The following is a 288,358-nucleotide window of genomic DNA, read 5'->3' on the forward strand; positions in this document are numbered from 1 at the left end:
CACATTGCTGACTTGGCCAAAGCTGACTGACTGCAGCTACAATTACCCAACAGCTTGGACCCAGACATATGAAAATCCCTGCCATGTAGAACACCTGCTTAGCGCCTGCGTGACTTGGAAGCTAGGAAGGTTTAAATAGCTCTGTGAGCGAGGGTCTTAAGAAAATAACACTTGCAGACTGCCTTCACGTTAAACACTAATTTTCCTGTAGGACTAGCCATGGGGCTATTTGGCACAGACCACATGGAGACAGAATCACAGGAAAAAAGGAGTCTGGATGGGATCTTTGGGAGGCCACCAAAGCAGAGCCAGCTTCACAGCCAGATCAGGTTGTGTCAGGCCTCATCCAGGGAGGCTAGAAAAATCTTATAAATTTTATTCCTGAATTAAATCGTCTCTGATTGGCTTTTGTTTGTGTTTGTGCTACATTTATCATATGCATTTTCCCTGGATTTTGGATGCCTAAAATATAAATGAAGCAAGGCAAAATATACAAGTCTCCTCAGGGTGTTTCAAGACTCTACAAAATAAATTTTCTTCTCCTTATTCTTACCAATTATTATTCATGTAGTTAAGACCTGAAAAATGTCTCAAAGAAAAGTGAAGATGAAATCTCGATATTTTAGTATATAGTCAAAAAGTATAATTTAACTTTTGTTCCCTACTATAATTGTTGTGGCCAACATTTGACACAAACTCTGCAATGGGCATGGGAAAGACAGGACACTGTCAAATTTTGGAGATTTGCTGTTCGGCGAGTGGCTTTTAAAAGGCCAAAGTTCGTTGACACTTTATTTAACATACTCTTGAAATGGTTTTTCAGGATAAAAATGCCACTCAGCTTCCCTAAAGAACAGCCCATCACAAATCACCACTGCTGTTTTTTGAAGATAAATCAGGAACACCCCGCGCTGCCTCCATTCCCCCGTGGGGATCCCCGCGCGGGTCCCGGCCGCGCCGGGGTGCGGAAGCGGCGGCGGCGCCTTTAAGGGAGGCTCCGCCCCCTTGCGCGCGCTGCCGCCCCTCGCCGCGCGCCGGGCCAACGGGAGCGCGCGCCTGGGGAAGGCGGGAGAATGCGAACCCCTGGCAGCGCCGCCGGCCGCGCCTTATAAGGGCAGGGCCTCGCGCATGCGCGCTCCGAGCAGGGGCGGGGGCGCCGAGCAGGGGTTTCGCTCCGGCGGCGGCACCGCGGGAAGGGGCGCGCGACCCGCGGGACCCCGCGCAGGGGCGTCCGCACCTGCCCGGCCCGGACCGGCGAGCGCGCACCGTCCCCCGGGCGCGACCGCCCGAGGGCAGCGGGGCGGCGGCAGGAGGAGGAGGAGGAGGAGAAGACGGAGAAGGGAGCGGGGCCGCCGCAAGGACCCCGCGCCCGGTGCGGGCGGCGCGGCGGCGGCGGATGTGCTGCTGGCGCGGGGGGATGATGCTGGCGGGGCCACAGCTGGTGGCGGGGCCGGCGGCGCCGGGCGGGGAGCGGGCCCGGCTGCTCTCGCTCTACGTGCAGGACTACCTGGAGTGCGTGGAATCGCTGCCGCTGGACATCCAGCGCAACGCCTCGCTGCTGCGGGAGATGGACACGCAGTGCCAAGGTGGGCGCCGCCGCGGGGCACCGGGCGGCGGGGAAGGAGGGGAAGGGGGCCGGCCTCCAACCCGCCGCACATGCGCCCGGCGCGGAGGAGCCGGGGCCGGGGTGAATCCCCGCTGGGGCCCCGGGGAGCTGAGCCTGCAGGGGCGCGGGGCTCCCGGGTCCGGTCGGTCCCGGGGAAGGCCGCGCTGCCCGGCGCTAGGCCCCGGCTCCGCCGTGCGGGGCCGCTCCCGCCCCGCTCCGCCCCGCCGGGCAGCCGCGCTCCCGAAGCGGCGGCGGTGCCACTGGAGGTGGGGTGCGGAAATCGGCCTCCTGCAGCTCCTCCCGCCGTGCGGAGCCGGGGGGCGGTGTCCCGGCGGAGCCCAGCGCCCGTCCCACGGCACACCGCACGGTGGGGGCGGGGATACGGGGAGCGCCAGCTGCGTTCCCGTGGGTCGTGAGGGAGGCTGCGGAGCGGGAAGTTGCCCTAAACCTCATCCGAAGGAATGCCCCAAACCTTCCTTCGGAAGGCAAGTTCAGTGCCGATTAAAGACCTTACGCCCCGCGGAGTTGGCGGGGCACGTCGGTGCCCGGCAGCTGCCAGCCGGCCCCTGCCATGAGGAAGGAATTTATCCCGTGGATCGGCGCTGGAGCCGCATCTCCTTCGCCGTGGGCAGGAGGGACCATGGGGACCGTCAAGGCCTCTTAGATGTTGAAGGGCCACCTCAGGAGGCAGCTGTTGTGAAGGGATTCTTTCAATTATCTTTCTAATTACCCGAGAAGACACATAAGAACAGGCTTTTGTAAGTTGCCTGGGATTTTAAAGTTTAAATAGCATAGACTTGCCTGCAGCATTTTAAATTCCTAGCAAAGGCTGGCTCTTTACCTCCTGATCCATGGTGACTAGCCAGCACTCCTCAGCCTTTAACAGATTAATGTTTTCTTTAGACTGTATCTCCTCTTTGTACTTATCCAGCCACTAATAAAATACTGGACCATATAAGAAGTTTGTTGCTAGTTTTAACCAAAGCCTTCAACTTAAAAAAGCAACAACGACAAGAAAATCTTCAAGACCCTAAAAATGAGATAAAAATATTGTAGACCCAAGTCTGAAAATGTAAAAGCAATGCCATATTATTTCAGCTAATTTAAAAGGTAGTGATGGTCTGTGGAGTAGGGAAAAAGTCACTCTTGTGCTTAGAAAACAAATCGTTTTAGCTTTTATTAGCTCCACCAAGCTTACTCAGATTATCTGTAATGAACACTTGGCCCTGGTTTGGGTTGGAGTTTTTTGTTTGTGTTTTTTTTTGTTTTGGTTTTTTGGGGTTTTTTTTTGTTTTGTTTTGTTTTTTAATGGAGGTTTCAGAGCTGCTTATGAGGTTGTATGAATGCCTTGTCTAATCTTTGGAGATTCACAAGGAGTTTGGTAAACTTCCACATTTGTCAATCCAAAACTTCATTGCTCTCTTTACTGAATGTTGATCCATGTAAAGTTCAGCATATCGTCACAGGCTGCATCCAGGAAATAACCTATGTAGGATGAATGTTGTTCTCTGTCACAGTATGAATGAGCAAACAGCTCCTGGTTGTGAATGGTTCTGGGTAGGGCATTCCCAATATAGGAAATCTATGTAACTGTACCTACACTCCTGCCTCCAAAAAAAGAAGTCTGGGTGGGCGATAGTGTGGCTGTACTATATTGTACTCTTGTTGTGCCTTTCTTGTTCAGCAGCATACAAAGTACCCTACTCCATGCTTTTCAGGAGCTGAGAGTAAGATTTTTAAACATTTTATTTCTCTTGCCAGGGGAACAGGCAACTGATGCAGCTGAGGGTACAGGGAAACAAAGCCTTTGGTTTAAATGGTAGCTGGAATGCTGATATTGAAAAAATACAGGTTGAGTTATTGGATAGGCAGAGTAGTGATTTTTATCTTACCTTAGTGAAACTCTGGAACAGAACAAAATGCAGTTGCCTCCTGTTGTCTTACAGGTTTCAGAATTTATAGTAAAAAGCAGCTGTTCATGCTTAAGCTACTGTTCAAGATATCAGCAGGAAAAAAATCACTAGGAATGATGTTGAGATAACAAACTTGACTCATTTCACAACAGTGCAGAGAAGTTATTTTAAATTGAAAGCAAATTATTTAAATGCAGGTCTTTAGGAAGAGGTAGATTGTACTACAGACTTTTGCTGTAGAAGTAAATAGTTTAGTACCATTTATAAATTCCCTTACCTGTTCAAATAAAATCCTAAGTTCTGACTGAACCAATACTATGCCTAACACTATACATCAAGTTTCACTGTCAGTTTTTCTAATTATTTCCTTCCCTGTTTGGAGTTTCTCTGTTCTTTGTGTAGATCTATTGTAACGTTTGGCTTGGAAAATACTATTTCAAAATCCAGTAATATAGTACAGCGAAGTACAGACTTAGACTGATTTATAAGACATTTGTTATATAAAACCCGTATTCAAGTTCATTAAACTTGCTTCTTAGAACTAAATTTAACGAAAGATTCACAGCAACTCATGCAGTTATTTTGCGTGACTTGGAAGAGGGAAAGCTTAGAAATCAAACTGTGAGCCACTCACTTACTAGTTGCTTAAAAATATCCTATGATGCACTAAAGAGAAGGTCACCTATTCTGAAAAGTTCAGCTCTGATTTAAAATGCAGCTTGCTGAAATTTGTTTTAGTAATAGGGAAAGTATTTTGAGGGGTGTGAGTTGATTTTCAATCTGATTGTAAATTTGCTATTATGTAACTTCCGTTGTCATATTCCTTTTATAACTGTCTACTTGAAAATGTAATGCCAAACCTTGTCGGTGAATAAAAGGGAAAGGCAGAGGACCTGGATGAACTAATTCTGAAGTGTTATATACCATGATACATGACAATTCTATGAATTTCAGGATTCTTTGTGTGATAAAATAAGCTGTTGCTTTGGTTTGTTGGCCAGGTTTTGGAATTACTGTAGTAAAGACTCTTGAGAGAAATTCCTCCTGTTTCAGATGGCAGGAGGATCTGGATTATCCATGCCTCAACAACTATAATGTCTCCTGTTTTGTGTTATCCTTTCTTTTTCCTATGGCTAAAATAAGCTTGCTCTTTCTTAGAACCTGAGAATTTTTTCTTGAAACCTTAAACACTGATTTGATGACCACATGCGCTTGAATGATATATTCAGTCTAACCCACTAGGGTATACTCTGATTAAGATTTGTACTATTTCTCATCAGTTAGAAATATATTTCTGTTTTCTACAGTATGTTTAATCTTGTGTAATTATTCCTATGTTTATCATTATTTTATAGAAGCGTTAAAAGAAATAGATGATGTCTATGAAAAATACAAGTCAGAAAACGATCCTGTTCAGAAGAAACGCTTGCAGCAGCATCTTCAGCGTGCATTAATCAACAGTCAAGAACTTGGAGATGAAAAAATTCAAATAGTTACTCAGATGCTAGAACTGGTAGAGAATCGAGCCCGTCAAATGGAAACACACTCTCAGTGTTTCCAAGACATGTCTGAGAATGAAAAGCCTCTAGAAAAGGCCAAGATGGAGTCCTGCCAGCCAGAGAGATCCTCCCGTCGACCTCGGCGCCAGCGAACCAGTGAGAGCCGTGACCTGTGCCACATAGCAAATGGTATTGATGACTGTGATGATCAGCCACCTAAAGAGAAAAGATCAAAATCTTCCAAGAAGAAAAAACGCTCCAAAGCCAAACAGGAGAGAGAGGTTTCACCTGTAGAGTTTGCAATTGATCCCAATGAACCAACGTACTGCTTATGCAACCAAGTGTCTTACGGCGAAATGATAGGATGTGACAATGAACAGTGCCCTATTGAGTGGTTCCACTTTTCCTGTGTTGGACTCACGTACAAACCAAAGGGGAAATGGTATTGCCCCAAGTGCAGAGGAGACAATGAGAAAACAATGGACAAATGTACTGACAAATCAAAAAAGGATAGGAGATCGAGGTAGTGAAAACAATTTATGTTTTAAAGAGTTGCTCCTTTTATATTAAAATGTTTCATTTCCAGAGAACATTGTTTTAGGAAATGCATAAGACTATGCAATAATTTTTAATCTATAATATTAATGGAGTATTAAAAGCTGTTATACCTTCTGTGATCTTTAACTTTCTGCACTGAATAACCAAATAATTGAAACAGGGTGGCTTCAGACCTTTCACAGAAGACATTACAAGCAGATGGCGCTTGGTTTCAATTTAACCCCATTAGTATTTTAAAGAACCTTGTGAAGCCTGAAATAATGGTGGTGGGAAAGATACTGAAGAACTTTTCATGTTATGGTAAAAGGATTGAAAGGCCTCACATCTCTGCTAGTATCTTAACAACTGAATTTTTCTTTATCCCAGGTTTTACATTTTCAGTTTTTGTGTTAACATCATGCATATGGAGTTAGGGATTTTGAATTCAGCTGTAACTGTAAAAGTCTTCCGAGCTATAAGCAGACCTCTCCAGTGACTTTCATATGACCATTATGTTATTGCAAGGAAGAAAATACCACTAACTTAATCCTTTCCTTTTTGCCAACATTAAACTCTTGTCTTTGTGACTATACTTGGGAGTCAGTTTTTGGGTATGATATAATTATGGTTTCTACTCAATTTTTAGTAATAGGTTTTGTCAAGCATCCTGATATGGTCTTTATGGTCATTTAACATGGTCTCTCTGTAAGCCTTGAAGTGGTAGAAGGATCCCTTGAGAGGAGGGGATTTTAACATTTCAGGGAACAGAACTGGAAATGTGATGGAATCTTAATTATAATCAATCTGCCACATGAGAGCTGACATGAATGGTATTCCCTGGGGTGTAAACTTTGCCCTTCCTTAAGTAGTATTTGTGTATGCATGTGGACAAGCTTGTATTTAGGCATAGCACTAAAGTTCTTGGACTTGGGCAACTACCTAAAAAGCCTGAAGGCAAAAGCTTTCAATAAAAAGTTGATAGATATTAAAAAACAAAACATAAGCATGGATGGTGCAGAGCCAATAGCCAATCTCAGCAGGTTTCTGACAGACAATGTAAGAGCATTGTCCTGAAGTATGCTGGTAGTATTTAAACACTACTTGGGTGGTAGTTAAAAGTGAACTTCCTCACCCCCATGTCTTAAAGGAGGTGAAGAAAAGATGAAAACATATTGCTGCTCCTTTGCAATGGGAGATGCTGATGGAGAAGTGAGTGGGGTACCAAAGCTCAGTCCTAGGGTTCCTGCTCAGCAGTGCTCTTGAGACTGGAATTGGGGTGGGCATGGCAAGGCAGGCAGCAGCTCTGCAGGGCTGGCTGTGGGTGGGCTGCAAGTGCTCCGAAGTCCGTGTAGGTCTCTGTTCCTTGCTGCTAAGGTTTCCCTTGGGAGTACAGAGGGAAAAGTGACACCAGCTCTGGCCAAGCCGATTAGAAAGCAGTTGTGCTGAGTTGAGAGCAGCCCAGAAGGCAGGCAGATGAGCAAAAGCAAGCTGGGATGGATGAATGCCATCAGAAGTCCTTCCTGCATCTCCACGAGAGGGCCATGCCAGCTGGGGCCTAAGGGTGAATGCACCGTGCCCTGCACGAAGCCTCGGTGCTGTCAGGCTAGATGGCACAAATCAATGCACAGCATGCTCAGTATTCTAAGGTAAGTAACATACCAAGCCTTTTTCCTCAGGTATGATCTGATACCTTAGTAGGATTGAGCATTTGCAAGTAGTTAACATGTACCAGGGGAGTATAAAGGCAGAGGTTTGAATTTTTGCTCTGAAATTGCAGGTTTATGCAGTGGACTAGTGCTCCAGTAGGGAGATCTGTATCACAGTAAGTAAACAGCTCCTGCAGGAAACTCCTCTAAGAGCTCTGACCATCAGTAGGTTAACATAGAGGGTCAATCTTACCCCTACCTTGCTTTCCAGGCCTACTGGCTGATCTCAGGTTGCAAAAATAGTCTTGAAGGGCTGGATCATGGCTATTGTTCATGGAGAATGATCAGACCAGCTGTTGGAGATAAGTGGCAGTAAGTTTGTTTTTTTCTGAACGTTTGACTCCTTTTTGTATTTGATATGGCTTAAGGATTCTTGAGAAGATTGATTGGAAGCTTTGGGCTGAGGATTATACGAACATCTAATGTTTACCTAAAATGGATGTGTTCCCTTAGCATGAAAAAATAAACATTGCTTAAGTAAGCACTGAAGTTGCAGAACAAAGCACAAGTGAAATTGTACCTATTAATGTTACTGATTTATCTTGAAAATTATTGCATGAATTTGTACTGGATAAATCAAGGATACTTATTTCCAATGCAGAGAGGAAATCTGGGAGCCTTATATAATTGTTCATCTGAAATAATTGCTGAAGTAGGAAGTGTATGTTGGGGTGTTACAGAAAGGAAATTTTAGATTTTGAAAGTGGTCCAGATAAATATCTTTACTGCAGGGATGCTTTTTTTTATGCTAATGACCCTTCTAGTAGTGAATAGGAATTCTCAAGGCTTCCAGTGAAGATAGTGCTGGAGAAATGGCACTTGCTTAATACATGAAGTTGCTCAAATGTAGCAATAGTTTAGTTTATATTGCAAATTAGCAGCATGCCTGAAATATGCTGGGTGCTTCTGCAATTATTTATTTTGTAGCTAATCTGTTGTTAAGACACATGAGAAAAGATCAGATGTATTTAGCCTTTCACTACTTTTTTTTTAACCAAACCTAAATTCTGTGGGTTTCTATCTATTCCCATGGAAGATCAATGGTAATTGCTGAAGATGCACATAAAATGCTAGTATGAAATCAGGAAGGTAAGTAGAGAATTCTCGTGTTGCTTCTTAATGTTGAGTTACTTTTCTTAAAGGGATGAACCTTGCTAGTGAAGTCAAAATGAAAAGTAAATACTGTTAAACCAGTTCATCTTCAAGATACGTGTTGAGTCTCATGAATTAAATCTATCTTTTTGCAAAAAAAAAAAAAAAAAAAAAAAATTAATCTGGGCAGTGCATACTTTGGAAGTTGATATAAGTATATATGACTACACAGTTAGCTGCTTTCTCTTTTGAAAATTAATGCTGCATCCTAATTCAGCCTAGTTACATCTTGCTTTCTTGTAGCTTTTGAAAAATGGTGCACTTCCAAGTTCTTTCTTTTTGCCTTTTGGTTTTGAAGTAAAGCAAGTTCATCAGCAGCAAAAGGTCCCCACAGGCTATTTAAAAGAAACTATATTGGAGCAAGAATGTTTCTTGATCACTGTCCTGTGGACTGGTTTAATTAATTTTGACGAAATAAGCTTTAAAGCAAAATATAAATACACATAAGAGAAAGCAAAACAAGCAATTTAATACTTGCTATCTATATTGTAAGGCCATCTTGATATCTGCAGCACAATGATAATACTTTATTTAAACTAGTTTTAACTGTATTTCCTTGCCAAGCTTTAACTAATCTACGCATCCAGAAGTGGTACTGGATACTCATAGGTGTGGAAACTGGTTCAGAATAGAGGTAAGCGAAATGCCCCTTTCTTCCCTGAATTTATGTAATGACTTTGATATCCTTTTAGAGCTGAGGATGAAGAAGATGGCATTTCAAAGTTTGAAGACTCTTTGAAGACTCTTCATTTAAAAGTCTCTAACTTTAGCTCTAAGGAAACTACTATGGTTTGTCTGAATTCATACTTAACATGTTCTGTTTGGCCACACCAGCAAGTTATGGGCTTGGAGTATTTTCTCCCTCTTATCTGCATATATATTTCTTTTATTAAGAGGTCTTATCTCCACAAGCTCTGCAAGTTTTTGATATTGACACCTCAGGCTGAAAAATATACCACAGGTCTTTGCATTTGATCCTCTGAAGTTGATGAGCAGGGATTTCACTCAAACCCACAATTGTTTCTCTGTCCAGTACTAGTTAGGTAAGACATTTTGTGTCAGTGTTAGAAAAAGATGTTAATGTGCAAGTGTTCAAGTCCCACACTTACTATAGAAGGCAAAAGATGTATTTTTTTTCTTGTTATCTTGCCTCTTTCATAATACATGCCGTGAAAGAGTTGAAAGGAGTTTGAAATTCTCTCCTGAATTTTCTGATTGCTCTGCAGTCTTTGGAACAGCTTGAGGATTATGCAGTGCCACTACAGCTGGGCAGTAAACAGTTGTATTCAGTGAAAATCCTGGGAAATTTCTCATTAAGCAAAGCTGTCATTTGCTTTTGAATACAAGTCTCAAGGTCAATCCTTTCTAATTTTTTTGGTGGGTAAGAGTTCTAAAAGCTCATTTTAACAAATTCTGCATTTTTTTCCACCTAGATCTGCATTCTTTTCATTTACTTGGTATAGGGCGAGTTCAGTTTTAAGTGCATGTTTTAACTGCAAATATTAAACAGAACTGCATTTCTGTTCTGCTGCAGCTATGCTCCAGCAGAGCATTTCTGGCCAATTTTGTACTTCTCAGAGACCCACTTCATGCATTGTATACTTTTGGGTTTTTTTCTTAAATACACATCAAGGGAGTTATAAGTAGCACAGACATAGATTCAAACTTTAATTTCTGTTTCAAAGGCGTGTTTTCCAGTATAGAGATTAGTGTGTGCATAGAAAAATAAAATCCTCCCTAAAGCTTTGCTTTCATGTACTTACAGAATGCCTCCACTGAAAATAGAAGAACTGGTTGAATGAATTTCACCACAGTGATTAGCTGTGCACATTAAGATTAGAAGAAAATTGCAGTTTATAGTTGAAGGAATAGAGGGGAAGAAACTTGGGTATTATTTTGGGTTAAATGTAGTGTGGTTTAAAAATCTGGACAGGAAACTTTCATCTCCTGATGAAGAGAAGAAAGTAGAATGAATTCTAGAACCTTTGATACTAAGATACAACAGAAAAATTAGGATTAAATCCTGCCCCAATTTGAATAAAATTCTATTGAGCAGGGTTCTACCCAGCATACTGATTTCCAGCTTTCTTTGACTAAAGCCTAAAAAAAGATTAAAGCTCCATGGCAACTACTATCTTAACTCCTGACAGCCATAGTATAAATTACATCTTGGAAAAACCTAATACTGAAAAGTTTTATTTAGGTCACCAGTCAGGCTAGGAAATGGAAAGCTTGTAGAAACCACCCCAAACTTTTTGTTCCTCTATGGTATCAGTGAGGCAGAGATTTTTGTGGGTGGTAAACTGGACGTATATGCAGTATGAATTAAAATCTGACATGTTTTAGGTGTGTAAACTTGTTTCATGCTTCTGGGGGAAAGACTGCAATTTATTTGTGACTGTAACCTTCCAGTAAGGAATAGAGCAAGGTTCAACTGGGAGACTACAGCCGACTGGGACAGCATGATGTTGTCACAATAGTTGCATTTGCTGGTAGTGGAGGAATAGTACTGAGTTGGGATTTTTTTGGGGCTTTTATTTTTTAATTTTTTTTTTTTTTTTTTTTTTAAATTTTTTTTTTTTTCTTGCTTGCTTGCTCTTGGGTTTTTGTTTGGCTTTTTGTTTTGTTTTCAGTTTGGGTTTTTTTGGTTGGTTTGGGGGTTTTGTGTGTGTTTTTTGGTTGTTTTTTTCTTGTTTGTTTTTAATGGAGAGGGGAGGGAAATGGATGGAGGTTGTGAATTCATTTGCCCACAGGTGTTTGGGATGTGCTGCAGAGGCAGAGTCTCAGACTTGTGTGGAGATACTGCTTTCTTGTTGTTCAAGGCTGACAATGCTTAGGTTATCAGCAATGGGAATGAATATAAAGAGACGCTAGAACCTGTGGTAAACAGCAAGAATGCAAGCCCCCAAATTTCTATTTGCATGAAGATTGTCTGGTATTGGTATTTACTTCATTCAATTTTCTTGTTCTTTGACTATTTTTGACCCTTTCCTCTCTGGACTATGTGGTTTTTAGGCCTTGAAGAATGCCTTTAATTATCTGAAGAGTTCTTTATTGGATCCATCAAAATAGCCTGGTGGCTGACACGGGGAGGGATTGGTAACCAGGATCATCAATCCTGCCCTGCAGTGCAGGGACAAAGCAGGGCAGAGGGGATGGTTTGCATACTCCCTAGCCTGTCAACTGCTGCTGGGCAGACAGAATTATTCCAAGGCTCTTTTAGACCTCATCAGATGGCAAAGTTCAAGTCCTCAATATTCTATTTAAAAGGAAAAAAACACCCATGATTTCTCAAATAAAACCAAGATAATATCAAAATTAGATATGCACTAGATATCCACTACTTCCCTACTGCATTCCTACATTATTGCCTATGCAGAAATTTTGAATTGAAAATGTTTAATGCCATCTATTACTAGAGAAAGATGAGAAAGAAGCAGTGCCAGTATAATGTTTTACATGCCTGCAAGTAGGATTGCTTTTGCCTTTTCCTCCAGCAGCTGGAGTTTGATGATCCCAGTATAATGTACTTCTTCATAAACTGGAGAAATTGTTTGCTTATGTTCAAATGGATCCCAAGCTTTTATCCTGTGACAGATAATAAGAACATACTCAAATACAGATAAATAGGTAGTAAAGTCTATTTAAAAAACACCTAAATATGTTTTTTTTTTCCCCAAGGGTGTAATATTGAGATAACAAACAATTGTCAGTTGAACACACTGTGTTGTATAAGTTAACCAGTAGAGCTGGGATACAGGAGATAATGTCACAACCACGTTGCTTTTGAGAGAGTTTTAAAGTATGGTAAATGATTCTGTATGTTTGAGTACCAGATCATCAGAATTTCTGCATCAGTGAAGAAGAATTTGTATTCATTTCATAAAACTTGCAAATGTTGAATAATAGATTAATTGATATGAAAACAGACAATTGAGATTTTTCTAAATAAAAATACATAGTTTGGCTATGATTTTCAGTTCAGTAATCTACAATCTAATGATTTTATGCACTGGCATGGCAAATTCATCTACAGTATGATTACATTTTATGTAGCAATAGAAGGTAAGAATAATTTTGAATCTTTCCCCTCTTACACACTTAAAGTATTTGTAGTAAACTGTAAAGGTACTTCTGGATCATTTTATGTAAAGAACACGCAATAGATTTAGTGATTATCACACCAGAGCTATTGTAGACTCAACTTCCCCCTTCCCAAGGCACTGCCAGACCAGGTAAGTTCTGAGAATGTTACCACTCTTTATGCTGTGTAACTTTTGGCCATGCTCACTGTGGGGAGGGTCTTTAATGCTTTATCTGATGAAGCTTTACAGCCACAAGACTTTTTTCCTGTAAATATGTTCTGCACTTTTGAAACCTGCTTAAGAATAAAATATGTTTTCTTGAAAGCTGGTATTTTAAGTATGTAAACTTTTCTTTAGAAAAATCCCAAATGTTTTATCACACCCTTGTGACTTTTGCCACAGAGACAAAATTGGTTTGTGGGAAGCAGGTCAGACACTAGTCTCATATTTAATATTTTTTGCTCACAACCCTGTCTTGTATTTAATGACTTTTCATCTGTACTTGCTGGCATGAGGTGCAATAGCAGGGAAGAAAGCATCCATAGATTTCAAAGGCTTGACTTTGTGAAGTGTACCAGAGTAGCTGAACTGCAGCTTCAGTTACTTCAGTTGAATTCACAGAATTAAATTAACTGAAAATAAATTTAAAAATTACTCATAATAATTCAAATCTTGCAGATTCATCAGAAGAGGAATGGCCTGACAGTACCCAGAAACATTCCTGCGTTAATTCTGTTACTGGACGAAGGATTAAAATAAAAAATCTCCTGCTATTTTTAGAGTACAGCTGCAAGACAGAAGTTTATTCAAAAAACTCAGTAGGAAAAAGTTGTTATTGAATTAAGGTCATATTAGCATGCTTGCCATTTGGTAAGGCTCCTTCTTGAGTTTTATGGCCAAAGTAAATCTGCATATAAAGATACATAAAATGTTTTCCAAATATAGTTGTAATTTTCCTTTTTACAAAATTAGGCACAGATTTTAAATTGAATTACTGATGAATATAAAAATTGCATTCTTCCATTAAATTTTTTATTGCTGAAACTAAGTTCCTTAGGCTGACTGTGCTTTTGAACACCTTTTACTTTCCCACTTATGTCAACTGATATCACTTGCTAAGAGCTTGTGCCTTTTCACTCTTTCCCTTTCTCCAAAGGTGGTGTGTAGACGTGCTTTTCATCAGATGCTTTATCTCCTATTCAATAGCTTGTAACAGATAAGATTGAGGTGAAATTTTAAATTGTGGCCTTCGCAAAATATGGAATCTGCACCTAGCAGCTTCTGTCTCTGTTCAAAGGCTGGCTCTATTCAAAAAACCTTAAAAGCCATGAATGCATAATGATGTTGAAACTGGGTTTTTTTGCCTTGAATAGCAAAAACAAGGAGAGACACTGGCTGCAAGCTCCTGAACTAAAGCCAGGTATGCAAATGCTGAGTAATGAGAGGGCAGTAAGTTCATTCCTGTAAGAAATTGCTTGTGTTTTCAGCAAAACAGCCAAGTTTCTACTGAAGGCTTGGTTGCATCCTAACTAAGGTATTCTAATTGAAGTCATCTAACTTAAGGCTCTCAAACATGGCTGACAGAATCCATTAGGTGTCATGGATCACTCCATGGGAAGTATCTAAAATAGAAACTGTGGTATTGCTATTTCTGCCATGCTTCTGAACGATGTAGGCAGATATTTAATGAAATATTATGAGTTGCAGTTGAAGGTGGTGCTGATACAAACAACTCCATTAAAATAGACTATATAAATAGTTTTGTCATAGTTTTATTTGTGTATCATTTCAAGCAGTCCTCTGTTTAAACCCTAAATAAAACCCATCAGAGATCACCATGTGAGCTATTAGGCTCATGATTGGTCTTCTAATAGCTCTAAATAATTGGCATGTGTTAATTCTCTCAGCTGCCTCTCTTTACTGCTGTTCATGCATTAAAAATACTAGATTTCTTCTAAGTCTTATTGTGATATGAATATAGCCACTGGAATCATGTTACCTTCTACTGTTACCTTCTACTGGAATCTCACTGGATAGCTGGGGATGGCTGAAATTTATCACTAAATTTCACTAGATCTCTTTATTTTGTTTTATGTTTGTACTTTCTTCAGTCCAGGGTTTCCCTGTATTGTTTGTGTCACAGTGATTAGATTTTTCATCCAGAGTGGAATGATCATCATGTACTTCAGCTGGGAAAAGAGAAGATCATTCACAAATAGTCATACCTAAAACCAGAGTGCCATGCATTGCTTACTAAAGATGACACAAAACAAAGCCTAATTTCAAATAAATCATGGAACTCCTTACCAATGAGAGCCCAACAGTCCTACTAATTTCCAGTTTAGAAGATGAGAACATAGAAGTAGAATATAATATATTTGTGTCATTTCTTAAAGTAGCAAACCTGGCAAGATGACTGCCCATGGTTTTAGTACAGTGAAAGGATGCAAATGAGTGGGCGAAAATGACAGGGGAATTGTTCTGTTTAAAACATAAGTCGAAGTAATTTTTACAAACATTATAAATCCTTGACATCATCAGAAGCACAAAATCTATTAACTTATTCTTTGCATTTCATGAAGTTACCTTACCAGCATTAGCCAGCTTCTTCATTTTTCCTTTTTGACCAAGTGTCATGGTAGAAGAATTTGATGGTTCCAGAGTGGACCATTCACATAAAGAGGAACATATTCAGGAGTTTACCTATTTTCCACCAAGACTCCAAACCCAGTTCTCCTGGTGTCATATGTAATTGTCAAGCAGTAAATTTCTGTCTCATTTTCCAGTAATTTTTAAACTTAAAATTTAGAAAAAATAGTAATTTAAAATGTCTGTCAGATAAACATATCTAATATTACATTTTATACTAGTCTTAAGGAACAGCACTTTAATGATTATTTAATATAGTATAATAATCAGTGATAAAAACCCCTAGGATGTAAAGAGATTAAGATCAACATGTTGCTAATTTTTTGCAACAGCAAAAAAAAATCTGCAATAACCCACCAGATCTTGTGAGATTAATAAATAGGAATTCTGTGTTCAGATGTTGAGTAATTATATGCTAATTAGTTTTGGAAACTATACTTAAAGGTGAAGGGAGTTCAAACAAACAAGATAGAGAAGAGATCTAGAAGATGACTTCTACTGATACAACAGACCTGAGAAACGAGAGGACTGAAGTCAGGAATCCTCAGTAATGTAAAAGTTTGCTTTCAAGAGGAAAAGGACAATCTGTCTAAGTGAAAAGGACAATAATTAATGTCCCTTGGATGGAGCACTGGAAGTTTAAATAAGACACTAGGGAGAAAACAAAACAAAAAAAAAAACGAGCTGTCCAACCATAGTGACAGTGAAGCACTGGAATATATTGCTTTGGAAAGTAAAGATCTCCGGTGACAAAGATGCTACAAGGCAGGCTAGATAATTATGGTGACATCAGTTTAATTTAACTGATCCAGCTCTTGAGCAAGGGAAATGGATTGGATCAGGAGTTCTTGAGCTGTGGGAAGACAGTGACATATCCTTGGAGGCCCAGGTAAAGCTCCAGAAGAATTTAATTTGGTATTTCTCTTTCTTCCAGCCTTTTCTCTCAGAAGTTCTCTCTGAAAGTCATTTGAAGAATGTTGTACTTGCTCTCAGTCAGCAGGACAGGAAGGGAGCAGGGCCATCATATTCTCCCTACCTAGGGACACATTTTGAGCATTGCCAGTGGCCAGCTGGGGGGACACTTGTTCCGTGTTCATTGCATTCCCTCAGCAAAAGTGAACTGAACTGTGGTGAAGGTTGTGCTACCCCGGCAGCAGAAAGTCCATGGAGGCTGACCCTTCCTTCCCTTTCTAGTGAAATTCAGATCCACTACTGAGGAGCATTTAGAGGCATGGGATGTGAGGAATGGTGTCATTTCTCTGGGGCATCAAAACTTGGGTGACAGAGAGGAAGTTTCTATTGATACCTGGCAATTCAGGCAGTGGCTGCAGAACACAACTACCCAGGGACAAGATTCTAGCTACTGAACAAAAGTAACACCTACTTGTTGGACTGAAAATAGGAATGCTTGTATACATAAAGGGCCTATCCCATTACAGTAGAAAGATAGGCCCAATAATAATAAATTTCAGTACCATTGAAATAAATTACCTCCTAAAAATGATTTTCAGCTCTGCATTCTACTTGCTCCACCTAATTAGTAAATTAATAACAAAGTAATTATATTCTCTGCAGTCATAGAAAATCTGATGTTCAGGTATCTTAAACAGCAATCCTGGATATTTTGCTCTGATTTTAACCTATTCAAGAAAGACGGAATAACATTTTCTTTGGAAAGTGTTAATTTTTGGTGGAGGGAACTGGCTAAACGAAAGTATGAATTTTTAGCAGCTTATGCAGATAAGATAGTATGTAATCCTTACTGTGCTAATTTCACAATATTTTGTGAGCTGAGAGAAACTGTATAAACTTGATTCATTAGATTATTGTTTTACACCTTTTTCATTTTCATTAAGCAGGAAAGATGTAAATTTGCCTAATACTACAAATGTAAGGCTTCTGGAAAACCTGCTTCCTTCTCATCTTTTGTGTATTGTAAGCATGTGGTGGCAAACTGCACCTAAAGCAAGTACTATGCACAGCAGTGGGAGATTAAGTCAAAACATGCTGTCTGTAACTCCAGACTTCAAGAGGTGAATGGAAGTAGTGCAGAAAATTGTCCATATGTTTACCTCCCATTAATCCAGGACTGCCTTAGTGAAGAAAACTTACAGATGACAGATAGAAAAAAAGATTGGAAACTACCAATTTAGACTGATGTTTAAAGAGATAGTAATGCTACTGAAATAACATTTAAGTGAGGTCAGTCAAAACTGCTCCTTCTCACTTCTCGGACAGCTTGAGTCACTAATTCCTGCAGTTGAAGGAATACAGTAACTGCACATCAGTTTGGTCTTCATCTCTTTGATCTCCCTGCTTCAAGACATGGACAGTCTGGCTTTAAGAAAGATTACAATGTCCTCATTTAGTTATTCCAGTAATTCATACTTCAGTGTAAATCCATGGCCTGGACAACTGATGTTTCAATTTCAGCTCTGCAGTGTTAACAGAAGTTAAAATTGTCACTTGTCTCTCTTCTGCTCATTGTCCTTTTGGGTGGAGCCTGCTGGTACAGCTCTCTGGTGGCCTTTGACTGAAGATGGCCTGCCAGAATAGGTTGCTCAGGAGTTTTTTTTTGTATTGCAGCTCAGCCAATTCTTTGCAAACCCAGCCTCTAAATTCCCAATGACAAAAAGGTCCCTGGCAAAATATCAGGATTCTTTGATATCACATGAACCATGTTCTGGGAACAGCACCAAAAGATCTTATCCAAACATTTCTCACAGACCTCACAAACATTAGGGAAAACCAACTCAGTCCAACAGGCACAGGGAAGAATGAGTTGCATCTTTCTGCTCCAGTGAGGTCTTTATTACTATTAGAGAGTTTTATCTCCAGAAAGCAACTTCCTTTGTCTCCCTCTATTTCTGGAAAACAGGGCCTTAGCTCCCATTTCAGATCCCATAGTAGCTTTGAAACTAAGAAGTAAAGCTGACCTTAACCAGACTTAGAGTTTCTAGTCAGTTTCACAATACACCATAAAGAATTGCTTATTTTCACATTTTAACTGTTTAGAGACTTCCATGAGTATCTGATGGATTTTTAACCCTTTATGCTAATAACTATTATGCCTCAAGAAAATCAAATTAAGATGGTTGACTGAACAAACATTCTAATTAAAAGTATTTAGCAGTTAGTTGTATGGAGAGAGAACATATGGTTTGTTCTATATATAAAACTTTGTGGATGCTGCAGTCAGTGCCATTCTCAGAGCCACCTATTCTCAGAGAGGCCAAGCAAGTAGCCCTCCCTCAAGAATCCTGTACTCTTTACTTTGGCAAGGAACCATGTAATGACCTGATTGTTTCTTCACATACTTTTTCAAAAGGTCATAAGTTAATGGAGTCTAGTAAAAGCATATTTAAAAAATGCTTTGCCTGCTTTGTTCAATTAATTAATTATCTAAAGATAGTATTGTTTAGTTAGGTTTTATAGAAATGTAAAAATAATCCATAAGCAATCACATCCCCTAAATGTAATTTCTGAGTAAATTTGTGTTTAGTACCTGAAAAATGAGTGTTAGAGAATCTGGAAGGGAGGCAAATTCCTTGTTTATAAAGACAAAGACTTTTGTATCCCTCATCAGCACAATTTCAAAGCTTTCTACCTTTTCCATTCTAACAGCATGGCATTCTAATTTCCCTGTGTTTAAGACTATAACCACTTCAGCAATGAGATTCCTGCACACATCTCCGAGATAAAAAGTCCCCAAAACATTAATAACTTATGACTAGTAATTATTCTGCCTACAGAGTTGTCACCATGGTGTTTTAAAGTTTGAAGTGTCTTGGTTTATGAATCTTCTAAGCAATTCTGTGACAGTGATTTCAAATTTCCCAGCACAGATGTATATGTATCCAATTGCAACACAGGACCAAAATCCTGACCTCACTGGAACCAGTGGGAATCAGTTGTTCAGTTTTGGAGTTCTGAGCTTTCCTAATTATGAAAAAGAAAAATCCTTTTTTTTGGGCTATAATTTGGCTGAGACAGGGCCTAAAAAAGTCACCACATCAAAGTGTTGCAAGGACACAAATTGCAGAAAATAGTACCTTTTGAGTGTCCTTTTTGGCAAAACCAACCTTTAAAAGTTTCAGTCATGTTTTCGAAGGCAACATCATGCTTTTCATGTTGTCTTGTCAGCTACTTGTCCTCATCTGAAAGGAAGGCAATGTTTAAACATCAAATACATATGTATTTTGAACTTGTCTGGAACTATTTGGTACAGTCACAATTTCTCAAATTCCATTTGTGTTTTTTGCCTGGTTATTGATCTCTGAAGCCAAGTTCCACTTGAAGGTAGTCTCTCCTTCACAAAAAGCTAAACAAAGAAGTTCAAGAAAACACCTACATACTTGAGGTTAAACTGGGAAAAAAAAAAGCATTTGTAGCACAGGAATAGAATATTCTGCATTTAACATGTGTCTGTGGTTGTTTTACTGGGACTACCTTGGGAATTTGCTTAACAGTCTACCTGAATTTTTTCTTACCACAACAGCTACACTCAGAGGGAATGTTTCCAGGTATCTTTTTCTGAGCCAAGCTGCACAGAACATTATAAAAAAGCATGCCATTGTTTTATGATTTTAATGCCATCAAATACATATATTAATCTCTTACTGTTTATAAGAAGATCTAAAATATATATTCAATTTGATATCACTATTCAGTTTACTTGTAAACTGTTGAGATAGAAACAGAAGCTTGAAGTCAGCAATGAAAATCATACTTTGGTTTCCAGAATGTGGAGACTTTCAGGATTAGAATACATTTCATTGATACAGAACATTCATAACATTTGAAACTTAATTTGAATTATCTTAAAATTCCACCAAAAATCCGCATTAAATTTGGTTCATATCTCTTGTGTTCTCTTGTGTTCATATCTCTTGTGAATACACTTATTCAAAACTTAAGCCATCTCCTTTGTCACATGATTTATTCCAGAGCATTCAGATCACTTGGTATTAATTTCATTAACCAAATGGCACATTGGTTTTCATTGCAACTTTGTTGCAGATGTTCATGTGAAACAGTAGGAAATGAAATAATGTACCATGGTAAAATAGAAGAGATTATTGAAATAGAAAAGAAATAGAATATGGAACAACAATAGCAAAAGTTTGAAATTTCCATTTGCATGATCCTTCAGAAATTCATCAAACCCAAAGAAACAATTCTCTATTAAGAAATAGTAACAGAAATCAAACCACTCACCTCCAGGGTGAACTAAAAGTAATTGGGCCATATGCCTGTGGTCTTCACATTCCAGAGTATTATCTCAGTACTGTCTGCAACATGGATTAATGCCATGAGATGATAGCCCAGATGAGAAATGAAGCAGGTGCAAATAAAGTCATTGCAGCAACCCTGACGAGTGTGATAGTAAGCAAAGGTGATAACACTGAAAGGTTCTACTTGCTGCTCTGTAAGGAACAGCAGAGCTGTTCATAGCAGGAGGGAGGCACTTTATAACAGCAATTGTTTTAAACTCTCTAAGAGTACTTGAAAAGAAAATATGCTCTATCAAGAATATTTTAGGATCAAACTTACGTCAGTGTAAAGTGAAGGCAGCCCTGCTGACCCTTCTCAAAGTAATACAGGATTTACTCTTGGAGCAACTGCTGGGCATGATAGGATTCAGGTACTAGAATCTGGCAGGTTTAATGGAAGTGTAAAAGAGCTGAAGCCTCCTGCCTTTAGACAAAACACAGCTGGATGAAAAAATTGGGTAGGAATTTTAGGAAGAATTAGACACCTAAATTTGTTGAAAGGCTTCCAGTGTGATTTTCAAAAACTCCAGAAGAATTTAGAAAAGATGCCCTTGAAGACCTCGTGTTCTTGGGCACAACATCCTTTTCTGAAGAAGCAAGAATAAAGTTTCTAAACATTTATTAACTAAAGATCACAGGGAAGTAGTCATTAGTTACAGCTTCTTGAACAGCAGCCACAGAATCCCAACATATCCATTTAACAACCACATCTCCTCTGCTAGCACTGAATACCCTGGCTTCTTTTCTATTTCTGTAGAAAAGTAGAGTTAATTAAAACAGAAAAACATCATATCTGTAGCCTTAATGTATCATAATACTAAATAAAACTTGAAGAATTAAGTCTATATACAAGGAAGACTGAACTGTTTCCAGATGTGTATGCTCAATCCAGTGCAAGAGGTATGTGACAATGTCAGGTCTATACTGCCATAATCAACTAGATGAGCAAGGTACAGAATAATTCCCACATGCTCTGATGCAGCCAGATTTGGACTTTTCATACCAACTATGACATGACTGGGAAAGGGAGGACTGCTCTGGAAGTGACAGTTCAGGAATAAAAACTATCACATTGATAAATATTCTAATTAACTGCACATTTTAATGCTATAAAAGATTGTCATGTATGGTAGTTGGGATTTTTAATGTGGTTTGATTTTGCTATTTTCAAAGTATTTTGCCCCATCTCTTGTCTCTGCCTGCACTGAATCTAGATGCAGTATTGATTTTGATTTGCTGTCCTCTTGGTGCCATCACCATCTCCAAATCTCGTTTTATGTACTTCAAATGTTCCAATGATAGAAAGCAGGACTGAATAAGGACACCAGCAGGCACTATGGATGATTCCATTTACAATCTCTTGTATGTATGGTCTATTGCTTCCTTCCTTTTTCGTCCATTTTCTTTCTAACACTTTGTCTTAACTCCTAACAATTAACTCCTGGATTTACCTTTGTAAATTATTTGTTTTTGATATAGAGTGTTGCCAGTGACATTTGAAAAATCAATATAATGTGAGTGGCAGACACTTGACCTCATCATTCAAGTCCTGTCAAACATACTGCAGAAGTAATTATGACCATCCTTTCCCAGCCTTATATGCTAAAGAAGTAGTCACCCTTAGGAAACCCATAATTTTTTACATGACTACAATATTTACACAGCAAAGATTTATAATGAACCCTCAGCCGACACTGGGAATGTGATACCAACTAGGAGAACACTGCTGCATTGCATTAGCACAAATCTAGCTCTTAGAAAATTCAATTTGATAATCTCAACAAACATAAGGCTGCATGCCAGATTGGTGTATCAAACCAGAAAAGAATGCCCTTCAAATTATGTTTGGGCAGTTTGTTAGTGGAAGATGGAAAGCTGCTGAAGAGATGAGAGAACACAAACCTACAAAATTTATCCTTGGAATCCCTTATAAATTTGAATTTGGTTTCTATAATGACAATATATCAGTTACACAGCAATGGAATAAATATAAAGAAATTATTAACAGACCTGACTTTTCAAAAATATAATGATGGAAAGCTGATATTCTGTTGAGTTATGAAGAAGAACTTTTTAATCCTGAGTTCTCAATGGTGAAAAATACTTTCTACCAGTCTATAAACACATAGAATATAATATTTCACTGAATTTCCTTATGTAAGTATGGATCAATTCCTGTGTATAGTAGTATCTGCTGAAGAAATGAGTATTTCATGCAGCAACTGGCATAAGTCCATCAGATAAAACTCTTGAAATAATAATAAAAAAAAAAAAAAGATACAGAGCTAAGTATATTTCATGAGTTCATAGCTGGCATGTATTCCTTTCCCTTTCCTGACCTCAGAATGAAGTATGAGGCAATAAAATTCTAAGGGGAAAGGAAGTCAAATAAGAAAACAGAGAATGTGAAAGTATAACCCATGCACTAAGCAAAAGAGAAAAAGAACTCCAAACAAGAGAGAGAATTGAAACGGCGATTGAAATGACAGCAGGAAGTGCAGAGAGAGAAGTAAAAAGCTGTCAGAAATAATTAGGAGGAGCATAAAAAGTAATAAGAAAACCCCTAAAAAACAAAGTGAAGGGTAATTTTATAGCTAGTTAACTTCTGAAAGAAATTATAATATAACATATCTTGTCTTCCAAAGGAGTGGAATTTTCTCCTGTTCTACTTTCTTTAATTAAGAAAATCCTTAAGTGGACATACAAAGTGTGTGAAATTTATCCAACAGCTACTGCTGAAAGACACAATTGTAAACTGCATAATTTAACATTGTTTTGGTTTTAAAATTAATGAGTTTCCTGCTAATATTTTTTAAATTTTTACCTTTCTGTTTTTGTTTTCTACATTTGACAGATTCACTCCCATTGAAATGTTGGAAAATACCTATTATAAGTCCTGACAACTTATCCTATTATCAACTAAATTCATAAGCAAAATAAATACAGTAATAAGCTCTCCTCTCTGAAATGCTGAAAAAAAGGGATAATGAGCCCTTTATAAATTAGACATTTTAATAAAAAGGTATTAAAACCTCATGCTCCAATATATAAGGCAACCTCTAACTGAGGAAGCCATTAAGCCAAGCCCATAATCCAGCTGTTTGATATAAACTGTCTTGTACCTTCCTTTGAAGGACAGGACAAAATACTGTCAAGGAATAGAAACCTGAGCTGAAACTGAGGTTACTTCATGAGACTGTTACCATTTTTCCAAGACAAGATTTTGAAACTGTACAAGAAAAAGCCATAGGAAGCCTAAGAGGCCATTAAGCCATAATTGGTGGTGTAGAAAGCAAATTTAACTACTACCTAGGCAAGTTTCTGTCTTCTGTCAGTTACAATTCTAATGACCAATAGATTAACCATTTTGCAGAAGTAAAAGAATGCCATTGCACTGAAAATTACAAATTACTTGAGCAAGTAGCAGAGGCAGGAGGGACCAGCTTTGTGTATAATTGCTCAGCTATAATTAGCTGTGTGAGCTTTCCTGCCTTTTGTAGTATAAAGTAGTCAAATCCACCTCTTTCTAAAGACTGTTTTTGTTTGTGTGGTCAGCTACAACTCAGAAATGGTATAAGAAGCTGTTCTTAACCACCTTTCAGCTGTTAATCTCTTTGTCTCAACATCTACTTATTTATCTGTGGATGACTTTTTCCAAGTGCAGAAGGAAATGTGTAGAAATAAGCTCATTTGTCCACAAGGACCAGCACTCCTCCCATTCTCTAAGTCAAAGGAAGACATTTTTTTTTCATGAAATACATATTGATTTTATGATTTAACAAACCAAAGCTAGAACAATACATCCCCTTTCACCTTGACCAATTGTTTACAAAAAATAAACAACCCCAGGGAGCTCCTGCTTCATTGCCCATGTCAGTACTAGCATAGTGTCAAGAATTTTGAGACATTTCCTTTATAAAGACTCAGAGAACCTATTCACACTAGCTTCTACGTGGCCTAATTTTCTTAGGGATGACTACTTTATTCTCAGTTATTCCTATTTTGTACAATTCTGGTGTCTTTGTTCATGTCACAAGAACAGCACACATAAAAATCAAAGAATGATGACATGTACATCACAAGTATTTGCTTTGCCTGCTTTGACACTGAAGTGAGGGCTCCCAAAACAGGTAATAACTTAGCATAGGGAGGCAAACCTATTTCCTACCTGGTCACTATCTGCTCCCAAGCTGACTTGAGGACAAATACCCAAATCCAGGGCTCTGTGAAGTGTAAGAGATTACTTTCACCTGGCAACCTCCTGGGTATTGAAAGTTGCTCCAGAGGATGGCAGATTGGATTTCAGGAAAAATTTCTTCACTAAAAGGGTTGCCAAGAATTGGAACAGGATGCCCAGGGAAGAGGGTGAATCACCATCCCTAGAGTTATTTAAGACACATATCTGTGGCACTTAGGGATATGGCTTAGTGATGGACTTGGGTTAATGGTAGGACTCTGTGACCTTACAGGTCTTTACCAACCTAAATGATTGTATGATTCTATGAAAATCAGACTGCTCTTGGCTTCAGCTCCCTCTGGTGGGTAATGCACGCTCCAGAGACCAGCAATTACTGCAAAAGGTAACCACCAAAAAATGAAAGAACCTGCAGGTTGCTACATTTTTCTTAAAATACACGTAAATACACTGGATGAACAATGATTACAACAGAGATCAGACTTAAAGCTGCAATTCCACACATTTATTCACACTTGAAGTAGAAGATACAAAGTTCCTGTCAGAACAGAACTCCCTCTGAATTCAGAGAAGAGATGGGTGTTCCAGTCCACGCTGAAACTGATTTTCAGCATCTAACACTGATTAAAATGAAGAACAAGTTAAACACGATTTTTATGAGAACATTCACTTGGATTTCGGTTCTCAACTGATACTGTGAGCTGTCCTGGTTTCAGCTGGGATGGAGCTAATTTGTTTCTTGGTGCAGTACTGTGTTTTGGATTCAGTATGAGAATGATGTTGAAACACCCTGATGTTTGGTTATTGTCAAGCAGTGCTTACCCCAAGTCAAGGAATTTTCAGTGTCCCAGGCTCTGCCAGTGAGGAAGTGCACAAGAAGCTGTGAGGAGCATGGCCAGGGCAGCTGAACTGAACTGGCCAAAGGGATATTCCACACCATGGAATGTCATGCTCAGGACATAAACTGGGGAAAATTGGTCAAGGGCCACTGATGGCTGGTCAGGGACAGGCTGGGCATTGGTCAGCAGGTGGTGAGCAACTGAACTGTGCACCTCTTGTCCTTCCTGGGGTTTATTACTCTCTCTCCTTTTCATTACAGTTATTTTTATTATTACTATTAGTAGTAGTATATTTCATTCTTTTTTGATTCATCAGCTGTTCTTATCTCCATCTATGAGTTTGGGGGCTTTTTTGTGATTCTTTTCCCCACCATGGGGAATGGGCTGAGTGATTGAGCATCCGTGTGATACTTAGTTGCTGGCTGGGATTGAAGTACAGCAAAGGCATAAAGTTTGATGCCCTTTCTAAAAAGTATTTTGTTGGCAGGAATCAGAAAATATTCATTATTTGGCAAATCTCACACCCCAGAGATTCTTCATCAGTGAAAAAAAACCAAACCTATGCTCTTAAATCTGTAATATCTTACAAAACATGTATGCCCACATATTTATCTTCTGAAATAACTGAAACTTAAAACATATTTTATAATTTACATACTTGGCACAAATCTAATCCATCCACAAGAAAAATGTGCAGACTATATTACAGTATCCCAAATACATCGGTTATGATAATGGAAACTTGTGATAATTCTTATGTTAAAATAAAATCAGTAATCTCTCCTCTACAAAATAGTAATTAAATTTTGATTCATAAAAATGCATGGAAACATTACACACATCAGCAATCTGATAGAAGAGGCTTAGAGTGACACTTTTCTGCTCTCACAAGTGGCACCAATAAATCAAACTTTAGTTCTTGCTTCCCTGTGTTGGTTTTTCTTTCAGAAGCTTGCTTGTTGGTCTGAATCACGTACTAACAGTTGCTTTCGAAAAAACCTCCAAGTGTCTCCATCAGAAAACTGCAAATGAGTAGGAGAAACATTTGGGATAAGAATGGTCATGTAAATTCACGTTTTTCAATGGACCACGACCATACTGTTCACACTAAAGATGAACTTAAGCAACTGTATAGCCTATTCATTAAATTGCTTATGGAATTACATTACACTTAAAGACAACTCAGTGGATCAGAGGCTGGACATGACCTGGCAGTGTGTGCTGGCAGCTCAGAAAGCCAAATGTGTCCTGGGCTGCATCCAAAGCAGCATGGGCAGCAGGGCAAGGAAAGGGATTCTGCCCCTCTGCTCTGCTCTCATGGGACCCCACCTGGAATGCTGCACCCAGCACTGAGGTCCCCAGCAAAAGAAAGACATGGACCTGTTGGAGCAAATCTAGGGGAAGGCCACAAAAATGCTCAGAGGGCTAGAGCACATCTCCTATGAAGAAAGACTAAGGGTTGGGGCTGTTCAGCCTAGAGAAGTGAAAATTCTGTGGAGACCAGATTTTGGCCTGTCCCTACATAGAGGGGGCTTCTAATAAAGATGGGGACAAATATTTTAGCAGGGCCCATTGTCCTAGGACAAAACAATGGTTTTAAACTTAAGAACATGGATTCAGACTGAATATAAGGAAAAATATTTTTATGATGGAGGTGGTGAAACACAGGAACGGATTGCCCAGAGAGGTGGTGGATGTCCAGTCCCTGGAAACATTCAAGGTAAGATTGGATGGGGCTTTGTTGAAGGTATCATTATAGGGGAGTTGGACTAGATGACCCTTAAAATTTTATGATTCCTTGATAACTAAGCTGCAGGCATCAGTTTTACATCACAACTTTCATTCTGAAAGAAACTGTAGAACTTAAAAAAGACATTTCTTTCTTATGAATATTTTTCCCTTTTAAAAACGGAAACCATCCAACTTTCAGGTACAAATAAGAACCTGGTATCAGAAGCTCTTCACAAGATATGTAATTTTAATTGGAATTCTAAGCAATGGATAAAATACCCTAGAAACCTCTTCCAGGATTATTTTAATTAGCTCCTCTCCCCTTATGCTGCTTCATATGTTTGCACTATATTAAGTAACATAAGGTTTCTGTAAGGTGAGGGGCTTACAAGCAAGTCACATGCAGCACAGACAGACGTGTTTGTAGACATGTAGGACTGAATCTTCCATGTGGTCTCTGCTGACTAATTAATCTTGAAATTTCTGAATCCTCCTACTTGTGTATCATGGACTGGGGGCAGAGCAAATTTGTACGAACCGGTTTACAGTACTCATAGTTCTGTGCTAAGAAAGAAGAACTAAGTGACTTCATTAGCTCTCATGTATAACTGCTTTGAACAGCATCTGAAAACATCTGATTTTCCTCTGTTCTTAATGTAAAGCCCAGAAAATATCTGTTTGTAGAAGCTCATGAAATCTGTGGCTTTGCTGTTAAATTATTGTGTTATTAAGACTACTCTGCAGTAGTAATTTTATTCTCTGCAGTTAAATAGCATTTCACAGCATGTGTTTTATTTTGTTTGGCCAAACTCCAGGCTTTCTGGTCCTCTAGTAGTGCCTAAAGAGTTGCCTGCAGACTGTAGAAAGAGTTACATATGCTTAAGTGGATTAAAAAGCACATTGAACAGGAAAAGGCATTGAGGGTTATTGAGAAGTAATGTCTATTTTACATATTTATTACAGTGCTAACACTCTCACTAAAGCATTGCTTGTCCTACCACAAGATTCTGAGGAGTGCCAAAACCGATGATGTCTTCTAACTTATTACCAAAACTAATCTGTCCCCCTCTTTTAGGAAATAATGCATTGGTGATCATTCTGGCTGATGCCCTTCTCCTAATTTTGGATTTCTAGTCTCACCTGCCTTCAGAAGCTCAGTGGATGTTTCCTCTCTAAGAGCAAGTGGAGCATTTTCTTGAAATATGTTCTGCAGTTTCTGGAAAGTGCTCAGCCATTTGCTCTTAGCTTGCTGCCTGTGTGCAGATCTCTGCTGAAAATATCCCTGAAAAATGTGGTACAAACATGACTAGAAGACAAGCTGTGAGAACATACTGGAAAGTTAAGAAGCTGCTCTAATCATAAAACATGATTAAAGAACACCATTACTTCAGATAGGTGCAGCTCTAGCCTACCAAACTGCTGCACAGTTTGGCAGATGGACAGATAAGGGTTTGAGACTTATTACCTCTGTTTTAACAAGTATATATCTCAGCTGGGAAAGTTACACCATCTCTAAGATGAGGATCAAATCTCATATGCCTATTTGCTGGCAGTGTAACCAGCATCATCAATAAAGGCTCAGGAAATATTTTCCTTCAGATAATATCTTCCAGTGCTGTACTTCATGCTATAATGAGAAACGCACTGCTGTTCATTTAAATAATGATTCATTTGCATGATAAAATGTTGAAGGAAACTCTTCAGACTCAGTATTTTTTTCATGTAAACACTTAGCAATTAGATTTCCATTGATTAAAGAAGTGAATTGCCTTCAGATTAATGAAGAATAAATTAATCTCCTTAACAGATTGGAAAGAAATGCATATTTATTCCTTTACCAAACAACTTCTGATCAGAAGGAATTCAGCACTCACCTGACAGGCTGCAGTTTGTAAGTACTTGAAACAAAATGGACATGAGGAGAGCAGATTTCAGGTTACTCAGGGAACTAGTAAGTGAACTTTCCTGGGAAAACGTTTTTGCAGGTGCTGGGGTCCATCAATGCTGGTCACTTTTTAAACATCACCTCCTAAGAGCACAGGAGCTACAACTCCCAAATGTTGGAAGTCAGACAAGGCAGAAGGCTAGTTTGGCTGAAAAGGGACCTTCTTTCAGAGATAAGATGAAAAAGGGAAGGTGTATACCCAGTGAAAGCAAGGTCAGGGGACATGGGGAGAATGCAGTGATGCTTCTTTCTACTGTAGGGAGAAAATTTGTGCAGCCAAAGCTCAGTTGGAGATGAGGTTGGCCAGAACTGTGGGGGACAATAAAAGGTTTTTGTCAAATATGTTAATGGAAATAGGCAGTGAAAAATAGCACTGGCCTGTTACAGGTTGAGGATGGTCACCTCACAAACAGGGACAGGGACCAGGCAGAGGTGTTTAACACATTCTTTGACTCTGTCTTCAACACAGATGAATGGACCAAGGGAGTTTCAGTGCCATGAGATGGAAGACCAGGACTCATCTCGAGAATGTTCAACTCCCAGTTGACCCTGAAATTGTGCAGCAGCTTCTGCTTCATCTGAATTCCTAAAAATCTATGGAGCCTGATGGGATTCATCTGAGAATCCTCAAGGAGCTTGCTAATGTCATCACAAAACCTCTCCTGATTTTTGAGTAGTTTTGGGAATTCAGAGAGATCCCAGTAGACTGGAAGCTGGGTGACATTGTCCTGACTTTTAAGAAAGGCAAGAGGGAGGACCCTGGAAGCTACAGGCCTGTCAGTCTCACTTCAGTGCCCAGTAAAATCAAGGAAAAGACTGTTCTGGGAGATACTGAAAAACACCTGGAGGACAATGCAGCCATCAGTCCCAGCTAGCACAGCTTCATGAGAGGAAGTCCTGCTTGTCCAATCTGATTTCCTTCTATTTCAGCTTCCTTCCATTATGTTCTATTGAGGGATGAAGATGACACATTAAACAGATCCTGCTCATCTGAAATGTTTGAGCCCAATTCTCTGTTAGAATGAACTCCATTTATACTTTTGATGATTTGCCAGTTCCTAAAAAGTGTTGAGTAACACCTTCCTGATTACCATCTGCCTGCACTGCTTTTTTGGTCAGAACTATCTCTTTTGATATCCCATGAGATGCAACACAACAGTGTCTGCTTTTGCATTATTTCAGTTAGGTTAATTCATCCAATTATACCTGTAAGTAATTATAAGATTTTCTTTCATAATATTCCTGAGACGATGGGATTATCAGGCTTTTGCCCCATGAAATCTGAAAACAATGAAAAAAACCCACATACTCAAGGACACAAATTCAAACCTCATCTACATACAGCACAAACCTACCAGGTTTCTTATGGTGTACCTCAGTCAAGACTTTGAATTGCTGTCCCTTCCTCTTTTGCATTCTGGATTTACAATGCCCTTTCTTTACAAACCAAAACCATAATGAACTTAATATACCCTAAACTATAAATTCAATAGAATGCAAAATTTAAAAACAAATATCTGGAATACCTTACAAGAAATATTTTATATCTCATCTCTGATACGTCCTCAAAATTTCCAGATGTAGTAAAACACGATGGTGATCATTTCTGACACCACCTGGAAATCCCCACCTCAGGTCCATCAGCTAGAGTTACAACCTTTCTTTACAGTAGTTGCACAATTGAGGATAGCATTCTTCCATTAATGCAATTCTTTCTGCCTCTAACACAAATAAGCATAGTGAGATCAGGTTGTTACAATTTAAAAAAAAATGCATTTTTGATTATTTTGCTGTGATTGATGGCAGAAGTTTTGAACGAGTCAGAGGATAAGTATTTCTCAAATAACACAGATATTCTTAATCTTTGTACATTGATAGTTGAAGTGATTTGATGAAATGATGTACCTCACCAAGACTGTGTTTATATACACAAGCATGGCAAATCACATTTTAACCATTCTGCTTACAAGACACACATTCAACTGGAGATTTAAATACTGATGAGCTGGATTTAAATTTTCAAAATGTGCATCTAAATCCAAATTTTGTGCACTCCCAGCAGATAAAACTCTGAGCTTGCAACACTCAAAACACTAAACTACTCAGAATCTTGAGGAAAAGATGAAGAGAGGCTTTAGAGTTGTCTCCACTTCTTCACATAACAGCAATTGCATTTGCTTGATATACAAAAATCCCACAGCTTTAAATCAAAATTTCTAAATTTGTTCCTGCATGTAACTTTTTTCTGGTGACATTCTTTCCACCCCTCAAGAGTTTACTATTAATACTTAAAAAAAAAAAAAAAAGTTTTATCATCTTTTAAAATACCTTAAGAGATATTTTAACATACAAAAAAACAACATATGTTTATAAATTGTAATTTTCAGAAGACTAACCAACCATGTTCTTAAGGCTCCAGACTCAAGCTGTTCCTTCCTCCTTCTTTCACTCTTCTACTGTCATCTTTTCTCCTTAAACAGATATCCAAAGAAGTTGAGTATATGCTTTTCATACTAAGCATGTCTTCTCAGAGAATATCTTTCCCATTTCCTGATCCTGTAAGACAGTGACCTGTCCTGCTTCCTCTGTGTTCATCAGTACAGAATCTAACAGAGTTGAGACTATATCCATGAAACAAAGATTATTGTGATGATCACAAAGAGATTCTCCTCAATTTTTACCAGTCAGAGATTGCAGCAGAGGTCTCAAACACATACCTTTAAAACAGAAGAAATTAAAAGAGGAGTGCCTTGTACACTATATTATATGCAACATGACACAATTACCTTAACTCATTCCAGGCATGAGGCATAAATACCAGCCAGTAGTTTATATTTTCTTCCTTCCCCACCCAGTACACCTTTCTGTAAAAAAGCCATGAAGGAAACACTGAGTACTCTTTTTTGCCCATGCTAGGAAGAAAACAAAGGAGGGATATTACCTGTAGGAATGCACCATGAAAAGTGTTAGAGAACCATCATCATGCCGTGAAATCAGGAAACACAAGGTAACTGCTCTGGCTCATCTGACTGAACAATTAGTTACTTTACACATATACATAATAGCTAATAATCTAATGTATCACTTGTACCTTGAGCATTTTAAACATCACAGTAAGCAAGTTAAAAATATATAAATAACAGAAATAGTGGATCCATCTTAAGATAGGGTGCTAGAATTATCTTGCAGGACTTCACCATTTTAACTCTTTCAGACTGATTGTAAACTAAGTCCAGACAGCCTTTGATGACTGCATATATTGAATTTCTTTCATTCAGAGCAGTAATATTGTATCTCCTCTCCTTCCCTCAAATGAAAAGGGTTAGAACTAGAGCTCATTAATATATTAGAATCTGCACTGACTTCTATAACAAAAATTTATTGAAAACAATGGTTTAATCACATGGAGTATAGTTTAGTCAAGCTAAAATTATCCATAAGGATTTGTAAGTCACAAATCCACCACATGAAGATAGACTCAGAAACAGGCTAAGCCACTCAGATCCAGTCAGTTCTATTAAAGCAAATTAATTTGCCTCAATACCTGGCCATCCAGGTATCAAAGGTTCACTTTGTTCCAGGGACAGTTCTGTTACTTTATTTGCTTTCACTAAGTGAAAACATTTTTCCCTTTTCAGCCTTAGGAGAATATAAAACTCCGTTTCTGTATTGCTTTCCCACAAACAGGAACACTAGGAAGAAAAGCACTAACCACCATCTGCTTGGCCTCCACTAGGGAAAAAAACCAACCCACAAACAAACCCAAAAAACCACACAGTCACAGAAAGAAAATCTTCCTAGGAACTCTTTTTCATATAAACATCACATAGGCAGCTTTAATTTTGGCACATCCTTACTTCTGAGTAGGATTATTTCCTTTCCTTTAGCACTATTTTAATTTTGGAAATAAATTTCTATATGACACCCTGTACTTTTATCATCTAAAGACATATGGGATGAGAAGTGGAAAGGAAAATCATAATTATGCAATATGCCAGTTAACTAAAACCTGGTAATACTCTAGTGCTGATCTTCACAGAGAAATATAAAACTGATAATGCTGGGCAAATTTTGTTAACCGTCTACACAAGCTCTGTACTTTTTACCAATGGGCTGCTACCTTTTCCCTGAGCTATTATAAAATCTGTGTCTTCAAGGTCAATTGAAGCATCATTTTCACTATAGGTAGAGATCAAATGATTGTCTACAATGGAACAGCAGCTCTTCACATAACAATGCTGTCTTCACATTGTTTTACCTCCAGGAAATCATAAAATGGATTACTGACAGAGATACTTGATTTAAAGCAAGATTCTGCTCTGAAGAGCAAATTCATGCAAGGCTTTTATCATCTTTCAATGATATTGTAGCAGATGATTTTTGAGAAAAAGATTTCTTTCTTCCTTCTATATCGTTTCTTGAATGATATCTTCCAAACTCAGACTAGGTTAATTTTGCTTTTCTGATCATTAGCAATAACACAGATACTGCAGAAGAAACAATGCCCTCAGAGACACCCACACAACCTCACTCCTCTCTCTGTAGTTACAGCCTGGCTTTCCCTCTCATTGCTATGACCTTATCCCATCTCACAACACAAACAACTTGTAGTAGCAACCACAATAGGAGTCTTCAAATTTCTGCCCTAATTTTAACATGAATACTTTAAACACAACATCTGTAGGAACCACAGGCATGAATGCTCAGACACAGTAGAGAGGGACAGCTATATCACATTTTCAGTCTGACACAGGACACCAGTGCCTGGATGTAGATTTTCATATGTCTTGTGTAATTTAGCCACTGGTGTCACTCCTCACTTTGCTCTGAATGAAGGAGAGAGAGAACAAACAGTTAATGATTTTCCAGTGCCTAGGCAATATGTTTTGTCTTATTTCTGAGAGTACACTAGCTTTCAGAGGCTACTTTCATGGGCTCAGAAAGAGAATAATGAGAAACATGACAGTCAGGCAAACAAATTCTTCTCACAAACACAAAACAGACCCATTCTGAGATGATGTCAAATCCATGTTGGTGAAAAAAACCAGAGCATCAGAAAGAAAATCTACCACCCTCTTGTCCTTTACCATAGCCCAAACTCATGCCAGACTTAAGCTTTTGTTTTGTTGTATTGCCCTGCAGCAATGAAAATTTATCCCCTATGCTCTTCTAGTTTTGCATACAAGGATGTTTTCCCCCACCCACTTCCTTGTCCAATACACTCAGAATTCTCACACTTCTGGTATTTTTTCTGTTGAATGAACATCTCTTCCCCACTTCATTCTGCTGTTAACTGCAAGAGCTTAGGGTGCCATATTGTTGAAGGAAACAGTTTCCAAAGGGAAATTATTTCTGGTTCAGACCAGTTTAAGAATTTTTACAGCACAAATTTTACAGTATAACCCAAACCATAGGTCGTCTATGGACAAATGCTGGCTTTTTTCCTACTGGTCTTTTACTCACCAAAATGTAATTGTTCATCAGTTGGGCACCTTTTATCTATTCACCCCACATAAAACCAGTCAGAGCAGGCCTACAGAAATTATCAGCCTCAATTTCAGTCTATCTGTGTCAAGCTGAGCAAAGGGGTGAGCAGGATATGGTAGGCACACACTGTTGACTAATCACAGCTGTCTGTTCAACATACTTAGAGGCGGTATGCATTACTCCCTGGAATTTGAAATATTAGAGTACAATGGGGCATCTTTGTTCTTGGTACTGAGAGCATTCTGGACATTTGCTACCTTTAATTTACTGTTACTAGTATTGACACTTGTCTTCTCAGGTCAAACAAAGCTCTACTGCAAAACTCATTAATTTAAACAGGTGATGTGGCCCTACAATCAAGAGACTGAGCAATCACCGATTTTCCACTGCCAGTAGGTCTTTACTTAAAAAAAAAAACAAACCCAAAAAAAAAACCCAAAAAAAAACCAAAAACAAAAAACAAAAAACAAACAAAAAAAAAAACCCCTAAACAAAAACAAAAAAAACCCCAGGAAATCAGCAGTGGATTTTTCAACAGTGTTTACAATTCCTTCAGGAGTCATGATCTCTTATTTACAATTGTGCTTTGTTTGATAAGAATCAATACATTTTTCCTTCCCCTCATTTATTACTGCTCAGGCCTCTGTAATATCAAGTACAAAGATTCTTTCAATGATCCTGTTTCAGCCATCACAGCGTATCAGAAAATGGTTCAAACAACACAAATTACCTTTCACAATTTACAAAGAAGCAAAAAACTGGTATAAAAATTTCCAATGCAAAATATTTCCTGCAAAAGTAGACTTCAAAGTAAATACATTTACCAACAGAACCAGAGGTGACTCTCAGATAACTTCATGAGATCATGTGATTTACAGGCAGACTAGGACATGAAAAATCATGCATTTCACAAGGCTAGCAAATTATACACAGTAACACTATAAAAAGCAAGAGATCTGGTTCTCATTTGTACTTCCCCCACCCTCCCTAACTAATCCATTCAGATAAATTGTCATAGCAACTTGATTTATGCACCAAGGATACCAACAAAGACATGTCAATTCCCTTTGGAGAGCTCGTGAATAGAGTCCTGCCTGTTTCTGGCAGAGACTAAAGCTAAATGCCCTTCCTTGCTACAGGTTCACATGGACTGCCAGAGCCACTTCTCCTGGCACTGGCACTCTGTGCCAGGTGCTCCTGCTCCTGGCTGCAGCCATGAGCCTCCAGTTTATGTCAAAGGCAAGGCTGCATCATTCAGAAAAAGTCCCTTTTGTACTTTACAATGTTTTACTATACGAGAATAGAGTTCAAAAAGAAACCAGACTTTCTGAAATGATGGATGCTGCACGGAGTAGAGCACACTCTTCCAAAGCAACACTGGACATTGCTCTGCATGCATTGTACTGAATGCAATGGTTATTTCCTATGGTCCTGGCAAAGTCATTGACCCTCCTATCAACAACAAACACAGCCAGCCTGAAGATCATGTCAACATATACCACAAGATGGAAGGTAGAAGTCTTCCAAAATTTTTAAGAATGCTTTCTTTGTGACAGAGTCCTTTCAATTCCAAATTTGCAAAGTGAAAAGTGCAGTAGGCAATGCAGAATTTCAAACAATAAACACATACCACAGCAGATAAATAGACATTTATTAAAATTCATCTCAAAACAAAAATAATAAAGGACATTAAGGCATCTTGTATTCAATAACAGTTCATACAGTGAGGATGACTTTCTTATACAAGAGAGCACATTAGGAAACAAAAAGTAAAGAGCTCTCGTGAAGAAGTTCTCCCAATACATTTCATGGATTGCTGACTTCCACTATCCCAACACTTAGTCAGGAAATCCCTCAAAAAAAAGAATGCCTATTTCTCCAATGAAGCAGCTACAGAATCCCAACACCCATTAAGACATGGGGCAAAAGTGCTTTCTTGCACCCCTCAGACATCCCACTGTCTGTAAAGATGCACACTGGAGAAAGACCAACAGATGGGATATCGTGGAGAATAAAGAAGCTGCACTCCTGCTATAACCATTTGTTTTTGAGCAGACTAGGATAATTGGCCTTGCTTTCACTAGTGTTTACTATTTCAGCCAGTAACTAGTGAAAACAAGACCACAAGCTCTAGCCTGTCTTGCAACAATTTGTATGTTCTCCTTCTAGTCCATACTAGATAAACAAATGACAAAGGTCTTATTTCTATGGAATAATTTATTTTGACTAATTAAGCTGTCAAGTGACCAACCACTGTTATAGTGCTTTTTTCTTCAATTGGAATAAGAACATCAGGAAATGTTTACAGTATCATTGGGTTCACTATAACAGGATTTTACTACAGACTAAATATAAATTAATAAACACTTTAGCACTATTCACTTCACCACACTGGCTCTCTATATCCTTTGTCACATTCTAACCTTCATTTAAGGCAAGTTTGTTGGTTGATTTTTCTGAAGATGACCACACGGTCTCTAGATAAACTTTTGTGACTAGATTTACAAGTTAGGAAATCGAGCTTTATAAAATGCTTACTTCAACAAATATGAAAGTTATTAATAGAGAGATGGTGACCCAGAATTGCACTGTATTAAAAGGTGGAGTTTCCTTGTACCAAAGTCCTTTATTCATCATCTTTAGAACCAGTTTTGCTTAACTATAAAAGAGACACAAAAAGAAAGTATTCAAAGTTTAGAATGCTATTCCATTTATTAGGAAACAAGAACATTATCTCGATCTCACACTGAACACGTGTATACTTAATTAACAATTACAGACTGGTTGTGCTACTGTACCAAGAGACTGAAAAGCATCAAAAAATAATTCTTAAGCTTAAACACTAAATGAGCTTATTTCCTGACCAAGTTGAATTAAAAAAAAAAAAACAAAAAAACAACCAACAACAAAACCCAGAAAAACCTCAGGGCATTGTTTCTATTTAATTTGAAGGCTCTATCACCAGCTCTCCAAAAAAAAAAAAAAAAAAAAAAAAAAAGATGAAGTAACGGAAGGGAACTTTTATCTTCAGACAATATAAAAATAGATATTAATATAAACTTAGTATTTCTCACCTTCTAAAGCTAGGCTTATAATTATTAAAAGTTGCAGGACTGTCATGAAAACTAAGACATTCACTATTTATAACCACTTTTAACTCAGAAGGACTCTGCCCAAAACAACCTTCAACATTCAGTTGCTCTTATTTAACAACTGGAATTGGTGTTAGGTCTTACAATGAAAATTAGTTCAATTGTGTAAAATAAAATAGTTTGGTTTCAAAATTGTCAAGCAGTAATTTTCAGTGAATCAGCAAAAACAAGAGGGTGGAAGAAATCAATACTGAAGGAGCAAGTTGAAAAGAATTATTCACTGGAGGAGTTGCAGCAGAGAATGAGACTTGTAGGAGACAGCAAAGTGCTCCTACTTGGGATAGCTCCCTTTTATTTCTTACTCATCCACTGCCCTCCAGAACCTGGCAGCACTACCAACTTTGTTTTAAATCTTCATGTCATAAAAGGACATGAATATTTGCCTTTGATTAGCAAAGCCCTCTCATTATAAATTTAAAGTTTAATTGCTCAGTAAATAAAAAGAAACTAATGAAGTTCAAACAGTGAAGTCCTTTAGACTAATATTCAGAAAAACTAGCATTTTAAAGCTTTTGAGAAACTTGTAAATTAGAACCCATAATAAGCTGCAGTTCTTACTCTTTCATAAAAGTCTTTCTAACAGTAAAAAAAGAGAACTTGAAAATACTTACATGCTGGACACATATAGAAATTAATCAGACATCATAGTCAAATCCAAACATAGTTAGGAAGAAAAGCAAGAAAAAAAATTATCAGATCAGTTTTCTTCATATATTAGTACAAATAATTTTTAATTTACACACACAGCATATTCACAATACTGTATATAATACATTACCTTAATTACATCAACCCAGTTCCATCCTCGTGGAAGCTCCCCTTTGTTATCTGCAGAAAAAGGTTTTAATTTCAACACACAAGCTAAGGAGAATATTTATCTTTCTTCAAAATCAACCCACAAAATCCTAAATATCCAAACCCCTCAACTTCTGCACTCCAAAGCCATGAGGACAGAAACAGATTTTAATGCCTTAAACATAGTGTGTTTAGAACTAGAAGTGTGCTCTTCAACCAAACTCCAAGTGAAAGGAAGAGATGCAATGGCCTTAAGCTGTGCCAGGAGAGGTTCAGATTAGATTTCAAAAAAGCATTTTTCACTAAGAGTAGTTAGATACTGGAAGTGTTCCAAGGGTGTCTGGATGTGGCACTTGGGGACAGTTTTAGGAGTGATTATAGTGGTGGTGGTTTGATAGTTGGATAGATGAACTTGATTTCTTCCAACCTGGGTGATTTTTTGATTATGTGATTCAAAGTAATTCAATGCAAATAAAAACACCTCAGTCCACCTGAAATTTAGTTTAGAAGGTAGCTCCAATATGAGCTGGGCTGACCAGGAATGATGAATTCAAAGAACTAAATTTTATGCAGCTTTTCCTTTATACAGCTAGCATTAAGTTTGCCAATTATACATTAGGTTAGGTAGATTATATGCAGAAATCGCTATCACAGGGTACAACTTACTGCTACAATAGGATATATTATCCAGATCATTACTGAAAACTGAAGGTGAACACCAAAGCGTCATCAGCAAAACTAACTGAGGTAATCAACATTTTCAATCAAAATCCTTCTATTTCATTGAAAGCTTTAAATAACTCCAGAAGCAATTCTATTTCTGGAATGCAAACTTAATTAGATGTTTTATTTTGGGTTCCAGAAGAAATACTTTTGTTTAGAAATTACGTTTTTAATTATGCGAATTATTTATGAGGACCTGTCAACAAACTGCATTTTTTGCTGAAAGTGAATTTTTAGAGGTCCCAAATCCTCTCCTTCCATAAGTGTTTTTTGAAAATTTCATTTTTGTCACCAACTTAAACAAAACAAAACAAAGCAAAACAAAACAATTATGTCATTAAATCATGACTCTAGAAAAAGTTGCTGTGACCAGAACTAACATCTCAGGTAAGAATGATTGATCTAAAACAAATAAAATGGAAACTACAGACTTAAAGTAGTTAATCTTATTAACAAATTACTAGTTCCTCTTTCTCTAGCAAGGTGTCCTTGATAGTATGAAAATCCAAATTTTATAGCAAAGCACAGATTACTATAGCGAACAAACCTGTTTTATCGGCTAGTTTTCGTTTCTGAGTTTTGGATAACTGCTCCTTTTTCTCTTTTTTTTTACTTGGTGGCACATCAGGAGTTCCAATTGAAATACTATTGCTTACTGAAGTCTGAAAAGGATAAAAGTGGTTGTAAACATTTTGCATATTAGTTCCATCAATATCTCTGTGTGATGTGATTACTGAACCTGACATACTGAAATACCTTGACTGTCAGAAAGCAGCAATGCTGTCAGCAGCCTGCAGCTTTTAATCAACATATAATCAGGGCTGTACTTTTAAAAAACACGTATTAGGGACTGGAATTATTCTCTTCTAGTTGCAAAGGGCACCTTTTTCACCTTTAAAATTTAATCATGGAGTGTGATTTAGTATGCATGGATTCAGACTTCCCAAACATAGAAATCATTCTTTTCTCCTCAAAGCAGATCTGCTGCATCATCATGGCAAACAACAAAACCCCAGACTGACCCAGCCTGACTACTTTAAGACCCAGGAGGTGCACTTATGCAATCCCAGGAAGGCTGCAGTAAACTGCCACCCCTCCAATCCTCAACAGACACATCTCTGTTTCGACTTCCTTTAGTTTTACTTCTGCTCCAAGTCTCCATTTTAATGTTATCCTGTGGGATATAACAGCAGGCTGCAAACCTTTTGGTGTAACAGCGAAATAACTATCAAATAGAACAATTATGAACACAGAGCATTGTGGCACCATGCTTTGTATGTCACTTTCAGCCACTAACATGTATAACTAATGAACTGATTTACAACTTAGAGAGAACTCTAAAGTATTCAGGTTATAATAATCAATCTTTTTTTCAGTTTTAAAAGCATGAAATCAAAATCAGAATTCATATACTTACCACAGTGTTAACAGGTTGATTTTCCATGAACACCTCCTTATTGTCTTTGGCATATTCAAAAAGTGTGTATGTCATTGCAGTTCCAAGATTTGCTTCAACTTCTACCATTAACTTGTCCAATATACTTTGCTTAATAGCTGAAGATCTACAAGAAATCATTAAGCTCAACTGTAAACTAGACAGATGACAAAAAGCTCTTCAAACAAAGAGTCCCCACCACAAGGCCAGGGAGTGAAGCTGTCACAAACACTTACATTGTGTTGTTGAAGAAAGCGTCCATCGATATGACTGGTGCTGTTTGTGGATATGTTTCTGGCCAGGAGACTTCTATTAGAAAGGCTTTGGGATCTCCACTTTCACCTATCTGAAGAGAAAATAATCCAATTCTAGAAATCAACAGTTTCCAGTCACTTTCTGAGGATTACAAAGCCAATACAGAAGTCTATTACTTCCTTCAGACCATCAAAATTCCTTGAGACAACTATTTTGATAGTTATCAGCTAGAAAATAAAGCTGGTATCTAGAAATAAATTTTGGACATCAATATCAACATTCACCCTGCAATTTTCATTCCAGAAGAAGCAGCAGAAACTGTCAAATCTCTTTTTATGGTTGGGGGTTTTTAATTCCTTTGTTTTAAGGAATGCTTTGTAGCATTTTCAAGCCAAATATTATACTGTTGCATACAAGAACAGAAAATATGATCCTTCCCCCTACACACACATCTAAGCACAAAGCAATATGAAAATAAGACACAAGACAGGATTAAAATAGGATGATAATAAATTAGTAACTTAAGACAGAAAAAAAAAGGGTAAGAATGTCAATATTTATATCTCATATCTATAGATATTTTATTTTCCTGTACAAAAGAATGAGTAGCAAAGATTTAAGATGTCAGTAGAATTAGTTTGGATTAAAAAAAATAATAAATAATAAATTACAGCACACTACAGAAATACAATCAGAAACAACTGTTTCACACAAGGATTTGGAAAACTAGCACAGTAAGGTTTCTAAAACCACCAAAAATTCTCCCTTATTTGCTTCATTATAAAAATCAGCCTTCATCTAATTATGTGTGAATAAAGTGTGTCCACAAGAGAAGTCCTAATCAAGGTAGGGCTTTAGTAATTCAAAATTTAAAAAAAAAAAAGAAAAAAAGTAAAAACAAAAATTGCTGCTTTCTTATTTACAGTATCTGTTTCGGCAGACTGGACTAACTGACACTTGAAACCACTTGTTTAGTAGTGAAATAAATAAGACTTTAAATCAAGAATCTGCAATATTTTTCAAGGCAGCATTTACAGTTCATTTCCCACTGCTACCAAGAGCAGAATTGGCTGCAAGGTTCACAGGGTTCTCTCAGGAAAGCACTATATGTATGCAGAGCAAATCCTGCAAAGCCATATGAATTTTATCTTCTCATGCACTTACTTGCATTATAACTTCTCACAATACAGACTTTTCTTCATGGGAAAGATGTATTATTGCCTTTGTATGACATTAAGTTTTATTGTACTTGAGTTATCCTAACTTTTGATAATTATTTTTTGTCTAATAAAAATCAGCAACGACCAAAGCTAGTGAAATGTAAAATGAAACACTTTAGGTTTGTAGGTATGTCATATTTCCCATTTCAAAGAAATTAAATTTATTAAGAAGGATACAATCAATGAAAAAAGGCTGCTCTCATGTGGCTGGGATTCCAAGTGCTATTAATTAATTGAGCTGTATCTCATTTCAATTAGTGACATCATTCTTAAGTTATTTGAGAAGTCACAGAAAGATGATTTTAGATGGTTTCTGCCCGAAACAGGCATATGGCATTTTCAGAAGCCTCCCTTCTGTCCCATGGGTGCCTAAGATTTCATCAGTAAAGTTTTCTGGCCATCAAAAGATTTTCCTCAGTCTGTGCCCAGAAGAACTTCACAGTTTCTAAATTTGAGAAAGCTGGTGAGAATTTAATGCCAGAATCTTACTTGTGAGTCCTTGAGCTCAGCACCCCCTGTATGTCTCCTCTGACCAGACTGTGTCAGTGCACATGCCCAAAGCATTTTGTGGATTTTCTCTTTAGCAAGTAAGACATGATCAAGATGTCTCTTTGGACAAGAGACTGGAACCTTGTAACTGAACAGTTAACAAAGGTTCCAAATTTTACATGGAAACATCTCTAAAAATCTCTCAATTTCTGACCTGTTAGAGTAAATATTACACAGCAGGCTGGCTCCTTCAGAGGGCTTGACAGTTCTGGCTATGCAGGGCTCAGATGTGCAAGTGGGATGCCTGGCTCAGGGATAACTGGCTTGTGGTGCCAAGCAACAGGACAAGAGGCAAAGGGCAGAAACGACGGCCAGGAAGTTCCACCAGAGTATAAGGAAGGACTTCTTTACTGTGCAGTGACCGAGCACTGGAAAAGACTGTCCTGAAAGGCTGTGAATCTCCCTCACTGCAGATTTTCAGGAACCGAGTGGACAGGATCCTGTGCCACGTGCTCTAAGATGATCCTGTTTGAGCAGTGAGATCGGATCAGATGACTCACTGAGGCCCCTTCCAACCTCACTCGTTCTGTGATTCTGTAATAAATCCATGCTGGATGCATGTCATACACACGACACCCTGTGCTATGAAGCATCGTTGAACCAAACATCCCGAAAAAACTCCCTGTGGATCTATCCTTTACTGCACATCAGACACCTCTTTGGCTCAGAACCCCCTAGTACGGCAACTACGAGGCAGCAAAGTAACTCCAAGGTGCAGCTTGGCCTTACCCTGTACTGGAAGGACACCGGGCTGAGCTCCCTGAAGCACACGTCTCCCTCGTAGATGGAGCGCAGCGCTTCCAGCTCCATCTGCAGCCGGGGCCAGAGCAGAGGTTACGGACCGCAGCCCGGGCACCGCGCTCCCGCCCGGCCCCGCCGCCGCCCAGCTCCCAGCTCCCCCTCCCGCCCCGCGGCGCCGCTTCCCTGCCGCCCCCTCTCCCCTCACGGCTCTATCCCGCGCTCCCAGCCCCGGTTCCGCTCTCCCTGAGGCAGCAGGGCGCGGAACTCACCTCCTGGTCCTCGTTGGCCGCCATGGCCGGAGCTGCCCGCTCCCACCCCGCTCGCTCCGGCCCGGCCCGGCCCCGCTGCCGCCGGGGCTGGGGCTGGGCGGGCCTGCCTGGCGCGGCCCCGCCGGACTCGCACGGACGCGCCTTCCCCGAGGGCAGCGCGGGGCACCCGCGGCACCGCCCCCTGCGCTGCCATTGGCCGGCGGAGCGTCCCCCGCGCTTCCTCCTTCTGCTCACTGGCTGCCTCCCAGTGACGTCACCGCGCGGGCGCTTCTGACTGGTCCGAGGGGTGCAGCGAAGGCGCTGATTGGTCGCTCCCGCTGCCCTTCTGACGCTGCCCGACGCTCGCTTCCTGAGGCGGCGGCCCGCCCGCGCCGCCTCCCGTGACCCGCGGCCGCTCCCAGCTGGCGCTTCCCGGCGCTTCCCGGCTCCATCCCGCCGCGGTCAGCGGCGCTGCAGGGAACACGGGCCCGGGACAGCGGGGCGCTCTTGTGGCCGGCCTGGGCCGCCCTCCCGCCGCCGTCCCGCCGCCTCGCAGGCCGCCGTCCCGGGCGCAGGATGACCCCTCCGACTCACTGGGACTTCCCGGTGGAGCTGTGCTGCCGGCCCATGGCGTTCGTCACGCTCACCGGCCTGGACGTGGTGTACAACGCCGTGCACCGCGCCGTGTGGGACGCCTTCTGCGCCAACCGCAGAGCCGACCGCGTCCCCATCTCCTTCAAAGTGCTGCCCGGCGACCACGAGTACCCCAAGTGCCGGACGAAGGTAGTGTCCCCGTCCTGTGCGGTCCCAGCGCGCTGCCCCGGCTGCGGAGCCGCCGGCGGCCCCGGGAGCGGTGCGGGTCGGGGGCTCCCTGCGGGACGGGCTGTGCTCCCTCTGCCCGGGCTGGCACCGCGCTCTGCCGCTCCTCGCTTCCCCCGATGCTGGAGGGGAAGGGTGGGAGCTTCGGGTCAGGGAAATTGTGAGGGCGAAGGGGAAGCCGAGGGCGTTGATAGAGCGCCGTGGGTGCCTAGGAAACGTAGGGGTGCCTTAGCTTATGAGCCAGAAGCAGAGAAAGCCCGCATGGTTTACTTTTTGAAGTATTTGCTACTCTTCTACATAGCATTAAGGTACCTTGCAAAATCTGAGCTTTAATGAAACCCAACATTTAACTTTGGAGAAACTAGATACTTAATATGCATTCTTTACAAACCCCAGCCTAGCCTATAAAGCTATTTTTACAGAACTTTTCACTATAACTGGGTGAAACACAGCAGAAGGAATATCTCAGCTTTGCAATGGCAAGTTAAGAAGCGATGTCAACTATTAGAAAACTTCATAATTCCATGATGCTGGTGAAGAGAAGGAGTCTAAACTGATATGTCCTTGCACTGTTTGGAGACCACTGTTTTCAATTGAGCCTAGTATTTCATTGCAGTGTATGAGGCATGCTCCTGAGCTTGACGCTCTTCTCCAGTATTCCTCCATTAATCTGTTGTTTCTTGCTGCTAATATCTCAGACATCAGGCCCTGGTGCCTGAGCTATTGAGGGATATGCCTTAATAGGAAGTAAAGGCTTGAGGGGAACAATGTTAAAGGAAAGATGATAAACTTATTAAGTGACAAGAATATAGAGGTTATGCCCTTTCTCCTGCTAGAAATGTCTGTAAATGGTTTTTGTGGCTTGTTTCAATATCCTCAATATTTTCAGAGGACGTCCTATGAATGGTATATTCCAAAAGGAATCCTGAAGACTGGTTGGATGAACAAACACCTGAATTTGGTTCCAGCACTTGTGGTGGTATTCTATGAACTAGACTGGGATGAGCCACAGTGGAAGGAGAAACAGTTGGAGTGTGCTACTCGAGTTGAAATTGTCAGGTAGATCTTTTTTCACTTGGATCATAATGTACTGCAAACTAATATAAGTGTGAATTGCAGAATCTCTTTGCCTTCTAGAACATATGATTTTTTTTCTTAAATATAAATTAAGGGGAACTTGGACTTTGCTTTATAATATACAACTCACAGTAAAGAACTTTTTTAAATGGTTTATTTGTAGAAGTTACTTACGTAAAACAGTAAAAGCCTATGAAATTTTACTTGGTAAACTCAGCACAATTGTTCTGTCCCAATAGAGGGAAGACAGCATTCTCTGAGTGATAGAGCATATTGTGCTGTTTGGCTTTTTCACCTTTGTAGCATTCTTCCAGTGCTTCCATCTAGACAGAAATCTTATTTTGTTCTGGTTATTCAGAAATAAGAAGTGAAACCTTGACACTGTGCTATGTTGTCTTTATTTTAGGCAAAGTTTGCAGGGAAGAAATACCAAAGTTGCTGTGGTTTTGATTCAGAAAAAAACACCATTGCCTCCAGGTACTTGAAAACTCTATGCAGAGTTATGGAGTTCTCATTTTTCAGAAGGCCCGGTGGGCTGAGCTGACTTTGGTTTGTCACATTATCTGTGCTTCTTCATCTGCTGTCATCTACGTTCATTAAATGCCCTGTGACTGCAGGAAGGTGTAAAGATAAACAGAGCACTCAGGACAGTTGACCGTATACGCTTGATACGTTTTTCCCTGACTTCTCCCTCTTAAGTCCAAGTGCAAATTTTGATACACAGTATCAGGGATGGTTTATATGGTAATACATCTGACCTGCCTTCTTGTAAGCAAGTTGCATTTTTAACATTGCCTGAGATCAGGAAAACCAGTCAAAGCACTGGGAACTTAGAGAAAGGATATTTGGTACCTACAGAGGTGTGTTGTCTTAACTTGATTTTAATCAATCAAATTTTGGAGCCACGTGGAACTGTGAAATGTGATACAGTTTACATTTCTGTAGAGCTACAGCTTGCTTTCTAGTGTCTGGCAAACCATTTTTTGTTTTTGCTCTACCTGCTGTATGTGTTTGTCTTTCCTTGGTGCTCTTGTCTTTCTTAAGACACAGGATATTTAATTCTGTGAGAGATGAAAAACTTACATCATACTTGTAATTTATTGCCAAAAACTGCTAGAAAGTTTCTGCAATGTGTTCTGCTGGATGGAGCAAATAGTACTCTAAAGAAGGAAGAAAGAATGTGCTCTTGGTTTTATCATTATTGTGTTTTTCAATACTGTTTAGACCTTTTGGTCTACTTAAGGTTCATAACCTGACCTTTAAGCTTTTAGAACTAGTTTGACATTGCAGCATCATATACCACTTACTTGTGCTTTCCTTGACTTTACTAGGGGAAGATGTTATTGCATCAGAGAGGGCTGCAGCTCTATGTAATGCTTGTGACCTTTCTGGAAAATCACTCTTTGTACTTCCACACACTGATCATCTTGTTGGCTATATCATAAGGTAAGTGACTGTAAACTCCCTGTCTTGCTCTGTTTGCTGACCATGGGTTGGCTTACATACACCTGGCCTGCTGGCAGCAGATGGTGTACACTTGTCTCAAAAGGGAAGAAGGGTCTGTACACAAGAGCTAGCAGAGCTTACTGAAGAGGCCTTAAACTAGACTTAAAGTGGGAAAGAGATAAAACCAGTTTCACTAAAAATAAGCCTGGGGTGAGCTTGCCAGTGTTGGACTATTGGTGTGCTGGCCAGGGCCTTCATTCTGCTGGCTCAGTGGAGGTAGTGGATGGAAATCCGTGCAGTGCTGTGTCCAGCTCTGGGCACCTCGGGCACCCAGGAAGATGCTGAGCTGCTAGAGTGTATCCAGAGAAGGGGAGCAGAGTCCGTGAAGGGTTTGGAGCAAAAGCCTTATGAGGAGCAGCTGAGGGAGCTGGGGGTCTTTAGTCTGGAGAAAGAGAAGCTTGGGGAAGACCTTATTGCTCTCTACAACTCCCTGAGAGGAGGCTGTAGTGGAGTGCGGGTTGGTCTCTTCCCCAGGGCTTCCCCTCAGGCCATAGGATGAGAAGAAATGGCTTAAGTTGCATCAGGAGAGATTTAGATTGGATATTAGGGAAAATTTCTTCACCAAAGGGGTTATCAAGCATTGGAACAGACTGCCTGGGGAAGAGGTTGGGTCATCATTTAAAGCTTATTTAAAAGACATGTAGATGCTGTGCTTAGGGACAGTAGGATGGGCTTAGTGGTGGGTTTGGTAACAGGTTGACAGTTGAGTTTGATGATCCGAAAGGTCTTTTCTGATCTAAACAACCCCATTATTCTAATGGAGAATTTGAGAGGTCATAGGTTAACGTGAATACTCTGTGGTACATTCATTGTAGACCAGCAGTGAATGTTTTACCTGTTTGCTGGAATTCTTCAGGTTATTCTGATGAATTCCATGCAATTTCATTTCTCTGTGAGGTTGAGTAATGACAGTCAGAGATGCTGATTTTAAAGGAATGTTATCAGGTATCTCAAGATGTTCCCTGGGTAGAGGTAAAGTGGGTTTTTCTACTTCTGCAGTGGTCTTGGCCCTGCTGATTCTAAATGATTTTCCATAGAAATGTTTTTAGGTTTAACTCTTAGCAGGCTTTTGGTTTTTTCCCCCCTTCCACTTCCTGGCCATGTAGTCCTCCCTATGTATGCTATGTGGCATCTGAGTTGTAAATATTATGTCTTTGCCATTTTACACATTTCTTGTGCCTTCTGTTTTGGTATTTACATGTACTACAACTTCAAATAAATTAGGAAGGCCTTTCAAAAGTGGATTGAGGAATGGTAGACACTTATGTGTAGATCTAAAAGAAGGGTTAAGGCAAATAATGTTTTGCTATAATTAGTTTTAATTTTTCCATATATTCTCAGAGAGAGGAGGGGTCACAGTTGGAGGCTAATTTTTCACCCTCATATTTATATATAAACAGTATAATTATCAACATAAATGAACGCTGTTATTGTATCCATGCTGCTCACAAACTGCCACTGCAATTGATCAAAATAAAATAACCATTACTTCTAGCTTTTCATATTTTTTGATGCTAAATTGAGATTATAAGAACAGAACTGATGCTTCAGCCTTTATTTCCTGCATGTGTCAGTGCTGTTGCATGTGTTCTTCTCCTGGATTCTGGTCTTGTTCTAGTTGGTTTTATTCCTTACAGCTTGATCATACATCATATGCTTCTTAGATCCTCCTCAGTCTCATATTGCATTTAGTGTTCTTGTCGTCTTTGTCCTCTCCCCCTGTGAGTTGTCTTGGGCTATTTCTCTTGCAGACAAGTTCCACTGTGACCTCTGCAGCCGAAGTAGCTGTTGATGTTTGGACAGAATGATGAAGCCTACTCTGTACCCTCAGAATTTTATTTATTGCTGTTTTTTCCTTCCCACTCCTTCCCTCACAGTCCAGGAAATAAGATGCTATTCAGATGTACTGTGTGAGTCTCAGCAGGGTTTTCTTGTTTTAACTGAGAGACATCTCTCAACTTTCTATTACCTTCCAAAATCAGAAGAGCTTATCCTGAGACTATCTTAAATTAAATATTTGAGTTTGTTGTATTAGAAGTTAGTACATAAAGCTCTCAAACTTGTGTTTTATTTATTACTACCCCTTTTGTGAAAAGTTTTTGTCTGCAGACTCTTACCCTGTGTGGTAACTTAAAGAGGAGTTTAGTAATACCACAAGGTCCTTTGCCAACACTAACATAAACACAATTAAAAGTAACTTATTTTGAAGAACTTTATAATTTCTTTGTATGTGGGAGAAACTTTGTGACACTTATGAGCAACTTTGTTGCAGGTTGGAAAATGCTTTCTATGAGCATGCACAGACTTACTATTATACAGAAATAAGAAGAGTTAAATCTCATAAGGAGTTCTTGAACAAAACCACTCATCAGGTAACGTTACCCTATTTTTAAAATACTGTGCTTTTTGTATTGTATGTTAAAACATGAAAATAAGGGTTTGTTGCTTAAATGTTTTTATTCCCCCCTTCCAATTTGAGATGTTCTATCGGTATAGGAAGTAAATATGGTTCTATTTTCTGCAATTTAAACTTTTATTTTGATTGGTTTTGGTCTTACATTTGTCTTTCTCACATTTTTCTTAGAAGAGCTGCAGGGCAAAATTAAGTTCTCAGATTAAAAAATTAAAAACTTCTCATTTATTTACATAATTTAGTCGATTTGAGTGTAGTATCTTAAGTTGTGGGATGTGCTTCCCTTAGATATTTTGTACTCAGAGTTGCACTTGATTTCGGTTTTTAACTTTTGCTTTTCAAATCCACTCAGACATATCATGTTTTGTTACAATTGCCAGCTTCTTTCTCTTGGAACTGGAATCCAAGTGGTGAGCTCCAAACTACAATTAGCTCTGTTGGCATAGAGATTTTGGGGTGTTACAAAGCCTCTCCCTTGTGCCAGGGTAACAGGCTTTGAATAGATTGAATCTATTGGAAGATCACTGCTGTGTCATGGTGGCAGACAGAACTATTAGGAAACAGTTGCACTGTCAGTTTTTCCAGTCAAGTGCTGTATTATGTATCTCTTTGTAGGTAGCGGTATGTTTGGATGTTTGTGAATGATGTGCACTGCTTGTGTTTTGCAGCTTTTGTTTGTTAGACACCAGTTCAAAATAGCCTTCTTCAGTGAGCTGAAACAGGATACACAGAATGCTCTCAAGTAAGACTCATGTTAGCTTCCTCCACCCCAAATTACTGCTAAGCCATAAACTGTGACAAATATTTTCCTGAATGTATAATTATTTAAATGTTTATTTAAATTATTTATGTAAGGGGCATGTTCTTCACTGGGAAGAATGCTCTGATTGGAAGGCTGTTTTTCACTGTTGGCAGTCCTGTTCTGGAACTTTTTTATCGTCTGTGATTTAACTCTAAATATTCCTGCTTAGGAATTACAGAACTGCCTATAATCTTGTGCATGAATTGAGGGCTCATGAAACAAACATGCTGGAAATCAAGACCATGGCGGGATTTATAAATTACAAGGTAACAACTATACTTCTAGTCTTTGACAATAACTTAGAAGAAAAAAGTTGATGCAGTTGATTAATGGGGAAAGATTATAAAGTTCAGTTTTATATTGCTTTTACAGAGACGGATTAGAAACAGTTATCATTAGAACACCAGCTATGCTCAGACTAGCAGAGACCTCTGAATTCCACATGAAAGAAAGATCCTTAGCTGAGATTTGGGATTATCTTGAAGGATTTGAGTTCATTTGAGATGCAGTCTTCTGAAAGATTAGACTCTAACTCTTACTCTGTGCAGGGAAGATGAACACCAGGGCTGCTTGTTCCATTAATGTTTTTGTCTTCTTGCAAAGCTTAGGCCTATATAGTTCAGTTACTGCTTGTTAGGGGAAAGAAAGTAACTCTCTAAGAATCAGTCAATTCTTTTGTGGTATTTTGAGGGCTTTTAAGTAAAGCAAAACTATCCCACCACTTACCAGAATTTTGGAGTTGTATTCCATCAAATTCCATTTGCGGACTACAGGCTTCAAAATAATGATCTTTCTAGAGGCTCTGAAGTTCTCTGTTATATTTGGCAATGAGTTAGGCACTCTTCCATTGATGTCTTGGGCAAGAACAGGATGATAAATAGTACTAGATGAAATAGAGAACCATACGGTTTCAGGTGTAATACATTATGGTTTACATCTACTTTTCTTCCTTTGTTTTTTATGAATTTTTGTCCTTCAGAAATATGTAAAATTAGCTGGGGGAGTGGTGGGGTTGAGTGCTAATCCTTAGCAGCCTTACAGTAGTTTTTCATTTTATTTTTATCTTTTCCTAGATCTGTCGCCTATGTTTTCAGCATAATACTCCACTGGATGCTATTGCACAGTTCAGGAAGCATATTGACCTATGCAAGAAGAAAATAGGAAGTGCAGAACTGGCTTTTGAGCATGCTGCCTGGATGTCTAAACAGTATGTTTTTGCTTACTAGTGTTTTAGATAAACTGAACTTCAAAAGGTTTATTTGTCTAAACAAGATACAAAGTCTTAGTTCCCTAACTAAGAGGTACACAAGAACATAACATAAACTGTTGTTCTGTTCTGCATTGATCATTGACTACTTTTCTCTTTGAATGAACAGAGTATGAACAAATGCAGCCATAGAATTTAGATGCAGAAGTACAGAGAATTGTCATGTTTTGAGTAACCAGAACTTTCATTTGTAGGATACCTTTCAGTTCATATTGCTTTTCTGTACATAATCTTCATTATAAATGTTTTTTTTTAACAGGTTTCAGGCTTTTGGTGACTTGTTTGATGAAGCAATTAAACTGGGATTGACAGCAATTCAAACTCAGAATCCAGGTTTCTATTACCAGCAGGCAGCCTACTATGCACAGGAACGGAAACAGCTAGCAAGTATGCTTTGTAACCATGATGTAAGTTGGGAGAGGAAAATGCTCTGTAATGAACCAGATAGTGAATTTGCTCATGTAGTCTTAAGTGGAAGTGGAATAATCTGTAGTATATGTAAATGAAATCCAGGGAAAGGATATGTGTCTTTGTGATGCCTGTTAACATAACGTGTGTTCCTTATGTATGGAAAAGGTTGTCCCAGAACAAATGCATTAGTATTTATTTATTTACAAATAATTCTGACATGTTTTAATTTTTTTTTTAAAAAAATATACTTTTACATCTATGGATATTTGAAAACTCACTTTGTTTTTCCAGTATATTTATATGTGCACTTTATCTGGTAACTTACAGGAAGCAGAGTAACAAGAGCATTAGTACTAGGATATGGAGGGGGGGGTATTTTTTAGTATTTTTCTAACACTTGCCTGGCAGAAAATGAAACAGGAACCCTTTTAATTACTATATTTGAATTTACAGTCCTCAGTGACATATCCCAATCCGGATCCCCTGGAAACACAAACTGGAGTGCTTGATTTCTATGGGCAAAGACCATGGCGGCAAGGAATATTAAGTATGTTTCTCTATGCTACAGAAATATAATCTTGAATCCTTGTTTGAGATCAGATTAGAAAAGGGCTAACTTCTCCTAACATGCATACTTTAAGTATTAAAAGATATAAGGACTAGATGGTTTTATTGTAATTTGCTGATTTTGGATAAATTCTTGAAAACAAGGGGAAAGATAATTGTGTTCTAGAATTTCCCTTCTAGGGAGATATATCTGTCTGTGAGGTAAAAGAATGTGTGAGTATGTTTGAGTTGAAGCTGATATAGCATATTGTTCACAGTATAATTTACTCCCTTTGGGTCTGGACAGAATTCCAGTTTCATGGATTTTTTTTTTTTCTTTGCCTTATGCAGGCTTTGATCTTTCTGATCCTGAAAAGGAGAAGATGGGGATTTTATCCCTACAGTTAAAAGAGAAAAATGTTCTTCACTCGGTAAGTTTTATTCTTAAAAAAAAAAAAATCTATTTTCTTAATGTGACACTAATGTTTGCATATATAATGATATCAGTAATGGTTTTATCTGCTAGGAGCTAATAATCACTTTGTTGAGTAATGCTGTCGCACAGTTCAAGAAATACAAATGTCCAAGAATGAAAAGTCATTTGAGTGAGTATAGATAATCAGATGCATTTCTTAAATTTAATTTTGCAAAGGCTTTCAGTAGTGATCTGGATTTTTTTTCTTCCAGTGGTTCAAATGGGTGAAGAATATTACTATGCTAAAGATTATGCCAAAGCTTTGAAGTGAGTATCATTCATTATTGCTTTTTTTTCATGCTATCTTCTCACTAAGACCCCATGTCCTATTGCTGTGGAATAATGTTGGAAGCTTGTGTGAGATGCTCCTTGTATCTGGCTGTGATTGATGCACAAGCTATTGAGTCTATGAACTCCACTTACATTAAGATGAGTCAGTTATTAGAGCACAAAAACTTCCTGCTCTGAGCTGTTGTGGGAATTTGCCATATTGGGCAAATATTATCTACTTCTAGCTCACTGATTGAGTGCTGTCTCTCTTGTTTTAAGTAGGAGAGATGTATTTACTTGTTAGTAGCTGACTGGACTTTACATGGAAGATAAGATAGGCTAGGATAAGCAGATCAGTTTGTGCCAAGCCTGATTGCTCTATGAACAAGCATTTTTTGTTTATGTTAAGTAGATTTCTCTGAAGTAGGCAGAAATGCTTGTCTTAAATAGTTAACAAGAGTTTAAAACAAAACAGTGCAAACAGTGGTCAGTATTAGGAACGTATTAAGGTGTGTTGTTTTGCCTGATTGATGCATATGTTGTGGACCTTTAAAACCCTTGGATAGAGATAAGAAGGGAATAGGAAGTAGGAGAGAAAAGAAACATCTTGGCTTAAGGAATATTAAACTTCTTTAGTTTGGAAGGGGACTTTATTGTGGGGGTTTGGTTTGTTTTTCTAAATAGTTACTGCATATTCAATAGAAAGGCATGTTTTTAATGCAATATTGGACTAAGGCACTTCTGTGCAATTGTTGTTTTGCTAGTTCTTTATGTGAAGACAGATGAGTTTTCTTGTGAAAATTTTTCCAGCTCAAAATAGAAAATTCAGGAATAAATGCTTCTTTATCATAGTTTCATGCTGTTTTTGATAAATCATCACCTTGTATAAACAGGAGACTTTAATCTAGCATTTGTATTAGTGGAGATGAAATTTGTATTAATGATACCAAATATTGGTGAGTGTAACTTGTTTCCTCTGAACTTTGCTGTGTTGCAGGCTCTTGGATTATGTTATGTGTGAATATCGCAGCGAAGGATGGTGGACCCTCCTCACTTCCATATTGACAACAGCACTCAAATGTTCATATCTGATGGCCCAGCTGAAAAATTACATAACATACTCTTTAGAGCTACTGGGCAGAGGTATTCTTTTATGAATATTTCGAAATTTGACAAATCATTGTCAGACACAGTGCTTACAGTACTTCAGATTATTTGATTACAAAATAACTGTGTAGTTGTGCTGGATTTTTACTACCTTATATGCTACACTGGGAGTTGAGTTGTCTTTCTCTTCTATTATAAAATTCATTGCATTCAAATAGGCTGTGTCAGGATGTCTGAGAGACAGAGCTTTATTTGAGACTGTTCAAATAATGTAACAGGAACTTCCTGAGCTTTGGGATAGGAAAGAACTACAATATAGCTAAAAGAGAAACATTTTTCTTAGTAATGAAGCTAACATGTTTTTTCTGGACTTTAACATCCCAAATATGCTTCTCCCAGAGTCTTTTTAGAACTCTGCTGATAAAATATGTATGCAGGATGTTCTAGGGAAGTAATGTGGCATACAGTGGCTCCATAGTAACAATGCAAGCACTCTGGTCTGTGTAATGCCTGCTCCTTGACATCACAGAAATAATCCTTTTGGGCCCTAAATTGCTGATACCACTATTAGTGCAGGTGTGGTAAAAATGAGTTTGCATCATCTTAGAGCTAGTCAGGCTACTCTGCTTTTATTGAAGAAGAGAATGGTGCAAAACTACTTTTCTTCAAGAAAAGAATGCTTATTTTAAGTAGTCCTTGTTTCTTCTTGTCACCTTCTGTAGTTTTTCTAGTATTGTCTGAGCTGGCCTCTTTGCATGTTCCAGACTTGTCTATGCTTTCTTCTGTTTTTAAACATAAACATAAAGGAGGTACAAGTGTTATTCTTCTGAGGCTTTGCTCTAATAAATTACAAAATGCTTGTCTAATAATAATATATATTTTACTTTGTTCCAGTGAAAGCAAGAGGAAACGTTTTAAATGGGAATATTGTTACTGGTTGAAGGATGTTAGAATTTTGTTTCCCTCTGGAATGTGTTATTTGAAAGATGCGGTCTGAGGGAGAGATTTACTATTAAGTTGAAAAAGAGTAGAGACTTTTGCTTCTGTCTTGTAATGTTTTTATTCTCTTTATTAGCATCTACTCTTAAAGAAGATCAGAAATCTCGAATAGAAAAAAATCTCATAAAAGTTCTGATGGTAGGTGTCAGAACTCCAATTACCCTTTTAAATAATCATGAGTGGTCAGTGTCTAGTAACCTTCTTTTATTGCTCTTTGTAATCCTTTGCCTGTATACAGAATGAAAGTCCTGATCCTGAGCCTGATTGTGACACTGCTGCTGTGAAAGCATCACAGAAATTGTGGGCTGACCGTGTTTCCTTGGCAGGCAGTAATATTTTTACAATAGAAGTCCAGGATTTTATACCGTTTGGTAAGTAAAAAAGCAAATTTACACCACATCATAAATTTGGATGTAGTTATACCTTGAAAATAGCTAATTAGGATGAAACTATGAAGGGTGTATTAAAACTAAAAAGAGTATTTCAGCCTTGCTCTGTTCTTTGTCTAAATCAACAAGATAAGAAATAATGAGAGAAGTCAGTGATCTCTTATGCCTGATATGAATTACTAAAGAATTCCCTGCTTTGTGAAAGGACTTCTGGCATTCTGGTGTGCTTTGAAGTAGGACTCTGAGGAAAGAGGGCAGAATGTATGCTAAGTAATACTTGCCATTGAAAAGGGGGCATGAGTGGCATCCAAGTGTACAGGACTATCTATTTTCTGCTGGACATCTGTATGTCCTCTCCTGTGCAAAGGTTTTGGCCAAGTGCTGAAAAGTGGATTTCTGTGACAGTATTAGTAGCCAAATTTGTCCACTTGCAAAACAGAGTTCAAAGAGTATACACAGGACCATTCTTGCCACGATCATTTCAGGACTGTGCTTCTGGAATTTAATGTTATAGTTTATGTTTAACGCCTATTTCTTGTTTCTTTTTTCTTTTATTTTTTAATTCCAGTGCAGTGTAAAGCAAAATTTCTTGCTCCTAGTTTTCATGTTGATGTTCCTGTGCAGTTTGATGTATACTTGAGAGCTGATTGTCCTCATCCTATCAGGTTTTCTAAGCTCTGCATCAGTTTCAGTAATCAGGTACCTGTGTTCTATCTCTGACGTAGTGATAGAAACTGATAATAAGAATAGAATAGCATTTTATTGGTTTTAAACATTAAAAAAAAATCAAGTTTTTTCCAAAAATGGTTTATACTTAAGCTGAAATTTTTTTTTGTTTTTTTTTGTTTTTAATGCATTAGCTGTTGCTTTTGACAAGTATATTGATACTGAAATAAGACTCTGAAATGCAGTTTGATTTGTTCATCTGTCATATCTGGGGTTTTTTTATGAAGCTTGCTAAAGTTTCAGCAGAATCATTTTGATGTCTTATTTCTTCTGATTCATGAAGTTATATTAATATAGTGGATATCTTGTGTTAGAGAATTGGAGTGTAATTACTTGCTTGTCTTACTTTGATATTATGTAAAGTGGGAAAAACCCATACAGTTTGATCCAGTAACACAGAGCCTTAATATTTGCTATATTGCCATTACTCTCTAAAGATGCCATCCATCTGAATGTATCAACTTTCTTCCTCACTCCTCCATTGTAGGATTACAACCAATACTGTGTTGTAGAAGAAGCCTATCAGAAAAGTGATATTCTAGAACAGTCATCACAAGGAACAATGTGCTTAGTGCCTGGCAAAACAAGAAAATTCTCTTTTAAATTTGTTGCAAAAACTGAAGATGTAGGGAAGAAGATTGAGGTTTGTCCATTTGTTTTGTACCCTTCTTACTGTTGCATACAATGAACTCAAACTACCATGTGCCCCTAATCTGGCACCAGTGAAAAAGTCACTTGCAGTTCTGAATGCCTGAATATCAGATACTCAATGAAACTGAGTATCAAAAGTGAGTGAAACTATTGACAATGACAAAAAACAAAGAAAACCACAAAAATTGAACAATAGTTAAAAAAACTTTTTAATTTTTTTTTTTTTTAATATATGCAATACTTAAAAAGTGAGTGGTGGTATAATACTTTGGGAGGGTAGGAAGTTGCAGCCTATTACACTGCTTGCACCTGATCAGGGATACTTTTTCCACTGTCATTCATTAAATGAAGTGTTGGGATGATGAGGTCCTCAGTCTCCAAGCTGTCAGAAGCTTTTTGATGGTACATGTGTTTATTATGTTTGTGTATGTTGGAAAACTATATTCCTACAATAGGTGGTAGGAAGACTCACCAACAGGTGTTTTAAATTTGTGTCTATCAGATCACTTCTGTGGATTTGATCCTGGGCAGTGAATCTGGCCGCTGTGTGATTCTGAACTGGCGAGGAGGAGGGGGAGATGCTTCCTCATCTCAAGAAGCATTGCAGGCAGCACGGTCCTTCAAGAGAAGACCTAAACTTCCAGACAATGAAGTGCACTGGGACACTTTGACTATTCAGGCAAGCACAATGTGAGTAACTGGAGTTCCAAACTGCTCTTTTTTTTATTGAGTTGTTCACATCGCGTTGTTTTTCAGGAGCCTCACATCTCTTAGTTTAATAGGCCAACAGTTGTGGGAACTTTCTTAAACTACAGAGTGCTTTAGCCTCCTTTAAACTAGGCTTAAAAGCAAATTATTTAAGAAAGATACAATAACTGAGTCTTTTCTCTTAAAGGATTATTTCTAGAGTGCCAAACATCTCTGTTCAGCTCCGTCATGAACCTCCTGCCCTGACTAATGAAATGTATTGTTTGATTGTGACAGTCCAGTCACATGAGGAGACAGTGGCCAAAGATGTCAAGCTTACAGCAGGTTTAAAGCCAGGTATTTGGGGTTATTTTCTTTTAATTCAACAGTCTCATAATTGACTCCTTTTTGTGGATGCAGTGCAGAGAAATATAGTAAACTGTTTTCTTGCAGTAATTAAAAGCCAAACCAAAGTGAAAGTTGGGAATTGTGGAATACCAGTGGTAAGAACAACAGCTAAAAGACTCATTCAGTTATGATTATTTTAACCACTGCTTGTCTGTGGTGCTTACATAGCTATTTTCAGAATATAAATCTTTACAAATTGGAAAGAAAATGTGAAAGCTTTTATATTCCTTTCCAACTTCTTATTCAGTATGCTTGTAACTAAATTTTTTCTTTTCCCCCAGCAGAGATCTTTTTCTTGCTGAGCTGAAAGCACTAGACAGTGCTAGATAAATGTTTTCTAAGTATAGACTTTGTGGGTTTTCTCTGGCACCCACCCTGCTTTTTTTGTTTTCCCTGCCCTGGACAACATGGTTTGGTTTTTAAACCACTTGAAATTTGGGGAACAATGGAGCACTGAAGCAGTATTTCTTAGAAAGCAAAAGGAAAAATGCAAATACTGTATGTGTAAGTCCTAGCTATCTGTATGTAGATACTGCTGACAGTTTTCAGAGTGTGAAGCACAATGTTATACTCAGTATGCCTCTTTGTAGCAATTATCCCGGAAAGCAAAAATATTTTTAAGTCATTAGCATATAGGATGCCATATGCTCTGTGTATTCTGAAATAGAACCTTGTTTTCTATAGAGTTGTATGGTTCATTAAAGTCAGTGGAGTATTCTTGAAACTTGTTTAATTGGATGTTTGGGCTTGGCTGCTGAAGCAGTGTTCAATACATGGTCTTTGTTTTTCTTAATTTTTTTTCCTTGCTTGATCTAATCTCTTTAACATGGAATATGCAAGGTCAGTGTGGGTTTGCTGATTGCATTAAAAGAACAATTGAAATCTGACATTTCATTTATAGAGAAGGTGATGTATTTTCCACACTTGTAGCTTTTTGGCAGGATGTGGCTTGTTTTGCTTTGAAAATTATTCCATGTAGTTGCAGTAATGCCATTATTCTAGTTAAGCTCTGACTGAAGAATGGTGTCATTTAACATCTATACATTTCTTTTTATGTATTTTCAACACTGACTTGAAAGAAGAGTTTCAAAAATATGTGAAATCATTAAACCATATTCTTGAAAACAAAAGAATCACAGAACAGTGAAACTTCCTTTCTACTTCATTACAGAGTGTCAAGAAAAAACTTGGATCACATAATCCTGTTGTGTTAAATAGATGGTAGGGAACATCTAGATATGATTTCTGATTTTTGAGATTTTTTTTTTTTTTCCTGACCCAAAGAGGTGAAAACAAGAAACTTGCAAGGGTGCAAATGCTTCAATTTGGAGAATTTTGAGATGTTGTCAAATCTGTCTTCTGCTGGTACTTTTGAAAGATTCTCCTGAGAAAATGAACTGTGTTAATTCCTCATGCATTGCTTTTTGAGATTTTTATATTTACTTTTAGTTTTTGTTTTCATGCTTTAGTGATGTAAGCCTGTGTGGATACTAACACTGTTTTTAATTATAGGGCAAGATGCCAACCTGACTCAGAAAACTCAGGTGACTCTTCATGGAACAGATGCATGTGATGACTCTTTTCCTGCACTGCTTCCTGATATCCCTGTAGGAGACTTGCAACCAGGAGAAAAGGTCAAGGCTTTAAACCTTACTTCTATAATCTTACTCCCACTCAAGAAAATAGGGACCAACTAATAAAAGGCTCTCTGTAGACAGACTTCAGTTTACTTTCTGATATCTGAACCAATAAATTAAATACTTATGGTATATTTTGCCTACTGGCTATATGTAGTTTAGTATTCCTTTAATGAGATCACCTTTTGGACTAAATTGGAGAATGAGTTCTGGGTTTGATGGTACAGCTGGGAGATACGAATTTCAACTGCTAATGAAATGCAATGCTTAATGGACAGTAGATAATAGTCAGCAAGTGTGATTCAAGATGGTAGAGGATCAAATATGCACTAAACTGAAGTTGTGACTAGCAAGTTAGAAGTTGGTTGTGTCACATATTACCCAGTTATGGTTCTTTTTTTGCATTGTTAAGTAACAGACAAGCATCTGGAACAAACAAATCGAGTGAAGCAATTGGAGTTGTGCTGCTCTGGTTAGAATCATTCACTGCATGATTCAGATTGTGCATTGTAGGAGATAAATTATGGTCAAAATAATTCTACTGCTGCCCTGTTGGACCAAGTCAGATGATCAACTTTTGGACAGCTCTTGGCCTAATTAATGTAGCTTACATATAGCTCATAGATTCTCCTTTATTTTGCAGCTGGAAAAACCAATATACATCCGTTGTGCAACAGTTGGTGCAAGAATGTTTCTGTTTTACATTTCTTACTTAATCAACACTGTTGTTGAGGGGAAAGAAATCCTCTGCAGATGTCACCGGGTAGGTTTAAAGATGCACCATTTGCATTTTATACAGATAAATTTGTGAAATGCAAGAAATATTCTAAAAGCTGTAATTTCGAGTATCTTAGAATCCTTTTCAAGGGATTGAATAAATGCTAAATCAGCAGTGTGATAGCCCTTTTTAGCATGAGCAATTCCATAATTATTAGCAGAAGAAAAATTTTCTATATTTATTCGTAAATATCTTTAAAAATACATTCTTCTCTGGGGAGGATTTAAAATAATGATTAAAAGTAACTTTAATAATCATTTGCATCAATAGCCAGGCCTTAAGCTGACCACAACTTTTTTCCTCTCTTCTTCCCATCCCTTTTGTTGCCTCTGAAGGATGAAACTGTAACCATAGACACCGTATTTCCTTTTGATGTTGCTGTCAAATTTGTCTCTACAAAGGTATGTCTTTGAAAAGTTGTTCATGTTTTGGAATCACAGCACTTTGGAGTCACACCCTGTGTAGTTAGAAATAGTCAGTGCTTGTGTGTGTCTTGACAGCTGGAGCACTTGGACAGAGTATTTGCAGATATACCGTTTTTACTGATGACGGACATCCTGAGTGCCTCTCCTTGGCCTCTCACTATTGTAACAAGCCAGTTACAGCTGTCAGCTTCCATGACCCCAGTAGATCAACTGGAATCTTATGTGGAGAATGGTAAGTTTTCTTAGAGGATGTTCTCTATCAGGAGGACTCTTTTTGCATAAATTGGGAGTAATAAAGGGGGACACTTCAAATAGGTTTTGCTTATTGAACTGTAGGTAGAAGAAAGCTGCTTAGTACTTTAGTTGCTTGCCAGAATACAGCTTGGACAGCAGCATGCTTTAAAATGTAGTTCTGCTTCACTAGGTCAACTAAATAGACTTGGATGATGGATGGTGAATGAAAGTCTAAATATAATAGACATGACAGAAAGCCCCTGAAGTGCAACTTCTTGGATATCCATATTGAAGGATACTCAATATTTCCAGTGTTTCTGAGCCATGTATACTTTCTGGAATGTAAATACTTTACCACGTGATAGAGGTAGTATCCAAAGGCCAGTGATCCATGTCCATGATTGCAGTCACAAAACTGAAAAATGTGGAGCTAGAAAGGGTAGGCTATAAAGAACAACCAGTAGTAGCAATTTTTTTTTTTTTTTTAATATTACCACAGTTTAGTAACTTATTACTTACATTTTTAAAAGTTATCTTGAACACCTCAGCCATTAAAACTGCAGTGTGTTAGCGTTAGAGATATATAAGTGGAGTACTTAAAAGCAGAGCTGACCCAAAGTCTTCCAACAAAACATTGTCTTTGCATTTGTGGCATCAGAGATGTGAATTATGTGTTCTGTCAAAACTTTGGATCCAATGAGGTATTCTGGGTGGTTGCCTGACTATGGGGCAGCTGTCCACTCATGCAATCAAGAACTTGCAAGGCTCTACTCGCTCTGTTGATTCAAGGGTTGCTTGGCAAAAAGCAATAATTTTCCAAGTAATTTCATCTTCAAAGTATGATATTTCATCTTCAGCTCTTGCATCTTGTGCTTCATGGCTTCTGGTTGAAGCTCCTAAAGAGTTAAGTGCCAGGACTTATGAACCCTGAAGATATCAACTGTTCAGTTGTTTATCGTTTGGTTGAAGGGGTTTATTAAAATATTAATGATGAATTTTGAACAACTGAAACCTCTTTTCATAGTATTTTTTTAAAATCACTCTCTACATGGAAAGGCTCTTTATTTTTAAAGTTTTTTTGAGTGGGGAAAAAAGAAAAGAAGAAAAATAACTCAGTTTCATTGAAAAGCCAGTAGATTTTTCTTGTATTCCTTCTCTTCCCCAGTTCTCACCCATTTGAGAGGGAGAGGGGATGTGTCCATGTTCATTTTAATTTTCAAGCATCAGAGGCATCTTATGCTGATGTCTTGGAATCTGCTGTAGAAGTGTGAAATTTGAATTGGTGTTGTTTTGCTCTTTGTGTGTGTTTTATGAACTCTAAATTTGCAGTGACTCATTCTATGTGTACATTAAAGATAATATAATGCTGTTCAGAAAGTAAAGTGACATGTATTTGCATATGCTACCTTTTTATGGATTGAAATACTTCCCAATCTATTGGATTTATACTGGATTTATATATATGTATATATAGGATTTGTATTTTGTAAGTATACTTTGCAAAGCACTTCAGAGGTCTTTCTGGCTGAATGCTTGTGTTTGTGTCATATTGCATTTCTAGACGTGGTGGCTTAGGCTGTTATTATGCTTTGATTTTAAACAAAATCTTGCTGATAGTTGTTTTACAGACAGGTGAGAGTGCCAGTGAGTGCTTTTGCCTTCGATGTCCTCCAGTTACTAATGCTAGTGGAGTGGCAACTGGATGTTATATAATCTCCTGGAGGAGGTAAGCATCTCTTGGCCTTGATAAGGAGAGGAAGTAAACTGATTTGTTTTTAGGAATGATAGTGAGTTGTTTGGTTTGGGGTTTTTTTGGGAGTGGGGAGGAGTGCAAAAAACAAAAGTTTTGTATTTTCCTGTAACACTGTCTAGACTTTTGGTCTACTTAGTTTGTATACTTGATACTTTATGTAGTGTAGTATTCAACATGGTCTGCATTTGATTTTTTCCTGCAGAAGTTCGCCTGTGGAAAGTGTACCTGTTGTTAACACAGTCATCACTCTTCCACATGTGATTGTAGAGAGCATCCCCCTCCATGTTAATGCAGGTAATATTAATTTGGTAACATGCATGTCCCAATTAGAATTTTCAAGACTGCCAAAATTTTTTACAGCACTCAGAGCTTCAATTTACTGTAGCAAAATACAGAAAAGTGGTGCTGAATATTATGGAGCTAGAGAAAGAACTGCCTAAAGGCTTGCTCTTCTTTCCCCATTAGAAGGGAAGAGGAGGTAGGTAGTTACACAAATGTGTTCTAAAAGCTGTCAGCAGAGTTGACATAATACTTGACCTGTGTTATATGGCAGCACATAGACTGGAGTTACCTCTTCTGATGCAGCCTTCCAAGTAGGTTTCTCTTAGATGCCTATGGCAACAGTTGTTCCATCCATCCATGTCCTGGGTGCATCCCAGGAAGAAACAGACTGGAGATCTGGAGATGCTTGTTGGCAGGTGAAATGTTTCTCTTCTAGCTCTTCACCTGCACAAGAACAGAGGGGGATTGAAATGCCCACCAAACCCACATAATTTTAATGCTTTCCTCAGCTTGGTTTCATTTGTACTGAGATTCTTCCATTATCCTGGTATCCTGTTACACTTCTAAGAAGCTTCCTGACAGTATCTGATTAGATTTTGGTAAGCTGAAAATAGTCAGCAGCAATGGAAGTGACTTCCTAGTTAGGATTCTTGAGCAGTGTTAGCAGCTGGGAGGTTTGAAACTAGTTGTTGAAACATGGTACTGAAAAACTGTAATGTTCTGTTGTTTAATCTGTTTCTAAAAAAACTTGTCAGAAGTGCTTTAGATGCCTAGTTGTTTTATCTTTTTTTGTTAACTTTTCACTACTTTTTGCAATAGACTTTTTTTTTTTTTTTTTAGTGGAATTTGAGGATGTGTTTTGTATCTGAAATTACTTGCTTTCTTTCCAAAGATCTGCCATCATTTGGTCGAGTCCGAGAATCCTTACCTGTCAGGTATCACCTGCAAAATAAGACCAATTTAGTCCAGGATGTGGAGGTGTCCGTGGAACCCAGTGATGCCTTCATGTTCTCTGGCCTTAAACAGGTACAGAATGATCACATCCACTGATCCTGCTGGTTTATCTGGTAGTGAAGAAATACATTGATTAGAGTTACTGATGTACAGAGAGGACAAACTCATTTCTTTTAAGATGTTTAAAGTAAGTATGGTAAATCCTGTCTGGAAGAATATATGAATGCAGACTCCATTTAAAAAGGGCTTTAAAAAGGGCCTGTCTAGGAGCTGTTTGTTATGTTGTTTATGGGTAACATGGTGTTCTAGTATAGAAGCAATAGTTTAACTAGAATTATAAATTAGTTATATTCTTTCCAGCTTCAGAAAGTAACCAGTGCATAAATAGCATAAATAATAGCTTTTGGACACAGAACATACCTATGGTTGTGTTTTTCTTTTCTTCCCTTTTTAAGATCCGACTAAGAATCCTTCCTGGCACGCAGCAGGAGATGTTATATAACTTCTATCCTCTGATGGCTGGGTATCAGCAGTTACCTTCTCTTCACGTTAACCTGATGCGATTCCCAAATTTCACCAATCAGTTGCTCAGACGTTTCATACCGACACACATTTTTGTAAAGGTAAGGCTGTGAGGAGTGTTTTGTGTTTTAAAGGCTCCCCTTGGTTCTGCTCAGATTTTGGGGACAACTACCCCAGTTGTGTCCAAAGCTGAGAGTCTATAAGCAGACTGAAATGTCCAACTTGTAGAAGGGTTACTTGATTTGAAAAATCTTGTGTTGTGCATTGGTGATGTCAGCCAAAATCTTTAGGAAATCTGTTTTAGTGCAGTATGTATTTGGTTACCACTATATGAACGAACTGAATGTGCTTGTCATGTCCCTATTGTTCTGTTCCATGTCTCACTCTGTAAAATAAGTTTTAAAATAGCCTCTATTTTGAGCATAGTAGAGGGAGCTAAATAATCAAATGCTTTTAATACCATAATTCATAATACTTCTGAAAAAAGTGTGAGCAACCCATATGACTGGATTCAGAGACTGTAGCATCCTACACCTCCTTGAATAACTTCTAAAAACACATTCTGTCAGTGAATCAGTCTAGATTTTTTTCATAAGTGGTATAACTCTGAAGACAGTTCAAGCATGCCACAAAAAATCTGATCTTTTGACTTCTTAAGAATCATTTAAATCCATTTGCCCAAAACAGTGCTTTCTCATTCCACTACTGCTGTCTCCAGAATATTTTGTTCACTTTTTATTCAGACTCTTAACAAACAAGGAGCCCAAAGACTTGTTTATATGATTTGAGATGGACTTGTTCAGACATCTGTAATCATGTTTCTAGGAAACGGGCCTGGCATTATTTCAATTTTGTTTTAACCAAAATAGATAGGCAGAACTTACTTTTTGAATATGCTGGCAGTCACTGGCTCTTCAAGATTGGTTGTCAGGGTCTCCTGCTAAGTAAATAGAAGAGGCATTTTTTCTCAAAAGCATGGTGTTCATAAAACTCCTGGGGACTCAAGCTTCAGAGTTCTTTGCTTTTGCTTTGGAGTTGTCAGAACCTCAGAAAACCTTATTGTAAGGATGGCTTTTCTTCTTTAAAACTTCCTCCTTGCTCTCTTCTATCTCTAGTGATGCTGCTGAAAATTCCTTCAAGAAACTGTCAGTCTAATTCCTGATTTGCACACTGATAATTACCAGCTTTCTGTACTGCAGTAATGCTCAGAGCTCAGCCAGGCCTTGTGCTAAGCTATGTTTGGAGAGGGCATTTAACAGGGCAGTTGAGGAGCTGAGGTCTCTACCAAGTTCTCATGGGGGTAAACTGAAATTTCAGTTGGATGTCCTCTGTGTTTGTGCCACTGTTGGAAAGCTTTAGAAGTAGGATAAGCTTAATGCTACCCTTGGGTACCAGAGCTATGTTGACAGCACAGTGTATTGCAGAGCTGGTTTCCTAGTAGTCTGTCTTTTCTGTCTGGGTGTGGGTTTTTTGGCTGGGTTTGGGTTTTTTGAGGGGCGTTTGTTTGGTGGCTTGTTTTGTTTCTTTTTTTTTTTTTTTTTTGTTCTCTTTTAAAAAAATTCTCTTCTTTATTTTCTTAAAGCCTCAGGGTCGTCAAGCAGATGACAACTCGATTGCAGCTGCATGACTGAGACCTGTACCTCTGCACTTAAGGAAATGGGATGTTGCACAGAATATGTAAAGCTCACTTTGGAAACATGGCTTTGATCAACCCATAAGAATTAAATTTTATTTTGAAATTACAGCTCTTAGCAGAACTAATGTTTAAAAAAAAACCTAGTGTTTCATAGACTTTCTTTAAGGAATAAACACGTGGGGAAATCATGGTGCTTTATTTAACGGGAGCATTCTTTTGAAGTTAATTTTGAATGTCAAACTTTTAAGTGTTATTGAGGCCTATTAAATGTCTTGAGTATTTAAGTGAAGAAATGCTAATTCATTTGACCAAACCTGAAAGATGTTTTCACAGTTAACAGTTTAAGTGCAAAGTTTGTATTTACTATTAGAGATTTACAACATTGAAAATTATCATTTTTTTACAGAAGTTTGTCCTGTGCCACTTGTGTTGAAGACAGCAGATTGTACAGTAGCACTGTAAATTACAAATGGTTACATTGTACTGTTGCAATTGAGCAGCTTACTAGTCGTTTAAAATCATAACTCTCAAAAGGCACTATTTCTTCTGGGTAAGCCATACATCTGATTTTAAATTCAGCAGCTAGTCTAAAGAACAGAGATTCAGTCATACCAGTTGGACTATCCAACCTGGAGCTGATGTGGTTTGGGGTTACTTTTACACACACAGTTTCCAGATTAAATTCATGTCTTGATAGTCTCCTGCTGTGTGAATTTAGAAAAAAAGACAAAAGATATCCTAGAGTTGTACAGCTCTGGATGAACTGGTTTGTAAAGTACAGTCAAATATGTATATATAAAAACTTGCATTGTGAAAATTTGCATTGTTTAACTTTCTAAATGATTACATTTTGATTGCTTGGGAAATACCTTATTTATTGTCAAAGTGAAATTCTAATAAACTGCTTGTGACAGAGTACTTCTGAAACTGTCCCTTACTGCATTGCTTTCACAGTTTTTTTGTAACTGATCTCACTTGTGGACTGATGCATCCACCTATGACACTGAAGTCCAAAATAACAGCTGTGATACTTGAAGAAAAGTATGAGTGAAGTCCTGAAAAAATGTGCAAGGATATACTGTTTTATCATGGATTGCAGAGGTAGTTGTATTATGAGGGTTTTTCCAATGTATAGATGGGGATAAGATGATGACTGACAAACTGTGCTGGGAAGAACAATTTAATCTTCCTTGTTCTTTGCTGAAATGTACTGAAATATGTGGCAGTCATGGAATAGGTATCTTATCTTTCTCTCTCTCTCTCTCTTTTTTTTTTTTTTTTTTTTTTTAGGAGTGGAAAATGTATTTCTTTTCCAGATATTTTTTTCTTATAAGTAGCCACTCAGGTTGCAGCAATGCTGGCACCTCTGTTGTTGCTTCTTAAAAGACGTGTTGATGCAGGTAGTGTAAGTGTTTGGTGGAGAATTGGGTGCCTTCCCCCACAAAACAGTTCAACAGTGGTTTTTATCCCTTTGAAAAAGGGGTGGCATAAAATACATTCATGGTTACAATAATGTTGAAGTCTTAAGGGAATTGTGTAAATGCATTCCTACTTAAAATCGTGAGTAGTAAGAATAATATAGAAATGCAGGCATATCCCACACCATGGAAAAAACTTCCTACTTTGCCATAGTTGCAATTCTTTCATTCACAAAGGGAATCTTTTCTTGTTTCATGTGATCTTACTATAGCTGTAAACACCACAAAGCAAATGTTTTTGTGTTAATTGTCTCTAAAATGCTAGGCACACCTTTTATGCTATGTAAATGACTGATGTGAATAAAAACATGCAGCAAGCAGGAGCCACCTTGTTAAAAATGCTCGAGAAGTGATTAATGATGACTATCTTTCTGACTCATAAGATTCTAATGCTGAGGGGAATGTTTGTGATTCATAACCCAAATCCCTTTGGAAGTCTTAAGGAGATATATTCACATATATTTCAGTGTAAGTGCAATTTTTTTTATTATTTACTGTATTTTGATGAGCACCATTCACACTTCAATACATACTACATAAATGTAGTATATTTTAATTGGAACTAATTAAGTATCAAAGAAAAGAGAAGCTACTTATAGGCTATTTTAAAAATAGCTTTCAGGGAAAAAAGATTGAGATGAACATGTTCAAACTGCTACTGAGCTGGAGACCTAGCCTGTTTCTTCCCCTTTTATGCTGCTTGGTGCATAAGAGAGGGAGAACTTGACCCATTTCAGTGCTTGGAAGGGGAAGAACATTTCCCATCATCTCTGATCTGGCCTACAGCAGTCTGGAGTGGAGAAAGTTCCTTTCCTCTGTTCCTTTTCCATTGCTTCCAACCACTAAAGTCTAGTTATAGGAAGTTAAGGAAAAGTGAAGGTTTAAAAGAAAGATTTTAATCTTGGATTCATCTTTAGGGTCTTGCATGAAGTATTCTCAGATTGTTGTTGATTTATAGAGCAGTTTGAGGTTCAGCTTCCTTTTCGCATGTCCTAATGTGCAAGTTATTTCTATTCATGCTTTCTCTGTCTTCACCTGAGAGATTGGAAGCTCCTTGGGGGTAAGGATACTTCTGCTAGGACCTTCCTTCAGGTTTGAGGTTACTGTGTCTAAAGTAGGAAGAAGAAAAAAAATGTCAAAAGCACCTCCTTCCTTTAACCTCCTCTGCTGCTTCATTTTCTAAAAACTATGAGCTCCTGCTCCTTCATGTCCTTTCAGGGAAGAAGTTAGGCTAAAGGAGAGCAACCTGGGTATCTTACATCAAAGTACCTTATCAGTCCTCCTACAGGGATAGTTTTGACAAGACACTTCTAGGGCTAAGAGAAGCAATCTGCTGTATTCCAAGGTTTAGGCATGCTACTTGGTTAACTGAAGTGGAGGATAGGGAACTGTGCAAGGAATTGTGACTGTGTTTAGCTTTCTCAGATTCAGCATGCCCATGCAGAGTGCTTTGCATCTCTCAGCTTTCAGCATATCAGATGTGCCCTGATATACACTTGTCTTAATGGGCTACTGAGGCAGCTCCTGCTCACCAAGTAGCTTTGTCCCATTACCCTGCCACACTGTGTTGTAAATAGTTCATGATTATAACACTTCTTACCTCACCAGGAACATGGTTATTGAGTAGCTGCAAAGTGAGTTGTGTTGTCAATAAAAAAAAAAGTGTATATTGCAATTAATCAGTGTGCTTAAAGAAAGTTCAGAAAATAAGTATATAATGTGTAAAATAATTTCAGAGTAGTTTAGAGCTCTCTGCAGGGATGGTTCTGGGTACTGTAGTCTGATAGAACTAGATAAGGGGAAGAGTAGGTTCACCTGATTAGAGGTTTCTGCTGGAGTAAACCATAGAGATGAAGAAACCTAGTAGAAGTGTTAAATGCCACCTAGAACCTGTTTAATCCTGCTAAATTTAAGGGCTAGTATGTAGCTGGGCTACATCTGCTTGTAAAAATCCACAGAGCTGACTTCAGATAACACAGATACAGACTCATCCCAACTTATTGCAAGGTGGTCAAAACTTATCCCAGCTCTTCTCTACTTTTGGATGTCAGCAATCTTCTCTACTGGCAAGAATGTCATCCATGCGGAATGTGACTCACTGCCTTTCCCCTTGCTGCCAGAGAGGGCTCAACAGCAGTGAGCTCACTGCTTTTCAAGAAAATTATTTGAAGGTTCCCTTTGCATTCAGGCAGAGGCCTTCCTGCTTCCTTGCTTACCCATGCAAATAGGTGCTGGCTTCCAGGGGCCTTCTGTTTGATATCTGTATATTATTGTATTTCTTGACACATTTTTCTCAAAATTCTGCAAATTTCCTCTGGAATGAAAGCTGATTTCTGCATTTAGTCAGGGAACTAACTGGTCTCTGCCTTTCCAGGCCCCAGACCACTATGGCTGGAATGTCCTTGGCACCTTGGATGCTAGACATGCCTCAGCTTTCTGCTTGTTCAGGGCAAAAGTATTCCTGTGAAAACCCTTACTTTGTTCTACAGCAGATGGTGTTGGAACCTCCTGTGAGATTGTGCCCATGTATTTCCATGATGAAAGCCTTCCATGAGATAGTTCCCTCAGCCTGGGGCTAGGAGTGAATACTGCTTGGAGTTGTGCCATGTGGGACATGCAAGTGCACCCTTTTGCTGTAGAAATACCTAGGCATGGTGCAGGACTCAGGGAAGTTTCCAGTCTTCATACAGCTCTGAGGCTTGTCTTTATTTACCCCACAGAGGGTGGTGGATGCTGTGGCTGTGCAGTGCAGCAGGATGAAGGATGGGGACAGCAGCCTTTGTGAAGCTCAGTTTTAATTTGGGGTAGGTAAGGAATAAATGTTGCAAATAATAATAGGAATGAATAAGCTTTTAGCAAACTAGAATTCTATGTCACTCACTATTTCTCTGCCAAAGAGATGGCAAGTGTTGGAGAAGTGAACCCAGGCATTTATGTATTTGAATAAAAGTTTAAAATACCCCAAAGATTTATTCAAGACAATATTAATTCCCTCACCTGAACAAAATGTAAATGTTTTATTCAAATTATTTTCAGAGTTATTCTAGTTATGTCAAATTTTCCATGGCAGATCTCTGTATAATTTGCTGAGGAACACGTTACTGTGCAAAGGCAAACAAGTTTGTATGGTCATTCTTGTAGGATGTGTTGTACCAGTGCAAAACTATGTTAACTATGTGCATGTTGGTTGCCATGATCTCAGTTTGCCAGTGGGATGGGAAGATCTGAGAGTCAGAAATTTATCCCTGGAAAGTAAATTAAACTTGTAGGTGATACTTGTATGCCTGCTTTCAGAAGTTGTTAGGAAGTATCTGATTCCATTGGGATGTTCAAAGTTGACCTTAAGGCTGAAGTTTCATTTAATCTTCCTAGAAGTCTAACTGTTTCTCCTCCAACTGTATTTTTACTTTAGAACATGCACATACTTTCCCTATGTAAATTATTTTGCATACAAAAGTTTAACTTTTCTGTCTTTTCTGTACTCTAGCAATTACTGTAGTGTTTTTAATACATTAAAGTAGGTATGGGTAAATCTTAAACTTGTAATATTTTTTTACATGTTTTTTTTTTGCTATCCAGTATTTAAACTACTCATTTCCCAAACTGTTTTAATAAGTAATTAGCTGAAATGTTGAATCCACTTGGTTCTCTCAGCTTTTTTATATGCATACATGTATATGTACTTATACCTATGTATGCCAGTGAAATAAATAAATTCCAGTAAAACAATGAATACCCAAATGAGGATAAAACCCCTTATATTTCAGTTCCCTGTCCCACACAAAAGACATTCTAATAGCCTAAAGCTTGGGATGAACTTAGCCTGATTTTTTTTCAGCATTTGATTTCATGATGCCGTAATAGAAATCTTCTTGGCACCTGTTTTCATGAGCAGTAGAGGTGAGGGTGGCTGTCTTGCACCCTGAGCCAGGGGTATTCCAAGTGCCTGCTCCAGCCCTAATGTGTAAAAATCCACAGAGCTGACTTCACGTAACACAGATACAGACTCATCCCGAGTCTGTACAGCAGCCAGTACTTAATGCCTCCAGTCACCATACAGATATAGATATATACATCCTCTGTTTTGTACCTGACATCAAGGAATGCCACCTCAGCATCTCCTGCAAGCTTGATACTGGAACATATGTGCTCAGTAATGGACTGCTTTCTCAAAATAGTCTACGAGTGACTGTGCAAACACTTGTAATAATAAATATCAAAACGTGCATGATAATTACAGAGGCGAGAAAAATAGAAATTTACTCAAAAATATCAGAGTGCTCCCTGTTTGGTTTTCTATTGTCCAAGTTTAGGACAAAACTGGGGAAAAGCCTCCAGAGGAGCCCCCCAGACTAAACCCCCCTCACAATTCCTCCCCCCCACTGGGCTCGGAGAGAATTTTACTCGGGGGAAAAGTGGAAAAAACTTGTTTATTAACAAACACAAGAAAAAAACACTTCCCAGCAACAGGAAAGTACAATCCCAGATGACAAAAGAACTGTTTTCACCGAAGTGAGAGACGGTCGCTGCTGGGAAGGGCGAGAAGCTTCTTGGGCAGGCTCCGGAGGCAGTCTCTGATGTCCAGGTCCCGTCCGGAGCCGGTACAGATCTTGGAGCTGAAGGAGAGAAGGGGAGGGGAAGGCAGCAGCAGCCAGGACAGAGCCGGGGCAGCAGCAGCAGCAGCGGGGCAGAAGCAATAGGGCAAAAACAGCAGGGCTGGGGTAGCAGCAAGCAGCAGCAAGCAGCAGCAGCAGCAGCAGCAGCAGCAGCAGGGCAAGCCAAGCAAACACAGCCCGGGGCACCACCCCCCCAGGGGGGAGAAAGGGCACCGGCGGCAGCTCCATGCAGACAGCGAGGTGTGGGAGCGGGAGAGGAGCAGACAAAACACCAACCCAGGACATTCCACCCCTTATCCCACATCGTGAACGTTACACACGATTGGGATATACACCCACTCACTACAACGTAAAAGCTTTCATCCGACTTCCGCAAACCTTCATCACTTACACATTTCCTCTCATTTCACTTACTCAGACCTTCAACACTTACATATGTCTTTCTGTCTCATCCTACAATCAGTTCTCCCTGTGGTACACACCGTGTTGTTCCATCTTCCTGCATTATCCACCACGTGCATCCTGGTCCTTGAGCAAAGACAATCCCACGAATGGGTTTGCCTGTACCCGAGGCAGGATTAACCCATACTGCCTTTCCTAACAGACCTCTGACATGGGCCACTGGGACTTTATCTCCATCCACTGTATTAAGGGAGTCAGACTGGGCAGGACCTGCTCGGTTGATGGAACCTCTGGTGTTAACTAACCAAGTAGCCTTTGCTAGATGTTGTTCCCAGTTCTTAAAAGACCCCCCACCTAATGCTTTCAAGGTGGTTTTCAGTAATCCATTGTACCTTTCCACTTTACCTGCAGCTGGTGCATGGTAAGGGATGTGGTACACCCACTCAATGCCATGTTCTCTAGCCCAGGTGTTAATGAGATTGTTCTTAAAATGAGTCCCATTGTCTGACTCAATTCTCTCAGGGGTGCCATGCCTCCACAGGACCTGCTTTTCCAGGCCCAGGATGGTGTTGCGGGCTGTAGCATGAGACACTGGGTACGTCTCTAACCATCCAGTTGTGGCTTCCACCATGGTCAGGACATAGCGCTTGCCTTGGCGGGTCTGAGGCAGTGTGATGTAGTCAATCTGCCAGGCCTCTCCATACTTATACTTGGACCACCGGCCCCCATACCATAGGGGCTTTACCCGCTTCGCCTGCTTGATGGCAGCGCACGTCTCACAGTCGTGGATAACCTGGGAGATGCTGTCCATGGTTAGATCCACCCCTCGGTCTCGTGCCCACTTGTAGGTGGCATCTCTGCCCTGATGACCCGAGGCATCATGGGCCCATCGAGCTAGGAACAATTCTCCCTTGTGTTCCCAATCTAAGTCTATCTTCGACACCCCTATTCTTGCAGCTTGATCTACTTGCTGATTATGTTGCTGCTCCTCATTGGCTCTCTTTCTGGGGACATGGGCATCTACATGGCGAACTTTCACAGGTAACCTCTCTAATCGAGTAGCGATGTCTTTCCACTCTTCAGCAGCCCAAATTGGCTTTCCTCTGCGCTGCCAGTTCGCCTTTTTCCATTTCTTCAACCATCCCCACAGAGCATTGGCTACCACCCAGGAATCAGTGTATAAATAGAGTTTCGGCCATTTCTCTCTCTCTGCGATGTTAAGGGCCAGTTGGACAGCTTTGAGTTCGGCGAATTGACTAGATCCACCCTCTCCTTCAGTGGCCTCTGCAACCCGTCGTGTGGGGCTCCATACAGCCGCTTTCCATCTCCGGTTCATCCCCACGACGCGACAGGAGCCATCAGTGAATAGAGCATAGCGTGTTTCCTCTGCCGGTAGCTCATTGTATGGTGGAGCTTCTTCAGCCCGTGTCACTGGTTCTTCTTCTTCATCCGCGACACCGAAACTTTCACCTTCGGGCCAGTTTGTAATTATTTCCAGAATCCCAGGACGATTTAGTTTCCCGATTCTGGCACGCTGAGTGATGAGGGCTATCCACTTGCTCCACGTGGCACTGGTGGCATGGTGGGTTGAGGGAACCTTTCCGCTGAACATCCACCCCAGCACTGGCAGTCGGGGTGCCAGGAGAAGCTGTGCTTCCGTACCAATGACTTCTGAGGCGGCTTGGACTCCCTCATAGGCGGCCAAAATTTCCTTCTCCGTTGGGGTGTAATTGCCTTCAGACCCTCTGTAACTTCGGCTCCAAAATCCCAGGGGTCGGCCTCGGGTTTCACCAGGCACCTTCTGCCACAGGCTCCAGGACAGACCATGGTTCCCAGCTGCAGAGTAGAGCACATTCTTTACCTCTGGTCCCGTCCTGACTGGGCCAAGGGCCACTGCATGAGCGATCTCCTGCTTGATCTGGGCAAAAGCTTGCTGTTGTTCAGGACCCCAGTGGAAATCGTTCTTCTTGCGAGTGACCTGGTAAAGAGGGCTTACAATCTGGCTGTACTCAGGGATGTGCATTCTCCAAAAGCCTATGGCACCTAGGAAAGCTTGGGTCTCTTTCTTGTTGGTAGGTGGGGACATAGCTGTAATTTTGTTAATGACATCAGTAGGAATCTGACGCCGTCCATCTTGCCACTTCACTCCCAGGAACTGGATCTCACGTGCAGGTCCCTTAACCTTGCTCTTCTTGATGGCGAAGCCGGCTTCCAGGAGAATTTGGATAATTTTCTCTCCTTTCTCAAACACTTCTGCTGCTGTGTTCCCCCATACGATGATGTCATCAATATATTGTAGATGTTCCGGAGCCTCACCCTTTTCCAGTGCAGCCTGGATCAGTCCATGACAGATGGTAGGACTGTGTTTCCACCCCTGGGGCAGTCGATTCCAGGTGTACTGCACGCCCCTCCAGGTGAAAGCAAACTGAGGTCTGCACTCTGCGGCCAGAGGAATGGAGAAAAACGCATTGGCGATGTCAATGGTGGCATACCACCTTGCTGCCTTGGACTCCAGCTCGTACTGCAGCTCCAGCATGTCCGACACGGCAGCGCTCAGCGGTGGAGTCACTTCATTCAAGGCACGATAGTCCACAGTCAGTCTCCATTCTCCATTAGATTTTCGCACAGGCCAGATGGGACTGTTGAAGGGTGAGTGGGCTTTGCTCACCACCCCTTGGCTCTCCAGCTCACGGATCATCTTGTGAATGGGAATCACAGCATCTCGAGTTGTTCTATATTGCCGGCGATGTACTATTGAAGTGGCAATCGGTACTCGTTGGTCTTCTCCTTTCAGAAGTCCTACTGTAATGGGATTCTCAGCCAGTCCAGGCAGGGTGTTCAATTGGCGGATTTGTTCTGCCATTACAGCCGCTATCCCGAATGCCCACTTAAGGCCTTTTGGATCCTTAAAATACCCGCTCCGAAGGTAATCTATGCCCAAAATGCATGGGGCCTCTGGACCAGTCACAACAAGATGTTTCTTCCATTCCCTTCCAGTTAAACTCACTTCAGCTTCCACCAGGGTGAAGTCCTGCGAGCCACCTGTCACACCAGCGATGGAAACGGATTCTTCCCCCACATATCTTGATGGAATTATCGTACATTGGGCACCTGTGTCCACTAAAGCTCGGTACTTCTGTGGTTTCGATGTGCCAGGCCACCGAATCCACACAGTCCAAAAGACACGATTTTCCCTCGCCTCACCCTGGCTAGAGGCAGGGCCCCTCTAAGCCTGTTTATCTTTCTTCCCTGGGGCATGCATCTTAGAAGTTCCTTCGAGAGGGTCAGACATGTCATTATCACTGTCATATTTGGCACTTTGGGTACGGGCAACAGGAGCGGCTCTCCTTCGGATGGAACTTCCGCTTTCAATCTTGCCTTCCTTCAACTCCCTCACCCATCGTGCCAGAGCAGCCGTAGGCTTTCCATCCCATCTCCTCATGTTCTCTCCAGAATCCTGCAGGAAAAACCATAGCTCGGCCCGGGGAGTGTACCTCCTCTCCCCATCGGGAGAACGTCTACGTTGGTTGCCAGGACGTCCAATTTGCACGGCTGAAATTTGGAGGAGGTCCTCCTTAATTTCCTCCCTGAGCCTCTTATGATTTTCCTCTATCTTGTCCTCTAAGTTCTGCAAGCGTGTTTCCACGGCGGCGATTCTGGCATGGGTTGGGCCATGCACAGCATCCGCGTATGCCCGGAGCTTCTTCGCCATGTCCAGCACCGTTTCATAGACCTCTTCCCGCTTCATTATGGCCAAAGCAGACGCATATTCAGATGGCCCGAGTCGCACCAGCTTCCTCCACATTACAGGGGTGCATGGTACCAGGTCTGGGTTCCTAGTTGTTACATCATCTGAAAAAATAATCTCCGCCACTGCCATCTCCCTCAGACGTTGGATCCCTTGCTCTATGGTTTTCCATTTGGTCTGCTGCATATACAGGTCATCGGCACACAGATATCTTTGTGCTACGCTGTCTAAAACACGTGCCCAGAGGCTTTGAGGGTTAGCCTCCCTCATCATACCCTGATCGATGACCGGATCATGAGACAGGGATCCCAGGTGTCTCACCTCAGTGCCATCTAAGATGGTAGCCTCGCCTGCGGCATCCCAAAGCCGAACCAGCCAACTAATTATGGATTCATCGGGCTGTCTTGTATAATCCTTTCTTAAACCCCGAAGATCTTTTAAGGACAGAGACTCATTATTAGTTTCTGATCTCACACCAGTGGTTTTAACTCTTGATTTTACATCAGGAGGTGTTGAAGGTCCCTCTCCTGCATCCTCATCATCATCCTCCACTGGCCGATCGGTCTTCTTGGTGCACTTCCCACTCCTTGTACTGGTAGCCACAGCCATTGGTTGAAGCTTGCTTTCTAATTTCATCCCTGTCCTCGGGCCTGGGGTGCTAACTACAGCCTGAGTAGCTGGCATAGTAGCTATGTTATCTCCCTGTTCCCTTTCCTTTGTTTGTTGTTCTCCACTATCTAACAGGGTACGATAAGCATACGCCAGTGCCCAGCTCACTGCAGTAATCTTTTTTTTCCTGGAGCTATTGTGGCATTTCTCTTTCACATATTTTACCACCTCAGCCGGGTTCTGAATTTGCTCATGTGAAAAATCCCAAACCATAGGATCAGAAAATTCCTTTAACATCTGGCCCAGCTCCTGCCATTTCCCACACCACTCAGGACTCCTCACACTTTGTCCTGCTGCTAAATCAGGAGTCGCACCAGCACCTCTAGAAATCTCAGCCCTGATTTTATATAAACTGTAAACTGTGTAGAGGAAGCTTACAACATTAAACGTCAGGAAGATGATCTCTTTAATACTAAAGGAGAACTGCACATATCCTAATAACGAGGTAAAAAATTCAGAGGAGACAAAGGGAAGCAAAGGCTGAAAAGCCTCCTCCCCTGCTTCTCCTCTAATAAACTGGATACATATCCATAACCAGGATCCAGAAGATATCCCTGGAACCGATTCCAGCATTTTCATAAACCTCTTACAAGCCATTGCAACCAAGCCCAGTCCAATCAATATTTTGGTCATTATCCCTCTAGTATAAAAACTACACATAAGAGACAGTACTGGAGCTATTTCCGGGCAGGAAAATAACCCCAGAGACCAAAGAGGCATTAAAACCTCAAAAAAACCCAGTATCCAGAACCACATACTGAAATCCATTCCAAACAGCATTCTATATAGTTACACAGTTTTTTCCACTTTCTTCAGTTCCCCGTACGGGCCACCAAATTATTTGTCCAAGTTTAGGACAAAACTGGGGAAAAGCCTCCAGAGGAGCCCCCCAGACTAAACCCCCCTCACAATTCCTCCCCCCCACTGGGCTCGGAGAGAATTTTACTCGGGGGAAAAGTGGAAAAAACTTGTTTATTAACAAACACAAGAAAAAAACACTTCCCAGCAACAGGAAAGTACAATCCCAGATGACAAAAGAACTGTTTTCACCGAAGTGAGAGACGGTCGCTGCTGGGAAGGGCGAGAAGCTTCTTGGGCAGGCTCCGGAGGCAGTCTCTGATGTCCAGGTCCCGTCCGGAGCCGGTATAGATCTTGGAGCTGAAGGAGAGAGGGGGGAGAGGAAGGCAGCAGCAGCCAGGGCAGAGCCGGGGCAGCAGCAGCAGCAGCGGGGCAGAAGCAATAGGGCAAAAACAGCAGGGCTGGGGTAGCAGCAAGCAGCAGCAAGCAGCAGCAGCAGCAGCAGCAGCAGCAGCAGGGCAAGCCAAGCAAACACAGCCCGGGGCACCACCCCCCCAGGGGGGAGAAAGGGCACCGGCGGCAGCTCCATGCAGACAGCGAGGTGTGGGAGCGGGAGAGGAGCAGACAAAACACCAACCCAGGACATCTATACAATGGTTTCCCTGTGTACCAGCATTAGGAAATTATAAAGCAAAATAATGTTATTTTAGTCCAGTTTTCAAGCACCAGCTTCTTTCTAACAGGAAAAATGCAAATTCTTCTCTACTACACAATCACTTTATAAGATAAGATGTTTATAAGATATTTACCTGGCTAGGAGGCTGCAGAGAGGTTGGACAAAAGTTATCTTTAGTAAAATCTCACTCTCTTTTGGGGTCACTGCTCTTCCACTGAAGACTTTCATCTGGCTGCATTAATTTATGACCTCAGAGATACTCACCACTTAGAGTGGATTTGGACTTGATATCAGCTTTTAGTTCAAGTACTCTTATAGCCCAGGAACAAAAGAGATGCTGATAAGAATAATGAATTCAGTGAAGGAGTTTTTAGGTAGTGAGAGAGGAATGCTCTTATCCCTTTAGCTATGTGCTACTGTGTACACCAGCTAATTTTAACAGAAATTATTTCCTAAGTCCTGGCTTGGTTATTTTTCCCTAAGAGCTCATGCTTTTTTCAGGAACAATCTGATATTGCTGCACTGCCTGGAAAGGAGCTGTGCCCATTTGCACCTGGGGGGACTGGCACCATGTTCTTTGTGCCACAGTTATTCCATGAGATGAAGCATGCACTGCCTAGCAGAGCACGTGGGATTTACCTGGGATTTCTAGAGGAAAACCTGCATTAGTTATATGCATGATCAGTCATGAGCTATCTATGATGAACAGAGGGCAAAGTATTTTCTGAAGGGAAATAGAGATGTACAGTTATGATTAAGCTTTGTGTTTGTTACTGTAATGCAAATAATTGTGGTGAGCTTTGGCTTGTGATTGCTGTCCTATTTCTAGGTAAATTAATTTCATATTTTATTACTTTATCTATGTGAGATCTACAAATTCAGGCTGTTTGAACTCTGCTGCATGACTTTATTGGAAGTAACCAGCCTTCTTAGGCTGTAAAACCTATGACTGTCTCCTGAAAACCACCATTAGAATCTCTTGGAGTTTCCTCTACTCCATCCAAATAGGCTGGAAGGAAGACTGGTTTCCTTGAAAGATTAATACAGGGAAAAACTAAATGCTGGTGTCTGTAATGGTTAAACAGCATGAAAAACCCCACAGGCCATAGAAAGAGGACTTGGCAAGGAATCCTGAGAACTGTAGACCAGGTGTAGTGATGACCCCCCCAACTGTGAAGTGCTTTTGCCTGCTTTGGAGCCTGAAGAAGCCTTGCTTGTGGCTGTGATCCTCAAGAAGAGAGCTGATCCAGCCATCCCTCTTTACCCCAGCCTTGATGCCACCTCCCTCTTCCTCTTTTTATCCTTTGGCGATGGGGAAGAGGAAGCCAAACTCCTAGGGCTACCTAAACCAGCACTGGTGGAGCAGTTGGTCTGCCAGGACATTCTCAAATTAACTTCTTTCATCCTTGGTTTTTGTGTCTGCTGTGTGCTGCTGTTGATTTTCTGCTCTCAGCTGTACCTTTTTGTGCTTTCAGGTTTTCTCCAAGGCTGCCCACAGCTAAGGATGAGGGAAAAGACACAGTGCTCTCTGCCTGAGCCCCAGAGATGGCCCATGGACTTTATTCACATTGCTCTGTGTGTCAAAAAGATCAAGTTTGGAAACAAAGGCTGCTGAGGCTCAGATCAGCAGCAAACCCAACTGTTCCTGCTCCCCTCTGTACAGCACCATCCAGTGGTACCTGCTGAAGCAGGATTGCCACAGCCTCCAGCCAGTCAGAGCAGGGTTACTTACAGCTCCATTCTCCACAGGGGTCTTTCCAGGTACACTGCCTCAAGTGTTTTGTACAATGAGTTAGTGTGAGCTAAAAAGGAAGTAAAGAAATCCTAAGATTTCTTCTCTCCTTCCCCCCTTCCAATGCCTGGGTTGGTGTGATCCTCCTGGAAACCATCCAGCCTTTGAAAGCAGCAGTAGGTTGGCCTCAAAAAGGGTCAAAAAGTCAAGTATGGGTTGACCACAGCTGCTTGCTGCAGCATCTCTGAATGTGCCCTTTGAGTGTATGGAAGCAGTTAGTACAAAAGGTGGCTGTTGGGGTCTGTAACTTGCAGCATTTCCTATGGCAAAGAGAAGGAAAAGCTTAAGGAGTATTTTTCTAAATTTAATGCATTCCCTGGCAAAGCTCTCCCCATAAAACCCAAGGTAAAAACTACTCATTCCTACCTCTTCCTTGCAAAGAAATGATCTGATTCTTGGCTAATAACATGTAACTCACTTCTGCACAAATATGAAGCAGTGATATATCCATTTTTATACAAACAGGGAACCTCATTTCAAAACCAAGACAAAATTCATTTATAGGCATCATCTTTATTACCTTAGCAGGAAACTGTATTTTCCCCTGGGTCTGACATTTGCCAATAGAGTGGGCTCAGATATAGTTGCTGAAATGTGCATTGCCAAAGAAATAACCCAGTAGAGCTTACCTGATATGTCTTATAGTCCCACTATTGAGCTCTTGAGCTTTTGGTGAACTTTCCTTTCTGAACTCAACCTCCTTATCCTGGTGGGACAGGGATCTCTCCCCAGAACCACAGCAGTGATTGAGGTCAGTCCCTGCTCTCTTCTTCCACAGTGGATCTCAGCTGCATTCTGGGGATGGCAGGGAAATGCATGGTGGTATTGCACAGAGATCCCTAGGGAAAGCAAGAAAATGGAGGGAGGGGAGAGGAAAGACACTGCCCATCATGCCTGAGATGTTTAAAACAGTAAGCTGATAATCGCTAATAGAAGAACGAAACCTAAGCTTTCTGGTTTAGCCTGGTATTGGGTCTATGGATAATCTTCAAAGAGGAGCTACAAAAATTTAAAAGGAATTAAGCTCTGGGAAATGTTAAATCTGGCACATCTGGTTTACAAAGGGGTTTGTTGTTTTTTATTTTTTCTGGATTCTGCTGTGTTTTCATTTTTTGTTGGAGTGCCAAAGGCAATTCTCTGTCAAACATAGACTCTTGACCTTCTAGTCAGGATGACAAGAAAGTCATCCCAGGGTGTGTCCACACCTGTCAGACAATATTAGACACAAAATAGAGCTGTCTGTCTTCTTTAGCTAAAATGGTTTCACAAATAGTTCTTAAATGCCTGTCTTCATAGAGAAGTGCCTGTATTATCTTGGTGCACTCAATATTGAGATTGATGACAACTGGGGTCATTGGTTAAACTGTCTAATCCTGACAAGCCAAGGCAAAGAGAAGAGGCAGGAGAGTAGCACAGTGGCTGCTTAAAATTACCTGCAAGAGAGATCAGTCCTGAGAGCAGGCAGGGCTGGTGAAGAAGCTGGCAGGTCTTTGCTGTGACTCGCCCATTAGATCCCGCTGCATGGAGACACTGCCTCACAGACATGGCTGTACTTGAGAATCAACACTTGGGACATTGGGCAGGCTTACCTCGGCTCTCATAAAATAAAAGCAGAGCTTGCAACTGTAATTACAGCTATTATAAAAGGTCTAATACAAGGGAGCAATGTTCAGGAGATGGGAGCCAAATTGCTGTTTATGCAAAAGACTTAGCTATTAATGAAGGGCTATTAAACCAGGAATAAATTCTCTTACATCCACCCCACCACCCCTTTCACCAATTCCTTGTTGCCAAAGGGGACCTGAAGGTGAGCATCTAGCCCATCAGCCTTCATATTTGTCTCTTTGCTCTGAATGAAATGCAAATGATGGAGGAGTGAAGAAGCTAGCTGATGGCTGGCCAACCCAGTAACCTGAATGTGTGCCAGTTCTTGGCACTCACCTGACGGGCACAAAACCAGTGCTGGAAGAGCTGTGGCAGGTCCTGTTGCAGAAGGGATCTGTTACCTCCCTCCCTGCACACATGAGTATTTGCTGGGCTATTCTGCCACCCTTCACCTGTTAAAAGGGCAAAAGGGTATGCTTCACAGCACAGTGAAACAGGTATTGGTCTGTTTTTAAAAGTAATAGTTGTTTATTGTAGGCAGTTGTAGGCAGCTGTTTACTCTCATTTGTAAACCAAGCATGGCTTTGACCGATCTAGTTCATCAGAGCAAGCAACTTAACGCCTGAAGTGAAAAGAGAGAAGATTGTAGAATTGAGAAAACTGAGTAAGAAATTTCCGTGAAGGAAAAAGAGGAAAAGGAAACAAACAAACAAACAAAAAAACATTATGGTGATTAATTTCTCAGGGATACTTTGTTGTTTCCCAGAGGCATCTGTATCAAGTGAGGAAACACCAAAAATTGGTATCCTGATCAAGAAAAGGCTTAGATAAGTTAAAAGCATGCTGGTATGTTGGATGTGTCTGGAAAAGCAGCAAGAAGAGCAGAGAATCAAAACCCCAGGTGGGCATATTATCCAACATTATTCACTGCCTCCAGCCCTTCCCTACCTGCAAAGATTGTGGTAGGGGCAAGTTCTGCTTCCCACAGGCATTTTCCTGTGCTTGGTTGCAGAAATCCTGTTCCTGCAAAGCTCTTTGGGTGGGAAAGACAAGCCCTTGGTTTAGGGGTCCCAGAGGGAGGCTGTAAGCCTGGGTTGCATTTTCTGAACTTGGTCATAGTTGGTGGATCAGTGGACAGAAAGTGGAAAGATGTCACAGGCTGGGTACAGAGAGCAAGCCCATCATTCACCCTGTGCTTCTCAGCAGGAAGAGCAAGAATGCTGTGGCACAGGTGGAGCCTCTTCTATCGTGATATATTGTATCCCTGTGCTGTGTATCATTATGGGTGTCTGTCTGAAGAGCAAGGCAAAATCTAAAAGCACTTTTAGTTTAAACCAGCAACACCAGTCGCTTTCCCTTTGCCCAGTCAGAAAGAAGAAGCTGCCATCCAAAAATTGACAAGACAAATGACTGTAGACCTTTCCCACCCTGTGATCTGGGAAAGCCTCCCCAGATCTGTGCCACCAAGGGATTCTCAGACAAGCCAACAAGCACCAACTTGTCCTTCAAGCACCTCATGCCAGCTCCCCCCTTGCCAGTGGGCACCAGTGAAAGTCTCTCACCTCTGCCTGCAGGGATGGACTGCATGGTTCCCACCAATGCAGCTCTTTATAGCTGCAGTTTGATTTAGAGACATGGTACTCCTACATTTTTCAAGCTCACATCAGAGCTGTTCAGCTCAGACCAATGTCTACTTGTCACCACAGCTCTGCCAGCAGGGCAGAGCAAAGGCTGCTTACAAAGCTATGCCCAGCTCTGACTCTGTGCTGGTCAGCCTGCCAGCAGAGTGCCTTGTGTCACAAAATCCTGTTTAATTTTTGTTTCTTTTACCCCAGGTGGGCATTGAAATAGCAGCCCCTGAATAAAATCTTCTGGAAGGTAGAAGAGTTCATTTAATTGTTCATTTGGAAGTGGTCAGCTCTGCCTACCTTGCTTTCTTCCTTAGGCACCAAATGTACTTCCCAAATGAAAATGTGGAGTCACAGGTCATCATTCTCTCATTTTGGCCCACAGTCTAATGGGGTCCCTACAGGAAAACTGAGCCAATATGAGTTGGAGCTCTTGGCTGTGCATGTTACATGAACAAGGATTTCCCTTTATCTCACTTTGTCTATGTATGCCATTTACATTTGCATACTCTCAGGGGTATAGGTATCTCACTGGAATTTTGTTCTCCTGAGTGCAGTTTTGCACTACCCCCAGCACCTACAGGATTTGTCTTGTACTACATGAGAAGGGACTGTAGGAGGAAAGCATTATATGCAAAGCAGAGAAATTTCAGATTAAAATGCCAAGGTTGGGGAAGAACTTCTGATCTCCTTGGTCTGACTTTGGTGTAATTAATTTGGCAGTACAAGATCTGCCAGGGATCAACCAGGCTGGCTCAGGCCACAAGCTGCAAAAGGAAATATGAAAAATGGTGGTGAAATAGATTTTATTGCTTTCTTCCAAAGCACTCATGAAAATTAATGGTAATTTCATTCACAAGCTCTTTCCATTACTGGTAGGGGAATGATAAAAACAAACCCTAGTTCTTTTTGCATGTCAGTGCCTGAGATGCCTCAATGTGTTTTTCAGTAGTTCTTGCAAGGTAACGTGACAAGCAGATATTTTTGGAGGCAAACTGGTATGCCATTTCCATAATCAAAATCATCTGTTTCCTCCAAGTATTGAGTCCCCTATGGCTTCAGTAAAGTACAATTGCAGTGCTTGAAATAAATCCTGTCTTGGTCAAATACATCATCTAAGCCCCCACCTTAGTGTCTGATTGTAATCTGGCCAAAAGCAATCATCAATACCATAGCAGGTAAGAGAGAAATATACATTCGAGAGCAGATTAAAAAGAAAAATGTAGAAAGTCAAGATATAAACATACCCTTCTCTTGCCTCTATTATTTTACAGTCAAGAATTTCCCATGCAGAAAATCTATTCTGGTCCCTTTAATCCATACTGCTGTTTCCAAGTGGTTTTTGTTTTGGGTTTTTTTTTTTTTGTTTGTTTTGTTTTGTTTTGTTTTTCTTCAAAAACATCTGCAATTCTTGCTTCCCTCTTTGCAAATTCATACATAAATAAAATTAAAGGGCTTTCCTATCCAGGTGTTTTAGTGCTGTGCTATATACATGTCTAAACATAGGCACCTGAGTTTCAATGTGAGAAACCTGTACCCTGTATTGCACATGTTCTGTGAGTAAATTGGCAACTTGTTTTCAGTGTCTGCTAGGAGGTGATTTTCCTCCTAGTCAGTTGTAACTTCCCCAGTATGTGTAGGCTATTGTTAAGCAGACAATACATAATAGTCTACCTACCAGCTCACCTATCCAAGCAGCACTCACCTAGCTGCAAAGGCTTAACACTCTTGCCAAAGATTTTCCTCAAGAGGAAGATAGACACGCCTGCCCCTAACCTGGGATCTCCTCTCCTCCCTTGGGTCGCATCCTGCCCCCAGGATCCTTCTTGATGCCAGCGTGTCTGAGTCAGGTAAAAGCACAGAGCTTAAAAATGATGCAGTCAGCTATTTCCTGCTCTGTTTATTAGTTGGGTGTTTAGTTTGGACCCAGCTCATCACTCTTCACACAGGAAACTCCCATTGACTTCACTGGGAACACTGTCTGAACAAGGATTTCTGAACAGGGCTTCTTGGTGGAGGATGGCAGGACAGGACTGAGCACAGAAGTACTTGGCTCCTACCAGAGCAGAGACAGTGAAACAGCCATTCCTGATTTTTAATAGCAGGCCTCAGGGGACTTCACAAATGTGGGAAATACTATTATTCCTGTATTCCAAAAACTGGTTACCAAAACAAAAGGGTGAAGCTAAACAAGGTAGTGTTTTAGGAGTTCTTGGTGGCGAATAAGTGTCATCATGTGATGCAAACTAGGTGAATGTAGAGCGATATTTACCTACAAAGGATGCCACATTTCTGGGAAGGATTTTAAGGAACAACTGCTAGAATGTCCCTAACAACATTTTGCCTTCCTTAGGTGCAAGTCCCCACCAATGTTCATGACCTGCTGTTTTAGAACATTCACTTTTCTAAGATTACTTCTGGTTTTTCTCACAGTGACAAGAAGAGCAGCATCCAGCCCATGTGTTACCAACACACCTGCTGCTAGCCCTTCTCCTGCACACCTGCAGCAGCAAACCAGGCCCAGCTTGCATTGACTCCATGTCTAGGTAAGTCTAGCCAGGATCACATAAGTCTTGAATGGGGCAGGAGGAGGGTGTAACTCTTCTCAAAATTTGTTATTGAGGTCTGCATGCTCTGGTCTCATTAGGGCTGCAGTCAGTGCCATTTCTGACAGCAGCAGTTGCACTGAGCTGTGTGAGTGCATCACTAGCGTGAGTCTCAAGCTTCAGTCAACCTTCTACATGCAGGTATGTTCAAAAACTATCCTGTCAGAAATGTCTTAAAAGAGCATCCTGTAGCTGGTGGTTTTGTTCCAAACATGCTTCAACACCTGAAGACCCACATAATGATTAGAGAAGCTTCTTCCCAGGAGTGAGACAACTGGGCTGGGAAGCATCCAGGACTGTCTTGACAGAGGGCAACACTGGATGGACAGTGGGAGGGAAGGTACCATTTCTGCTTGTATAAAATGACTAGAGAGATTTAAAAATAATTTTCTGATAGGAAATAGTCTGTCAAAACCTTTCCTGGAAGGCACTTGCTGATGTACTGCCTGTGTACTGCATCTGAAGCAGATCACTGGCTGACATCCTGTGTAGGCTGTGAAATTCTGTAACCTGCCTTATTATGTACAATTCAGGGATGCATAATCACTATCCATTCCACCTCAGCCTTGCTTTTCCATTCTGTGGCCTCAGATTAATTCTGAGAGAATACCCTCTTCCCAGCAGGTTTTTAATGAGGCAATGTTTGCAACAGACAGATGTGCCACTCATGAGCTATGGGTCAGTACAGACAGCCAGAGAACACAACTCTGTCAGGTTTGTTTGGCTTTCTGCTCCCACCCAGAATGAACAACACCATTTGCTGCAGACCTCCTGCACCACTGACGTATTTCAAAGAAACCTGTCTAGATCTTCAGGGGTTTTGTCCTGCTAGCAACATAAACTTCTGCCTTTCCAAACACTTCAGAGGCACTTAGGAGTTCCACTTCACCCACTTTCATAATTTAGCCATACGAAGATTGCAGGCTGTCTTCTCACTTATATTTCTACTGGGAAATACCAGATGGGCTTTAGCCTGGCTATAGATGTTATTATTTTGGAACAAGTCCCTTGAAGTGAGTGAATGAAAAGGAAAGAGATGCTACTCAACAGCAAACCCACAAGCAAAAAAATGTAAATAAACAAAAATAAAGCAAACATCCCAAATTCTGAGGATAAAAATGTTTGACTCCATCAGGAGATGGGAAAAAAGGGAAGTAATGAATGATGAACAGTTTACTCAGTTAGATATTTGTTGTCCACAGCCTATCCCCTAGTCCTGGGCATTTCTTAACCAGGCCCTCAAGATCTTGCTTAGGCAATCCTGGCACTGGGTTCTGTGGGGACAGCACCTAACCCCTAGCACACAGTGTATTTTGGTTTGTGCCACAGCTTCATCTGACAAGTGTTGGACAAATTATTGCATGCCCTCTTTCATTGCCTTGTCATCACACTTGTGTGTGACACTACATGTGTGCAAGCTGCAGAGAGGGGCAGGATGCTGAAAAGGAAAGGAAGGGTGGGAGGGAGGGAGGAGGTCCAGCCTGTGAGCACAGAGGCCTGGAGTGCTGTGAGGGAAGAGGTGCTGAAAGCAGGATGGGAGAGGACAAGCAGGCTGAGGACTTGCCTTTACAGGAGAACAAGCCAGGAGTAGGGAAGAGGTTGACAGTCCAAAAACCTTACTGCAAGGAGGAGGAAAATGACTGTGTGGCATATTTTGCCACACCAATTGCTTCAGAAATCAGTGTTGAAGGGAAAAAGAGCCCAGCTAATGGAGAGAGCTACACTTCTGCTGTGACCAAAGGCCGACACACTGAACTTGTGTCTATGTCAGTGGCAGCATTTGACTAGCACTTAGGATTTGGGGGCTGTAGGCAAAGTGTGAGGCTCCACATCCAGGTGTTCAGGATGTATCTGGTGCAAAAGCCTAAAGCAGTTAAAGGGCTTAATTTTGGCTCCTTTGCTCTGCAGGTAGGAATAAAAATGAAAACTCTTCCAAGCCCTGAAGTTACCTGGCGACTCTGCTCAGCAGTTAAGATGTCAATGTGATGTGCTCCACATAAAAGCAACACAAAGGTGAGCCCTGCCCAGAGAACTGAAATGCAAGTATGATGGGCAAGATAAAAGGCTGATATAATGCAGAGAAGGAAGGCACAAGGTAAGAATAACATGAATATGACAAGATCATGACAGTAGTTTCAACACACTAAGACTAGGTTTTTCAACAGACAACCAGTGGCTCAGCTGAACTTTGGGAAGTGTTTTGGAGGACAATGAGGGTGCCAGGGGGGGCCCTCTTGCAAAGCTTAGTAAAATAGCTCCTTTGAAATCCTGATTTCCAGCAGCAACATTAAAACTATTCCTGGCTGCAGTGAGGGGCCTCTTGAGATCTTGCTGTGCTGGAGACTTGGAAAGGGATAGAGACTTGCAAACTGAGTATTAGTACTTTCTGCTCCTGGCTCAAAATGATTCACAGTGTTGCTTCTGGGTAACTTATTTAACCTCTGATTTCCCCTTTGGGAAACCCATGGGTTTCATACTACTTGTTTTCTTGGAAAAACTCTTTGGGATACTGGTAAATTTGACCTTCCACAGTACAGTGACAGCACTGAATGAAAGCCAGAGAAGGAATTGGAGGAAGCCAGCTGGAAAGTGCCACAGGATTTGAATGAGATTAGAACTAAATGGATCATAGTTTAAGGGGGCCAAATATGTCAACTGGTGTTGATCTGAGTGAACTCAGAAGCAACAGGTAAAACATAGTCATTTGTGCCCAGCATGGAGTGTTGAGGCTCTCTGCTGCCTGGCAGAGCTGCAGCTGCCTGTTCCCACCTCTTACCTCTCTTCTCCCTCTGCTCTCGCCCCTGCTTCTCTACAGTTTTCTTCTCTGGGTCATTTGTCTTTCTGCTGCAATCTCATACTTCACTGCCCTTGGCCCAAGTGCCATGGTGCCCTGCTCCCTGGGCAAGGTGAGAGTTGCTGCTGAGGCCACCCACAGTTTACACATCACCAAGGCGTCCAACAGCTACAGACCAGTCAGAAACTCAAGCCCTGATTTCAGAACTGAGATTCAGTTTTGCTGTGGGTTTGAGGGTTCCTAAATCTGCCTTCTCACAAGCGTGACCAGCACTTTGCTGCCAGCATCTGTGGCTCAGCAGCCATCCACAACCTTGATGCACCACCAGCCTTGCACTGCCTGCAAGGGCCCCTCCAGCTCTGCTTGTACCTTGCTCAGTTTTGCTGAGCCCTCCCTTGAGCCTCACAGACAACTGGTGATCCAGAACACAGAGGAGGCAAAATATTAAATTTTTGGAAAAAAGAAACAGCAGTTAGGAATGAAGCTTACACTTGCTCCACATTTTGTACCACTATGATACTCAAGATTAGAGCGAGTGAAGAGAGAGGCGTTTGGACACGGCAGGGTCAATGCTGCTCACTGTGTATGTTACTTAGAGATGTGTAGCCATTGGAAGAAACAAAACCATGAGGAATTATTGCTGGGATAATTTGGATATGGCTGGGGAATGCTTCACTCGTGGAAGGGAAGGGTGAGGGTCTCCCGAAGGTGGGGAGGGGAGATGGTGCCGGGCAGCCTAAACCACCGGCTGGGACAGTGACCGGGCTCGTTTCCTTTCTAGGGATGGTGCTCCCGTGCTGGGACATGGAAGCGGGAGCGGCGGGCTGCAGGGTGTGCGGGCTTCCCGCCGGGCGGCAGCGGCGGGATCCCGGACCGCCGGGGGTGTGCCGGGGGCGGAGCGGGCCGGGCCGGGCCGGGCCGGGCCGGGCGGGGGCGGAGCGGCGCGGAGTGCGGACGGCCGGCCCGGGAGGCGGCGCGGCCCGGGCAGGTATGGCTATGTCCGTGTCCGTGTCCGTGTCCGTGCCCGGCGGCGGGCGGTGAGCGGCCATGCCCCGCAGGCCGGAGCGGTGCCTGCAGATCGCCCCGCACTCCCTGGCCATCGTCCTGGACGCCGCGGCCGGGGGGCGGCCGGGGGCCGACGGTGCCGGTGCCGGGGCCGGTGCGGGGCCGGCGGCGGAGCTGGGCCGCCACCGCATCGGCTACGAGATCTTCGCCGACTTCAAGCGGGAGAACATGCAGCACTTCTGGGACCGGCGCGCCACGGCGGCGGTGGCCGAGACCTTCTTCCTGGGCTGGATCGACGAGCAGGTGCTGCTGGTGCAGGGCAAGGAGGAGCACCTGGAGGTGCTGCGGCAGGGCTGGGCGCGCCGATCTCTCAAGCCGCCCAGCGGCTTCCACATCAAGTGCCTGGGTAGGTGCTGGGGCCGGGCCGGGCCCGCCGAGCTGCCCGGGGCACTGGGGGCTCGGGGAGCGGGGTTCAGTTCCCAGAGCCGGGATGGCAGCGGTGGCATTACGGGGATGCGGATAAAGTGGTGTTCTCCGGGAGAGCTGCCGGCCACGGCTGTGCGCTCGGTTAGAGGCGCGTTCCCCCGTTCCTTCAGCGGGCGAGGGTAAAAACACAAACTGGAAGAGTTGGAATATACCCCCTGCAGGATGAAATGCCCGCTGGCCTCGCATGGTTCGGCTCCGCCCGCAGCGTGCTGCCGGAGCTGCTTGGCTCGGGAGTTAAAAGTTCTGTTTAGTATTTCCAGGCGTGCTAAAGCAATATTTTACTCTATATTCGGCTCTACGCGCTAGATCAAACTTGTATCCCGGCGCTGCTGTGAAGGTGTCTTTCACGCCGAGTAGTAGTGGGAGATGAGTAACATGCGGGTTCCTGCGATGTAGGCAGGTGGCTTTTGGGGCTGTAAAGGGCAAGTCTCTCATGCCGTGGTGGGCTGAGGTTTCGAGTTACGGTGTGATTCCTATCAGTGTGCAGTGACCTAGGGCAAAGCACACCGCATCCTGAAATTTCTCTAGGAAATGAAGAAATCCTAGCATGGAGAACAAAACTGTTTCAGCACATTTTTTGCCATGAGAAAAACCAACAGACATGGCCAAGAAACCAGCCCAATCCCTCCACCACCACCTCCAAACCCTAAGTTGTAAAGCTGTGGCTATTTGGTGGGTATACTGGAGGGCTGTGAAGAGTAATAGAGTGGAGGTTTTTCTTAGGATGTAAGGCAACTCAACATTCATCACAGCTTGAAATGTGCAGCTTCTCTTGTAGAGAGAAGGAAAATTGTGAGAATTTGCTTTATAGCTGGCTTAATTACTTGCCATGGCTGCTGCAGTGATGCTGAGGCAATCTGTCCTTTCCGCAATTTATATCATCTGTGTCCTATGCAGCAAGGTACCATGAACAGGTCACAAAGCTAGAGATGCTCTCTCTGTGGTGGGAGTTTCAGACATTTAAAACAGGATGCTTCCTTGCATATATTTTTTAAAAATCAGCTGAGTAAGGTTCCTGAAAAGAATAGAACATAAATACTTGATGTTTCCCAGTTTCCTGTTTTTAATCTGGCTTTTGAATGTTTTTAGCTGCCTTTGTCCTTTTGAACAAGCTATGCAGACTCTTATCATTTCTAGTTATTAGCAGTCTTGTCTCTTGCAGAGTTGTCAGACACTTGTCTGCCACTCACTATTTCCCCATTGGACTTACTTGAATATTACGATTTTTTGTCTGTGCTAAGAGGGGAGACCAAGACAAGTTGCTCTGTTAACAATGAACTGATGGGCCTTTTTTCCTCATAATAGCAATTTTTCCTTTGAACCTCGGATGACAAGACAGTGTTGCCCAGGTGGTTAATGCTGTTCTTGTGATAGAGAATTTTTGTGTGGTCCACCACTTTTTGGAGGATGGAAGAAGCTGGGCAGTGGTTAGTGCTTGCTGCTCAGCCCAGCTCATCTGGGCTTTTTGGCTGCTGTTGGGTGGAGGATGAAGAGCTTTTGAATTGGCCCTGGCACCTAATGGAGTATCAGGGTCAATGTTTGATTTTTGGGGTGTTTCTGGACCCTACTCATTGGGTGACATTCTTCAGCCCTCCAGGAGGGCTGTGGAGAGGTGCATTCTGACCTTGACTTTAGTAAAGCCACCCAAGGAATGTAAACAGGTCTTCGTGGCCTAAAATATGGAAACAAAACTTTTGCTAGAAGTTCACGTTAATAAGTAAACTCACCGGTGTGCAAATAATATGCATTCCTTTGGGGGGTTATCTTTGCTGCAAATTTACAAAAGACTGGAGCCAGAGTTTTTCATTTGGCTTTAAAAATAGCAAATGCCTCTCAGCATTTGATTAAAGGCTTTGAAAGAAGAGCAGGGACCTGTTGGAGTCTTGCCTGTTTTGTAGTGTCTTAGCTGTGCTAAATGTGATGGGAGGAACTGATTGACTTTTACCTTCTTCCACTGTTTTTTTTTCCACTCCCAGAATGGTAATTCAGGTCTGGTATCTAAATAGATTCAACTTGCACTTACTGTAAAGTTAAAGAATTGTCAAAATAATAGGGTTGGCCTGTGGGCATGAACATCTGCTTAAATGCATGTAATTGTATTTTCAACATAATTAGGTACCTAATGTGTGAATGGCTGTGACTTACTGAAGAACTCTCTCACACTTTATTATCTACTTTGTTTCATTAAAGCAGCAAACAATACATAGAGAAAAAGTCCTAATCCTTTTCAGCTTTAAAAAATGTGGTTGGTATCTTAGGCTGATAGGAAAACCTGCCTGCTGGGAGTTTCAGAATAGTAATATTTTACTCCTGTTAATAAATAACTGGTAAGGTCAAGGGGGAAAAATGCCACAGTGTTTTGATGAAGGTGACATTGTTGTTTTCTCTTGCTGTGGTCCAGCTGGTAGTCCCCATGCTGTGGTGGGAATAGAGGTTGCCATGGGCAGTGGCGGGGTGCATGGGGGGACTGACCAGGGGTCTTTTTCTGCACCCCAGGGTCATTGGAATAAGTGGGCAGTGCTGTGATAAGTTGTTGGGTTGGTGCTTGTCTCATTTCTCAGCTGGCTATCCCTTTGCAGACAGGTGGGGGCAGATTTCTCCCTCACCTGCCCCTGGAGTCCAGCTGGGATGGAGTTGCTGGATGACCAGCTGCCTGCCCCAGGGTGGTGTGGGGGGAGCATCCCAACCTCCTGCTGCTGTGTAGCGTGGGACAAGGGACAGAAAGCTGTCCTCAGCTGCTCATTCTCCATGCACAGATAGTAGAGAGCCTTGGATGACATTTCCCTTCCCTTATATTAACTGCTAACATGACCCAGAAATCACAACTGCAGCCTGACTTTCAAACCTTTCTGCTCATGTTGCTGGTGTTTCTTTTTCACTGTGGTCCAGAGCCTTGGCTCTGGTGGGTTGTGGTGGCTGTGGAGATAATAATGGGAGGGAAAAGTAGCTGGTGAGGAGGATGGAATACTAAACCTCTAGTGTGCATAGCATGTTTTCTGCTGCTAGAGTTGTAAAATGTAACTAGGAGAGACTCACTGCTAAATAGTCTTCTCACTTTAAGTCATCCTGGCTTGATAATGAAAAGTTTATAAAAGTATAGTCTGTAGTTAACAGGGACTGGACAGTCCTATTGTCCTCAGTGCAGGTGTACCTGAACCACAAAGTGGCTGGACTAAAATCCACATGAGATTCCAGTGTCTGAAGATTTGAATTATACAATTAGACATTAGAATTAAATGCAGCAGGATATGAAGCACATGAGAAACTTGCTTATAGCATTGACATCTTAGGGCTGGAGGGTACGGGGGATGAAGTGATTCATGTGTGACTTTTAAACTTACTCCTCTGGCAGTTTTCTTTCACTAAATGGTTACACCATGAAAGCTTGCTCTGTGACCAGTTTTGCAGTGATCAAAGTTATTTGGGTATTAGGAAATCGTTGGGTGTATCGAGGTTTTTAAGTTGGCAGATGGGAAACTTTGGGAAACGTAAGTAGTCTTTGAATAAACAGAATCCCCAAACCAGTACTTGCTTAATATGTTGATTTAGGGGGTCAAGGAAGTCTTATGCAAATCTATAGGTCCAGTGATGAAATTCATTGTCTTCGGAAGCTCTCTTGGAACTTTGCACAACTTTTGCAACTTAAGTCTTTAATGAGCGTTAGTATTTTAATAAGATTTTCTGACACACCTTCTCTTTGCACTCACTAATATTTGTCATCCTGGAAGCTGATTTTTTTTTTTTTTTAAACCTTTCAGCTCTTCTGTGGTAGGTGCTGTCAGTGTAGCAGGATGTTCCACCTCATTTTCATGTCTTCATCTCCTTTTGTGCTCCCAGATGAGGCTTCCTTCTGTATCTCTTGCTCTTGATTTCTGTGTCATGGACAATGGGCATCTTTGAGAGGTTTTCATACGCTTCACAGAAGGGCCATGCCCTTTTGTAAAGATTGGTCACTTCTTTTCAAGCAAACTTTATAATAACCCTTTGGCCATGCCCACAGCAATTTCTCCAATTAGAAGCTGATGTTCAGATGGAGTTTTTAAGAAATGTATGTGCGATAATTAAACTAACTAGCAAGAGTTATAATTCAGCACAGTCGGCAGGGCTGGGCTGTTGTGCATTGTTCCTGCTTGGCCAAGCGTAGGGGGGAAACTTTTTTTGCCACGCTGGGAGTTGGAGCTAAGTGCTCCCTTTCTTTTCTCTCCCTGCCATATCCTCTCATGCCACCAAAAAATTAAATTAACACCCCACCAGTTAAAGTTCGGTAATTTTCACAATAAGTTTTGGAGTCATTAGTGGATGATTATGGTGAAGTGTAGACTGTTGGACATTAAATGTTATTCATCTATAGACGTTTTTAAATCATGAATTCCTTTTTTGCCTCCCAATTATCTCCTTTATATAATGAAAATTTCTTTTCAGTGAGGGAGCATTAGGTTTCATAGTAATAAAACTTCTGACTTTACCACACACTCAACTACACATTTTGTATGCCTTGTGGTATTACCATGGAAAATTCAGTGGATTTAAACTACAATTGTTTTTTTTTCCCTCCCCCTCTATATCACTCCAACTTAGAGCCATTTAGAGATTCACTAAGCACTTTTTATATCTGTGAGGTGGTTATTGCAGCCTGAAAAAAAAAAGGGGCTAAACTTAAGCTTATGGCCAGACTGAAGTGCTTATGAATTTACTCCCAGCTCTGAGTAAGGAACTTCACTGCTCACAAGTGTTGGGTTGGGCCTTTAATGTAATCTGTAAAAGCAGCTTTCAGAGGCTGGGGAGACAGAGACAGGAGCTAAATGAGTATGGACTGCATATAAAGTGCCTGATTTCTCTGTGTGTGGTTTGTGCTTGTGTTGTGGGAATGAACTCTTAGTCAGAATTGCTTTCTGCACTTTAAAGAAAACTGTGGATGGCCTGCAAGGCTAGTGCTAGTCATCAAAAATGTATTGTGAAAGTAAAAAAAGCACAAGGGAAGGAAAGATACGGCTTATTTAATTTCATTTTTTTCACTCAAAGCAGCTTCTCTTGAACAAGCAAAGTCAAATACACAGATCTATGGTATTCATTGTGCAACTCAAGGGAAGGATTTATAAGGTTAATAGCCAGCTAGAACTGTCTCCCCACCTCCTTCTTCCCCACAAAGAGCACCATTGTATAGGAAAGCATCTTTTCCGGTGGCAGATAAGTCATGCAGCCTTGCAAGTTAAGTGCATGCTCTGTGTGAAAAGCAGTGCTGCAAGGGAACCAGCCCTTGGCCATGGGGCTTTGACAAAGCAAGACATCTCTCACTCTCTCCATCTCTTTGTTTGTGCATGAGGGTCTGGTCTTTAATTAAATGCTCCTCATTCCCTTCCTCAAAGGGCCCTTGTCTTTGCTGGGGAGCAGCACAGTGGGTGTGCACTGAATGAAGGCCTTGTCAGGTGTTATTCACAGCACTGACATGGGCTCCTGGGCTGCCAGCATCATGTGCCACCAGACCAGTCACTAAATCACCTTTCCATCTGTTCCACTGTTCTTTATTACATAGTCATTTTTGGATTGAAGAAGACTCAGGTGGATGAGGTGTCCAGGGGCCATGCAGTGGATAGCCATGGAGCTGCTAGTCACAGGCACCTCCATTCTGCCTGCTCATTTTTGCCATTTTGTGGCATGAAAACTCAATTGTGTTTCCCCTTTGTCCATCTTTGAAATTTGCTAGTAAGAGGCATGTTGTTAAATACTTTACTTACCAAACTGTAATGATTTTAGTTGACAGAGTACAGACCTTCTATGCGTATTGCCACGGTTTAAAATTTTACTTTAAATGAATTTTGATTCACAGAATGGCTTGGGTTGGAAGGGATCTTATCAATAATCTCATTCTAACCCCTGTGCCATGGCCAGGGAACCTTCTACTAGACCAGGTTGCTCAGAGCTCCATTCAACCTGACTTAAACACTTCAGGGATGGGATATCAGTAGCTTCTTTTGACAACCTGTTCCAACACCTCACCACTCTCACAGTAAAGAATTTTGTCCTAGTATCTATGCTAAACCTACTCTCTTTCAGTTTAAGGAATTTCCCTTGTCCTGTCACTACATGCCCTTGTGAAAAGTCTCTTTTCCAGCTCTCTTGCAGGCTTTCTTTGGGTACTGAAAGGAACTAGAAAGCCTCCCCAGAGTCTTCTCAGTCTGTCCCTATGAGAGAGGTGCTCCAGCCCCTGAGCCTGGAGAAATGTGCATTTAGTGCACAGAGAAGGGCTCTAGGAAGGGTCAGCTGTGTCTGAAAGCACTGCTGTCCCTGGGCTTGACTGGCAGGTTTTTGTTTCAGCTCTTCTGTAAAGTCAGTAATAACAAAGGTGGTGCTCTCTCCCAGCAATTCTGGGGCTGTTTCCTCAGGCCATGATTTTGGATGGTAAATCTCTCCTCCTTTTTGCAGGCCAGGAGAATCACAGCTTGACCCCCAACAGGCTGTGCCAAAGCATTACCGCACTCTTGTCTGCATTTTAGACACTCTTTTGGAGAGTGTAGCAGAAAAGGTGCAACCCAGGTGGATTGGGCGTCCTCCAAAACTCCTGGCATCAAAGACTGCCTCCCAAGCAACATCACTCCTTCCCTTGGCTACAGCAAACATGATAGGCAGGCTTCTCTTCTCTTTTCTTTTAGTAGTCAAAGAAAGCCTGAAGTGTTCAGGGAAAATAAAAGCTGCAACCAGATGGTGGTTTGCTCTGCAGAAACTGAGGTTGTGAAATATGAGGATGGAAGGAACTTCTTAATGGTTTTCTGCAATAACAGAAATTTAACAGGATTCTGAAAACTGAAGCTGTCTCCAAACTTTTTCTTCTTTGTTTTCAATACAAAAACATAAATGTTTTGATTATTTTCTAATGATGTTGACTGCTGGGAGTGTTATTGCAGTCTCTGGTTTACAGTATTGAAACTGCTTCCTGGGTGGGCCAGATCTGGAAAGATTTTTAAGGATATTACATTCTTGGAATAAAATCCCTTCACCTAATATATAAACATGCTTTCTTCTGTCCACTGTACTTGATCCCTCTATTTATGACCTGGGATTTCACCTGAGAACCTGTGATGAGAAGTATCTGAATGTAAAGAATGTACAAACACACATATTTTGATGAAACAAAGTGTTTTAATGTTGATATTTGAGCAGGTCTTCATGCCTCCTTTTTAAATTGGGGTCCTGTTCTGAGCCCACAGTAGCAATTGAGCATACATTCAAAGGTCAATAACTACCCAGGGAATCTGAATAGTGGTTCTTCTAGTTGCATTTTTTCCCCTGTAACAGAAAAGCAATGGTGTAATATTATCATCAGCACTTATTAAGCCATATTTGGTTTTCTTACAAAGCAAGTTACTATTCTGTGTAATGACTTCTGTAGTGTGTTTTCTGGAGCTGGATATAATTCTCATCCATGCAATATGAGACTTTGTTGTTGTTTTTCAACATGGGGACAGGATGGGGTACCAAAATAGCAGAAGCTGGAGTAAAACACAGCAGCCTTTTAGCTTAACCTTTAATTCCACCATCAGATTATTAATGAAGAGACATGCAAGTGTATCAAAGACTTCTCTTTTAGAAGTGCAAACCAATTCACTTAAGCTCTGGATAACAACTCCCAGTCTGCTTCTTTACAGAATCTTTATACTGTGACTGTGTAAAATGCTTCTACCTGAAGAGCTTGGTTTGGGTGTATTCCAGAAGCTTTAGCTTTAAAGCATTTTTGGTAACTGTTAGTGCTTCAGAGGGTACATACACTGGCTCATGCATGTCTTTGGAGGAGGATGAGGATGCTGAAGGACTATACATCACTGGCCCCAGTATGGGGAATCCCTTTGAGAGAGCAGAATGGCCTCTTGGATGATCACCCAATGGCTTTCACAATTACATGGCCTAAACCACAGTGGTTGTAGGACTGGGCTGGCCACGAGGCAGGCTGATTCCTTCTTCTGGTGCCAGCAGAAGGGGAATAAAGGTATGTGCTGGGGCTGCTCTGTGGCTCAGAGTGTGTCTCAGTTCCCACGTTGGTAGCAGGGCAGTTGTGTTGCTGTGTCCATCCTCATCAGTAACTGCAGCTCCAGTAACTCCTGCTTATCTGCTGCCCTGCAGTTGCATGTGCTGCAATGTCTTCTCTCACTGGGTATTCAGAGGCTCCTGGGAAGGAGTGAAACTGCAAGGACTGTGTTTTCACTGGAGCTTAAAACTTACATGTATTTCACTGGAGTAAAACTTAAAATGTATTATTAGCATCAGAACAAGCTGGGTACTGCCTGTGTATTCGAGTTTTGGCAGCAGAGTCTTATTATTGAGGGGCTATAAAATGAGTATTTCTTTTTTAAAAATGGAAACTTTTTTTGTTCTTTAAAAAAGCCCTATTGCAAGTATAGCAAAACCTTTAGCTAAAGAAGAAAAATTAATATTCACTTTTTAACAGGTTATAATTGTATTTTCCACTTTGGTCATAATACCCATGAATATCTTTCTACATGCAAGAAATATGGAAGAAACAAATTTCTGGATGCAGCAGCCTTTCTCCAGGTCATTGGGAGAAAGGCTTAATGGCCTAATAAATATATCATGTCTACTTATCCTATGTTAACAGTATCCTTGGGTGCATGAGGTTACAGAGTCCTGCTACCGTGCCAATAGCAATGCATACAGTTTATTATTTATGTCCCTTTACAAAGTGATCAACTTGACATAAATAAGGTTTATAATTGCCTGTTAATTTATTGTGTTTGAATTCTGAAGAAGTAACTGAAGTTCTGTAAAGCTCCATGTGATGCTGCAGTGAAGTTCTGTACGGTGGGACTTTTTTGTATTTTTGGGGGTGGGGGTTGGGTTTTTTGGGAGGGCTGTTTATTTTGTTCCTGTTTTTAAAATTGCTTTACTTATAGGGGATGTGTTTTACTCAAAGGATTCATGATGTGGTTTTTGGATGCCAGTAGTCCTTAGCCTGCCCTTGAGCCTTCCAGCCACGCTCCAGCATGGAACTGGACCATGTCCTTGGCTCCCACTCTGGCAGACAGGCATTAAATATTTGCTCTCCTGCTTGTGCATATTGCAGTGCCCAAACAAGTTTCCTTTTCACTGACAGATGAAATAACAATAGCTGGCATTAAGAGAAAGCCGAGTGTTTTCTTTGGGTTTCCCTGAAGGGCCTCCTTTGTCTCCGCTGTCTCTGCTCAGGGAAACCTGTACACATTGCTCAATCTGAGGGTGCTGTTGAGATGCTCTGGATTGTGAAGTCAGGAGCAGGTCAGCACCCCTGTGAAGATTTCCATCCACTTGGTGTGCCTGCTACTCCTGGCAAGGCTTTGCAAGTAGTCCCTGTCCAGTGGGGTGGTCCAGGCTGATGTGGGCAATCTTAGAGTGCAAAGCAGAGGGTGAAACATCCACAGCACCAGGAAGGAGAGTAGAGGAAGGGGGTCCTGGTGGATTGCCCCTTACTCAGTGTTTATGTGGCTCAAAGGAGAAGAAAATTATGGACAGCTGGATGAATGTGAACAAATATTTACAGGTGCCTGATATCACCTGGTCTGGCTGTGGGAAGTCAGCTACTCACCTAGGCTGTAGGGATGTCCTAATTAGTCACATGCTCACAAGGTGGTTCAACCAGTTGAAAACCCAGATTTTAAGATCTATTTTAAAGCAAATACAGTATTTAACACAGTAGTCATTATTAGCAGAAGGGGTTATTGAAAATAAATAAATGGGGGAAGGAATTGTCCCCTGGCTTTAGTTATAGAAAAGAGAATTTAAAGGGGGCACATTCACCCATTGTCCCTGAAGTGGGGAGGGTAAAAGCTTTGTGGACACTAAACTTTGCTGCCATCATTGCTGGTTTATCACAATTATTCTATTGGATAAAAAGAAATATATTATTATGTTACTGATTGAAAAATCAGTAAAATTACAGTTTTGCAAGATGCCGCAGAGAAGAAAAGTCACAAAGGGCTAAACAGTGGATAAAAACAGGGAGAAGAAAAATAACTTCAAATCTCTGCAGTCTTAGATGTTCTAGAAGAAAGTTTGTTCTTCAAACAGTTATCTTCAGACCATATGTCCTCTTTTATGAATATGAAAGTCTGGAAAGAGTGGGAGACCAAAAGAGAAGGGAAGCCAGCCACCCTTATAGTGAAATGAACAGATAATCTTGGACACAGTGCTTCATGTGGTCAGGAGGCAAGGTTGATATGTGCCAGGTCTGCTCTGTTTTTATGAAAAGTGGAGACTTTAATTGTACTTAATGCATTTTCTTAGGAGGTCAAGCTATAGGATATTTCCATCTTTTAGGGGATTGGGACATGTCTGCAACATGGGGATGGAAGAACATAGGGCTTATAGGGCCATGAAGCTTTGTAGTGTTTCTCAAAGAAATTCTGTGTGCTTAAGTATTCCCTGCTGGAAGCTTAGGGCAATTTTCAGCTGGACTTGCTTCATATAGACATATGTGTAAGGGTGTATATAGTGTTTTAAGTGGTGTATGAACAGAGGTTTTCTGTTTCTTTGAGTGGTCTTGATTCAACAGATACCCACATGTGCTTATAGTAAGTTGAGTCTGGTGGAAGGACTCACATTTTTTAATATAAATGTCTCATGTATTCTTGCATTTGCCTGACTGTTGTTAAGAGATTTGCCAAAGGAATATCTCTGGTTAATGCCAGAGTGGGTCATCCAGGAGCCCTTCGAGAATTAAGCTTGGGAATTCAAGCCTGGTATTCTTTACATTTTTATTTTGATGTATACAGTGAGAAATAAATAGCAAAAGAGATTACCTAGCTTTTGTAGGTGACTTCAGGAAAATGAAGAGAAAGCATTAATCAATACTCCAATAAAATTATGAAAAGGAAGTCTTAATTAATACTCTGTTAATAGAGATAAAGTCATAAAAAGTAGGCAACTTGGCCTACAATCATTCTGTTATATTTCCTTTGGTAGGAATTAGTGGCTATCATCCTGTCATTTTTTATTTATGGCAGTAGCTTGTAGCCTTTAGCTTATAGATTTCTTATTAATTCAAGGTCTTTGGTTTTTTTTCCAAGGTATTTTTTTGTTGATAGTTTGTCTTTGCTAGAGGTGTACAGATAGAGCTCCTCAGTGAAGCTGATGCCAAGAAGCTGCTGGAAGGTCTGTAGGGACTTGCTTCTTTGCTGCCTTTCAAGTGCAGTATGGCTGTAAAATGTTTTAGTGTCAGAATCACTACATCTATCATTGTTCTGCTTTTCTCTGTCAATAACTAGTCTCATTCAGTGACATATTTCTTCTTAAAGGGGGAAAGCAGATTCATCTGTGTGCCAGCACATGAGTCTTCAATTTTTCTGCTCAGATAATCATTGGGCTTCAGGTTTCAGTGGTTGCTTAAATTAATCCCAGTGATGTCTTTCCAGTCTCTTCAATGTTAGTGTTGAAAGAAAGGCCAAAACATATCCTGTCTGTTTGGAACCACTGGACACCAATCATCTGGTGAGAGGGAAGAAAAGTGAGCTACAGTCTTCAGTGTTGAATTTTGTGATGAGTGACTGAGGTAAAAAAGAAATAATTTTGACACAACTTTGCTTAGGACAATATTTAACAACTGGGATGTGTTATTTCATTTTTTTTTTTTTTTTTCTTTTTGTGCTGGGAGCACTGTTGCTTGTTGGCTTGCACACCCATTTGGGTCATTTATGCTGCCGTCTGTCCTGGTGAGCAACAATCCACTAGTGTGATGGCCCTCACCTTTCTTTAGCTGGCAGATTACTGAGTTTCCAGTGAAAAAACAGCTAATATAAGTGGTGCTTTTCACTTTTATCTTTTTGTGACCATTTGAAAAAGAGTACATATACTTGGGTATCAGCAGAGACCCCAAGCTGAAAACTCCTGACCTCACCAACCCCAGCATTTAACACTTAAATGTGAAGGTACCTACACAGCTGAAGCTTGTGCTCCCCTACCAGTATGCTGCAGACTTACCAAACTTTCCATTCAAATAATTCACAACTTATCATCTGTGACAACTATCCCTGAGCCTCAGTGTTTGCTCTGCACCTTTTTCTCATAGTCTTTTCTTGAAGGACATCTGTGGTGGTAACTTTTGGAGCAGCAGGGATGACAGGAAGTTTGGCCACTGCAGGCTGGTCCAAACATTGTTCCTTGCCTTATGTTTGAGAGCACAAGTCTTTTGGGGCAGAGAACTTGGTGGCTCTGTCACATTGGTTGGTGTGCTGGGCACTGCAGTGCTGAGCTGGGGCTAAAGTCCTTAGATGCTCTCACAGTGCAAAATCTTATATAATAATGCACACATGTGAGGTTACTCGTGAATGAGAGGTAATCTGTAAATAGGCAGCCAAGCAAAGAATTCATGCTCAAAACCTGCCTGGATTTGCTTTACCTGTTTTCTCACCACTTGGGCAATAGTAATTACTTTCTGTGGCAGTCCTCAGCCTGCTCCATGAATGAGTTGCATGCATAAGTCTTGAAGCTTTAGTAGAGCTGTGGTGAGTTTGCAATCACAGACACTTAGATATGCATTTGGCTTGAATCTGAAGCCATAAATGTGTAATAGTTCAGAAATGGCTATCCTTGCTTTATTTGCTCCAGCTGTAAACTAAGAAAATGAGAGCAGGGCCCAATGGGTCAGTAGATGTAAGAGGAGACATGTCCTCTGTCCCAGTCTGTGGTCTTGTCCTCTTGGTATCTGACATGCACACACTAGCTGTGATTGCACAGAAAGGAACTGAGTCTCTCATGGTTTACATGGTATTTCTTTTAATAGACTTGTGTGACGTTACCTGTAGCTTTTAGTACTGTATATGGCTTCTCACAGGTTTGTTCTTTCCTAAATGTGGTAAGAAAAGAGGAAATTTGTCCCTCAAGGCATCTCTGCATCTTCTACCGAAGCATGTTTGTCAGTGCAGTCCTTTTAAGGTTTGTCAGTAGTGTCTCTTCTCTCTGTGGCAATGCCCAGAAGTATATCTGTGGAAGTGACCTACTCTTGCCCTGGAAAAGCAGAAGTGGAAAGAGAAGTGGTATCTTGTGGGGTATCTTTCTTTTCCTTTCCTGAAACCACAGGTCTCCGTGCTTCTGCAAGATGACTAAGGTTTCTTTCAGCCTTGGGCTCCTTGATTTTTCCTGCATGTGTTTCAGCTGAACATAAATGTATCTGAGTTAGTTTTGAAGTAGCCAGCTCAGGTGTGGTTTGCATTCTTTAACTCCAGCAATAATTATGGCTTTCAGCAGTGTCTAACTCCCCTTGCTGCTTAGGGAGTCTGTGATGAGTTGCTGCAGTAAGAGACTTGAGTTCCTAGATTAAAGCCAGCTCAGGCTTATCCAGACTGCAGTGCTGGGATCCAGTAACTCTCCTTTACAAACTGAGCTATTGCAGTGAATTCCTCAGGGCTTTTTGCTTCCTGCCTTTTGAATTTCTTTGCCTATGAACCTAGCAAGTGTAGCTTTTACCTTTATCCATGACTGACCTTTTCTCAATGCTATCTCTCTGCTTAAAAGCTCACACCAGCATGTAAGCTCTTGTCATCTTCTCCAGCAATGGCTTTGTGCCAGGATCACAACAGTCTGATAAAGTGCCCTGAGCAGCCTATCCCTTCTCAGCCTACCTGCCTCACTGTTTGCAGCATGAACATTCTTCTATTGGCTCTGCTCTACCTGCTTCTCCAAAATCCACCTTCTTCTGAGACATTTCATCTCTCCTGATGGCTCCAGAAATTTCACTGGCTGCATTTGGTGCTCGCTGGGGCTGAGCCTTCAGAAGTTGGCTCTTGGAATGGATATGGTGATACTGTGCTTTGAAGTCAGACCATGTGTTTTGTAAAGTGCATGTTTTTGATCCTTAAAAACATAAGATGGTTAAGGCAAGGCATGATGCCAAACGGTGTGGGAAAAATGGGTTAAGAAACCAGCTGGGATGTACCAGGGTAGATGTGGGAAGTGCTTGAGTCGATCTGTGCCAGTGCTGTCCTGAACTTGCCTTTTTTATTTCTGTTTATACTTCGTTGAGGAAGGCACAGGTCCATTTCCAGATGTTTGACTGCAGTACTATAGCCCTGCTTATACTTAGCAGGAGCTGAATTTCCCTCTGTACCTGCTCTGCCACACTGATTTGAGCTGCTGTGGGTCAGCACCAAGGAAATCACACAGCCTGTGCTCTGACATGGGAGCCCACAATGAGCCATCTCAAAAGCAAAAACCTAACCTGGAGTGAGGAGAGAGGAAAAGAGAGTTCAGGATAAATTACTGTGGGCCTGCTGTCTTATCTCCTCTGCATTATAGTCTTCAAACAAATATGTGTGGAATCATAAGGTAATTTTTTGTAGGAAGAGTCCTCCATGGGTCTCTGGTCTGACCTCCTGCTTACAGCCATGACATTGGGTAAATTGTTCCCATCATCTGACTTGTAATGCCCTGCTGAAGACAGCAGCAGCTAACAGCAGCTCTGGTGGATCTTGTGGATGATTTTCCCAATTCCCACGTGTTTTGCTGTGGACAGGTCCTTTTGGAGCTTGGCTCCTGCCTAACAGGTTCCCTGGTCCTTCTGCCCCCAGTTGCTCTGTGTAACGGGGGACCAGGGAGCACCCAGAGCTGTCTGGTTATCTCTTCACCCACGCTGTTTGGCCACTGGCTTTCTTGAGGCAAAGGGATATCTTTTTGAATGCACAGCTCTGAACAATCTTAGGCAGCTGTTGCCTTTAGTTGAAATGTGTTTGTCTGAAAAAAAGAAGTGTAACTCCTTCCCCAGCCTGCCTCAGATATATTTCTGTGTTTTGACAGACCCTTAAGGTGATTGACAGACCTATAGTTGCCAGCAGCTTTTCATAGGAGCTTTTCTTACCATGCTTGTCTTGGGAAAGACTTTTTTTTTTTTAACCACTTAATCCATGTTTTGAACTTTTTTTTTTTTTTTTTTAAGTCTCAGCAATAGCTGATTTAGGTAATCTCAATAGATCCTTTGAAATGTCAAGTAACCCTGCCTTTTCTTTAAATTTAAATGCTGAGAAGTTAGGTTGTAAAAACTTGGTCACTGGGAGTTATGGAAAACAAATTATCAAGTATTTTTTTTCCTCTTGTAACCTCATTTTCCCACTTCTTTTGTGACTTTTCTGCCTGCAGTTTACCTGCTCCTTGTGCAGCCACAGTCTTTTTATTCAGCTCATTAAATCATGTTTTTCATCAGAGTTTAGACTCTCAAACTACTCTTAGACAACATTTCCTTCTTATCTCCTTTCTTTATTCTTACCTCAGCTGTGGCAGAAACCACTTAATGGAGGCTGCAGGCCTTGAAGTTGGTCTCAGAATAGAGGGGAGGAGGAGATGTTGACCATTCATACTTTTTTCAGTGTTTCTGAAGTCTGACAGGTACCCTTTGTGCTGTGAAAATATGTGGTTCTCTATTCATTGTCTGAATAAACAACTTACAAAAAAAAAAAAAAAAGAAAAACTACCCCAGATATGCATTTTTGCATGGCAACATTAGTAAACCCACAGAAAACATACAAAGTGTGTGAGTGTTTTGGCTCATCTGCTACAATTTCTAATACAACAGATTGATTTATCTGCTCTTGGTAAGATTGACTTCGTTCACTTCGTGTGCCTGGTCAGTAGATTTGGGCATCTGCACCACAGCAGATCTGAAAAGGGTCTTGCTGAAGGAAGAAGCCAAGTAGATGATGCTTGTGCTTTTAGAAGGTATTACTTAAACCCTGGTGGGTTATTGGAAGAGGCAGGCTTGGGAATTATAGACCTTTCCATCCTGTCTTACATGTAAGATCAAACTTTTATTTCCATCATTGGGAATTTCCTACTGATGGTAGGAGTTAGAAGGTATTTTCAGAGAAATGAGAAATAGAGATGCTTCAAGCTAAGAGGAACACAGAAGAAAGAGAGTATATGAAACATAGATTTTGCACTTTGTCTCATTCTTTCTTTAATATCCATTTCTTCACTTTTCTATTATCTCTTGCACAAACTGTAGCTTTCTTTGTGGTGCTGTAAGTGGCTGTTTTCAGTGAATTGTAGAAGGGATGATGGAATAAAATCAAGCAATTCTCTGCTTATGTGTCGTAGTTACATTTAAACAATTGAGTTTATATGTGCAAGCAAAGTTTGCTGCCAGCTGAGCAAGATTAGAAGCCTTTTCTGATGGTGTAACTCATACAAAATACATTGCCCAAAACATTGCTAGAAATGTGATATAGTGGCATTTGCAAGCCCAGGCTAATATCCACAAGATTTTCTAAATTTCTAAATGTAGAATCTAGAGATGCCTGTCTAACTAATGCATTGGTATGGACATGCCTGACTTTATTAGATAGGATTCTGTTTTTTGCCTTTATTAGATAGCACTTTTTTTGTTTGTTTGTTTTTGTTTTTGTTTTTTTCCCTGACTAGCTAGCAGTGTCTGGGCAAGACACCTTGCACTGTTAGCTCCTGGTTTCTTGAAAGAAAGAGCATCACTCTGTTTCTTTGGAAATTTGCAAAATTTATTCCTGTGCATTGTAAACAAGGACGAGAAAATATAGATGTTATGTTAAAAGGATTATTGTTGATGCAGTTTGTATTTCCTTCTTTCAGTCTACTTCTCACTCATTTAAATAACTTCCTTCCCCATCCCATGTTTGTGTTGGATGTCAGGTTGTCTGTTACTGTTTGTGGTGGTGGCCTGGGCACCCACACTCCTGGCACTCATGACCAGGAGTTCATGCTGATGACTGGACAGTGCTAAGAATGCAGATGCACAACAAATGCAATTAAAATGGCTTTTTTCCTTTTAAGAACATGGTTGTTAGGTATATTTAAAGGCAAGGGTGTAAATTACCTTTGTAAGTGTAGTTAGGTTTATTGTTTTCTTTGAAGGTCACAGCTTTTCATTGCAGGAGTTCTAGTATTTTTTCTGGCTGACCAGACAACTGGACCAAAGGTTTTTGCTCAGCCTTTTTTAGGCAGCAAAATACTTGGACATTTTCTATCTAAAGAATAGGAAAATATTTGAGATTATACTCAAGTTGATAACAAAAAAGATTAATAGAATAGAAATAAATAGAACAAAGGTAGGAACTTAAGCTTCCTGTTTGATTTTTTGAAACTTACAGTGTTTTGCCACTGAAACAACTTTTTGATATGAACATATATATATGCTTAGCAGTTTTTTTCTAATAAACTGAAGGTTTAAGAAACAGATAATAAAATGTAAGGTGGTGGAATACCAATTTTAAAAAAGCCAGAAAACTAGAAGAAATACAAGGCCAGGTATTCTTGAGATTTGGAGAATCATTTTTGCATGTAACAGCTATATGGTGGAAGCTGACTGAATTATGAGTCCTGAGAGAAAATTAGTTGAGCAATTATGTTTTTCTGTTTGGGTTTTTTTTTCCTAATGTAAGGATTTCAGACCATCAAATTCAATTATTAGGAGGTTAGTCTGATACAAACAAAAGAGCTGTATTTTCAGAAAGCATGGTAAAAAAAAAGAATAAATAATGTCTTACACTTTTTGTATCCTCCATATCTTACATGAAAGATTTCTCATTAAAAGCCAGAACAAGAGAACAGCCTTTCCCCCTGCAAACCTGAAACTTTTCAAAAGTAAATGGATACATTCACAGAAGAAAAATTTGGCATACACAAGAACTTCTTTGTGCGCTGCCAGACCATTCCTGGCTCCCCCTGTGACTGACTTGAGCTGGCTTTTGTGGCCACAGGTGGCTCCCAGCAGAGTTCACGGGAGCTGTGGATGGAGATGTTCCTTCCTCTGCTCTGTGTTGTGCCAGTGGCCACTGGGTCCCAGGGGCAGGGTGAGTACCTGGTGTCAGAGCTGTGAGTTTGACTTGGCTGAGAGATGAGTGCTGGGCACAGGAGACAGGGGCCCCTCCTGGAGGAAACCCAAAGCACAGGTGCACTGAGCAGAGGACCCCAGCCTGGAAATGTTGGTTGGAATTCCCACCGTGGGTTGAAGGGGTCAGTGCACTGGTATGCCGCCTATTATACGATCTTCCTTCTGCTCTTACAGACGCATCATTTTCTTCATCTGATAATTTGCTTCGAGGACCAGAAAAGTGAGTTTAAGGAATTTGCCCCCATTGCTGAAAGAAAAACCTGGGGACCTCCCAGGAGCTCATTATAAAGTTGTAAAGACCTACATGAAGCCAGGGCTCCTTGGTGTCAGTAGCTCCTTACAAAAGGAGATATTTGCTACAGTATTGATTTCAAACGAGCTGTTTTATTTAAAAGTGCTGAGCTTGGAGCAAACTGAGTTCAGCACATTAGTGGTTTTTGGGTCCTGATCTCTTCAAATGCCAGAAGAGGAAATGAAGTGCCTCTTCACAGGGATACTTACAATGACTGTCATATTTACTCATGTGAGTATTTTCCATAGTGTGACCATGAAGTACAAACATTTGGAATAACATACAATCTAGAGAAGTGTAGAGAATTCTTTTGTCACATCTGTTAAACAGCATGAGCAAGACAAGGATAGCAGTTCATTAACACTTCCAATAAAAGAAAAAAACCTGCTACCTGTGTGATGTGAAAGTATTTGACAATTAAAAATATACTTGCTGAACTTATGTGGAACATAGGATCTCACACAGGATCTCATTTAGGAATTTTGCTCATTCCTGATTGTTGCTTAGGAATTTTTTTGTTTGTTTGGGGTGGTTTTTTTTGTTTGGTTTTTGATGTTGTTTTTAAATTTTTCCTGCTGGAACAATTCAGCATGGCAAATGACATAGCATGAAACAGTCATAGTGGGCTTTTTTTTCTATTGGTGTCACTCCTTCAGATTGGATCAGCCAAGTAAGAATGATTTTCCAATTTTGGCTTGTTGTATAGTGCTGTGTGTAACAGGTAGTAGAAAGGACAGAAGTAGCTGGGCCCTCTATAAGTAATGTATTTCCAAGCAGTGTATTTTTCTAAAAATCTTTACTTGTACCTCCTAGTGTGGCCCACCCAGACCAAATCCTGCAGTGGCAAGGCACCTTGTGAAATGCTAGATCCTAGGAGAAATCTTTAAATCTCCTGAGTGCTTTGGGATTACCACTCCCTTATGCTTCAATCTGCTGGGCAGTGCACCAAACAGACTGCTGACAGAACATTTATTGCACTGATACCTGCAAACACAAAGTAAGGAGGATTTATGCTGCAGCTGCATGCAATGGAATCTGGTCTTCAAGCTCAAGAAAACTAGAACTTTCAGAAGCAAATCCTAATATCAGATCTTAGTCCTTTGCGTGATCTGGATGGCCCAGCCAATCAGATTGGTGGCAGAGAGACATCATCACTGTATGTGTTATGTCTGGTGTTAGTGTTATGGTTAGTGTTATGGGAAGAGAGAATGGAACAGAAATAGTAAAAGTGAAGAGAACATCTGGGTTATAGATTCATTTGGAGAGAAAATCCAATGTAAGTCATCCTGTGGGTCTTGTACATATGTATCTTGTGCTGTAGTGGTGGGATTATGTCCTGATTGTGGCTGGGGTTTCAGGGCTTTGGCCTTTGTGTAATCAGGATGTCAAAAAGATTCTCTGTCTAGAAGATTTAAAAGTAATCTGTAAGCATAATGTGATACTGGATATAGAGAATTTATTGATCAAAATGTGAACACAATAGGCAGGAGTGTCTTCTTGAGGACGTGAGTTTTATCACTGCATTTTGAATTCCCATTCTTCTCTTCTTCCAAACTGTGTCTGAGTGTGGAATCCAGTGAGTTTCCTTGCCACTGTGTAAGGTTGCTTTGCTGCATATTTTGGATGATTTATCCCTGTGGTGTTCTGTTGGCATTATGTTACTTGCTCTCTGCTTCTAAAATAGTGGCATAATGTTGTAAAATCAGGCTTTTGTCTTTGCTGTGGGTAAACTTTATTACAGAGCAACACTCCAGCCTGCATCTTCCCTTGCACTGAACTACATAAATACACTGGTTTCACCCTCTCTTTTGCTTCTTTCATAAGCTGGACTTGATCTTGGAGGTTTTTCCAACATAATTGATTCTGTGATTCTGTAATGGCTTTGTCCAGCTTGTTAGTTGCCTTGTGGAAGTGAAGGTATGTGTGTCTTGCTGGATGAGTGGTAAAGCCTAACTCATTTTGCTCTAAGTCATTTCTTGGGTTTATGTTACAAAAGGTAAACCCCTTTGACGCAGTGCAGAACAGAGGGTCATCTATTAGGGGTATAATTATCCCAGTGAAGAATGCAGGGTGGTTAAGTGCTGCTGTCAAGCTGGGCTGTGTTTTAGACCTATCTAACAGGAAAAGAAGGCCAAGAAATAGCTGTATTTTTCTCCCATGACCTTGTTTAAAGGTGATACAGAACCTTACTCCTCCTGGTTTTCCTCTCCTACAAAATACACATATTTTGTTTAAATGCTGATCCCACAGTCCTGTGAGCAGTTTTAGCTCGACAAGGAATGCTTGATGTAATCTTCTGAAATTAGGCATGTAGGTGTGTTGTACTTATTAGCCTGCTAGTGGCCGTTTAGCTATTTTATCTCAGTTATAATTAAAAGTGTTACCAGGAAAGGAGGAAGAGGAGGTGGGCCAGGAAGCTGAAGCTGGATCCAAGGCAGGATGTGTTTGGGCCTGTGGATGGCAAAGATGTGCCTGTCAGTGTCTTCTAGCTATCAGACTACATTTATACTGAAAAAGGAGATTTTTGCTTCCAAAACACTCATTTTGCACTGTTATTTGAAGAGGTTTCTTGCCCCTTGGTGCAAACTTCTGCATAACTCTCCTTAAATCACTCCCATTAATGCGCAGGGTGTTTTGGTCAAACTGAGATAAAGCATTTTCCTCCTATAAAATGATTTATTTTCCCATACAGAGAGATGACAAGGTGCATGGAATTTAAATGTGACCTGCAAAGTGTATCTATTTGATTTAAAGTATCTTGTTTCAGGATCTCACACAGACCATATTTTTCCTTGTGCGTTGTGACTGACTCTTCAGGCCTCAGGAAAACAAACTGTATTTTTGTTTCAATCTTCATCTATAAAATGAAAATAAAGTTGAAGACTGTGCTGCATGTCCTTCTACTGTTTTGGCATTCCCTTGGAGTGAATTTGACAGGGATGTTGATGGAGAGATCTTGAAAATGGCTGGTGCTCTCTGGCTCACTGTTTATGCAGCCCTGGAGGATCTGCAACTAAGCCAATTCAGAACTGCACCAAGAGATTGGGAAATCCCTTCTGTCTAAATTAATGCATTTGGAGTGACTGAAGTTTGTTCACAGGGGTAAAACAACCACCCCTTTAAAAGTTAACTGGTAGTGTCATCAAGGGAATGGTGTTGTAGTACCTGATGGTGATGAGGAAGATAAACCAAAGCAGTCCTTGCAGAGAACATGCAGAGAGTCCCCTTTGCTGTGCAGAAAAACAGACAGCCTTGTGTTACTTGTGATCGGCCAGATAGGGCCTTGTGCCAAAAATTAGTGATGGTTTAAAGAACCGAATTTTGCTTCTGAATGGGGCAATAATTGTGTAAATGAGATTTTTGAATTGTTTAAAAAATTATTTTAACAAGTGCCAAGTGAATTCTTTTCTTCTGATGAAATTGAGGACTGAGTTGTTTTTGGTAGAAAATAAAACCCTATTTCTTTATAGAGGGGGAGGGGGCAGAGTAAAAAACCCATAAAGATGGGACAGAGTGAAAAACCCATCAGCAGGTCTCTGGTGAGGAAGGAAACTCACTGTAGGTGTTGTCAAGGAAGGGGTGCTGCTTCTCATAACCCAGAGGAAAGGGTGTGAAATATGGTAATAATTGTAGGAAATAATTGTTGTCGTTGTTCTGGCTGGACTGTGCCCTACACAGCAAAGGGAAATAAACACAAATCTCTCTGAATCTTGTTACTGTGCTGGTTTAGTTTCAGTGCAGTAAAGGAAATTCTGAAGTAAAAGGGATCTTGGCAGGCTTTGGTTTTCCTCTGCAGAGGGGTGGGAAGGAGAGCAGAGTTTAATCGTACCCTGTAAAATGTGTGTGTTTGGTCTGAAGTATTTCAGGCTCAGGCAGAAGGTAAAACACCTGTATAAACTCCTGACTCGTGCCTGTGGGTTATGTTCTGTTTGGGGTTCTGATATCAATGTTATATAAAAGTTCTGGAGCTTTTCCTCTGTCTTCCCTACAGTCTTTCTGCTATGCATAAGGAAACTTTTCTCCTTGAACTTTGATTTATCTTCAGATCTTTTCCACACCCTTTCTTGGCCAGGCCACTGTGACTTTTTGCCATCTGTGTTTGATTGCTTTGTTTTCAACTCTCCTCCTTCCTTATCCCCTGATCCTCACTGACCTCTCTGCATGTCCTGCTGGCCCTTGGTTCAGTTCTCCCTGCCCCTTTCCTGGGCTGTCCTTCAGATTCCTGTTGGCTCTCACCAGTCCAGTCCCTTGCCTGCTGTACCCCAGCCTGCTCCATGGTCTTGGCTACCCATTCCATATTGCTCACCTGCTCTCTCTTGTTCATTGCTTCCCACTTAGCTTTTCATTGCCTTTCTCCTGATGCTCCTCTCAGTAGCTTACTGGTGGTATGAGCCATTTCCTTACCCTCCATCCCAAACACCTTTTCTTAATCCCTTCACAATTTTTGCCTGCCCTATCCCATTTGGACACACAGTGAGTAGTTATTCAGTCCCTTGCTCATCCCTTGCGTCCAGACTACGTGCAAAATCTGCAGCTCCACACTTTCGAGGAAATCTAATTCCATTTTTATGAGCTCCAACCTTTGCAGGCTATAATTACCTCTTGCCATCATCACTGAGACCTCTTTCCTGCCGGCTCAGCTGACGCAGGCACGCACACACACACGGGTACATATACCACGTCCCTGTCTCCCCCAGGTCTTTAGCCTGTGCAGCCATCAGCTCACCTGCACTGGATACTTGCTGTCGCTGCCCCTTGGCACAACTCTTTCAGCTGCTCCAGGCTCTACCTCATTTTCCTCCTGTCTGCCAGGTATTGTTTCCTGCATTACCCTTGCCCACCATGCTGGTGAGGAAGGGCTTGCTTCTATGTGTCTGCAGTGTCTTTCTGGGTTGGTTGGGCCTTACTTTTGCTATATTGAAATTACCCCCAGTGGCTGCCTCCACTGGATACCTTCATACCTTTGTGTGGAGGTGCCATTTCTGTAGCACGTCCAGCCCCCTGTCAATGCCCAGCCTCAACACAACTGCTCTGATTTTGTTGTTCCCCTTAGTCCTTCTTGTCTTGCCCTCCTGGTCTAAGGCAGGTGGGCACCTTTCCACACAAAGGTGCTTCCACATTTTAGTCTAGCCTAGGAAATAAGCATCATTCTAACCTGGTAGTGAAATATTTTTTAATAGCTCTGGTGAACTCATCCATTGTGTGACATGGCCTGTCAGTGAGGTTAAATTCTTATGCTGACCATTGTAAGAAATGAAAAAAAACCAACCCAACCACTTCAGAAATTACTTGCAGGGTGTCTGCAAATTTATGGAGGACTTAAAAAGTAAGTAGAGAAACAGACTTTTGTCAATGTACCTGCTTTTTGTACCCCTGGATGTATGGTGAACATTGTCAGCACTTCTTTCTTGGGTAAAATGCTCCAAACTCTTAAAATACAGAGAAGAAGCCCCTGGGTGTGAGACATGAAGTAATGTTGCTGCATTCACTCTGGTTTGGGCATGCTTGTCTGATTTCAGAGTCAGTGGAGCAATCATGGTACGTCCTTTTGTCTTCTCCCTGCTTCTCCTTGGAGGCCCTCTGGCGGGTCTTCAAGGGTAGAACTTGTAATCCAGGATTGCTTGATTCAAGATTTAAGAGCAGAAGTCCAAGAAAATGTAATTTTAAACATACAAAAAATCTCTGCATATCCAGCCCATCAGCACAGGGCACCCATTAAAGGCTTCTCTCTCCTGCCCTTCATCCCTCGGTTAATTTTCCTTATTTCTTGGTGTACATGAGTTCATCTACTTCAAGCAGTGGGGCAGCAGAACAAAGCAGTTTTCAAAGGAAACAAAGGCCATTTATATCTGGTTTTCATTTCCCTTTTCTTCTATTTGGTAAAGTGTACAATGTTTAATAACAGAAGACTTGCTCATTCTTGTGTCTCAGACTCTGAATTATTAAATCTCAGAATCTCTGATTCAGATAAAGAGTAATTAGTGTGTGCAGTATCTTCCTGACACGTGCTGGAGATGTAATCAGGAACCAAGGTGCTCTTAGCAAATGCATTGTTAAAGTATACTGTAAAGTACTATCTTACCAGGAATGGAAAGAGCCTGTAGTCAAAGGAAAAAAAACCCTCTTGGAAGCTGAGAGCCTTGGGAAGATGGGATCAGGTGCATATAGTGTTAGAGACAGTGCTCATCTGCTGGATTTATCCTTCATTACATTTTCAGCATAGATCCTCATAATATAGTGTCAGCAGAAATGCAGGCAAAGCATGAGGGATTACACTGATTAATATGTGGATGTAAGTTTTGGGTTTTGTTTGTTGCATTAGAGCTGAAGGAGTCATTTGGGTGCTTTGCTTGGATTCATGCCCACATCTAACCATATGGTACAGCAGTTGATGGAATGCAGATAATAACTTCATTTTCTTTGCTATTTAGGTTCAAACTTGTGCTAACAGGTCCCCTCCCAAGCTTTGTTTCAACCCACTGGGTGAACCTAATAGGCAAATTCCTCTCTGCATGCCTCAGTTTCCCCATACAGCAAAAAGCAATAATAGTAATAATACACTGCTTCTCTACTAATGTGTTTGGAGTGTACAGATGAAAAGCACCAAATATGAGCTTGCTGTTTAATTATTTGGCCTACTACTTGTACTCAGTTTGTCTGACCATGCAGTAGGAACACCCATGTTTGGGAAACCTGGACCTCCCATATCTATCTGGTCAGTTCTGCCAGCCTGCCCAGTTTGGCTGCGACCTACAGCATGGCAAACACGGCATTAGTCAGCTGGCCACTTCAAAAGGTGAGGGGGAGAAGGGAACGAATACTTCAGGGGAAAACCATGCTTCAAACCTGAATGGAGCAACCTTTTACTCTTCTGACCAGGGAGCCTGGATACACAGGCAGTGCCACTTCCTAGGTAATTTCAAGATGTGTTCATATTTCAAAAGAGAAGTGAGTCAAACCAGCTAGTCCATGTAAACTGTTGCCATAGGTATGTGGTGAAACCCACACCCGTCAGCCCTGAGCAGTTGCTGCATGGGTCTGGGTCAAGGCATATTGGTGCCCCTGTTTCCCTGGGTGGAATGGGAGGCAAGGTCACAGGCTGTGGGAATACCAATTTCTCTTTCTCTAGCAAATTACTGGTGAATGACTTTTCAGATCTGGGGTCCTAAGGCACACTGTGAGCGTGAATAGTATGTTGTTACTACTTTTTACAGGATTAAATTTATCCCAGGAGGAATCTGCTTTGGAGTAGACTTTAAAATTTGGAGGCAGGCTAAACCAGCCCCAAAGGGCTGATAGCAATGTGTGTGCTGTCCAGAGGTGTCCTGACCTTCTGAGAATAGGTATAGATAGATAGACATGTAATAGCTAATATATCTACAATATCTATATCTATTTTAAATCTTCCAGTTGAAAAGGAAAATGTTCAAACCTTGAAAATAAACCAGTATATCACATCCCGAGGTGTCTCCTTAGACCTGAGATCACCTTAGGTGGACATGCAGGTGGTCTGGAACCCAGCTTTTTCCAATGCCCATCAATGAGAGACTGCAGGAGGCTGTTCTTAGAGGTTTTCATGGTTGTTTATTGTTGCTTATCTCAGGAATGCTTTGTCCAGCGAACAGCAGTCTGCTCGCCAGACATCCAGGGCAGAATCTGCCTGGCAGAGGCAGGACTTATCTTTTATAGTCTAAACTACGTACTAGGTATTTACAAATGACCCCCAATACAATACAATCTTGTTACATGGTCCAGATCTGTTCTCATCCAATCTAAAAGTGCCAGCGTGTCACCCAGCATGGATGACACGGAGAAGGAGGAGGAAGAGGTATCCACACCCCCAATTCTCCATCTTGGCCACATGTCCCTTATCACAAACATTCTAGAAATCTGCTAATTCTACATTCTAACAGTCTAATCTACACTCTATTTATTTTTGCGGCTTGCATTTCTTCTCTCAATGTTGGTAAATTGTTCCAAGGAGCTAAATCCAGCCCCTGAGACACCTGGGTCTCATTCAAGGGTCTTTGGGGACCCCGCCAGGGGGCTCTTAAACCTTCCAGGGAAGCCAGAGGAATACTCTGGACTCCCACACCAGTAGTTTAGAAAAAAGCATAATATGGAATAATTGTACTAAGAGTTGTGCCATAGCATTACACTAATTCTACCAAGCCTGTAGGCAAAGGCTTATGCCTTGGATTTAAAGAGTATCTAGTGTGTCCTGATCTCACTGTAGAAACCTCATGTAGGAGGAGACAGTTTCAAAATGCAAGACTTGTTGTCATTAGTTGTTCCTCAGTCTCCTGACGCTAAAGCTACTCCACCTGAAACCGACAGGCAATCACTATAAGGGGTGTTGGAGCTGATCTTCAAAGTCATGTGTTTTTTATAATGTTTTTAAGGAACAACCTGACTGCACATTCACATGTTACTCCTTGAAAATTTTGGGGAGATAATTATGGTCCAAAAATTTTGTACAGATACAAATATAAGCACAAAGGTAAAATGAATATTTAAGTGTAAGTGGTTCTTAGTGCCCGTGAACCTACAAGCAAATAAATATTTGATTTCATAGCTCTTACCCAGTTTCTGCCAATAGCAGTATCTTCCAGTAAAAAAGTTATGACCTCCAGGTAGAATGGAGAGCACAGATTTTTCTTTTAAGCAGCTGAAATATAAAATGGCTGATGTGATCTGAAAAAAGTCTGACTATTGGAACATTCCAGCTGTCTGTGAGCTAGTTTCAGCCTAGCCATTTTCCTGTGTAGTGTGATCTACATGACAAATTATTGGCTTTTCCCCTTCTGCTTTTTTCCTTTTCCAGTTTCATTGCTGTTTCTCCTGTTTGTGGAGATGATGCTAATGAAATCTTTTCTGTGTGTGTAAGCCACCAGCTTCCCTCCTTCTGCTCCATAGAGCTGTTGTCTCTTCCATTGACTGCTGCAGCTTTTATGTGAAATGGAAGTTATTAAATGTAGATGGTATCTCAACAGCAATTAAAAGTTTAAGTACATATAATGAAATTGTTTAGCTGTAAACAAGATGGAAGTGACCCTGTATTTGGTTTTATGCCATGAGGAATTGCTTTTTTATCTGCATGGCCTGAATAACTTAGATCTAAATTCTGCATATGGTTTGCAGGTACCTAGGTTTTGAGAATTATTTGTGCACCGAGTAGTTCGTGATGATCCCAAAGTTTTTGCAGGAATGGTGTTAGAACATCTTGCACTAACTTTTTCAAGCACCTAGCCTACATACTGTGATTTTGTTTTTCACAGTTATGCCTAAACCTGAAATCCAGAACTTGTTTTTAAATGGTACCTAAATATTTTCTTGGTGTGCAAGCTGTCTTACTAATTCTGAAGTCACTGTAACATTAAATCACAGTGAAAAAAGCCAGAAATATGCAGGATCCAGGCCACTAGTTGTACATGATGAGGGAGGAAAGCCCTGCACCATCCCACACTTAAAATTTCCCATTCAGCAAGCCCTCAGTTTAATACCTGATGTCCTAATTTGTGTTATGTGGGAGACAGTTTACATGCCAGGAACTGGAGAAACTTGCTCTGGTCTATGATTTTGACATTGAAAAGAAAACATCATTTCTGGTTCCTCTGCATACGTTTCTCCCAGAGAAGCGAGTCTGGTGGCAGCTCCATGCCTTGCTGTGGTCTAGATTATTCCTGGCAAATGCTTCCCACTGGTGTTAGCAATGATGAAGGCAAGCATGTAAGCAAGGCTTACTGATTCCTGTTCTCATTAGTCATGTCACTTAGGTTATTACTGCTGACCTCAGGAGCTCTCCTTTCTTATCCCTGCCAGCCACCTCCACCTCATGGGAGAGGTATGCTGGGGAAGTTGTAAAACACTAGGGTAGAGGCAGTCTAGGCATGTACTAATTTTTAATTTTTCCCCCCTGCTTAATACCTTTTCCAATATTTTCCAAAGGTCGGGAACTGCAGAATGCTTGCTGTCAAGCTTGCACTTGCTTTTCTGCTTTTGAAATCTGATCTAATTTTGCCTTTTTCCAGACTTTCTGAATGACTGCAGGTCTTGGAGGTTTGAGCTTCACATTACTGAATAACTTACTGCTACTTGTGCTATATAATACTGACTTTTAGTCATGATTCTGCAGGCTTGTTTCAATGTCTGCTCTGTTTCTGGGGGTCAGTCACTCAGGAGGCAGCTTTGGTCCTCCTCTGGTAAAAAATGTCTCACATGGCTCTTGGTGATGCTGTTGGGGGCTTGGTGTGGTCATCTTGGTATTCCTCTGCAGGGAGAGTGAGTGAGGAGGTAAGAATTTGCCTTTTAGCATTTTTAATGGTTTGGAGCTGAGTGAACACACCCCAAGCTCTATGCCTTTTCAAGTCCTGAGATCCTGGGAATGCTGTGTGGCTGTGCACTGGGAGTCCTATGGCATCATGGCAAATACCACAGTCTCTGTGAAGTGCATGCAATAATGTTTGCAGCCTCTGCGTGCTCAGATCATGACAACCCTGGCAAGCTCTATGATAGCTGCTGGCTGCAAATAGGTCTTGTACCTTGTGGGAAGAAAATCAAATGCCACTATGTTTTGTAAACCTTCCTGTGTGTCCTTAGCTTGGCTGTGCCTGGCCTACTCTGAAATTCCAGTGCAGAAAAAAGCATTGAGCTGTTGGGAACGCTAGAAAGAGAGTGTCATGTTAACCCAGGGGTTTCTGTGTTTGAGGCTGCCTTTCTGTAGACCACCACGTGGAGGGGCCACCTCTGAGCAGGTTCAGCAAGCTGATGTTGCCTAAATGTCATTTTTCTGATTTCCATGTGAGCCCTCCTTGGTGGCAACAGCAGGAAGGCCATCCCTGGTAGATTGCTTGTGGTGAGAATGGGGTTTTTTGGGGTCTCCAGATATCCAGACTGGGAGTGTGATGGGGTAAAAGCATCTGCTATGGGAATGGATCTGAAGGATAGATCCATTGTGGGTAGTGCTATGACCATGACCCTTAAACACTGCTGTTTCCTTGCTCTTGGGTGTCGTTACCTACCAGGAAACAGGTGGAAATATTGTCTAGGAAAAATGGACCAGGCTTTTGCAATAGGCAATTTGGGTTTTCCCAGCTGGGGTGAGAAGGCCAGTTTCCATTGAGCATCTGTTTCAATGTGAAAAATGGCAGGAAATCTGTTTTTTCAATTCTTTGGACATTTGTCTATGCATTGACTCAAATATCCCAAATATTTCACAGCTGAGATAACAACAATAATAAAATAATGCTTAATTTCAACGTTGCAAATATCTGAAGCAACATTTTTTAAAAAAAAATTGCCTCCATCCAGAACAAGCATTGCAAAACTAGCACTATGTGTAGGCATGCATCATGTGAAGTGGTAGCCAGAGAAAGTCTTATCCCCTCTCCTCTACCCATTTGTCTTTGCCACCTGCTCCCCTGTTTGTATTTGGGCATCCCTCATCTTCCCCCATAACAAATCTTTCCAGTTCCCTTAATCACAGGAGTGATGCAAGGGAGTTGAAGGCAGTCCTGTCCCACTCCCTTTCTCTCCCTGAAACTTGTGCCTGCTTAAATGTGCTTTGCCTAACTGGCAGACAGGCAAGACTGTGTTCCTGTGGAGTCAGGAATAAGAGGAGCATCAGGAAACTCCTGTGCCATGAAGACTGGTGGAACTTCTCAGGTTATGCTCTCTTCTTGTAGACCAGGACAATTTCAGAGCCCTAGTGCTTCTGTTCATTGATTAAAATGAAAACTAGGAGTGTGCAGCTTTAAGCCCTGTGCCATTTTATGTATGGAAGAATAAAGTGGGCCCCTGGAGAGCAGGAAGCAGAACACTGGTCACAGGCTGCTTTGCTTCTATCCCTAGAAATACCTCTTGTCTTTTTTACCTCTACTAGCATGGGAGGGTCCCTAGCTGCAGGCGTGTGCACATGTGAGCTGAGCAGAGTGGTGGATGTCACTCCCTGGCTCTGTCCCCAGGTAGCACCAGCTTCCCTCCACCTTCAGGATCTCCTGTGTGAAAGTCCTGGGCCCAGCTAGCCCCTCTGCAAACCAATCAGTTTGGTTTTTCTTCACAAATCACTACGATGCAATACAGTACAAAAGGCCGCATGGTTTTTTTTTCTTCAAGATCAAACCTGGACAGAGTTTTGTTTCTTAAGCGTTGAAAACCTGCAAATGTAACTATAATTAATTAATTAAAAGCAACTTTAGCTATTTAAAAATCTATGAAACTTTCACATTTTCCAAGTGTAAAACACAGGTGCACTTCCAATGTCTAACCTTTTTTACAGTGAGGAGGTCAGAGTTCTCCTGCAGTTTCCAGCAGGGCTGCACCTTTCAGTACATATTTTTCCACCCCATTTTTTTAGCTGTTTGAACTGCCCTGGAGCAGAGATGAAAACCACTAAAATGACAGCATGACAGAAATGCTCCACAAGTGAACAATCTAGGATTTTTTTTCTTAATTATATTTTCCCTTCCTTGACTGACTGCAAAAACAGCTTGAACAAAAAGAATCCAGCTTCATGTTTGGAGAAGTCTTTGGGTATTTCATCAAGTAATTGCAGCAGCAAATTTTTAGCTGGCTGTAGGGCCCTTTGCTGTTCCTGTGTTCCTGCTAGTCAGTCTGGATTGACTTCAGTATTTATGGCATGAACTGAAAGAAGAGGCTGATGGCAGCCTCTTGCAGAGGCTGTGGGTGCTTGCTGGGGCTTCCAGTGCCACAACCTCCTCTTCATCCTCCATCACGGGTGCTAAGCCACCAAGGCATCTGGCAGTGTGCTGATCTGTGTGGTTTGCAAAAGAGAGGCCACTCCTCTCCAAAGAATGAGCTCAGGAACACTGGCCCTATTAATTTTTTTTCATTGGCATTATTAGGAAAATGACCCAACCCCAAACCTCTGTTGTCAGGATTTTCTTTAAATAGCCAGTTCTGGAAACAGGAAATTCCTTTACCTCTGGAAACAGATCTGACTATTACATATTAGTTTTAAATCTTTCAGTTATCCCCTGTTGCCCATCACCTCTGATTTCCTGCTGCTCAGCAAAATTGTCTATTTAGTTTTGATAAGCTAGTGTATGGGGGTTTTGTGGAAGACTCAAGGGTATGCGACCATGGAGTAAATCAATGTATTTTGTTTTAAAGCTGGCAGGGCTGATGTTTTCTGTGTCCATCACGTCCATTATATGTATGAACACAATAAGTTTTTGATTCAGAGGTGTACGATCTGTTGACTAAATAAAATAAGAAGGAAGAAAATGAGAATTGGCATTACAGAAGTCAATGAAGGACAAGATTTATTTTCTTAAGTTAATAATCAAAGCCTACTGACAAGAAAGGGCATACCAGTGGAACTGGAATGCTCTTAGAAATTCAGGGTCAGAAGTGACTTAAAGATATCTTCTAATCCACATCCTTGCCCCTGAGAAGGCTAGACATTTATCTTCAAAACTCTGAGGGTGACTTCACAGCCAATCAACAAATCCCATGTTAGGCCTTCACTCTCCATATTGTCAAAAAATATTTTCATGATACCCTCAAAAATTATTAGGTGTATAGTAAGGTTTTGTTCTTTGTGCAATAGAACAATTGCTTACCATCCTTTTCAAGCAGTTATCTGACCTCAGATCTCTATATTCTCAGGCTGTATTCACCACATCTGTAACCTCTTAAGCATCTGACTTTTTCCCTATAGATCATGATTCCAAATGTCTTTTGGTTCTTGTTGCTTGCTGCTCAGACTCTATGCCAAATGTGCCTGCCTTTTGTTTGAAAGGGTTGTTTCCCAGAGTGGGTGAAGTCTCCATCTGAAGCCTCACAGCTGATGAGCAGAAATAGCTGCCTTTTGAACTGTGCCTATGATATCCTCTGAGTCTGTGCTTTGGGGTCCTTGTAGAAACTGTGTGTCATTCATGCCTGAACCATTTCCAAACCTGTTGGTAACTTTGGTGTTTTGGTGGCACTGCTGCCTCTCTCTTTATTCCACTTTTGTTTCTGTGGAGTACTTCTTTCTGAGCAGAGAACAGAGCTATTAACTGTTCTGGGAATGTGTTGGCTCTTAAATAATCACAAGCGGAGGCACTGTGCCAAGTTTTGGTTTGGAGTAACTGTTTTTTCTGCTTCCAGACCTTGATGTAGCTCCAGAGAAATAAAGGTGTTTACGGATGCATTATGAATTAGCACCCTGGTTGCCAGCCCTTTGTAGCAAGGTCCCAGCTCTGGCTGGGTGCTGTGACACCTCTTGTGCTGTGAACACGCTTGTGCAGGTGGGAGTTTCTCCATTGATCTGTCGTGTTTGTGGTCAGATTGTCTCCCTGTCATGGTGCACTGGGTCATTCTCAAAGCATTTTGTAAGCCTCTTGCACACAGGGTGAGATTCATCTTTGCTCACTCCAGCCCTGCTGCTGCCCTTGACACTGAATTCATTACCTCCTGGCTGTTCCCTCCAAGGCTGGCAGGACATTAGTGCCTCGCAGCCTCTTCCCAAAGCATTCCAAGAAGTGCAGAGCTGCAGGGGTGATTTGGATCAGCAAGCTGTATCTGCTGTCCAGCCTATGTGATGTTGGGCTCGAGAGATCTCTGGAATCAGAGGGAGGAGGGCTCCCTGCTGCTCTCCAGTACTGCAGCTCAACCTTGCAGACCCAGGACACAACATTCGTATCCATACCATGCACTCACTGTTTGTAACCATACTTGATGCTTAGCTGACTTCTCCTGCAAGTGTCTCAAACAGAGAGGTAGTTGTTAACACCAGTTTAGAACTGGCCTGCTGCTGATAGATGCAGTTATTGATCTCTATACACCCTCCTGGGCAGCCAAGCAGGAAGTAACTAACCTGGGAAAGGTGTTCTTGTACAGTAAGCAACTACTCTAAACTTTAATTCACTTCTGGTCCATGCTTTAAACATGACATCTCTGCCAAGCACCATGCACTGCACAGCTAAGCCATGCAGTTCCACCTGATCCCTGACATTGGTCTGGTCCAGGATACAGTGCTTTTGATCTTAACTTCATTAGCTCTCAGCAAAGGGTAGCTGCTCTTGGCAAAGGATTCTAAAACAGTCAACACATTAGTAATGAATTAAAACAAACCTGAAATAACTCTTTGTTTTAATTCCAGCATAGCGTGTTGAAGCAGTTCAAGTATGCTTTGGCATGCTGAGTAGGAATGGAGATTTTTTTTTTTTTACTTATGTTGGTTAGTTTGAAAAATAATGGCTGATTGCAGCTGAAACAATAAAGACATGTCTTCCAGATCAACTGTAGTTCTCAAAGAGTCTGCACTGTTCACTGGCTGTTCTGATACCTTCTTGGTCTAAATAAGTGTGATGGTTTTACCTTTGAAATATAACCAATGGGGGGAAAAAAGTGATTAACTGTTAGTTGAAGAGAAGCTTCCAAGTGATGTCCCCAGAAATGTATGGGAAAAGAAAAATAAATAGCTTTTTTTTCTCAATCAAAGAGTAGTCATATTCGTTTTTGTCTTTGCGGAGTTTCTCTGGAGCCTGTCATGGTGTGTTCCAGAGTTTACCTGAGGTCAGTGGGAGCCTTGCTGGTGATTTCATCATATTCCCATGCAGGTCTGTCATGGTGACAGCTCATCTTTCCAGCTCACTTGGGGAGGAGGCTGAAAATCCTCATTCTGATGCAGAGGAGTGGAGTAGCCAGCTAACCAGTCTGGCTGGGTGGTTTTGGTGTCAGCTTCCTGGATTTCAAAAAGGCAGCTGAATCTGTTTTATTTGGTGTCCCTGAGCTGGGGTGCTGTGTTTGTGCCAGAATTTGGGTGGCAGCTCTTGAGTGTCAACTCAAATGTGTGTACAAATGTATTTTGGATAGAGGCTGAGTTTCCTACTTATGCAGCAGTGACTTGCCAGGGCCCCTGAGCATGCACAAGAGCTGGGCTTGGGCTCAGTACCTGCTCTGATTGGCACTTTCTAGCAGCTCTGCCCAAGGATGTGGCTTGTGGCTGGAGCAGAGGAGGAGGGCTGCTGTGAGAGTAATCTTCCAGGCTGGCCAGATACGCCCCCTGTACCTCCTTCACCTGGGAGTTGTATTCAGAGCTCATAATAGTTAATTATTGCTGTGCCCATCGACATATACAAAGGTACTAATCATTCTTGTAGTGCTCCCCATGTGCTGGGCACTGAGCACAGTCTCTGGGACTGCAGCGTGTTATTTTCTAATATGAACTTCCTGCAAATAATTTACCTGCAACAAGTGGTCATCATACTCCTGTTGGTACGTGAATCAGAAGATATTTTTGGTATAAAGCATGCTAGCATTTTGGAGCAAGACTTCTCTTGAAGGCATTAAGTTTTCAAGGAGTTGAGTATGTTCCTGTGCATTTCACAGAGAGCCAAGTGAAAAATGGTAAGTAGGTTCCCTCTGCTGCCTTGAAGGAGGGTTGCTTTTCTTTTTTTGAACATAGATGGCCTCTGCTGTGTGCTTTTCCTTTAAATAAGTGCATAGCTTGTAGGTTTGTTGCCTTTTTGTTGGTGAACTACTGAAATTTGGATCTCTGGTTTTACACATGTATTTTAAGCATTTTTGTTACTTTCTATAAAATATGAGTGGCACATTGTGTGAAACAGTCAAATGGCTGGATTTCTAATGGCCAGGGGCTTGGAGCATGTGCTCTGGAAGAAGAGACTGAGGGACATGGGTTTGTTCAGCCCTGAGGAGATGGCTTTGGAGGAGACCTTACTGCAGCCTGTCTATGGGAAAGCTGGTGAAAAATGTAGCCAGCTCCAAGGGACTAGGATTGCAAACTGGAGTGGGATTTTCTGAGAAAATGTTAAGATTAGAATATCTCCATGAGGAAAACTGTGCATTGGTACCTTGCCTGAAGAGATTCTAGGAGATTTGTTCTCAGAGGTTTTCAAAGCCTAGGTAAAGCAAGCCCTGTGCAACATCACATGATGTCATGGTTGGCCCTACTTTGAGCAGGAAGCTGCAGACTTCCCGAGGTCCCTTCCCACTTGAACAGTCTTACTTAGTATTTATCCATAAATACACAGCTTGGAAGTGAGTGGAGCGCCTGGACTTGCATTCCTTTGGTATTCCACTTCTAAATGAGGTTAAAAACATGACTCTAATGTGATTGTGGTGAACTTGGTGTTAGTGGGAAATTCTGTCACAGCAAATATTCCATGAGCAGTTGACTGCTGCCTGCACAATTGCATCCCCAAGTGGGAACACTGGCAGGGTGAGTGGGGTGTTTATCTGTGATGCAGCAAATACAGCCCTGAAGTCATCCGAGCCTTCAGCCTCGCTGTTGTCCCCTTTTTCCAAACTGAGGGGTGAATGTTGACGTACTGTATGATTTGACCCAGATCATGCTGCAAATCCAGGTTTCATTGCAGGAAGAAAAATCAGATTAACGTTTTCTGGGCTTTCTGGAGCTTGCTCAGCCCAAGCGCGCTGGCCCTCCAATTGTTGGGGCGCCTCTCGCAGCGGTGAGGGGCGGGGCCGTCCACAGCTGGGGATGGAAAACCCTTGGCCGGCCCAAGGCTGGTGCCCGGCGGGCGCGGGGCTGAGGGGCTGAGGGCAGCAGCCGGGGTGGAGCCGCCAGCTCCGACTGCTTTTGCTGCTGCGTTTTCAGCAGCTCCGGCTGCGGGAAGCGGAGCCCGGGGTGTGCGGTGGGAGAAACACCGGGTGCGTGTGGACGCGGTGCGCGGCTCGGGAATGGCGGCGGGAGCCGCTAGAGGCCCCTCCAGGCGCGGCCATGGCGCCGGGCCCCGCTGAGGCCGCGGCGGGCGGGGCCGGGCTCCGCGCTCGGATCCTGCCTCTGTGAAGTTTAACATTAGGAGCCCCACCTGGAGTGCTGCATCCAGCTCTGGGGTCCGCAGCACTGTAAAGCCGTGGGCATGTTGGAGCGGGTCCAGAGGACGGCCATAAAAATGATTGGAGAGCTGGAGCACTTCTCTGGTGACAGGCTGAGAGACTTGGGATTGTTCAGCCTGCAGAACAGAAGGCTCTAGAGAAATCTTTGAGCAGCCTTCCAGTGCCTAAAAGGGGCTTACAAGAATTACAGAATTGTCAAGTCCATCTCCTGGCCCTGCACAGAGCCATCCCCAAGAGTCAGTCACACCAGGTGCTGGAGAACATTGTTCAAAGGTTTCTTGAACTCTGTCAGGCTTGGTGCTGTGACCACTTCCCAATACCCTACGGGTGAAAAACCTTTTTTCTAATATCTAACCTAAGAAAGATGGGGATTGACGTTTTAGCAGGGCATTTATTGATAGCACAAGTGGTTATGGTTTTAAACTAAAAGAGGGTTTTAGACTGGATACAAGGAAATTTTTATGAGGGTGGTGAGGCACTGGAGCAGGTTGCCCAGAGAGGAAGTAGACGCCCCGTTTCTGGGAACATTCAAGGTCAGGCTGGATAGTGCTGTAAGCAACACAATCCAGTTGGAGATGTCACTGTGTATGGCAGGGATTTGGACCTTTAGAGGTCCCTTCCAACCCAAAGCAGCCTGTGATTCTGTGGAAAGGGAGGCAATACATTGTGGCCCTGAATTTTTGTGGGATCTTTGGCACCAGTCCCCTTAGTGGATTCCCAGACAAACCCCACAGGAGGTGAGCTGAGCTGAAACAGTGTCAATGGGTGCATGTCTGCCCCGGCAGTGGACCCAGACAGATTCCTTTCCAAGTTTTATCTGTGGCTCAGCCTCCACAGATCCCATGTTTTGCACCAATTTCTGCAAGCACTCATCTTTCTGCTGACGCACAATGTGAGATGGCAGAAATGCAAAGTTGAAAGCATTACCTCTGCCTTTTCAGCTCTGGATTATTTTATTCTGCCTCCACTTGTCATATTCTCTGGGAAATCTGTGCTACCTCAGGTCACTGGTACTTACTTATTCCCTATTTTACTTTTTGTCCTGCCTCTCTTCTTAGTCATGAGGGTTTTAAGATAGAAATTACTGGTGGTCTGAAGACTTCAGCTGCATATATTTATCATATGGACTATGTTTGGCCGTTGCAAAGTATGTTTGACAGTGCTAAGGTAAGTGGCTAAATGCCTTGGTGATTTATAGTCCACTTAGGGCACAAACATAATTACTCATTTACCTCATCAAAACAGAAGTTCAGCATTAATGACGGTAGTTCATCATAGCTCAGCTTCCCTGACATACTTTGAAACTCAGGGATCTCAGATGGGCTCTGGGAAGAGTGCAGAGAGCAGAGCCTGCATGCTTGGTGTGTTCTCAAGCAAGGTGTTGCTGGGTGCTTGCCCTGTCCTTGTAGCCTAATCCATTTGGCCTTGCTGTAATTATATATATATATATATAATTATATATATAATATATAGTCTATATAATAGCAACCATTATGCATTTAAAATATATCCAAAGCTGTTTTGCAAATGTTGGGTAGCCAAACAGTATTGAGGTACTCCTTCGCATTTAGAAGCATTATTGAATTTTTGGCAAACACTTCTGTGAAAATGATATTTATGTGTAGTCACTTAAAAACAAGTGATATTTCATCAACTGATGAAAAGCATGTTATACACTGTTTTTCCTTTTCTACATCTCTAAATGATATCAGTTTTTATTTCTTTATTTTTAGTTTTAGAGGCATGCCAAATCAGCCTTTTCAGTATGGATGTATTATTTTTATAACCTTAAGTACAACAGCACTGGGAATGAAGTTCTGAGCTGAAACTTGAACTCCCAACTTTCTGCCTTGCAGTCAGATTTTGTATTTGCATTTTTAAGCTTGTAAAAACTAGGGAGTTAAAAGTTGTGCAAATGGTGCTTCAGCAAGTTTCAGTAACACTTGGGCTGCAATGCCTGTCTATGCAGCTCACCCCATCTGCCTGTCTCTTCCCCTCTGCATTTTTTTTTCCTCTTTATATTGTTTAGGTTTGAGTATGTCTGAACAAGAGGCTGGCTTACCTATACACAATATCTTCTGCTATTTTCAAGTGTAGATTTACAGTGCAGGAAGACTGGGGAAATGCTTCAGAGGTGAGAAGAATGGTGAAAGGGAGGAAAATCCTTTGTGATCCATGACTTTTAAGGGATAATTAAAGATATATTTCTATTAGCTCTACCTCATGAAGATTTTAACAAACCATTTCCCATCTTCTTGTGATGGGAGGTCTAGGAGAGAAATTGAACTGCTCATTCATCAATCTGTCAGCAGTAACCTGGTTGTTTCTTTCACAATCCAAACTGCTCAGTCTACAGCAGATGGGTTGCCCTTCCACATCGTTCTTTGTTCTTTTTTAGGGGTCAGCTTCTGTTTCCACCAAATCCCTTTCTTCAAAGCTACTTTTCACAGAGCTGTCCTCATTCTCCATCTCGTCCTGCTTTGCAGCTCTCTTGGATGTGCAGTGCTCTATGACTTGTTCCTGCTTGTTTCCCATGGTTGTGATCTTGCTCCTGGGAGGGGGAATGGTCACCAGGATCCAGCAAGCAGCCTGAAGGAGTCCAACAAGTATGTAGCCTTTTACCAACCTGCAGGTGAGCGTGCAGTGTCAAGCCAAGACAGCAGAAATGAAGGGCAGGAGGTGTGATAGAGACAGCCAGGTCAGGGGTAAGGACTGCCAGGCTCCTGCAGAGGAGCTGCCTCCTTGCCCTCAGCCGTGGTTCCATCCTGGGATGTGGCACTTATGCTTGTCTGACCCTCTGGAGGTTTGTCTTAGCTTCAGTGTAGCAGGCTGAGACACAAGTGTGCAAAGGGGAAGAAAGAAGACATCCTGAAAAGTTTTTCATTGGTTACATGGCAGCAAGTCAGAGCAGACTTTGCCTGGGGCTCAGCCCTGATACCCCAGTGATCTTTACTTTTTAAAGCACTAGAATAACAAACATAGCAAAGTGTGCAAGAGAGAACATGACATTCTCCTCTACCTTTCCATCTCTGCCTCTAACTCTGCTTTTCTTTGGTCCTGGGAATGTTCCTCTTTGACAAAGAGGGTATAAATTATGGGATTTACTTCTGAGCAGCCCATGGAGTAGCCTGGGGCAAGTCATTCCTAGAAGGTGCTTTCCTCTTCTTAAATGGATCATTAACGTTTACAGCTAAATGCCAAAACAGGGAGAGGAGAGAAACAAATGGGGAAATAATTTCCTGAAAGAAGGAAGAAAGAGCTCTTATTCATATTCACTCACTAGAATATTCTTAGATGTGCGTGGGAACAGCCTAACAAAAGCAGGGAGGTACAGGCAAGCCAGGTGACAGTGATGTGCCTGGGACAGTCCTGAGGGAGTTTGAGCCATGTCATCCTTAAACAGGGATGTTGTAATTCTTCCTTAAAGAGTTTTCTACTTTATTTCCCATCTCTGTCCCCTTCTTCCAGTACAGGGGACTGTAGGAAGGGGAGATGTTTACGAAGAAACGCATCAGTTTTGGTTGCTGCTTTTTGGTTGTTGCTGAGTTGTGTTGTTGTTCTTAGTCGGGTGCAAGGAGCCCAAGGGAGGCATTGCAATGCAAAGCTCATCTCGGGCTGCTCTCCTGGAGATCCCAAAGTGTTCATCTGCTCCAGTGTGCTCTTCTAGGATGCCAGGATCGTGCCACTGGAGCAGGGGCAGTTCTTGTCAAAGTGATGGGAAAAATGTGGCTCTCAGAAACTTGGAGAAGCACTCTACACAAGAAGTTTTTGTAGCCTGTGGGGAGAAGAACAAACTCCTGAAGGATCTGGTTTAAGGTTTGAGGCAGGTTAGGAGAAAAGCAAAGGAGTAGAGCTTGCTGCCTCTCTCTGTTCCCTACTGTTAGATGACTTTTGACCCTAGTCAGATTTCTTTACTTTGGCTAGGTAATTAACAGCCACTCTTACTCAGTAATTAGGGGAGTGTGTGATTATATTGCTGAGGTGGGGAGAAAGTTGTGCCTGCAAAATCCAGCTGGCAGTTCTGCTTTCATCTGTGTGCAGTACCCAGTGGTACAAGGTCCTACTATCCCTGTAGATCTTCTTTCCCATGGCAGCAGCTGTAGGAGGTATTTCTATGGACTACTTGGATGTTGGTTTGGCTTTTTTTCTCCACTGGCCATCTGAAAAGAAAGAGTGATAAAACAGATCTTTAAAGATGATATGCAAAACAAGCAGTTTGTAGAAACTGGAAATGCTGGCATTGCTTTGCATGGTTGGCAAGGCTGAGGGAGTTGGGAAGGGTTGTACTGAACTCCTGTGGCAAGAGAATGTGAGCAGTTTGGTGGTCATCTCTCCAAGCTGTCATAAAATACTAGATCTTGGATTACAGTGGCAGCATCAGAATTTAAATGCTGTGTCTATTATATTGTAACTAAAAGGAGACAAAGTATATTAACAGGTAGCAAGATTTTCCACCTGCTTAATCAAATTATCCTTCTTCGCCATATTTCACTCCTGCAGATGCTTCTAATAGGTGCTGATGGATCTACTGTGGCATAAGAAAATAACATTTATGTTGCCTGTTACATTAATTTCCCTGATAAAATGAGGCTACCAGGATGACCCATCTGACTCCTGTGGTATTTCTATAAGGAGCAAAATTGAGTACTGTTGTTATGATTAGTGTATTAAAAGTATTAGGTTTGCTGTCTTAGCTGAGCTGTGTTTTCTCATGTTCTCTCTCATGCTGATTGCTAATGACAGGCTTTGGCAGGAGCTAGCCTAGGCAGTCCTTCCTGTGATGGGAACCAGATGGATGGTTTTGCTCTGGCTGCTCCTCCCACTGAGCACTAGAAACAGGAGGAGGGGGAGCCCTTTTGGGGGAGAGGGGGGACATTTGTAGAATGTGAATGGCAGAGAACCAGTTCCTGTCTATCCACCACTTCCCTTGAGGCTCCCAGTTTTGCAACTTTAACCTCACCCTTGGCTTCAACTTCTTGGCTTTCAAGCGATTGTGCTGTATGTTACATTTTCATTACTGGTAAAATTGATGGAAAATCACATTTTATTATGTGAAAAATGCAGTGTTCTTGACTGTCAAAGCTCCATTCAACTGGAAAAAATCTATGTGAGGCACTCTTTTATATTTCATGTATTTTGTGCATTGGTTGGAATGAAAAAATAATGAAAGGCTGTATTTTGTCAACTTTTGCATCTGTCTGACTGGCAGCACTGACTGATTTGTTTTTTGAATGTATTTATTTCTTGCTGTAAGCATTATTATTCTCCACCCTTTCACGATAAATGCAAATAATATGTGGAATGTGCAAATAATATGGGAAAAAGAGAGATGCAAATTATTCAGTCCCTCCAGGTAGGTCTGAGAAGAAACTGGAAATGTGACTGCAGTGTGAAAACGTGCTGTCTTTATACCAGCTGCAGCAATGATAACAGGGCTACTGTCTGTCTGTGTTTCAGGTTTCTGTGGACACATCTATAGCATCTTTTTAAATTTGGTGTTTTTTTCTATTTTTTTCCCCCCCTTTCCTCTCCGTCTGTGAAACTTTAAACAGAATCTGGGTACTCTGAATGTCTGAAGCACATCACTCCATCCATAAACCCTTCTGCCCCTCGTGAGGCCACGGCTGCTCAGGTGTGATGAGCCCAAACTGCTGAGGCTCTTGGGCTGAGCACAGGGAATGAGCTAAAAAACCTTGGTGTCAGGGAGGACAGGTGGATACTGCTCCTGAGATCCTGGCTGGAATACCTTTTAGCATGAATCAAGCTTCCCCTCAGGGGAGCAACGTGGCTTCCCTTCCTGCACATGTGCCAGCTGTGTTGGTACATGGGCATGAGTCAGATGGAAGGGAGCCAGATTGATTGGCATTGTGAGATGCTGAAGCTCTTGGAATGTCTCTGCAGCAGGAATAGGTTTTGTATAGGTTTTGTTCTGCCTTGCCATTGCTCATAACCATGCTCCTGCCCTGGAGAAGTTGTCATGCCACTGTGTACTGCTGAGCAGTGGGGATGTGACCCCTGGGTGTCTCAGCCATGCTCTTGAGCACCGTTTGAGGCAGTAACTGGGGGAAGATAGTGAGGTGCAGCTGACAGACCCATCCTGCCAGCAGCTGGGGTGTGCTCTGTGGATCAGGCACACATGTGATTCTAGATCTCCCTGCAAACTGAAAACAGTGTTTTGTTTTATTACAGGTTTTTTTTTTTAGAATTGTTTTCCTACTTAGATCACTGTAATTGCAATTTCAAGTGAAGAGCCTGTGAAAAGAGGTGTCAGGGTGTTCCTTCTCAGCATTGTTTCATTCTTGCCATGTGTAAAATTCACTCCCAATTCCAGTAAAGATTGTAATATGACAACAAATTTTCAGTTATTCTAAATATTAGAAAAGTGATATCTTTATTCTTGCTAGTTCCATATAGATTTTTCTATCAGGAAAAAAAAATAAACTCTACAGTAAAAGCTTACCAACAAAGTGGTAGAAGTAAAAGCTTACAGAAAGATCTAGAAGATCCTTCTTTATAACTGAGACACTGTTTAGTTCTGCACTTTTTGGCTCTCAACCCTGTATCTGTTAAAAGCTCTTCAGTGTGAGCTATTAGTCATTAGGAGAACCCTGGTCTGGAGACCTTCCTGGCTGGAGGAGGGTACCTTGCTGTGCTTTTGCAGTCAATTTGCTCCAAAATCCTTGTGAGGTTGCTGAACTTGTGAGGACTTGCTGGCTGGAGAGTTAACGGTCAGCAGAACGTTTGCTTGAGTGCTTCTGCTCAGAGTAGTGCCAGCTGTGAGATCAGACAAGGTTGTTCAAGGCTTGATCCAGTCAGACTGGAAAGTCTCCAGAGATGTGGATAGCACATCCCTGCTGGGCAGCTTGTTCCAGGAAACTCTTGATATTTTGATGTTTGTTACCATGTGGTACTTAGAGTGGTCAGAGGTAAATATATGGCACTGTGCTCTCTGTAGATGATATTGCTGAAACTCTTTGTTTAGGAGGCAGAGTAAATAATGACCTCACAAGCCTAGGACACTTGTCCTACATGGTGCTCCCTGCCATGAAAAGGGTGGTGCAAGAGATGAGGACCTGCTTTATTCTTTTTTGGGGGTAGGCATGGGACATGCAAAGCCATCCTGCCAATCCAGGAGGTGAAAACCAGTCCAACCCCTTCTATGCTTGGTTTTCCTTGACCTTTTTGCCACAACCACATCTAAGTGATGCAGTAGGAATGGTGGTGCTCCTGGGCTGTCCTCCTTTCTCCCCAATAAAGATACATCTGTCCTGGATTGGCAAGCTGGTAGCTGTCACTGCAGTTAATAGCAGGACCGGACCTTGCTGTCTGCTGCTGGCAGAAATAATTCTCAGTATTTATGTTCAGACATAGGGCTGGGACATGGGGACATTGTAGCACCTCACTCATGGCCTGAGATCCCCAGTGTAAGCCTTCAGAGAGATGGGCACCTCCTGCAGCTTCAGCTGGGGATGGAAGACCAAGTCTCACTGGCAGGACGCAACCCAGGAGGTGCCTATAGGACTCCCTGCTCTTTTGCATTTTCTAATCTGCTGCCTAAAGCATTATCTTGCTTGCTCAGACAAGTCATTCACCACATCAGGAACGTGTGGGAAAATAACTCAGGATAACCAGAGGAAAATAAATGGTTGTGTAGTTGGCCATTTGGAGCTGAGCTAGCTTGGGAAATTTTTTTCTTTCAGCAACACCCTGAAAAAAATGTAGTGCAAATGGGTGTGAAATATAAAAAGAGTTTGCTTCCTTCTTGCATAGGCATATATCCAAAAAAAGACTCCAGTAAATATAGAATCATCTACTGCTAAATGCTTTGGTAGGGCTTTAAAGGAGCTAAAGGCTCAGTGTGTTTGGCTGATAGAACATCGGATCTTCCCCACTGAAATGAGCTTTGAATACAAGTGAAGTCTCTGGCACATCAGAGAGGAGAAGCCACAGTGATCACCTGGGGTGTTTCAGTGCGCTGCTCAGTCACCCAGACTCTACTTCGCCCCTTGATTCTCCATTTGTGCTTGGAGAGAAGATTCCAGACTTAATGTAAGTACAGAGGGGGAAACCGTGTCCTATGTTAAGGGCAGCAAAATGAGACTGCAGTGGGTCAGATCCCAAAAGGCATGATGTTTGTTACTGGGGTGCAGAAAAAAAACGTGTTCGGGCTACAGCGCTTCTGAAAAATGCAGAATTACTTTGCTTCTGCGAGATGTGAAGTCGATTTCACAGCTACTGTTTCTGTTGCTATTTAGGAGATATCAGTGAAAAAGAACAGGATAATGTCTCCTGCTACCATAGGAATGCCAGTGTAAATTATTTTTTCCTAATTAGTAGACATTGCTCTAATGATAGAGGTATTTAACAACAAGTTATTTGTATCATATCAAACCCTCTATTCTAGAGGTGGCTTTTCCCCTCTGTTGGGTGTTAAAGCAGTTGCATGGATTAATCACACTATAATGTAGCCAAACAGCTCATCTTTGCTTGACTCAGGGAGGAGAGGCTTTTTGGCTTGATACACACATGAGGAAAATCACATTCTAGTTCTACAAAATATATTTTGAAAATAAAAGCTGAAGTTTAATTTTAAAAAACTAAACAAAACACCTTGTTTTTCCCAGCAAATGAGGTCATGCAGACTGATTGCCTGGCCCATCTGTTGCTGTTCATAAGTATGTTGTATTTTTAAAGGCCAATATTAAATGGTATTATGTAGTTATCTACTTTTTTTTTAATTCTTCTTGGCTTGTCAAGCACTGTCATTATATCAACCGCTGTTCTTAAAACAGGATTTTGGTTAAAATAGTATATACCTGCCATCTGGTTGAAAAATGTAAGCTTCCTACACAACTAAGTGGAGTTGAACTATGGTATTAGGAATAGCTCATGTTCTCTTGAAAATAGCAGCTGATGGCAGATTGCAGAAATCAGCCAGTTATCAGTTGTCATTAAGCTATTTGATATCTGACACACATGGAAAGCATGCTATTTATAAGTATGCAATTATGTTATAGAAGAATTCTTTTTTTCTCCTTCCCTTTACCCATTTAAACACGTTGGTTTGACTGGACTGGAAAGCAAAGTCTCCCTTAATATTCACAGAATAGATATGCTGCAGACTGAAGGTGTGCCAGACTGTTTATAACATTTCTGTCATCAAAAAGTGATCTGAGGGGTATAGAAATAAATTTGGTGTTCCTGTGCTATAGAGCTGTAGGTGTCTAAAGAGAAATGTCAGCTACAAAGAGGCCAAGAAACAGAAATATGTGGAACTAACCGGTAGAAGATTGCAAAACTAGAAATCACAATGGAAAAGAGGAATGTTACTTCAATATGTATTTGCATTTTGGCTAGCAGGAGAAAATAACTCAAGTCTTAGCATAAACTAAAGCAGAAACACTAAAGGCATAATTATTTGCTAAACCTGGGCAAGGCACCAAGGACTCAGAAGTATAGGTTAGTCATTAACATGAAAGCTTAATGCTAACCACTAAGCAAGGACTCATACAACACAGGGCAGAGGGTGCTGCTGGAGAGGGCAGTGAGGCACAGTGATGCTATGACCTGTTCCCTTGTCATACTTTATGAGGTAACTGATGGTTACAGAAAACAAAGAGGGATTAAGAATTATTTTGTGAGTGGAAATGTGAACAAAAAAGCAGTTAAAATAGGATTGGGTGCTTTAAGGCTAATAATTTTTTTTTGGAGGGGGTGTGAGGAGTTGTTTTCATGTGGGCTGAGAGTTATTCCTTGATTAATCTGCAGCAGTGACATTGAAACCTTGTGAGCACATCCTGCAAGATTTTGTAAAAAATAAATATATGTCACCTATAAACAAATTATAATAAGAAATAAAAGAAGTTAAAATATAATAATATTCAAATAATATCTGATTATTCTCACTTTTTTGTTTGTTATATTAGACCAGAAATGTTTTGAGTACACTGAAAAACCCCCAATCTCTAATCCTATGTAAGTCTAGAAAATTAAGGTCTATGGTGTTTTGGCTTCAGCACAGTCTTGATCAGGTTTAAAACTGTTGGGTTTGAATCTGAATCCTCTTGCTTTTCAAATGACATCTGAGATTCTGGTTGTGAAAGATCTCTAGTCATTTTGCTCTTAAAAGTTACTTCACCCATAACCATCCAACCATAATAAAATTGTGTTCTGCTTCATAATTATAAGTTTTAGGTTTTACAGTCAGCAGAGGTATGCTCTAACAGAAAATTAGGTAGCAAAGGTGTAGGTCAGAGGCTGTGGTTTGCTTTTTATTCGTTGACTTTTCCTCATCAGAGTATTTGAAAATTTTATTGCGAAGACTAATCACGTCTGCCTTGCTTGAGGCTTTTGCAGACCTTCTTAAGCCATCAAAGCAGCTTCAGCAATCTCAGCATTTTGGCAACATTGCAGCTATCTTGACCATAAAAAGACTTGTAACTGGTGCAGAGAGCACCTCCCACAATGGAGGGTTTGCAAAAATGAGGGATGCCCAGGAGCCATTGCGGCTCCTTCCCAGGTGTGTTTACCACATGCCAGCTCTCTGTGCTTTCCTGCTAACCAAGCTGGTATTCCCAATGAAAATTGAGGTCTGCAGCTGCTGGGGAGAAGCCTCCTGCTGGCACCCAGGGAAGGCTGGCAGAGGATGCAGGGGCAGACCCCCTACAGAGTGAAAAATGCAGCTGTTTGTCAGTTCAGGGTAGTTTGACAGAAAGTGTCTCTTCCTCTTCACTTCCCAGACTGCATACAGTTATTTGCAATTCCAAGCTGCTTATTCTCTAATTTAGTAGCTAATGACTCATCTGCCCTGGTGTGCTCCTCCTTCCCTCCCAAGCCACCAGCTCTCCCTGCTTTGCTCACTCACCAGACGACTGGAGCAAACCTGCTGCCTGGTTTAGTTCCCTTTGGCTCAGCCTTCACAGGTCATTTCAGCTTCCCCATCCTGGCAAAAGGTTAGTGAAAGCCCATTTATCTGCCTCTCTGTCTTTATTTGTAATTTTTTCTGTGTTTATGTGCACAACAGATGGCTAATAAAAAAAACCAAATAATCTGAGTGTGTCTTGTGGGGGGTGGTTGGCAGAGAAAATTGGGAGAGAGAACAAGCACTCATGGATCAAAAGTATCTGTGTAGGCAATTTTATTTAAGGACAGAACACAGCATTTTATTTTACTTCTACATTTGAAGGAAAAAAAACCGTTTAAAATGCTGACTATAGTTGAAGAAAACATTTTAAAGTGTATCAGACTTGTAGAGGTGTTCAGGAGTGGTCCTTGGTGATTAGGTTTCAGTGTGAGAAGTATCCTGGAAGCCAAGGATGTTTCTCAAAGAAGCTTGATGGTCTTGCAACTGTATAACAAAATTTTCCTTTATTCTGTAGGCAGATGCCAAAAGTATGTGGTGGCATGTTACACCTAGCATTTTTATAAGGAGGTTAGGAAATGATGTAGCAAAAGGCAGTTGTTTTTTCACATGGGTTCTAAGAGTATTGCATGTCCAAATGAATTCATTGTGTCAGGTGTAAATGTGAGAACTTTCTCTCAGCAGTCCTGAAGTACTAAACTTTTCCCAGCAGAAACTTCTCTTGGAAATGAGCTTTCTGGGACATTGTTCTGGTGTTGTTCTCAGGTTAATTTTTCCAGGTCAGGTTTTCTTGTGGAAGCTTAAGTCATTTTCTCAGCTTCTCAAATTCTGACCTCTTTATGTCAGTGGGGAATCTGGTAACACCCATATTTAGGCCACCAGATGCACTGCATTATGAGCATTTGGGGCTTTTCCTTTTTTTAGGGGAAGCAGGAGGCAAGAGAGAGGAACTCTAAAACTGGTTTTGTTTGCAGCAGCATATAACTTGCCTTTGGCTTAAGGGAGTATCTTTTCTTTAACTTGAGAAGTTCTGCTTTTACTAAGAGAGAGCTAGAAAATGAAAATTTTCTTACCATGGCCTACATTCCTTGAGAAACTTTAATTGTGTCAGAAAATATGTTCTTTGTCTGACCACACAGCCTTTAAAGTAGCAGCAGCCAGAAAGGTTCTGGGATTGCCTAAGAAATTGCAAAACTAAGGAGAACTTCCCAGCACCCAGTGTATAGCTCAGGTACCTTGCTGAAGGGCACCAGTTGATGAAGCAGTCAGTTCCAGTTGGGAGCTGCCCAGGAGCACCCTCCAGGCTTTTAGTGCTGGGGATGCAGCTCTCTCTTGTTCCTGCTTCCTGACAAAGTAACCACAGCCTTTCCCTATCATCTTATGTTGCTCAAGATGAGAACATGTGCTAAAGTTCAGGATCAAGTTCCATGGGCAACATCCAATATAATCTGTCTAATCTGAATTTTTAAAAAAATTTAGTCTAAGTTTTATGTCATGTAGTGGTTACTGGTGCCAATAAGTATTTTGCATATATATTACTGAGTATTATGCACAGAAAATTAGTGTTTTGGGTTAAAATCAAGAAAGAAGAAAGAATAAATGTTAATGCCTGTAAACTTGGCACAAAGCACTCTTGGGGGCAAAGCTGGTAGAAGCAACATGAGGACCATCAGAGCAGTATATTCTGGGATAATGGCTTTCCACAATGTAAGAAAGCAGATATTTAGGGTTGTATGCATGTAGTGTAGGATGTGCATGTAATTAACAGTCTTTCTGTTTTTCTTAAACTACCTTGGAAATTTATGTGCTGAAACCTAAACTTAAAATCTCTGAAGGCAACTGCTTCAGCTTAAGAAATGGCAGGTATTTAATTTGTAGTACAACCTAAAGTTTTGATGCTCTCCTGTCTGTAGGCTATTATGGACAAAACCTCTTTTAGAGTATATACATGGACTTTGCTGTCTCTGTACCAGAATGTATGTGACATTTTTCTGTCTCTCTTATCACCAAAGCTCTTTAGGGAAGGATATGTTTCTGTTGCCATTTTATAGCTGAGAGCATGACAAAATACATGACCACATACTATGTTTTCCCCCAGGGCTTCTGCTTCATAATAGTTACATAGGTATATGAGGGGAAATACCTAGGGATTCAGGTGAGGGACACTTGAATCTGGGCTGTTATACTAGGAAGGGTGTCCTTGTCCACAAGGCAATGCACTTGTGGCATTATTGCATCACCTCAGGGGTTCATACATCTTCTCACCGACTGGATATTTTCATAAGAAGGTACAGGGAGAACTGGAAACTAACATGTTTTACCTGAAATTATGCAAGGATCCTTATTAAATACTTTTTTTTGCTGTAGGGGAGACTTGCTTCGTGACTGTGGTTATTATGTGCAAAAATAATGGTTGTGAAGTACTCATTAAACCCTGCTGCAGAGGATGGTTTTGGTGGGGGGGTTCCCATGGGCTCAGGAGGCATTGTGCCCATGTCTTTGTGATTCTGTACTGTTCAGTGTAAAAAGAAGAATTTCTGCTCTAGATAATATAAAGAATTATCAAGAGGCTTTAGAAGAACAATGTCCTTTGGACTTTTTAGAAATGAAAGCATAATAGAAATGTTTCCTTGACTACAGTAAAGATGCAGGCATTCATGTGTACAAGTGGTGCATTATATTACCTTCTCAGGTAGCAAGCAGAAGCCCACGCTTTGTTCTACTTGAGAACTGATTTGAGTTGCCCTTGGATCAAGGTCCTCTTTAGATTAAAGGCTCAAATTGAGTCATGTGAGGTGCTGCAACTGCATGCATAGTTTTTGCTCATGGCAAATGTAAAGTTATTTGAATTATTTGGCATCTCATGTAAAAGCCCTGGGGTTAATAGTGTAGAGATAATATTCAGCTGATGCCTGGTAGCTTCATTATGAGTTGACTATTGAGAAAAAAGCAGGAGTGTCAGTTTGTTTGCTACTGGGTTGGTTTCATGGTGCTGACCACTCCCAGGTAAAGCCTTACTTAGCAGTGAAATGCAGGTTAGCTTGTTTTAAACAGGAACAGGCTGAATTCAACCAGCCAACACAGATCTAAAGCAGACTTGCCAAATTCTTGAGGATTGCCTGATGTATGATGCTTCTCAGCCCTGATTTAAATAGATGTTTGACATCACCATCGCTCTACACCTATCATCCAACAGAGATGCCATACATTCATCAGGGCTGCAGGATGAGCTGGATGGAGCGGCTTGTGACCATGGAGCAGGTCCCCAAGCATCTTGTCTCACTTTGGATTGTCAGGGGGACTTATGGAAGGCAGGAGTGATGGCAATGATCTTTCCTTTCTTCCACTGTAGTGCCTACCATGCTCTTCTTGCTTCAGACAGACTCTGCTGGACCCCCGGATTTCTAGGAAAAAACATACCCAAAGCTTAGGACTGGACTTACTGGCTTAGCTTATGAGCAGGGATGAGAGAAATGGGAAGGACGACTGCCTTGCTTTCCTCCAGGGGTAAGGAAGCTGGACAAAGGAAGCCAGCTGGCTATACTTCCCTTTTCTTGTCAGTTTATTCAAAGGAAAAATGAAGGAGAAGCCTGAAACTTGGCCAGTTACATAGATTCCTCGGACAGAGCCAAGAACAGCAATGATATTGACTGTCTGCCTGTACTCAGTGTGTGTAAGAAAAAAAGGACATATGAGTTAATTCTTCCTCCTTCTATGAAATCTTCCTAGAGGCTAGAACAGGGATTGTCAGTTTGGAAAAAGGTTTTTAGAACAACTTTACTTCCATAACATCTTCATGCCAGTTTTGGTTCAAGTACAGTGTGGAGACCTTGAATGCTTCATGTCTCACTCAAGATTAGATTCACATCTTACCTTTTCATATCTGTGCACATGTGTGACATGCCTGTTTAGTGCAATGTGAATGCATGCAAATGACATTTTTTTATGACCTAACTTTCTTGAACAGGTTTTCATCATGATCAACTTTGTTGAACTTGATTTTGAATAGAATGCTAATAAATTATTTTAAATGCACAGACTTTGCTTCTGGAAAATATTCTTAGTTCATGAAATGGATTAGAAATAGTAGTCTGCTGCAAAAGAATTTCTGTTAATCTTCTTAAAGGCAGGAGATAAGATTTCAGAATCAGATTAAATATTTGTATTCCACATTCGGAGACCTCCTCGGTTCTGTCTGACAATCAGTTAATCCTCTTCAGGGTCGCAGTGGCTCCGGTCTGCATTTACCTCTTTCATGTTGTGCATGAAGGACCTTTATAGACTCTTAATGCACATTTATTTGGAAGTTGAAAATTGCATTGGAGGCTTGACCTTCCCTTATGTTTGTTTGTCTTTGTTTTGTTTCTTTTAGCTGAGAGTAGGGAGAGATGGGCTCTTCCCACTCCCTGGAGTTTAGTAGGAGTGGCAGGGGCGGTGTGTAGACCACATCCCACTGAGCTGTTTGGCTGTCATGAGCGTCTCATGATTAAACCTCATGCTGAGGGTGCTGTATGCTCCCCCCACCCAGCATCTTAACTCACTCAGCGTGAATTTCCCACTATGTAAGATGTGGGAGACGAGGTGACAGCTTGCTTGCAGGCAGAACACAGGATGCTACATGGGAAGAGAGAATGTAAAAAACACCTGCTCTAAGCTGGTACCGAAGATATTTGTATAATTTGTTATTATTTTTAGAAAACAAGGGCAATTAAGGAAATAAATATTTGTCATAGATGCAACATGTCGTGTTGTTTAATAGCAGATGATGTCATTGTTCAGTGGTGCTTTGCATATTACCTCTGTGTGCAGCAGAGGGCACTAAGTGGTGCTTTGCTTTTAAAGTACAGGAAAATTCTGCATTTTTTTCTTCATTACCCAGATTGCTGCCTTGAGAGTACTCTTCATGTGTCTCAGTTACTGACTACTACATTTTTGTGTCTTTGTCACGTTCGTTACATTTTTTGCCTTATAAAATTTATTTAGAGAGGTGGCCCATCCAAGGGCAGTCTGTCAGAAGGTTTATGTTAAAAAAAAATTTAAAAATCAGATGTTATGTTAACTCATTTTCTGAGTTGATTTGCAGTCATCACTGTCCTTATGATTCCTCATAAGTTTCCAGGGACAATCCTGGTGAAACTGGGGAAGACCTAGACAGATTTCTCATCCTACAATGATGACGTAGGTGAATTCCTAGAAAATCAGGGCTAAAGTCTGAAGAATTTGCCAACCACCACAAGACTGGAGACAGAAGTATTTTGATGATTTCAACAGCAATGGTATTTTGCACATTGGCATAAGTGCTTCTCTCAATAACAAATAATCTAAACTTTTCTGGAAGCTGTATGATATAAAAAGTGTGTGTGATGGTTCATTACAAGTTTCATAGCCCTACACTAAAAAGTAGTTTGTGTCACTACCATCTCTTGAGTACATTCAGTTTGCATGGTTAAAAAATAAATTAAAAGAAAGCAATAGTTCATTGTCTTTACATACAACATGTCAGGGATGAAAACATTTTTGTCGGTAAGAGATGAGGAGGTAAACTGCCTCTTCAGTTAAAATAATTTGAGGGGAAATAAAACTAGAGGGAGATGGATTTAAAAGGAAAAGGAGGTGATTCTTCATGCCAGAGGAAGGACTGATGATGCTGTGAGTGCAAGAAGTTTACGTGGAAAGCCTGGGCAAGCCTTTGGCAGAGAGGCCTCACAGAGACTACTCAATAGAGGAACTAGAGCAGGCACAGCAAATCCTTCAAGCTGAAAGTGGAGGGAGACAGACACTCATGAGAAGGTGTAGGTGTCACCTTATTTCTACCTACTGTATACTGCTGGCCTCTTTAGTAGACTAATTATTGGGCTAGATTGTACAGGGGATTGTTGGGGAGTTTCCTCTATTTTAATGGACTTACAATTTTATTTTTTTTTAAATCAGGCTGTTGAAAGCAGTTCTTGTGCAAATGAATCACAAGTGTAAAGCAATTCCAGGTGCATGACAGACTACATTCATTAGACTATATCATATTTATATAGACTATATTTATCAGACTATCAACTATAAATCATATGTATAGACCCCCAGTCCTACTGTATTTATTTCAGATGGATTTCAAGCTTCACTTAAGAATGTGTTTCTCCCAATGTTTCCAAATGCTACCTTCTTGTACTTTTTTTGCTGTTGAATAACTTCCTAAAATGAACCAAATAATTGTGCTATTTAATGTTTAATTCCTGATCTCTCATATTCAGTTGGTTCACTAATATATCTCCAGTGTGCAGAATGTTAGATTACCAAGGTGAATACCTGCTTTCTTTAATGTCTTATTCTGACAATCATGGTATTTGAGCTGGTTACAAATTTCATCTGTTATTCAAATGACCGAAATGTAGAATTCTGGACTAAATGTATGTGCATTCATTGCACAAGTCCTGTGGCCACAGTAGTAAGTCCAGTCTTGTCTTCTAGCAGAAAGGCAGCCAGTCCTGGCAGGGAGTTACATCTGCACGTCCCACTCTCGCTGCATCTCTGTCCAGCAGAGTGGTGCCGGTGTCAAAGGCACGGCCTGGCACCTTTGAAGGGAGCCTTTCACTGTGTCCCAGTGTGATCTCCGGGGGGTTACCCTGTACTGCAGCTGCTGTCCTGCTGCAGGGCTTTGTGCAGCAGGACCAGGGAACCAGCCTGGCAGTGGGCTGCTCCCTTGCCCCAGCAGCACTTATCTTCCCTCAAGTGCCCGTGCAGGGCAGGGTGTGGAAATGCCAGGGTGTACCATGATGCTCTGGATGCTTGGAGCAAGCAGGCACTAGGGGCTGATGGGTGGTGGACGCCATATTTTTGCCAGCCTCTGGAGGAACATCTTTTCTCTTGGCTGGGTTTTTCCATGGCTGGTTGGCCTGCCCAGGCTTGGAGGGCACTCAGAAGTACATACTCGAGGTTTGATCTGCATTGCTTTAATCATCTTGAGCAAGCCAGTCCTGTCCACATGCAAATACTCAAACTGTGTCATCCATTTGCATTTCATGTAACAATTTAGTATTTTTCTTAGTTTTGCAGCTTCTGTATCTTATGAGAATCAGAAACAATCCCTTTGCTTGGAGTCGGCCCTTTTGCTTATTTGCATATACAATTTCAGATCAGCATCAGTATCATATTCTGCTTTGTCCTTCTTTCCAGCCCTGAGCAGAAAGTGCCCATGGTGGGCCTTCTGAGATGGTCTAGAGACATGCAAAGCATGCCCACTGGGAAGGGGCCTGAGGTGGGGTGAGATTTCAGATGTAAGCTGATGGCAGCTTGAGCATGGGGCTGGTGGGGCTTCCTCTGACAGGTGGAAGGTTTTTGTGTGGTATGAGCTCAGTGAACAGTCTTCATTCTTCTTCCTGTGTTAAATCACTGCTGTGTTAAAAATATGTTCCCTTTTTTCCTACGCCGTTCTTTCCTGTGTCAAACAAAACAGTTTTATCATTAAGTTGATCAAAAATTTAAATACTTTCAATTTTTTTTTTAAGGCATTGTATGGGTACTTTAGCATTAAAGATAAATGAAAGATTGGACTCATTTGTATCTGTGTGTGTCAAAAGCTCCCTTGTCCTTCTATCTGTGCTTGTATTTTTAAGGAAAGCTGATATATAGCCCACATACAATATATACATGAGGAACATGTTTTTAATCCCTTGTTAAAGTGTAGGGCTAGCACTAGAAGATGTGAGGACTTTTTATAGCTCTGCTCCCAGAGTGGTGCTGGGTGAGTTTCCTGGGATGCTCTGGAGAGCAAGCAGTGTGCCAGGGTGTTTCTCCTTTAGGGCTCTCAGCTGGAGCCTGCTGGAAACTGATTTTCTCCTTCTTTTTTGCCCTGGGATTCTGAAGCCTAGTGAGAACCAAGTGGTCACTTTTGCAATTGTGGGACTTCAGGCTTCTGTGAAAAATAAATTTTAAAATATCATCCTTTTCACTATGAAAGACTGCAAGTCACTGAACAGCTTTTAAAAAGAGAGTGTACCATGTTGTCTGCCTCTGTCTAACTACCTGTCATATCTCCAAGAGCATTGGGGGGGCTATTTCAGTTACTTGCATTCCAAGCTACAGAAATGCTCTAAGTAATATATATCTTTTCTATAATTAATAGACCATACAGCTGTGTGTGATTAATAAAGCCCAGTGACATGACAACCCAAGTACTTGGAAATTATTTTTTTTTCTTTTCATTTTAAAGTGCAGATGTGAATAGGAAAATTATGGTTAGTGTTTTCAGGTATTTAGGAAGAAGGTTTTTCCCTGATCTGGATGGAAGTTTTTGGTGTGTTTGCATTAATGTATGAAATATAGTGTTCTTTCTTTGTAGTAGAATTAATAAAGGTATCATGGGAAAAAAAATTGTTTCCTTTGTAGACTTTACATTACTTTGCAGATGTAAGTATTACATGTGTTTATGCCTATTAATTTTTATTGAAATAAGAGTTTCATGCTCCCCCAGAGTTTTATGTTTTTTTTTCTTTTTAAGAAACATTGGAAGCAAATCCAATTAGAAAACTAAAAGCAATGTTGTGGGAGATGAAAAGTATATTTTCACTTTGTTTTTTGATTCATGACATGCTATAGACATGTAAAATGTAGGATTATATTTGTGTGCTTAGACCATCTCAGAATATTACATGCTGGAGGAAGGGAGTCAAATGCCACAGTTTAAGCAGATGGTGTTCATGAGTCTGTCTGTGCAGCACTTCCTACACCACAGAGTGGGTGGAACGATGGGAGTAGAATTCTCTGCACTGTCACAAAGGCTCAGATGCTGCACCAGATACAGCACCAGGCTGTCTTGCACCAGATGTTGGTGGGTCAGAAGGGAACATCCTGCTTGGAGTTTAGCTTTCTTTCACTGTATCTGACTCCTTCTTTCAGGTTTCAGTCTCCAGACTGCTACTGTGGGATCTGCTGTATCTGTGGTCCCACTCAAGTCCTCAGAAATGCAAGGGTATTGTTGCAGGACTTGTTTGGAGCCCAATATTTATTCAAAGACACACCTCTGTCTATCCCTATGGTAATATACCATGAAGGGGATCTGATCCTTAACCAGCTGATCAATGCAACCATCCCACAACAATCATATCAGCACATACTGTTCTGTGAGAGTGCCTAACACATTCACATCACATTTACATCCTGGCAATTTGAAGAATCTACTGAAAAATGTCTTTCTTTACTTTCAGGACTCTTCCAGTATATAAAATTACACTGACTACTTTGAATCCTTTACTTACTTTAGTTGCACCACAAGAACACAGTGAAACTTTGCTAGTGGGAAAATAATGCAGAAGCTCTGTCCATTGCCTGCTCTTTGCAGGCTAGGAGGTGGTTATCAGTTGCCTTTACAATTGTAAGGCTGGTGGTTAACCATAGCTGAGAGCAGTAGCATTACTGTAATTGCAGCTAGAAAATACTTTCTGGGAATTTTCAAGGGGGTTAAATGGTCACACACTGATATTTCCTGATTTTTAGCAATTTGTTAGGTAAAATATTTTATTTTATCTTTTCCCAACACTGTGTTTTTACATAATTGGATTTAATGTCTTTAGAAAGGCTGCATTATTTTTCTATGCCCAGAAGATAATGAGAACAATTAAAGTGAAGATAGTGAGTTCAGTTCTAAAGAGGGGGTGAGATGATCTAAAGAAGAATCTGTATTTTCAAGGATGGTTCATTTGACAAGACTCACTGACACACAAATGGTGCCTATTGCTCCAGAACCATATGACAGTATTTTTGTCATGCATCATGCAAGGTTAGCATGGGAGTTGTATCAATAGGGAGTAGTGAACAGAGAGAGGTAGCAGTTTGTGAATAGTGTAAAGGATATAGCCACTAATTACAGACTGGATGGTGTAAAGGGTATAGCCAATAATTACACACTCACTTCCCTGCCCCTGAGGACCTGAGCACTTCTGTCCTGTCTCCAAGCCACTGAGCAGGGCAGCTGTAACACTGATCCTCTTTTAACCCTTTCCTGAGCTGTGGTGTTAGACATCAGTCTTAGCTCCCTGGCCCTGGGAAGGGTCAAGTGTGACCTTTATGGCTGTGGGAGAGCCCATAATTAGAGGGTAAATACCTGGTGCCCTTGTATTGTGCTAGGTAGAAGTATGTACTCTGTATATAATATGTACATAATACACAATATTGCTGCTGCTAACATAAGGAAAGTTACTTTTTTGCAAATATGTGAGTAAATAAACAAGTTGAGCCCACATAAGTCATCAGATCAGGAGTGATAACTCACTGGCCATCTGTTTCTCTCTGTGGCTGTTTTTGTTGCTTGCTCTTTGGATACAAAAATGTATCCAAATGAAGGAGCTTCAGCTTGACATCTTCACATAATTCTTTTGTTGCAGACATCCTTGGGAACATTGAGTGTCTATGTTTTGTTTCTGACTGTGAAAATCATGATATTCAAAAAAAAGTTGACTTCAAGATGCCAAGCAAAATGAACTTACACACGAATTATGGACATGATTTATCCAGTTTGTCTGAATAACTATTTTGTTGCTGGAGTTACTTAATTTTCATGCAGAATGAGTAACTCCCTTTTCAGTAAATGTGAAACCCTACCTTGTGCAGGAATATCTTGGAACTTGTGTAGACATAATTAACAGGAGCATTAAAGTACCTGATAACTTGCCTCCACTACTTAAGAGGTGTTGCTGCTTGTAGTTCTTGTTGTAACTTACATTCACATTGCTGTATACATCATTATAACTGACTCTAAAGCTATGCCTCTGCTTTGAAAAAGGATTGGGCACTTTTTGCCATTAAACGTGCATAGGATCATATTATTTCTTTAAGAAGGCAGAGATAGAATGTTTTCTGAATTTGTTTTTGGTTTTGACCACTGAATTTACTCTCAGTTGGTATACTTAAATCTCTTATACATTTATAAGGTCTCAATTACTTACCTGATTGTTCCAGGGTGATAGAATACTGTTATCAGAAGTTGGATATGGTGAAAATTGTGTTTCTAGCTGTCTTCTTTTGGACTGAAATTTATTGGTTCTGAAATCATCAAGCTTTGCACTGATTTTCAAGGTGTAGAGAATGCAGTTTTCTGAAGTGGTAAAGATAAACAGGTATATGTTCAGACATCCTCTGAACCAAGATCTTGCCACTTTTGAAATGGCCTGCTCAACACCACAGTTCACTAAAAGAGAAATCTGTGTTATTGTAGCCACATGTCAAAGATCAGTGTTCTTGTTTGGTTTGGTTTTTTTTTCTTTAAATAGGGACAAAATAAAATAATGGAAATTTCTTTGACTGGTAACACAGAAACAAGAATACAGTTTCCTACAGTTATGAAAAAAAATCTTACTTTTATAATGTTAGTGGTATAGGTCTCATTAAAATGGACAAGTCTTATCAGAAAGATGTGATTTAAATAAAATAAAAAAAACCCAATTACTATTGAGTTATCAACATTCTTTTGCAAGTAATATGTGGTTGATTACTTTAATTGAGCACGTAGAACCAGGGGTTTCATTTCATACTGAAATACTATGTTTTTCTCTTCAGTAAACTAGGCAGTTGATACTATGTGCAATGTGAGGCAAGGCAAGACTGAACTCTGTTGAATCATTGTTTCTCTTTCCTAGGAAGTTCTATGGACCTGATCTCCTCCAACAATAAATTACCTTCCTGCTAGGGTTTCTTTAGGGATGTTTTTTTAGCTGTATGCTTTTCTAAAGCCTAGGTTCGGGTTACAACTGCCTGGAGTTTGTTCTTACTTGTTTTATAGGGGTAAGGAGTCCAACAGACAGGCAGAGATCACTATGTATCTTCAGCTGATTCCTGCCATGAAGAGTGAAGATTGAATGCAAGGAGCAGTTTTGGCTGCCAGGGCTATATCCAGCAGTGCCTGTTCTCCAGATACTTCAAAGGCTTTGTGCCACTTCACTGGCCTAAAGCAGGGAGTCAGGGCAGAGTCTCTTGTTTCTCTTGAAGACCTTCATCTTTTTTCAAACTGTAGAGAGCCAATACTGCCTGTATGACTGAATTACTGAGGCATGTTTCTCTGTGTGCTAGTTTGGCATGTTATGAAAGATGTCTGTGATCTGTAATCATAGTTTCTGTGCTTGTTAATCATCGAGGAACAATGATTCTGCTCACCCTCCTTTGCCTTTCATCCTCCTCTATCTCACCTTGCCAAAAGCATGTGATGTTCCTGAGCTTGCTATTACCTTTCAGTCTTTTTTTTTGTAGCTGGAACATTTCCCACCTGTCAAGGTACCCCAGTGTTATACTGATGTCTAGAAGCAGGGGACAGCAGCTTGTCAGACATGCATGTAAGTCACTGCAGTGGCAGTTTCTGTGAGCCGGGCTACACTAATTTGCAAATAACCCAACATTATATATAAATAATATATTAAATAATTTCAAAGTGCAGCAGCCTTGTTCTTCAGAATCACCAGTGATTTAAGAATGCATTTGCTGCTGGCTGGATTACTTGCTTCCATTAACCACTTCATCTAGTTGGAGGTTTTAAACTCCTGGTAGCTTTCATGACACTGAAGTCCAAAGGCTCCCCAGACTGTGAACATCACTATGACAACCAGTTACTTTTCTCCTCAAGTACACAGTTTGTAAATTTGGGCAGGGATGTTTTTATGGATGTCTGGTGGAATATCTTGTCAGAAGCTACTATGGATAGGCCTCAGAAGACGTTATGAGACAAGCAAGCCAAACACAAATTCTTCAAAATGAAAGTAAAAAATGAATGTAAAACTCATTTTTTCATTTTATGGATGAGTTTATGATACCAAAATGAGAGAGACACTGAGTGTTCAGGGTGAGACAGGGAACAGAAATAAGGCTCCTACCATCCTGTTTATCTCCAGGAGAATGGAAGTGGACAGGAAAATGTCCACCTACCAACAGTTTTGAACCACGGAGCTCATTGCTTACAGCTGGGCCCTATGTCAGTGACAGGGCATCATTATGTTTGCCTGCTCCCCCACACTGCAAGCAAGTCTCTCAGAGTTTGAGGTGACAGTACTTGGCAAAGCTGGTATGCTAAACTGACTGCTTTGTTTCCTTTTGCCTACCTTGAAAATCCCATCCTGCATAATTACCTGGTTTTGTTGAGAAAAGCTGCAGTGGAAAAAGGGCTTGTTAGTTTATGGGATAAGAGGGGATAAAACAGGTTTCTCAATCCCTGTTCCTTTTGTACACACTAGAAGGCTCTTGGCAGAAAGATAGCTGGATTTCCAGGGCAGCAGGGAACCACAACTGGCTTCTCTTGCAGTAATTGGGCAGATGCTACAGAAGATGATGCAATAAAACCTGTATGTTACTTCTACATAGCTGGGCTTTTGGTAATTGCTGTAGGACCATTTATTAGGTAAATAACTAGTTTTTCCAGAGAAGAAGTAGGATACAATATATATATAGGAGAGACTTATGAGAGCTAAAAGGTAATAAATTCATATATTGGTAGCTGTTCATAACACTAATTTGTGTGCTTTATTTAATTCCTGAATTTTATTTCAAAAGCTTCAGACAATGCAGGATTGAGAAAATGGTGGCTGGAAGCAAAGCAACTGAGAAATATATTTGAAAAGCCTGCATATGATATTCATTCCTTTTGTAAAGAATATTTCCTTTATGACCTCCTCCTGCTTTGTATTTAACATTTCAAAGAACTTTGGGGGACTCTCTGTAGGCTGTGTCTTCATGAAGCCAGTAGCCAAGGATTTAAAGTATTGTCAGTGCTGGCCCGAAGCTGAAAACTGCAGGCGGTTTTAATCTCAGGGTGGGGGGTGGGTGTTTAAACCCAACCTTTTGTGTTCAGATTAGGGAGTACAGGAGGATAGACTTAAGGGGTGTTAGTGAGAATTTTTTCACTGGCAGTTCAGTAATAGCATCAGGCTTTGGAAATACTTTTTTCCAATTCTTTGTTATTTCAGTAATTACTATGCGGTGGGTAGAAATCCACAGGGTTTGTGGTTTTTTTAAGTACCTCAGCAATGACATGGGGATATGGGCAATAAAAAGAAGTACTTGTTTTTATAACTTTTTACTCCTTGGACGACTTGGGGCACTTAAATGCCTTTTCAGATAGTTTATCATTGTTTCAGTCCTGATGTCTGTGTTTATTTTGTCTTGGTTCCGTCAGCTGGATAATAGTAAGATCCATCTTTAGAAAGGAAGGAAGACAAAAACAATTTGACACTAGCATAGTGCTCTGACAAATCTGAGCCCTGCCAGTTGTGAAGGCAGATTGCCTGATCTACTTTACACTGTCTGAGAGATGGAAAAGTTACTAAACATCTCCCCCATTAAGACAAAGATCAAAGGCAAGTCACTGAGAATTTGGAGTTTCTTTTACTTTATACAACAATCTATGAAACATTTGTCCTGAGTATTTGTTGGTTCCTGGAATAGCTGGGGATACAAAGCATTTGAAATTTTTGTGTATGGGAACATGGTGACTCCTTGCTAACATTTCTGAGATGATCGCCATAACTAATAAGATTTACCACAGTTGTGTTGTGTAGGTATTGAGTTCAGCTCAATAGTGATCAGTTTTAATGAAGGCTAAAGAGTTTCTAGCTCTTAATTTTGTACATGACTTTTTCAAATAGAATTCTATTGCTAAGAAATTTTACTTTCATGTAAATGGTCTCACCCAAGATGTTTGTTTCTTTTGAGAAAGATATTTTTAGGTTTCTGGAAATTTGAAATGTCAGTGGTTTTCTGTGCCTTACAAAAGTTCATTGTAATACATAAAGCATTTTGAAAGAAATTTTGTCCTATGCTACTGCCATTCATGAGCTTTAAAGGATTTAAGTATGGTTTTGTGGTAGATTGTGGTAGAATTGAGGACTGCACTTTTCAGAATTAGAAAGTAATTTTCTTCCTAAATTTTCTGTTTTGATATTCATTTACTTTTCATAATTTCACATTTTTATTTTGATTATCACAATTATATTCCTTTGTCATTAGGGAATTTTTTTCTTCATAACAGCTACATGTTTCATTTGTTCTTCATGTTTCAGTCTGGTGAGAAAGTTATAGGTTGAAAAATACACACCGGAGATTGTTCATGTATCTGGTGTTCAGTGTTGTGTTAGAAACATTTTGCTAAGGTGAGGCTTTGGATGCTGCTCCCTTCTGCTTACCTCCACAGAGGAGTCAAAAATCTTGCACTGACCTGCAGAAATCTGGGAAGTAACAGTGCTCTCCTGGATTTAAGCCGCTCTTTGTGTTTAAAACCAAATTAATTAACAACAAAGCAACTGACAGCCACACAGTAATAGAGAAGCATATATAAGAAGAGAAAGTAGTGGAGCTCCCCGTGGTTGATACATTTGCTTTAGCAGATTGCTACTGTTGTGTAGTGTGTCACTTAGTAAGACAAATATTATTTTGTTGCACGAAGAATTTAACTTTCTTACAAGGTAGGGGGAGAAGTTTGAGATCCAGTGCTATAAAATGTCTTTTTCTTGTTCCTCTACTAGAATACAAAAATCTCTGCATTCAGGAGAAGTGCTAAGAACAGCTTCTACAGAGAGGCAACTGCAAGCAGTGCCTGCATAAACCTTCATCTGAACAGGGAAATGGGAAATTGTCTCTGGTTGCACACAGGTGGGTAATATCACAGCTTCAAAAGCCAAGTGGAGGATAGCAACAAGCTGTGGTAACCAGTGGTAGTCAGGGTAGGTGTCCCAGGAATGGAGTTTTCCTTTGGATGGGTGATACTGTGGAATAAGAAGAAAAGGGACAAGCTCCAGGGTCCCACTGAAAACCAATGACTAAAGAGAACCACTTTGACAGGAACAAACTGACTCTGCAATGCTTCAGTCTGGTCCAAAGAACAAGCAGACTGACAGTTTTGCATTGATTTTGCAGCAGCCTTTGAGTCAGGCATGTGTATAGTCATGTAATTTCTGTCTGTTCTTACGATTCCTCTCTAGAGTTTTTTCACGCTCAAATATATGTGGCAATGAGACAGCCTCTGAATCTGAGACTATAATAAAATATCCAAGAAGTGATTGAATTCTTTTTCTGTGAGGTGAGAAATTGGTGCTTTTTCACTTTTAAGTTTATCTCTTGCTTACATTTTTGTCAAACTTATGGGTAGAAACCATACATTTTCAGTGCTAAACCACTATTTGAAAAGCCTATTTAATTTAGGCAGAGCTTCATGCACATATGGAAGTAACTGAATGACAAGAGATTGTTTACAAAGGGTGGAGTAGCCTATTTTCAGACCTCCCAATTATTCTAAGGTTTTAAAGATCTCTGCCTCTTGTACATGCTATATATATGCAGCTATAAAATATACTCACTATATTGCACAGCTGTATAAGCAAGAATTTTGAGAGAGCCCTTACAGCAAATGTTCTGCAGTGTTATAGCAGCTGCTGGGATTTAGTTCTCTTGGTATGCTGCTTTTAGGACTGCCCATCCAATATGTTGTCATCTTTGCAGGACAATGCAAGCCATGCAAGATGCAAAATACTGCCCACTTCTTACTGTCAAGGTCCATCTTTTTTTAATGGATTTTTTTCCTTAAAAAGTTCCTACCTGACACACAGAATCTCCTTGTTTGTGTTGATATAGAACCCAGAAGTTTCACAAGAGCCCAAGGCCTGCACGTGCATGTGCATGGTGCTATATTTGCAACATAAGCTCTGCAGAGGAATGGGAATAGATAGACACAGAGATGTGGGAATTAGTTTCTAGGAAGATAATATGTGATGGCTTTTACTGCTGGTGGGATCTACACTGGCTATTCACTTCTTGTTCTCCATTGTTTCAATTCCCAAAGCAGAAGGTTAGGCTGTTATTCTGACTTACAGTACAGCTGGCCCCCATATATCAGTATGTTACTTAAATACCAGGGTACTAATGATATGTGACACCAGTGGAAAACAAGAAAGTTGAGGCCAACATTTTTGGCATATCTTTTGCTACCATATCCTTTGGAAGAACAGCCGGTGAATGAATTGACTTTTGATTTGAATTGCTGTAAGTCCACATCTCCAAGCTTTAGGATTCTGTTTTATGTGAGAGGAAGTTTGTGTAGTATTCATGGCTTGTCTTCCTCTCTCGTTGGTTTTGTACACTGAGGGGTTACCAGCCCAGCTTCCACCCATTTTGACTAACTCACTTTGAGTCATTGATAATAGGAGAGGCAAAGCATACATCAAAACAAAAGCTGCATCCTGCAAGTGCTCCTTGTACACTGGCTTTTAGGTGGACTTGGGTATCCAGATTGAAAAACCTTCTGCATCAATTGTCTTCTGTGCAGAGGAAGCACAAATGCAATCAAAAGGTCTGGCATGAAAAAAAAGACCAAAACAGAGGAGTCTTTCTTCTCATTGCACAGACAGGTTTTTCTTACAAGTCATGCAAGCTAAAATAAATACCACAGCGCATAAGGCAGCACACAGAAAAATGAATCGGTGAACTACAGCACGTGTGCAGCAGCAGCGCTGCATTCCTGTCATCACACATTCCCAAAGCATAACAGTGAAAGAAATATGATCTGAAACTAGTTTAAGAGGTGCTGTAAGTAAGCCAGCACTACTACCATGGTATAACACAACCTGATAGCAAGACTGAAGACTTGCTTGTGATAGGCTTTGAAACATTTTTCTTTTTTTATATTTGGATGTTTTTTTCACGTATACCTTTGCCCTTGGGATTTCCTTTTCTTTCCCTTTTTGGTAGAGTATCTCAAATGCTCTCTTCAAGAAGAGAGTTGTCTGGGCAAGCCCAACTTTTCTCTTGCCAATAAATCCATCAAGAAAGGCTGCCTCGTTTTGTGACCTGGACCACAAGCATGGATTACAAGTACTTGGCGTCTCTTGCATATTTGAGTAACAACAAGTACTAGTGAGAGGTGACAAATTAATAGTGTTAGTGTCAGAAGTCTAAGGACTGATGTGAAAGGGTGTGAGTGAGTTTTCTGGTTTGTTCTTGCTAGTATATCTGATTACAAATATCTGGAAGGGAAAAGTAGTGCTTCCTACAGACAAAGACCGTTACAGTATATTGCTAGACCTCCTTAACCTGTAAAGGATTGCTTAAAAGCATGTATTTTAGAGTCTGAGTTCTGCACCTTTGTTAATACAGAGATAGAAGTATCCACACGTGAAAATGGTGAGTTTATGAGGTGGACAACTTTCTCCTTCATGGATTTATAATGTTAGAAATGCTGGCAATGTGTTTTCTCAGGTACACTATTATGCGCAGCTGTAAATCTAATAAACCCATAGATTACCAAAGCCTGTGGTGTTATACATGAGCTTGGGGTTTTTCACAAGTTCATAATTACATTTTTCCCACCTCTTCTCACACTCCATTTTTCCTCCTCCTCCTCTGCTTTACAACTGCTTGTACTACAGGCTTTTTTCCCCACTTTATTTTTTGTTTATTCTTTTCTGCTCTCCCTTTCCTACTTTAAAAGACTCTGCAATTCCTTCCCAGAATCTCACAGCATCCTATCTCCCTCTATTAAAATGTTTCAGAATGTGATGGGTTTGTTTTCATAGGTGACAGAATGACCTTCTGCTCCCTGTTTTACCTGGTTGCCTGTGACAGTGGTCTTCCTTAGAGCAAAGTCTTCCATGTGTCGCAGTATGACCAACGTTATTTGTAGTGTTTGTTTCTGAAGCTGGGCACAGGGAAAGGATCCCTATTGTAGACGTGCAGAGTGTGATGTCACAAAACTCAATGTGGCACTTGGCATCTTGTGAGTGTTTGCTCCCCCTGTGGTGTTGGGTGCTTGTCAGGCACCAGCTCAGCTGACAGTAATAAAGTGAAGCCCTTCTAATTTCTCCTCTGAGGCAGTCAGCTCAGGCTGTGTGCAACAGGTGAGGTAGTGACAGGCTAAGGGGGAACGCAGGCGTTGAATGCATAGTTTGAGAGACAATTATTTTAGAGGCATAGCTTGTCTTAATGAAGAGCAGGATTGCTTTCCTCTTTGCATGTCCTATTATTTTGCCTTTTTTATTTTAATATTTGGCTTGTGTGCTTATTTAATTTGAAAAACCTCATGCAGTCAGTCCCCAAGCCAAGGAAGCAGCTAAGGCAGTAACACCAGCCCACCTTCTTACTGAAGCCTGCTGCTGTCCCTATGGAAACTTGTTTGTCATAGGGAGGAAAAAAAAAGTAGTCCCAGCTGAAACTTGAAATACCACATTACATGAGAGCAATTACCGTATATGCACAACACGCATGCACATACACATGCAGAAAAATGTATATACAGCTCACCACTTTGTACTCTGATAGATAATTATTTTTCAGATAAGGAAAAATAAACCTGTGAAATGGGAGCTGAGATCCCAAAGTTTTGACAGTGCATTTGCCACTGATTTTCTACAGTCTTCTGGGCCAGTTATGTCCTTTTCTTTTATATGTTTTCCATCTACAGACCTGGTTAGCAACTAATAAGTGTTTATGAAGATCACATGAAATAGATATTCTTAATAATATTTGTTTTCTCACTTTTTTAAAAGATAAAACAGATTTTCAGAAGCAAAGATTTTGAATTGTTTCTCCAAAATACTTCAGGTTCCTTATGAACTTGGACTGAAGGAAGGTTGTGATTGACCATATAAGAATCTTTTGTAGTGTCTGATATAGACCTTCTTTTTTGAAATTCATAATGTTTAATCTATCTCTCTGAAATGGCTACTATTATATTGCCAATTCCTGATAAGGAATTTTTAGGTTATGAGGGAGGCAGGATGCCTAATTTTTGTTTAGTTCAGGCCTTTTCCCCAAGATCTCTATGGTCTATTTATCCAAGCATCACCTCTCCCTCTAGTAATCTAAGATAGAGATAGTTCCTGTTGGACTTTAAATACTTTTTAATAAAAATGAATGCTTTATCTAATTCTCAATAAAAAGCTTTCCCTTATTAAACAAGAAATCTCCCCCCAAAAAACCAACCAAGCAAACAAACAAAACAAAACAAACAAAAAAAACCAAAAATAAAACAAAAACAAAAACAACAAAAAAAAAAAACAAACCAAAAAAAACCAAAACAAAGCCCCCTCCAAACAATTAGGTATGAATTAAAAAAACAGAAAGTACAGGCAAAAAGCTTTGACACCATTTCTATTTTTCTCCTTGCTAGCAAGTGTTCAGATTCCCATTAGTACAATTTATGCCTAGAAGAAGAATTTTTCCTTACTTCTAGCAAGCTATATTAGATGATTTCCATAGCAGAGAATCTTTTCCTTACTCTGCTCTGACATAGCCGTATGAATCCAAAAATTTATTTTCCTTTATTAAACAAACAAACAAACTTAAATGTCTCAGAATAAAATGTTGTGGGTTTGTTTGTTCATTTTTTGTTTGTTAGTTTGTTTTTTTAAGCTCTCAAATTTTAGCTTTCAGATCACATGAAGAAAATAGTTTTATTTCAGTTTGGCCACTGAAGCAAAAAAAAATCAATTACACTCACAGTTCTAGCTCTTATTCCAAAGAAAACAGCCAAAGCTTAAACTTAGTCTTTAATTATATATTTGATTCATCCCAGTAACAACACTTGACTTCAAACAATTCAAGAGCAGGAGGAAACTTGCTCTGAATTCCTCTCTTCAAAGAGGAGTGCTCTTTCAGATACCATGTCAGAAGACTTTAAGCTGAAACCAAACAAGATAACTGTGAGAAGACTTAATAAAAGGAACTTTAGCTGACCGCAGGAAGAACATCTCAATGCTGAGAGAAGGCCCCCAAAATTGTTTTTAAACAGATGTCCCCAGATTTGGGAAGGGAAAATTGATCTTGCTGGATGGTAAAACCACTACGGTTGCTTTTTTCTCTCATTCCCTCCTCCTCTCATAGTTGTAAGAGCAAATTACTATTGATTTAAAATTACCACACAATGAAAATGCATCATTATCTGTGCCCAAAACTATGAACCAGTCTAATTCCTACAACTGATAAGCAGAAGATACCATGTGTTAATTGTATGTACTGTAGTACTCTTGTGACGATTCATGGAAGTGTACAAATTAAGTCAATTAAAGCCACCTGAAAGACTTCTGTGTGCTGTCACCAGTTTATTAGTGCACAGCAAATTGCTGGAAAAGAATTGGGATGTGTGCTTTATCTGACAGTTGCAGAGCCATCCCATCTTTTTTTATTTGATATTTGTTACAATATTTTTGTTGGGAATAATTATACAGAAAGCCAATGATCATGGTGACCTTGTTTGTTGTCATTTGTGTATGTGTCCTGCTTTGTTCTGTCTTTCTACTTGACCTCGTTTTTCGTTTATTGCTGATTCCTATTTGTCTCTTCTCTCATGTCTTCTTTTAATGGAACAGATTGATATCTAGGGCTGTGTCTAGACTAGGAGAAAAGTTGAGGTTAGTTCAGAAATAAGTTGAAGTTAGCTGGCCAGCTATATTCAATCAGTTCTGGAAAGGCAAAGCCATCATTCATTCAACATTCAGATGGTGCAATGTGAATTTATGTTCCTAGATAGAATTTAATTTGCTTCTACATCTGGTAAAATAGGTCCATTTTTTAGATTTGACTTAGCTAGGTGGTGCTAACCAATTTACCTCAACCTCAGCCTTCAAGGAGAAAAATGGAATGATTCTAAAAGTTCTTATGGTTTTTCTGGTCTGAGGGTGAAAACATGCTCTATTATAAGCTTTGCGTAGGTTGATGAGTAAATTGCTAGATGAGTAAGTTTCATGATGGAAAATCTTGTTTTTATTAGAGGAGCTCTAGGCCATCTTTTTTCTCATCTTAACTTTTTCCTGTTCCTGCCAGTATACAAGGCATCAGTGGAAACATGTCTTTCCTGATAGCTTTTCACAGTTGGAAAAAGATGAGGCTGAATGAGAAAGAACCCCATAGCATTTAGCTTTCAACTTTCTTGCTGAGTTTCATTAATGTATATTCTATTTGTTGGAAAGGGTCTCCCGTATACAAACCCCTGAATAATTCTGTGGTGTGTGTGCTGTCTGCAGTAGCACAGCCAAACAGGCTGAGATGGCTACTGAAGTGACTAACCCATGGCTATACAGCAAGGCAGCTAAGGGATAATATCTCAAGGTCCACTGGCTTTCTTGTTCAGCTTCTTCACTGATGGTCATCCTTTTACTGGTTCATCACTGTTGAAAATTTCCGGTTATGAAATTACAGTCCTCTGGTTTCAATGATCTTAGAAATGTGACACAAACCACTGTAAGAAGGATTCATTATAAAAAATGTAAATATGCAAGTAATTTAGCAAAGCTGCAAAAGCAACATTTTCACATCCCTGCATTGCAGTTGTCCCCATTGGTAACGGCGGCAGCACCTGACACACCAGGCGTGCTCAGAGCTGCCTTGCAGAGGAGGAATCGAGTGCCTTTGCACTGTTCTGGTTAACTGGAGCTCATAAAATGCCCAGGTGGCCAGACCCCACTCAGGAGGGTGCCCTGGGCGTAGATGTGTGAGAGGGTGGGCAACCCCCTTCCCGCCAGTGAGCGGGGCAGCCCGGTGTCCTGGGTACCCTTGCGGAGGGTAGTGGGCTCTCAGTGTGGCAGTGACTGACTAGGCCCTCCTGGGGAGAGCCACTTCTTCGGGCGCCGACGGGGAAAGGCGGCGGAGGATGCGCATGTGAACCCCGCGGGCTCGGCGCAGCGTGCCCGGGATACAGATCTGTCCCGGCGCCCTCCCCTCGCGTGTCCCTTGGCCCCGCGGCTGCCCGAAGGGACCCATCGCCAGGGCCCGGCCTGCAAGGCCGCCCTGCCCGCCGCTCCCCTGCCCGCAGCCCGGCCCCGGCACTCCGCTGTCCTTCCACCGCCAGGAAGGAAGGAGGGAAGGAAGGACGGACGGACGGACGGAAAGGAGGCGGAGCGGGAGCGGGCGGGAGGGGGCCGGGTCCCTGCCGAGCACGGGGCTTTGTACGCGGGCGCCTGCGAGCCGGTGCCGCGCGGGGGAGCGCGGAGCCCGGCGGGACTAGCGCGGCTGCGGCGGGAGTAGCATGAGCCCGGGCGGCGGCGCGGCGCCCGGCGCTCCGGCAGCGGCTGCTCGTGGCACGGCGGGGCGGAGGGCGGGCGGCGGGCGGGCCGAGCAGGCGGGCGGAGCGGCCGGCGGCCTCCCCGGTGGCCTCGCCCCCCTCGCCGGCCGCCCCTAGCGCGGAGCCGGCGGCGATCCAGCCCCAGGGACGGCGGGCGGGAGTGGGCGCCGAGCATGGCGAGGCGCTGCGCTGCCGGTGGCCGTGGGCCGCTGCCGGCCGCCCGGGCGCCGCGGGCCTGAGGAGGAAGGAGGCGGCGGTGGGGCGGGTGGGGGGTCGCGGCTGCATCCGCTCGTCCCGCGGCTGAGAGAGGCGTCTGTGGGCCCTCCCTCCTCTCCTCTCCTCTCCCTCCTCCCTCTTCTCCCGCCGCTCCTCCCGCCGCGCCGGGAGCTGCCTCCTCCTCCCCAGCGCCGGGCGCGCCGCGGTCGGGGTCGCAGCCGGCGGCCGCGGGATTTTCCTCGTTTGTTTGGGCCTTTTGTGTCGGGGCTCACAGTTGGCTAAGCACGGCCGGGCTGAATCGGGCCATTGTTCGGGACCCCCGAGCTCCCACGCTGCACATCTCTCGTCCCCAGCCCCCCTTCAGTCCCCCCCTCCCCCCCATTCCTTTTTTTGCCTGAGAAGCCACATAACGTGCCTTTCCTCCACGCAAATCTGGGAGCTATAAGCCGGACCGATTGCAAATGAAGTGTAATGCATTGTGGGACGTGTGTAAAATTGGATCATTCGAGGGGGAAAAAAAAAAAAAAGGAAGGGACCTGCGGCTGGCGCCCTAGAAGAGGGAGCGGCGAGATGCGCGCAGGTTGCGCCCCGGCGGCGGCCGCGCTAGGCTGATGCCCGGCTGCGCGCAGCCCTGACCCATGCTGCGGCGGGAGGAGTAGGCGCGGGCATCCTCAGCATGAAGAAGACGCGGAGTACGACCTTGCGGCGGGCCTGGCCTAGCTCCGACTTCTCCGACCGGGCCTCAGACCGCATGAGGTCCCGCAGCGAGAAGGACTACCGACTGCACAAGCACTTCCCCCCAGCTTTTATTTCCCAGGCATCACGGGGCTACATGACATCAGGTTTGTAACATAATTTGTGTATGCGAGAGAGCTTTATTGCGAGGCTGCATCGGGATGTGTGTCTGGCCGGGAAGACTGTGTTGGTGGGTACAGTGGGGAGCCTGCGATCGGGAGGCTGAGTTGTTATGAATAATGCAAAAAAAAAAAAAAAAAAAATAGCATACATCCACCATTTTGTACCTCTGCAAGATTCACAGCGGGGTCCTCTCAATATGGTGTTTAAAATCTATTAGTCGAGTGAAGTAAAATGTGTGAGAGAAACGGTTGCATCTCTGTTGTGGAAGAGCAGACAAAAATGACTGGATGTGCGGAGCATGGAGCCCTTTGCGCCTTTTGTGCGTAAAAGCATGTGCTGGATATTTACTGCTCCCCCACACAGTCCTCTTTAAATGCAGTTAACTCTAGTTAACTCATCAGGCTTTCGTGTTTTTCCATTTTGGAAAGAAAAAGCGTTACTTGTGGTTGCAGACGCCGTCGCCTTGTTGCAGACTCTCTGGCTTTCAGCTGCATGTTTCTGCAATGGCAAGGCATGTGTTGGTGAAAATGACTGTAAACACATTTGCATTTGTTTTTTGAGGTGTAGAAGGAGACCAGACCTGTGTATGTGGTGGAACACACACGTGCATGTATATTCATTTGTCAGTGGCTTTCAAGGAAGGCCGTAGGGAAATAATGGACACTGCACCAACATGTTTGTGCATGGGAAAGAGAAAGCACAAACAAAACAAAAAACAGCGCAGGGAAAGGCAGGCATCAGGGAGAGGCTTGGCCTCCGATGGAGTGCTGGTGAGATTTTGGAAAGCCTCAGTACTGTTAGTAGAATCTGCTCCATCCAGAAATGCATCTTAATGGCTTGGAATTAAGGCATTTCATAAACACCCAAAAGAATACTTGGGAAAATGCTGATGGGGAGGGGGCCGGGGGCAGAAAATCCTGGAAACCTCCTTTGTTGTTCTGCTGCCTGTTTATTGTGATGATAGGACATAACGTTTCATTATTATGATGGTAAATTCGAATTTATCACAAAGGCACGTTTCTCCCTCTGAGGCACAATTTAGGTTGAGTAGGCAGATTCCTTTAAAGGAGAAAACTAAGGTATTTATAATGCATTACTGAAAACGTCTCCAGCTCTGTATTGCTCTCCCCTTCCGCCCCATTTCTGCTGCAAAGGTTGAACCAAAGATTGTGGTTTTAAGTTATATGCTCACCTTCCTGTCTCTGGCCCTAATAAACATATCTCTTTAGTCAGGATTGGTTTCTCATGTTTTAAAAATGTCTCGTGACTGTTTTTGCTTTGATGCTCAAGTACAAGAAATAATATGCATTTTACTGAAAAATCTGCCTGTGTAAGAATATTGTGCCATTTTGGCAATTGGTGCTCTGGTTCCTGGGAAGTCATATAGTGAGTGGCAACAGCAAGGATAATTTATGCTTGAACAGCTGAAGAAGAGAATGGTTGTGGTGGTGGAGTGCTTGATTTCTCCGTTGGTGCTGCAGGACCTGAAAGTGTCTGGAAAGCTGAATCTGACAATACTGCAAAGATTTTGTTGTTCTGGACGAATGTCTGATATTCCCAGAGTAAGATACCCTGTGTCAGTTCTGTTGAAGTCAGTACTTTTTAGGCCTTTCTTTCAATGAGAAAGCCCATATTTAAAAGAGAAGGAGCTCACGTGAGCGTTTTGTGCCAAGTGGTGTGGTTCTTGCTTGTTTTTAATTCTTCAGCAAAGAAGTGGTCTGGCTCTGTGAAAGCTTTATGTTGGCTAGATTGGTACAATCCAACCAGACAGTCAAGCAACAGCAATCTGCAGATTCAGATGTGTCACCCTGCATTTGTTGGCAGATACCTGTGTCCTTGAGGGGTAGGAGGAGGCACAGAATTTTAATCTGCTACAGATGTTTTAAAGTAATCTCCAGACCAAGAATACTTGTTTATGAATATAGAGGGCATTGATTTCAATTGCAACAACTGAAGATGAAGGACAAATGTCATGTTAAGTTTTCTAATTTGCTTAAGTTGTTGGAGGGAGAACACGTTGACAATTAAAATTGGCAAATATTTGTTGGTTTTATTGGTTTTGTTGGTTTTGTTTCTTGTTGTTGTTGTTGGCTTTTTTAACCCTAGCAACAACTTATTAGGCTTTTATCTGGAAATGCAATTGTTCTCTCATAATGGATAGTTTCCACATTCATTTATATTGAAAGGATTCTTGTCCACTGCCTTTCCAAATATTAGTTTTGGGAGGAATAGCTACTGTGTCTAAACACTTCTCACTATTTGAAGGAAACTCTCTTCCTTGCAGGAAATTTGTAGGAAGTCCACTGGCGTAAAAATTGTGGGGATCAGGAATACAAATACTTTCTTTGTCACCCAGAATGTTGTAGGGGAGAAAGTGTCCTGAAACACATGGGCTTTTCAGAGGGCTGCATTCTGTTTATCCAACCATTTAACCTCATCACCATTAGCATTGTTGTGGTTATCTTTTAATTAAATGCCTCATTGTTTGGAATGGGGGTGGAGGGTGGGAAAGAAACGTTGGAGTTTTGCCTCAATTACTATGCTTGGGGAAATATGGAAATGCATATAATCAAACAACCTTTAGTAAGATGCTAAAAAACTTGAAATGTTAATATTCAAGTATGCCTGAATTGAGCTCGGAGAAGCTATATATATTTCTTTCACCACAGAGAAATACTGAGTAATGGTGCTGCAGTCAATGCCATGGTGTTTTGTATGAGGAAAATACAGACTCTAAGCAGAACCACGTTTATAATGGAAGTGCAAACCTCATGCTACAGTGGTGAAGCACATCTGATTTTGAACAGCCTTTTCAGTAAAACTGAGTAAGGAGCAGTTTGATATTTGCTTGATTTGAAGCAGCATTGGTGGTTGGCCAGTCACATTTTCAATACTCGGGGAACAAACTGCCCATAATTATAGAAAATTGATGCAGATGCAATTCATATGAAATCTAAAGATTGTTTGACAGATGAATGGAGATGGAAGTAAGGAGGGAAAAAAGCAGACAATTTAGAAAATCACACATTTTTGCTTCTGAATAATCTCTTGATACGTGCTATTAAATAGGCTGTACTCCAGGGTTTCTTTAGGCCTCCTAGCAACCACTAGGTTCAAAGGCCATGCAAGGAGTTCATTGTTCATGCAGAATATTAATTTCCCAGTGGAGGACTGTCTTGGAGAAAAAACACTGAAAAAGAAAATTACGACAACGTAAAGCTTTGACCTTTTGTGACAAGAGATGTTGAAAGTTGGAATCCGATACAATTCATGTACATGTATACAATATCTGTTAATGAAAAGGGGAAAATATACTTGAAGTTTTGATATATTGCTGCTTAATTCAAGGGAAAAGAAAGAAATTTTATGCAACTGCCAAGCAGGACAAAACTTAATGCAACTTAGGAGGTCTCCAAACAGTTAAATTAAGTAATATATATATAGCTTTCAAATATTGGAAGCTTCTTGGTTTTTTTTCCTTTTTTCATTTTAAATACAAAGCAAAGCCTGGATTTTGTTTTAGCAGAGAGAGGAGCTGCAGCCTGTGATTGACCCAGCCATTAAATATTACTGGACTGAGTAACGCTCTTGAAAGAAATAACTTTTCCTGCAGCCTTCTTCAGTTACTTTAATTGACACTTTTGGTGTTGGAGGTAACATTTGAGAGGGAGGTGGTGTAGGGTGACAGTCTAACACACACAGCATGAAGCAATGTCTGAAGAGCTTTCTGCAATAGTAAAAACTAATTCCAGAGCATGGTCATTTGGAGGTTACCTTCTGAAAAGTATGCAGTTACTTTTCTGCTCTTTGCTTTACATTTCCCTTGCAGAGGTTTCAGTCCTTCAAAGTTGAAGAGTAAAATTCAGTCTCAGTGTTGCCTGCTGTTACTGGAGTTCGATTACCAAGTTCAAGCAGAAAGGAAAGGAGAGAAGTATGTAACCCTGCTATCCAATTGATGGTATCTGTATGCAAATTAAAATTTGTAGGAAGAAAAGATAACCTCATTCTCTCTTTCAGGAATGTTTGATGAAAGGTCTAGGACAAACTCTTCAAGCTCCTTGAACAGTAAGGAGGATCTTGAGAGTCATCTAAGCAAATTTGAGAGTCCTAATTTTTTATTTTTTTTATTTTTTTTAAACTTGAACCTCTAAGTCTAAAGATTAGTATTTGGAGATAATTACACATGAACTGAAGAACTAAGTTTAACTTTAATTGAGAAGTGCCAGATACGTGGAAAGCGCATTCAGTTCTTCTGTCCTTTAAGTCACCTATCTAAAGGAATATGCTGTAGTTTGAAAGCAGCTGTATTGTAGTTAATATTTAATGGAATAATCAGTATTGTATCACCTTCTTTTTAAAAAATTTTGGTTTTAAGAAGCACCTTCCCATATATCTTCTTAATGGTAATGTGATCTCTTTGGCTCCCTGAATTCAGAGTAGTTTTGTGTTGTTTTAGCCAGACCCATTACTGGGACAATAAAAACTGAGTGTGTGTGGGTGTCAATGGCTAGTAGGACCAGCTTTTCCTCCTGCATCCTGCTCTTCTCCTTTGCTTCAGTCTATGGTGAATGGTGAGCCCTGAGAGGGTCACTCTGTTCATTTAGTTCAGGGGCTGTGCCTGCTTTGTTGCTTGAGAGGTTACTACTGAGCTCGGTGTCTTTCCAGTCCCTTTTGGTGTCTGTGGGATCCACTTACCTTGACAGAGAATTAGGAACTTTCACTGTGTTCTGGTATGGGGGAAGTATCTAAGTGTGCTGTGTCTTCAGACCACAACTTGATTCAAGCTCATGGACCAGTCATTTTTGCACAATATCTACTTAATTTTGTTTTCTCCCCAGTTTTTTGCCTAAAAGAATACAAAAGACAAGCTTTTCTATCCCTCTGTAGAGCCCTGTTTTTCATTCCTGAGGTTGTATGTGTGATATTAACAAACATACAGTGCTGTGCCTTTGCCTGTGTGTTATGTCACATGTATGCCTGGTGCTTGCCCACCAATACCAAGACATTTTCTGCATACCCATGAGTTTACTTGTAGACTGAGCTGTGGTCAGTGTCCTGAGCAGTGCTCGTGCATTCAGCAGACAAAACTGCAGTTGAGTACTTGTTGCTGTTGCTGGCTGTTGTGACCTATGAGTGTGGGAATCCAGAGTGTCTCTTTTCTTAGAAATAAAATCACAGAGGAATGAATATAACAAAGAAAGAGAAGACTGTCTGTGTGCCTATCTTACCTAGACCTGTTTCTGTTTCTATCTCAGTTCAAAGCACTTATCTCTGCAGGGCTAAGTTCCAGGTTATTTTTCCTTCCTAGCCCCTTGTTCCTGCTTGCATTCAAAGTCTCCATGTTCTCTCTGCTGGTTTGCTTGGACCTTTGGCCAGGTTGGGGGACACAGAGGTGTTCAAGGATCAGGTCACCTAAGGCTGTCATTGACATTTGTATTGAAGTGTCAGTCTGCATCTGAATACATTTCTAGTTATGTTTTCTGGTAGTCCTGTGATTTAAGTAATTTTTCTATATGCACACTAGGTATCATGATAGACTACTGAAGAAACAGGAAGCTCATCTTTCAAGAGTAGACAAGGGTTCAGAACAAACACAGTACTGATTCATCACAAATAGCTCCCAGTCTTTCACAGTAGAAGTTATACCCTGTTGGCAACACTTGATAAACCCAAAGGGTGTTGCATATCTTGCCATTTTGGAATTGAATAGCAGCTGCATCTTTGCAGAATGCATTATTTGTTGGAGGGGGCTGAAATGTGAGGATTCTGCAGATCACCTTGAGTTAGCTCGATGACCTGCTCAGTTGTGAGCAACAATAGGCCTTCATTTGTATGCTGGAGAGTTCATCCCAGAGTCAACTACCATCTTTGGAGCATTCTTTGCACAGTTTAAAGACATATAAGTACAATCAGAAGACCAGAAATATTATATTTTGCTAAGCATGTTGTAGAAATCCTCCCAAAATTGGGGGTTTCTTTTCAGTTTTCAGGGGAAGTTCTTTAGCATGACTCTGCTTTACATCCCACAGCAGGTTGTAGTATATCTCTGTTAACAGCATTAAAACAGAATCAACATCCAAATTCTGGGCCATGACTCAAGTAAAGCAGTGCTGAAAAAATTTCAGATAGTTATTCTTGGATCCCCCTGAGCATGCTTTTAAATAGTTGGAAGTGGCCAGACAGTATAAGAGTCATGACCAAAATTTGTCAACTAAGTTAGAGCTTGTGTAAGAATTGCTAAATAATACCATATTATAGACCATATTAATTTGGTTTTTTTCCTTGAAAAACATTATTCTTTCCATTCATTTCAATGACAAAACTACCACTGAATTATCAAAACTGGATGGGTTTGGTGGTGTAGATGTAAATCTTAGCTTAGAAATGTAGATTGTCCCTTGTAAGAAGTAACTAATTAATACTTCATGCAATTCTGTCTAGCCATTGGGTTTAATTTTTATCAGAAGAGGGAAAAAGGATAGTGACCATTAAAACTGAGACCTGAGTGCCTGAATTTAAACTGAATACTTTCATTTATAGGTTTGTTGTTTGGGTTTTTTCCTAGCTGAATTAAATAGGACAGGAAGCAGAAACAAGGGTTAAAAGCTTTTCTAAGAGTCTCAGGAAACTGTGCTTCTGTACTTGTTCTTGCAAAAATTTTGGTATCAAGGCCAGGAGCAACCAGAGTAGTCCTAGGGAAAATGCTTGAATATTGAAGTTGCAAAAATTTCCCAAACTAGAATTTGTTGCTCCCAAGTGACTGCCTATAGCTATGAAAGGGTATGAAAGTTGTTTATAGCTACTGGCTTCCTTTTTTCAGCATATTTTATTGAGTTGGCTGCTCTGCCGATGCTGTTTTGTATCTCACTCTTGGATGACATATAGGTGCTGGAATTATCTTCTTCAGATTGCCTGTGGAGGGGGTGGGGAAAAAGGAAGACCTGGCTTTATATTTGGGTGTGTAGCATGATGGAGTGGGTAGAGCAGTCTAGTTTAGACAGAATCCTGATCTGTATTGGCAGCTTTTAAACAGGCTGCGAAAGGTAACCGAAACAAGAAAACTTGATTTTCAACAGGCTTGAATTCATTATAAAGAGGATAGCAACTTTTCCATTTCCTTCTCTCAAAGAGAGATTAAAATCACTGGGTTTGAAAGTTAGTAGGTGAGAGTGGTATTCCCAGTTGTATCAGTCATTGACTTTGTTTGCCTGGGTACTTTTAACTGTTTCTGCAGCTCTCTGCACTTCTGTTGTAATCGGTTCAGTAGGAGAATCTTCTCCTTTGTTTTATACGGTAATATTGCCCATCACAAAAAAGGATCCTTTCTCAACCCAGGCTTTGATTTGGTAATGGTGGGCAAGAACAGACATCCAATAATAGGTGTGTTCAGTGTGAACATAGCAGTCCTCATTCTGCAAGTGAAATCCTGTGTTCAGATCAACACTGTATTCTTAGAATTTTCCATCTCACTTCCTGCAAGCCAAAAAAGAGAACCTGTTTATAATACCAGCGGTAAATGATGTGGAATGAGTGTTATTCGGTACTGTTATCGCTTCTACCTTGTCAACCAACTCCTTACAATCCAAAAGTGGTTCTGTTTTTCATCAAATTGTAGATTATGTGATTCCTATAATTTTTAAAGTATATGAGTGTTTCTTGTTGATGCAGTGGGAAATGCTATCTGCAGATGATAGCTGCTAATGCACAATTCACTAGAAATCTCAAGTTGTGATATTGAAAAAATGGATCTCAGTGTTTTTATTGAATTTCATAGGATATGAAAGCACCAGAGGAAGAATGAGCTTGAACTGCTTTTATTTTGTGGATCTGTGTGAATATTTGGGTATTGTGAAAAAGAATGAAGGAAAAGTTGATCACATTTATACTAGATTTTTTTTTAACTAAAAGATCAAGAAGAGAGATAGCTGAGGCATCTTGCCAGTCTTTCATTTTGTATCTGTCTTGCAAAGTTACTCCTAACTTTTTGTTTCTAATGTTTCTGTGAGATACATTAAAGGTGTAGGCAGTACAGTGCATTCAGCTTTCAGCTCTAAACAATTAAGCAGTAGCTGCTTCTGTCTGGCAGTTTTTCTTTTCAGAAGTTGTCCAGATAACCTAGATGAACTGTAGCTCTCTCTCTCCCTGTGCCTTACTTACCAGGGGTTTTATTTTGAAAAGCATGTCTAATGTGAGAGTAGAACAGGCTCCCAGATACCACTTGTCATCTTCTCAAACATGTTCTAGAGTGCAGGTGCAGCTTGGCTGGTATGCTGGAACTGAAGGAATATGAGGATGTTTTCTTGTGTTTGGGTGGTATCTGTCCTCACGGTGGTATTTGTGTCAATGAAGGATCTTGTACACCCATTGTTGAGCTGCCAATAGTGATGAATCTGCATTTAATGATCTCAAAACACTTTTTCTGTTACTGTTTCCTTTCCCAGCTATATTATTTAAAGAAGAAAACCTGAATGGCTCTTTTTAGTAACACTGACCTCCACATTTCGAGGCTTGGCGTGTACAATAGACAGTTCAGAAATATTTAATGTGGCCTGGAAAAAGCAAAGTTCAATATGGAAGCTGAGTTCATCATAACACAGGAAGCTGTGCTGGGAGAACCTAGATTGTATAAATTAGTTTGCTTGCCCATTTGTGTTCTTTTAATTTCCTCCATAATTTCCTATGAATTTCCTGTTGATGACCTGTGACCTATTTGTAGATGAACTTCTGACCATATGTGATAATGTTGTAAATGCTATAAATTGGACTGTTTATCCTATAAGCCAGTAAAGATGATGTACAAAATTTCATTGTGGTACTTAACTTTGCCTCTTAAATTTTCACAGCATTTTAGAGTGAAGTACCATTCTTCATTCTCATAGGACATTTTAAATTCTGCTTTCGTGAGAGTTTGCATTCTTGTAAGCCTTAAACTAAATATTTTTTTAAACAGAGCGAAACGGAAATATTTTTTACAAGGTTTTCTTCAGATTTGTGTGATTTTAGGTGTAGTTACTGCATTGCTAGCTGGGTGAGTAGAGTGGCGAGAAACTTCAGAGGAGAAGTTTATTGGCTTTAACATGAAGTGTGGAACAGCTGCAACCTCCACTTGTAAATTTGGCATGTCTGCACTACATCTCTTTTGAGAGATGGACGACAAATATCAGTGGCCATGGAAAGTTCACCCAAGGCCCAAGCAATCCCTCAGCCTCTGGTTTCAGGGCAGTTTCATGGATGAAGAGATGGGATCACAGGTGGGAGCAGATTGATTGGCTGTTTGGCCATGCATTGACCTCCTCCTCTTGCACTAGTCCAGTCAAAAATTATGATTAAAGGAAGTCCATCTTCAGGGAATATTTAGGGGTTTGTATATATTACAAATGGATCTTTAGTCTCTGCTTTTGTAATGGATGGATGTAGTTACTTTTTTTCCTCTTTAGATACAAATTGAAATTCCATTGAATTTCTAGAATGAAATCATAAAATTGTATTTTCATGGGATGTCTGCATAGGACTGGATCTGACTGAGATGTTTTCACAGAACAGGGAAGCAAAAAATGGTTTTCTGCATTTTTTTCCTTCCGATTTTAATGAAATCTCAGTTTCTGAAAAACTTCTTCCAGCTTTGTTGGAAAAATATATAGCCATCTCTAAATAAAACATTGTGCAGTTTTTACTTTTTGCTAAAACCATGAGGCATTTTCCTCTGAGTCAATCTTAGGTTCAGTCTGTGTAATTATTTTAATCGCAGAAATATTCTTCAGTAACCATAGGTGTAAAATTCAGGGATGTTTTAGAAATCTCTCTTTAAAAGTCACATTCTTAACTACCTCTTTTCACAAGGGGCTGAAGTAGCTATGTGAGGTATTGTTTGCCTTAGAGCCACACACAATAACTTTTCACCAGATGTGGTCAGCCATATTGCCTGTTGTGCAGCACAGTGAAATATGATTTTTGTAAGTTTATTTAATTGGCTACATAGCGAGCCTGTGCTCTGTGTGTGTATGCTAATGGTTCTACATGAGAATGTACCTTAAGGCCCTGTCCTTCAGTGGGAAAAATGCCCAAAGTTTTGGTTGACTGTTTAGATAGGAAACCTTAACACACAGCAGTGCTCCTTCCACGAACCATGTATGTACCCATTGCTCTTGCACATACTCTGCCTACACAGGAGAATTGGAAAGGCTGAGAAGGATGTTGCTGTAACGCTGAGTAATGCTCCCTTTTAAGGGAGTTCTGCCTTTGAATTAGGGCCACAGATTGGACAGCTAGAGAAACTGGGGCAGGTTTACCAGAAACAAGGGTGGGTGTGATGGCAAAGCACAAAAAAGGAGTCATGGGTAGAGTTGCTGTTTTGTCAGAGAAGGCTGATGTGTTCTGGTCATGAGAAGTATGCTTCACTTTTACCAGCTCACTCTTAGATTTCAATTTAAGCCATTAAAGTGGCTGTATTTAAATCAGGACCAATGCTCCTTCATTTGCATATCTCTGAGCTTTTTCAGAATTGATACATTTTTTCTACCTACCAGATGATAATCTCATTCAGTTTTTATCACAGTGCTGATTGTTCCAAACAGACCAACAGGATCTACAATACAGTACACTTGGCTTTCAATGGTTATTCTGTTTTATCCTAATTTGATCCCTTTTTCACACCCACAGCAGTGTACTTAAGTACAGTGAAGTGTTTCACTGTAGATTGCATTTAGAGTTAAATCATGAAAAGGTAAGTTAAAAGAGTTGAGGCAAAAAGCTCAACATGCCTGTGTCATCATAATTTATTCACTAATTAATGTTGCAGTTGAACAGGATGGTGTGGATTAAGTGGTGAGAAAGCATACAAAAAGGTGTTGATACTGAATTTTACTAGTGGGTTGGTGTCAAACCAAGCTTTGTCAGTACTAGGTGTGTCAAAATTGTCTGACAGCACAGCTACCCATGGGAAGTATCATTTTATCTCTAACAGGAAATTAGCTTCAAACCTATCTTTTCAGATCAGAGCATTTGATCTCTTATGTACTCCTGAATGGATGGATGCATGTATGTGATTGCTGTGCATAATTTTTAGGAGGGCTATTTTGCTACTGGGGACCAGCAAGGAGAAAAAAAAAATATCTAAAATCTGCTGTGGTATATGTTTCCATTCAATAGCAGTTTTGGATTATGTTTTTCCAGCAAGTAAGAGCCTAAGAGTGTCTGTGCCAATTAAGATCTGTCTTGCCCGCTCTGCTGTGTCCAGCCATAACCACAAACAAGTATCTAAGGATGTGGAAGGGGATAGCAACTGCATGTGGTGCTCTCCCCTGGTGTGCTTCCCGTCCTTGGCCAGTTGGTTCAGGCAATACAGTTTGTTTAGCAGTCCTCATCATGTTTCACTTGCAGTGCATTCTGTGATACCAGGCAGTGTTAGGGGAGTGACAGCTGCTCACCTTGCATGAGGGGAGCTGCCCTGTGGCAGTCCCGAGTTGTGTGCATTGTCAATAGTGAGCTAGCATTAGGTTTCATCCTGTCCTCTTTTGCTATTTTTCCTAATAATGAGAAATATACGCACATATGAAAGAGATTTTGAGGTTCTTGGTATCTTAGTGGTAGAAAACCAGCAGATCAGCTGTTAGGTCAAGAGACAACATTAATCCCATCTCTCCAAACAACATACACATTGCAGATTCCTGTAACTAGGATATTAATAGGATTCATGTCATCGCACAGTTTCTTCTGAAGTCGTGAAAGAAGAAGTTATTAATTATTTCTGTAATTCCATTTACTCCTTTCACATAATTTTCTTCCCTTTCCCCTTTCCCCTTTCCCTTCCATTCCCTTCTCTTCCAAATTCTGGGCTCATGAGCCGTCTCATCTTGAAGGTGACACATGCCTAGATGAAAGGCTTGCATTAATCAGGAATTTCTTGTTATATCAACTCTTGATATTCGAAAAATGTCAACTCCTGATTCAAATTGCAAGCAGGATCTGGTGCCAAGGCACTAGTTGTTTCCAAGTCTTCTGCTTATTGGTAAAGCAGAAGTGCTGTTTCAAGACAGCTTTGACCTGAGAAAAGGATGCACAAGTGGGTCCTAATGTTTCATGTCTCCAAGGTATCCCTTTTCCTTATTTTGGAGGCATTGGCTGGCTCACAAGATTAATCTTGGTTCAGCTGATAGCTAAAGGCCATGACTTTCCAGCATGGCTTCCTGAGCTTGAGACACATTGGGTGTCTCCATAAAAGAGCTGTTTTTTGCAGGAAGTGAAATGATCAACATCTCTGAAGGCTGATAAATTGAACTGTGTGGATTTCAAAATTCACATACCTGGGTTTTCATATGGACCTGTACTAACCCTATCCATGTGCTCAGTGGGTTGCCTTTGAAAACACTGGTGGAGTGTAGAGCTGAATACAGTCACCATTGTCTCTCTGCAGAGCTGCCTAAGTATCCATCAAAATTATCTTGCCAAGCCCTGTCAATTCATAGACCAGCATAACAGAAATATGCTTTCTGGAATAGATTTCAGGTGTGTTGTGTAGAAGTGGATGGAGACAACTGTGTGTGGTGATTCTTCCAGAGTTTGTCTGTGTATGCACTGCACATGATCCAGCCCTCCCAAGAGATCCTCTATGCACATTCAGTGATGCTCACAGGAATCATCTTTTTGTTGAGTATGTACAAAATAACTTTGCTGCATGTGCTGAGTGCTATAATATATTCATACATGTTATATATAATTTTACTTTATACTTACATATTTATATGTATGTTCTTTTTAAGACTGCTCTTTTTAATCTCCACTCTTCTTCTGAAGGTTTCTGTATATTGTTAATGTAACATCAGAGCACATCCATTTAATATGTTTTACTTGAGGAGGCTGGGTTTTATACCAATGTGAGTGTATTTTGTTTATGCTTTGTGTACATCTGCAGGTGTTTATTTAGATGTGCATACTGTAATTGTAATTGATGTTGGATGTGTTTCCTAACAAGAGTAAAATATAAACATTGAAAAAACAATGCAAGTGGTAGAAAATATGGGATATAAAGCAGTAAATGTGATAAAAAGTGGTGAGGTTTTCATAATAGACTTCAGTTTAAAAGAAATTAAAGAATTTCCTCTCAGAAGTCTTTGTATTTGTCACTTCTTGTTTTATTTGCAGAAGTGTTCTTAAACACCATTGTAGCACTGAGATTCTCACAGGACATTGACTTTTGTCTGACCCAGTCCATGATCCAATCTGTCTGTGGGTGCTTAATCAGAGTACCTCCAAAGTCCATTATTTTAGACTCTGAAGCTACTATTCAACATTTTAAAAATAGCATTTTAAACTCTAGTGTACAATGAACAATAACAAATATCCATGTCAGAATTTGGAGCCTTTTTTTTGTGAATACTTGAAAAAAGTATGTAATTTTAATCTGTATCAGCTAATTGAGAAGCAGCAGCAAAGGTCAAATGTTAAATGTTTAATTTGGTTTCTCTAATTGTAGGATCATTAAAAATCACCTAATAGACCATGGGCTCAGATTCTTCTTTGTATAGCAGTACAATTCTATTGATCTTTAACTGAGTTATTGCTAGTTTATTGTAGTGTGAGCACAAAAGCAAGGTCCTGAGTCCATTGCTGGCAACAGTAAAATGGTTTCTGTAAGACAGAGCCAGGCAACAAAATTGGACTTCCCTTGGTGATGCTCAGGGAAGACCAAGAATCATTTGCAGTATGAAAATCAGTAGGCTTTGGTTAGTTAGCCATTTATTAGTGGTGTTGGTTTATTCCTAATTATCTGATTTAAAGGAAGATAGTCATGCTGACATGGAGTAACAGCATCCCTATCTTTGCAGTAGCTGTCCCTGAAGTGAGTGCTGGTGACACTGTGGCAGTGGTGCCCTCAGCATGGTCTCCCATGTGCATGTAGGCTGGCAATCCCCTGTTTGCACAATGGTGAAAGGGAGGATCTACAGCCCTTGGTGGTCAGGTGGAGGGGAAGAACTTGAGGCACTTATGTCAAAAGCATATGGGTGACAGAAGGGGAAGACATGGAGACAGAAGTGGTTATTGCTGAGTATTATTTGTAGACTGTCCTAAAATCAGGGCAAGATGCTGGGTTTTGTGGTGAGATGTCATGCCTTGCTGAAATGTGTGCTGGTGTGGCATCATGAGTTTACCTTTCCCTCCCATGATTCTGAGTTATGACATGCTGTCATTTCAACATGGCAGTCCCTCCCTTTGATTTTACAGCAGAAAAGCAGACAGAAAACTAAAGTATTCAAAGGGAGATTTCCTTGAGTGGGGGCTGCAGGACTTTTCCCTGGTAGTTACAACCAGCTATTAAAGTGAAAAAAAAAAACAGCCAGGAAGTCTTTGTGAACTGTGTTTTCCATCCCTTTCTCCCATCTCTCCCTTCTAGGTAGTTTGATGTCTCTTTGTGTGTCTGGGCTTTGGCTTCAGTCTTTCTTCAGTACACCTTGTGGTGGGTCACCAAGGCTTGTGGGAACATATGACCTTTGAGGCTGCTCCCCTCTCTGTCAGGTTTGCTTGAGCCTGTCCAACAGCTGTGATGTGGAAGAACTGACAGTGCAGTGCTAGGAGAGACAGCAGTGTCACTCCACACATTCCATTATGAAACCAAACTGCTCAAGAAGTCTACAAACATGTTTTCTCTGTGGGGACCCTGATGTTTTAATTTACTCAAGAGTTAGGTTATAGAAAAATTATACTAAACCCAAAGCATTTTACTAAATTCAAAAGCTATCTTTAATCCAAAATTTCATGTTATCTTCACAAATTAACACGTTTTTTCCAATTTTCACCTTTCCTCTTTCAGCAGTGGAGATAAATAAGCTAGGTAACTGCTAGAATACTGTAGGCTGTGCCCTCTGTTGTAAAGCATAAGTGCTCTTTTCTACTTTGAAGCTAGGATAGTATACTTAATTTGGCATCAAGGGGAATATTGGATGTGTAAATATTACAGGAGCAGGCCATAAATAAAGTTGGAACATTCAGCAGCACTTCACAACACTGAAATGAAATATATGAAGTGCAGTGTTAGCACAAGTTTATATAAAACATGCTACAGTATTACACTGAACAATTATACCTCTCTTATCTCAGGCATTTATCTCTAGCTAAAGCCAAGTGGCTTGCAGGTTTAAGTTGCTCAGTATTTTTGAAGTCAGTGTGGTAATGACATATGCTAAGCAGCTGCATTTTATGTGTGAGCATTTGGGGTATTTTTCTTGGCTTGACTACTTTTATCTTTGAGAACACAAATGTAGTCAGAAGGAAAAGGCCAAAGTCTAATGAGTTTAATTGCAAGAGCTGATGTTGATAATTGCACTTAAACCTTCTCTTTAGTATTTGCATCTCAACCTTGCCATTTTTGGAAGTCTTTTGTATAGAAATACTTATATGAGTGTATATCCTCTGCCTGCCCTCTTGTCACCACTTTCACAGCCAAAAAGGGTTTGGATGACATAGGGGTAGGGTGGTGGGACTCTGAGCCCTCTTGCACAAGGAGCTGATGGCCGGCCACCATCATGCTGTCTGACCAAGCATTTGTGAAAGGATGGCTGTAGTGCAGGCTAATTTGTTGAATATATCATGGTTACTGCTGTGTTTAAAAATTATAAAAGCTGTCTGGAACCAGTTCAGAGCAGTGAGAGTATATAAAGAGTATATATATGGCTTGTTTAAAGTGTTCTAGAAATCATAATTATGCTCAGATATTTCTTGGTATGGAGGGGTTTGTTATATTGGTTTTGTTCTTCTAAAAGGAAAAGGCATCACCTGCTTTTGTATATAAGAAATCCATGTTTGCTGCATAGTTTTTTCTTTTAGTGTGTGAATCTTGAAAGTTGGAATCTTATATGTTGCTTGTCATGTATTTATGATTATAGAAGATGACCTCATTGTGTTACAGCTATAGTTTACTTGGAAGAATAGCATTAAGGATCACATTAATATTGAATTGATACATTTTCTTTGGATAGTTCATCAAACAAGACCAGCCACCTCTTCTTCTGACATTAGCAAATCTCTGTTCCTTGCCACTAGTGCAAAACTTGGAAATACTGTGGTCTGGCTTTGGAGGTCAAGGGTAGGATATGCTTTCTGGTGATTGTCAGAGCATCAGCAGTACAGAACAAGTGAAGCCAAAAGTACTGATGTGTGAAGGGATTTATAAGCTGGTTTTGGCAGGATTTATTGCCATTTTTTCTCAAAAGGTCACTGACAAATCTTCTTCGCACCAAGGAAACAAGTTGTATTTCAAAAACTATGTCACCAAGAGAAAGAGACCATTTTTATTTGTTTCTTTTACTAATATCTTGTGGTGTCTGCTCAAACACCTTCATACATCTGAGGACTTTTGGTGACCTGTGTCCCTATTCTGAATTATTTTCAAAATAACATAAAAATATTACCTCTTTCAGATAGTTTCCTGTGGCATTTGTAGGCAATTTGACCTGTAAAATGTCAGCAAGTATGAGGAAAATTTCAGCAAACCATATCAAATCACTGAGTTTTAGCTACTATATTATGTTTGCTTTACTTCTGGTTCTCAGAGATGAGAGTCCATCTGTGCAACAGCAAAACATTTTTGCTCCTGGCCTTTACCCTGAACTCTCCTGCCTTTATCTCACCCTCTCCTCTTCTGGGTGCTTGCCACCACTCGATGACCCTGCTTTCAGGAAAGCTCCCTTCCCACAACTTTGCTTTCTGCTGTTGTAAAACACAGAGCTGGAAGTACAAAGCAAGACCAAGTTTACTTTTACAGGGGAATCAAAACAGAACTCTGACTAATCAACATAAGCAGTGTATCAAGATTTACTGGCTTTGGGAGTACGATCAATTTCTCTTCAAGTTACTGTGAATAGTAAAATATTGTATTTGGAGAGAGAAAATTTATGATACTTTCCATTACTGGGTGGTGTGCTTTTATGTATTATCTTTATATGGATTTGTTTACTTATGCCCAAAAGCAGTGGTGCTTTCCTCATACATGGGATGTTTTACTGGGATGCAGTGCAATGCAAATCAGTGTCTTCTCAGTTGAGATCAACAAGAAGTCATAGCAAAATCAATATATTTTGAGGTTTTGTTGCTATCTTTTTATTAAAAACCAGCTTAATTTAAAAATCAGAAATAAATATTGTGCATCGATGATCAGCATGACTCGTTTTGTGATTTGTAGGTAAGTTGTTTTGTTGATTTTGCTGATTTGAAGCTTTATGGTTTGGGGAAGAGATAAGCTAGTTGTATTTATTGTTTGTACAAGCAATGTGATCTTTTTTCTAGTGATAACAGTGGTATGTACAAGTAACAGTTTAAAACAGTTTAAAACTACTAAATACCTGTTTGTTAGGGAAAAGTCATTAGCCAAAAGCTATAGCAAAATGATCTTGAATTTTTTAACCTAACTTTATATAGCAGGTAGCAAAGAAACTTAATCCCAGAAATATAAATTCAGGTGTAGCATCTGGCATGCTATCGTTCCCCCATTTTTAGGCCATTCATTAAAGAAAATAAAAAAGAAACCAGGAGTGAAAGTCAAAATACTTTGACTTTCAATCTAATCATTCTTCTGGGCAAAAATATTTTTTTTAGATCACATGGCTCACTTATGTTGCACTTATGTTCTAGCGACAAGAGTACTTGTTCCTATTTAGTGCATTCAGGATTTTAAAGTAGTTGACCCAGACTTTTATATTTGAACTAAAATAAATAGGCATATGGCAAGTGTAAGAACATATAACCACTGCCTCAAAATTCTTTTGAGGTCAAGAATTTGAAAACAGGAACCTATGGTGTGGTTTGTGAACACAATAGGAACAGCTGGTGCTCAGCACTTTTGAAAATGAGGTCACTTTATTCTTGGTTGAAATGTGCAAAATGGGTCATCTGGGCATAGGCTTAAGACAAAGGCTGAGCACGTGGCCATTTGTAACCAAGTTGTCCATGTTTCCAGAACTAGTTGGTTAAAGGATTTAGTGAAACAAGGAAACACTGGGATAGGTCTGCTCTTTCCCAGCTTTTGGAAGCGTAGCTCCTTATCTTCTACCAGGAAAATAAATCACTGCCATGTTTTTTCAAAGATCTGCTCATGCTGAGGATGACATCATCCATATTTTCTACAGTCACCCCTCCCTCTGATGCCTTTCTGCTCGTCCTTCACATAACCTACTTTAGGAAACACTGCTCTATTGTACGGTCCTTGGGAACACCGCCTCTCCACCAGTCTCAGCCCTGGGACTTCCCTGGTCCTGCCAGCAAAACAAAGGAGAAAATCCCAAACATGCACAAACTCTGTAGCATCACTAGCAAAATCTAACAGTGCATTAGGAAAGATAACAAGAACACAGCTTAGATCTGACTTTTGATTTTTTATTACAAATATTCTATTCAAAATATATATAAGTTAATGGCATTAAGGCCACATTTTACACTTTTGTTACTTGAACAGCCATTACTAACACATCTAAGGTGATAGCATGAGTCATATGATACAGGTATGTCTGAATTGGCAAATTTGAGACTGATACTGATTGCTGCTAGTGTTGTATGACATGCATAAGAAGTTTGGCATGGAAACTTATATTAGATTCAATAGGAGCGTGCAGGCTCTTCCATACCCTGTCTCCAGTCATCCCAATAGCTTGTACAGACTGGCATCTGACTATACACCTTGACTATCAAGATCATAGGAAAAATTCATATTGGAAGGGATCCCAGGTAATTGTAGTCCACCCTCTTCCTTGTGAGCCCACACCATTCGTCTCAAGAAGAGTTGAATCTTTGTGCTCAAACAATGCTTTTTAAATCAAAGCAAATTCTATTAATTTACTTGGGGAGTACTTGGGAATGCAAATCACACTAGCTTCAAGCAAAAGCTTGAAGCCCACGCTAAAATAAATAGCACTCCTAATTCAAGGACTACTCATTTTGTCAATGATCTTAGCTAGAAGAATATTTTGTTAAATCTGGCCATTTATTGCTTTAGTTGCAAAAAATAATGATTTTATTGATTGCATAACACTTCTGTGTCTTTGTTCACATTTTTCATGCAGTTTTGTGACTTGTTGATGGAATACCCCAAGAAAGTATGTAGTGACATTGGCCAGAATAAACAAAGCAGAAGGGGAAAACACCACCCTGTTCTCAAATCCTGTGCATTTTGTCTCCCAAGGTGGGCTTCTGCTGGAATTATTCAGGGCTGCATCTCATAGCTAGCACGGCATTTCACGTGAGCCCATGGGAATGCTCCTCATTATTTTCTTATAACTGTAAGTTTAATTTGCTGAGGCAGGCTTGAAGATTGCCTTTGTATGAGTGAGGTGATTTGCCTGTCTAAACCAGACTTACATTTTGGCTAGTCTTTAGCAAGAGCTGTTGAAATGAGCATGGAGGAACACAACTAAGTGGTGAGAGCTGCAGTACAAGGAGTTCTGGTCTGAAAAGCAGAATGCAATTAGACATTTCCGTGGTTGGCAAAGTGCAGCAAGGACTAAGCTGGGATATCAGTACACATTGCTGAAGAACAGTGTTGCTTATATCATGTGTGTTATAGGTTTGGATTTAAAAACCTAAAGGGGATGTTTCCCTTCCATCAAAGAAACTTCCATTGAACATAGATGTGGTAAGTGATAGCTAAGTACTTAATATGAAGATTACTTACCGTATCATACCATACCAGTTTGGATTTTTTTTCTCTGTACCGCAAGGCAGTCAGAAATACTACCTTTTGATACCATGTGGCCTTATTACTTTTAGTTTTACCAATAGAGGAAAGTGCTTAAAAAGCAAAGCGTAAGATTCCTACAGTGTCTTTCTGTTTCAAAGGTCTGACTTGGATGAATAGCTGCACTGAAGTGTAATTAATCACTAGCTGTGAGATGGAACAAGGGTGGCTGGCATAGCAGATAGAAGAAAAATTGTCTGCAGGATGCACAGATGAATGGGCCATGTCTGGAGGAGCACTAGTGTTGTCTGTCTTGTTTTCATGACACGAATTGTGTCTCCCTTTTGACTTCATCCCAAGTTCTAGTAGTTTTCAGGCAATGAGGGAGGCTGTTCCTCCTTTTGCAATCACTGTAATTGGTTCTGGCTTTGCAGAAGAGATAATGGTAAAGAGTAATGGTAGTATTTACTAGTCATTTGTCTTTCATTTCATCCTCAGTTGAAACTGTTGTTGAACTAATTAATATAACAGTATGCAAGTTACTTCTCTAGGATATCAGGTGCAGTTCCTGGCAGAAGTTGCATGCTAAAGAAGTTGCGTTTAATGTGGATTCCATTAGAAAAGAATCACTTCTGGCATCCCTGCAGTACCTTTTATGTGACCATATTTTCTTTCTTAATCAGAGTTGAAAGGTTTGTGCATGTGTTTTGTGATAAAACTGTGTCCTATAATAATATAGCAGTGATTTGGGGACTCTGTATTTGCCTTGAGGTGGGATATTTTCTTTTAAACTTTCTGTGCAGCCAAGACTTGAAAGCAGCCCTTTAGCAACTTGTAAATATCAATATAGGTAGGTTGCAAGCCAATTCTAGTTCTGCTGTAAATATAGTCATTGAGAACATTTGGACTTCATGTGTCCACTTAATGTGGAACAAAAGGAATAGAGCTGCATCTCAAAGCCTGTGATCTGCTTGAAAATAAACTGTCCTCAGTGCAGAGACCACAAAGCAGTTTTAGGGATGCCTTTAGAGGACAGTGCACAATCTCTGAGTTGTGTGACTATTAGGGAAAAAAGAAGGTTTATTCTGGGATAAGACTTCTGCATGCTGTAGCTTCAGGGAGACAGCTGTAATCAAACCTTTCTGAGACCACAGGGCAGGGCAAGGGGAGTGGCCCAGAGGCAATCCAAAGTTGCCTCTACCAGTCTTGACATTCTCTGGTAAGCAGCAACAAAAGGAGACTAGAGCATAACCTAGAGTGCAGGTGTCTGTGCTACAAAAAGAAAGACTGTAAAATCCATTGCCTTGGATTGTAAACTTAGGCATTTTAAGCATTAACAACTCACTGCCTACCAACTGCCTAGGTGAAACCTGGGGGAGGCTTTGCTTCCTTAAGGTAATGACTACGTAACAGCGCTGTCTTCCCCTGTAAAATGCAGTGTTGCTGCTTGCCATACTTAATGTTGGATGATGTGTGAAACCTCTTGATTCAGACAATATTGAGGGTGTAATTAGCATTGTCTGCAATGTTCTAGTATTAACTGTCATAAGAAATATCATTGAGCATCTTACCTGTGCTAAAATCTTACTCGTGTTTTGAACCTCCCCTCCCCAACACTTATGTTGACTGTAGAAGAAAAGTTTACTTAACAATTAATGCATGTTTACATGTATGTGTACATATCACAAATACACAGACATGTTTGATGCTGCACTTTTTAACTTTTCTGTGCATTTTTGTACATTCACTACTATTTAGTTTGTTTCAATGCAATGTACTGGGATACTGAACACTGCATCTCCTTTGTTAGGTTTTTGTAGTATTTTCACATTTTTAATTGAAAGCTGTGGGGGCCTATGTAGATCTTTGTCATGTATATGAGCACATTATGCAGTCTCCATGAGTCTTGTTTTAAGTGTTTTCTGTCCTCTGCTTTTTGTGCTAAGTGCTAAATCACATGCATGATGCTTTTGTTTTGATTTTGTGGACAGATGACTCTCAAATTCTTGAGACCCTTCTTGATTCTCCTTGTCATTATGAGTACTTATATCAATGTATAATTTTAGGAGCATTTACTATGCTGTGTGTATTGACACAAAATTCGCTTGAAATACTCTTGGAGAGCATGCACAATATTTTATGTTGCTACAGTGGATTTTCATTCTTATTTAATTAATGCATTTTTGCCCAAAAATTATACTGAGTTCTTCAAATATTTGGTATCAGATGCTTTTGTCTTAGTCTTTTTCAAGGGTATTTTGTCCAACAAACTTAAGTCTTTGCTGTTTTAAACTGGTTTTCGGAGTAATTCTTAGGTACCTGTCACATTGTAAAAATACTTGTTGTTTGATTCTGAGTGGGAAGGACCTAAGAGACTATTTCTTAGGACCCATAATGACACTGAAGGTTTAGTTTAGCCTGACCTCTGCTGGGTAAGTCATGGACTTGGCTCTTCCTCAATATCCTGACACAATGATGCTCTCCTTTTGTATTGTCAGTGACCTGTCCATGACCAGCAGTTCAATTCTTGACTCTACAAGCACAGAAACTTGACCTAAATTAAGGTGCCTGATGTGTAGCTGAGGAGAAAATGCCCTTCTATTCTTACTGCAATTATTTAATTTTTATTGCAATTGGGTACTTGTTGTGTTGGGCACATAAAATAAAGGATTGTAAATGCTGTGAAGCCTTAAACTCTATGTACTGAAAGAGAAATAAGATGCAGAAGAGATGGAGGTGCGTAATATATGCAGAATAAAATATTCTCCTACATTTTATATTGCCAGTAAATTCTGTCAGGGAAATAATAGTGCAGCAAAGAAGAATCCAGATTACTAACTATTGTATGCAAGAGAAATCTCACTTTTGAATTTGGGGAGTGTGGAATAAATCATCCTTTGGGAGCCTGGGAGCTTTTATTCCCTCTTTTTGCAGAGCCATTACCTTCCCAATCCCTGTGTGGAACAGCTGAGTTAAAAACAATTTCTATAAATTATGCATAAATTGAATTGATTTTTGTTTTTGAAATATCAACAAGGCAAAAAGAGATAGGAATGCTTCTTAACCTTTAATCATTCAACCATTGTCTGATAGTGAGAACCTCTCTGTGTGTGTGTGTGTATATAAAGAGAGAGAACTGTTGGTAAGGTAGAGCCTGTCCACTGTGGAATGTATAGTCCTGTCAGCAGTGAGGATGTAGGATGTTGTTTAGCATTTAGGTCACCTCTTTCTAGTGATTTGATGTTAAACCCTGTTTTCCCAAGACATTGGGAGAGCAGTGGGCATTGCTTCTGTGCTCCCAGCCTTTGTGGCTGCCAGAATGGCCACCATGGTCCTACCACAGTGGCAGGTGAAGCCCCTCATGATGTCTGCAAGGCGAGACTTGGTAATGTTTGCCTGAGGGCTGTTCAAGACAAAGCTGGGTTACAGACCTGATACCTGTCATCACTGAAGATGGGAAAAGGGGAAAAAATGGAAATGTGGGGTACCATATTCTCACATGTCACTTTGACTTGACTGAACAGTGCTGTGAGGGAAATGGTGTGCATTTGCTGTTGTGGCACATGTTCAATATAGATCACTCTGCTGGGTGGTGGGGATGTAAGTGATACTTGTTTTATGAGGTATTATGGAACTTTGAGAACTTGTTAGAAGCTGTGACTATAACTTGCTGATCTTTTTTTTTCCTGAGAACTGACACCTAGAGACTGTGAAACTAGCTTGATTTGTTAACAAGTAAAAACACTGGAAGGAAAAAAGCTCCCAAAACCTTTTGAGGTTAATTCTAGCTGCTTGTACTCAGTTGTATTTTTCTTTAAATACATAAAGTAAAGGATGTCCTAGTGTATGGGGAAATAGGGCTTCTCATTTCTAACAAAGCTCATGGAGGTGAAGTAATACCTGGTTGTGTATTCTCAGGAGACATTATGCCTGTGTAACTAAATGTATAACAAGCAATTGAGATTGGTAGCCCATGGAGGCAACCACTGGAAAATTAATTTACCTCTCAGGTAGATTACACGCCTAGACTGGGAGAGATTATGGTAGATATTAGCAGGATGTTCAGCTGATTGCTGACACAGAGCTGGTTCCCTTTCTTGACTTTGAACCTTAATTATACCCTGAAAGTGGAAAGTACACCATGAAAGAAAAATAAAATATAAAAACAACCCTCAATCCTAAGTCCCTAAACCTCACCCACCCCCTCCAAACCTAAAAACAAAAACTTGAAAATGACCAAACCTCCAACCCCCAAAAAAGTTTTTGAGAATCAGCTTTGGATAGTGGGAATGAAGTGAAGGTTCTGCTGCCTGGGTAGAAATTCTTCCTCTCCACACCACCAAGTTATCCTGTGATTGGAAGTGCTGGGCAGCATTTGGAGGCTGTGGTTTCCACCCTGCTTCTAGTCCTGCCATCTTCCAGGCCAGCAGCAGAGGCTGTGTCCAAACAAATGCTTGGAAAATGTGTTCAGGATGCTCAGCCTATTTAGCAGTGGTTTACATGTGCCATCCACAAATGGCCATCTCTTCATTCCCATAGCCAGGTGAAGAGCTTGTTAGTTCTCCCTCTTTGCTCTGGGTAGCCAAGTGTGCTGATGCTTGTTTGCTTATAGGTCTGCCCTGGTCCTAGACTTGGTTTGCTTTGAAGGAAAATGATTTCCCAGACACCTTCCCCTTTAAAATCAAGGGCTTCATAATGCATGGTGTCAGCATCTACTGGAAACCTGCTCAGGATAGGTATCTCTCTTACTTTTTATTTTAAATCTTTTGTTTATTTGCCTTCTGGCTTAAATTTTTAAAAGTTGCGTTCATTTCCATAAAGCTGTAGATGATTTTTCTCTCGTGAGTTTTAAAATGGTCTCTATTTTTTCTTCATGACTGTTTAGATCCCTTCCTGTTCCCCATCCACTCCTGCTTCCTTCATTTTCCTTCTCATTATGGAAGAGCCTTTCCCCTTTCTTATTGCATGGTGTGTGTGTGTTCTTGTGTGCTCTTTTACTCTCCCCCATCACTATCAGCCCTGCCCCCATCCTCTCTGGCAGGATAGAGCACACTTCTAATCACCTGTACTTTTTATCTTCTTTCTGAATCTTAAGCACAGCTTTTCTGATCTCTCTGTGTGTTCTGGAGCAGAACATGCCAGGATTGGGACAGGGTGAGGCTGAAAGTAAAATCACAGAAGCAGTGATTGAGAGTCATCTTGAAAGTAAAAAGTTAACTTTGTGATTCATTATCTTCTTTACAAGAGCTGGAAGGTTCTTTCCATGTTTGTACATTTAAAGTGCTTGCATTTTGAATGAGCTCAGGAGATTATTTGAAGATGCAAAGTGCTGGGATGAGAGTTTCAAATGCATTGTTCGAGCACATTTATGAGCTTTGGAGTCTGGCATTTGTCACATCAAAACATTTAATTGTTCTCTTGTTTTTTTTGTTTTGTTTTGTTGGGTTTTGCTTTGGTTCCCTTCCCGCCCCCCCCCCACCCCTTTTTTTAGAGGGTGCAAGGGGATTAGTCAGGGAATAGGGATAATGGCTTTAACAAATGGAAATAGTTTGTGTGAATAATTCCAGAACCAGGTCCTCATTCAAGCACTATTAGAAACACATTTTAAATCACTTTCACCCATGTATTGTTGTGTACATCCTTTGGGTTTACAACAGAATTAACTCCCAGCATAAGGAATTCTTTCTGAAGAGGTTTCATGGCAGCATCTGGGATATTCCTTAAAGGTGATAATTTTCTTTTTCTTTTTTTTCCTCTTTTTTTTTTTTTTTTTTTTTTTTTCCCTTTTCACATGCTCACAATTTACCTGGATTATTGATGCAGCTTTCTACAAAACCACAAAATCCAGTTAGATAAAACAGAGGTTCAAGATGAAGATTCTACATAAAATACTTTTCTGCTTCTGGAAGTTTACCTGTGTCTCAGTTTATTACACTTTCAGAAAGTTGATGCTACTTTTTAATGGACATTTTATTTTTTTCAGCTAATAGCTGGTTAATGAATAGCCCTGACTGTTGCAAGGTTACAAGAATGATGCATCCAATACAAGAGAGGCATGGGGACATTTCCAGTGGTATGTCTACCTTGTTTTGTGAGACACTATTTATCATTAAATTGACATTTAAAACAGCTGGTGTTAGATGCTTCACTTTGTGAAAGGCAGGAATTATGTCACAAAACTTGTCTCTTTTGCATCTTGGTAATAGATAATGAATATTAAATGATGCTATTAAGGATCTGGTCTCCAATAAGAGGCAGTAGAAAGACTTGCAGATAATTTCCTTTTGACAACAGAGCTCAGGCATGAGATCACAGAAATGACAGACAATGCCTGAATGTTGTGTCCAGGTTTTGAGAACCTGTCCACCAGCTGGATCCTCTTTTCACAAAGCTTGTTTATTATTGCTATTTGGTATGTTCATGAGAAGTGAGAAAATGACAACTTTTCATGGGCTTTGAGCATTGCCGAGCTTTAAGACAAAACCACAGCAGATCTTTAAAACAGTTTGGGAGCTTTTTCCATGCAGCAACCAAAACTTGTTTTTCCACAGTATTTTTGTGTACTTTAGAAATGGGTGTTACAGAATGCTTTGCTTAGTATGATTTGTTCACTTCCAGGAAGGTTACCTTTTCGGATCCCTTGAACATCAAAGTAGGAGCAAACTGAGAGCTGGCAGTCCCTTCCTATCTAAATGCTTGGTTAGGTGCTCTGAATCTTATTCCCAGGAGCAAATTGTCTGCTCCCAAGACTCCCACCTCATTCACTGAAGTTGCTTAATCTGCAGCACTGTACCAGCCTGACCTGAAAAACCCTGCTAGCTCCACATTCTTCCAGCAGCAAGCCTGTGCTGCTAAGCTTGACAGTGCCCTTCTGAGCTGATAAGCAACTTGCAAGGCGGGGAGGATGAAATCATACTCTAGACAACATTGCCATTCTGGTTCCTTTGCTTCTGGCATGATGTAATCACTTCAGAATCAGGATTGAAATTAAAAATAAACATTTTCAAAGCAGTCCTGCTGCCCTGAAGGGGTTCGTCTTAGTGCTTGCTCCTTTGTAGCCTGTCTTCCAGGTATTCAGATGGTTTTCCAGCTAACATCCTTCCCACAGCTGCCTTCTAGTAGGGGCCTGATTCTGAAGATAGATGCACTTGGGGTTTTTGAGTCCCACCTCTTGCAACTGCTGCAGGTGACTGTTAAATCCATAAGTTCACTTTCCATAAGTGATCAATTTTTAAACCAAATTTTGTCCCCACTGTTCCTCTGAGAAGACTGTGCCATTACTAACATCTGTCATGGCTAGCCGTCCTGGTCTCAGTTCCAGTCTGGATTTCCTGTTTGCTGAAACTGTTTTCTGGGTGATGTGTGGTGAGTGTCTCCCTGAGTGCTGGCTGATTTGAATCCTTACTGTTTGTTCTCCCTAAATGCATAGCTTAGCTTGAAGAGTAGTAAACTTCTGTGGTACAAAATTAGGTATTTTTTAAGGTTTACATTTTAGCTTAGAAGAAGAATTGTTGAGACAGTCACATTAGATGCTGACTAAGTTTTTGGAGAGAATCTGTTGTATAGTATCTCAGCTGTTTCCTTTTGGTTTCTTTTCAGTTTGTTTGCTCTGTGAGTGTGATGAACAAGATCTCTGTCTCAGACTTAAAATATTCCTGCTTTCTTCTTGAAACATTTCTTCAATTTTTTTTTTTCTTCTTGCATGCATGAAGTACTTAATGCCCTACATCTGCATGAAAATGTTTTGTATATAATTCTAAAAGCTCCCTTAGGACTGTAGACTTTTTAAAATGAAGCAATTTAAACATTTTCCATACAAATGGACACTTGGGGCAAATGTCATTATAAAAATTGTAAGAATATTTGTTAGATATTTTCACTGCTTTTTTGTTGGGGTTTTGTTTGATTTTTTTCTTATAAGACCTGCCTCTCCAGTCACAGTGGAAATTGCAAGTCAAAAAGAGTCAGCATGATTTATGTTACTGGCAGAGTAGTAGGGTGTTTGTAAGGCTGGGAAGGCAGACATTAGTAAGAAAGAGAAACAATAGGCAGTCTTCTCTGCTTCAGTCAACATAGTGCAGGTGTTGAGGCTGATGTAATGCTCTTGCTGCTTTCCTACTCTGAGTTGTACATACATATTTATAAACACATGCAAGTCAATCAAGGCTTGTGTTCACAAGATAAATTAATAAAACACAGATTGAGATGCAGAACAAGGCAAAAATGCTTCAACGCTGCTCAGACTAAATGAAAGTTTTCATTTTAAACTAATGTATTAAGATTCTCAAGTTTCACATGAGGAAATGCATGATACTGGATATTCTTGTAAGGACATATGTTGAAACTTGTTTTATAAAATTTGAGGCTTGTGTGCAGTTGACTACTAGACAGAGGCTGTATTTTGTGGAGGTTTTGGGATTCTAAGGAAATTGTTTTCTGATTTGAAACAGAGCTCCAAAGTAGACAGATTTCATGTGGAACAAAATCCGAAAGCCAGTATTTTTAGACCACATAGAACACTAAATTCCAGCAGGATCAGACTGGTTTGTTTCAAATTTGACTGTTTAAATGTTTTAAATATTGCTCTACCTAATGTAGTCTTTTAGAACAAATTAATTTGAAAGGAGAGAAAGAAACACTTCTTCCAGGAATGCCATAACAGGAAGTTCTGACATTTGTCAAAATATTTCTCCCTCTTTCTAAAAGGAATACATAAAAAAGTATGGTTTTCTGATACATTGAAATATCAGTGGAATTGTATTCTACACAGTAGGATGTCTGCCATTCATTGTGACTATGTCATCTGTGTTTTGGGGAGATATTCCAGCAGTGGATGGAGAAATGCAGGATTCTTCTTGTCTTCTGCATGTTATTTTCCACTAGAATGGTCAATATCTGATGTCTAATAGACCATATTCCTTGAGAAGCTCAGTTATTGCAAGTGATGGTTTTTACTAGATCTTTGGAACTACTGATAGAAATGGGTACACGCTGTCTCTGTAAGAACAGCACTATTTTTAAACATATTCTTGGCATGTGTGCTTGCTACTTATATCCTTGTTTATTCCAGCTGCAAGTCCTTACTTTGTTCAAGTCTTGTTGGTCGGATATGACAAATCAGGCTTGCTTTTGCAAAACTTGCCCTAAAACCAGTGCTGATAGACATGAACCCAGATGTCGTGAAAATGAATGGAATTTAGCAAACCTTTTTAAAGCCCTTTGAAAATTCCAGCTGTCACATGGACCTGCTGTCAGGATGGTGTCACTCATTTTGGTGATGAGTGCCATATCACCATGCAGTTTTGTGATAATTGAGCAGTTCTTACCCATAACTACTGGCTCCCAGAGCAGGAGGTCCTGTTTCTCCATTGCCTGGATGAGGAGAGCAATGGATAGCCTTTTGGTTGGGTAGTTCTATTGTGCAGTTAGGCATCTATGATGATTGCTTTGACAAATGATGACTAGTCTGTGCAAGGACTTTCATTTTCCTGTGAACAAAGGAGAAAGACCACAGTATACCACCAGTGTGGTGATGGATTCCTCAGGCCATCTAGAATAGCAATTATGATATACAATAGTATTTTCCAGATTTTCTTATCAGGTTTTACCACAGATGAGTACATAATTTCCATCATACATTTGACATGAGTGTTTCAAGGATGGATATGTTTGGTCTTTTTATTTCCTGTTTGACCCTATTACTCTCTTATAAATGAAAGATTTCTGGCATGGGAGATACCATTTTGCATAAACTATTCAGTAAGATTTTCAAGGTACTTAAATTTCAAAATAAATGAAGTCTAAGGGGTCCAAACATACATCTAGGACATGACATGTACTAGGGGCTCTCTGACCTGGTCAGCTCTGTTAATGTGAGCCAAGTAACTGCTGAGCCAGGGTGTTCAACACAGACCACAAAAACTATGTGAATGGTCAGTGAGCTCTCCCACGTGAGCAGAATGTATCTGATCCAGATATATTTATGTTAGTTCTAGTCACAGCACTGAATGCAGCACAGATGTCTTGAGTAGCTTTCCAACATCTTGATCATTCCTTGCTTTTGAATCAAAGCTGTTTTCCTGTTGCTGTTTAGGAGCTAAACTAGCCTGCAGGAGTTAGTAGTGTTGAGTGTGCTAGATCTGCCCTGGAGCTTTTCCTGGTGATTGGAAGAATCCAGGTGTGCTGTTTGAGAAACTCCTGGATTTCTTACTCGTAAGTGCGGAGTCTCAAATTTAGTTCCTTCTGTAACTAATTTGCTTGATGATCATTGGTTCAGTTCTGATTGGCATTTTTAAACCAGCATCTGAGAGAGGTAAGAAGTTGGAACAAATTGAGTGCCTAGTCTAGTTAATCTTTGCCATAATCTTTCCTATTTAGCAGTGAAGCAGAAAAGAGCGAAAAACATCTGTAAGCTTGCAGCTTCAGAATTTTAGTATCTGGGCAAATCCTAGATGTGGAGATAGTAATTAGATGATTCCAGGGTTTCAGTTAGCAGAAACTATGTGGAGAAAGCTAAGGCATCCTTTGCTTTCAAATACTGCAGAAATATGTGAGCATCAGATTATTTTATTATTTTCTTGAAATGTAAACAAGACATGCCAATAGAAATCATGACTATTGATTAGAGGTTTATCATCCTCAAGCTAGTAGTTATGGCAGATCCATCTTCTATGGATGGTACAATTTGGTTGAGCAGTTGCTAGTTTAGCTGTAAGCTGTTGTCAGTCAGTTTGTCCTCACTGGTTGATTGCCAAATTCTTCCTCCTGTATTTGAGGGAAAAGGGAATCATAAATGTGTAATAACTGAAGGTAGGTGGTTGGTCGCAAAGTCAAACACCAAAACTGATAAAATCATTATGAGGCTTTTTTTTCCTTTTTCCAAAGGAACAGTAAAAATAGCAGTAATTGATGAGTATGTTAAGCTGAAGATTGCTAGGAGAAAGTGATCTTATTGCCTTTGTGGCCTCACAGATAACAAATGTATCTGAAACATGTTGGCTCTGTCTGAGCTCGGCTGTGAAGTCCTTCAGGCAGTGCCAGCCTTCCAGATCTTGTAAAATGCCAGACAAAACAATTGGCATCCACTAAAGAACCATTTCCTCATATATGACTTGTAGAGAAAGCAATGGATGTCAGTGGCATTAGTGAATGAAATACAATTGCCAGCATGTAAGGTGTCGGAGATTATTGGCAAACAGAGAAGCCAAAGCAATACTATGTGAAATTGATGTATAGACTAAAAAATGTTTCAGACACATAATGGTCATATGGCTTTTTAAAAAAACCTTTGCACTGTCTTGGCTTGTAGCTTCTTTGCTGATTCTTGGCTTGGGATTTCCTGTATGCCAGAGGTTGCATGGTCATGGGAATCATCTGCTCTTGCTTTTTTATACTGCCTGGCATGAGGAAATTTGATTTATAGAGGAGTTTTTTGGTTGGTTGGTTTTTTCCCACTCATTATTATGAAAGGACAGTGCCAGTGGTCTTGTGGATATTGTGTGTGCATGTCCAGTGTGTAGTTGCAGGGCAAGGGAGATCCTAGCACTTATGCTGCAATCAAGTAGTTCTCAGTCTTGCTTGGAGGGGTTGACAATTGCCTTTCAAAATTGATATTACTCTGCTGAGTTATCTTCTCGATCTTTTAAATCAATTGTTCAAGTGGAAAGTTCCTATTTAGTTCACCTTAGCTCCAGTAATGGTTTGTATGTCAAAGTTTGGAATTAAAGCATTTGCACATCTTCCTTAAGTAATTAAAACAGTGAGTGAGCTTATAAAGAGAGGAATATTGAAATTCAGACTGAATGAGTGCTTAATTGGCTGCTGGTCTGATCTCAGCTCCCTCTGTGTCTGAGCACTGGAGGAGGATGAGGTCATGGTGCTGATTCTTGACCATAGCATGCTGCAAACACCTCCTGTGTCTTACCAGTGTTTGCCCAGCTGTGTCCCAAACACCGAATTACTGTGACTGTAATACTGCTTTAGCTTTCTTCTAAATATCCATCAGCTAGGTATGGTTAGGCTGTGCATGTTGCTGATGCCTGAGGATCATGAGATACAGCAGCCTGAAAAAACAAGATGCACATTTACACTTGTGAAGAAAGCTTCAGCCCAGGTTCAGAGCAAGGTTCAAATTCATCCTCAGGATCCACAGTAAGCACCTATTGTTACCCTGTGATTTGCCTTCATAAACTAATTCTCCTGCTTGCTTTTGTTGAAACCAAGGGAAATGGAGAAGGTGGTTTGATTCAGCTTTCTGATTTGCTCTATAGCTGTAGTTTTCAGCATGTGTGCTGATCACTGTTTTGACAAACCATGTTTTGGTCGTAGAACCTTCTGCATCCATTTAAAATAGACAATGGGTCTTTCTACACTTCTTGTGCAAAAACATTTCTATTATGGTTGCCCTTTTTGGCAATTACTTCCTTCTAAATATAGGTGGCAAATCAGCTGAAGTTTTTGTACAAGTTCAGATTCTACTCAATAGCAACCAGAGAGGAGTGTTTTGCTGTTGGTCCTTTGACCCCCTTAAACTCTAAAAACAAAACAACGAAAACCTTGGATCAATCATGAAGCCACATTGTATTGAAAAGTTGCATAAAATACTTGATAGGTATTTTGTAATACTTTTGAAGCAGGAGGTGGATTTAGTTTCAGTGTCTGTTCAGATTTATTTCTGGCATCAACAGCACATGTCCCATCACACCACTGCCCTCAGGGAGGCAAAGGGTTTTTCATGCCTGTACGGCTTTTTTGGAGTACCAACCCCATGGTTTCTTGTGATGACACAGTGCTTGTAGATGAATGGAATGGAAATGTGCTTTACCATCAAGTAAAATCAAACACCTTAAACAAAACCACAAAGCCCCATGACCTCCAGGCCAAAGAAACCAATCAACAAAACCCCCCTTCTTTTATTTTGGTACTGAGCTCTCCCTCTCTGGGATTTTGGCCGTTCCTGAGGCAGCAGCAGCAGCTCACGGGGGTGCATGTCCTGTGGGAGTTGCTCATGCATCCAAAATGGCTGGGACGCGGGTGGCCTTCGCTGGAGGAGAACACCACGCTGGGTTTTGGTTGAGAATGTCATGCAAAGGTGGGAGTAACGTCCCATCTTCCGGCTAGGCGAGTATTTTTTCTCCCTGTTTTAGGCGCCCTGGAGCGTTGTCAGCTTTCCCTGAAGGGTTCGGGATGGGAGATGCAGGGAGCGGGGCCCGCGTTGCCATGGCGGCGGGCGGAGGTGCCGCTCGTAGGTACCGCGCCCCCGGGGGCCGCCAGGCCGGGATGCGATGGGATGGGCGCTCCTTCTCTGTTTGGTTGCCCGTCTTGCAGCGCGATGAAAGCTCCGTCAGCAGCGCGGGGCGGCGGGAGCCTGCGCTGCTCTCCGCCTCGCCGGCGGGCGGGTTCTCCCGACGGGGCAGCGCTTCCCAGGGAGGGAGGCGCGGATGGGGCCGTGCCCTGTGCTCGGCATTGGCGCGGGTTGTGCCGGCGGGGCAGCTCTTCCCGCGGACGGGAGGCGCGGATGGGGCCGTGCCCTGTGCTCGGCATTGGCGCGGGTTGTGCCGGCGGGGCAGCTCTTCCCGCGGACGGGAGGCGCGGATGGGGCCGTGCCCTGTGCTCGGCATTGGCGCGGGTTGTGCCGGCGGGGCAGCTCTTCCCGCGGGAGGGAGGCGCGGATGGGGCCGTGCCCCATTAGCGCGGGTTGTGCCGGCGGGGCAGCTCTTCCCGCGGACGGGAGGCGCGGATGGGGCCGTGCCCTGTGCTCGGCATTGGCGCGGGTTGTGCTGGTACAGGCTGAGCGGCTCTGCCGCGTCTCGGGTGCGAGGAGCCCGGCTGAGCGCGGTGGTTCGTGGCTCAGCCCTGCCGCTTTTGACAGCCCTAGAAAGCTGCAGAGCTTAGTGGCAAAGCGAGTAAGTCTAGTCTATCTAAGCACTTCCTTTGAGGTTCTTTATTACTAGTGCTGGAGGGCAAAAGAAACAACGTTTTTAAATAGGTTGCAAAATTTCAAAGCTTATTTAAAACGCTGTGAAATATCTTGTCCCTCCGTCTGCGTTGTTTCTTCTCAATGTTTTTAATAGTTGTCCTGCTGCAAAATAGAAATATAAATTTTCCAGACTGGTGGGTGAGACTCCATTTGAAGCCTTGATCAGCTACTGCAAATCTGTCCAATGTTTTCTTCCATTTCTAGAATGGAAATTGGTATTAGTGCCTACACTCATAATACTGGAAGTATCTCCGCCCAGCTGCCATAAGCTGAAAGTAAGACCTTAGTAAAAATTCTTCCTGAAGTTGCAAGATATTCTCACACTGAAATTGCTTGTACTGGTTGTATGACAGGTCAGACTGAAAATTACAAGTCAAGGGTGTTTCAGGATTTTTAGATGTTAATCTTAAAATCTGGGACAGTCCCTCAGGGATAAATTATGCATACATAGTACACCTGATGTGTTGGATCTGCTGCTCACTTATGTGAGATAAGAGTATATGCATATAGTAGCCAGTTTCCAGACATCGGGCAGCCCGAGTTTCCAGGCATCTAGAAAAGTGGGTAATTACTTCAAAAATATGTGAAAAGTCTGCATGTGCAAGCATGCATGGGTCATAGGATTTCTGTGAATGATGCAGCAAGTCTTGTGTCACCCGGTATCATCCTTCCTTTCATCCCTCCTTCCACCAGCAGATATTTCCAGACTTCCTTTTGTATTTTTTTTTCTAGTCACTTTTTGAAACTTATTACTAGCTTTGAACACTTGTGAATAAACTAACCACCAGACCCTTGAGCAGAGTGGTCTGACTGATGTCTACACTTGCAAAATCATTAAATAACTGAGGAGTCCAAAGATATGAAAGTTGTTTCAGTTTTCATCTCCCATGTAATAGCTCAGGAGGTACCCTGCAGTTCATTCCATTACTTAGGAGCTGCTAATGAAAGCAATACCTTATTTTACAGTATTATTGAAAAAAGGGTGCATGCCAGACAAAGACAATTTACAACCCATTTATTTTCAGCATTTATGCCCATTATTTGGAGTAAAACCCATCTCCTGACAGACCAGCTTCTTAGTTCCCTTAATCCTGCAACAAAGTGATAATCCTTTATTTGTGACCTCATAGGCTGTTGCTACAGAGAATGCTGTGATATCAGAAAGGCAACGCTGTGACTTCACTGTTGGTGGAAGCTGTAGGTGAAGGTGACCCACTCTGGAGGCCTGGGGGGCAGTTTATATCCCTTTGGTATTCTGGAAATGCTTCCTGAGGAGCTGTATGTGGCAAACAGAATTGCATAATGTCTGTCTACCTAGGTGATGAATGAGACAATCAGAGGCTGTGTGTAAGGGGAAAATATGTGGTGATTATGTTTACAAGGCAATTTCTGCCCTTGAAAGAATTATGTTATCAGGAAGAAAACTGTCACTGGGAAGCTACACTGAGGATACTTTTGTATCCTCAGTTTCCAAAGATACCATGAAGAATACCAGAATTATATTCTCTAACAGCAAGAACTTCTTATTCCGTTTACCTCTTAAGAATATAATTTTGCAACCCCCAAACTTTTCTTAGAAACACTAATTCCATCAAAACTTCCATCAAAAAATGTTTGTCATGAGCCAGGCAAAACACATGTAAATCACATTCAAACTTCTCTGCCCTAAAGCAGACTTTTAGGCTATTGTTTGTAAACTGAAGTATGAAGGAGATGTGTCGAAGACTTTCAGGTATTTCCAAATATCTTTCATGTCTGGATTCTTTTTACATTTGAGTGTGAGCTTTTTTGCCATGTTCAAGAACGAGTGCCTAAAATTAGGCTTCTTATTAAGTCTTGATTTTAAAAAGTACTGATAGTACAGCAGCACTCAATGGAGATAAAGGGAAATTAAAATCTACATCAGTTTTGAAACTCAAGCTGTGACTATTAGAAACAACATATGGCAATAGAAGCCACATTTGGCTCCTTTACTATCTCTGCCTTTTTCCATAACAGGAAGGTTTTACAGAAATAGTACTTGCAACTCAAAATGTCAGTGGTTATATACTCTTGAAGACTGAAGCTGTCAGAACCCAGAAAAAAAATACTAGTAGAAAGTTAAATCCTTTGTTTAAACTTTTAGTTTTTGAATGCATTTGAGATCATATGATTGAGCAACAGGAAGATATATGCTTGCTTGTAACAAAATTAGTATTTTATTTTTACTATTGATTATTCCATTTTTAACTTTCACCTTTTTATGCATGATACAAAAGGCCATGCAGATGAATTTAGCAGAATTATGCATATACTACCAAACCCATTGATAAAACTTCTGGAATTTGTATAAGCCAAAGCAGGTTAAACAAAACACTCTTACTGCAGAATAATTGGCTATTTACATAGGTATAGTTACACCAAGTAAATTAGTATTTTAGACTAAAACACTGAGATCAGTTTCTATCTTTTCCCTGTTACTCAGATGTTTTCCAAATTACGTTCTGAGCATGTGGATGAGCAAACTGGATACTGCATAACAAATCTATGTTGGAATAACTCAGTTAAATGCAGCACCAGAAATGAAATACCACAGTTTAAAGAAAAAATTCACATGAATTATGCATAGGCTTTGCAGACCATGCAGGACACCCATTGGGTAGCCTCACATTTTGTGGATTACCCTATTTTTGTATGAAACTACATGTGCATGTGTGTTTTGAAGAGCTGCTCATAAAGCAGCAGAACACTTCTAAAGACAGCATTGGTGATGACATGCTTAACTGCTTTCACATGTTTCCATTCAAACTGCCCAAACCATTGACATGCTCCCTTAGTGATGCTGTATGTGTGTCTTATTAGCATGCACACTACTAATTTACTCTCAACTTTACTGTCCTGTAAGCTCCCACCCTTCCCCTAGCTTTGATCTTTTGGATATGAAGCTAAATGTTTCTTTTTAGCTCTTCTGCCTGTTCAAGGCACAGGGAGGGAAGGAGGGCTCTTTCCAGGGCAGTGCAGTAATGTGCAGGTACCCTTGGCAGGAGCCTGGTGCTCTGCTGGGGATGCTGCCTTTGCTGGGTCATTGGCACCTGGGCTCAGGCAAGGCACATTTGTTCTTTTGGGCTTTTGATTGAGACTTTGAGTGGAGGCTTTCACTGAATCCTTTGTGTGGCAGGGGGTGAAGGTCAGCCCAGAAAACAAAACAAAGGCAAGCACCAAGTGGATGCAGAGCACATGCATATCAGCTGCCACAGAACAACTGTCCTTTGTTCACTTATTTCTTCACTAATACACACAACTATTCCCACTTTGCTTATTCCAGAAATTCTGTAGATCCTTATTTTTTCCCCAGACTTTCTACAGCTGGAGGTACTGATTTTATTTCTGACCATTTAGTTATTATGTCTGCTTCCATTTAGCCCTGCTAAGCATTTGGATTCTTTTAACAAGTCTTCTTTCAGAAGTAACATTTCAGATGCTGCATTGCCTGCTTTAAGAATCAAACAAAAATCAGCTCTTTCCTCACATTTCCTTTTAACCTTTCCTGTATTCTTTCTTTCTTACATTGTTTCTTGTTTTTCTCTCCTGTTATCTTCTGCTGCTAATTCAGTCTTTATAGCCTAGTTTTTTCTTTACGTAGCCTCTATATCTACTCTTTAAAACTTGTAGCCTGTCAGGAAGAGCAGCAGGGGTTTCAAAAAGTGCATTCAGAATTACTTGCATCCCCTGTAGATGTTTCTGAGGGCTGGTCTGTGCAGCAGTTCCAGTCTAACAAAGGGGGTAGCCAGTGAGAGAGGGGCATGTACCATCCCCTTCACCAAGTGCAGTGCCATGTTTACTAATAATCAGAAATGCTTTTGAAGCAGAGAGCCTTCTCAAGCTCTGGTTTTGACTGAGATATTTTTTACCTGTCTAAGTCAGAGGTGCCCTCAGGCCCACAAGATCTGGGTGAGTTGAAGTACTGCCTGTGGAGGTTGCTTGCTGAAAGAATATGATGGTACTATAAGGCCTTTTTTCTTATAGCTAAGAGTAAGAAATTACAACATGGTGACAAGATATAAGGAATGACTTATTTTGTTGTTTTAAAGTGTGTTAGAAAATAACTATCTTGCTATGGCATAAAATGTAGTAATTCAGAGCTTGGATTTATATATCCCATATGCTTTGATCTCAGCATTTTTTGATACATGATTTTTTTCTCACTGTGTCCTGTTTTACATGTGAAATCTGTTAAAGAAATTATCTTGATTCTTCTTTTGCTTGCCTTTTGGTTTAGTTCAGTTAAAGGTGAGATCATCAGCTCCTGAGATCATCTCAAGGATCTAGCCTTGATATCCTAGTTTAGGTCTCTTATACTGAATAAGAGGGCAAAGAGACAACTATTTTTATGTGCTCTCATCTTTCAGAAAACTGGGTCATAGCGACACTCAGGGAGCACAAGAACTCCACGCTCTAGTGCTTTATAAATGCTTGGTGAAAGTCCAAAAGAAAAGTCTTGTCAAGCTCAGTTTAGTATACAAAGGAGAAAAAAGGATGGCCACTTCTGGGCCCTGTAAATGGTTAATGGTGCTTTGTGCAGCAGGGATCAATACCAAATGTTTGGGTTTTCATAGCTATATTAAAAATCTGAAGGATGGAATGGATAATGAAGTGGTAACCCTGTCTGTCAGATCACAGTTGTTCAGGTTCATTAAGACTGCTGAGAAGGATTTCAGAAGGGACTAGCGACAGCTGAGTGAAACAGCTGAGCAATTCTGTAGAATAGTGACATCAGCACTGTAGTATAAAGCAGTGCAGTGAGCACTGACAAAATAGTGCTTAAATTTGTTAAGTTTTGTGCTTTTTTAGGAGCATGATCACTGCATATTACTGGAGTCAATGGTGAATGCGTTAGATGAGTCAGGAGTGGTAATTAAAAGTCTTAACTTATGACTATAAATGAGGAGGTACGTAAGAAATCATGCAAGAGAGGTTGCTCTGTGAAATTGGTATTTTTATCCTTTTGGATACTGTGTTTGGTTTTATGGCTCATGTACAGGGCAATTTTCAGATTCCTGAAATTTCATTTAAAAATTATAGAGAAATAGGTAGAGAGGTATTACTGTTTTAAATGTAGTAAAACATCTGTTGTAGGTTTTAGTTTACTGCTTCCTGTAAATAAATGCTCAGTAAAATTTAAAAGTAAAAAATCTGTAAAATAGGCAGTGAGTTGTTTAATTATGGGAACCTCTGGTTCCAGGTACTGTCATTTATTTGGGGAGATAGATTTTGGTTGCTGAATTTGCTGATAGTCATACTCATTGGGATAAATACTCATGGGATAAAAAGTCAAAATATGGCAATCCCTGAGGATCTGCAAAGAACTGTTTCTGTCTAGGACAAGGGCACTTTCCTTTAAGGTGCAGTATACACTAGTGGTAATGTGTGCAGTTGGATTTCTTATGCTTCCTCTAAGATGATTGAGCATAAGGGAGGCAGCAGATTTGGTGAGTTGCTGGACTGTTGTGCCATGGCATTTCCTTTATTCCCATCTTCACAGCTAATCTCCACACAGGTGAGGCAAAAGGACAGAATTTGAAAGAATTTTGAAGCTCTGTGGGAAGCAGGGGTCATTGCATCTACCTCATGCAGGTTGATCATAGGGGCAGAATATACTAGTATAGCTTCTTCATGTATTGAGGTGTAAAATATTTCAATTTCACTTTAAAGTACATCTTCTTAAAGGTACTCCAGCCATATTGAAAACTGCTTTCGACCACAGGGAAAAAAATGACCCAGTAAACTCTCAACTGCTAAGTCTTTGGAGCATCTAACCTTTTCTTTTTAAAAGCACTTTGGCACTAATTTAATTGATTCCATGCCTGGCCTTTTCATCAGTTCTCTCCTAGCCAGGAAAAACTGGGCTGTTAAAGGCTGCTGCAGTACCTTGGGACTTGTGTTCAGTGTTGCAGGTTCTTATTTTAACCTGATGTTATCTGCCAGTCATCACTATTGGTTTGAAAAGCTGTAACCACTGCAGTACTGTCTTTGGGCTGAAAATCTTTTAATGGTTACAGCAGTCAATATAAATGAGAGAGAGTGCACTATGTCTTAGGGTTGTGTTGCTAATTATCACTTCACCTTTCAAGAATTTTTTCTGCTGACTAGATTCTTGCTGAATGTTTGCTGCAGCATCTCTAGCTGCACTGTAAATGTGTTCTGGCTAAACTGAAGAGGATAGAGAAGAACATGTGGTTAAGACCTTCAACAGCCATGTTTTGTGCTTTCAGCAGTGGAAAGGAGTTGGAAAGGAGTATTTTTATCTGTGTTTCTAAAATTTCCACCTTACAAGAAAACATCTAGGTTTATCTTTGTTGGGTTTTGTTTCTTTTGTTTCTCATTTGCTTACTCTCTCTTGCCAAACCTCCTCTAGTGTCAGATTTTTAAAATGCTTCTATCTTTCCTTGCGTTTGCTGTTTGCTTCCAGAGAACAGGCAGGCTTTGTTTTTGAGGGGGTGGGGTGTTGGTGTGGTTGATTACAATATAGCATTAACATTAGTCAAATTAATTTGATAGTAGCAGATTTCTATGAAAAAGCCCCAAAGCCCCCTCCCTTCTCATTTTGTGGTCCTAGCAACAAAATATGTTCGAGAATTCTTTCTGTGTTGTTTAAAATATCACATACTTTCCAGTGAGCTATAATTTAAAGAAGCCTCATTTAGTAGTTGAATTCTAAAAAGACACAATTGTTTTACCTAGCAGGCTTTTTGAGGGAGGGAGTTGCCTTGGTTTCCTTGGTTCTCCTGTTAAGACTTGATGTTTTCATTCAAATGCTTTTTCCTGGGTGGTTGTATTAGCAAGTGTCACATTGGGTAATGATTCTGTCCTGCATTAGGTAACACTTAGAGCATTGTTTGTTTTTCATCTTAGGTTTTGAGGTTCTTTTTTAGAATGCGGTAAGCAGAGATGCTTAAAAATGAATCACAGCTGAGAAGAACTGGATGATCAAAGATACTTAATCACATCCACAGAGTGAGCTGTTAAAGATTGCAGTCTTGGGAGTCAAATCTAGGAATATTTGCTTCAAACTCACTTGCAGTCAGCATAAAAAGGTTAACTGGAACTGCTTGCTCAGTTGTAGAGTGACAGTGAGCCACCAATAAAATACAGCTGTGGGGAAAAAAGCAGGGTATTTCCACTAACAGTAAGGAAATTCCCATGTCCTGGTAATGGATGCAGGTGGGAGGTTAGCTGGAACACTAGATTATGGTGCAGAATTCTGGTTGTTGCTTTTAAAGGAAAGTTACATAAGTCTGAGTAAATGAAGAGGAGTCCTCTAACAGGATTAAAGGGACAGAAAGGGCAGAAATGCAAAAGAACACTAGAAGAGTGTGATTTTTTACAAGCCAATGGAATGAGCTCTGAAGGAGGGGAGCTGTGTTCTCTGCTAATAAATTGGGGTGTAAGCAGCAGGAGTTAAAAATAAAAGTAAGGATATTTAGGTCCTAGATAACATTAGCACAAAACCAGATGAACATTACTTGTTGAGATTTTAGTGAACTTAGTACCCTGATCATGTTTCATCTTGTGATTTCTTAAAGAACCAGGAGATTTGTTCAGGTAAGTCAAGTGGAACATATTAGCATACTGCAAGTAAGTTGTTGTTAGTGGAACACTAATAGATCAAAATTTCTAATATTAAGAGATTTTTCTAAAGAAATGGAAGCATAAGTTGGTGTCTTTCAGATGTTCCTTAATCTGGTTTCTTCTGAGGCCAAAGGGTTTGTGGCCTGTGTTCCTAGTGTAGTGTCAACCTTGGTTCCTGCTTTGTGAAGTTGGTTCTTTTAGAGGTGATCATGATGATCGACACTGAAATTGGCTCAGTTGGTTGGAACATGGTTCTAGTAACACCAAGGTTGTAGGTTTGGTCTCTTTACAAGCTATTTACTAGTGTTGGACTTGATGATCCTTGTGGGTCCCTTCCAACTCAGAATATTCTGTGATCCTGTGGTAGAAAACTATGGTCTTTGTAGCTTCAACTGCTGAGCACTGACGGCTGATTTTAGCCTCTGAAATGTGTGCAACTGGTACAGGTGAGATGGAATTGCACTCTTGATAACCTTCTTGGCTTCTTTTGACCATTTCTTTTTTAAGCTTTTTTGTTTTCTGTCATATGTTATCACATGTGTGGGTTTGGGTGTGTGTGTCCCCGTTTTAGCATATTCCTTTCCTTCTCTTGAGTTTCCCTCTAGTGACTGGGAAAGGGATATGGCAAATTCCCTGATTTGGGAGGACTGAAGGATATATGCAAGCTGATGTAGAGTTTGACAAACGAGTGTGTGCAAAGAAAGAAATTGGGATTTCTAGATCATCTGCTTCCTCCGTGTGTGATGGAGATTGATGTTAGACTTTCTGTATTTTGTAATGGTCTATGTGGATGCACGTGCATGCATGGAGTTATACAGAGGGAAGTATGTGGTGTGTTTGTACTGTACACTGTCAGTAAGGCAGCTTTTGTTTTAGTACCAACCCCTGTCATGTTGAGGGGAGATGTGAGATGGAGGAACAGAGTATCTGCCATGGCTGGAGAATGCATGCAGAATTTTGGCTGGGCCTTGCTTCTGTGAGGCCACACTGCTGTAACATCTCTGGTGATGGCAGCACTGGTTTTTCCATCAACTTCAGCTCTTCTAAACATTCTCATTTATATTTTCTCCACTGCTGGTCTCTCACTTTTGCTCTCCGCTATGCTTGAGGTGTCAGGTACTTCTTGCTGTTGTTAACACTGATTAAAGGGCTGTATAATGGTGCTGTAAACTGGTGAATTTGAGTAAAGGCATGCCTAGACACATGTGCATGCTTGGTGCGTTCCAGATATCCGTAGGAATCACACATGCAAGAGGAATTGTCTCACTGAAAGTGCTTGCAGTTGTATTAGTCTGTTCAAAATAGTTGAGTTGGTTCTGAGCATATAATATGGGTTCAAGTGCTAGAATAATTTGTTAGAGAGAAAAGATATTCAGACTGCAGTGTTACCTTTAGCTTTTTTCTGCCAATGTTTTAACTTTGGTGTTAGTTGCAAGACTTCTGCAAGTTCTTACTTGTACATGTCTGTGAAAACAGTGTTGCATGCATGAGCCCATTTAGTTTTCCATGAAGGTTGTCTGGGGCAAAGGGGAAGAAGATTGGAGCTTTGTTTTTACTTTCAGTAAGTGCTTCTTCTAATTCACTTTTAATTTTTTCTTCATGGGGTGGGTTTTGTTGCTGTGAAGTGGGTGTGTACTTAGTAGACAACCAGAGTTTCCTAAGGACCATCCTAGGGGACTCAAAACTTTGTAAATGCCAAGTTGGATTCATTAGAGGTGTTGTGGCTGATGCTGCAGCTCCAGGGAAGGCAAAAGTTTTGTAAAACTGAAGGAAGATTTCCTGGAAGGAGGCCTTTCGGGGAACACAAAAAATTATTGACTGTGTATAGCAAGCCCCCAGCTTTTAATGCTGAGTTTATGGCTACTGTGTAACTACTGGTGTGGCACAGGATCCCCTTGACCTTACGCTTGTAAATTAATCTGCTATATGGCTTTGCTGCATAACAGCCACCACAGACCTGTAACCAAAAGTGATGTTTGTTAGTTGTATAACCCAGCTATTTACTTGTCCTCTTGAAACACAGACCTGTTTTAGGCTTGGTTGGGCTCTTTCACTGCCAGGGTTATTGTAGGGCCAGGGAGGTGGTGACTTTTGTATTTCATTCAGTTCTAAGTACCTGATGTGTTCATTCGGTGAAATACATGGGAGAACTGCCTGTTCCAGCATAGCACAGGTGAGTCCTAAGGTGCTGTGTTTCAAAATTTTATGGATTATGTGCCTTCTATGCTTCAAACTATTTCAGAACACTTGGAATGTAGGAACCTTTAAAGAAGCACTTTGTGGCAAAGCTCCTTTTTTTTTTTTTTTGGCACCTCCATTTTGACATATTGGTCTGATTTTGATGATTAGGTCATGACTAGAAATAGTTCTTTTTCAATAAAGGCAATTTTAAATGTTTCCTTCTTTTAAAAGAAAATCTCAGAAGAACTAAAAATGTTCCTCTGAAACAGCAGCATCTGTCTCTCATCTCATAAACTATTCCTATTTCTTCTGTGCCTTCCTGATCCTTTACCTTAGCATATCCTCACCAAGCAAAGGAAAACCTAGCACTGGCAGTGAGATCCTGACACAGTGACCTCGTTCTGAGCATTACCTTCTTTGTCAGTGGTACCAGAAGCTGAAACAGCTCTGCTGGCCCTTGGCACTTGGAGCAGTTTGACATTTTCTATCTGGCATGGTTTCAGGGCTCACTTTGTTTCAAGCCCAAATGATGAATGGGATAATGAAAAATAAGCTTACAAGAACTTGTCCACTGCTTCTAATTTTTTGATTAACAGTTTGCAGCAGCAGAACTTTGATATAGTGTACAGCAGAGCTGCTTGTTACATTTAGATCTGCAGCATTCTTCAGAACTGACAAAACAGAGTAAATCTTTATTTTTAATTAATGGACCTAAAACTGGTAAGTGTCATGATAAATAGTGAATAGTTAAAGAAAATATTGCTCTGTGTAAGTATCTATATGCCCACATATGTCTGTGCATTTATGTTTCTGTGTATAGGGGGAGTTGTGCATTACATCAAGAAGATGTGTTAGGAGTGATTTTTTTTATCTTGACTAGAGGGTTAAAGCTTTAACTTGCCTTTGCTAATGCATGTAAATAGCTTTCTTGTCCACTTAATGAGAAGGCTGGCTTGTTATCCTGTACAATGCAGCTGGGCACTGTTCCAGAAGCATAGGCACTTCATTTCAAAGACAAAGAAGCCAGTGCAGACACGGGGAGAAACCTGGAACATTGCGCTGTGGATTTTTTCAGAGCGATGACTCATTTCAGTTCACAAAGGATTCTGGGCAGGGTAGTGAGAAGTCAGGTTGGCTGATCCATTCCTATGACTTCACTTTGCAGAGAGCCAGGGAGAAGAGGAGTGACACTGCAGAATCCTGAGGCACTGCAGTGGAGAGGTGCTTTGCAAAGACTGTGAGTGCCTTCGGAACAGGGGGTGGTATCAGAACGTGATTTCAGCCATTCCGTGGAAACAGGGCAAAGAGAGAGAGATGTTTTCAAAACACTGTGTGGGAGTTATATTTGTAGTCCCTTTTAAATTCTTCTGCACCTCCTCTGTAGTTTCTTAACCATTTATTTCTCATGCTTATGTAGCAGTTGCATGAAATAGTGTTCCTTTCAGTGGACCTGCATAGATAACTGCATTTTTTTCTTCAGTATGCCCCTATTTCCTGCTTTAAGAGGTGGGTGTTCAGCATATTAATGCCTAAAAGCATGCTTTGTTTTTCTTCTTTCAGGTCCTGTGGCACTGACCTATGCTGCAATCAGCCAGCTTCCACAGTGATATAAAGCCCCAATATGCACATTGTTGTTACATCACAGCTTCTCTGGATACTGTACTGGAGCATGGAACAGACCATAGGGGTTCAGGTAAGTCCCCCTTTTTTAACATATTGTGTGCCAGGAATATAGACATGGATATTTATTTAAATATGCATTTGAAAAATATTGTTTGGGCAAATACATTCTGAAGCACACAATATATTAAAAAAACACAGTCCCTCCCACCTCCTTCCCAGGATGAGCAATGCTACAGAAGTCTCCTCAGCTGAATCCTCTGGGAAAGTTCCGTGCTCCAGCAGAGACTTTTCATGATCATGGTTGTAACATGTGCTGGGGTATCACTTTGGATCAGGAGGCAGCTGGCCACAGGACATGAACAAAGAAAAGGAAAATTGAATCACAGGAAGTACACAGGATCAATGCATGTAAGACAAGTCTGCTGACTGTGGTTAATTTAGCACCTGTTTCTGAAAGTTAGTGCCACTTGGTGAACCTGGAGAACATGATTTTAGCTGGGTCTGAATGATTAAAAAGATCAATTTACACAGTTGAAGTTAATAACTAGTAAGGAACTAGAACTCTGTTTTGGTTTGTTATATTGGTTATACTAAGTTTCACATGTTTTCTTCAGGCTGTGTAGATTTGGAGTGGTCACACTCTTGGAAGTGCTCATTATTTATTTTGGTGGGTATGCATTTCAGAGTTGCAGAAGGAACTTGCTGGTTAGTGAATGAATGTGTTAATGCATTTGTTGAGCCTTTGCTTAAGCTGCTCTTAAACAGGAATAAATGGAAAAACCTTTAATGTACTTTTATTTTTGTTATCAGTCCTTTAATATGTCTAGCTGTCCAGCAAACACAACCTGCAGCTTTTTTCATAAAATACTCCAGGAAATGTAGCCTAAAAGGAGGATATAGGCTACATCTGGGAACAGCACAAGCAACATTTCTTCCAGTTTTCTTTGTTTCTGATTTTTCCAGTGAAATGTGATCTTTTCTGTGTTAGCATGCTGGTGCAGATTCAAGGCATTTCATAATTATCGTTAATACCAAAGAAATCTGCATATTCTTCCTTTTCCCTCCCTATGTTCAATCAAATGGGAATGTCTAACTCAAAATGACAATTACGTATCCTTGTTGTGAATTCACATCAGAATAGGTTTGCTACATCTATGTAAGTATTCTTTAATTAGCATAATTCAGTCAAGTTGGGGTTTGAGGCAAAAGGGGGTAATTGTGAAACCCAGGCCAGACATATAATTTCTTCAGCATCTGTCCCTTCATTAAGTAAATCTGAAAGTGCACTTTTTATATAAGAGACTTTTTGCTATCAATATGTTGGGAAAAAACAATAATATTCTAGGCTGCTCTTTGCCCATTAGAAGTAGTTTTGTTTGAAAATGACCTTTCTGTAGTTCTTCCCAGGGTGAAATCACAGGCAAGTTGATCAGAACAGGCTGTTGGCAAGAAAATTTTTGTAGGGGATTTCTGTTGCAACCACCATTATAACCATGAGATGCCATGAAGTTACTGTGCTCTAGCTCAGTGTTTTCTGATCAATAATGTAATTCTGTAAGCAGCAAAAGTAGTGAAGTCAGATTTCCCTTGACAAAGATTTTTTGACTGGATTCTGTCCTATCTAGTGGGAGGTTGCTATGCCTGAAGCTCTGTATAGATGTAATGTGTAGCAAACACTTGGTTTAGAATAACTGCTCTTGTCTAGTGAGGCTCAATCTCCCTGACACATACAGGCACAAAGATTGTGACTGTGATTGTGCAAGCCTCATTTTCTGTGGAAACTAGGCTAAAAATTATGTTTAAAGGTTGTCTTGAGTCATAAGAAACAAAATGTTAAAAAGGTGTTGAGAGTCTGAAGAAGTGAAACTGGGCTTTGACTTCCTGTACTTTCAGGATGCAGAATGTAAATCAGAGGGTCTCCCCCCTATTTCAGAGAAATAGAGTGTATAAATTCCAATCTAGTATGATTTTGCTCTGTAATTTCTTTAATTTGTTCACATTGGTTGTACTGAATTGGTTCCATTTGTAAGTCAAGAGGTGATTTTTCTAGTAATCTTTATGCAAAGTTCATGAGACAAAGAGTTTGACTTCCAGGTCACTTCTTTCCAGCAGTAGAATCACTAATAAAAATTCTGTCATCTGTATGTAGTTGATATTTTAATTGCTGATACATGGTACAGAATGTAGTCTGCCTCATTTTCTCACAAAATGGTGTTACCCAGACTTGCAGAGAACAGACACACTAGATGCACTGTCACAGGAAAAGTTCTGGCTGGTAAGGGTTCAGGATATGGGAATTTTTATTCCCAGATATGTTAGACCATCAATTTCTCATCTGTTTGTTAAGGATAGTTATGGTTCCCAGTTTTTCAGAGTGTTTGAAAACCATTGAAGAAAAGTGCTATGTAAGAGCTAAGTGTTTATTTTATGTGCTACATAATCTTTTGTTCTAAGTAATAAAAATAATTTTTCCCCCTAGGCTAGTGATACAAATCCCCAAGGCATAAATGAGTACAATTCCTGTTCACTCTTTCTTATGTGTTTATACAATCTTTAAAATTGAATGTCACTTAATGCAAGAAGTCTAGAAAGCTTTTTTTTTTTTTTTTTTTTTTAAAAATTATTTAGAAAATGGTTTGGAAAGACATTGCAGAAACAGAGCTGAAGCTATATATATACATGTATATATCCCATATTTAAACAAAACATGCAGTCAGCTGGTGAAAACTGCTCTCTGAGCTCTAGTTTTCATTTAATTGGGAACACAAACATATGAAAGTTGAGGCTAGTAATTTAATTTCAAAAGAAAGCTGCTTGAGACAAGCATCAGTCAGAGCTAACAGGAGCCATATGCTAGATGTTTTATGTAAGTGATGTGGTCTTCAAAAAAATTAGGAAAAGCATATTTGCTTTTTTTTTAGCAGATCTTTTCTAAAGAATTTGTAGTAAACCTTCTGTTCAACAGCCTAACAGTATTTATGTGGGTAATTGATGTTAATATATTATATTATATCATATTGTAGATGGAAGATATTTGCTGTTACTGTGCATCAAAGAAGTTTGTTGACTTAACTATAACCACAGTGTGTGTGTGATTTCTCAGAGCCATGGGACAGTCAAGATAAAATCTGGCAAATTAGAGCTTCCCTGACTGAGGGGAGTTTGTCTTTCTATCACTAGGTCTGTTCAAAATATGTGCTAGCCTTTTTAAACAAGAGCTAGTAACTATCTCCAGCAGACAGTTATGCACAAGGAGCTATGGAGATCATTTTATCACAACAGAGGAGAAACTACAGTTTCCTTGTCATAATGAAGAAGGTTGAAGAGCACTCAGTGGAAAAGAATAAGGCTTAACTCATGATATTCCCTTACAAACCAGAAAGGCCCTCATATAAACCAGTATTTTTTCAACATTTCTATATAATTTAAAGCCATTTAAATGATGATTTTATGGGCAATTATAGTAATCTTTGTAGTTAGTTAAATAGTTGTCAAGCTCCAAAATATTTGCAAACAGGATGTGTGTTACCCTGGTATACTAACTATAACATGCTGTGCTAGAAATTGCATTAACATTAAGGAACCAATACTGAATGTTTCGTATTGAGGAGTTATGTGAAGTGTAGATAGTATTTTGGTGGAAATTCCTGGCTTGCTCTTGGTGACAAGAGTCCTGCTGCCAGGGGGCCAAATTCAGCACAGACCGAATGTTTTCTACTCACTAGCCTAGAAAGCAATTCCATGCTGAAGGCCTACTTTAAAAGGAAGGATTGTGCGAAGTTACTAAAATCAGACAAATTTTATTATTTCTTAGCTTGTACTTAGCCAGTTTTAAGTTAACACTGGAAGTGATCTCAGAGGTGGCTCTCTGCAGGCTCTTGGCAGTCAGGGGAGAAGGATGGGCTGCTCCTGGGCCTGAGCAGAGCAATTGGTTTCTGAGTTTTGAGTTCTCGTTCAAGCATCGCTCCTGGGGGCAGCTGCAAGGCTCTGGAGCAAAGCTTCAGGTATAAAACTCCTTGAGTCCCTTTCCCACTTCAGGGAGCTGGTTACAGTATTAAGGCCCATTCTTTACATCCTAAGTATCATTCTGGTTAGCTGTGAGTGGATCATTCCCATGTAAGGGAAATAAAAAGTTCTTCCTCCCATTTTCCCATCCTGGCACCTGTGTAGGTGGCAGTGAGAGTGCACAGCTGGGAACTAACACAGGGATACTCCTGCCAGCTGCTTAGGTTTAAGAAATTGCCATGTCTTTGGTGATACACATAAAACAATTAAAGAATTGCTGCCCTTTCCCTGGATGCCCTTAAAGCTACTCTATCCCAGGCAAAACCAGGACACCAGAGAGCCCATTTCAGTGCCCAATGAACCTGATGAGATTAAACCTCAGTTCTGGTCAATATATGCCAATCTGTCTGACATTGCAGTGAACTCAGTTTAGTAGTTCTCACAAGGATACCCGTGTCACATAATCTTTGTGTTAAAGACATTAATTTCTTAGCTAAATCTGCATAATTCTTACCTTGATTCTGATGCTTCTTAGACATGAAATTAATTGTTAAAGAAACTGATCCCCTACAGAAAATATATGGTGACTGGTGATCAAAGTTCATAAACTTATGTGTCTGGCTGACTACAAAGACTTGTCTATGAACAAGTTGAAACTGACAGCAGATATAATTATTAGTAAATAGTAATATAATAACTGTGACATTTTTTATCCATACTCAAATGATGAGGGAACAAATGGTGTTGCTCCCAAGTCATATGGAAGCATATCTCTCATGTTTTCCTGTAAGCTGTGTGTCATCTTCTTTTCCATTGTCTGTAATGCATGCAGCAGGAACTTGTATGTGTATTTGAGTAAAAAATGTCCAGAGAATGTTGTATTTTAAGGTTGTAATTCTGTGATGAGATAAGAATGGGGAGGATCTTGGGCTTCACTGTGCTGAAGCTGGAGGAATGCTGCCGTACTGGGAAGGGAATGCAGGCAGCATTGATCTAGTCAGGTTTGATTAAGCAAAAGCAATCAGGAGATAGCATAGCACAAATATCTAGTTTTAAATCATTATTGTGTCTTGGCTAATGTGTATCACTTTTGTAGAGCAGATTGAAGAGCTTGTGATTGAAAAATATTGCTCATAAGTCTTGCTGAGACAGCTATGCAGTTTACTACTCTCACCAATGTTTCCCCCCAAAGTGCTGAGTATAATGCCAGAGTAAATGCATTTTGATAATCAGTTTTAGAAGCTGCTGCTCTTGTTTAGCAGACATAATAGGAATATAGAATTAGGGGGGAAAATACTAGGTCTTCTGAATTGAGAATGAAAACTTGAATTTGAATTAATTTCTAGTAATTTGATTCATGGTTTGATCACAAGGTGTTGCTCTGTGACAGCAGAAATAGGGTGATTTCCCTGACATTTCAAAGCCATTTTGGTAGAACTTAATCCCTGGCTATTGATTTACCTGTGGCCAGAATAAGATTCTTACTTAAGCACCTTTTGTTCTATCTATTACTCTTTATTACTCCATTTCCACTGGCAAGGAAAATATTTTAGCCTGTTGCTTTTCTCTCTTTGAGATCACTGGGAGCTGTTACTACTTCAAGAAGACTAACAGAGCAGAATCAAAGATTTTTGTACTTGGATAAAGTATGTTAAAATGCACTTGTACATATGTAGTCATGCTAGTATTATCAAATTGTAATTTCTCCCACAACTTTAAGATCTTTTAATGATTTTTTTTTTTTTTTACTATAGGTTAATGAATAGCTTGTAAGACAACATGAGAAAAGTTACAACAAACTTAATTTTCAGGCCATCCTGAAACCATTAAAACTTCTAAATAATACATAGTTTGTACAAAGACATTTGACATGGAGAATTAGGCAAGGTTTATTCAGGCTATCAATCTTAAGGTGTTTTGATGCTTTTGGGCCTCTAAAAAGTGTTCTGTGCTTTATCAGATGAGTTAAAATGTTATTCATTAACTTAGCAACATTTTTTTGAATATTTGTTACTATTAATAAAAAATACTACATCAAATGGAGACCGTGGGTGATCTATACTTTGAAAGGGGAGTGAAATTTCCTTTTACATCCAGGGAAATATATGTGACTATTTTGTTTGTGCAGTTACCTAGGAGGATGTTAAGCAGGAGGTTTTGCAACCATGAGTGCTAATTTATTGGCATTTTTCTGAGTCTGTCTATTCTACCTTTTGAGAAATAATGTCTGCATAATATACATCTCCCATTTTCCAAAGTTCTCTGTGTCTTAAGTTTTGAAATAAGCTGATGGATGGTTCTCCATTGTAAGAGTTTTTCCCCCAGCTCAGTACAAAAACTAGGGATCTCTGAATTTTCACCAGCTGTATCTCTATCTCTTTGTCCTATGAGCAGATTTTTAAACAAAATGCTTCATTGCACATCTTTTGCCTTTTTACAGGTGATGTATCACCCATCAGCATGTCTCCCATCACTCAGTCACAGTTTATTCCACTTGGGGAAATCCTTTGCTTGGCCATCTCAGCAATGAACTCTGCCCGAAAACAAGTCACACAAGAAGCACTAATGGAGCACCTAACCACCTGCTTCCCAGGTAACCAGTCATTAATAAATCATCAGTCAGATGAGCACATGTCTGTAAAAGGGCAGTTAAAGAAGCCTCAGTACCTTCTAGATGGGAATATTGACATTCTAACCAAAAAGTAAAGGAGACATTAGGGTTCTAATCTTGGGACTTTTTCTTTATTCTTAAATATGTAGAAAATTGAGTTATCTTTGATAAGACCATTCATGTGACATGCATTTTGCAGGGCAAATTCCTGACAATATGTAAGTAATAAAAATTACTTGTGGTACTAAACAACAGAATATTGGCTTGTTTTTTTTAGACAATAGCAGTTGTTTGTGATTTTTCTCACAAAATAACCTTTTTTATCATCATAGCCAAAAGAGTGCAGGCCTTCTTTTGTAGCTATGGAGAGCAAAGCATGATGTGTCATAGCTGGAGCAAACTCATTTCGCCATGTGACTTTCAGGCTGGTTGTAGCTAACTCATAAGGGTTCCATTGACATCACTCAACCAGTTCAAGTGTCATTGTCCATTCTCTAAAGAGGTAACCTCAGGGAGGTCTCTGTAGAGACTTCCCTCCTAAAGACCAGGTTTCCCACACAACTCCTTCACCTAGAAGAGGCTCTACAACCTGATGCAAATTGTAAAGTCCAGTAACAATGATGTGCCTGCTTCAAGGAGAGGTTATATTTGAAGTGAAAGGACTGTGTCAGCCTGCTTTCCAGGAGTTCTCAGATCCTTCTTGGACACAATTCCGGCTTTTGCTTCTGTATTGCCCTTGATTGAAATACAACAAAAAAACAGACATCTCTCTCCATGACTAAACAAAAAGTTTTGGAGAGCCATAGATATGCTTGCTGGTGAACTGTTCAGAAGATATTCTTGTCAGCATTTGATATTTATCAAATGGTAAATGGAAATTGTCTTGGATTAAAGATGTAGTAACATCACAAAAAGGGAATCCTATAACAAGAATGTACTCTTGAACATGCTGCTTCTCTATTGGCCATCTGTATCTGAAGTGGGTGAATCAAGCAAAATGCATCTTGTAGAGACATTTTACATTGAGGCACTAAAGTACTGGGCAGAGGTTTACTGCTCAAGAGAGTACAACTTTTTCAGTTGTGCTTTGTATGATCCTGGGCAAGATGTCTACCTATTCTGTGTCTGAGTTTACAGCTCTCCAAAATAGTTGAGAAACTTCTCCATTGTGCCTATTTTATAGCTGCAAAAAGTAGCTAATTAAAAATGCCTCAGTAGGAAAGCTACTGATGCATCTGTCTCGGTTAGGCAGCCTTACCATAGCCATGTTTTGATGTTTGGAATTTTTTTTGTTTATATTTTAGAGCAAGAGTTACTTAAAGCCTTGAAAATTACATCTTTTGCTATAACTGATACTGAGTTCTGAGAATATAAAATATAATTCTCAGTTGAGAGCTGTGTTTAGAATAAACAATTCTGTCTGACATTTAATAATTGCACTTTGAAAAAATTACTCAAGCATATTTTGTAAATACTGGCTTTCTCTCCCTATTTGTAGTTTTGTTTATCAGGCTGATTTTGAAAATAAAATCAGTGGTAAAAATTGTAAGGGTTAGAATGAAAAGAAGGAAGAGTTCTCAGTTGTAATTCTTTTAATTCATTTTGATGATTTTTTTCCCCAAGTTATCTTTTCCATGTATTCTATGTACTAGAAGAATTTCTTAGATTGCAAGTATTTTTTCAATTATTCTGTCAATATTTTTATATAAACACTGTTGCATGGTGGAAATGATAATATATTGGTGACATCTCTTGAGTTTCCTGGGAGCATGATTATCAGTTCACTTGGTGTGTTGTGCTATTGTTGTTAGACAGAACCAAACATAAAAAATAATTCAGCTGGCTGGATTATTTTGTAGACGCTGCTCAGACAAAGCCTGAGGCAAGTTAGCACATAGTGTCTTGCTGCCTTTTTTTTTTCCACTAGCCATTAACATATGAATTTCTCATCTGAGATTAAAAAAAAAAAAAAAAAAGGAGAGCCTCACTTCCCAAAATGTAGAGAAAGTTATTTGAAGAAAAAAAATCCACCCTTTGTTCACCAGTTTTTCCCCTTCTCTAGAGAAATGCCTTTCTGTCCCAGCCATGACATATTTAACATAGCAAGTGAACATATTCTCTCAGTGTATCAGGATTATCCAAAAATTTTCTCCTTTCCAATAGTCACAATTTCTTGTGCTGACACTTTTCACTTTTCTGCCCAAACCTCTCAAATAAATCAGCTGTAGCTTTTTGAGCCCTTATATTCTTTGTGGCTATTTTAAAATATCTGATGTCCTTTCATATTCTGATAGTTTATTTTTCCTAACCAGGTGCTGATGCTCTGAGGGAGAGAGGAGCATTACCACTGTAGATGTGTCTGTTACTATCACATAACCTCTCTGTATCTCCTCCTGTAGCAGCACTGTCTGCCTCTGTTGTTTGTGCTTTAATGAACAGATCCTTCACTGCGTTTCATGGTGAAGATAAATTTCCTAAGACCCCAGATGCTATTCTCAAAAGTGCCTAAGAATAATAAACCTTTTTCCTCAGTGCAAGGTCTTACAGTTGCTGTCTAGCCCTCTAGTTTGCTGAGCCATTGTGCAGGCATAAATCTGGGCCATGCCTCTATCTGAAATAAGGTATGCTAATTATTTATAACATCACATAGCAACCACTCCACATCTTTAACTAGTATTTCATGAGCCAATCAGAGTATTTCTTTTATCCCTTGTTAAGCCTTAGCATCAGCTCAGGAGAAAATCATTTTAGCAGATTTAACACCATTTAAGTACTACTTCAGATGTATTTTTCATTAATTTATTTTATTCAAAAAGTTTGTATTGATGATGTGCATCTTATTTTTGGTTTTTGTTATTTGTTGGGTTTTCTGAAAAGCAAGAGGGATGCTCCTGCACATGCTTCCATTATTCTAACTTAGAATTAAACAATGAGATGTTTGTACAGCCCTACTTTGTAATTTATTGACCATGGTTTAAATCCCATACATTAAATGTAAATCTTTGAAATCCAGTATAAGGAGCTAAGAATGTAACCCCTGTTCTGTGTTTGGCAACCAGACAGTCTTATCTGTATGAACCTGGATGAAGACAACATCAAGCCTTAGTCTATGCTGCCTTTAATAAAGATATTTGTCTTTTTTTTTCTCCCCAATTTTGTCTACGTACATATTTAAATAATTTTTACGGCATTCAAAATTTCAGTGTAGAAAATACTTGTATTGGCCTAGGTTGCTTTTGAAGCAAGCAGTTTTCTGAAACCTGGCAAATTCCTCTGACAATCACCTTTATAACTTCACTCTTTAAATGTATGAATTATATGTGTAGCACTTAAAAGAAGTGTCTTACATTAAGTGAGTTCACTCTAGGTCAGTGTTTTTTGTGAGCAGCAAACAAGACATAATCTTCTGTCTGGAAGCTCAGTGGATGGCACAGTAGACTCTCTTGAGATACAGAAAATGTACATGTCTGATGATTCAGTGTCCAGACAGTTTCTGCTTTTGAATTATTAAACCACTACATAATCTTAAGTAACACCACTGCTGTCATGCAATATTTTATGGGCTAGAATTTGTAAGCCACTGGGTTTTTTTCCCTTGTTTCTATTTAATGGAGGAAGGGAGACCATAAGGAGACCTTTGAACGCAGGGGGTTGGATAGGTTGTGTTATATAGGTGTTATATGGGAAGACTGCTTTCAAGAAGAAAGTCTTGAGAAAGCCAAGAAATCTATATTCACTCTGGATTCCATTGTTCCTTTTTTAAAGTCATTGCTCCTGTCTGCCATTCAGGAAAGCCTTAGCTGAGTTTGGGTCTGTTTCTGCTTTTGTAAGTTCTTAAAAGAGCCTGGAATAAAACCCATAGCAACCCTTAGCTGGCAGTTAGCTGCATCTGCTGTCGTCACTGCTGGCTTAGTGAACCACAGCATGGACTGTATACTGGGAGTGATAAAAGTTATAGGGTTCAGCTCCAGAGAGAAGGCTGACACAATTAACTTTACAGCATCATTGACTGCCAGGCATGCCGATTTTTTTTTCCCTTGGTGTTTATCTGCACATTCTCCATTCACAGGAGTTACTGGATTAATGTAACTACTGTGCATCCAGTGTTTAGAGACTCACCCAACACATTGTAGCCCTTATCATTTACTGGGTCAAAAATACATATTATTATTTTTACCATGTATTTGCAGTCAATTTTTGCCTAATTTGCTGTAAAACATCAGTACATCCATTTCTGTCTCTTTCTCTAACTTTTTTGTAAGCTCCCAGGGAAATACTTTCATTTCTTTTATTTGTGTTGTGATGTTTTTGAAAAAGTATGTTAAAAAAAATCTTTTCAGTAAAATAAGGATGAAGAGCCAGGTTCTCACAAAGGTAAGTACATGTTGTTGAAGTCTCCACTTGTAAGTTTCTGAAAAGTGCAATGGATCAGGCAGGTTGCTCATGTAGAGGAAGGAAGAAAGGTTGGCTGCGGCAAAGCAGGTGCACCTGAGTTGGACCGTGGTTGGACCCTGCAGTGCATACTTAGCACGGGATGGAGAAACAAATGAGCCTGAGTTTTGTGGTCTTGTCATGATGCAAGTCATATGTCAAAGGGGTGGTGTTGCCCAAGCAGACACAGCAGCTCCACTGCAGGAGTGAAGAGTTAGATGACTACTGGTTGTTACAGGGATTGAAATCACTCTTTTTGTTCCTGTGTGCTATCAAAACCTATGCAGAGGACAGCTTGCTTTGCCTCATAATCCAGAGGAAGCTCACATATTGCCTACTTCAGTCCAGAGAGATTCAGAATTCTGGACTAGGGACAAATAGTCCTTTATTTTCCCCAGCTCTCTGGATTTCAGCTTTTCCCGCCTGTTGCTGTTTCTGGCATGTTAACTCAGCTAGGGGTTCTGGGAGTCTTTGTTTACTCTCGCTCAGATTATTACAGAAATTGCGGACACATTCATGAAAAGGGTTAGAAAATGCAAGATCCTGATTCTCCATGTTTTTTCCTAATTTTCATTCTCATTTATGTTCTCGAATTATATCCTGTCTTGGTCTCTCACTTCCTGCAGCCAAAGTGTCCCCAATATTTCAGTTCTATGGACTGTGCATGAACTATATTAACTCTACCCTAGTCAAAATGAGCACATGTCCCTGTGTACTTCTCCCTAGTGCCTTCTGTGTTGTACCTGCTCTTGCCCGTGTCAATGTTGTTCCTAGCCCTTTCCTGTTTCCATTTTAAGGTTTTAGTTAGGGATATGAGTAGTATGGTCATGTCACCAAGTTCAAATAACACTCCAAGTTAGACATAAGAATATGTTGCCTCCAACCCAGTTGCAAGAAAGAAGATGAGTTAAGGAATTAGTACAAATTCTCTTCTTCTTGTTGCTTTTAATGGATTTTGCTGTCACAAGAGGATCAGTGAGCTTGCAGGCTCCAACCTTTAATGTGTTGGAGAAGAGTTGGTGACCAGACACTGTGTGTTCCTGGAGATACTGTATTTGTGGCAGGTACCCCTGCTGAGATTTCTCCATGAAGTGTTTTTGTAAAAAGCTTATGCTTCACTGAAGTGTTTTTGCATGCATTGAATCTATTCTTCAAGACAGAGTTTGACTTGACAAGGTCCTGACCAACCTCATCTAAATTGGCAAGAATTTGAGTAGAGGTGCTGACCACATGAATTCATAAGTTCTCTTCTAACCTAAGTTACTCTCTGATTTTTTTTTTTTTAAATTCCTTTTGTTTAAAGCTAAGACATGGAATAAATAATATTAACTTTTTCTGTTTAAAATATACCATGGAAACCATTGGAAAAAAAATATCTCTAGTTCTAAAAATGTAAATCAGACTAGTACTCAGAATTAAAGCACATTTTAGTCAAACAAAATTTATTGATTTAAGATAGCTTTTTTCACTGATAATATGGAAGTATTTTAGTTTTTTATTCAGCATAAACAGACTTTTTAAAACTAGTTTGTGAACTGAAGTTCTTTTTTCCTTAGCTCTAGATGGAACTTACTCCTATACACAACATGCAGCTTAGTGTTTTATCTAATAAAGCATTGAAGACTTGGTCAAGCAGCACTGAATCCAGCAGGTGCTGGTAATGGGAAGGATCTAGCTCACGATACCAATGCCATTGATGCAGGGTACTCATATTTGTCCCTCTCTCTCATATGCAATACGTGCACTTAGATAGTGTCCCTCCTATCTCACCTGGAAGACAAGGAACTCTGAGAAGCAAATTTTTGGGAGATAAATCTGTAACTTCCAGCCTAATGGAAAAGACTTTCTGGGTAAGATGAACTGTATTATTCAGGATGTCTCTGCTGATGTAGTCGAAAAATATTTTAGTGAGAGAGCAAATCAGTTAAATCAGGTTTGTGATAAAGGGACAGTTTGAGGAAATGCTTTTTTTTCAGTGTAGTATTCTGTGGGAAAAGCAGCTTAGACATCCAAAGTAACAAATAACTACTGCTTTATATGTGACAGGGCATTATAAGAATAGTTCTGGTGACATTGGATATAAATATGTTGTTGGAAGAAGAATAAAAGTAGAATTATTTCCATTGACACTCTGATTTTCAGTGATTCAATCTCATAGCTTAAGGTCACCTGCACATTGGAAGTGACTAGAAGTTCTCTTGGGGCTTTTTTTTAGTACTTTATTAATGGCCTACTATTTAATTAATAATTGATATGTCTGAAGTGTAGGAGATAACTGGAGAAATAACAGTGTAGAGAATGCCTAACGAAACACTTTACTGGAGTTGTTTAGCATATTCCAGCTTGCACATTGGAAAAACTAGTTTTTTTTGGGGGAGGGGGAAACCAGAGTCCTACACAGTTTTATGCACTTCCTGATATGTGTTTACTGTTATTTCTAGGAGTTCCAACACCCAGTCCAGAAATCCTTCGACATACTTTAAATATGCTTGTACGGGAGAGGAAAATATACCCAACTCCGGATGGTTATTTCATTGTAACCCCACAGACTTACTTTATAACACCATCTCTCATAAGAACTAACAGTAAATGGTACCATTTGGATGAGAGGATACCTGACAGGTCTCAATGTACCTCTCCTCAACAAGGAACTATAACTCCCTCCACCTCGGGATGTGTCAGGGACCGAACACTACCCAAAAACCACTGCGACTCCTGCCATTGTTGCAGAGAAGACATGCACAGCATGCATGCATCTACCCTACAGAGGAAATCAGCAAAAGACTGTAAAGACTCATACTGTCCTCCTTCATTATGTCAGGTCCCACCTACTGAGAAAAGTAAAAGTACTGTCAATTTTTCGTATAAATCAGAGACACTCACAAAGCCTAAGGATGTAGAAAAGCAGTCTAAGAAATTTGGACTCAAATTGTTCCGATTAAGTTTTAAGAAGGATAAGACCAAACAGTTGGCAAATTTCTCTGCCCAGTTTCCTCCAGAGGAGTGGCCACTAAGGGACGAGGACACTCCTACCACTATACCTAGAGAGGTAGAAATGGAGATTATTAGGCGCATTAACCCAGACTTGACTGTGGAAAATGTCATGAGACACACTGCACTAATGAAGAAACTTGAAGAAGAAAAAGCTCAACGAAGCAAAGCAGGGTCTTCAGCTCACCACAGTGGACGAAGTAAAAAGAGCAGGAATCACAGAAAGTCTCATGGGAAATCGAGGTCGCACAGCAAGACCCGGGTGTCCAAAGGAGACCCATCTGATGGCTCTCATTTGGATATACCTGCTGAAAGGGAGTATGAGTTCTATGATCCCTTGACTCGATCGCCACGGGAGGGCTGTTTTATAATAGAACACAAGGGAGATAATTATATAATGCACAGCAATCCTAACATGATTGAATCTCACTTTCCCATGACACCAGAGTGGGATGTGTCTGGTGAATTGGCCAAAAGAAGAACTGAAATGCCTTTCCCTGAGCCTTCCAGGGGAAGCTCCCACTCCAAGGTCCATCGGAGCCACAGCCATACACAGGATAGAAGATCAAGGAATGAGCGGTCCAGTAAGGCTAAAGAAAGGTCTAGATCCATGGATAACTCCAAGGGACCTCTGGGCTCAGCGACTTTAGGCACACCTGAAGATATAGGTGAAGGCTGTAGCCCAGATGACCAAACAACTAGCCAAACTTACATTGATGATAGTACCTTAAGGCCATCTCAGTCACTCAGTCATCAAAGGGCTCTGATTTCATCTGCAAGCTACAAAGAGACTTGCATCCCTGAAATAGCCGGGGGCAATGTAGAAACCCCCAGTTCTTGTAGCCTATTGGAACAAGGCAAGCCTACAGAGAATTTGCCATCATATAGTGAGCTCAACTCCTGCACAACAAAATCTGCAGTTGATGACTATTTTCAGTGCAACACATCCAGTGAGACTGTGCTTACTGCTCCATCACCACTGGGAAAGAATAAAGAGGATCATGATACACTAACAGGGACAGATGGGCTAAAAAAAATTACTCCCACAGAAAGACAGTCTCAACATATTGCTAGGGAGCCTGGGGTGCACAAGGAGGAGTCCCCAAAGGGCCCAAGCAGTGGTTCAGTAACTGCTGGCCAGACTCCAGAGGTGATTGCCAATGGGCGGCTGGTTCAACACCATAGCACTGAATCAAGCAGCCTTGATAAAAGGAAAGAAATATTTAGCAAGGATACTCTCTTTAAGCCTCTGCACAACACTCTTTCTGTGAATAGTTATCATAAGTCTAACACACCTCTGCTAAAGCCCCATCAAAAGACCCCCTCTGACACATTGCCCATCAGATGTGAGAAACTTGAACAAGCGATGGTAACCTCAGTCACACAAGTCATGCCTGTTTCTCAGAGACAGCAAGAGACAGCTGGGAACCAGGAGGCCTCCTTTGACTACTACAACGTATCTGATGATGATGACTCGGAGGAAGGAAACAACAAAAATGCCGAGGAAGAAAAGAACAGGGATGATGTTGGTACGATGCAATGGCTCCTAGAGAGAGAAAAGGAAAGGGATCTACAGCGAAAGTTTGAGAAGAATCTTACTCTTCTCACCCCGAAGGAAACAGAAAATAGCAACAACCAGAGAGCCACCCACTCAGCCCGCCTGGACAGCATGGACAGCAGCAGCATTACTGTGGACAGCGGGTTCAACTCTCCACGGTAGGACTGTCACATTCATTGCAGCTTTACAGACTAGGAAGTTCCATTTATGGTTTTATGGGTGTGTGATATTGGTGACAGAATGCAGGGCTGTTTTAAAAATTTTCACATGTTTTCAGACAGTGTTTTTTCTACAGCTCTCACAGCCTCTATTCAGATGTGTGGGTTTCCCACTATGCAGTAAGAAACCAATGACCATTTGGAGCATTGACTCTGTATTAGTTCATTTTCTGTTTGCTGAAAACTTCCCTGTATCCTTTTTTTTCTGTATTAAACTTGTGTTTGCTTTTAGAATAACAGGGATGAGCTACTGCATACTCTTCCCTTTCCCTCTAAGATACCATCAACAAGACTAATGGAAAGGCTAGGCATGACCGGATGGCATAATGTTTGGCTCAGACAAAAAGAAAAACAAATTATATTGTTTTGTGTATGGGCTTCCTTGTTAGTTTTCTTAAAAAATTTTGGCAGTGTATCTAGTCGTCATTTCAAACTGGTAAGACTGGAATAGCCACTCCCCAGTTAAAAGTGCTCAGGATATTTGAACTTCAGGTGTAACTTAACACTGAGAGAGAGGTGCCTTTTCTAAGATACTTGGGAAAAGAGTCCAGATGTTTGTATGTGGTGGTGCAGGTTAGTAATTACTATTCCAGGGATTTCAGGCATTGTGGATGCCTCAGTGTGCTAGAAGTCTTACAAATGTAGGGAGTAGAGAGATGCTGGTGCATTCCCTGGCCTGGTGATTTCATAAGTTCATTTCCAGGTTAAGAATCCTTTACGCCAGCCTTCTTCCTTGTCTGTCTGACCTTTGGCACTCCTAGGTCCTTGATGGAATGGAGCATGACCAGTTTTGTTTGACCTGCATAGCAACTCATCAGAGTTCAGAACAATGACTCTAAGAATGTAGAAATAATTTACAGTAGTAGTTCTCTTAGAGTGGCTTACTCAACCTTAAATTATTTATTGCCTGTGTTTAAAAATAAAACCTCCAAGACTGATTTAGTATTACGTGGAAAAAATGGAGGGGTTTTGTTTGGTTTTTTCTCACTTTTTAAATTTTCCCCTGTAAATGGTGTTCTTTTTCCTCAGAAATATGTATTTTTTGACATCAATAGCAAAGGCCCTCAGAAAGGCATGTGAAGGATTTGCTGTTTCTACACAGGACTAAATTTCATTTTCAGTTGAAGTCCTGTCAGTCTGGAAGAAATTCTTTGGATTTGATGATTACTCCCACTTATGTTAATGACAAGACAGAAATGAGTGAGGCTGATGCAGCTTGCAGTGATGTATCGAACTACAGCAGGCTTCTAGTGAATGTATATTTTTTCTGAGTAAAAAATCTGAAACATAATTTGAGTAAATTGTGCCACTAACACTGAGTCCACTCTAAAAAAGAGGCTTGAGAAGGCTTTGAATTTATGTTATTCATTGTTCTGCAGATGCCTGACATCTTTCTCACATAGAACTGTTGCATGAAAATGTTTGCACTTTTCCTTTTTAAATGAGATCTCTTCCAGTAATTGAAGTGCTATAGTTGCAGTCAGTTTTTGTGGGGGAATATGTTGAGGTATTTGCCTGTCTCACTCTGCAGAGTATGAGACTCTCCTCCAGGATAGGATATCAACTGGATTAAAAACCAGTTCTTGGACTACTGTTTTGTATGCTAGATGAACTTCAAAATTGTATTTCTGATTAATGCAATGGTAGACATTTTTTTCCCTAATTATTTTCACAAAAGCTAAAATTTCTGTTTATGTTAAACTTAGCTAGCAAGAGAACAGGATGTGGTGAGCATGGATTTAGTGCTGCTATACTACTTTGTTTAAATCAAAAGGGAAACAGATGAGCAACTTTTAATTATGTTTGTGTTCCACAAATCCTTTTTAGTTTTTCTTTTTTTTTTTTTTAATTTTACTGTTTACTAATTAACAAATGTCATTTTTTGGCAGGCCAGCTAAAGTAAGCCTAAAAAAACCCAAACCAAAACATTCTGTAGGGTATTTTGTTTTGTCAGACTGGCATATATTCTGGATATTTCAAAGCTTTTTCATGAGCTTTGAATCAAAATTATTAAATTTTATGATTTTGCTGAGTTTGGGTCACGTCTTGGTATAAGTCTCCAAAAATAAATTGAGCTGAGAGTGAATTCAGCCCTTTGACTAAAAGTACCATGTTGTTATTATTATCTTACCTTATAATAAAAAATGTATTCCACAGCCCTTTCCCAGGAAATACAAAATAGCTGTCCAGGATCCATCTGGTAAGATTCAGCTAGGTGTGACAGTGTCCTTTAGCAGATGCCATGGGAAGAATATAAAAGCAGGTAGTGCATATAGTGATGTTCCTCAGGTATATTCTTCTAGCCTCCACTGATGATGTAACTCTGCTTCCTGAGGTGGGGTGCTATCTTTTCATTCAAACTGAAGTATGCAACATTGTTTAGGGAATCAAAATTACCAATTTCACACTATAAAAGAAAAAAAATATTTTTAAAGTCTGATGAATTGAAAAAAGGACAGTAAAAAAAAATTTGAAAGAAATGGCTGCCGTTAAAGAGATTTGCAATGGTTATTTGACTTCCAAAGTATTTGGGTTCAAAATGTGTGAACATATTAATCACCTTTGGGAAAAAAAGCCTCGCAATATTTTGTCCATTGCTTTTATGCAAGTTATATATAGTAAATGTTAATTGTCAAGATTAATTTTATTCCTTTATTTTTAGAGCTTATATGATACTGTTGTTCCTTTGTCACCTAAAGAAAGCTAATTTTGGCATTACTCTGCATGCAAAATTTTCAGTGCAGTTTTTGTGTGTATATGTTGTAATGGTCAATTTGTAACATCGGGGTTGAGCATGTCTGAAGATCTGGAATTGGTGGTCCCATAAATAATGATACAATACTAAATCATCTCTGAAAACTAAGATTTGCATCTATTTTCATTAAAAAGCAGAGGGAGAGGAATAAAAAAAAATGAGCAAGAGAAGTGCGCCATACATCATTGCAGCTCACAGGAGTCATTTACTATGTGTGTCAACCATTATAGCTCTTTGGAACTATGGACAATAAGAGTCATTGGCAGAAGGATATCAGTACCATCCATTTTGACCAGTTTGAAAGATCTATGAGAGTTTTCCTAAAAGCCTCATTGATTTTCCACACTCAGTCAGTTTAAGATTATTTAAATGTGCCCTATGAGTGGGAAAAGTAGTTTTTCTTTCCTCTGTGCCATGCACTGACACATTTCTCCCCTGCCACATCTAAAGCTGTGCATTCCTACTGTTCCCTTCATGTTAGCACTAATATTGTTTTTTCTTAGGGCTAGTATTTAACTGAGAGTGGTCCCTGATGTGGCTGGCTGCCTGCAAGGCTTAGTCAGGAAGCAGCAGAAACATGTGGCAGGGTCAGGTCCACACAAGGCAGGCAAGAGCTACCCCTTTCAGTAGCAGGTAAATTTAGGTTGACTTTAAACTGACTGTGAAACTTTGGTCATTAGTATCCTTGTTTCTAGTGCTTATTAAATAACTCATTCACTCCTCTAAATGTATTCTGTAAGCATCTCCATAGCAAGTGGTGATGTCATTTTAGAAAGAAGTAGGGGTACAGGTGAAGGATACATTACCAGGGGGCCACATGGATGTTTGAAAGCAGATCTGTTCCGGAGCAGGCACACATTGTTTAGAGATCAAAAATTATTTAATAGTGTAAAGACAACAAAAACAGTAGTACTGGTAAAAGTAGCCTTAACATGTCATGGCTGAGCTTTTTAAAAGCTGTAGACTAAAATACAAGCTTTTCTGCATTCATAATTAGATGGCTTAATCTTTTAAAAAAGTGCTAAGTCCTGCCACTCTTGTGGTTAAATGATATGTTAGAACTAAAGGAACATTGTCCATTTTCTGAATGACATAGCAGCACTAGTTGTTGTCCAGGGCAAGATGACAGAGGCAGTTAAGATTTCTCATTGTCTTGGTAAGTTGCAATCATCGCAGCTGCAAAGCAAAATCGAAGTGTTGCATTTAAAAACATCGTGGGTTTAATGTAAGGTAAGACTTCTATTTAATATTTTGTGTACAAAAACATAGAGAGAAGACAACAGAGAATGCTGTGTTATATGATTGCTGTCCTAGCTCTGCCTAGTCACAGAGCTAATATGATGAAGCTACTTTGTGCAAAGCTGCACCAGTCAGGAAAGAAAACTAGCACATTCCAAGTGCAAGATGGAAGCTATTTCCTTGAGTGAAAAATCCAGATGCTTGATACTGGTTCAGCTTACAGTTTGTGTGACAGTTTCAGCTGTACTTAGTTCTATACCTGTGTTGTGGTATGATGACTGCTGAGCCCCTCTGGGACGCATTTTGGAGGAACATATGTGTACTGTCAAAATGAGATGATTCATTGATGTGACATTACATACAAACACAGGAAACCTATTATAAAACACTCTGTTCTCCTTTCCTCTCTGGCGGATAGATATATAGGCATGCCATATTTGAGTGTGTATATATATTTCTTTTCCATTCCAGTACTCGTGAGAGCCTGGCATCCAACACTTCCAGTATTGTTGAAAGCAACAGACGTCAGAACCCCGCTCTGAGCCCCGCGCATGGTGGCGCAGGCCCGACATTCAACTTCCGAGCCACTGCAGACCCACCCACGAGTGAAGCTGAGAAACTGCAGAAACCTGGTAACTGCCTGCAAGCTTCTGTCACTAGTGTCTGATAGTCAGCCTGCCTCAGATCGTCTGTCTCATCCTATACAGCAAAGTTTACGACACTGGGACTGATGTTTACATCTTTGGGGAAAAATAAAACAAGCATCTCAACCACAGTTTTAGTGTTCATTTAAACTGTGCTGCTATGTAGACTAGGGGCAACAAAGAAGTCTTTATTTCAAGGTATTGCTTTTCACATTTGCGGCTCTGTAGCAACAGAATAGCAGTAGGGATAATATGTACACTTTTTGCTTCACTTAATTGTTACTGAGCACATATATGAAAGTCTAGACACTGTAAGTGTAATCTGCATTTTCAATGTCCATGCAGTTGCCAACTTCATTTTAAAAAATGCCACAGATGTGTGATGCCCCTGGTCAGAGGCTAAACTCTGCTGCAGAGTTCATAATTTTTTTCTTCAAAAACTGAGCCACTGCTGAAAGTAACCAGCCAGGATCACCGTGAGGAAAAACAATGCCAAACATGACAAGTCATGACCTCAGCTCTATATGTGAATTATTAATACTAATCAGTCATTTTCACTGTGCATTTTTGTGACACAATTTTACAAATGCCTGGTTAAGCAAGTAAAAGGAGGTTTGGGGTTTGTTTTGATTTGCTTTTTTCCTAGGTATGGAGGGTGGGAAGGGAGGCGGCTCCTCCTTTTATTTCAAAAATTTGAGAGATGTTTACTTAATGAGACTTGCTACTTGACCTTCCCTAGTCACCAGTGAGGAAGTGGGCCTTTGCATAGAGGGGGGAGTGGGGAGGGAAGGGAAAGATGTAACTGTCGTGGAGCCACAATGTGGAGTGACACAAAATATATGAAATGTCTTCAGTATAATTCACTTATTTTAGAAAGAGAAACTTATTCTTGTGTCACTTCTGGTATTGCAACTTGCCATTGATATAGGAATCAGGATAACTAATTTCTTGGAAAAAAATATCCTTTATGATATAAATGACAAGTATGGCCTGAAGAATTGATTTCTTTCTAGTGGAAGGAACATAAATCTATTTTATGTAGCTTATTAAATAGAGTGCCTAAATTAGGCTATTAAAAATAGTGTAATGATTATCAGAGAACAAAATTTAGAGAATTATAAACTTCTGGCCTTTTTATTCAGTGGATGTTATTTGCAATTTAGCATTTTATGGACATGTCTGGTTTCTAGAAATTCTATATGTCCACTTGGTTTTCAGTAGAAATCTGAGTCCTGCAGGCACGGTACATCCTAATTGCTCTCCCTAAACTGTTACTCTGATGTAATTGGTACTATGCTAATTACTGCAGGGTAAATTCTACAGATAGTTAAACTCCAAGAGTAATTTTAGGTATAGGGTCACATTCTGCTCTGTTACTCATGCAAACCTGGTAGTGCAACAAACTGACTTTTTTATCAGAACAGACAAATTGAGTAACAAAGACACTAAAACGTGCAACAGCCCAAATTGTTTCATAGAAAAGGGACATTTACCCTGTCTAGCTCTTGTAGTACACCAGTGTGAAACCCAACTGTACATATTAAAACCCTGTATTTTCATCAAGTTCTGGTGACATTTATTACTCTTTATACAAAGTCATTTGAGCTTCACTTATGTTCTCTATTGTCATCAGAAGTCTTTACTGGCAATTCAGCATTATGTTATACCATTGGATATAGTTCATTTACTTATAAAAAACAGCTTTCTAACTCTGGACACAATCAGTTTCCAGTTCTGTCAAGAATACCCTGTTAATGTACAGGTCTGTTTTCATTGATTTCAGTGTATAAATTCCATTTCATAGGAGCAATAAGACCTTTCAGTGCACATAAAGGAAATTATTGTGCTTTTGGTTGGTTATCAAAGTCACTTGGCCTTTAGCCTTCTGCCTTATCATACCTTCCAAGATGTGCTCTAATTACCATATAATGCTTTGCATGATGCATCTTATTATTCAATATATAACTCCAGCCGTACTTATTCCATGCAAAACCGTTGAGCCAGAGTTTTTGTGGGGAATTGTCATATACTATGCAGTGGCTGACTGTGATTTTGTTTCTGAGATGAGCTATGACATCAGTAGTATGTATCAATTCAGTAAATAAAATTTTTTTTAAATCAAAATGGTAAAAAAATTTACAGTAATGATCTGAAGTGCTAATGGCAGTATTAAAATGTCAAGAGCAGAACGAGGTTTCACCTTTGGAGAAATAATTGTTTGTCATAAGCTAATCAGAATTTGTGCAGGCAGCTGGTGGTACAGAAGACATAATTCCAACAAAATGTGATAGTACATACCTATAAACTGTATAGTATGTTATTTCCTAAAGTTCCCAGAGACCAGCAGACAACATAAATGTCATATTAATGTTGACATGGCATTGTACCAATATTAATGTGACTCTTGGAATATGGAATGTAAACAGAAGTTTCAAATAGAAACGTTCTAATCTTGATTTTTTTTTTCCTTTTAAAATCAACAATGGAAAATAAGAAAATTCCATCTTGAGGTTCTGGTAACAAAACCACGAGAGTGGAGCTTGAGTGCTTTATGTCACCCTAATCCTTTGATGAAGTCATAGCCTTGTATTATGTGGTTGCTTATCTATCATTCTTCTAATGTATCAATTTAAAGGTTTACAGAGTTAGATTAGGTTGAATCTGTGTTGTGTTCAACTGTAAAGGGTCAACACAAATCTGTCGGCATTTTGCACACTTAATATGTATTATTATAATACAACATGTTACTTTTATGGTAATTTTTTTTACACATATAACTACCTCCATGAATTTGATGAAATGCAGCAACATGAAAAGTGTATTGTACAAAGCAAGGTTAGAAACTTTGAAGCATTAGGTCATGGCGTTCTCTTGTGTGTCAAAGCTTGCATATGAAGTCATCATGTTTCCATTGCCACAATTTCCTTCTACAATGTTAAAAAGATGGCTTTCAGATGAGTCACTTAAAGACTTTGACAAGGCTGCATAATTGGGATAAAAGTGAAAGGAAGGCTGAAACCTTCCACCCTCTCCCCAGTTACTGCTAAAATTTCTGCCTGGTAGAACTTGAAAATGTATTTGTAATTTAGCAAATTAGAAACATCTACAGTCTATGAAATATGATTGACATTTTGGGGTTTAACAGAAGATACTCTGGGTATTTTCTTGGCAGCCTTCAGATACTTGGGGCCCTATTCTGCCTCCATCTTTGTCAACATTAGTACATCATGGTTTCTGTGAACTGGCAAGGGTGTTAAAACAGCTCTTCCTTTAATGATATGCACTCTGAAGCATAGATTGTGTGCATCTGAAACATTTGCTCCTATAGAAATTACCAACAGCCTTTAATTGACGTTGCTGGGAGCAGTATTAGGGTCCCTACTCAAGGTATGTGCCTATTGTTCAAAGAACGTGGGCAAGTTTCCAAGAAAAATTAAGCTGGCTTTTGAAAAGTAGCCAGCTGCAACAAGCCACCTTTCAAGAGGGAAGAAAGAAAGATTTTTCCAAGAACCAAAGGAAGAAAGTGGCAGTTGAACCTAAGCAGACTGCATTATATACAAATCCCAATTTATGAACACCTTTCAGCAAACCTAGTACCATTATCCTGATGCAAATTAATATACAATCATCAGTTGAGCTAATTTTGCCATTTTAAGTATTTCAGTTAAAATTTAGAAGAAACCATTTAGCCATTTGACTCCCAGCACCACTGTAAAATGACTGTTATATGCGAAACAACGTTCACTCAACTTTAAAAAATAAAAATGTATTGGAAAACAAATATTTTAATGAAAACTGTGGCCTAAGTGCTTGCCAGCAGTAGTCATTAGGAAAGACAACAAGCAAACCAGTATTCAGAGGCCATCATGAACACAGATAATACTTTGCACTTAAATCACACCTCTTTGCCTGAGGGTCTCGATGTACTTTCCTGTGAGGTAGGCAGAGTTCACTGACGCTACTTTTTGTCTGGGCCCAATGGAAAAAGCAAAGGCTAAGACTGCAGACTAACTTATTAACTAGTTGCTTTTTTAAAGTTACCAGTTACTAAACTTACTGAAGTAAGTTTAACAGTTAACCAAAGTGTTTAATGTTTATAATCTGAAATTATTCTTTTGGCGAATTTAGTTTGTTTAAGTAAGAAACTACTTTACAGCTCTGCAGATACTCTTAGATTAGCAGTTCCAAAACCAAGTTTGCAGTCATACAAGTACTGGCAGCAGTGGTTTTATAAACAGTCATCTTAATTAAAAATTTGTTTTTCAAATACATTTTGTAGTGCTTTTCCCAACACAATTGTTCAAATTGTTGTGCTGAGAAAGCAAATAGCACTCCTAATCTGGTGTCATACCCACAGTTTACAATTCTCTTTGCTCTTCTGAAGAAAACTGTACAGTATTAGAGAGAAAAGTTCTATTTTTTACTAAATTCTTTAAAAAAAAAGGCTATATATCTAAAATGTTCCCCCCAGCATAAGTAAAGTGCTCATTACTGCATGAGACACATGCAGTGGACCCACCAAAAGCCAAGCTGGTGCTAGAAGAAAACAGGACTATCACACTTCTTTTATAGTGGCGCTCTAAACGTTGGTTTCGGTTATGCCAGTGTAAGTCTGGCATAACTCCCCTGATCTCTGAGGATCTGAGAGAGATGGGAATGGGTCGTTAACTCCATTGAAGCTCAGTTCTGAGCTGAGGGTTTCCGTGTTCCTCCCCCCGCCCCGAGACACTAAAGGCAGAGAAGGAGCAGAAGGCCACGCAGCTGGCTCTGGAAGGGCAGCTGGGGCTGGATCCCTGCTGAAATGCACAGCCACCCAGCCGGGATCCGCAACAGCCGCCAGCCTGCCCCACCTCGCAAGGGTGATTTTCCACGGGGTGCACTGCCCTCGTGTTGTATATCGGTTAGAGCCACCCAAAGGATACCCACCCAGATGTATGAAAGGGCCCTTGGAGTAATTGGCACAGATGTTACTTTTATGTGTGGAGGAGGTTTTAAGTTTAAAGGGATCATAATTCTGCAGGTAATTTTCTGTGAGTGACTGAATGTGGCTGTTGCATTAGGTTTAAATGAGTAAATAAATGCAAGTGGGACTTACTGTATGTTAGAAGGGAGTTTTGCAGCCAAGACTGCCTTGTATAAATGTGTTTGCACTGAAAAAAAATTTAAAAATTACTTGGTCTCTGGTTGCTGTAAAGGTCATCCAAGATGGATGTTCTGTTTATATTGTATAGTATTTCATATGAAATAATTGCAGTTCATGAAATGTCTTCCCTAACGTTACTGATTTATAACAGCACATTTGTAACATGGTTTTTATTGTGTCAGTGTACCATATTGTAAATGATGATTACTTGTCATGCTTAGTATAATAATTTAAAGGAAAAAAAAGGACAGGGATTTTTGTAAGTCTATATTTGAAAGTCCCTCCATATGGTAATATTGTGTTCATGTTGTTTATGTAGTGTTGTGTGAAATATCCATTTTGGATTGTGTTACTTTTTAAGATATTAAATAACATTTGGTTATATGTTCTAAGTGGATTCTTTGCACTCATCGGTGGTTTTTAGAGAGTATACTTATATTTCCATTTAACATGCTGTTTCTCTCCTTCACATAGGAAACCTTGCTCAACAAACAAGAAATCTCAGATAAACAAACACTGTAACAACTCACAGTGTTCCTCTGTGCTTTATAAAAGCTCTTTGGGCCATTAAGAGTGCAAGGGAGAAAATACACCTTTTTTTCTGGCTTGGACTAGGCGTGAAGTTGACAGCTGCAGGGAGAGTGTGAAATCCACTAAATGTGAGTGCCCAGCTGAGATGCACTCAAGCTCCAGGAAATGAGAAGTCCATTACGACCTCCTGATGGGAAGGGCAACAGGTATCAGGTCTGTCTTTTCCTGTCCTCTCCATCCTTGTGAGCTAAAGGAGGACCTGATGCACACCCAAGAGAGAGGGTTCTAGAAAGGAGTATTTTTCATATTCTTCAAGAAAATGGATAGCTGCTGATTGGAAAGGCCCAAGTGGACAATGTAACATGCAAGTGCCATTTTCCAACCTTCTACCACTACCTAGAAGAAGGTTTGGAGGAAGTTTAGAGTCCAGGAGATTTGCCAGAGATGTGCCATGAGATCTGCTGTTTGCCAAGGTCAGCTATGAGAATTTACAACATTCATAAGATAAAAACCAAAGCAGCAACTCTTGGAAGTAGGTGCTGTCTTAAGCACTTTGGCTTGTCACCTGCTAGTGGCACATACTACTACCACACTGTTCTAGTCTTAGCTCATTCCCCTTCATCCATCTGCTTCCACTGTAATCCATCTTTATGAAATTAAACATTTTGAATTACAGGGGTGAAAAATCCCAAAACCAGATGGGATTTGGTTAGGGCTTTATGCCAGCACTGACCTAGTGCTTTGTACAGGTGAAGTCTATTTTGAGTTTTGGTAGACTCAAGACTTTCAAGGCCTTTTCAGTATTACTGGAGAAGTTTGCAAAAACTATTTCCCCCCTACGGAGCACTTTGTCTTTGTTTCTCTCCTTATGGTGTGCTTGTATTTTAGGTGCTAAATTAGGCTGATCATTAATTACGTAGAAAGAAACTACTATTGTCCAAAGTTACCACATCTTGCACTTTAAAACTTGTTAGCAAGCCTGGCTTGAATTCTTTACACTTACTCTGCTGACAGGTAAGCTGAAGATCTTGATCAAGTGACATCTTCTTGGTCAAACATGGCCTGTCACATACTGAAAATGTGGATGAAATCTTCAGGCACTGCTTGGCAGAAGTACTCTATTACTGTTAGGTCGTGCCTTTCTGCTGAGAGCAGATTTACATCCATCTGTATCTATGGATATCTTAAATCTGTAATATAACTTTTTTGAAAAATCTTGTCTCCAGATTTTTTCTCCATCAACTGTTCAACTGTTTCAACAGTTTCTTTAGTCTGTTGTTTTCCTCACAACTTACTTTCTATGAAATCCTTCTTCTATTGAATCCCCTCATCTTCTGCTTTTTTTGACACTTATTCTCCTTCAGGTTGGGGTTTTTTCCCCTACCTGTTACTTGACACAAGAGTTTTTCTGGCCCATTTCTCATCCTCACTTCTCAAAATGTCATTCTAATCTTAGAGTTTCTTTCTCCCACTTTTCCATTACTTTCCCTTTTTCACTTTCCCTGCTCATCAGAAAGACCTTAGAGAAGAAAAGGTGATTAACTGCTTCAGGATACATGCTACTGTCAGCACTTCCCTTCAAGTCATGCTGTTGCAGTTTTTAATTTGAAAAATATTTAGGATGTAAATACACCATACCCATATTTTTGCCCTTTCTGTTCTCTTCTTTCTTTTGGCTGTTAGGTCATGCTTCTGATTCTTTTAAAGACTATGTGCCATTCTCTCCAGCATCTCTGTGATCTGAGGGCTCAAAGAGAAGACACAAAACCCCAAACTGTACTGGAACACCAAGTCACATCTATCTTTCACAGGGCATCAAGCAAGGCCTCAGGTAAATGTTAAAAAAAGCAATTTATTCAGCTGTGCTTTGCAGAATGGATATGAAGAAAATGGCATCTACTTACTATGCTTTCCTGAAATGCAGGAAGGAGCCCATGGCTCTGACACTCCTGTTCACTGTAGCTGGTACTTGAAGAGAGAAGGGTTTTGAGCAGTCAGTGATGCTGGGGCTTTGATAACTGCCTGTGGTTTTGTGTGGAGGTGGCTGAGCTTGCATTTATAAGCAACTTCCTTCTATGCCCTTAGGTCCTCATATTTAGCAAAGTATTTTTAGCCCAGCTGTCACAGAAGTGATGAATGGGGACAAGGAATAGGAAATCCCAAGTACTTTTATTTAAAATCTTTTTTCTTCTCTCTCATCCTAATAAGCACATAAAAACTAACCCTGTTCTGCCAGCTATGCGAAAGTAAGCAAAGACAGTAAATAAATTTACCAACATGGCTGTGCATACACTGAAATAGTTATATACTTTCGTGGCTTGCTTGCTTAGGAAAACCTGAAGCCTTTTCTTTTGAGTTCTCTCAATCTCTTTCCTCTTGTCCCGTTGCTTGTTGCTGGTAAAATTAGGCCGGTTGCCTTGTAAGTGCCAAAGAGGGTCATTCTGGCAGGAAGCTGCAAAGTAGCAGCTTCCAGTGTGTTCAGTAGGGTACCAGTAGTGAGAGGACAAGCAAGAACCAGGGGCCTCTCCCATGGATATAGGCTTTCCTCATGCAGAAGTCAAAAGGTACTGGCACTTCAGTTGCAAGCAGGGCTGTGCTCCAGCAAGGGCTGTCCTGGGTGCCCGCATGCACTGTGCTGTGATTCCTGTTGCAGTCTCAGCACAGACGGGCTGCACCTCTTGCTGATGAAACTTGTATACCAGAGGATGCACATCAGGAGCAGAGCCACAGCACAACAGCCTTTTTGGGTTATATTAGCTGGGTTCTTGGAAAATGAGGACCTAAGTAATTCACAGGGCAGCTTGTGCACTGGAAGAGTTTGAATGCAAGCCCCAGCCATGGCCTGTGTACCTGGAGTCTGCTGTTGCTGTGTCTCCGCCATGGACACAATGCTCACGTACCACTGGGCAGTGACTGCCAGGAGCAGCCATCAAGACTGCAAACTTAAGGACTCTGAGTGCAAACCTTTGGGCTAGGTGTGCCTTAGGATTATGGGCAATGGCAGGGATAAGGACAGCAGAGAGGGACATTTGACTTTCTGATTATGGCAGATGGTAGATGTCTCTGCCTCCACAGTGAGGTCTCCCTCTTCCCTCCACACAGCTATTCCTTGCTTAGTAACCTTGAACCAAATCCCCAGTCTCAGCTTCCTCCCTGAAGACCTAAGGCAGGCAATATATTTCTTTTCTTCCTTTAAGGTAGACCCCTTTGCCTTTATGGTTTTATTGTTACCTATAACCCAACAGCAAGAGACAATTATCTCTCATGCTTTACTGTTAGGCAGCAGACAAGTTTCACCAAATCACAGTTTGTACAGGAGAAAAAACAAAGCGGGAAACCCACTTATTTTTGCAGACAGAAGTAAAAAAAAAAAAAAAAAAAAAAAAAAATCTGGAAGACTAAAGCTTTACAGAATGACAAACAGCTTTGAAAAGCTCTTTCACTGCATTTAAAACATTGGCCTGGAGATGGGTGGACCTTTCTTGATCCAGAAATGAAAGACTATTGCCTTAAAATATTTAGACCATTGCAGATTTCAGAACTGTTTGTTTTTCTAAAAATTAGTTGCTTGGGATGTTGCAGAAGAGGAAGCTGCCTTTTGACCCTGGATTAACAGCAGGTTATCAGGTCCAGTCAGTTGAGACTACCAGGTTCAGTCTCAAGACAGAGAAGAGCAAGAGAATTAGTCTCACCTGCTGGCTTTTTTTTTTTTTTTAAGAAAAGGATTTATATAATGTCTAGACTATATTGGCATTACTATGTGAATTCTGTGTCTCATGACTGCTTCCTTGTGCTATGGATATTTCTTCTAGATTAGGATCTCTGCAACTCAAGGAGAAGAGAAGGAGAGGGGATACCATTCTCCATAAGGAAAATGAGGGAATTTGAATATCAAGGCTTAAAATCCTGAGAGAGTTCATCAAAATAAAAAAACCTCAAGGACAGAGGAATGTGAGGATGTACTTCAGTAGCAGGGGAGTCATAGTTTGGACAAGCAGCTGGAGAAGGAATATAATTTCAAGACAGAAGAAAAAAATCTTTGCATTATTGGAAGGCTGGAGGATCCTGAACTCTCAAAAGCCAGCTGGGGTGGAGAATTACATGTGCTTGCCTTCATGGCTTATACAGAATTAAAATAAATAGCAACTGATACTGGAATGTTCTGACATGTCTGTGGTTGTACTGTAAGCATGTGGTGTCCCTGAGCAATGCCCATCAGGGGCCAGGAGACAGTGCAGCTAGGGATTGGCTTTCCTGGAAGTGCCCCTTTCATAGGCAGAGTGGGGTCCTGGAAAAAGTCCTGTGGGAAGGGATGGAGAGAGATCCTGGTAGGGGCCATCTGGCAGTCCTGCCTTATGGACTCCTCCTCTCTGCTGGTCAAGTGCAATGGCCCTCCTTACTCCTGGTAAACTCCTGGTCTGAAGAACAACTTGCCACTCTTCACCCACTAGGTAGGAACTAGGCACATCTTGTAAACCCAGAGAGGTATTCCCCTCTGCTCAGGCAGCCCCCTAAAACACAAGTTCTAATTGCTTGTCTCACACTCCTCAGGTGTGCAAGAGGTTTCTGCTCCTGAAAGTTTTGGTCACCCTCGAGGTGCCCACATTTGTCTTAGAATAAAATCTTCTTTTTTTCCTCACATTCTTATCATACATGCAATAGCTTGCTGTTCATTCCCTTGAAAGGCCTGCAAAGTGCCTCCAAATTTATTTTGTGTCCAAAAAACTATCTCCTCTCTCCAGCAGAAGGTCTGTGATGCATCCCAGATGTTTGCATGTGGCTGCAGTTGCCAGACAGAACAGATCACAGGAGGGAGATGGATGAGCACCAAGCAGTTTCTTCTTCTCTTGTCCCTTCTTGGAGGCAGGGAAGTTTTGCTGTTGGCTGTGTTTGCCATGCTGTTATATGAAAACTTTTAGACATCACTTAAAGGCTTCTCCATTTCTAGCTGTGATTGTCAGGGAAAATGAACAGGGGATGCAGAACAGGTTCAGATCATTCTATAAGATTCATCTTGTATCTTCTGTTTACCTATTTCCTATTCTAAATTAGTCCATTACCATCCCTTCAAACAGAGGAAAAATGCTGGCAGAAATCATCTCCACCTTGTGGCTGCTGTTAGTGTGCTCAGTACAGCCTCAGGCTGTGTTCTTGGCTCTCTCTGGTTGCATTCGAAATTTCTCCCACCCTTGCAGGATTTTTGGCAAAAGAATTCTGCTTTTTGAGGCTGGATTTGTCCCTGGCCCGCTGGGGCCCTTGTCCCTGGCTGAGATCCTGGATGCTGAGCTTGTTATAAAATAATTTATTCAGTCTCAGGATGCATTTATCATATGCAAGCTGTTAGGCCAGAGAGCATCTCTGTGCTGCAATGACTACCTGTGCCCAGGTACAGAGGTACTGTAGATGGTCCTTTCTCACAGTGAAGTTGCCCACCTGCCTTATTATATGTTTTTCTGGCTAGGACTGTCATGACCCACAGTGGTGACAAGCAGCAAGTGTTGGAGTGGAACACAGAAAGAGAGCTCCTTTTACACAAAAAATTTCCTATGTTTCAACACTATGCTGGAAATAGGGCTAACAAAACAAGATTTTTTTTATCAAGAGAGAACAGAATACTCAGCTTCACCAAGTCAGGCAAGTGGCCAAGCAGCTCTTCAGTAGAGAGATCTTTTTCTTTAGAGGTTGAAACTGGTGAAGACCCTCTTCACTCTGCCCTTTTATCAGCAGTCTCAAATGAAATGCTGTTTTGTCCAGCTTCCTGGAAGGATGCCAAAGCTTAACGTTAACAGGAGTACACCTTTCCTATGGACAAGAGGGAAAAAAAACCAACAAAAAGAGTAATCTATAGTGATCTGTGCTGACAGCTTTTTCTGACAAATAGTCTGTATAATTCACACAAGAAAGAGATTTTTATCAACAAACTACTTTAGAAGAACAGGCTGATGGGAACAGCCCCCAGCCTGCATTTTGGTAGAAGGTAAATTCTGTCCCAGTGATGCCTCACACACACTGGATGTGTGGAGAAAGGCAGGGTAGGAGTAGATGTGTGAGGAAGAGCACTGAGAAATTGTGATGACAATCATGGGAACATCCTATTCCGAATGTCATGAGGAGCTCTGGCTTGTACTGATAGTTTGTTTGCATGACACTATTATAATTTTGCTCACATTTCCTTAATGGAAATTACAAATTCCTTATAATCATGTCATGTATCTGAATTATTTTCTGTATTTTCCATGGGACAAACTACCATTTTCTTGACTGATTCAGAACAGTTAACACTGGAGACAATGAACTGACCAGGAAAAATGAAGCACTGTGTGTGAAACCTGGCTGGATATTACCTTTTGGATTGGAGCTCATTGAAGCTGATTTGGGAAAATCCACCCTTGATCTCATCCCTCACCTTTTCCATCACAGGGTACCACAGACAATTTCAGACATGCCCAGACCATCTGCTTCAGACATCTTTGAATGCAGCCATCCCCTGGGCACCAGGGGAAACTGTGTGACACACAAAGCAGCAGCTCCTCTGGTTTTTGGGGTCCTTCAATGAGGGATTCATTTGAAGCCTGTGTGTGCCATCTCTCCAGGGCAATGGGGATATGTGGCTGTCACCACTTTGCCCGTCCCACATGATGACACACTTCACCTGCCACGGAGCAACCCCCTGTGGAGAGCAGGTCCTGTTTCTATTGCCTCAGCTCCTACACCATTTATTCCTCCATCCTCCTCTGTATTAATTTCCTGAGCTGCCCTAGCTGTCACATCTGCACTTACCAGCTGGTTTCCCATTTTTAATTGCCCTCAGAGGGCTTCTTCAAGAGCCACACCTGCTTTTGTGGGGGCCTTAATTTGTCACTGTCCAAACTGGAGCAGCAAGCATTTAAAATTCAGCCTCTATGAGCGTGTTGTATTTCTTCAAGTGCGTGATTAATTGCTAGGCCTTTTCAGGCTGCACTCAACTATTTCTGCATAAAACAGAGTCTGTCTTCTGCTGGAAAGCTCCCCACATTATGGATATTAAATATCTTCTTGTCCATAGGACCTGAGTTTGTTCATCCCATTTGTTCTTGACAAAAGAAGTTGTATGAAACACAAAGAAAACTCGTTGCCCTTACAAGTTTATTCTGTTTAGAGGGGGAAAACCAGTTAATTTTCTTTGTCAGAAGTGTTCTTGTAAGGAATCACTTGAGATTAAGGCACGGGGGGATGTTTTAGGATGCTTCACTCAGCTCCTGCAGAAGTGTAAACAAGCAGTTTGTATAATCCAACTCATAAACTGCTTGAATTCCACCTTAAAAAAAAATTCAGCTCTTTTTTTTTTCTGCTTTTTTTTCTTTTTTTTTTTTTTTTGGTCCTCTTTCACAGTTGCTATTTGAAAGCTACTTTAGAATCTTAGTTTGTACGCCCAAAATTATATCCTTGTTATAGCTGTGCTTGGAGAATCCCTCCATGGATGGGCAAGGGCTGCTTTCCCTCTCTCTTACAGAATCTACTCAGCTGGGATGTCGTCTGCAGGGTTACCCCTCTCTCAGCCCTTGCATTCTCATGGACAATGAATGAGCTCTAAGATGAAAACCATTTCATTGCTGCCTACTCTGGCAAGCAAGGAAACAAAGTCTTGCACCCCAAAGCTCCACCGGTATGGAGGACATGGAAAAGCTATCAAGGGAGAGTGCAATTTACAGATGGATGGATGGATGGATGGATACACTGGGGGCAAATAGGCCCTTCCAAAAAAATAATTTTTAACTTGCCAGAGCCTCCTTCTGCCCAGGGATCCCAGAGGGTGTGAGGCACCACTCAGAAATCAGAATCAGGCCCCTGCTGAGTCACTTGGTATGGCCATGTTCTTGCAGGGGTAACACTAACCTCAAAAGGGGGTACAGTGAATGCCAGTGCACTGGTTGTTTTAGTGATGTAGGATGAACAGCATGTGGGACCACTGAAGAACAGTTAAAATTGCCTCTAATGGACACATAGCTCAGGTATATATTTATTTATGTGGCCAGGAGCCTTTGCATGGAGGCAGCCCAGTGAGAACAGCAGGCTGAGTGTTCAGTAGGGATTGTGGATGATCCCCTGCAAGCCTGACCTGCGTTCCAAAGCCTTTGCAGCAGCTGATGCCACCTCAGCCTCCCTTTTTCTATCTGGCAAGGAAGCAATGACAGTGTCTCCAGCCAATTTTGAGGCTTAATTAATATTCACTAAACAATAGATCTAAATGATGAGTAATGTTTTAGTGTATTATTAATGTCTTGGGAAAAACAGAAGGCTGCTCAAGAGCTGTCAATGCCCACTCTGGCAGCCACAGAAAATTGGTGGCTCATGTGTTCCCAGCAGAGAATGCTGACATTTTGGGGCTGGCTGCCTGCAACCCCTTGGTAAGGGATGAAGCAACATCTTCCACGGGTGCCCCTTGCTCCTGAAGACTGATACAATCCTGATACTAAAATGCCTCATTTGCTGCGACCAGGGGAAGATCAAAATCAGCTCCCGGAGCTCCGCTGAGCCCTGATCTGTGCTGGGACGCAGGCATTGAATTCCCCCCACCTCACCCCACTTCCATCTCCCTCCTCACCATTTCTTTGCTACCTGTGACCGTTCTGGTCGGAGTTCCCCTGTGTGGCTCTGAGTTCTCAGTGTGGCGCTGCTGCGGCATCTGACCCAAGGATTCTGTGCTCAACCTCGAGCCAAGCTGCCAGGAGACACAAGTAGCAGAGCAGCAGGTGTGTCACTCCTCCTGCTTCTCTCCCCTTCCTGCTTTTATATGTTTCGTTTCCCACCAGCGGGATCAGGCTGTAATGACAGCAAAGGCAGCTTGAGATGCAGCCTAAGTCCTGAGAGTGGGGAGTACATCCAGCTGGTTCCTCTCTTGGGTCATTTGGGGCCGCGTACCCACGAAGGTCTTGCTCTGCCCACCCATCCTCCTGTGGAAGCAGGAGCAGGAACAGGAGCAGATGGGAAGTTTGCTCAGAGCGCTACATGGAGGAGGTTTGGGGCGAGGAGGAATCGGGAGAGTTAAAGAGGAGAAAGAGGCGAAGTGCGAGGGGAGACACAGCGGGAAGGAGAAGCGCCCACCGTTCCCCTCGCTGAGGGCCAGGCTGGCCTGCGCCACAGGCGGCCGGCAGGGGGCGCGGCCGGGCCGGGCTCGGGCTCCTCCCGCCCGCCGTGAGGGCCGCGGCCGGGCCGCCTCCGCCGGGAGGGCCGGGGGCGGGGAGCGGGCAGCAGGGGACACCGGCTGTGGGAGGATCTGTTTCACTTCTGTGCTCCTCAGTACAAGAGAGACGTGGGGCTCCTGGAGCGGGCCCAGCGGGGGGCAGCGGACAGGCGTCCGCTTTGGTGCGCGGTGTGGCTGCACAAGGCGTTAGGGACAGACCAGGGCAGGCTGCTGGCGGCGCAGGGGGGTTTCCTGATGAAACTGGGGTGGCAGCGCTGAACTGGTCGAATTGATACGGATTTGGGATAACGTCATACTAGTCTTTAAGTCCATAGCAATTTTCATGTATTTGAAAAACCAGAATAATCCATACAGTCCTTAAAAGCCATACAATCCACCACTATGAAGCTTGAGAATTACTGTGTACAGTCAACTGTAATTCTGAAATGTTCTTATTTTTTAACCTTCCCTTAACTTAGATGTATTCCGATACTTACACAACAAATGTTTGTCTGTGTATGTAAAAGTTGTGTGTTAAAACAGCTGTTAAAGACTTCTTATGCTAAAATGCAGGGTTCCAAACCTTCCTCTTCATTAGGCCATGTTTTCTTTAAAAATTCCCTGTTGGATTTGCTGCGACCTGCCCCTCTCTGCTATACCCTTCACCTATAAGAAAGTGAGGAAATGTTACATGGAGCTTTTCCAGTGCCTTTCACTTCCCAGTGGCCAGAGGCAGTGTGGTCTGCACTCCCCCTGAGGTGTACGGGTTAACATCTGACAGGTGCCACAGCACCAAGCCTGACAGAGTTTGAGAAGCGTTTGGACAATACGGGGACATGGTGTGACTCTTGGGGATGGTCCTGTCCAGGGCCCGGAGTTGGACTGGATGATCCTTGTGGCTTCAGAATACTCTGTGATTTTGTGATATATTGTGATGTATTAGTTAGGAGACAAGGAAGATGGCCTTCTCATTCACCCATTATTTGTGAAGTCTCTGTACGTGTGAAAGGTGCAGGCTGGTGCCTCCATGAGGCTGCAGTTTCATGCAGGCTGCATCCAGAGGGATGCAGGAGGGCTCACCTGCAGAGCCTCAGCCATCAAGGTCATTGGTAAAAAGGGCTCAGCTTATTTAGCTGTGAAATTGCCATTCTTGGCACTGTTATGGGGAGCTGACTGAGACTTATTCCTGTGCAGGCAGTCCCTCAGCACCTTTCTTTTCTGAGGACCCATGTTCATGGAATGTGAGGGGAGCATCTCTGGCAGACCTTGGCAGAGCTACTGGTTCAGAGGGAATCCTGCTGTGAATTAAAGGACTCCCTGGTATACCTGCATTGGTCCTCCTCCGTTATCCACTCTCTGCTCTGTGGTCAGTTAAAATAAGGAAAAGGAGACAAATTCTACTCAGTAGGTTTGAAGACTTATTGCTATTAAATTAGTCTCTTCCATGGACATTGTTGGTTGTGGAGCTCAGAGTGGAGTAGGGCCCCCTTGTCCTTGAGGCCTGTAGCATTGACTTTCGAGGTCTTGTTGACATTTACACTATCTCCCACTGAGAAAGGGGGTCTCTTGAGAGCCTGAGCCTAGTGCACCCTCATACCTGTGACAATGCTCTTAATTTCTGTGCAAGCAGCTGATGTGATGGTGACACAGTGGGCTTAGAGAAGTGGGTCTGGAGAGAGCATCCACTTCTCAGAAGTGCAACTTATTTTGTCACATCCATTGCCTACTGGGAATGACATGTTCCTGAATGGATGTTCAAAAGGTTAAACAATTAAATACATCTGGAAAAAAGGGCTGCATATACAAGCTACATCATCTCGTGTGATGCATTTAATGTCCTTCATTTACATGCTGACAACTTTGCCATTTCTAAACAATGTTATCATTCGTCTTTCTGATAATTAATCAGCACAAGCTTCAAACACTGTTTATCACACTTTGATGCAGCAATTAGATGAGAAAGGCAAAGTGTTGAAGGGAAGGTTTTGGGCTGGTTTTTCTCTTCAAAAATCTTACAGTATTTACAAAGAAGTGCTTTTTCTAACACCATTTTTAGAATTATTCACTCATTCACAATCAGTCATTGTATAAAAACATCATTCAGAAATAGGTTTTAAAATACACCCACCTCCATTGCATAGTATACAGAAAAATAGGCGAGAGTTAAGACACTTGATTTTTGAATGAGAACGTGAACTGATTCAGAGGTATGACATTTCTGAGGAAGAAAGATGCACTTTTCAAAAAATAACGAGCTGTTGTTCTCCTGAAGCTAGTGAGCTTCTTGAAGGTCTGCCATCAAATTTTCCTTTTACAGACCAAGTATCTTTTACCATACACAGAATGCTTGCATTAAGGTCAATCAAATCATACTGCAATTGGATTTACCCTTCAGTATTTCCACATGAACACTGAAAAAAATTAGTTACACAAAGTTCTCACAAGGATCAGTGTTGCCATGGTGCATCCGTGGAACAATTCAAGGGACTCAATTTGTTAATTTCAATTTCTGCTTGTATATCTGAGGAGCCAAATATACCCTTATACCTTTAATTTCTTCTGTAAGAAGACCTTGGCTTCTGCTCGCTGGTAAGACTTAAAATGGCACGTTGTGGAGGGGTTAGCAGGCACTGATGGTGTCTATCTCAATAATTTTCAGACAAAACTTGGTAATTTGGTTATCTTGTATGCTGTTGTTTTGGTTTTTTCTTTTTTTCTTCTTTTTTTCTTTTCTTTTTTTTTTTTTTTTTTCATTTAAAAATGTGCTTCAGTGATTTCATTGAGCCTGGTCCATTAAAGAGCAACAGGGAACTCTGAACAATAGGTGCTTGTTTTACAGCTACTGCAAATGCTTCGAAAGCACTAAATTGCCTTTTATATTCAACAGTCTAATAACAAAGCCCGATTTTTTTCCATTTTTCTCCCAATTGATTTGATGGTTCACTTGAGCTTTAAAAACACATTACATAAATCTTTACAACTATTACAGAAGTCTTTTGTCAAGTTTAATTTGGTGTTTGGTTTTCTTTCCCCCCACAGTGTAATTATTCACTGTACCACACATACCCGGATCGTGCTTGTCTCTGGATCCAGTAGAGTACTAAGTCCTAGAGGTTTCTTTTACGTGGGGTGGGACCTCAATCATTCCAAAGGCAGTTTGTTGCTGAAAGCTCCTGGTTCAGAGGTATATCAGATAAAGTGCTGTGCACTCCCAAAGGCACCTCTGGCAACAGCTCTATCCTTGCCTGCTGTTTAATTTAACTTTGCTGTTACAACTTTGCTTGTGTTTGATAGCACATGGTGGAAATAATCACCAGAATTAGCTGGGAGGGTGGGAGATCTATCTGTGTAGACCTCTCTCCCTGATGCAGAATAAAGAGAAATGTGCTGATCACCAGGCAGAGGTGTAGAGAGCAAAAGTTGGTAGAAGAGCAGTAAGTGTTGAGAAACCTTCAGAAATGCAGTTGGATATAAAACATCAAAACATGATCAGATGATGTTTTCACCAGGAAAAGCAGAGAGGCTGTTAAATGCCAGGCTTCCTCATCCTATGTCCTCCCGACCCTCATGTGTCCAGATGTCTATTCATTTTCCCACTGGCTTTGAAGTGGAAGGTTTCTGTCACTTTTCTCATTCCCAGCCCTCCCCTCTGCTGTGGTCCATGAGGAAATCCTGGCCCTGGAAATGCGCAGAGCCAGTACGCATGTTGGTGAAAATAAAGAAGGAAAGGCTGAGAAAAGTAGGATGTTCTCACTGCTCTCCTGCTGACCCACCTCTCTCAGCATTATGATCCTTCAGCAAAGCTCTTGGATCTTTGAATACTGTGTCTGTATAGGCAGGGCTTGGCTGACGCTGTAAGAAGATGGGGCTCTGCTGCTGGTGGAGCTGGAGCTGAAGGGATGAATCAGGATGAACCCAACTAAATGCAAAGAGGTTGGTCTCCACTCCTGAACTTCTCAGTGTGGCGAGCCATGAGGGTGAGCTCTTCAGTGAAAGATGCTGGGCTGAGATGTATTTGTTGCTGAGGGATCCCCATGTGCACCCACCAGAAAACTTTGTGGATAGCCAGCCAGATTCTGTTCTTACTGCCAGTGCTGCAAATCTAGGTGAGTCACACCATTGTCTCTGGCTGTGTTTGGAGCAGCACAAAACCTGGCTTCATGTTAAAACCATTGTAAATACAGAATGGGTCAGATTCATGCCTGGTGGAGCACAATGGGGGAGTGGGGGACAGCACTCTATTAATGAAGCTATTATCCAAATGAAGAACTTTAAAAAAATGAACAGAGAAGGATGGAATTGCTGGTGACACTGACTGACATTGTTCAGGGATCACAGTAAAGAGATCTGCCTGGTGAACAGGGAGAGCAGAGCTAGTGCCAGGACACAGCTGCTGCATGGGGGGAGCGGTGCCAAGGGGGCTGTGTTTCGGAGCATGCACTCCACCCTGGACCAGGAGCCATTGTTGGGCAGTGGCTGTACTCCTGCCAGGCTGCACATGATGTTGTAAATATCCACGGATCTGATGGGAGGCGCTCGATAGTTGGATCGGAAATCTGCAGGCAAAAAAGAGGAGTTGGCATCATGCAACTTGGGGCTCAGCCCCTGGAATGTGGATACTGTGGGGCAAGGGCTCCTTTGCCTTTCTTGGAACCTACCCACCAGGCTGGGATATGGCATGCTATACAATTTACAACATAGCTCAGCAAAAACATTTTAAACAATTTAATTCATTATTTTTACTTTTAGACCAATTTTATTCTAAAAACTAAATAAACCCCTGAATTTTAAAGTACAGGAGCTATTTTACTGTATGTACTTGATAGATGCAATAGCCTGACATAATTGTATTGCACATTCTGCTTTCACTCCTCTCTATAGTTGCAGCCTGGTGCTCTGCTCTGTTTAAAAGGCCTGATGAAGTGGAAAGCAGGAGTTTTGTGTCTGCTCATCAGACAGGGGGGTGAGGTATGTTGCAACCTTCCCAAAGAAAGTGCCACTCTGCAGTGAGTCTGAATCCCCAGAAAACAAACGCAGGATTCGTGTCTTTCAAATAGAATTGAAAATTTAGGCCAAAATTTAGGAAAACAGGGCAAAGAGATATTAACTGTGCTGGGACATCAGAGAAAGGCTGACCAAGACCCTTCACATCTCTCTGCCCTGTTTCTTCAGCTATAAAATAGATGCAGTGCACCAAACCCTCCATAGTGAGGAAATCCTGCCATCTATTTGCAATTTTTGGGTGTCACAGAGTGCTACATAGGGATCCTGATGTTCCAGGGGCTGCAGGGGAAATGGAACACCAGGGATGGTGGCACTGTACCTGGTCCATATGCAAGGAAGAAGCCTCTCATGTCCATGAGCTCATTGTCGTAGCCATGCCACCCATTCTGCCAGGCCTCCTTCTTCCCCGTCCCATTTTCCCAGTAGGGCAGCTTGTCCCTGCTCTGGGTGACAACAGCAGAGTGTGGTTAGTGCATGCTTGCTGGGCTGTGCTGGGGCACTGTCAGGTGCCATGTTGTGTCTCCATGTGCTGCACCACCCCATCAGGCCCCCACACTGTGCTGTGACCTTCACAGGAGCTCATTCCCAGGAGGGAAAATAAAAATTTTAAAAAAGTCATTTTTTGCTCCATTTTACTAGTCAGCCTTACAATACAAATATCACCCCTACTAGATATTTTCTAATTATGATTTCTTCTCCCTATGTGTTTTTGTATTTAAAGCAATGAGGTTTGTTCCAGGGAAGACTGGCTCTGACCTGAGACAGTCCCACTCTCGGTGGCCTAGACTCCATTTTGTTTCCTTGCTCAGTGGATCTATGCTTTATTAATTTGTCATTATAAATTTTGTTCTTCCTAGCCCATATTGCACTTAAGATGTACTTTTAAATTCCTTCCTTACTTTCTCCTGCTTTGCATTAACAGTTCTTACTTACAACAGTGCCATATCTGTCAGAGCAGCAGTCCCTAGAGACTGATCAAAATGCTGGACCAACCTGTCCATGAGTTTTTCCTGTCCCATGCTCCTTAGGGATACCAGCAGACAGATGTGGCACTCCACATTACCCCAAAACTATGGCAGGAATTTCACTTAAACAAAGAACATCAACTGACAGTTCATCAGATGCATGACATTTATTTCTCTGATAATTACAGAGAAGGAGCTGCACAGTCCTCTAGAGCATCCAGGTCTGGCCTTCACACTTGGGCACAGAAGGACCCAAAAGAATTTCCCACATTCCCACTTCGGGCAAGTGGTGCTGCAACTCCTGCAGATGGTAAAGCAAATTAACTGAGGATCCATTTCCTTTTATAAACAATTAGTTTGTCTGATTTTTGTCTTCTTCCTTAAGAAATAAAATTGACTGTGCACTGAGGACAGTAGCAGTGATGACTGAGAGATATAGCTCTTCCAGCTATTTCCCAGGGGAACCCCCTGTTTTATCACATGTAATACTCAGCAGATGTACCAGATAATTCCAGAATACTACAGAATAGGTCAGATTGGAAAAAATCACAGTGGATCATCTGGTCCAACTTTCCTGCTCAAGCAGGGTTGTCCTATTGCACAGGATTTCATCCAGACAGTTCTTGAACTCTTACTGTCTCCAGTAAGAGCAACTCCACAGCATCTCTGGGTAATCTGTTCCAGATGAAATGAAACTATTTTAGCTAACGAATTTCTTTTCCTGTTGTCATCTATTTCCCTGCTCAGAGCAAGCCAAGGAGAAAACAGACTCCTTCTCCTCTTCCTACCAGAGCACCTCCTTATGCTGTAGCTTCCTGTGATTCCTGGGGATTAAGTGTGCTGCTCACCATCAGGCAGCCTGCACAGCACTTGCCAGCATCAGCTTCAGACAAGTGAAGTTAAATTTGCAGTGGTTCTTTGGCAGCATCATGACATTGCCATACCTACACCCTTCCATGATCCTAGCAGATGTCCTGGACACAGTTGTTTCCCCAGAAATATCAAATGCAGGAGAAGGTAGTGTGCTTTTCATAACCCACCCAGACATCAGAAGACACCTACTCACAACTGAATGTGCCGTCAAAGGCACAGCCATTTGCGTCATTTTTGGTGCAAGCTGAGTCAGACAACACAGTACTAACTTTCATAACTGCAGCTGAAGTGAGAGCTCATGGAATGGAGCCACTAATAGCAGTAGCTTGAGGACAGGGCTGAGCAAGCATCTCCACTGCCTTTCTGGAGCATCAGGCTCTGCCTTACAGCAAACCCCACAAACTCCTGGGGCTTCTTTGGGGCAAGGACACTGGCAGCACACTAATGTGCCTGCCTGGCATGTCCAAATGGGATGGAGAACTTGTCCAAGACAATTTTTCATACTAGACTATGGCTAAGGCTAGCAATCCCTGTCAAAGATGAAATAGGCTTATCTGAGACTGTGGACAATGGACTTTACCCTGCATGTGCATGTTTAGAAAATGTGCTGCTGTTGATTTCTAAATGTTGGGAAAGTACACTGAGTGAACATGCAGCCCTGAGGGCTAACACCACTGCTGCACACAGGAGAGCAGCTGGGGGATCTTAGGCTCAAAAGATGGGGACCACTCACTCATGTGAAGGGAACAAGGTGATATGAGAAGATCAGCTTTGATACAGTGTGAAATCCCTCCTCATCCTGCTGTAACCAAAATGTAGATGTGCTTTTGTTCCTATGCTCTGTGATGAGGAAAACAACTTTCCAGATACACCCCCTTTGTCTCTTTCAAAAACCACCACCACCACTAACAAAATCCCCTTTTTCAAACAACTTTTAGCTATCCACTAGCCAACAGTGAGTTAAAAAAACCTGGGAGTGTGGCAGGGAAGAGCTGCACATCCTCTCTTCAGTGGTTTGGGCAGGAAGTATAATACAAGGCTCAATAATTTTTTTAAAAATATGACAGGAAAGTTTCATTTTCATATCCTATTCACAGATAATGAAAGTGTACTGAAGAGAAGGAAAATCTGACAGCATTAATGAGAGGACATTCTTGAAAATCAGAAACAATGGGAAGGAATGGGCAGAGAGACAGAAATAATTATCATAGCAGCAGTGTTTGCTGCACTGTTATTAAGGTTTGTCAGAGTTTCAATGATTTTTAAGTGCTTTTTTATTTTCTACAGAATATGTAAAAACGTTCTGTTTTGAACTTTTGTACAAAAGAGTTCAGTTGTAACTTTTAAAAATAATTTTGGAAAAAATGTTTCAGAATCCTACTTTACCTGTCTAAATCTTAACTCTGGCTTTTTATACTTCCGTTTTTTTTTAAATCAGAAATGTGGTACTCACCCAGCTGTATTCAAAAGCCATCAGGCTTTTTTAGAGGTGCATTTTTATTCAGCTGTAGAAACCATTATGCTAAATTCAGGTTGGCTAGTGAGAAATGTGGTAGTGTGGACTGAGCAAAGCTTGGTGAGCATTAGCTCTGAAGGCCACAAAAGAAGGTGCTCAGCTGAGTTATAATAACCTGCAAGGCAATGATGTGCATTGACTATGCTGGGATATGAAAGAAACCCAGGACTCCTTGGTTCTGTTGCCAACTTACTGACTTCATGTATGGCTTTGGGCAAATCACTTAATACCACTGCTCAGTTTACCTCCTTAGAAGATACACAGTTGTCTCACCCTCTGAGCTGTGCTGAGCTGCAGTTAGTATTTGTAATTAGTATCTGTAATGTGAAGGTGCCCCATAGTGACACAAGCACAAAGTAACAACAACGATTTATAGTAAGAAAATAAGTTAATATGAAAAATCTCTTCATGTCTGGGTTCTCTGTTAATAAGTTCCCTGATTTTCAGTGTGTGCACTGGGCACCTCCGAGGAGTAAATCTCCAGTCTGACCTTTTTGAAACTGGTGAGCTTGGGAGAATGGGGCATATTTTAGGACAGTCTGGTGGGAGGAAAGTCAAGCAGAAGGAAAAGTTGCCACAAGGTACTGCTCAATGAAGGGATAATAAAGACTTGAAATGGAAACACTCCTTTTGTGCCTGGAATGAAGGTAGATGGCAGGGGGAAGAACAGGAAGGCAACAAAACTGAAATGTGAAATACAAGAATTACTGCTTTATGACAACAGATAAAAAAGAGGCATCTTGACTATTTAACTGTCTGCCTTTAGGATAGCTGCAATACCTTTAAGTTCTTTTAAGCACACAGCAGAATTTGACATTAGATTTTAGTCAGCCCATTGACAGTAGCTCAATGATCAGCAATATATTGCACATTTCCACACTCCTGTCTAAGTATTTATATTTAATAAAGTATTTTATCTATACTTTACCTCTACTATGAACCATCCTTTTTCAGCCACAAGAGTCAGTGGAGACACAAATTTGCCTTTTTTGTAGAAAAACCTGTTTGGAATATCCTGTATATTGTAAACATCCATGTGTTCCACAGCTTTCAATTTTTGATATATCTGCAAAACAAATGAATGTTAGGACACCATATGGCTGTAAAGATCATAAGTACACTCATGGGTACATGAAACACCTGAATTTGCAAAATGGGTAATCCTCTGTAATGGCTAATCATCGGAACATTCAAACCAGGACTTTGCCTGTCCAAAGATCATTGCTGGACAAAACCTGCCTGTGTGGTTTAGGAGATTCTGAAAACTTGGATAATAAACACACAGGAATATGTGAATTCATGTATCGTGTATTTATAACACACATTCACAAATGTATACATGTGAGTGTACCAGCCTACAGAAACAAACCACACCTTCACAGGAGGCACTGAGAGAAGGGGTGAGACACTCAAAGGCACCACGTGCTCTGTGTACAGATGTGGAAAAGCAATAAATTAGTGTCTGCCACTCATTCCCTCTTTGTGCTCCTGGGTGGAGAATGAATGTCACCTCACTTCTGTTTCTTGCATTAACCCAGTCAATCACTATCAAGGGATTGATAGTGCTCAGTTATCTGCTTCGTTAGTTATCTGATGTGAGATTAATTAGCCAAAGCCTGCAGCTTTGAATCTGCACAATGCCATGCAAGTAGTTTATTAATATTAATCATGCTGTCTGGAATATAATCACACAAAAGTCATACCTCAAATAATTCAGAAGACAGATTTTAAATGCCTGAAAAATATGTTTATATGCCAAAGAGAAGGCAGCTGTTGGAGTCCCCAGACTCTATATTGTTCTTTAACAAGTTAAATATAAATAATCTTCAGGAATAAATAGCTTGATTCTTCAAAGAATGAAAGGCTCTTCACTAGCCTTTCAGCTAAGTCACCCTTGTGTGTATATGTGTACCAGATATACAGATATATGTGTGCAGTGACCATAAGGACAGCACCAGGGTGTGATGGCACAATTCCTCCCACCATGACTAGGACTAGAGTGGTCTGCAGTACTTCTGCTGCTTTGAAATGAGGTAATTCTTAGAGATAATAACCACTCTGTTAAAGTACACTCCAACTCATAAGCATTGCTCTTTAAAATTCATTAGAAATAGAGAATCTAGCTATTGGGAAACTGAGAATCAGCTTTATTTTGCTTTAAAAGCAGCCCTCCAGTAAGAAATTCTGAAAAGAAATGAAGGAAGGAAACAAACCATAGTATAAGGCATTGTACTTTATTCTCCTTAGGAATATCAGGCTGTTTAACGAGACAGAAGCATGTGCTAAAGAGCTTTGTTGGATGAAACCCCATGACTTTATGAAGTTGCAAGTTGCCCTTGTTTGAAGGTCTAGCCTACAAAAACAGGGAGCTCTGGATTAAGCATATAAATGCTATGATCCCCTGTGATGCACTTGTGAGTGAATTGCTTATGCATGCCTCTAAGACAACTTTCAGTTCTGGCACTAATTTGAAATATTCACAATATCACAGACACACAATTCCTGAAGAGACCATTTGGGTGCAAATATCAGCAAATATTCTCTTTAAAAAAATTGCACAGGCTACCATACACTGTAAGTGGATACAACATAATGTAGAAACGAAATCTATTTGCTTGGGGAATGGCTTGCCTATTTTGTACAGCCACTCATCTACATTCTGAGGACAGCAGTAATGACTTCTCATGAATTGGTTTTTGGTTAGACTATAACATACTAGTCTACTAGTCAGAGAAACTACATTTTCATTCTTTTCAAGTGATATTAAAATCTTTTCTCTATTGTTTTAATTTATCCCTCAAAACCCTGAAGTTCTAACATGGAGTTTTTATGGTTGACTCAATCCAACATGCTTCATCAAAAGTTACTCCAAGGAAAATATTGTAAAAAATATTTTTTGCAATTCTGGTCAAATGGAGTTGGTTCCTCAGTGGGAGTTTACAGGAATATGAATGCCTGAACCTGATCCAAATAATTTGAAAATCCTAGCTAGAGTGTTAATAAATAGATTAATATATATTTAAAATCTTTAAAGTGCATTTTGAGCTAAAATCTTTTAGCTATTTATCAGAAATTAATAGGAGTAGGGTTAAAAGCACGTCCTTGCCATGTAACAGTGAAAAGTCATGCTTTTTAATTTGCCTGGTGTGACTTTCCTTCAGAAACCAGCATCACAAGGGTGTCACAAGATTCAAGTCTGACTCCTAGTAAGAGCTGATTTTTGCACACATCTCTGAGAGCAGTATTTGCATGTTGAGAGAAAACAGAGCACACAATTGGCATAAAAACTGAGAAAACAAAACTCAGAGGTACAACTAGGCTGTACTCACCTCTGCATGCTTCTCTGGAGTTGGCCAGAGGCTTACAACAGGACCTCGGTCTTTCATTTGTATGGTGTCGCTCATATTGATATAATTTTTCAGCTCAATCACTTTATCTGCCCAAGAGATGTCTGTCATCCCATGATCAGAGAAGAGGAGGACATTGATATCATTCTGAAGGCCTTTGCTCTGTGAAGAAAGTGCATGACAACTTTAAGGGCCATGTAAGAGCTTTGCATTGTCTGTGCCTGCTCGAAAATTTAAATCACCTTTTGACCTCTACTAATTCTGTGGAAATTAACCAGAAGGATCACATCCATGAATGTCCTGCAGTGTGCTTTTCTACCACCCATAATGGTGGACATCCACTTTTACTTGCTGTTCTGGAAGAGTCTAAGAGGTTAGCACCAGAGTTTTTCCAAAACAAGTCCACACAGCAATTTTGCCATGATACCACTTGTGGAAGGGATGTTTCTCTCCTTCCCTCACAAACTTAGCACTTAGCATTACAGCTTTTAATACTTAGTGAAATTGAAGATACATATTCCTGTCTTCACTGAAACACATAAAACCTCCAACATACATTTATCACTGTCAGAAATATTCACAGAATTGCCATTTACCCAAAAGATTTGCTTGCCACAAAATTTTTTCAATAATGCTTTTTTAAAACCAAGTTTAAAGCACAGAGTTCTGAATACTGTCATAAAAACTGCTATAAAAGTTAATCGTTTGATTCCACAAACCTTAGGAAATACACAGTTTTGATTCCTTCACCTACAATAAAGTTCAGCTGGCAACACAAGTCATAAACAGAGCAACATGTATATGGGTTTGTGGCTTCCTGGGGCCACTGGTATAAATCCACCAGGAGGGTTATAATGCAATAAATGAAAATAATAATCAGGGTAATGGTGACTTGACTTCCACATGAACTCAGTAGCCTGTTTCTCAGGAAATAAAAATTTACAGCCACAACACTGCAGGTGTTAAATAGGCTCTTGGAGGTGCCACAGTTTTAAAAGCCTTTTCCAAAGGCACCTAGGAGCTGCCTTTATGGATGCCACTCACCTTGATGAGTGAGATCATGTTGCTCAAGGCTTTGTCCACTTCCTTCAAAGCGTTCTTGCGCTGCTGGGATGAAGGGCCGTAGTGGTGGCCTTCCACATCAATGCGCTCGTAGTACACCGCCGCCATCTCGGCGCTGTTGTTGCTGGGCATGGGAGAGAGGACATGGACTGAAAGCCTGACACACATGGAGACCTGGCTGCCGCCACTGTTGTCTTCACCAGCATGCAGAGCCACAAAACCCTGTTTTCTGCTTCCAGCCTGTGCTGTCCTACTACCTATTGTGTTGCTGGGCTCATCATTCACACCCAAGGTCTCCTGAGTTTGCCTGAGACTCCCATCAGAGGCAGCAGGTGGAAACTGCCAGGTGCAAGCACAGGCTGGCCTGGCAGTCCTCTACTAACCTCTTTGAATTAGGAAGGCAGCTTTCCCTTTAATAACAAAGAAATACTGATTTCTGTGCTGAATGCCCCTATTAAAAGGATTATGGGAATTAACAGTCAAATGTGCTTTAATTAAAGTTTGGCATTTCTGGCTTTCTCCTGTGTGAGGTCTTTCAAACCACAGAGGTCAACTCAGGATGTGCTCTGCCTTACAAAATACTGAGCAGTATGAACTGGGGAAAGATTTTAGAAGGGTTTTTTTTTTTTTTTTAATTCAGAAACACAAGCAAGGGAAACTAAGGTAATCTCAGAATTGCACAAGTTTAGCTGACCACACTTTTCTGCATTGATTGCTCTCAGCCTAATTAGTGGTGATAGTGCACACATCAGTGCTGACTTTCATTTTCATGACCACTTTACTGTTCACTGACAGAAGTTGTGTGGATAAAATCACAAACCTATACTCATGAGGTTCAAAGACCGTCTTTTTGTACTTAATATATGGCAGAGAATGCCATCCATATTACATGCTCTCATCCATATGAAGATCCCTACAAAAACACTTGTTAGTCCAGCATCTCTGATTAAAGACACCTGTGTAGTCTGGCATAATGAGTGAGAAGAGGGAAAATCAGAGGAGAGGGACTGAGTGAATGAATTAGGGTTTGTCATTTGCATTTCTTAGTGTGTAGAAAGCCTCAGAGGAGCAGTCCTGTGAGAAGCTGAAGATGTCTGCTGTGGTGGGAATTTCTCCACCACTGGCCCTGCAGAACAGTATTGTTCCTTCAAGATTTTAAAATAATTTAAATGAAGAGGCCCTCCCCTCTCCCCAGTTTCATTTTAAGCATTACTTTCCATCTGTATTAGGCATAAATGATTTTCTAAAATTTAACCCTGTAATTTATCTATTGCATACCCAGTCATTCCACCTACTGAAATAGTTCTCTTCTGCTGCAGTGCCTGTATTATGAGCTACTTAAACTAATTTATGTCTTCTCACCTCTAAGTAAATTATCATTTTGATCAAGATAGAAGCTAAGAAAGATTTATTGCATTAAAAAAAGTGATCTTATTTAGGCTGTGGTGAGATTTCTCAGTGAGGGCTCAGTGCTGTAAGGAAGAATATTTAATTACTTCAGTGGGACAAGCTCCAGCAATGCAGCATGCTTAGGGTTTTGCAGGATTTGGTACAGCACATCTGGAGTTTGACTTTGTTTCCATTTTTGCCTGTTTTCTATGGAAAAAAGGGGTTTTCTAAGTTTCTTAGAAAACTCTTATCATGACTTGCATGAGAGAAGTATTCTATCCTTGTAAATGTTAGTCCTGTCTTCTTACATCACCAGTAACTTTCCAAATAAATGACTTTAAAAAGATCGCTGAATAAAGTTGGACTGCATTGATGGCAATACCAAAAAGTATTTTATATTCTACTAGCATACTTTGCAAGTATGATGCAGACTTCATGACACCTTTCCAAGAAGGTAGGTAGATTACAACAGCCCTTAAGCTAAAGCTGTTGAAAAGATGTAAGGGAGGTTTTAGTTTTACTTGTAAGAAACAGATGTTTGACTTAGTTTTGAATATTCTTGGTCCAAATAATGGTCTTGAAGCACCTGTTTGAAGAGACTGGAGAATATTGCTGAAGGATGATTTCCTTTGGTTGTAAGAAAAGCTCAGTAGCTCCCTGATGAATTATGTACTTCTCTACTCTGAAGTCCCTGCTAGGTTTGCTAATGGTGGGAGCCCAAGTGGAGTTCTTTAACTCCTAATACCTGCCATTAGGGCTACTGAGCAAGGCACTTCGACAGACTGCCCTTGCCACAGGCTGTTTTCTCACATGTAGCTAAGGACAGTCTCAGCCTAATGGGCTTTTCCAATTATCTGGGGTGTGGAAAGGAAACACTTCATTTGCCAGCCTTTGAACAGATTCAAAAGTCAAAAGCACTTGCAAAAGATATAGATGACAAGCTCAAGACTCTTCTACTTGGAGATACTAAATCCTGCTAAATGAATATGCTTACAATAAAAGCATTTCAGAGGCTTTACTTCTTATGGGCTGGCTCAGCAGCATGGAACTTCCTCTTCTAAATCTTAAAAAAATAAACAAAGAGGATGGATGGGAGAAAGAATAAGGAAAACCTGCCAGATTTTTAATCTGTTCATTCTCTACCTCCCTTCTTACTTTAAGTCCCTGCAGTATTTATGCCCAAACCTGATTATTAATTTTATCTAAGATCATTCCTTTTTCCTGTTTCCTGCCTTGTTGGAGACAGGGCGCTTAGTTTAAAGAACTCAGGAAGAAATTCACCAGGGATGGTGTGTAAACAGACACCAGACACAGGACCTCCTGCAGTGCTGGGATGATCTGTAGGATTTGGACACTTCAGAAGACTGTAGCTGTTATTTATGGCAGACATCTGGTGGCAGGGATTTGCACTTTTCTTGAAATCATCAGCTTTCATCTCTTGCAAGTTGTTCTACCAACACTGTTGTGTCCCTTTCCTTTTCCACTGCAGAGAGCAACAGGCAGCCTTGTGGCTTGGACTAAATTAGCTATTGAAACTCTCCAGCTACCCAAAATAATAGCTTGAAGGGCTGGTACTTTTAACATTTTGTGCCTCATTTTTAACCATGTTCATGATTACAGAGCTGAAAAACACCACTGAGAAGCCTTAAACACTGTGTTTCACAGAAACCAGGCAAGAAGCTTCAAGTATGTCTTGATCCATCTCAAAATGATACCAAAACAAAAGGCTTTCTGCAGTTATTCTGGGTTTCCATCAGAAGTCAGAGCCAATGTCTGTATTATATCTTCCATTCCCTTTTTTATTCACTGAATTAAAAGCATTGCAAAAGCTCCAGAAAACCCTCCTATGGCACATATGGCTTCCTCATGTCACATGCAGGAAACTTTCTTTAAATCTAATCTAAATAATTTCAGGATAAAATTTCTCACATGGCCTCAGACACCTTCTGTCTAAGCCCATGCTGCAAACAACATTTGTTTGTGAGCATCTGTGCAGCAGGACCCAGTGTGCAATTGGGAGCAACACCTCCAACAGTACTCTCATCATTTTGGAGCCTTTACTTCAAGAACGATCAACACTCAGCATTGAATAGAAAACTTTTTGGATTCAAATTGCTATGGCAGTTTCAAGTACTAAAGTAGAAGGGCTTCTTAGGACTAATTATGGAACCAATAAGGCTTTAAAAGGAGGAGCACAGTTATAGCCACAGTAAGGCATTGGTTCTCCATGTGGTGGTAAAATCTTCCCTGATTTTACACCTTTGTGGAATTTGTTTGGATGAGAGATTTGTTTGTTTGGATGAGAGATGGTGGAACTTGAAATCTGGGTCTGGAGCATACATTTTTCTTAGGTTTTCTGAGAGATATATTCCCATCAGTTGGACTATATGGTGGTTGTAGATCACTTCCAACTGAACTTTTCTATTCTACTCTATTCTGTACTCATATTTGCACAAACTGAATGCCCTCTCCAAAAATATTTTGCTTGAGATGTTCTAAAATGAAGAAAAAGCCAAAGCATCGGTCTCATAAACAAGTGACTAGAGCTGAATTTCAGAATTTCCAAATTGCCTTTCTAAATACAAGCATTTCAAAGCCTTTTTTTGCAGGTCAGTGAACAGACATGCACAGGCTCATCCTGAAGTTGTTTGAAACAGCAAATTAAAAGCAGTAAGTCAGTATGTCTCCTCCTTGTTGCAGCCTACACAGAAACAGAGGAGAACACCTTTCCCTCCACTCTTAATGTTTAGCCTATTTCTGTTACGGTGTTGTTTCTATGATGGTACTATAAAGCAGTGGTGGCCCTCATCTTCCTACCTGGAAGCCCGTCCTGAAAATCTCTCTGATAGTAAATCCAAATACTTATCCTAGAGAGAGGAAACCCCGCTCTGCAAAAGCCAAGTGACGTACCACAGAGACTCGAGGGCATCGCTGATGGCGTCCGCGAAGTTTTTGTCTGATGGGACACTGAAGTACTCGCGGCAGTAACTTGGTCTGACTCCAAGGATTTCGACCTCGCAACCTATGAGCAAAAAAGGTGGTAAGTTCTGCTATTTCACCTTGACCACGGACCCCACACCCTGGTGTCCAAGTTCAGGACTGTAAATCCCCTGTAACATTACTTACCTTACGCCTTCCCTGCAGGAAACCGTGTGGTTGGCAAGGGAAAAGGGGAGAGAGGTTGGTTTGACAAGTGCTTGTAGCAAACTGTGCATTGGATCCTTTTATTTCCCTCTCTAAAAGGAAGGTCTCTGTGTGACCTTCTCACAATAAAATGCTTGATTCCCTCATGGCAGACCATTTCTACCTAAATCACCAGCTTGTTTATATTTTAACTTCTGTGGCCATATAGCCTCATTTCCAGGATTCCAACATAATGGATTTAGGTATTGTTCTCTGGAAGTTCAGCAAATACTTTCCAGTTAAACACACTGTATCTTACGTTGCAACATCCTCTATAAACTGTATTTTATTATGTGATACTGACGCTCCACTATTATATCTGTTTCCCAGGAGGTCTTATTAAAACAGTGTAAACCAATTAACTCTTGGTAACTTGCAGCCTTCCTTGCAAATAAAGTCTGTTTTGTGGCCTGAAAATTTATAGCAACAAATCCTACAGGAGAACATGACCCTGAACATAGAAAAACATGTTTTTGTGAGGTTTCTTTGCCCTTTTGCTCTCCAGTTACTCTGCTGCTGAATAATATTAATATTTAAAAGAAGCATGCTTCCAGAAACACTGGATTAAGGCAAATTATCGTTCCAGAACCCCAGAGTCCTCCCACCACAGTATTCTGATGTATTCCTGGGGCACAAGGAGGAATCAAAACCAAACCCCCCCCCACCTTGTGCAAAATGGACTCTGTATATAGCAACACAGTCTGGTCAAAAAGGCAAACTAAGCCAAAGCCTGAATCTGGGTCCCTCTGCTTCTCCTTTGGGAGGACAATGATAGGCATTATGGACTGTCATAAGCTGACTTTTTTCTTGGGGCATGAGAAGGAAGTGTAAGTACAGAGAGGACCTTAGAGCAAGGAGAACTACTATCAGAGGTTATTTACAGTGGTTTGCTTACTGGGACCTCAATAAAGAGAATTTGTCAGTCTTGCATCTCAGGTCCCACGAGCTCACATCACTGAGGTGCAGTACTGGGACACAGGGAAAAGCACATCACTTGCAGGACAAGCTGGCTAGGAGTCTTCTGATGTGATGGTTCGGGAGTACCATAAAAAATTCGAAAAACTTCAATGTTTAAGATTAGGAAATTTTTTAAATCCTCACTTATTTGCAGAAAGCCAAGCAAGTCAGATGAAAATTATCCTTTCCAAAAGTTAAAAGGTCGTAGCACACAAGACAGATTCAGCCTCTTTTGCCTGTGGTAGCAACTCTCAGGTCTCCACATGCTTTGTGGGTTTCAAGGGACCCCATCTATTGTGATTAATTAATTATTTGCAATAATAAACATCAAATGTAGTCAACTGATTTACTTTCATGCAAAAACACATTTGCCAACTCTTGAACTTATATCTAATTTTTATTTCTTTTAAAAAGTGTGGGATGGTGCCTACTTTTCATTCTTCCCCTGTTGCCCCAAACATATGATTTAATCTTCCACTTTCTGCATGAAGATACTTTAGTGTTATCTCTCCCCATGATCCACCATGACAGTTGTCTGCAGCCTGGATAAACAGCCAGCAGATTACTTGACAAGAACTGACTGTCTAGATCATCCCACAATAAAACTTCTACACATTTGCTCACAGCATCCCCAAGAAATTACACTGTGCAACAGAGATGGGTCCAAGCTGATACTTAACCAAATGCTAAATTTTTTACAGAAAAATGTATTCCATGAATGGCCCAAAGTCATAGCCAGAAAGTCCCCTTCCCTGAGGGCACAGAGCTCCAGTCTTTTGTAGGATATCCTGGATGCTACCAGTGGCAAAACAAGGACTTTCAGCTACCTCAGATGCTAGAGATAGTCCTCTGTGGGCTTTGCTAGTATTTCAGGATTGAATTGGAACTTTGGAGCCAATTTCTTCTTTCATACTTGAGTCTGGCTCAAGATTGTCTCCAAAACCAGGCAAGAAGTTAAGAATGCATTTGGAAAATCGTATAAATGCCTTGTGTTTTACTTCAGGTGGATGACTGCTCATAGCCAGTGACTAATATGATCATTTTGCCACTTTGTTCTTCAGATACTGACATCAGATTGTAATTTTCTCAAATAACATTCTTCAAAATTACTCATCAGATAATTTTAACTGGGAGCATTAACGTCTTGAGGATCTGGGATATTTTAGTTGCTGAGATATCTTTGCTATTTCTAGGTTGTCAAATGGTAAGCATGATGTAAAAGATCTACAGGGTAGCAACAATTAGAAATAATTTTGGCCATGAAATAGTGGTCTTCAAGTGTGCAGTTCATTGAAAGCACCATTGGAAATTCAAGATGCTTAGACCCAAGAGCTTTTTTTTTTTAGCCTCTGTGATGAATAGAACTTAGAGGTTTTTAATGTTAAGGCTTGTTACAAGTCCAAAATCCTGGACCCAAAAGGGTCCATGAAGACCCTTTAACATTTAAATTTCATTTTGGTAGAGGATAGGACAGATGGTAAATTTCCTCTTTTAGATATTATGGGAAAGAAAATTTAAACACATTTGGAGCCAGCCAAAGGCAATGCTAAGTTTTTCTTGGTTAGACTACAAATAGTTAAGCTGTATTTACTAAGATGTAATGCTAGAGACCTTTGCATAGCTTTGTGTTACACTAAACCTTTATTTAAAAACCTGAACTACTGGAGCAGGAATAAGGACTTCTTTCAGAGTGATATATAGGCCCCTCTTTATCTATCTGACATGGAGACCTGAATCTCTGCCAGCTTTATATTACATTTCTAAACATTTGTGTAACAGTTGGACACTTCATGTCACAACAGAAAATTTTGAAAACTTTCCAGACTAGCTGTATGGTCTGGTAAATATTGTGTTTAAATGGCAAAAATTGAGTTTAGAGTCTTTTTTCTTTCCCCCTATGTCTCTCATTTCAGTGTTTAGAGAAGTTGTCACTGCACTTCAGCTGAAGTAGTTGCATAGGCTGCTGGAAAATGAAGGAGCTTGAGCATCTGGGATGATGCCACTTACTGGGCTGAGGGTGAGGACCACTCCAAAGCTTTGACCTCAGTGGTACTGCCAGGATGCTCTTGCACTCCTCTGGGCATTCTCCACCTGCTGGAGCAGCAGTGCTTCAGACAGGCAACCTGGGTGTGAGGCTGCACCTTTCACCCCACGCACAGCATGGAGAAGAGAGAAAAGTGCCCCTACAAGCCAAGGCCTTATGTTTTGGCAGAAGTGTTGTTTGGGACCCCCAGCATGGTGATAGTTTGGCTCCTCTGCTTCTAGAGTCAAGAGATGCCTTCTGCCCATGAGTTGTCTTTGCTGGGTTTATGTTAGGCTCACAGATAAAGCTGTGTGATTGTTGTTTGCATCTGAGAGCTCTCCTGTTCTGCATTACTGTGTGCTGAGGTCTGGATTTTATTTCTTTAGGCAGCAACTACACATGAGAGAGGAACATAGGGAAGAAAATGAAGCAGCAGATTTTGGGTTCAGACTTTGCAAAGCTCTGGAGAAGAACTGGCTCTGAGGAGGAAATGGCACTGGTAAATGCTAATCCTGGGTATCAGCGCTCTGGCATTTCCAATGCATTCCTGCTATGGTTCATTGATCTTGGTTGTCTTTACTGCTGGCTAAAGAGAAAACTGCATCTTCCAGAACAAAGTGGGATGAATTTGGCTATATATTATAATTGCTTTTAAAAGTTTCCCAGACTTTTCCTGTTTGACTCTTTATCATAACTGCAAGGTTCATTACTAAGCAGCAGTGTATCCTTAGGTTGGAAAGCTAATCATTAATAGCAGATCATTTGCAGTGCAAATGTCTTTAGGATCTCTACACACCTTGGTTACTAATTCTTGGGATTTTATTTTCATTTTGTTTGGTATCACTCCCCATTCAAATGGCTTGTTATGAACTTAAGCTTTAAAATGATAGATGCAGAATTTTTAGAAAGGATTTTGTCCTTACTATGGAACAATAAAATGGTTTTAAAAAATCATATAGAGAAAATGTAAAAATGTTTTTGTTGCATTTGAAGTGACTTCTGTTCACCCCAGTTACACCTGGAGTCCTACTGCAGCCCAACAGCCTTGTGTTTTAGTTCAGTAGCTCCATATTTCACTCTGCTTCCTGTGTCTGACCCTGTATGACCAACGTGTCCTTTGAGACCATGAGTACCCTTAAAATAAACATGTGCTTCAGCTTTTGCTGAACTGAAGCACTGATGGCTTTGCCAAAGGTCAGCCATCACAGTTAAATAATTAAAGACAGACAGAGGTACATGTCACAGTCCACACAGCTAAAATGCCAGATCCATGCAAAAATTTCCCCTCTGTGTTGTAAGAGAGTTCAGTGCTTACACTTGGGAGTGTAAGCACTGGGAAAAGGGGGTCTCTTTTCTTCCTTGAAATTCTCAGCTAGCAATAGCAGGCAGAGTGAAGGATAAACATTTATGTACAGGGATACATATATATACACCTCATATGTTTTCTCCCTGGGAAGCAAGGGCAACATAAAGGAGCTAGGTAAAGTCCAAAGGCACTTAATGGAAAGTGATACTGGTTCTTTGGATTTCAGCAGCTCTCTGTAGGCTGTTACATCTATAGTACATAATTATACCTATTGAGAGCAATTACAATAGGAGTTAAAAATGAATAGTCTACAAAAAGAGATATTTTTGTAAATTTTTAGAAGAATTTCTACATTCTTGTATAATTTCTATATCTTACTAATTTCCTTGCTATTAGATCACTTGACACATCTTCAGTAGGAAGCAGAATTTTTTCAGGGCTCATGTAAACTCTTTGACTGCCTCTGAGTCCATAAGGCAATATTGTCACCCTCAGATGTTTTTGCTCTTCAGTACTGTAGAAACACTCTGGATGGCTTTTCAATGTTTCCCATCTTGGTTCGCTCTTTCTTCCCATTCCTTAGAATCGTGGGCCTTTTGCCAGGACACCATTAGCCACATTGCATGGAAAGACTGGCCAGGCACATGTGCATTGGGATGCAGAGATGAGCTGGCCAGGAGCCCATGGTGTGAGTCAGCTGCCACTGGCCTGCTGGCACTGGCTGTATTCAGTGCAGCTCTTCTAACAGCTCTCTGAGCTTGCACATTGAGAATATCTGCAGACTGCTTACGGTAGGTAGCAGTTAGAAGGTAAAAAAGTTGAGAATCTGGGTGCTTTGCAAAGAATTTGGTCTGGTTGCTCAGCTGGAACATCTATTTCAATGTGAGTCCCTAAAAGTGTAGCCTAAGGGGATACAATACTTCTGTTTGTTAAAAAGGACTCATTATTACACACTCCTAGTCATTCCAGTGGTCCACTATCTAACAAATGAGGAACAGAAAGGCCAAGTCCCTCCAAATGAATGGCTCAGACTCAGAGCAACTGGGACCACAGATGAATTAAAAATGAAGGAGGACCAGAGGACAAGGATGCTTTGCTTTCAGCTGGATTTTCTTGTCCCCACAGAGCAGATTATCTTCAGCTCTCAGCTACTAATTTCCAGATTAAAACCAAAGAAGTATTGGGGGAGGGTGGTTACTGTTTAACTTTGATTGGACCATGAACCATTCATGGAGCAACCACTCAGCATAGCAGAAGCTACAGGTGGGCAAGAGGAACAAGCACTTGATGGAGGAGAGGATGCTCTTCAAGCCAGCACCCTCTTGAAGCTAGCATTTAGTGGAAAGCTGCCTCTAGTGACACTTCACTCTTCTCCTTACTAATCATATGCAAATTATCATGACTGAAGAAAAGCTAATTCATTTCTATGTCTGGTTAGTAAAGCACATAAAATTCCTATCTGTATTTCAGAACAGTATTAGAGAACCATTCCTACAGTATGTGGAGTGCTCAGATGTCAAGATGAATTGTAGCAATTTTTCACATACTGACCTGGCCAGTAGTACATGGAAACGTTCTTTTTAGCTTTCATCATTGTGACCCACAGAGGCTCTGATCCATTCCACCAGAGAGGCAGCAGGCTTTCTTTATTCACACCAATATCAAAAGATACATTTGCCTTCTGGTCCCACATGTAGTTTCCAGTCATCTGATGGACCTCGCAGTGGCGACCTTTGAGAGTGAAGAAAAAAGCAGCACAATCAGATTGGTGCTCTTCAGTAGAGGGATGCTGGCAGCATCACCACTGCTACTACTATATCATCCAACAAATCAGCTGAAAAGCCCTGTCTTGAATTCCAGGATCTCTTAGCTTGCAGCCACTCATAAAATATCCCTGTCTCAGCTTTCACTGAGGTGCTCCAGTTTGCTTAATAAATCTCTCAGTTCAGACACCCAAAAGTTAGTTGCTGAAGCTTGTCAGCCCCCTGTGTTCCTTTCACAATCAATGGATAATAAGAGTCACATCTAAAAAGCAATTCATCCCACCTTAGGGCAGGCATCTCAGGTATCTGGAGGTGCATACGCTCTCAATTACTGGTAGAGAAGGATTACAACCTTGTCTCAGCTTCAGTCAGCCAAATTTTAGACAGCTGAGACCAGAACAAACAAACCTTGCAGCCCATGTCCTGTTCAATATTTCAAACCCAGCCCCACACACAAACTATGTCAGCAGTGCCCACGAGTGCCATATGTTTGGCTGATACCTGGTTCTTTCTCCACACCCAACACCTGCCAAGCCATTCTAAAGTACCCATCAGCACTCACAACCAGAGGGCTGTGGGAAGCAGCCTGTGAGCAGAAGGTGATAAGAGCACAATCTAGAAACATAGAACAAAGACTGAGAAACTTGCATTTCTTCATCTTTATCCAAAAGGCACGTTGTTTTTCTGCAAACAGGCAAAAACTAGGCATACACATTTATATGTTATTTTTATTTTCCATAATTGTTTGCTTTTCTTTTCTTTTCTTTTTCTTGCAATGCTCATGCTTTGTTCTTGGTTGTGGGCACAGCAATAATTTCATTAGATATGTTCAGGCCTCTTAATGTATCTGAGAGACCCTCAGGCAACTTTATATTGCAAGAAACTAGTATATAATAACTGAGAGATATCTTCTACTTCTTGTAATTGTCAGAAGAGAAGATGCTATATTTTAATAATTATTCTGAAGATGAATTAACAGAAATGGGAAAGGAAATTTGAAGAATAAGTTGTACTGGAAGTTCCTTATTTACATATCTTAAAAAGCAATGACTGAAGCATGTGATAGACACTGTCCTCATTAGCTGGTGAGTCATGTTATTGCAGGGATCCAGATAACAGGGTTTGATTATTTTGAGCCTGAGCATGCTGATCAGAACTGAAATAACCTTGGCATTATTGTTCTAAAAAGACATAATTTCAAGCAGAGGACTCTGTATACTTTGGGTGCATGTGATCTTGAAATGGATTTTGAACTCTCCTTCCCTACTAAAAAGTATTTCAATTATGCAGAACATTTCCTCCTTCCCAGAGGAAAAAAGTGGGTCCAGTTTGTGGCAGTCACTATTTATGATACTAACCCAAACAGGTTTAATATAGAACTGGTGGATGGGATGGGCAGTAGTCTGTTCTCTTAAGGCTGCCAAGTGCTCTCTTTCCTGTAAGTGTCAAAAGAGATAAAAGGACATCTCCATAGAGCATCAAAAATGCAGCCCTACAATTTACAGGACAACCTCAGCTTCTTAAAGTACATGTTTTCCTAAGCATCTATCAACTGGATAAACTGCAGCAGGCAATTTGTGCCAGCCTGGGAAACCTACAGGTCAGTGCTGAACCTCTATCAGTGTGAAACCTGCATGTTAGGTGTCTATATGATGTGTTGTGTAGTCTTCATACAGAATCAACAAACTCTAGCTGCTACTGATCTTATAGGACTTAAGGTCTAATGTCTGTTTGTCCACATTTTTAAGGAAGAAATTGGAGACTGTTCTTTTTAGTGTTGTTGGGAAGTTTAATTAACTGTTTGAGCTAATACAGAGGATAGTGTTCTGTTCTCCACATTAGATTAGTTCAATTTTCTATGGACTCCAAATCCTTTTTTTACTATTGAAAAAGAGGCCTAGAAGGCATCCATTTTCACTGCAGACATCCCTGGTTCACAGGGTCAAAAAAGAAGATCAGGTGGGCAACAGATCAAAAGACATGACCATTTAATGTCATTCATGTCTGCTTATCTGAGGCCTGTGTCTCAGAAACACTCTAGATCTCCTTGGAAGACATCAATAATAACCAATTAATCTCTTCCTTGAGTTGCTCCTACTGATTTGTCATCAGTAAACACTGCTCAAAAACATGCCTGATCTCTAATTTTATTTTTGACCTTTGTTAATCTTCAAACATGGCTATTCTTAGCCTTGCTCACTAGATTAAAAAGCCCTGGAATAACTGGCATTTCTGCCCCTGCCCCTTCCTCCCAGGATATTCGTACACAAAATTAAGGGCATTTCTCAATTTTCTTTTGGGTCACCTGTCCAACCCTTTTCCCTTATACCCCATTTTCTCCAGCCTAAAAAAATTACCCTTGGTGTGCTTCTTTTGAATCATTATCAAAATAGCAACATGGTGTTAGAGAGTCACCATAACATTCCCAATTTATTATTTCTTCCATTACTGCAGTTTTACTCTGTAATCAAACGTTATCTTAAGAGTTTAAAAAATAGAGCAGAAAGCAATTTCAGCATACAGATGTCACTATTTAAACTCACTGTAATTGTAGTAAAAATCTCTCCTTCCTCAAGCAACAGAGGAAAACAAAGAGGGTATAGTTCCTAAGAATATGATAACTGCTGTATCCTTCTGGAGGAGAGCCAGCAAAAGCATTTGCAAGTCTGCATGCTACAGCTTACTTGGACACTACACTTCATACAGCATTTGTCTAAAGCATGTCTCCAGGCACTTTCATCAGCATTCAAATGAATCTCTGCAAAACAAAGAGGAAATTTAAAAAACCAGCAAAACACACAGCCACTTGGCCACCCACAGCAGCAGCAGCATAGTAATACTGAGTGTTGTGCATCCTGCACTGGCTGTGTGTGAGATCCAGAAACCAGAGTGTGTGCTCCTGGGGCATTTGCCATCTCTGCACTGTGCAAATCAGATTTATCAGAGAACCCACAGTGTGTGTGTTAGCCAATTTGGCAAAGGTACCATAGTCTGATGGTGGACATCAGTACATGCATTTACTAAATGCAGTGTGCAATATTATATATATTGCATTATATATATGCCTTGCCACTGTGGTGAGACCTTTCCTCTCATGTCCCACCATGATGTCCCCACTCTCTGGAAGGTGACAAGAGTTGGGGAGCAGATGCAAGCACAGGCTGCCACAGGGCTATACAGTCTGGGGAAGAGTTAAGTTCCTCCATGAAAACAGCTGGATGACTTGCTTGGGAAATGCTCTGCTCTGCTCATACTGCCTCCTATAAGGATGAAGAAAGCAGGACTCAAAAGCCACCAGCTTTTATATTTTTTATATTATTTTTATAGCTTTTATATTATTTATATTCCTGTTCTGGAGCAGATATAGCAGTTGCTGTCCCCAGGAACAGAGTTTTGATATATGCCCTGCTCTACTGTTCCCCTGATGGGTCTCATCTGCTCTGCTTTGATGAGAAAGACCACAGGGTAAAAACATAACCCATGTGCTAAACCCTAAGTAGCCTGGAGAAGGCCAGAGCTCATGAGAAGTCTGGGGGGAACACTGTCCTGGGCAAAGTGGCCCTGCCATCTGCAGAACCCCAAGTAAAAACAGGACTTACATGATGTGCATGGACAATTCATGTTCCAAAGGAATTTGCTGGCAAAATCTTTCCAAATTTTTATGACCTCTAATATCAGACAGACCAAAAGCATGAACAGCTTAGCCTGCATCAGGCAAGACTTTACAATTTAAGTACGATCACATCAAAAAGCAAAGAAAAAAACCTCTGCACAGCATTATTTTTTTCCCCTAAAGGGGATTCACTCAGTAAGAGCTTGAAACTAAATTCAACGCTTTCATCATGGGCCCAGGGCTGAGGTGCACAAAAATTGCTAATAAATCATCCAGCTGAGTTTTTGCAGATGCCTTCTTGTGTGGGAAGTCAGGTCTTGTGTCCCTGGAGAGCCAGGACTCCAAGCTGTTGATTGTTCTCCTGAATTGTGGTGGGCTCAGGGACCACTCTGGGAGCCCTGAACCCCCAGAGCTGGGTGTGGTTCAAGGGCACTGAAGTTCCAAGCACTGGATAGAACAATGGACAAAGCTGCTGCCTGCACTATTAGAGTATGAGCTTCTGGCAGTGACTTCAGCTCTGGGCTAAGAAATACCTGGATATGTGAATGTCTACTTAGCTAACAGCTGGTAGCTGTGAGCTGTGAGATTGTAGCTAGTAAGAAGAAAAAACTCTGTATTTCAATTTGTAGCATTGTGAACTTGTGTTAGAAAAAACTTTCTGTTCTACATTTTAGAAGTGTTTCCAATTCTTTAACTGGTAGCAAGCAAACAGATTTTTGCAATATTTTGTGTGTGAAAGAGAAAAATCTTGACGCTTGGCATTGCAGCCTTTCTGCAGGTGGTGAGTAAACAAAGTGAGAGGAAGAATGTGAAAATGAAAATCCTGCTGGTTCCCACTATCTTTTCCAGCCTGTTCTTGCCCTTTCCCTGCCAATTAACAGTATTACCACAGACCTATTCACTCTCTTTTTCTTCCCAACACATAGTTTTAGAAACGGAAAGCTAATGAATCCAAGAAAAGGAAGAGACTTGATTTCAGAGCTGTATGTCACAAACAGAACCTTTTAAATCTCTGCTGCTGCTGGCATTTGTAGCTGTTTGAGGGGACCAAAAAGAAAAAATAATTTTCCCTTGTCACTCTTTGTGCACTTTGTTGCCTTAGGGATTTTTTCTAAGCTTGGACAGTGAAGTGGAGATAGTTTTAGTTCATGTGTATGTAATAAACTTCCTTGTTGTACTCCTATCCTTCCAGGTTTTATGCCTCAGAAAATATGTAGGTATTGCTTACAAAGTTAAGAACTTGCTTAACTGCTGAGCAGATATTGTCAGAATCTTTTTCTGGACCAAGCTGGAGTCAGGATGCCATTAACTGTGCAGCAGGAAAGAGGCATCCAGCAGAAGCATCACCGGGCTGGGCTTCCTTCAGGTACTGAGTGGAAGGAGCCTGGAGCTGCTGTGCTTTTAATCAGGAAACCTCTCACAGTGAACAGTAAATATACTTATATGTGTGCACATCAACCAGACTCCAGAGGATTCTAGGGTTGGGAGCCCAAAGGGTATTTTCTCCCAGAAAACAATGGGGTGCAGTGTATGTTTCTGATTTGCTGTGCTCAGGGGTGAACAGATGTAGACTTTGTTAGACTTTGGCATCCTCCACCAAAGCCCCTCAGCAGTTGAATGTGCCAACATCAAGGGTGAGGAATGAATGGAAGATTGCAGAAACATGGAAGATGGGTGAAATCTTCAGTCTGGCAGAGTGGACCTTGGTGTCACCTATCCGTGGGAGCTCTGCCAGGTCACCCTGTTCCCTACTGCTATACAGAGGAGGAGATGATGCATATGTAGGGATGAGCTGCAGTGGCTGAGAAAACACCACACACCACCCCATATTTTAGACAAGCCTCAAACACATCATCACTGTGTTACAGTGAGTCTGGGACACCCTGCAAAGGCCACAGCCCTCACTCTGGGTGCAGGAGTCTGAAATGTCCTTTGGTCTACCTTCTCCACCACCCCTCAAGCTTCAGGGGACCTCACAGCCCCTCTGCCACTTATTTAAGATCAAGTCCTGTCCAAAGAGGCACATGGAGGCTCCTTGCTGGCTCCTCTGCAAGTAGTTCCCCACCCATCTCTGCAATAAGGGGCTCCCTTTGCTCCCATGGAGGCCAAGTGAAATATATCTCTTGGATGTGGGGCTGCACAGCTGACCAGGCAGCTGGCACATCCACATGGAAGGCCTGCCAGAAAGACTTCATTTCTAGTTATGATCTTGGAAAGAAATGCTTTCTGGATTTCTATCCCAGATGAGATACCGTCTGTTCATGTTTATGCTGGCTGGAAATGTGAGGTGCCCCCAAGGGCTCTCAGCTGGGGGAGACTTCAGGAGAGCTGGGCTGCAGGGAGTCCTTCATCACCCCTCCAACACCTGCTGGCTGTTGGGTAAGGGGGACCCAACCAGAGCTTTTCTTGACAGATATGGCACAGAAGCATGAACTCCTGCTTGCAGTGGTTACAAGGGACACCTCAGACTTTCCACTGGACTTGGCATGAGAGCTCCCTGCAGAGCCAGGCCACAGCAGGGGAAGGGAAAAAATTAAAAACTCCTCACAGGATAACAACCTGAGGTGGCTTGTGGTCTTAATTCCTTCCTTTCCAAAACAAACAGCACATGGTATGATTAAGGGAGCCTATTTGAATAGACATATTTGGACTGGCTTCTTCCCTCCCTTGTCAAGCCCACAAAGAGTCCTGCAAAAGTTCTGTCACAGCTGCAACATCTCCTTTTACCTAATTCTCCATTACATGTTTTTCAGGGCAATAATTGCAATATTCTAACTGCACCATGAGAGTCTGGACACCAGGTAGGATTTAGTCTAGCAGCTCAGAAAGCAACCCAACCACTTAAAAACAAGTCTTTGTCCCACAGTAGAAGCCAATACTAAGAAACATGGCATAAAGGAAGTTGCTAGAGAAGACTGCTTTTCAAAGAGTTGGATTTTAAGCTAGCACATCCTTGAGCTACCTTGCACAGCACCAGGTTTTTGTAACAAAACAGCTTCTCTGTTTGCTTGTCAGTGAGATCCCTTTGCACCCGGCCTGATTTGGCTTTTGTTTGATGCTTCTTCAGCAAATAGCAGGTGATGGTAGATAAGGCCATGCTCTGGCTTGCAGGAAGACTGGAGCTTCATCCCAAACTCTGAATGCCTTGATGATTTTACATTTTTCTGTGCTCTGGTTTTCTTTCTCATAATTCTGGTAGGTGTGTAGGAAAGCAAAAGACCTCTAAGCAGGCTCTTGGCTGAGGCTGTGTGACTTGGGGAATCTCCAGCAAATATCTTCTCACAGTTTAACAGCAACGGCACATATAAGCAGAAGGGGGACCCATGAAGCACTGCATGACCACAGGCAAGACATTCCCTGCCATGCTTCCCTTCCAAAATTTATCATTTTTGTTCACCAGGCTGGGTCCTATTTGACCTTTGAGTCAGTGCTTCACCCAGCACCTTGTCTCTACAGAAAGGGGTGTGCTTCTCATTAGCATATGTTAATTAGTTGCTTTTAGATATGTGGCTTTTGGTCAACAGTTATGGTTGCATCTATTGGGTTATAGCTTTGAAAATCTCTGTACATTTGCCATTTCCCATGAATATTAAATTCAGTTGGGCTGCTCTCTTGAAATTATTGGTAAAGTAAAATATTATGACTAGAAGATCCTACAGATAGGTGGGTAGCTGTGCTGTATGCCATTGCTTGTGAGCTGCCAGTGCAGAGGAGAGCTGTGTTCTGGCAGGGCTGAAGGCTGCACTTTGGTATCTGCACTGATAAGCACTGGGGCAGATGCTGCTGATCTCCCTAACCTCTGCCTGCAGGTCTGGGGAGGAGGAGGAAGTGAGTTCATGTTTGAAGAGACTGACCTGTCCCAATGGTGATGGTATCTGAGGGGCAGAGTCCACTGTCCTCCTCCAAAGCCACAGAAACAATGGAGAACTTCTCCCATTTAGTAACAACTCAACTGCTCTGGAGTCCCAAAGAATCATGGATGTGAGATGAAGGGCAGAAGGGAAAGGCCTTGATCACAAGAGTGAATAGAGGCAAATCATATACATACAAACTACAACACTTTTATGCACACGTTGTCCAAGAGCTGGCAGCTGTGAATGCTCCTGAATGGATGTGGAGCCATAAGGCCTTGTGAATGAGCAGAGAAAGAAGGAAAAGGAATAGTCATCAAAAAAGAACCAAGAAAAGACAACAAAAAAACCCAAACCAAAGTAGGATATAATGAACAAGCCAGAGGTGAGAATGTGTAATTTCTTAAACTGATTTAGCTGAAAGATGCCAATATATTATGAAGACAAATACAATATTTTGGAAGTTAAAATGCGGCTTTCCTAGCAGCTCATGAAACAGCAATGTAGGACAAAGCATGAAGAAGGATTTGTTCCTGATTTCCCAGAAGGTACTGTGGCAGCATTTAACTCCCAGACACCCCAGTCACAAATAGGAATAAAACCAGTTACAGTTGTGTCTGCCTGCAGCAGAGGGGATGGTGAGATGTGAGGAAAGCTCCCCCATGCCCACACAGCAGCACCAGGGAGACAGCAGCTTGCCAGTCCCAAAGCAGGTCACTATGGCAGGATGCTTGTGTCACCCTGCCATGCTGAATTTTCTCCAAAACCTGTCCTAGCTTTGCAAACTTAATGGATGCAGACTGAATATTACATCTCCCACATGCTCTGTACTCCTAACCCCACTGCCCCATAAAACTTGCTTTCACTGGAAATGGCACCATGGCCCCAAAGGGTAAGAACAGTGCAGCTATGGGATTTACCCTGCTATCATGCCAAGACACATGGGATTCACTAACACCCCAAGGGCTCAAGGGCAGTCTTGGATCTTCCTCTGGGCAATGTTCATCACCTAAACTTAGTCCTCAGTTGGCTCCTGACCTACTTAATACTACTGTGACTCATATGTTAGGAAGGTGAATTGCTATTTGCAATTAAATTGTATTTGCATTGATATCCTTATCATAAAATCTGGGAGACTTGCAAGAAGAGTTAAGTTTGGTCTCACAGACTACCTTATTGCTTCAGGCTGAGGTGCAGCTCTTCTGAAAATATGAAAAGTCCAGTAGTGGTGTTTCATCACTTAAAACTCCTTCTTTGTGAGTACAAAGTAGGAGGCTTTCAAAACTCTTCAAAAGGCTGATTATAGACTTCACTTTACATATACACACTTAATAGGAATGATGACTAAATGTCATTAGGAGTGAAATGTCACTCATTTTTCTTCTTCTCTTTAACAGCTCCATCCAAAGATTTTTTGCACTTATGAAGTGTTAAGTCAGTTTGCCTGTGTACACCTTAAGAACGTGGCCTGGAGTGGAATACCTCTATTTTCAGTCATGGCACTTATTCTGCATTCATATATTTGTACCAAATAACGAAAAAGAATCAAAAGCAACCCTGTGATGGTTTTAGACTCCTCTGACCAGTGATGAGCAAGAGGAAAGTGTTTTTCTTGAGAGAGAGGGAAGTAGGGGTTAAGCAGTTTCAAAACAAGCTGGGCACAACTGATGTCAGATCTTTGTCTTACAATGGCATCTATTTGCTTTCCCAGCAAGCAGTATATGAATCACTGGGCACTGCATTGTTCCAAGAATAGCAGAAGATGCCACATATCTTAGGATAGATTTTTTTACTCCTCCTCATTAGGTAGGAACTCTTGTTTATTCAATAACTCCAGAGAAAAATCCAAGTAAAAATTCCAGAAAAAAAAAATCTGTTTTGTTGGGGTTTTCAACTTAATTTTGGCTTCCTTTGTGTCTGTTTCTGAAGGAATTGGCCCATCTCTACTCTCTGCACCTTCCAAATGTCACTGTAATCATGTTCCTCGACATAAGATTGAGAGCAAATCAGCACCATGAAGACTATGACTTCCTCCCGGTTTTCTGAAAGCCTCCCCTGGACATTCTGAAAAGCTGCAGGGGAGTAAAAGCAAAAATCCTGACTGTTTTTCCATTTGGCAATTTTGAATTATCACAGATATGAGGACTTAGAGCAAAGTTAAGAAAACAGAAAAATGGTTCAAAGAGAAATGTAATGCTGAATTTGCCAAAACAGACCTGCTGACTGAAAATAAGTTCTTAGTGTAGCCACGCTCAGTTCACACACATTTTTATTAAAGTCCCCGAGCAGTGTCTTCATCTTCTAAGTATTCATCTTCCATGCATTCCCAGTTGTTTCTATGTTCTATGTACATGCAATATCCCCTATTGGTGCTCTCACCAGGGAGCCCCAGTGGCAGTGATGCTGAGGTGGCAGCAGGTAGGGACCCAGCTACACCTTGGATGAGCAAAAGCGAACTTCAAAAATTAATTCCAGGTGGCATTTCCAAGTTTGGAACACGTTTCAGAGAAACAATTCTGGTCTGTAATAACACAGTGCTTTTAAACTCCCAGCTAAAAGCACGACTTGGGTTATTTTTTTTTCTTCTTTGGAAGAAAAAGGCACAGGGAGCTGCCTTCCACCTCGGCATGGGGAGCATCACAGCGCAGAAATGCAGGTACTCACCCGTCATCAGCGTGTAGTAATTGGGGTAAGAGAGGCTGGGGAAGTCCGGGGTCATGTAATCCACCTTCACCCCCATGTTCACAATGTGCCGAAAGCCCGGCAGCCCGTCCAGCTCGCTGTCATCGATGTAGTCGAAGCGGAAGCCGTCGAGCAGGAACACCAGGAGCTTGCGGTGGGACGAGGAGGCGGCGGGGGGCGGCAGGAGGGCGGCCAGGGCAGCGGCCAGGAGGGCGAGGAGGCTGCGGCTGTCCATGGCAGCGGCAGCGAGGGCTGTGCCGCGGCTCCGGGCCGGAGCTGGCACTGCTGTCCCCTCCCGAGGGCTGTGCCACAGCCCCGGGCCGGAGCTGGCACTGCTGTACCCTCCCGCTGCCAGCGCCCGCGTTAAAGCCGCAGCGCTGCCCCCCGCCGGGCGTGGGAGGGCACAGGGTAATTGCGAGCAGATGATTAACCTCCAGCGGAGCGAAGAGCTTGGGGTTCGCAGCTGCGGGAAGAAATGCTTCGCAGCGATGGGAGCGCTCAGCACAGGAGTAGCTGGAGCTGTCGGGACCCTCCGCAGGCGCTCCCGAGGCGGTGCGGGCACGCTGCCCGCGGCCCCGGCCAGGAGCAGCCCGGCCCCGGAGCGCTCCCACCGCAGCGCGGAGCGGAGCCCGCTCCCGGCCAGCCCAGCACAGCCCAGCCCTGCCCAGCTCGAGCTGCGGCTCGCAGGGTCTCGCAGAGAGAACCCGCAGCCTTTAGAACACAGCCTCACATCTCCAGCAGCGCCAACGCGGGCTTTCTTCGCATCTCTCCGGCGGTGGCTTCTGATAGGACTCAGGGTTAGATTAGTACAAAGCATCTCCCCGGCTGGGAAGTGCGGTATGTGCGAGTTGAGGTCCAGTGCTTTCGATGGCATGGCGGTACCGCAGAGCTCCAGCCGAGCAGGCTCACCTCTCTACATGGATGCGAGTCCCTGCAAAGGTCCCTGTCCTCTCTGTTCCCTCTGTGCTGCCCGGGGACTAATCCTACTCCTTGATACACCAGCAGAAAAATCTAGCTTCAGCTAGATAATAATTGATACATTTATTTTCTAGCTGTTGATATTATTTAGATATTCGGTGCTGAATGGTGCCTAATTTTATATTAAAAATGAAAAAATGTTCACATTTTAGTCATGAGTCATCACCAGGTCCTTCTCCTTCACAGAAACATAACTCTACCTCTAATGCAATGCCAGCACCTGTTGTATGCCACAACTGCACATTACTTGCTTCACTTTAATTTTAATTTTTAATTTTTTTCCCAAATAAAAGAATTTTGCAGCATTCACAACATCATCTAACTGTGGGAAATGCCCTTTGCAGATGTTTCCACCTGGGGAAGGTTGCAATAGCTGGCCACCACCCCAGTGTGGGCATCTGAACTCTCCTTGCTCCTTACAGAGCTCCCCATTGCACATCCAGTTACCTCTTTCCAAACACTGGGCTGATGCAAGCTCAGCAAGACAGCTTTCAGCCCCCTTTGCCCCAAACACTTATTTACGTCCTTGCAAACCCCCCTCGTGTCCTGGCTTGCCTTTTGCACAGTGTTGCACCAGGTGCTGGTGCCCATGAGCCAGAGCAGCTGCCTGCAGGTCACTGCTCCCAGGACAGGGCTGGAGATGTGCTGTCCATGCCCTCCTCCCACAGGGCTTCCAGCTCAAGAAGGAAGATGCCCTGTCAGGGAAGGGGTGCTGGGACTTTCTCTAGGAGGTAGTCATTCCAGGAAGGTGAAAGATGATGGAGTAGGAGCCTGCAGCCAAGCAGAACTGCTCAAGCCCTTCAGCTGCCTGTGCTTGTGTACACCTTCTCAGTAAAATTCCTCATGCTTCCTCCCTATCAGTGGACTAAATACACTCTTCATGCACATCTCTCTCTCTGTCATGTGCCCAGGCATTTTTTTCCCCTTTTTTTTTCCATGTACCCCTTTTTCCATTCCCTTCTTGGAGTCCAGCATTTGGGACATACTGTCACAGTTAAACCTGAGCCAAGGGCTTGGAGAATTTCAATGCTCCAACTCAAGGATCTTTAAAGAACATAGGGAACTAGTCATTCAGGGCTTTATCCCTCTTCACATAACATTTACTTTCAAAGCCTTACATTGCTAGCTATCATCATCTTGACAACTTTAATTCTATGTTTTGATTTTTCTTATCTTGCTTGGCTGTAGTTAATTTATTTTCTCACAGTGCAGCAGCAGTTTTCTCAGCAAAAATCAACCCAGGGTCACACAGCTGTGTTGCACCTCATGTCAGAGACAGCTGAGCCCTGGGGCCATCCATAAAACTTCCTGCCCATGAGAGGGAAATCTGGACTGTGGTCCCCTGGCATGATTAAAGGTCCTGGTCCCCTGAGCAGACATTGCCTGGGAAAGCCAGCTGGTACAGGCGTGCTCTAGCCTGAACTTTGAAGGAGAACACAGAAATCCTGCCCTGCGAGGGGAAGGCTGCGTGACCCAGGCACTTGGTCAGTGCTCTGAGAGCGTCCCAGGCTGTGCAAGGCTGCCACTGCCCTGCCTGCAGGGACAAGGCTGCAGCTGCACCCAGGCTGCTGGGCGACGTGACAGCCTGGGCAGCGTGTGGGCACTGCCTGCCTGAGGGATGGCACGTGCTGCATGGCACACCTATGGAGGGTAAGCACTCTTCTCAGCCTTCTCCAGAATCCACAGGGTCTCAGCTGAGGATCTGCCACTTCATCCACCTCCTGAAAGGAGTATGTGCATCCTCCTGCTGCCCTTGGCTGGACTTGCAAGATGGGAGGTAGTCCCATCCCATCCCTTGTATAAAGAGACAGCAGTTCTAGTAGTGCTTACTCAGGATTTTCACTATAGCAAAAACTGTGCCATGGGCTTGGAGCCACCTGTAATGTCATGTCTTGGCCAAGCCACTGTGGTAATTTTTTATGTCCATACTTAGGTTGAATGAACTCAGAAATATGTCCAGAAATGTTATTATGCACTTCTTGGCAGAGCCATGAGGACATTCACATTGATGTCTTGGCTTGTCCTCTAATGTGCAGCCTCTGGGCTTAGCAGCAGGACTCAGCAGGAACAGCAGCTGCTGCTCGTGAAGGAGTGGGATAATAAAGTTGAAATAGTAAAATGTCTGAGATGGACTCTCACCTTGAAAAGATGACCAGGTTTTTGAAGTGGTTAGATCAAGAAGCCAAGCTTCCATTATGAGATGGTACAAATATATGTCTTCTTAATATTTTAAGGCATTGAAAAATAATAATTCCTTTCAAAAGGGTTGCAATCTTTTATTTTACAGCCCCTAATGAGAAAGCTCTATCTGAGCTGACAATGAGCAACTATTGATGCAAGGTACCAGAGCTCAAAGTCTGCCTTAAGAATTGGAGAGTTACAGGTTTCCACTCAACAGATAAGAGTAAGGCCCGAGAGAGGTTAAAGGACTAGCACGCCCTGTAACAACGATGCTGCATAATACCAACTTGTGTTTTGACAGACAATCCCCCTGAAGAGTGGGACTGGAGCCAAACAGTCTAGCTTGGCAGAGACAGATCCTAGCAATACATTTCATTCATGCCAAGCAATGTTGATTTGCTTTGGTTCACATTCATTTGTAAGCACCCTGTCTGCACAAAGCCCCAGATGGCCGTGGAGACTCCAGCACAACAATATTTTGATACAAATGCTCTTACAAAAGCTAACAGAGGCTGAGTTGGTGTCTAGGGACCACAGTCCTCACTACTTAGCTGTTGGACAGGGTTTAGGAAGAAACATGCATAAAGGAAAGAAAATCCCTCAACTCAAATTGAACATGAGGAGGCACCCCATTGTTGTTTGTACCCAAAATTGTTTGAGAAAAAATCCTCAACCACTTAGATTGTTCAAGAAATTCTTTTTGAAAAAGTGCCTCCAGTGTCCTTTAATATAGCCTTCCTTTTTTCCCCAGTCTTACAGAAATCACAAACATGACAATAGAAATGAAAGAAAATTCTCTGGGCTCACACCAATAGTTCAATCTGCCTTGTCAGATACACCAGCCTTCCTGGCACTGCAACTCTATCTCTGTTCTTAGGCCCAGGAGCACTTGCAAGAACAATAGCTGCTAAAATAAAGCGTTCTTTCTCTTTTCCCCAGTGAACTAGAAAATCTAAGAGGAAAACTTGTCCTTCTTTCTCTTCTGAAAGAAAGATAAGAAATCATAATATCACTCATTGACAGCTTGAAATTCCTTTTCAGTTCCTGTTCTCCTTCACACACAGTAGTAGTAGAACACTTTGACCAATACAGCCTGGCTAGTTTGGCTCTTCTTCTCTGAGAAGAAGGCAGGGCACATCCAGACATAAAAGCCTTGAGCTGCTTGATTTCTTTGAAGAAGAGGAAGAGGGTTTGTGCCAGTCTGAAGTTTTAATTCTGCTGGTCTAATTCTGCTGTTTTTCTTCTTCTCCCCATCAAACCCAAGATAAAAAAGTCACAGGTGGTACTAGCCCCTCTGCTGACTTCCACAGAAGACCTCTGGCAATATCAGCCCTCTGAGCTGACAGGTCTTACCTTGGTAGAAGTCACTGGCTGCAGGAGTTGAGCATCAGTTTCTTTGCTCCTGCTGTGTGCATTCTCACAAATGCTTCTGCATGGAGGTGTGCATTAGGCAAGGCACCTGCTGCTCCTTCAGATCTTCCTGGGTGATACTTCATGTCAAGTCAGTTATTTCTGTGGTGTGGGGTAGTTCAGTCACGAGGAATTCAAGACAGAAGAAGTGGGTTGCTCTTGCTGTCAGCCATGTACACATGTATATGCTAAAAGTCACACACTTGTTAGTTACAGAGCATTTCAAAACCAGAAGCTCCAGCTTTCCTGGAGAAAAGCAGTCATCTTTCACTGTTTCTTGAGGCAAAATTTTTCCCCAGCCTACCTATCTGGTATGAGACTTGCCTTACTGAAAGCATTTACATGCTGGATAATAAGTACATCAAAGTGGGATAGTGACCAACCTGATTGACAGCCTTTGAAGTGCCTCAATTCAGGCGATTGTGTCATTTAGAGAGCGCCTCTCCAAATCTCTTACTCTATCCTTCACTACAAAATAGTCACAAGTCTTATCAATAACTTTTCTAGTTAAAGAGTATCTCTTGGAGATGAAGAAACTTGATGAACTAGTGAAAACCCCTCAATGGCTCCCAGTTTCCTTGCAAGGAGCTGCATGGGCTTGGTGCATCATTGTTTGCACTGCTCTGTAAATGCCCCCTTGGCAATGGTCTCCTTGGGGAACAGGCTGTGCTTTCATTAAGTGTAACTAGAATGAGCAAAGAGGGTGGCTCTTCACACCATAGCATTATTCGGGTGTGCAAGTCTCCTTTTCCCTGGGGACCCTGGCTGTTAAAAGTATAGGTGGGACAGATTCACAGGAAGAAAATGCACCCAGTGCTGGTAAACACAAACAGAACACACTTCAGTCGTTCTAGAACTTTATGTTCTTACAGAGGGTGAACAGGAGTGTTTAATAGTGGGCGAACCTTTCAAGTGTTTTGCTTTGTATCTCTCTTAACCCAGTGTTATATGATCACTACCCAGACATCCAAGAACACCCTCTCTTAATGGTTTCTCTTGGGCAGTAATTACAGCTGACTCTAGCCCACTTGACACAGCTATCTGAACTGCTGCAGTGGAGAGGAAGAGGAGAGGGAGAGGGAGAGGGAGAGGGAGAGGGAGAGGGAGAGGGAGAGGGAGAGGGAGAGGGAGAGGGAGAGGGAGAGGGAGAGGGAGAGGGAGAGGGAGAGGGAGGGGAAGAGGGAGAGGGAGGGGGAGAGGGAGAGGGAGAGGGAGCCAGCAGCAGGGGGGATGTGTCTCCAGTGGGACTGAGCACAGTTAGCACTGCCTGATGTCATATATATGAGCCAGCTGCTGCCCACTGGAGAGGCTGCACATCTGCATGCCTGAGGTGGGAAGGAGAGGATGCAAATATCACTTCAAATAAGCTCCTGAAAGAGGCCCCTTAGGAAAAGCATGTTTTATATAGCTAGTGTGGCTTGGAATAACAATTTTAACCTGAACCCTGCAGAGCCATAGAGGGTTATGAATTACTTCCTAGCGGTCATGAAGGCAATTAAGAAAAATAAACAGTCCACCAGTGGGCTTAAATTCACTGCACAGGGAACTTCAGTCACTGAAAGATACATAGGAGCTCAGGTCAAGAAACACTGGGAAGACTGCACCAGCTGGTGGCTACATGTGATCCAAGGCCACCTCCTCCCTCACCCCATGATGTGTCAGCCTGAGCACAGGGCTGTCCAGATCAAGGGGAGGGTGTCAATATCTTGGACTGAAACTCATCTTCAGGCTTTCCAAAGAGTTTGAGTTTTGGCTGGATATCAGCCCATCTCCCCCACCACTATTTCCCCAATATTTATAAATCACATCTCTGCAGCATTATGACTTAATTAGCCCGAGACTGTGCTTGTCTGAACATCGGTGTTCTGCAACACAGGAGTTTTTATCTCGTTGAGGAAACCTTAGTGCAATGCATTTCTCTGTTGAAATCAGAGAAGTTAAATTTGCTAGATAGCAAAATCAGATAGTCAGTCCTAAACACCTGGACTTTTAATATAATACTGTATATTCTACTTCATCTATGCTGTGTGGTCATTTCCTGTATGGTGGGGAATCCTGGTGAAGGATTTTACTGTTTTTCTAGAAACTGGGGTCAATATGTAATGGTGAGAGTGGGGATGAAAACTTGGCAAGCTAGGTAGGTTGATCAAGATTACTTTATTTAGTATAAAAATACAAAAGTATAATCAGCCAAATAAAGTAGGTGTTACTAATCCTGCTGGGCTGTGACACAAACATGTTCCTCAGGACTTGAACTCAACACATCCATTCATATGCCAGTGGCTCCTCCAAGAAAACAACAGGCTATTCTGCACGTCCACCAGTGCCTTGCACAGCAGTTCCTGCCAGTTTATGATCTTGCTTAAGCATCAGCCTTAAAAGATGAAAGTATGAGATTAAAGTCTAACAATCTTGCACAACCTTACAGCCATCTAGTGCTAGTCAAATGTAGACCTATTTAAGCAAAGTATTTGGGTTTCAGATTTTCCCATTAAATGAGGGGTAATTTGAGAGGTTAAAATATCTGGCAAATCAGTGTTCCAGTGCCTACTTTCCAAGAATAAAAAAATATTCAATGTTTGATCTTTCTGCTAAATTTCTTCATGGAGCACAAAGAGACTTAAAACATTAGCTTGAACTTAGTATACCTACAAAGTAAGCTATCCAGGTCTAGCATAAAACGTCATTTTAAAATTAAAAAATATTTGGTGTTTGGCATCCTTTATAGCCCAGAGGTTATAGGGAGTTCAGCTTTCAGCTTTTGACATTAGTGCTTGAGAACTGAGGGAGTTGGGCTTGCATCATGATCTAAAAAAGAAACAGGCCTTTATTCTGGCAGTTCATGTTTATTATATTTAAGCTAACCTGAGAATATTTATAATTAGGTGCCAAAGGCTGGCCTCTGACAGGCTGCCTGCAGCAAGCATGCCCTGTGCAGCAGAGAGTTTGCTGCCTACAGTTGCCCTTACTGTTTTTGGTGTGCCACTGCAAATTGTTCATCTTGGCTTCCATATTTTTGGTCTCATCAGTCCTGGCTTTTCCTTACTGTATCTTATTCATTAGTAAGGATATGCTGGAGATTGAAATCCTCACCTGGAGGACACAGATTAAAGTCTCAATTTTGCCCATTGTTCAAAAACTGTGAGTGTCTGGTTCTCATCTTGCTGACTGCTGAGTCACCTCTGGGGAATTCACTCCCATAGAGAAGAGACAGCTCTTTTACAACCCAACCACTGTTCGGGGTAAAGAAACATTCACATGATATCTGTTTCCCAGATTTGGGTGTTTCTCCATCAACAAGCTACAACTTCTTAGGAAAACCTTGTCTGCATCAGATTTTCTTACAGGTAAGGTCCCATCCCTGTCTAGGCACCATGGATGACGTCCTTCCCCACAGGAAGGCACAGTGATATCTTGACATCAGGATCAGCATCACTTTCTCTCACCAGCTGTGTGCTCAGGTTGGGAAATCCTAATATATTAATTATGGCTGGAGCTGGTACAACCCTCGGTCCTGGGATATCTGATTGGGTTTTTCCATCTGACTACTCAGAGGTCTCTGTCTGAGACAATTCCCTTGATTTCTGTCCTCATTATCTCTCACTGCAAGTCAAAGCAGACTTCAACAGCATTTCACTGGGATCTAGATGTTGCAGATAGGATGTTGAATCTGCTCTGAATTCACTATGCCACATCTGCATCCTATTTCTGTTACCTTGACTTTGTGGCTTTGCATTACTGCTCTTCTCCAAAGTACTGAGATTTATAATTCCAATTTTTCCAATTCCACTAGTGAAGACAGTCTGTCATTTGACATTCTTGTGCTCTCTGTCAAGACACTTATCACAGACTTGAGTGAAATCATACCTTTCTTTTCCCTGAAATATGCCTCCAGTGTAGATGCTCCTATTTAGTGCTATGTAAAAATGTTTTTCTCTTCATATGGACATCCTGAAGTCAACATGTTTTCAATCAATCTCACCTTTTCTAGAAAGCAACAGTTCATGCTGCCAGGAGAAGCTGCAAACCTGAAGAGCCCCCACTTCCCTTTTCTCCTTCTTTTGTAAATGACTCTGGACTCTGGGGGCCATCTCCTGCCTGTGGAGAGACCTCCCAGCTTCCAGCCAAGGGATCCTGCATGTCTTGCTGTTTTACACATCCTCTGGTGGCACAGCTTTTCCTCAAGCCCAGATAAGCCCATGTGAACACTGGCAAACAAGCAAAGGGGGAGTGTGTGTGAAGCACATCTGTCATCCCTTTGCCTGAGTGACTGGACACTGCCCTGGGCTGCTCTTGAGTGATCCCTTCAGCTGGAATGACTCCGGGAAGTTAAGGCTCTGGGTAGTTTTATGGTTTTCTTAGAGAAGAAGCTAAACAAAGCTCTGATCACTTGAAATGAAGAGAAATAAACAGTAGGAAGGCTTACACCTTCTTGGGCATCCATCATCCCAGGTGATGCCAGAAGTCACAGTGCTTTGTATTCTTTCTGAGAGGTGCTTTTCTTCTGGCAGGCCTCCAACATCAGCTGCCTGATCTATCACCTGTTCAGTGGGCAAGGAACATTGTCATGAAGCCAGATCACTCCAGGCTCTTGTTTCCCCATACTGTTCCCTGTACCTATACCTGGGGCTGACATAGGGCAGGGAGGAGTGGGGTGGGCTGGAAGGCACCGTGCTGACCACCAACAGAGAAGCAGGTGAAAATGTGCCCTTTCCCCTGCTCAGGATAACCAGTAAAAAGTTTTCTTTGTCATTCTTCCTCTTCCATCACCAAAACAAGCAGTACACAAAAGTAGCACTTGCATCTTGACAAAATGACGTGCTCTCACTGCCACTTTAAGTAGGCACCACAGAAAGGCATGGCAAAGTAGTTCATGTTCCCAAAGTTCATTTTCACCTTGTTTCCAGGGAACCCTGTGCTGTGCCCATGAGTGCTGGAGGCCACAATTGTTTCCTTTGATATACTGTGTCAGAAGTATCCTGGGCTCCCCATCCCTATGTTTTTCTGAGTGAAAACCTATTTGAAAATATGGCTTCTTGTTTGCCACAGGTCAGGCTGACCAGGACTGTGGTACTGGGTTCTGGGCTGCATCCCAGCATGTCCCTGGCCACTCCCATGCAGAGGAGTGGAAAAGAGTGGCTAAAGCCACATAGGCAGAGCAGAGCTGGTGGCCTGGAGTGGAAAGCACGGGCGGTTCCTCCAGCCCCAGTCCCCTGGGGCAGCCTGACACCAACCAAGCTCTTTGCTCAGTCTGTTTTAATAGCACCTGGCTCATATTTTCTCTGTTTCTCCTCCTGACAATATGCTGATGTGTTAATCCACAGCATGGCAGCAAAAACGTCTGAGATTTCCTGCAGTGCTGTCAGCTGCTGGAACTGGACACCCTGTAATAACCTCCAGGGCAAATGGCCCTCTGCTCCAATTCCCAATAAGGACTTATTTTCCTTGGCATGGCCAACGTGTGCAAAACCTCATTCTGATGTTTTTTGAAAGAGAAAATAGGTGGCAAAGCTCTTAGCTCTTTCAAGGAAGTTTGGAAACGATGGAGAGCAGCCATGTGAGCACTGAGTGTGGTTGTCCAGCTTCCAGCACGGAGTTGTAAATCATCTCCTGAATGGCTGTCACAAGCACACCAGATCACAACAAAGAAGCTATTTTTCTTTCATCAGGACTGCTCGCTCAGGATACAACACCACTGCTAATGCATTTAGCAGGTGCAAGAAACATTTGAAATGGATATCTTTTTTTCCAAGAAATAAGGTTAAGAGCTAGTTTGCTCTCCTTGTTTGGAGTTTGGCTTATTTTGTTATACTCCCCCACAGCTGCAGTTTCTTCCACAAGCTGGAAATGGCTGCACCAGCTCAGAGGCAGCACAGTCTCAGGAAAAACAGGAATATTTCCAGTACTGCAGGCAGGGATTTATAACATGGTATAAGGGAGCATCTCAAACTGTGTCCACCCTGGCTGGACTGGAGAAATATTGAGGTCCCCATACCTGAGGGTGAGGCACAAATCCAGGAGATGGTCCTGTGTGGAAGCACAGCCAGTGCCAACATGCTCTCCATGCTCTGTGCACAGTACTGGAGTTATCCACTCCCTTCCCTGGGGGAAAGAGTCAGTGTCACTGTGTCTGACACCAGCTGGGTCTCTCTGATGTGGTTTCCTCTCACCTGAATGCTCACACTGCCCCTTGCCAGTCACTGCATCATTCCCAGGCACTTTCTTGTGCCCAGCATCCTTCATGGCTCTGGCTTGGAAAGTGATTCCCAATTTCTGTTCTCCTTTGGGAACTAGTATTGCACAGGGGTGAAGCACATCCCTTGGGAGTGCTGTGGGGTGCCATTCCCTGCTCATTCAGTCCTCATCAGCATAGCACTGCTGCCACGGTGGAATAAGCCACAGGAATCACCTACAGGTGGTAGATTGGACCAATACTTTCTAAATATGAATTAAAAGTGTGTTATTTTAAAATGTGTGACATAAGCATCTGTCAGCAAGACACTGGATGAACAGTAACTAAAGATACATTGCATGAGCCATTAAATGTTTTCTTCTGATGACACTTGAAGCACATCTGAAGCCAAAGAAACTGAAAGGTAAATGCTGCTCAAAACCCCAGTGTGAGACATTTTCCTTAGAAAACTGTCTGTGGGTAGCACAACATTGCTGCCACCAGCCAAAAGGCAAGACTCAAAAGTGCCCTGGAAGTAAGCCAGCATTTCCAAGCAGCCAAAACATTGGACTGAGCAACTTCATCTGTGGGATACTGATCAGAGGAGCTTGGAAAAACTCTTCTGAAGAAGAGAAGAGAAGCATCATTCTCTGAACCAAGTTTCATTCTGGATAGCCCATAGGCAGAAACTCATGATTACTCATCCAAAGTCATTTTTTATGTGGCCCTTGTGCAGCTGCTAGTATGCTTTTCCTCAAAACAAAAGCATTACATGGTTTTATGCAATGTGAAACCACTAATGCTTTACAGGACTCACTCTAAAAGAATACATCGTAAAAGAGAAGTAGGGTTTGTCTTCTTTTGAGCCAACACATCAGATTTAATAATTGAGGTGTGGTCTCAAAGCAGCCCCATCTGCTGTGGTTTGCTGTGATTTGCTGTGGCAGAGATAGTGCTTGCCCAAGTGGGTACCTCCAGCAGCAGCTGGCTCAGGAATAAGGCTTCTGGAAGAAAACTGATTCTTCAAATGCTATGATGGCCTTGGTGTCATAGAAGATGGTTATGAAACCCCAAACCCTTGCTACTACCCTTGATGTATATTGTTTGTGCTATGTCAGACAATTTTCTCCCCAGAGGATCCACCATCCAAACTCTTTGGCATCGTGTGAGCCAGGAGGAAACCTGTCACTAAAGGATACTTTCAGTAACTGCAGTTCCTCTACAGAGATTTGTTTTCAGTGGCTGTTTCTACATGCCAAGATCAACTCTCAGCTATTCTGGTTTTATGCTGGGGAGGCAGATTGCATGTGGTGTGATGGCAGCAATGTGGCCATGAAGATAAAGAGAGCATCTGTATCAAACATAAACCATGCCCATAAACACATATATGCATATATTTGAATGGTTTATGAAGTAAAATATCCTATAACTAAAACAATGTGAGGGACAATTTTGTCTTTAAATGGGCCAGAGTTTAATATAAAGTATCTCCGTGTATGTTCTGAAGTTCAAGTTTGTGTACAGAGCAAACAGTTTATGGTTCCAAAAGATTCCCTGCACCATCTGAATTAAGGTATGAATTCCCTGGCTGTCTGAAATGGGATATCTGCTGGGAAATCTGACAAGAAAGACCACATATTTAAAGGTTAAACAGCAACAGGAAACTTCCTGGGGAAACTTCACTGACAGGATGCCTGCTCTGTCAGGATGATAAGATCTGCTCCCTGACTCCATCTGACCCTTTCAGCAAAGCCAACTCCTGCATAAACACTATGGACTTTGACCAACAGGACCTAGGGTCCCCTCTTGCACAAGAATCCCTCCCAGTTTTGTGGGGAAAGTAGAGCACAAAAACTTTTTCCTCTTCCTTCACATATTTATAAGCGTTCAGATAAAATGCCTGTTACAATATTATTTTTTATGACTGTACCATGTGGAAAGAAAAGTCAGAACAGATCTATGTCAAAATAGAAAAACACAGGTGAAAGGTGACAGAAGGTGATAACTGTCTAGCTAGTGAACAACTGGAAGACCC

At 41.1% G+C, this 288,358-nt stretch overlaps 5 protein-coding genes across 11 annotated transcripts; 3 read left to right on the forward strand and 2 right to left on the reverse strand.

Moving 5' to 3' along the window:
• The first annotated feature begins 878 nt into the window (after positions 1 to 878).
• Positions 879 to 6,147, forward strand: ING2 (inhibitor of growth family member 2). The gene is made up of 2 exons (XM_056490982.1): positions 879 to 1,586; positions 4,875 to 6,147. The coding sequence occupies exons 1-2, from the start codon at positions 1,397 to 1,399 to the stop codon at positions 5,543 to 5,545; spliced, it is 861 nt and encodes a 286-aa protein (XP_056346957.1). The 5' UTR covers positions 879 to 1,396; the 3' UTR covers positions 5,546 to 6,147.
• Positions 6,148 to 36,251: 30,104 nt separating this feature from the next.
• On the reverse strand, positions 36,252 to 43,922 carry RWDD4 (RWD domain containing 4). 5 transcript variants are annotated; one of them, XM_056489535.1, is made up of 8 exons: positions 43,757 to 43,921; positions 43,476 to 43,556; positions 40,959 to 41,068; positions 40,705 to 40,849; positions 39,835 to 39,949; positions 38,548 to 38,597; positions 38,381 to 38,383; positions 36,252 to 37,276 (listed from the first exon to the last, which is right to left on the reverse strand). In XM_056489535.1, exons 1-8 carry the CDS (start codon positions 43,778 to 43,780, stop codon positions 37,244 to 37,246), a joined length of 561 nt encoding a protein of 186 aa, XP_056345510.1. In that variant the 5' UTR covers positions 43,781 to 43,921; the 3' UTR covers positions 36,252 to 37,243. The 5 variants fall into 5 exon arrangements, with proteins under 5 accessions (XP_056345510.1, XP_056345509.1, XP_056345512.1 ...); XM_056489534.1 differs by lacking the exon at positions 38,381 to 38,383; XM_056489537.1 differs by lacking the exon at positions 38,381 to 38,383 and having other exon boundaries at positions 38,543 to 38,597.
• Positions 43,923 to 44,091: 169 nt separating this feature from the next.
• On the forward strand, positions 44,092 to 67,427 carry TRAPPC11 (trafficking protein particle complex subunit 11). The gene is made up of 29 exons (XM_056489532.1): positions 44,092 to 44,518; positions 45,444 to 45,613; positions 46,038 to 46,108; positions 46,963 to 47,077; positions 49,410 to 49,509; positions 50,219 to 50,292; positions 50,522 to 50,618; positions 51,426 to 51,559; positions 51,879 to 52,026; positions 52,484 to 52,577; positions 52,928 to 53,007; positions 53,103 to 53,181; positions 53,264 to 53,318; positions 54,319 to 54,464; positions 55,504 to 55,565; positions 55,666 to 55,798; positions 56,385 to 56,515; positions 57,030 to 57,185; positions 57,696 to 57,883; positions 58,089 to 58,237; positions 59,801 to 59,922; positions 60,569 to 60,688; positions 61,039 to 61,104; positions 61,204 to 61,360; positions 62,980 to 63,088; positions 63,318 to 63,409; positions 64,290 to 64,423; positions 64,807 to 64,974; positions 66,456 to 67,427. The coding sequence occupies exons 1-29, from the start codon at positions 44,312 to 44,314 to the stop codon at positions 66,498 to 66,500; spliced, it is 3,402 nt and encodes a 1,133-aa protein (XP_056345507.1). The 5' UTR covers positions 44,092 to 44,311; the 3' UTR covers positions 66,501 to 67,427.
• Positions 67,428 to 90,324: 22,897 nt separating this feature from the next.
• STOX2 (storkhead box 2) lies at positions 90,325 to 232,738 on the forward strand. 3 transcript variants are annotated; one of them, XM_056490018.1, is made up of 4 exons: positions 90,325 to 90,732; positions 213,205 to 213,357; positions 220,248 to 222,513; positions 227,039 to 232,738. In XM_056490018.1, exons 1-4 carry the CDS (start codon positions 90,369 to 90,371, stop codon positions 227,232 to 227,234), a joined length of 2,979 nt encoding a protein of 992 aa, XP_056345993.1. In that variant the 5' UTR covers positions 90,325 to 90,368; the 3' UTR covers positions 227,235 to 232,738. The 3 variants fall into 3 exon arrangements, with proteins under 3 accessions (XP_056345993.1, XP_056345994.1, XP_056345995.1); XM_056490019.1 differs by lacking the exon at positions 90,325 to 90,732 and adding an exon at positions 160,935 to 161,696; XM_056490020.1 differs by lacking the exon at positions 90,325 to 90,732 and adding an exon at positions 196,593 to 196,625.
• An 11,122-nt stretch (positions 232,739 to 243,860) lies between these two features.
• On the reverse strand, positions 243,861 to 275,958 carry ENPP6 (ectonucleotide pyrophosphatase/phosphodiesterase 6). The gene is made up of 8 exons (XM_056490404.1): positions 275,565 to 275,958; positions 265,225 to 265,404; positions 259,115 to 259,226; positions 254,798 to 254,939; positions 253,736 to 253,915; positions 251,335 to 251,472; positions 247,372 to 247,495; positions 243,861 to 246,604 (listed from the first exon to the last, which is right to left on the reverse strand). The coding sequence occupies exons 1-8, from the start codon at positions 275,815 to 275,817 to the stop codon at positions 246,381 to 246,383; spliced, it is 1,353 nt and encodes a 450-aa protein (XP_056346379.1). The 5' UTR covers positions 275,818 to 275,958; the 3' UTR covers positions 243,861 to 246,380.
• Between the last annotated feature and the right edge of the window lie 12,400 nt (positions 275,959 to 288,358).

The sequence above is a fragment of the Oenanthe melanoleuca genome, chromosome 4, assembly GCF_029582105.1.
Source record: "Oenanthe melanoleuca isolate GR-GAL-2019-014 chromosome 4, OMel1.0, whole genome shotgun sequence".
Taxonomy (NCBI): Eukaryota; Metazoa; Chordata; class Aves; order Passeriformes; family Muscicapidae; genus Oenanthe; species Oenanthe melanoleuca.

Excerpts from the sequence above, each read along its gene's own strand:
- TRAPPC11 (XM_056489532.1), top strand. The coding sequence starts at position 44,312 with ATGACCCCTCCGACTCACTGGGACTTCCCGGTGGAGCTGTGCTGCCGG. Across the intron at positions 50,619-51,425 it reads CGGGATTTATAAATTACAAG|ATCTGTCGCCTATGTTTTCA; the intron begins GTAACAACTATA and ends ATCTTTTCCTAG. Across the intron at positions 53,319-54,318 it reads GATTATGCCAAAGCTTTGAA|GCTCTTGGATTATGTTATGT; the intron begins GTGAGTATCATT and ends GCTGTGTTGCAG.
- ENPP6 (XM_056490404.1), bottom strand. The coding sequence starts at position 275,817 with ATGGACAGCCGCAGCCTCCTCGCCCTCCTGGCCGCTGCCCTGGCCGCC. Across the intron at positions 254,940-259,114 it reads GATGCCCTCGAGTCTCTGTG|CAACAACAGCGCCGAGATGG; the intron begins GTACGTCACTTG and ends TCCCATGCCCAG. Across the intron at positions 247,496-251,334 it reads AAGGATGGTTCATAGTAGAG|AGCAGGGACAAGCTGCCCTA; the intron begins GTAAAGTATAGA and ends GTTGTCACCCAG.
- ING2 (XM_056490982.1), top strand. The coding sequence starts at position 1,397 with ATGTGCTGCTGGCGCGGGGGGATGATGCTGGCGGGGCCACAGCTGGTG. Across the intron at positions 1,587-4,874 it reads GATGGACACGCAGTGCCAAG|AAGCGTTAAAAGAAATAGAT; the intron begins GTGGGCGCCGCC and ends ATTATTTTATAG.
- RWDD4 (XM_056489533.1), bottom strand. The coding sequence starts at position 43,780 with ATGGCGGCCAACGAGGACCAGGAG. Across the intron at positions 41,069-43,475 it reads CGGTGTCCTTCCAGTACAGG|ATAGGTGAAAGTGGAGATCC; the intron begins GTAAGGCCAAGC and ends TTTTCTCTTCAG. Across the intron at positions 38,598-39,834 it reads AAAACTAGCCGATAAAACAG|ATAACAAAGGGGAGCTTCCA; the intron begins GTTTGTTCGCTA and ends CTTTTTCTGCAG.
- STOX2 (XM_056490018.1), top strand. The coding sequence starts at position 90,369 with ATGCCCCGCAGGCCGGAGCGGTGCCTGCAGATCGCCCCGCACTCCCTG. Across the intron at positions 213,358-220,247 it reads CCTAACCACCTGCTTCCCAG|GAGTTCCAACACCCAGTCCA; the intron begins GTAACCAGTCAT and ends TGTTATTTCTAG. Across the intron at positions 222,514-227,038 it reads AGCGGGTTCAACTCTCCACG|TACTCGTGAGAGCCTGGCAT; the intron begins GTAGGACTGTCA and ends TTTCCATTCCAG.